We start from the raw sequence: 287,676 nt of genomic DNA, 5'->3' as shown, positions 1-287,676 counted from the left end.
GCCAAATGATCTGATGTTTGATGTCTGGTGTTTTTGACAGAACTCTGAGGGCAAAGGAGACTCGAAAGGAAAGAGGACGCCCAACAAGCCACTAAAAATACTGGAGGAGGATGACGAGGATCTCAGTGCGCTGAAGGACCCCTCTGAGAAGGTCAGCAGTACTTTGATAAGTAAAAGGAAACGGGTGTCAAAATCAAATCAGTTTTTCTGGTTGTTTCGTTGTCTGTAGGGAAGTTACCCTTAAAGGTCTAGTGTGTGGGTCAGCTCTATACACAACTATGTTTTTACTCACTGGACAAATTAAACATCTTTTGAGATTCAATGCTGAGGGGGGGTTACATAGTTTCTCCAACACACTTGGGAGGAAAGGGTGATGTGACGGCTGTTCAGTTGCATGTTTAATTGTTGCTTATTGTTTACACACTGTATCTGTAAGTCAACAAGGCGTTAGACTCCACCAAACTGGAAATGTACATTTAATGTCCTACAATTGAAGTTCAATTAAATTTTATTTGTATAGCGCCAAATCATAACATACATTATCTCAAGGCACTGTACATAGACAGCTTCAAGGAGAGCAGAGAACCCCAGCAATTCACACAATGAGCAAACACTAGGCATCAGTGGAGAGAAAACACTCCCTCTTAACAGGAAGAAATCTCTGACAGAACCAGACTCAGAGATGTGCAGTCATCTGCCTCGACCAGTTGGGGTGAAAGGAAAAATGGGGGACAGCGGAGAGGTGGGGGAGAAGTGATCATATCCCTGCCAAAGCATTGCTTGATTAAGTCCATAATTCAGACACAGACAGCTGTATGTTGAAGGAAATCAACCACAATGTTACAGTCCATGTCACTGGTTTATACCGCAAGACCAGTATATGAATAATGGAATGTGGCTCAGCAACACACTGTTCGAGGGGGGACCCTTTTCACTGCTGCACCACACATGCGAAAGGCTTAGCTGAAGTGGGGGTAGTAATTGCAGCTATGATCAATTTACTCCACTGCCTTAGAAGATAATAAATCTGAGAGAACCAAGAGTGTATATAGTTACGTTAACAGACACACACTCAACTGCGCTTCTCTCTCACTGAGCACTAAAAAAAATACAGTTGTATATAGGGATGGGAACGACACAGCATTTTGAGAGTCGATTGTCGAGGTACCCGTGTCGAATTTGTCGAGTTGTCGGTCCTTTATTTTTTTTTATTTTTTTTTAAAGCAGCAGCGCGGAGGGTGGAAAATATTCTCCACTGTACGACTTCATTTTAGGCTCAGAAACATGGCTGTAATGTCCAATATTCACATCAGAGCAGTGACCAACAACTAAACCAAACAAAGAGATCAATCATGCTGATCTAATCACAAATACAATCAAACAGCAGTGAGAGTGAAATAGGTGATAGAGTTGCGTCCACCCACAGCAATGTTTTTTTTCAACAAATAATACCCGCACCCGCCAGCCACCTGATCTTCATTCATTGTGGCAACAGTCTGATAAACATAATATGTTGCTGCACAGATCCTGTACGTTAACTCATTTCTGCCTCATTTCAGATCCAGTCAATATGTTAACCTACATATTCTTTATTTGTTTATTTATTTCATCCACGACCCACCCGCAGGCAATCCATTATTGTTGTCTGCGGGTGTAACCGCCAACTCTAACAGGTGAACTTATCTCACCATTTCGACCTAGTTTAATTAATGCAAGCATAAATCTGTCAGGCTTTGCCACCACAAGCGATTGTTATCATGTTTCGAGCAGATGTGACAACAGGAACCACTATGTCACTGGTTCACCTGTAATAACCAGGGCGGTCTGTACATGTCAGTAGTGTTTACATTCACACTGAAGGTGAAGCAGAACATATTCTTTATACAAAACACAGACAAACAATGCAGGGCAAACATGGTTACATATGGACCCAAGAGTTTTAAAATGTCTTGGTCAAGTGAATTTAATGAACCCATTAATGAAGCTTTGGTTGATGTGATCGTGGAAGTGGTATTAAAGCCCAGTCTGTGTTTTAGTTGTCTCAGTAAATCCTAGAGAGACTTATGTTAAAATGCTGGAAAATCTGGTACTAGCAAAAATGCTCTTTGAATATTAGATGGTATTATTTGTCCAATATTTAAACATTCTAATCTCATGAGAGTTAGTGGAAAAAATGCAAGGTTCACTGCATATTGAGCTAACTTTAGCAGCTTAAGCGACACATTAAAATACCCTGATTAATTTCATTACTTGCACCACAAATTAAATATATTTATCATGATAATGGATGGATATATTACAATAGAATTAAAATCCAAAACCTTAACACAACACTGCAAGATAAACATTAAATGCAGTCAAAAAAAAGACATAAAAACAGTGCAAAATAAACATTAAGTATACAGTTATAGATATAAAAAAATGTGCAGCCTTGATGATAATCACATTAAAAATCCTTAAGTAAGTGATTCAAATGTGCAAATAAACATATTACACTAATGGAACTTGTAGTGAGACGCCGTAGTCTTAATCAGCCTCAACAAGCCAGCCCTCTCCACAATTTGGAATGCATCAGATCCTTAGCAATAAAGAAGGAAATGGCTGTATTTAGGTCATTGGGTATTTGTGATGCTTTCTATAGTGTTTGCATTACAGATGATGTGATGAACCCGCAGAGAATAGAAGATGTCATTTTTTAATCATTTCTGACATTGTTGCCAAATGCTCAAGGTGCAACCAACAGATCACAAAACCTACAATTTAGATCAAATCACTTTTTTGAAAAACAGGTTGGATAACAAAAAGGATTATTCTTGAATTAATTTAAACTATCTTCTTTGGCTCTTTTTTCTACATCGGCTTTTATTACATTTACCATTTCATATTTTTATTACAGGTATTATATATTTCTAATTTGCAGTCTGCTTGCCTGTCGTCACTAAACTCAGTCAATCTGATCACATGACTGTTGCTGCTCTGGTGACCAGAGTTTTCTCTCACTAGCTCGGTTTGTCTCGACGGCTCACTGCAGCTCTGCATCTATATTTAGGGAATTATTAGGTCAACTTTAGAAAGTAAAATTTACAATTTATCGACCGTGGTGACGGTAACCTTCACCGTCGAGAAATTTTCAAGAGAGACACTGGTAGCTGTTTCATCAAAGTCTTCTGGGAGCGCAGAATGTTCTGTACATGACTTCTGTACATGACTACCGCTAACGAGATGCATTCAAAGACCCTGGTAAATGTCATCACTTCAATGCGATCTACAGCATGTTGAGTTTAGAGGAGCAGTTTTACGATGCATTTAAGAAACCTCTTAAATTTCTTTAAATTTTATGATGAATAGATGCAGTAACTGATTAACATTTTATAAACAAGCATATAATCAAATTCTCATGCCTATCTGTGGTGTGTGTATTTGTTTGGGTCTAACATGCAGGTGCTCAGTTTTGCATTTTGCACCGTTAAATAAAACTTGTTTATTTAAACTGTTTTGGCTTCACAGCATGTGTCATCTTTCCAGATACCGCCAGTGTTACAGCAGCCGTGGCTGTAATGCACAAACCGAGTTCAGTGCCATCAGCTGTGTTTTCATCATGGTACAGTTTGGTTTGGAATGGTAAAGCCCTGGGTCAGGCTTGCGTTTCCACTGAGAACAGTACCTTTACTCGGTAGGCGTGGTGTTGGCTGCGCTTGATGGCCGAGCCAGCGAGATACGCAGCATGATGTCGTACCGGTGCAGCAGCTAATGTGGACATCGACACACCAGACAATAATGGAGGACATCCAGCAGCTCTTCTTTTCCTGCTCAGTTTGGGGTTGTTGTAATGTCTCAATAAGATGTTAAGCTGTGGGCGTTGAAGAGAAAGACGGCCAAACAGAAAACTCTGTTGCACAATCAGCTGACTGTCATGGGGGGAGTTGGTCTATCTTCACCCTGACCCTACGGTACCATTTTCCTCTGGTACCCCTAGAGAAGGGTGACAAAAAATGGAACGGTATGGGGCTAGTTATTTTCAGACTATTCCGAAAGGAAACGCAAAAAAACCCACTAGATTGTTGGTCTTGATGGAAACGCGTCTATTGTCTTAAATGGCTGGTTCACTCAAATGTACGACCCGCGTCTCCAGTGGTACGACCCACGTCTCCAGTGGTGTCCATCTTTGCACATCAGTCAATGGTTTTGAGATGGAGGGGAATGGAAGTTGCTCAACACCATCTCTTTAACACATGGTAGAGAATCAGCCGTCCCCTACTACAGCAAACAGGCAGCAAATCCCCCCTTTGATTTTAGAAGGTGAATGTGTGTCTTTCTCCTCCTTAAGGACTTGACTGACTCTGACCCCGAGCCATCAACTGTTGAGAGGCTGGGGGCTGGACCTGGCTCAGGATTCAAATGGGAAAGCAGTGTAGGTGAACCCCAACACCCCCCTCCCACAAAGCCTGCCTTGCTTTTCTTTTCTCCTGACCTTTTAACCTTTGGCTTTACTCACCAACAACTGCAGACCTTCCCCTTTGACCTGTTGGGTGCTCACTTTTGTGTGTGTGTGTGTGTGTGTGTGTGTGTGTGTGTGTGTGTGTGTGTGTGTGTGTGTGTGTGTGTGTGTGTGTGTGTGTGTGTGTGTGTGTGTGTGTGCCAGGAGTGATCGCACTGACCCACAATAGGTGTTCTCTTGATGAGCCTTGTGGCCTGTTGCTCAGCTTGCTGTTCAGAAACCAGGGGGAATGACCACTTGTGTATTTAATGCTCTGAAGGCAGTGTGACCTCCACACGTGCACATGTACATACAGAAACATTGGTCTGGTCAGCTGATCTCGTGTGCGAGTCGCCCATTTGTCCAAACCATCTAAAAAGCACAGTTTTCAGCTGCAGTTAAAGCACAACAACGTTGAATCTAAAGTCTGAGAGGCCTCCTAAATTTATTCTATTATTTTCTGTTGGCATTGTAGATGTGATGCAGCTTCACCTCCTCATGCAGCACAAAAATGAAGCCAACATATCCCTGATACAAATGTGCTCTGCCTCTGCTCATGGCTTTCTACTCTTATTGTAGTTTTTTTGTATCCCTGTCAATAACAACAAGAACTCTTCCTCAAACTGTATAGGAAAGCAGGGTTTTTAAAGTCATCGTTCAAATGAATTGACTGAAGACTTTTTCTGTTGCAGCCTGTGAAAGATGACCCACATTTCCATCACTTCTTGCTGAGCCAGTCTGAGAAGGTATGAGGCAGCATTTCTTTTCAGGTTCAGAGTTGGTGCTTTATGGTCTGTCAGTGTGATGCTCTGCGTTATCTAATTAGATTTCTATGTGATATGGGAACAAATCTTATTGCAGTATACTTTTTATATAATGTGATATAAATCAAATCAATATTTCTGTAAGGCTGGGTGATTTGGTGCATAAATAATATCTGGACGAGATATATGGGGTACAGTGGCTCACTGGTCATGCTACAACCACAGCACTGTCTTCTCCCCTCTGACACGCATGCAGGACGTCACACTGGGGGTGTGGTTAAATCCTTGATTACACCTTTGCTTTCAAAGGTCACGTTCAATATTCTGCTTACAATCGAGATCATTTTCTGTCACTTCTATCTGGACACACTCGGGCCGAGTTTGCCCGTGGAACCTGCATTTCTCACGACACAGTTCAACCCCCACACCCGTTCCTCATCCCCGATGTAGGTCTTTTGCAGTTTAACTGAAACAGCCTGCAGCTTAACTGATAAATCCCCGTTCTTTGTCAGCCTGTGGGGGATTTGCTGAATGGCATTTCTGCACTCGGCCCAGGTCTGTAACTGCAGACGACACAGACGATACTATTTAATTACATTGCTAAATGTACAAATCAAGGCAATTGACAGCAGAGGTTTAGTACTTGGTATTAATTAATCATGTTTTTTATTCATTTAAATTGTATTCATTTGCAATTCACAAGTCTGCACTAACAATCTCTTGATTTGGAATTAGGTCAATAAAATGATATGTCATTTTGTTCTTTACCAGAACATGTTGTTTCATTCTTACTTGACCAGTAAAGTCAATCATTTATTTATGAAGCGTCACTGCAAGTAAACAATGATGACGTATGATGGTGCTTAGTGTCAAAGCTAAGGTTGCAGCTAAGTCACACTAGCAAACCTGTTTCTCATGAGCCGAGTTACTATAAGTTACATGTTGGTCAATTTACTGAAATTGATACAGTTTGTTGCACTTAGCAACATTAACAGGTCAGTTATTACTGTTGTTATTAGCCAGTCATCACATCACTGCACTGCTGCATGAGACTGCAGTGACTTCGAGTGACTTGTAAAGCAGTTGTTTTCAGTGTAAATGAATCACTCAAATCAGTTCATTAAAACTAGTTGTTCAGTTCTTCCTCCATGACCGCCGCAGGGTTTGTGATCAGCAGTGCTGTCTCTAAATACACCAGACTTACAGTTCTCAACGGCCCGACCTGACAAACCCGACCCGACCACAAATGAGGCAGGTCGGGTCAGGCCTCAGGGCTTCCTTTTTTCCACACATTTCTTGCTGGTTGTAAATGATATCTCGTTTGTTGTGAATCATCGTTGTTCACGTGTGGTGAAGAGTAAATCTGTAGAGGGGCAGACCTGACGCGCTGCGTGTGTAACCCCCGGCAGTTTGGACATGTTAGTGTCATTTTTAGAGCGTGAACTGGAGGGGGACAAATATCCCGCTCTGCATCGTGTGCTGCTATGGGCAGAACCATTCAGACATCACTGTCAGCGAAATGCCAACGATACTGCACAGCTGGCAGCCACGTGTCAACGGCATGCGCACTGGTTGGGGGGAAAAAAGTCCATAACCGATCTCCACAAAACTGTAACATTCCTGTGGCCGAAATTCAACCAGTTGCGGATGCTGCCGTTTTTAGGATTGTTAAGTCTTTTTAACTGATCTACAGTTCACCATTGTTCGACTTGATTCTTGTGTCGGACGTCTCTTCCTGTGACGACACTCTGACCAATCAGTGGTCAGGTGTCACCTCAGCTCACTCTGAACCTCGCCAGACCAGGTACTAAAAAAGTATGTGGTACCAGGTTCTATGCTTGTGGAAACACAAGTTAACCATGCCAAAGCAAGTCGAGTCAAGCCGGTGGAAACACGCCATAAGTGATTGCTCCACAGCCTTTTCCCTCAAGTCGCATTACATTCTAATTTGCAAATGTATTCATTTATGGATCACTTATGACTAAGTTGTGGTTACACAGGTGGAAATACAGAAAAAAAAGAATGGTGCCAACTGAAGCTATCAGTATGGTAATCCTAGTCAAACCTTCTTATCTTTTCTTGTGCGCCTGATTTAGCGTTGAATGCGTTTCCCCCTTAAAAATATCACATCAATGCCATTAAACAATAAAAATGCACAATGGTTTGAGTTCATGTAAACAATGTTGTTCTTTGCTGTTTAATCGTTCTATCAACTTTCTAAGTAAATACAAGAAGGCAGACTTAGTGTGTTCTCTTTACAAGAGCGTGTTCATCTCCTGTTCATCTCCTGTTCATCTGCCTCCCTGCTCACAGCCAGCCTCATCCATGGAGCCCATCAGCAAGCGTCTCAAGGTCATTGAAGAGGTAAAGTATCTCGTTAAAAATAGTTAAAATGTTTTTTTTTTTGTTTTTTTTACATGTGTCGAATTATCAGGTAACATTTTTGTTGTTGATTGTGATTGTGCAGGTCACGGGGTCAACCTCTATCCAAGCAGCAGACAGCACAGCCATCAATGGCAGCATCACACCCACTGATAAAAGGTAGTCACACATTGTCACTATAGCATTACTGAATACCTTTTAATATTATTATGAATACCATCAAGATGACCCACTAAATGTAGCTGGACAGTCTGGAAGACTTCACCACAGCTCGGGTTGAACCATTTGGAGATAAAGTAAGAGTCTAGGTTGAGATGGTTTGGTCACATGTAGAGGAGGGATAGTGATTACATTTGACAAAGGGTGTTGAAGAAAAGGGGAAGACCACAGAGCAGGATCATGGACGTTGTGAAGAAGGTAACTGGTGTAACGGAAGATAACACAAGATGGAGGCAGGTGATCCACATGTGATCATGTTTTCTCATGCGTTTAAAAGTTTGTTCTCCTTCCAGGATAGGGTTCCTGGGTCTGGGGCTGATGGGTAGTGGCATTGTTTCCAACCTGCTGAAAATGGGTCACGTGGTCACAGTGTGGAATCGCACAGCAGAAAAGGTCTGTGGGCAACTTTATTATTGTTGTTGTTGTTGTTAATACTGATGTTTTCTTTATTCATAACGTGAAAAACTAAATGGACCATACAAAGACATAAGTAACTACTCATTCACAGAGTGTAGCTGTGTTGGAAAGTAACTTAAACAGAAAGAAAACAAATGTTGCAACATAACTGACAGGAAACCTGACCGACACGTTTTCTTTCCTGTGACTATTCCAAAATAACGGCTGTGTTTCATCAATACCCGCAGACCCATGTAGGGCTGCAACCATTAATGATTATTAAATCAATCGTCAAGTTATTTAATAATATTTTTATATTTTAGCATTGAAACTATAGTTTTGGTAAAAGAGCTTCCACATATGTTTATATTAACCATTACATAAACCTTACACTGGGTGGTGGTCTAATACATGTGTTACTGTGTATATCAGTGTCCATTATCAGCCCAAGCACTCCCAATATATTGGCCTATCAGATATCGGCAAAAGTCCAATATGGTCCATGCCTAGAAACAACTACTTGGGGTTGTGGATTTGATAGTCATCAAAACCAGTTTACAGGTGAATGACTGCCACCTACTGAATGTGAGTGTGGATCAGGAACCTCTAATGCTCAGCCATGTGGCCATGTGGCCATGTGCATGCTGACTCTACTGCCTACTGTGTTCCAGTGTGACCTGTTCATTCAGGAAGGGGCCAGGTTAGGCCGCACCCCTGCGGAGGTGGCCTCAATGTGTGACATCACTTTCTCCTGCGTCTCTGACCCAAAGGCTGCCAGGGATGTGAGTATCAACTCAACTGCACCTCATGGCTTCTTTTTGTAATGTGTCTCTGGATTATGGGTGAATCTGTCTGTCTGTCTGTCTGTCTGTCTGTCTGTCTGTCTGTCTCTGTGTGTGTTGGTCCAGTTGGTGCTGGGACCCAGTGGAGTGCTGCAGGGAATCAGGCCAGGAAAGTGCTATGTAGAGATGTCCACTGTAGACCCAGAAACCATCACAGAACTCTCACAGGTACACACACGCACACACACACACACACACACACACACACACACACACACAAAGAATGACGATGTTTACAAGGATTCCATTGTTTGTATTTCAGGTGATCACCTCACGGGGAGGCCGTTTCCTGGAGGCTCCGGTGGCAGGAAGCCAGCAGCTCTCCAATGATGGGATGCTGGTCATCCTGGCAGCAGGTGACAGGACGGTGTATGAAGACTGCAGCAGCTGCTTCCAGGCCATGGGCAAGACTTCCTTCTTCCTGGGTCTGTATTGAGTTGATTCCACATGAATGATGTAGACTGTAGCAGCCATCAGCTGACAAACCTGCTCCCAAAATAACAGAGGAGGTCCAGGGCTGTGTTGTAGATCCATGCACAGAGCAATTACCAGCAGCATTTAATCAATGTAATGAGTGAATTCAGTCATTCAGCAGAGTCGCTGCTAATATTTAACATGATTATTATCAGTGGGCAACTGTGCAGCAGCTGCTACGTGCTGCAGGCAGCAGTGGACGGGGCACCTGGACTGAAGACCTCTCACCTCTCGTCCAAGAGAAGTCTTGAGTTTTGAGAAACGTTGTCCAGGCGGTCACTGACCCTTTGACCCAGTCTCAGGTGGTGACGGTCACCTGAGAGACACACTTTCCATAGTGTATGTGCATACGTGGGAGTGTGTGGTTGAGTGTGTGAAGCATGAGAAGCTTGGTATTGCACTAAGGTAACATTAGCAGAGACAAAGAGGAAAAAAACGTCTTCTGTCATTGCTTTGAAGGTGAAGCAGGCAACGCAGCGAGGATGATGCTGATCCTCAACATGGTGCAGGGCAGCTTCATGGCCACCATTGCAGAGGGGCTGACTCTGGCCCAAGCCACCGGCCAATCACAGCAGACCTTCCTGGATATCCTGTGCCAGGGACAGATGGCGAGCACCTTTGTAGACCAGAAATGCCAAAGTAAGTCATGAAGAGTTATTCATTGACACACCTGCACTGTGCACGTGACAGTATTCTAACTCTTGTTCCTGCGTCTTGTAGATATTTTACAGGGTAACTTTAAACCAGACTACTATTTGAAACACATTCAGAAGGATCTGAGGCTAGCCATCTCCATGGGAGACATGGCCAACCATCCAACCCCAATGGCTGCAGCTGCCAATGAGGTACATTCATTCATTCATTCATTCATTCATTCATTCATAGGTCTCCGCGTTTCTTAAATGTCTTAGAATTGTGCTGAGGAAAGTCTTCACATCAAAAAACATACAAAGGTTTTAGGCAGTTGATTTTCTATGAATGAGCTTATGTAAGAAAAATCTCAATCAAATCAACCTTCACTCTGATTAAAGGATTCTCCATCCATGTGGACTATATACAGTATGACTCTATGCACTTTGTTCTCTATGTTGTGAAGAAGTAGAGAAATCCACGGATGTTTTGACAGAAATGATGTGTCTGTGCTGTGTATGGCATCATATCGTGAGGTACCCTGGTGTGGTACGACTACATTGTCATGGTGAATGACCTGTGACCTCAGTAGCAGAGTCTGGCTGCAACTATTACTCAATGAATTGTCGACTATGTTGATAATGGATTCATTGCTTTTATTTAAATAAATAAAACGCTTTCTCATTTAGGATTGTTGTATAGAAACCAGTCGATGAATGGAGAAAATAATGTCATTATTAGCCATGATATCATTAGTTGCAGCCCAAGTGAAATATTGAAACGTGACCAGTGGAGACCCGTCAGAGAACCTTGTCTCGGTTCCAGAGCTGGAAATGTGATCCAGGTTTGCATTGACTGAAGCTTTGAAACCCTAACGGCACAACAATAGCTGTTCATCACAGGGCAATAAATACTACATTAAATAACCATGAGAGAGCTCACACACACACACACACACACACACTGCTCACATGAGGAGCAGAAGAAATGATTATTCTATCATTTACTGTGGAAATTGTTGATGAAAGTAAATGACCTCTGCTTTTAAAATGATGCCAAAGACAATATTTGAAGTCATTGAAAAATGTCGTGAGCTGAAGTGACTGTGACTTAGCTGCCAGTGAGCAAAAAGATGATCCACAGACATGGTCATCGTTGCCACCCTGAGGAGTTCTGGAATGTGTTTTCTTCTTATGTGACCCTGCACACAGGAAGTGACATATGAGAGCATAGCTGCAAACAAAAGTCATGTTTCATGTTTATATGTTCCACACTGCAGCTGTAACCCTTGAACGTTTGTTTTTGTGTTGCTGCACAGGTTTATAAGAGGGCTAAGGCGCTGGACCAGTCAGACAACGACATCTCTGCAGTCTACAGAGCCTACATCCACTAGAGTGCAGTCTTTGATCGCTTCTTCTTTTCTCCTTGTTATTTTCCTGCTTGATTTCTCCCTGTCCAAGCGGCAGCCACGAGTCATGGAAAAACCTTTTTTTTATATAAATTTGAGGCAACCTTGAGCGCTGTACTTGACTGTGCTGATGGTGTGTTCAGACCAACGGTGTGTGAGTGTCGTGCAGTAGATGAGTCATGGTAGATGTAGATCTCAGGAGCTAACCTGGTTGTCTTGCTTTCATTTCAAATGCTTTTATTCCCCATTTCTGACTCGTCAACATCTGACAGGCCATCTTTTTTCTTCTCGACAGATCGTAGCCATTTCCTGAAAAAGTCCACATGATAAAAGCAGCAGGAGCTTACAGGACACGAGTATAATCGCGAGGTTTTCCTGCTGTGTTCTCTCGAGGACTCAAACGTGATGTAATGATTTCAGTGCTGGTGGGAAAGCAGCTCATAGTATTTGGTCTGAACACACTGTGAGTGAGTTGCTGGTTTGAAGACACCAGGGCAGAGCACACTGACTCCGTCTGTTAAAAAAAACAACCGTATGATTTTTTTTTTATTATTATTTGTGTGCAAATGAAGAGTTTATTTAACTTAGTGTGATATTTTATTTCCTTTTTTTTTTTTTTTTAAATCAATGAGAGAAAACACCAACAACACGTCACTGCATTGCCTTAATATTGTAACCCTCTCAATGGTCCATGTATTTATTTCTGCTTGTTTCCAGCTCTGATGTGTGCTTTGATGTTGCTGTTAAAACAGAGCAACAGGCCACGCGAGGCCTTTCACATGCAGTAACAGGCAAAAAGCACTCGTCATGTTCAGTCCCTTCATTCTGTTGTTTTTGGAAGAATTTTCATTGTTTTTGTTTTAATATATTCTCCTGCAACAAGATTAATCTAGTTGAGTTGTATTTTAACTGAAGTTTCTAATGAATCGTTAGTGTCATGTTTTCTTCTTTTAAGTTATAAAAACAAGTGTTTGGCTTTAGAAAAACATGAGACTTGCATTAAAGAAACAAGCTAATCAAACTGTTTGATGTGGTTTAGTGGAGGCAGTGTTTTACAGTCAGAGGGAGGGCTCTCTCTGACCTGAGCTCCTCCTACCACAGGAAGTTGTGAGTGGGAGCTTATGTCATTCCAGCCTTAGTCAGACGCTGAGGGTCATTCCTTCAACAGGAACTCTGATTTCCAACTGGGGAAGTCGGATCAACCCTGACATGGGATTTAAGATGGCTGCCACTCGTATAAACACCCCCACCTCCTGATAATTACCCTTGTGTTACAGTACTCAGTACCTGTCTATGTGTGTACAGTGTTTTTATTGACTGCTATTGCTTTTGTCAACAAAAAAAGGAGTAAACAAACAGATCGTCTTAGTTTAGTGATGAGTTTTTGCCGTGTGACTTGTGAAATGACAACATGTCAGTATGTCCGCACGTGAACGTCAAGCTTGTGCTGCATTCCATTTACATCGCAGCTCAGAAGTCGGAGGTGGGAGTGACGTCACCGCTGTGCACCGTTCACCTGGCAGAAGCAGTCAATAACAAAACTGCAGCGAAGCCACATGCCTACAGTCATACTATTACTATTATTATACACTACGTGTACCACTGACTTACTGTGTCAGTGTCTGTGTGAAGCAGCCGTCTTGTAGTCCCATGCAGGGCGTGGTGAGTGTGCTCTTAGTTGGACTGGAACATTAACGGGAAAATCCAAGTTCCGACCTAAAGTGGAATGTACCGTTGTATTAAAGATCATTTAGAATGCATGCGTCCATCACTGCGCGCTATCCGTTGTAAAGCACCTGAAACACGTTTGTACACGTCTAAAGTAAGGATCAACACTGGGGTAGACATGGAACCTTGTGACTGAAAAACTGCAGCTCACAATATTCATCTGAACAATAAAAAGTCACTCAACACAGTTATTTTTTGTTTTTGCATCGCAGACAGATACACGAGAGGTATTTGTGGCGCAGACTCCCCCTGGTGAGACTTAATCATTACAACCATGTTGGTGAGCTGGACCAATGGTTTTCAAAGCTTGGCTTGGGACACACAGATGAGTCATGGGACTTGGGTCACAGCCATTGATCAGTTTTGGGAAACGCTGGGCTAGATGGCATATACAACATGTATAATACATCATTATTATAGTCCACTGTATCATGAAATGAAAAAAGACCTCTATCCATGAATGAGTGAATGAGTCTCTATCATTAACAAAATAATGCAGTTTTGAATGAATTATCCCACATCCCATTTTGAAAGATTTGCCAAAATGAATAATATTTGATGTTTTTAACTGAGGTAGAGAACTGTTTTTAGAAGCCTTGTAAATAGTTTTAGGTTGACCATAGTCTTTCTTCTATGTCTACAATAACTAGAATCAATGACGTCAACTTGTCTTTAGTTTGAAATGCAACAGGACAACGGCGTCACCTTTTTCTGTCTTAAACCGGTCGATTGTTCAAGTGTAAATGGTTCATTGATTTGTGGCTTAAATAATAAATCGTTGAGTTAGATCATGTATGAAGAAAGGGTGCTTTTGGGGGGAGCTGTATGATTTTGTGTACATGGGAAATATCAAGACATGAGTAACTGGTTGTTGAATAAATCCTCTCCTGATCACTGACATGTTTTTATCATTGAGTATTTTAATATTTCAGACAACAGATGCTGATGTCTTTCCCAGCTCTAATTCGCTAATCCCGATGTAAATGGAACACAGCATAATTCCATGATAAGCATTGCATTATAATCAACTTACTCATAGATCACATCAGGTGTGTATCCAGTGGATAAATCAGTGGTTATCACAGCTTTTTATAATGTCAGGGACGGACTGGGACAGAAACTTGGCCTTGGTATGTTGACATTTTAGACATGTAAACACCTTATCGTGACAGACAGATACAAGCCTTCACCAAAGAAATCATATAAATCTAACTTTAACTGTTAATAAAAAAGGTCTGAAGGAATAAAAGTTTAAATAATATTTTAAAATCAAAGTTTGGACGACCCTGACACTCAAATCCAGCGCATCTTCAGAAGTGGGCGGGGCCACGTTAATAGTGAACGTGTGACCATCTTAATGCTGCATTCAAGTGCGTCGTGTAAAAACTGAAAACACTGCGGTTCAAGTCTGAATGAACAGGTAAATGCATCAGTCCCAGTTCAATTCTGTCTCAGACTGAGTTTTCTTTCATCAAAAGACTTTCGGCCTCGTTGCTTTCAATCACATTATTTGTCACGTTTTTCAAAAATCTGTATTCCACGATGACTGTGTGTTAAAGGGCGCTCGCAGGATTCCCCACCGTCCTTGAAGGCAACACACCCTCCGCTAAGCTAGGCAGTGGTGACACTCGTTCATTCACAGGAGCGGAGAAACGCAGTGGGACGTGTTTTTCTCTACGGTTTGCGTCTGTAAACTGCGCCAAATGTTAAACCCGCAGAGGTCTCTGTCCGAGCTGCCGAAAATGTCCGCTGCCAGTCAGGTGGAGAGAGCGGTGCTGGTAAGCTGCTCTCTGTGTGTGTGTGTGTGTGTCTGTGGCGGGGGGGGGGGGACACTGAGCAGACACTGAAAACACTGAAAAACAACAAACACAACACGTTTGACACAATATGACGCAGTGTTGCCGCTGTTAGCATAGACGGACCAGTAGCATCCGCGCGCTGTAACGCAGGCTCGCGCTGTCAGTCATTAAGTGATGGCGATTAAAGGCCCGCGCGTGGACTTTGTATTTACATCCTCGTGAGGACCACTATGGTTTTCTGACCTTACAACTGTAAAGGGACTGTTGATGACGTAAGACCTGGTTTTAGGACTAGTATTTTATTTTGTGTGTGTGTGTGTGTGTGTGTGTGTTCGTTCATCAGATGCGACTGTTTACTGCAATTCAAATAACTGTGTTCGCTTTAAATGCAGTGGCGTGCACAGACATTTATAAGGACAGGGACGGAAATGAAAAGGGCACCTACCGTGCACCGGGGGGCCTGGTGCCACAAGTATGTCATGAACCACATTCTCACACAGATATACAGTGACATCACTTACTATGACCAAGATGTTCCTTTTCTATAGAGCAGGGAACACATTTGTCTTTGGAAGGACAGGAAATGACGTTACACCGGCATCTTATAACAAAGTAACATTTATATTTCACATTAGATGCCACAAGTGTTTACCTCTTCTTCCTCATGTTTTTACCTCTTCTTCCTCACACGTTTGCCTCTTCTTCCTCACATGTTTGCCTCTTCTTCCTCACGTTTGCCTCTTCTTCCTCATGTTTTTACCTCTAATTCCTCATGTTTTTACCTCTTCCTCACACGTTTGCCTCTTCTTCCTCACATGTTTGCCTCTTCATCCTCACGTTTTTACCTCTTCTTCCTCACGTTTGCCTCTTCTTCCTCACATGTTTGCCTCTTCTTCCTCATGTTTTTACCTCTTCTTCCTCATGTTTTTACCTCTTCTTCCTCACATGTTTGCCTCTTCTTCCTCACGTTTGCCTCTTCTTCCTCACATGTTTGCCTCTTCTTCCTCACATGTTTGCCTCTTCTTCCTCATGTTTTTACCTCTTCTTCCTCATGTTTTTACCTCTAATTCCTCATGTTTTACCTCTTCCTCACACGTTTGCCTCTTCTTCCTCACATGTTTGCCTCTTCTTCCTCAGGTTTTTACCTCTTCTTCCTCACGTTTGCCTCTTCTTCCTCACATGTTTGCCTCTTCTTCCTCGTGTTTTTACCTCTTCTTCCTCACATGTTTGCCTCTTCTTCCTCACGTTTGCCTCTTCTTCCTCACATGTTTGCCTCTTCTTCCTCACATGTTTGCCTCTTCTTCCTCATGTTTTTACCTCTTCTTCCTCATGTTTTTACCTCTTCTTCCTCATGTTTTTACCTCTAATTCCTCATGTTTTACCTCTTCCTCACACGTTTGCCTCTTCTTCCTCACATGTTTGCCTCTTCTTCCTCACGTTTTTACCTCTTCTTCCTCACATGTTTGCCTCTTCTTCCTCACATGTTTGCCTCTTCTTCCTCATGTTTTTACCTCTTCTTCCTCATGTTTTTACCTCTAATTCCTCATGTTTTACCTCTTCCTCACACGTTTGCCTCTTCTTCCTGACATGTTTGCCTCTTCTTCCTCACTTTTACATATTCTTCCTCATGTTTTTCCTCTTCTTCCTCACGTTTACCTCTTCTTCCTCACATGTTTACCTCTTCTTCCTCATGTTTTTACCTCTTCCTCACACGTTTGCCTCTTCTTCCTCACATGTTTTTACCTCTTCTTCCTCATGTTTTTACCTCTAATTCCTCATGTTTTACCTCTTCCTCACACGTTTGCCTCTTCTTCCTCACATGTTTTTACCTCTTCTTCCTCATGTTTTTACCTCTAATTCCTCATGTTTTACCTCTTCCTCACACGTTTGCCTTTTCTTCCTCACGTTTGCCTCTTCTTCCTCATGTTTTTACCTCTTCTTCACACGTTTGCCTCTTCTTCCTCACATGTTTTTACCTCTTCTTCCTCATGTATTTACCTCTAATTCCTTATGTTTTACCTCTTCCTCACACGTTTGCCTCTTCTTCCTCATGTTTTTACCTCTTCTTCCTCACATGTTTGCCTCTTCTTCCTCATGTTTTTACCTCTTCCTCACACGTTTGCCTCTTCTTCCTCACGTTTGCCTCTTCTTCCTCATGTTTTTAACCTCTTCTTCCTCATGTTTTTAACCTCTTCTTCCTCATGTTTTTACCTCTTCCTCACACGTTTGCCTCTTCTTCCTCACATGTTTCCCTCTTCTTCCTCACGTTTTTCCCTCTTCTTCCTCACATGTTTGCCTCTTCTTCCTCATGTTTTTACCTCTTCTTCCTCATGTTTTTACCTCTTCTTCCTCACATGTTTGCCTCTTCTTCCTCACGTTTGCCTCTTCTTCCTCACATGTTTGCCTCTTCTTCCTCACATGTTTGCCTCTTCTTCCTCATGTTTTTACCTCTTCTTCCTCATGTTTTTACCTCTAATTCCTCATGTTTTACCTCTTCCTCACACGTTTGCCTCTTCTTCCTGACATGTTTACCTCTTCTTCCTCACTTTTACATATTCTTCCTCATGTTTTTCCTCTTCTTCCTCACGTTTACCTCTTCTTCCTCACATGTTTACCTCTTCTTTCTCATGTTTTTACCTCTTCCTCATGTTTTAAATATTCTTCCTCACATGTTTACCTCTTCTTCCTCATGTTTCTACCTCTTCTTCCTCACGTTTTACATATTCTTCCTCATGTTTTTTCACATTCTTCCTCATGTTTTTAAATATTCTTCCTCATGTTTTTACACATTCTTCCTCATGTTTTTACACATTCTTCCTCATGGTTTTACACATCTTCCTCATGTTTTAAATATTCTTCCTCCTGTTTTTACATATTTTTCCTCACATGTTTACCTCTTCTTCCTCATGTTTTTGTCTCTTCTTCCTCATGTTTTTACCTCTTCTTCCTCATGTTTTTACCTCTTCCTCACAAGTTTGCCTCTTCTTCCTCACATGTTTGCCTCTTCTTCCTCATGTTTTTACCTCTAATTCCTCATGTTTTTACCTCTTCCTCACACGTTTGCCTCTTCTTCCTCACATGTTTTTACCTCTTCTTCCTCATGTTTTTACCTCTTCTTCCTCACATGTTTTTACCTCTTCTTCCTCATGTTTTTACCTCTTCCTCACACGTTTGCCTCTTCTTCCTCACTAGTTTTTACCTCTTCTACCTCATGTTTTTACCTCTTCTTCCTCACATGTTTACCTCTTCTTCCTCATGTTTTTACCTCTTCTTCCTCACGTTTGCCTCTTCTTCCTCATGTTTTTACCTCTTCTTCCTCACATGTTTGCCTCTTCTTCCTCATGTTTTTACCTAATTTTCCTCACATGTTTGCCTCTTCTTCCTCACATGTTTGCCTCTTCTTCCTCATGTTTTTACCTCTTCTTCCTCACATGTTTGCCTCTTCTTCCTCATGTTTTTACACATTCTTCCTCATGTTTTTACACATTCTTCCTCACATGTTTACCTCTTCTTCCTCATGTTTTTACCTCCTCTTCCTCACATGTTTACCTATTCTTCCTCATGTTTTTACATATTCTTCCTCATGTTTTTACACATTCTTCCTCATGTTTTAAATATTCTTCCTCATGTTTTTACATATTCTTCCTCACATGTTTACCTCTTCTTCCTCACATGTTTACCTCGTCTTCCTCACGTTTTTACCTCTCCTTCCTCACGTTTACCCCTTCATCCTCATGTTTTATCCCTTTTCTTTCTTATGTTTTTACCTCTTTTTCCTCGCATGTGTACCTCTTCTTCCTCATGTTTTTACCACTTCTTCCTCATGTTTTTACATCTTCTTCCTCATGTTTTTACATATTCTTCCTCATGTTTTTACCTCTTCTTCCTCATGTTTTTTTTTATCACTCAAATTTTTATTGAAAAATTTTGCATACAAATTAGGGCATTTTTAAACATGTTATATAAAAAAAACACTTATGCAATAAAGAAAATAAAAAATAAAAAAATACAAATACAAATCAAACCATTGTAAGAATCAACAAGGTGACATGCGTGTTTCCTTCTTTAATTTTAGTGCAACATCTTAGTCTGATTTTAACCTTCCCAATTTGTTGTGTCGCTCAGCTTTCCCCTATACTCAACCCACTTTTCCCATCTTGACTCAAATTTCCCTTCCTGAAGTCTCAATATGTGTGTGAGTCTTTCCATTTCAAATATTTCTTCTACTACCCCCAGCCATATTTCTTTTGTAGGCGGGTCTGCTTTGTACCAAGCCCTAGTTATGGTTTTCTTGCTGGCTGCCAATAGTGCCTTGATCAGATGACCGTCCCCATCCCGTACATTTCCCTGTGTAAGGTTCCCCATATATAACACAGAGCAAATCATAGGTATCCCATAACCCAGTATCACCCTTAAAGTTTCCCCTACGTCTTCCCAGTACTCAGTTATCTTACTGCACTTCCAAAATATGTGTGCGTGATCTGCATCCATCTGACCACATTGCCTCCAACACATATTCTGTTCCGGGGCGAACCTTCCTTTCGTCTTTGGGGTCATGAAGTATCTAATAATATTTTTCCACCCGAACTCCCTCCAGACCCTTGATCCAGTAGTTGAATGCTGTACCCTGAAAACATTATACCATTCTTCCTCAGTCAACTCAATCCCAAGTTCCTGTTCCCACTTTTCTTTGATGTACATTGTTGAATTCCCTCTACTCTTCAACATAGCTTGATAGAGGTCTGAAATCACTCTACCCTTCTTCCCATTATATGCATCCACCATTACCTTAATTATCCCGTTTTGCTCAGTAGCCTTTTCTATTTTTATTTTCCTTATAAAGTAATCCCTCACTTGTAAGTATCTAAAGTAATCACCTCTTTCCAGACTAAATTTGTCTTTCAGATATTGAAAACTCTGCATTTCCCCCTTTTCCACCATCTTGCATATTGCTGTGATACCCCCTAGTGCCCATCTCTCAAAGCCTTTATCTTCCCTCCCTGGCAAAAATTTGTTATCATATATTAACCATCTTAAGACTTTTGTCTCTTTCTCTAATTTGTATCTCCTTACTATTGTGTTCCATGTATTTAAAGTGAATTTAGTGATTGGGTCAATTAAACTCTGTTGTGTCCTAAATAATTCTTTATCTCCTACTAGGTGTTGAATTTGGTGATTTGCCCCCTTCACTTCTATGTCCTTCCACTTGGCTATATAGTCCATATTACACCAACACGCCACGGCTCTGACCTGCGCTGCATAATAATAATCTTTAAAACTCGGTACAGCCATTCCTCCTCTCTCTTTGGGTAGATGTAGTGTCACAAGTTTGACCCTGGGTCTCTTCCCCCCCCAGATGAACCTTGACATCCATTTGTCCCACTCCATAAATTGGTTTTGTGGCACAGGTATGGGTAACGACTGATATAGGTATAATAGCCTTGGCAATATGTTCATTTTAACTATTTCGATCCTCGAGCTGAAATCCAGTGTCTGTGTTGACCACCTCCCCAAGTCCCTCTTAATGTTCTGATTAATCTGAATATAATTTGCATTATACATTTTGTCTAGCTCCCTTGTGATATTCACCCCTAAGTATTTAATCTTGTCCAAGTCCCATCTAAGGTCGTATTTGTCTTTGATCTTTTTTGATGCTGTGTAATTTAAAGCCAATATCTGTGTCTTTGTCACGTTAAGTTTATACCCTGAGTAGTGACCATATTCTTCCAATAAGTCCATTAGTATTGGGAAACTTGTGTCTGGTTGTCCTATATATGCTATTACATCATCGGCAAATAAGCCCAACTTGTATTCTGAACCTCCTATCTGCACTCCCTTGATGTCCTGATTCTGTCTAATTGCTTGGGCCAATGGTTCAATGAAAATATCAAAGAGTGTCGGTGATAGACAACATCCCTGTCTAGTTGACCTCTCTAACATAATCCGATTGGTCAGACTCCCGTTGATCTTCACTCTTGCTGTTGGTTCATGGTACAATGACTTTATACATTTAATAGAGTTTTCATTAAAACCAAATTTCTCTAAGACATTATATAAAAAGGTCCATCCCACACTATCAAATGCCTTTTCGGCGTCCATGCTCACTAAGATCGCACCCTCCCCACTCTTTTGTATCGCATCCACTATATGAATTGTTTTCCTGATGTTATCCTGTGCCTGTCTTCCTCCTATAAAGCCAGTCTGGTCTTCATCAATAATGTCAGGCATGAATGTCTCAAATCTTTTTGAAATTATTGAGGTATAGATCTTATAGTCAACATTAAGTATGGATATAGGTCTAAAGCTACTGCACAGTTCTTTATCTTTTCCGTCTTTAGGGATTATAGTTATGATGGCTTCTTTCCAAGACGGGGGTGTTTTCCCCTCCTTCATTGTGTATCTTAGTGATGCCAACAGTAAGGGACTTAATTCCTGCCTAAACGTCTTATAGAATTCGGGTGGAAACCCGTCACCACCTGGCGATTTACCATTCTTTGTTCTACGAATTGCCTCCCCCATCTCTTTCTCCGTAATATCTGAATTCAGTAATCTATTCTGTGCTTCTCCTATAGATGGCAAGTCTAGCCCCTCTAGAAAAGTCTTCATACTCTCCTCCCCTGTTGAGGTTGGTTGTGTATACAACGTCCTGTAGTAGTCCTCAAATGCCCCTTCTATTTCCTCCGGCTCTCTCAATAGCTTGTTGGTTTTGGGGTTCCTGATCTTATGTACAGTGTTTAATGTTTGTTGCACCCTAATCCTTCTGGCCAATAATCTATTTGCTTTGGATCCACCTTCATAATATGTCTGCTTCATAAATCTAATTTTCTTCTCCACTTCTGTTGATAAAATTGTATTTATCTTCCCTCTTATCTCTTTGATTTTCTTAAGTGACTCCGGATCATTTGTATTTTTATGTTGTCTTTCTAGTTCCTTTAGTTGCCCAGTTAAATTGGTGTAGAGTTCCAGCCTGGTTCTTTTGAGGAGTGCTGTTTGCGCTATTAGTTTCCCTCTTATCACCGCCTTCATTGCGTCCCACAGGATATTTGGGTCCACCTCCCCATTATCATTTTCCTCCCTATATCTGATTATATCTCTCTTTATTTCCTCTACTAATCCCTTATTATTCAACATGCCAACATTCAACCTCCAGACTGTGTTCCTCTTTCTACTTATTAGATTCACTGTCAAGTATATCGCACTATGATCTGACAAGTCTGTAACCCCTATCTCACAGCTTTCTACTCTGTGTTTGTCACCTGTTGTCATAAAAAAATAATCAATCCTCGAATAATTTGAATGCGGATGTGAATAATGTGTGAAGTCCCTATCCAGTGTATGCATGTCTCGCCATATGTCTGTGAGTCCCAGTTCCTTCAGTTGTAAGTTTATGTATCTAGAGATATGTGTCCTAGTTCTCCTTGTGCTCGTCGTGTCCAAGTCGTAATTTAGCACCACATTAAAGTCCCCCCCGCAGACAAGAATTCCCTCCACTTCCAGAGCTATGATATCGAATAATGTCACAAAAAATGCCTTCTCGCTGTCTGGTGGTGCATACACATTAATTAACGTTACCATTTGACCTTCCATTTTCCCCTTTACCACCGTGTATCTCCCCTCACTATCATAAATTTCTTTGTTTATTTCAAATTTCACTGAGTTTCTAATTAGTGTAGCCACCCCTCTCCTATTAGTTTGCTTAAATGAACTGTAGAATGTGTTATTGTATCCAAATCTCTTCAGTTTTTCATGTTCCTGTTTTGATAAATGAGTTTCTTGTAGAAAAATAACCTGTAACTCTTCCTTTCTAAATTTTGTCATCAACTTTCCCCTTTTAATCGGATTGTTCATACCATTAACATTTAACGACACCATTTTGATACCTCTATGTTGCACCATACTTTCCCTCAGTGTATCGCTCTGTCCCCCACATGTCACAAAACAGAATCAACAATATGATAGCAACCGCTAAGTTAAACAAACAAATATTAAAGAAAGAAACCTGGCCTTCCAAGGCATTTGGGGGAATAACGTTTATCCCCCTTTTCCCTGCTGGCGGGTGGGGGGTAAAGCCTCTCCTACTGAAAGGGCCCCCCCTAGTGGCGAAGATCACCCCTGCAGTTGATCTCCCAAGCTCACTAGAATTGTCCAACATTCAAATTAAACTCCGGAGCTCCCGGCCGGTGCGTTTTGTACAGTTTCTATACAGTCTTTTAACCCTCAGCTTTTAAATCTTCATCTTTAGTGAGGAAAAGAGGAGAAAGATAAGACAGTAATAATAATAAAAAATAAAAGTAAACACAGGTACCACACATATCGCATTCGCCAAAAAATAACAAATCACCGTTCTTTCAATTGGAGAAACTTAAGATAAATTCGTTTCGTACTTACTGACTGCGGCTTTCCAAAAGAAACTCAGGAATTAAAACAACAAGTTTCAAAAACAATCTGACTGTGTGCCTGTGTTCTGTTCATTCAACTTCATGTCTCGCCGTCGTCCTCTCGCATTTATCTCCCGTCTCCGACTCTGGTCCACTTTCGCGCAGCCTCCAGCCTCTGCAGCGGTGCAGGTCCTTCTTCTCCCGGATCTGACACCTGCCATCCTCTCTGTCGCATCGCCCTCGCCGCATCCTGGGCGCTGTTGTACACTTTGATTCCATCATTCCAGTGAACCCTCAGTGTGTCCATTGGTGACTGAAACTTAATCCCCTTCTCTTTGAGAATTTTCTTTAGCGTCGCATATTTCCGCCGTTTCGTCGCCACTTCTGCCGCGTAGTCATGGTCAAAAGTCACTCTCCGTCCCTCCACTTCCACCGGAGTCTTCCAGGCCGTTCTGAGAACATTTTCCTTGACATCAAACCTTAAAAAGTTAACAATAATTGCTCTTGGGGGTTTGTTCGGCTGCGGTTTCGGCGCTGACGCTCTGTGCGCTCTTTGAATCTCCAGCTTAATATCCTGTGACAATCCCAGTTCTTTGTGAATTAATTTATCCACGTATTCAGTAACAGAGTCTCCTTCTACCCCTTCCTTCAGTCCCCACAGTCGGATATTATTTCTTCTTGATCTCCCTTCTAATTCAGATACCTTCTCTCGGAGTTTGTTTTGTTGTTCCAACGAGGCTTTGAGAATTTCCTGGATCTCGGTGCTCCATTCCTCCACATCAACAGTACGCTCTTCTAGCATCTCAATGTCTTTCTTTTGAGCCCGCATATCCACGTCCACGGTCTCGAATTTTCTAGTCGTGTCCTCTCTTACGCTGTCCAGCCCTTGCTTCATCTCCTCCCCGAGTTTGTCCATATATTCCCTCAATTGTCCCACATTTTCACGGACTCCTTTGAGATTGTCTTCCATATGCTTGCCAATAAGGTCTAATTTGGCGTCCATGCTGTGCTGTCCCCTCTCGATTTTAGCTTGCATGCTATCTAAGCCATTCTGCAAGCTAGCTTGCAACGCGTTCACCCAGCCAGGTTGTTCAATGTCGCCAGCTAGCGCGGTGTTAGCCGAGGGTGCCTGTTCATCCTCCACATCGGCCTGCATCTTTCCCGACTGTTTTTCAACCCTCGTCTTTCTCTCTCTTCCTTTCGTACTTTGTGATCTTTCCATGACCTATACTCTCCCCACTTCTACTTGTAACTATGGGGTTTCTTCCTTGTATTTTTTTAATTTGGCCGGGAGCTCCCGTTTTTCGCTGCCTATCGTCTCATCAGCTAACCGGAAGTCCTTCCTCATGTTTTTACCTCTCCTTCCTCACATGTTTACCTCTTCTTCCTCATGTTTTTACATGTTCTCCCTCACGTGTTTACCTCTTCTTCCTGACATGTTTACCTCTTCTTCCTCACGTTTACCTCTTCTTCCTCACATGTTTACCTCTTCTTCCTCATGTTTTACATATTCTTCCTCATGTTTTTTCACATTCTTCCCCATGTTTTTAAATATTCTTCCTCATGTTTTTACACATTCTTCCTCATGTTTTTACACATTCTTCCTCATGGTTTTACACATTCTTCCTCATGTTTTAAATATTCTTCCTCATGTTTTTACATATTCTTCCTCACATGTTTACCTCTTCTTCCTCATGTTTTTACCACTTCTTCCTGACGTTTACCTCTTCTTCTTCATGTTTTTTACCTTTCCTTCCTCACATGTTTCCCTTTTCTTCCTCATGTTTTTACCTCTCCTTCCTCACGTTTACCCCTTCCTCCTCATGTGTTTACCCCTTCTTCCTCATGTTTTTACCTCTTCTTCCTCACGTTTACCTCTTCTTCCTCACATGTTTACCTCTTCTTCCTCATGTTTTTACCTCTTCTTCCTCATGTTTTTACCACTTCTTCCTCATATTTTACCTTTTCTTTCTCACGTTTACCTCTTCTTCCTGACGTTTTACCTATTCTTCCTCGTGTTTTTACATATTCTTTCTCGTGTTTTTTCACATATTTCTCATGTTTTTACATATTCTTCCCTTATGTTTTTACCTCTTCTTCCTCATGTTTCTACCTCTCCTTCCTCACATGTTGACCTCTTCTTCCTCATGTTTTTACATGTTCTTTCTCACGTGTTTACCTCTTCTTCCTGACATGTTTACCTCTTCTTCCTCACTTTTACATATTCTTCCTCATGTTTTTACATATTCTTCCTCACGTTTTAACTCTTCTTCCTCATTTTTTTACCTCCTCTTCCTCACGTTTTTCCTCTTCTTCCTCACGTTCACCTCTTTTTCCTCACGTGTTTACCTCTTCTTCCTCACGTTTTTACCTCTTCTTCCTCACGTTTACTTCTTCTTCCACATGTTTACCTTTTCTTCCTCACGTTTTTACCTCTTCTACCTCACATGTTTACTTCTTCCTTAAATCCAGAGTTTTGGTCTGCGTGTTGTTCCTTTGTGTTTTATTAATGTTCACAGAATCACCTTCATTCTTTCATTTCGACATTATAGCCAATTGGTTCATCAGGGTATTTATATCAAGATGTGCTTATAGTATGTAATATTTATTAAACATGACTCAAATCTACTGTAATATAAAGTATTAGAAAATGTCATATGGACAGGCATTATGTAGTGTGGACTGCTTTTCCTTTAGCTTTAACACTGACATCTGTAGCTGTGTGACCACATGACTGAAAGTGCAGGGTTCAAATGACAACCTCATAAAAGACATAAAGCTATGGAATAAAGTGTGTGTGTGTGTGTGTATTAGAGGCTGAACGGTTTATTTAAAAGATCTGTCTCGTTCAGTACACTTGTCACGGTTCAGGACACGTGTGTACCGTTCGGTTTATGACGCGTAACGTAGCGTAAGCCTTGCGCCAGTAACCCAGTTTCTTATGTGTACATGTATTGTTGCCCTGCTCCAATACACCTGATTCAAATGGTCAGCTCATCACCAAGCTCTGCCGAAGCCTGATATCGAGCTGTTCATCTGAATCAGGTGTGTTGGAGCAGGGTAGTGTTCCCCAAGGACCAGGGTTGGGAAACACTGTCTTATCTCATGTATCTTTCTTGATTTTTTGTCAGGAAGAGGAGTTCAACTGGCTGCTGAAGGAAGAAGTGCATTCTGTCCTCAAGCAGCTGCAAGATGTCCTGAAGGTAAGTGGTCTACAGCTCATGTTCATGTGGTTGAAATGATGGTTCTTAAAGGACTAGTCCACGTGATGATATGTTGACTGATCTAAAACTGTCCACTGTGGCTCAGCATGAACTTTGAAGGACAAAATGACAAGATACAATGAGATAAACAGCTGCAGCACAACCACGTTCAGAAATACACTACAAATGAAGAAATGCAACTCATTAAAGAAAGAATACAGAAATACAGCGGGTCTTTTTAATGTAGGTGATTCATACTGAGGCTGGAGGTGTCTCTCATGACAGGCCACGTCTTCAGCTCCAGCATCTTCCATCATTATTAGGCAGAGAATTAGCGAGGGGCTGCAGGCTTCTTGAAGATTGAAGAGATTTATTTAACATATGCGCAGTACACTGAGCAATAAACCTTAAGTGAGGCCTAAATAAATGATGATGTACATCAGCTTATTTGTGCAAATACTGTACATGTGAGATGCAGGATTTAGGACAAAGGTGCAAAGGTTGATGGTCCTGATGGCCTGATGGCCTGATGGTCTGAGTCTTGGAGTCTTGTCGTCCTTGCTTTCACACTTCTGTAGCGTATGAACAGTGTGGGCTCCTCCTATGATGTTTTCTGCCCTCCTTGAGTCAAAGATGTCCTGCAGTGGTGACAGTCTTGCTGAGAGCCTTTCTGTCCCATCTCACACTATGATGGAGCTCGACTCTACACCTGTACAAATGACAAGTCTCTGTTGATCTGCTGCGTGTTCTTCTCACATTGTTTCTCATGACTGGTGACTTCAAATTGCCCTCAATTGTCTCTTCTTCTTTCCTCCCTGTCATCTACAATTTAGTTAGTGTTAGAATTGCTTTGAATTGAATGGTTGGATCAGGTTTTTATGTAACAGAGCCGATGAGATGATCTAAAGAAGGTGCACCCGCTTGCAGTCTGTTGCGGATTACGGCCCTTTTCCCCCGATGTTTTTTCCTGCGTTTCCGCGGAGGTGAGGGTGAGGGTCCATTGTTTGGGGCTGCGTCCCGTAGGATCTCCTTCAGCCAGGTAGAGCAGGAGTGTTTAAATCCTAAAATCTTGAGTGGAGATGTCCCTGCGACACTCAAGACACAAGTAAACTGCGGTCATAGACTATCGTTACGTTGTCACAAGAGAAAAGTTGAAAGTCAAAAAAAAAAGCACACTCTCTCAGGGGAGCAGTCGCGACGGCATCTGGACTCACCCGCGCCATCTTGGTATCAATGCTTTATGTGGGTGTTGCCTCTCTTTATACAGAACTGTGCAAAAGTATCGTTGTTGTTGTTTTTCTTCTCATTGGCGTTTGTGTTGGAATGATGGCGTCTTCATACAACATAACAATAATAATAATGTACACATGTGATATTGGGTCAAACACAGATTCTCATTAGTGCTGTACATGTCTTTGTCTTACATATATATAGAGATGTAGCTGCTACTAAAAATACACACAACAAAACCATGTCTATATGTGCTGATAAATACAAGCAAATGTATATAAATATGTTTTGTTTAAAAGGTTTTCAATTGGCTTCTAGATGAGAAAGATTCAGTGCAAGTGTGCACAATGAAAGTGAGTTTTTTCTCTGTAATAGTTTACCATGCATGTATGTTATGGATTCATGCTGATTTCTAAATGTGCTGTTGTCAGCAGGAGGCCTCCAGACGCTTCTCAATGCCCACTCCAGGCCTGGAGAGTCAGCTCAGACAGGAGAACTTCATCCTCGGCAGCTCAACGTAAGACTTCACTTCAATCTCTAAGCATTTCACGTCAGAGTGGCGCAGACGTGCTGTCTGTTAGAGCTCGTCTTTAGCAAAGTGGCTGCAGAGAAGTCAGGTACAAGATCATTGTAGACTCAGTCGCACCATGGCTGCAACACATCTACAACTTAAAGCAATGTTGAAATGTTAAAAACCAAAGGTGCTGTTGTGGTCACTCTCACATGCTAGCTCAACTGCAATAACTAATAATCATAGTTCTTATAATCATAATAAGAGTTTGAGGGAGGTGACGGTGCTTTCGAACATTTGAGGTGAAAAGGCTTCCTCATGTTATTGTTTCCCCTCCCTCTACAGTTATGATTAGAGTCATGATCCTCTATATAAGGATGTGTATGGATTTGAATATATCATCATGTGACATGGACAGATGAACACAGCTTGTGCTATTATCATGAGATTTCTAACAGGAATATTGTTTACTGCCATCAATTTTATATTTGTACAGAAAAACAATGGTTTAATGAGTAAGAGGGCACAGCGCCCCCTGTGTTTGCTCAGTGATATGAGCCACAGTCTCAGGAGTCCTTTTCAAAGTCCACTGAGGCTCCATTCAGACCTGCTTTCAAAATCTGTCCCTAGACCTGTTACCCATTGTGCCTATGGGGCTCAGCACTGCCCCCTATACTTTCTGCCTCACCCTGTGCATTTTAAATAGGTCTCACACATTCATTAAATATATTAGATATTAGATATTAGTATATGTATAATCAAACAAAGAGTGGACATGAGCCAACTCCTGCTTCAGTCAGTGTGTGCGGCACAGTGGAGCTCAGCTCATCGCCGCCTCACCTCACCGCTGTCTCATGTATTTGAACAGGAAATGTGTAAATTCAGAGATTTTGACCAAAGAAATGTTGAAATCATACAGAAAACTGATTTATAGAACAGTCAAGTGGACAAATTAATTTCCTTTACCATTGTTAGTATTTTACTTGTCATGATGACAGGGGAGGCGGAGCCTCATGTATGTCTCCAGTGACCACATGAGATGAGAATTGGCTTCAGATATGTTTTTCAGATGTGTTTGATGGAGGTTTTCAAAAGTGAAGTGTGGGAACATAAATCATATCTTGCAGCATAAGCTTTGGCTAAAACCATCAGATTTGATGCAAATACAGGTGAGCATCAATCACAGGCAGGCCACACCCCCTACGTGCATAATATGACATCACAGATGATGAAGCCAAGGACTAAATAAAGTCAACTAAGTTCTGTGTTTGATATTTAAACCATGGTGTTAAGAGTGGGAGAAGCTTGAATGAATCAAAGCATTCAATTGTAGATGATAATGGTTGAAATAAGATTGTAACCATTGTTCATAATGTGGCAGTAAATGAAACAAGGCTGATTATTATCTCTAAAAACCTGAAGTCAGATGTGAGCATTTCTATGCTGTCTAATGTACTGTTGTTTTGCAGCATGGATCAAGTGAAGGGTGTGCTGACTCTACAGGGAGAGGCTTTGACTCAAGCGGTGAGTTTGACTAGTTCAGCCTTTCTATTTACATTAAAGTGTGATTGAAGCTCAATGTGTACCTTAATGATTTGTTTTTCTCAACAGGACATAAACCTGAAGGTTGCCAAAAGTAGCCAAGTGCTGCATTTTCAGTTCAGAGAGGACAAGCAGTGGAAGCTTCAGCAGGTCAGTGTTTCTACATATATCATTCATTCATTCTCTCTTTATCAGGTGGATCACTGACGAATGAATCCATGGACAGAGAGAGAAACCTATTGTTTGCACATTGTTCACGTTTTGTGGGGTGTTAATAATTGATAGCATGCTGTGGTTTGGTGTGGCAGGTCAAACACTTTCTAATGTTAGGGTCAGACAGCCAATACAGCCCATCATGAACACGCAGGCAGATGTTGGAGGTAGCTGCTTATTTAGCCTACAGTTGTATGTAAGGGAATACATTTTAAAGCTAATATTTGCTGAAAAGCGACATTGTGCCGATAATAAGGTGCATCCTGGGGCGAGATGCTGAAACTGTGAAGCAGATGAACGTGAAGCGTGTGCAGTGTGAACACACTCATCTGTTAACATGAAGACAAAATGATAAACATGACCAGGCCGTACAAGGAGTGAAGAGTGAAGAGAGTTCATTAAACACACTCACTCATTACTGTCTCACCTCCCTCTGGTCTTGTCCAGATCCAGGATGCCAGGAACCATGTGAACCAGGCTCTGCAGCTGCTCACCAGCCGTGACGACACCTACCACTTCCAGACGGGGGCCGAGGTCAATAAGGTCAGTCCCACCTCAGGGCAGCTGGGTCCAGACCTCTCTCTGTTACTAACCTGATGTTTTTGCTGCTGTAGCTAATGGATGCAGTGATGCTGCAGCTGACGCGAGCACGAAACCGCCTCACCACCCCGGCCTCCATGACCCTGCCTGAGCTGGCTACCAGTGGTCTGATGGTAAACAGAGTGAATGGTGGTTACTTTGTTTGTGTCCACTTCCTGTTTCACCGAGCACACACATGTGGTCGTGTGTGTGTGTGTGTGTGTGGGTACTGATGCTGAGAAGTGAGACAGGAGCTGAGAGCTGCCGTCATGTATGACAGTGAGACAGGTGATTAGAGCTGCTGTCATGTATGACAGTGAGACAGGCAATGAGAGCTGTCGTCATGTATGACAGTGAGACGGGGGGTGAGAGCTGCCGTCATATATGACAGTGAGACAGGTGATGAGAGCTGCCGTCATGTATGACAGTGAGACAGGTGATGAAAGCTGCCATCATGTATGACAGTGAGACAGGTGACATATTTGAGATAGGTGATGAGAGCTGCCATCATGTATGACAGTGAGACAGGTGACATTTGAGATAGGTGATGAGAGCTGCCATCATGTATGACAGTGAGACAGGTTCATATTTGAGATAATTACATAATTGACAGCTCAGGTTTAGAGATAAAGTCAGAGAGTCAAGGTTGAGATGGTTTGCTCACGTGCAGCAGAGAGAGTGATTATACTGGGCAAAGGATGTAGAAGATGGAGCTGCAAGGCAGGAGGAAAAGCAGAAGAGCACAGAGAAGGTTCATGGATGTTGTGAAGGAAGACATGAGGACAGTTCAGAGAGTGGAAAGCTTCAGTTCGGTGGGGGCTAAAAAAGGTAAAAAAATATTTTTTGTGGTAAAAAACACTGTAAGTAACACTGTTACTTATTCTTTTTTACCACAATAACCAGCCCCCAACTTTTTATGGCACCCTTCCCTCGAGGTACCAGAGTAAAATGGTACCCCAGTCAGCTGATTGGGTGACAGAAAAACATCACTCGTCTTATACTCGTCTAACACTCGTCTGATACTCGTCAAACACTCGTCTGATACTGGTTTAATACTCGTCTGACACTCATCTAACACTCGTCTGATACTCGTCTAACACTCGTCTGATACTCGTCTGATACTCGTCTAACACTCGTTTGATACTCGTTTGATACTCGTCTGATACTGGTTTAATGCTCGTCTGACACTCATCTGACACTCATCTGACACTCCTCTGATACTCTTCTGACACTCGTCTAACTCTCGTCTGATACTCGTTTAATACTCGTCTGACACTCATCTGACACAAGAGCCTGGACCAGAACCTGTGCCGCCTTCTGGGTTAGGAGAGGCCGTATCCTTCTGATGTTGTGCAACATGTATCTGCAAGATTGAGCTGTTGCAGCAATGTTGGCAGTGAGGGAGAGATGGTCATCAAGTGTCACACCCAGGTTCCTTGCGGTATGAGAAGGAGTTACCACAGAGTTGTCGAGGGTGATGGTCAGGTCAGTGGTGGGAGAGCCCTTTCCTGGGAGAAAAAGAAACTCAGTCTTGTCGAGACTGAGTTTCAGGTGATGGTCAGACATCCACTGAGAGATGTCGGTCAGACAAGCGGAGATCCGTTTTGCTACATGTGTGTCTGAGCTTGGAAAAGAGAGAATGAGTTGGGTGGAAAAACCATGAGAGAGAATAACAGAACCAAGAGAGTTGGTGTATAGAGAGAAGAGGAGAGGGCCCAAGACAGAACCCTGAGGGACCCCAGTAGCTAGAGGACAGGGTTCAGACACGGATCCTCTCCAGGTTACTCTGTATGTTCGGTTTTGAAGATAGGACGAGAGTAGGGTAAGTGCAGAGCCTGAGACACCTAGTTCTTGAATGATCTGGTGGTTAACTGTCAAACGCTGCAGAAAGGTCCAAGAGGATGAGTACAGAGGAGAGAGAGGCAGCCCTGGCAGTGTGGAGTTGCTCAGTGACAGCAAGAAGTGCAGTTTCGATCGAGTGACCTGCTTTAAAACCAGACTGAAGAGGATCAAGAAGGTTGTTCCGGTGAAGGTAGGAGGAGAGTTGATTAAAGATAGCACGCTCCAGAGTTTTGGAGAGAAAAGGAAGAAGAGAGACAGGTCTGTAGTTATTTACTTCAGACCGGTCAAGGGTGGGTTTTTTAAGGAGGGGGGTCACTCTGGCCTCTTTAAGAGAGTCTGGAAAGCAACCAGATGATAGAGATGTGTTAATGAGGTGGCTGAGGAAAGGAATAAGATCAGAAGCAATTGACTGAAGAAGGTGAGAGGGGATAGGGTCAAGGGGGCAGGAGGTGGGGCGGGCAGAGGTTATTAGGGAAAGAACTTGATCATGAGATAGAGGGGTGAAAGAGGATAGAGAAGGAGTTGAATTTGTTGTTGGTAGAGTGGTGAGATCAGGAGGTGGGGTTGAGAAAGAACCCCACTCGTCTGACACTCATCTAACACTCGGCTGATACTTGTCTAACACTCGTCTGACACTCATCTGACACTTGTCTGATACTCGTCTGACACTCGTCTAATACTCGTCTGATACTCGTTTAATACTTGTCTGACACTCGTCTGACACTAGTCTGATACTCGTTTAATACTTGTCTGACACCCATCTGACACTCGTCTGAAACTCGTCTGATACTCGTCTGACACTCGTCTAATACTCGTCTGACACTCGTCTGACACTCATCTGACACTTGTCTGATACTCGTCTAAAACTCGTCTGATACTCGTTTAATACTTGTCTGACACTCGTCTGATACTCGTCTGACACTCGTCTGATACTCGTTTAATACTCGTCTGACACTCATCTGACACTCGTCTGACACTTATCTGACACTCGTCTGATACTCGTCTGACACTCGTCTAATACTCGTCTAACACTCGTCTGACACTCATCTGACACTCGTCTGACACTCGTCTGACACTTATCTGACACTTGTCTGATACTCGTCAAATACTCGTCTAACACTCGTCTAACACTCGTCTAACACTCGTCTGACACTCATCTGACACTTGATTGATACTCGTCTAAAACTCGTCTGATACTCGTTTAATACTTGTCTGATACTCGTTTAATACTTGTCTGACACTCATCTGACACTCGTCTGACACTTATCTGACACTCGTCTGATACTCGTCTGACACTTGTCTGACACTCGTCTAATACTCATCTGCTACTCGTTTAATACTCGTCTGACACTCATCTGACACTCGTCTGATACTCGTCTGACACTCGTCTAATACTCGTCTAACACTAGTCTGATACTCGTCTGACACTCGTCTGACACTCATCTGACACTCGTCTGATACTCGTCTGACACTCATCTGCCACTCGTCTGATACTTGTCTGACACTCGTCTAATACTCATCTGACACTCGTCTGACACTCGTCTGATACTCGTCTAACACTCGTCTGATACTCGTCTAACACGTGTCTGATACTCGTCTGACACTCATCTGATACTCGTCTGATACTCGTCTAACACTCGTCTGATACTCGTCTAACACGTGTCTGACACTCGTCTAACACTCGTCTGATACTCGTTTAATAGTCGTCTGACACTCATCTGACACTCGTCTGACACTCGTTTAATACTTGTCTGACACTCGTCTGACACTAGTCTGATACTCGTCTGATACTCGTTTAATACTTGTCTGACAGCCATCTGACACTCGTCTGACACTCGTCTGACACTCGTCTAATACTCGTCTGACACTCGTCTAATACTCGTCTGATACTCGTTGAATACTTGTCTGACACCCATCTGACACTCGTCTAACACGTGTCTGACACTCGTCTAACACTCGTCTGATACTCGTTTAATAGTCGTCTGACACTCATCTGACACTCGTCTGACACTCGTTTAATACTTGTCTGACACTAGTCTGATACTCGTTTAATACTTGTCTGACACCCATCTGACACTCGTCTGACACTCGTCTGACACTCGTCTGATACTCGTCTGACACTCGTCTAATACTCGTCTGACACTCGTCTGACACTTGTCTGATACTCGTCTAAAACTCGTCTGATACTCGTTTAATACTTGTCTGACACTCGTCTGACACTCGTCTGATACTCGTTTAATACTTGTCTGACACTCGTCTGACACTCATCTGACACTCGTCTGACACTCGTCTAATACTCGTCTGACACTCGTCTGATACTCGTTTAATACTTGTCTGACACTCATCTGACACTCGTCTGACACTCATCTGACACTCGTCTGATACTCGTCTGACACTCGTCTAATACTTGTCTGACACTCGTCTGACACTCGTCAAATACTCGTCTAACACTCGTCTAACACTCGTCTGACACTCATCTGACACTTGTTTGATACTCGTCTAAAACTCGTCTGATACTCGTTTAATACTTGTCTGACACTCGTCTGATACTCGTCTGACACTCGTCTAACACGTGTCTGACACTCGTCTAACACTCGTCTGATACTCGTTTAATAGTCGTCTGACACTTATCTGACACTCGTCTGATACTCGTCTGACACTCGTCTAATACTCGTCTGACACTTGTTTGATACTCGTCTAAAACTCGTCTGATACTCGTTTAATACTTGTCTGATACTCGTTTAATACTTGTCTGACACTCATCTGACACTCGTCTGACACTTATCTGACACTCGTCTGATACTCGTCTGACACTTGTCTGACACTCGTCTAATACTCATCTGCTACTCGTTTAATACTCGTCTGACACTCATCTGACACTCGTCTGACACTCATCTGACACTCGTCTGATACTCGTCTGACACTCGTCTAATACTCGTCTAACACTAGTCTGATACTCGTCTGACACTCGTCTGACACTCATCTGATACTCGTTTAATACTTGTCTGACACCCATCTGACACTCGTCTGACACTCGTCTGACACTCGTCTAATACTCGTCTGACACTCGTCTAATACTCGTCTGACACTCGTCTAATACTCGTCTGATACTCGTTGAATACTTGTCTGACACCCATCTGACACTCGTCTGACACTCGTCTAACACGTGTCTGACACTCGTCTAACACTCGTCTGATACTCGTTTAATAGTCGTCTGACACATCTGACACTCGTCTGACACTCGTTTAATACTTGTCTGACACTCATCTGACACTAGTCTGATACTCGTCTGATACTCGTTTAATACTTGTCTGACACCCATCTGACACTCGTCTGACACTCGTCTGACACTCGTCTGATACTCGTCTGACACTCGTCTAATACTCGTCTGACACTCGTCTGACACTCGTCTGACACTTGTCTGATACTCGTCTAAAACTCGTCTGATACTCGTTTAATACTTGTCTGACACTCGTCTGACACTCGTCTGACACTCGTCTGACACTCGTCTGATACTCGTTTAATACTTGTCTGACACTCATCTGACACTCGTCTGACACTCATCTGACACTCGTCTGATACTCGTCTGACACTCGTCTAATACTCGTCTGACACTCGTCTGATACTCGTTTAATACTTGTCTGACACTCATCTGACACTCGTCTGACACTCATCTGACACTCGTCTGATACTCGTCTGACACTCGTCTAATACTCGTCTGACACTCGTCTGACACTCGTCAAATACTCGTCTAACACTCGTCTAACACTCGTCTGACACTCATCTGACACTTGTTTGAAACTCGTCTAAAACTCGTCTGATACTCGTTTAATACTTGTCTGACACTCGTCTGATACTCGTCTGACACTCGTCTGATACTCGTCTGACACTCGTCTGATACTCGTCTGACACTCGTCTGATACTCCTTTAATACTTGTCTGACACTCGTCTGATACTCGTCTGACACTCGTCTGATACTAGTTTAATACTTGTCTGACACTCATCTGACACTCGTCTGACACTTATCTGACACTCGTCTGATACTCGTCTGACACTTGTCTGACACTCGTCTAATACTCATCTGCTACTCGTCTGACACTTGTCTGACACTCGTCTAATACTCATCTGCTACTCGTTTAATACTCGTCTGACACTCATCTGACACTCGTCTGACACCCATCTGACACTCGTCTAATACTCGTCTAACACTCGTCTAACACTCGTCTGATACTCGTTTAATAGTCGTCTGACACTCATCTGACACTCGTCTGACACTCGTTTAATACTTGTCTGACACTCGTCTGACACTAGTCTGATACTCGTCTGACACTAGTCTGATACTCGTCTGACACTAGTCTGATACTCGTCTGATACTCGTTTTAATACTTGTCTGACACCCATCTGACACTCGTCTGACACTCGTCTGACACTCGTCTAATACTCGTCTGACACTCGTCTAATACTCGTCTGACACTCGTCTAATACTCGTCTGATACTCGTTGAATACTTGTCTGACACCCATCTGACACTCGTCTGACACTCGTCTAACACGTGTCTGACACTCGTCTAACACTCGTCTGATACTCGTTTAATAGTTGTCTGACACTCGTCTGACACTCGTCTGATACTCGTTTAATACTTGTCTGACACTCATCTGACACTCGTCTGACACTCATCTGACACTCGTCTGATACTCGTCTGACACTCGTCTAATACTCGTCTGACACTCGTCTGACACTCGTCAAATACTCGTCTAACACTCGTCTAACACTCGTCTGACACTCATCTGACACTTGTTTGATACTCGTCTAAAACTCGTCTGATACTCGTTTAATACTTGTCTGACACTCGTCTGATACTCGTCTGATACTCGTTTAATACTTGTCTGACACTCGTCTGACACTCGTCTGACACTCGTCTGATACTTGTCTGACACTCATCTGACACTCGTCTGACACTTATCTGACACTCGTCTGATATTCGTCTAACACTCGTCTGATACTCGTCTAACACGTGTCTGATACTGGTTTAATACTCGTCTGACACTCATCTGACACTCGTCTGACACTCATCTGATACTAGTCTGACACTCGTCTGATACTCGTCTGACACTCGTCTGATACTCGTCTAACACTCGTCTGACACTCGTCTGATACTCGTCTAACACTCGTCTGATACTCGTCTAACACTCGTCTGATACTGGTTTAATACTCGTCTGACACTCATCTGACACTCGTCTGATACTTGTCTGACACTCGTCTAATACTCATCTGACACTCGTCTGACACTCGTCTGATACTCGTCTAACACTCGTCTAACACGTGTCTGATACTCGTCTGACACTCATCTGACACTCGTCTGATACACGTCTGACACTCGTCTAACACTCGTCTGATACTGGTTTAATACTCATCTGACACTCATCTGACACTCGTCTGACACTCGTCTAATACTCGTCTGATACTGGTTTAATACTCGTCTGACACTCATCTGACACTCGTCTGACACTCGTCTAATACTCATCTGACACTCGTCTGACACTCATCTGACACTCGTCTGATACTCGTCTAACACTCGTCTGATACTCGTCTAACACGTGTCTGATACTCGTCTGACACTCATCTGACACTCGTCTGATACTCGTCTAACACTCGTCTGATACTCGTCTAACACTCGTCTGATATTCGTCTAACACGTGTCTGATACTCGTCTGACACTCATCTGACACTCGTCTGATACTCGTTTGACACTCGTCTGATACTCGTTTGATAGTTGTCTGACACTCATCTGACACTCGTCTGACACTCGTCTGACACTCATCTGACACTCGTCTGACACTCATCTGACACTCGTCTAATACTCGTCTAACACTCGTCTGATACTCGTCTGATACTCGTCTAACACCCGTCTGATACTCGTTTAACACTCGTCTGATACTCGTCTGACACTCGTCTGACACTCGTCTAATACTCGTCTAACACTCGTCTGATACTCGTCTAACACTCGTCTGATACTCGTCTAACACTCGTCTGATACTCGTCTAACACTCGTCTGATACTCGTCTAACACGTGTCTGATACTCGTCTGACACTCATCTGACACTCGTCTAACACTCGTCTGATACTCGTCTAACACGTGTCTGATACTCGTCTGACACTCATCTGACACTCGTCTGATACTCGTCTGATACTCGTCTGACACTCGTCTAACACTCGTCTGATACTCGTTTAATAGTTGTCTGACACTCATCTGACACTTGTCTGACACTCATCTGACACTCGTCTAATACTCGTCTGACACTCGTCTGACACTCGTCTGATACTCGTCTGATACTCGTCTGACACTCGTCTGACACTCGTCTAATACTCGTCTGACACTCGTCTGATACTCGTCTAATACTCGTCTGATACTCGTCTGACACTCGTCTGATACTCGTCTGATACTCGTCTAACACCCGTCTGATACTCGTTTAACACTCGTCTGATACTCGTCTGACACTCGTCTGACACTCGTCTAATACTCGTCTAACACTCGTCTGATACTCGTCTAACACTCGTCTGATACTCGTCTAACACTCGTCTGATACTCGTCTAACACGTGTCTGATACTCGTCTGACACTCATCTGACACTCGTCTAACACTCGTCTGATACTCGTCTAACACGTGTCTGATACTCGTCTGACACTCATCTGACACTCGTCTGATACTCGTCTGACACTCGTCTAACACTCGTCTGATACTCGTTTAATAGTTGTCTGACACTCATCTGACACTTGTCTGACACTCATCTGACACTCGTCTAATACTCGTCTGACACTCGTCTGACACTCGTCTGATACTCGTCTGATACTCGTCTGACACTCGTCTGACACTCGTCTAATACTCGTCTGACACTCGTCTGATACTCGTCTAATACTCGTCTGATACTCGTCTGACACTCGTCTGATACTCGTCTGACACTCGTCTGACACTCCTCTGACACTCGTCTAATAATCGTCTAACACTCTCTTACAGAAAATGTTTACTCCTCCCATGCCTGGAGACGTGATGGTGAACTTTTACATCAACCTCAGCAAACTGTGTCTGACTGTCTACCAGCTTCATGTGCTGCCTCCAAACACCACCAAGGTTACACACTGTTACACATTGTTACACACTGTTACACACTGTTACACACCGAGTTAAACACTGTTACACACCGAGTTAAACACTGTTACACACTGAGTTACACACTGAGTTACACACTGTTACACTCTGTTACACATCGTTACACACTGTTACACACCGAGTTAAACACTGTTACACACCGAGTTACACACTGTTACACACTGAGTTACACACTGTTACATACTGAGTTACACACTGAGTTACACACCGAGTTAAACACTGTTACACACTGAGTTACACACTGTTACACACTGAGTTACACACTGTTACATACTGAGTTACACACTGAGTTACACACTGAGTTAAACACTGTTACACACTGAGTTACACACCGAGTTTAACAGTTACACACTGAGTTACACACCGAGTTTAACAGTTACACACCGAGTTAAACACCGTTACACACACAGTTACACACACAGTTACACACAGCTCCATGTGACTGATGATGGTTTGTCTCCATCATTTCAACAGAACTTTAAGCCAGCAGGAAGTTCAGTGCTGCACAACCCTGGAGCCATGTTGTAAGATGTTGAAGCTTTTAATTGTAAATGTTTGAATGTGCTGTTAAACCAGAGAAGCCAGCAGATCATTTTCACAGCAGACAAGTTGTTTCTTCTTATAAGTGGATTAGATAATTTAGCCATTGACTACAACCCTTGTAGTGAATAGTGTTAAAAGCAGAGGATAAAATTGGTAAAAACACTGAAAACAAACCATCTCTGCAGAAACATGTGAAGAGTAGAGTATTCCACAGCTGTCATTCCTGAGTGCTGTCTCTTCTCTGGAACACCTTCTCCCACAGCGAGCTCAACAACAACCGCTTCGAGGTGAGCCATGTTCACAAGGTGGAGTGTGTGGTTCCCTGGCTCAGTGACACGCTGGTGTTCTTCACCATCTCCCTGCAGCTGTGTCAGCAGCTCAAAGACAAGGTGCACGACAACTCTTCACATTCACTGTTCCAAGCTGACTCTATGCAGTCCCCTTTATCCCCTCATGACACGGACATTTAAACCCCTTTTTTCCTTTTAGGCCACGTTGAATCACTAAAAGAAAATGTCAATGTTTTCCACCAATATCATAAGATTTAATCACTAATGTTACCTTAAAAAGACCCAAGATTGCACTCTGAGCCGGTCTGTGCAGGTCTCAGCGGGTCGGTGCAGGTCTGAGCAGGTCTCAGCAGGTCTGTGCAGGTCTGAGCATGTCTGTGCAGGTCTGTGCAGGTCTCAGCAGGTCTGTGCAGGTCTCTGCAGGTATGAGCAGGTCTGAGCATGTCTGTGCAGGTCTGTGCAGGTCTCAGCAGGTCTGAGCATGTCTGTGCAGGTCTCAGCAGGTCTGTGCAGGTCTCAGCAGGTCTCAGCAGGTCTGTGCAGGTCTGCATCACCTGCATTGTAGTTCAGGACAAACACAAAGTCATGTTTTCTAACAGAAGCTTCAGGGTTGTCAGAACAAACTGTACCATGTTTAACCTGTAGAGGGAACCAGAGAGTGAGCTGAGATGAAGTAGCATTAGTTTCTGTTTGACCTGCTTTACATGTGAAAGTTTATTCTGTTTTCTGATTAAACTTTAAACATCTGCTCTACATCAGGAAGGAACTGTGAAAAATAATATTAATTATATCAGTGGACAAAAATACTTCAGAATGTATGAAAATATAAACGACCAAATACAGCTGTTTGTGTTCAGTAACAGATGTTTCACTGTAAACCATGAGATTAAAAATAATCCTATCATTGTTTAATCAACGAAGCTGCTTAGAAGCCAATCATGATCATTAACAAAGTGACCATGTCATTTATTGTATATGATTATATAATAAAGATCAGTGTGTTTGTGTGAAGTCCTGTTCTGATGATGTCATCACACTGTTCTGATGATGTTATCACACTGTTCTGATGATGTCATCATGATGTTCTGATGGTGTCATCATGATGTCCTGATGATGTCATCACACTGTTCTGATGATGTTATCACACTGTTCTGATGATGTCATCATGATGTTCTGATGGTGTCATCATGATGTCCTGATGATGTCATCACACTGTTCTGATGTCATTAAGATGTCATCATGATGTCATCACACTGTTATATAGGTAATGACACGCATTGTAATCTCCTGCACTGCAATGAACAGAGTATTATTGGATGTTTGCTCGTTAATCTGGACTAATACAAACTTTTTTTTGTTTTTGCAGATTTCAGTCTTCTCCAGTTTCTGGAACTACAGACCTTTCTGATCCCCACACACACACGCACACACGCACACACGCACACACAAGTATAAGGGACATCCTGAAAGTTAGTTCATTGTTAGTTGTGTATTTGTTGTCATTGAATGGTTCAGTCTAACCCTAACCCTAACCATGATGAGGAGAAGGAGCCAATCAAACCTCACCAGATATGAATATTTGCCAGTGGTGTGGACCTAGTGACCAACGTCCATCAACAACTGTATCTCTTTATCTTTGTTTGGTTTACATTCATGTTTCTTAATACTAAGTATTGATCCTAAAGTTGTGGTCTGAGCTGATGTGTACTGTGTACTCAGGGTTAGAAGACTGACACAAGCTGATAGTGGGAGTTGATTTTACAATACTTGATGTTTCCATCGCACGTTCTTCAGCACCTTTTTAAAGACACTCACGTTGACGTCATTGGATTTTCTTGAATGACTCTCTTGAAATGGGAGTTCACAACCATGGCTCTTTGTTGAGTTTGCATGTTTTCCTCATGTGTGTGAGGTTAACTGGACACTAAACTGACCATGGTTTTGTCTCTGGTGACCTGAGCTGACCTTTCACCCCCTCATGTGGAGGTTGAAGCAGTGGACCATGAATAAATGTGGAAACAGCACTTACTCAAATCCAACACTACAGAGTTTTCACAAATGCTGCTCAGGAGTTTGGAAAAAACCCTTTGTTTTCAGTCATGTCATCGTTTCTCTGTTGAAACTAAAATGACATTCATTAGACTCTTATTCAGATATACACAGTAATACAGATGACACAGCACAGTCATGTTGTGATGTAAACAGTGAAGTGTTGTGAAAAGCTCCCACTGTGGGCTCTGAGAGGGTCAACGAAAACCAGTCACCATTAAGCTGCCGGTTGTGTTGATGATTGTTTATGTTTGTGTTCTTATTTTTGTCTTTTTTTGCACTTTGTCGAGTCCATGTTGAATCAAAACACTAATCCACTGACACAAGCAAAAAGTGTTAGTCTGAGAATCTGTCTATCATATAAATATATATATATATATAATTGTGGAAATAAGTGATCTGTGCAATAAAATATTCTATGATGATCAGTCTCTCTTCATGATTCTGTGACAGGAGCCTCGGTGCTGACCCCTGACCCTGTGACATCAGAGAGTTTCAGAGAGCAGGTTCAACAAACTCTGAGTTAAAACCTTAACTCTGAGCTGTCAAACTCTTGAGTTCAGCTGATCAGCACAAGTTCAGTTCACTCTGAGTTCAGTGTGTGTGTTGGGAATGAAAAAAGCCATCATCACTGGAGCTCTGATACTATGATTCACCATGGCAACAGGTAAACGAAGAGCACAGCCTTTTGAATCCAGTTAACAGAAATATGAACACATGACATTTATGTGAAGAGAGGAGTCAATAAATGAACACTATTACATTTTATACAGTGTAATTCACTCATGCATCATTTCATTTATGATGATAATCCAGTCCCACCATATGTTACATTAGATTTGATCTTTATTCAGCTGGAATCTGACGACACACAAACTGAAGGTGAAAAAAACTATCATTATAAAAGTGTCCATGGTCAAACTGACTCACTTTTCACTGTTTTACATGAAAACATTTCGAACATTGTCAAACATTAAGATTTCGTCTGCTGCGAGATTCTAAAAGTCACTTCAGTGTTAAAGTGTTTCCAGCTGCATCACCATGATGTGTTCTATGACAGGGACATTTAACTACAGTACAGTGTGTGCAGTGATGATGAGCCTACAGTAACACACACAGTCACAGTGTTGTCCACATCATCATATATTCATCATAAAAGTGTTTATATCACAGAAAGTCCTTTGGCTGATGAAGTAACCATGGTGTGAACTACGGGGGAGTCAGGGGGGTCTCACCCCCAATGAGACATGAGCTCCCTGGAAACATGATTTGTCTCTAAAATATAGTTTTTTGATTGATGTGATTCAGATGTGTGTGTGTGGAGGTTGGATATTTAGTGATATGTGCTGACTTAAGACAAGTAGACGTACAGACTTGTAATAATGGCAAGCGTCCGTCCCACAACCCCTCACCTCTCTCCATCTCTCCGACAGAATCTGACTGACTGTTTCACATGGACAATTACCGGCTTTTAGGTCAGAGGTCAGTAACACACAGGTGGGGCTATGTTAACACAGCATATGAATAAGTTGACCCTTACCACAATGAGCCTGACATTTATCCAGGCACCAGCTGGACTTCCATGGTTTAATCAATCCAAGTCCAGGGATTTGGGATCTTGCAGAAACTCGCGTGATTTAACGTGACTTCAGAATAGAAGCAGACATGGAGGCAGACCTGGTACCTGCTGTTTTTTTAGTTCCTGCTCTGACATCATTAGACTGCCGGTCTCTGATTGGTCAGAGAGTGTCGTCACTCAAGAGTCATGAGTGCAACGTCAAAGCCAACAATGTCCAGCTGTAGATCAAAGTTAAAGTCCTGAAAACGTGTGTTGATCTCCATCGTTTATCAAAGCAAATGTCTGGTGTATCAGAGACAGCTCTGCTCAAAGCACTGAGCAATTCTGTCAACATCTTTGAATCTGAGTCTAATGATTCACTGTCGTTTGTGTGTTTGTGTCGCATATAAAACCACGTCACAGCAGGTTTGTGCAGCTGTGCAATGCTGACCCCGCCCACATTGAGGAGGAGATATGAAGTCATGGAAAACAATGTGTCTGATACCAAAGTGTGTGATGGAAAAGAGCCATGAGTGAAGGAATAAAGACAGATTTTTACTCCATATAGATTTGAATTTAAGCTTCAGATGAAAACATGAGCATCCCTTTAAAAAAAATACATACAGGAAGTTCTATTAAAATCCACAGGGACAAGCGCTGTATCCTCTCTCTGCTGTATCCTAGCAACAACCGTCACATGGTGACAGTCAACAACATCAGGGAGTTACAGTTTTGTCACTGGGTCACAAGGTGCAGGTGAACAACAATTCATCTTCATGTTAACAGACTAATGATTGGCACGATCTTCTTCTTCTTCTTCTTCTTCTTCTTCAGTCATCTGTGCAAAGCTTGAGCTGTCAGGGCTCCAGAGCCGTGTTCTCCACACCAACCTTCTGCCGCCGAGGCTGCTGACGAGAAAACAAGAACAGTCATTCTGAGCAAAGCTCTGAAATCCAGTCTGTAACAACCACTGCGCGGATATCTGCATGCAGCACCATGTCTACAAATACAAATGAGACAATACTCTGTGTCACAAGTGTTTCACCAGAAAAGAAGCAGTGGAAAACCCCCTCAATGTACTAGGAATCTCAGCACAGGTCTCACACTGTGTCAAAGAAGTGTTGAGTCAGGACGGAGGGTGGCATGAAAATGTACCTCTATGTGTGTGTATATATATATATATATATATATATATGTGTATATATATATGTATATATACACATATATATATATGTGTATATATATGTATATATATAACACTAACCTTAACCATAATATATGTATATACTGTATATATGTATGTTAATGTAAATATATGTATACATACATATGTATATTTACATATATACATATGTAAATGTAAATATGTGTATACACACATATATATAAATATATATATGTGTATATATACTGTATATATATATATATATATATATATATATATATATATATATATATACATATGTATACCATAACTACTACTGGCCTAACTCTAACACTAACCTTAACCATAACTACTACTGGCCTAACTCTAACACTAACCTTAACCATAACTACTACTGGCCTTATTCTAACCTTAACCATAACTACACTACTGGCCTAACTCTAACACTTACTCTTACCACTCAACATGTCTTCTGGTTAAAATGTAATCATTTATGTGACGATAAGGAAGTGAGGAAATGTGCAACCAGATTAAAGTTAATGAGTGACAGAGTGTCGCTGACCTTGTGATCGTCACAGGAGCAGCAGCAGCAGCAGCAGCAGCAGCGGATGATCACCAGGACGACCAGCAGCAGAATCATACCTGACAACACACACACACACACACACACACACACACAGAGACAGCAGGAGATATTCACTGTTTGTCTGTTGCCTCATCACTTTACTCTGGTACCTGACTCTAACTCTTGGACCAAACCAAGCTGTTCTCCTCCAGAGAATCACAGCTTTAAACCTTTGGAAAAGTTTAGATTTGATTGAATAAGCAGGAAGGAAACTTCCTCTGAACCTGCAGACACCTGTAGCGCCTCCTGGAGGATAGTGGGCTGAACAGTCTGTGGTTTGGTTGTCTGCCTCAGCTTCACAGCGCCTTGTCTCACTCACAGTGCTGTGTGAGTGAGAGGGGGCGTGGCTACAGTAGAGCGGCGAGAGCCAGTGTGCGCTTGTTTTAGCGATTTATTTAACGATATCTTTTGCATGACTTATCCAAACAACGTCAAACTTGGCACTGCACTTACTCATGCCCGTAACAAGACACCCGTTACGCTTGAAATGAATCGAGAGATATACGAGTAACACACACACACACACACACACACACAAACGTTCCTAGAATTTATAGATAGATGAGAATTTGAAAGCTCCTAGTGGAGCGGATGTGATGTGTCTCTGAGCACTGTTCAAACACAACTACACCACCTCAGCTGCCCCGCACACACAATGTCATTAAAAACAATAATATGGATTATTCGTTGAATATTGTAAACTCCAGCACATGAGAGCTAGTGGAAAGAATGCAGGTTCACAGTGGGTTTAGATAACGAGAGCAGCTTCAAGATGCATTCAAGAAACCTTGTAAATTTCATCACTTCTGTAAATGCACATGAAGTCCACTCACTAAATGTTTGCTGCCATATCATTTTATATCATTATTCTAATTTTCATTAAAAAAACCAACACGTTTAAAATGATTATTGTGTGATGTTTGTGCAGATTTGTGATTCTGAAGTTCCTTCAGTCTGGAGAATTAGACGTGCATGAGGCAATAATTCATCCAAAATGATATTTTGACGCCTCCTGTGATTTGAAAATTGCAGTAGGTCATATTTGTTTAGGGCCATTTTTAGGGCCTTGATTTTTTTTTCAAATTCACAAACTTTCAAGGATTTCAAGGACCCGTGGGAACCCTGTGTAAATGACCTGACTACATGTGTCTACTTTGTCTTTGACTCACCAATGAAGATGAAGAAGACTGCAAAGGAAGCGATGTCCCAGTCCGACTGGAAGAAGTGTTTAGACTCAAATCTGGAGATCACGTCATTGAACTGGTTCTCAAAGTCGTCCTGGAGAGTCCGGTCCATGGTGTAGTCTGCTGTCACACACACACACACACACACACACACACCATATAGCAGTTAGTTTCTTATGACCTTCAGTGAAAATAAAAAGGTTTTCACCTCTCATTCACTTTTGAAATATGTTGCTGGTGCATGGATTATAAAGTTTAAAGTAAATATAAAAATAAAGCTGATGGTCATGAATGAATGAATGTAACCAGCTGGAAATAGGAAAAAAAAGTTTCATATCCATGCAAGTGAATGTTTTCCTGTCTCAAATGTCTTGTTTCTGTCCATAAATGAACAGAATTCCTTTGTTAATGGTTTCTTAACCGAAAATGATTCACATTTAAGAAGCTGAATAATCTAATTATTATTAGAACCATGACTGTGTTTAAATGCACAGATTCTACAGAGGCTTGTCACATTTATATAAACACACCTGAGCAGAAACTACTCACAATGTTTCAAATCAAATTGAATTTGTGAAACTTGGAAATAGGTCACAGTTAATTTGGCTCGTTTACAGGAACAACAATGAAAGAAAAACACGTCTATTTTGTGACTTCTGCACAATCATTGCTGCTTTATATCATGCTTTATATCATCTGATATAAAGTGAATCCTAACTTCACATGAGTCATATGTGACGTATGAACAGCCTTACTGCTGTAACTGAAGTAACAGTGTCATCATTCTTGTTATTATTATAAGTTATTATTACTGATGTTGCAGATGTTGCACACCTGTCTGTGAACGGCGTTCAGTCGCGTCACGTGACTGAACGCCGTTCACAGGAAATAAAAGAGTAAATCACGTCTTCATGTTCAGTACATGCAAATGTTGTGAAGGTATGAATGTTGTCATTGCTCTACCTGTTACAATGTTTCCTTCTTCACAGGAACAAGACGTTTCTTACCTGGAGTTGCGTCGCTGTATTTTCCCTCCCTCACTTCCGGGTGCGAAGGACGAACCTGTGCTCGCTCTGTCTGTCTCACTCTCTCTCTCTCTCTCTCTCTCTCTCTCTCTCTCTCTCTCTCTGTCTGTCTTTCTCTCTCTGTCTGTCTCACTCTCTCTCTCTCTGTCTGTCTGTCTGTCTGTCTGTCTGTCTGTCTCTCAAATCAAATCAAAAGGGTCTTTATCGTCATGGTAACGTGCATGGAGGCTCTCAGCTGTTTTTGTTTACATTTGTGTTTCTGTTCGTGTTTTCACCCACATCCGCCTTAAAGGGGACATATTCTGCAAAATCAACTTTTTAATCATTGTATACTTATATTTGGGACTCTGGAGGCCCTACCAGTCGCCAAAGTGTGGAAGAAGAATACTCAGTCCTTTTTTCGTGGTCCCCCTTAGTGTAAGTATAGGCGATAAAACACGCCATGTTCAAGTATGACAGCAGCATGCGCATTTCACTGTGAATGTTACCACCCACCAGTAAGTTTACTTGGAGAGCTCCACCTTAGCTCCACCTTAGCTCCACCTTAGCTCCACCTTAGCTCCACCTTAGCTCCACCTTGTCCCTATAAAATGCGAGAGTGCAGGCGAGGGAGGAAGAGCGGTATTATGTCAACGCAGAGGGACAAGTGTGCTGTTGGTGGCTGCACAGTGGAGCACAGTGTTTTACACAAACTTCCAGCCTCAGAGGATTTTATATATGAAGCTAATGTGCCGGATAAAGTCAGCAAACGTGTGTTCGTGTGTTCGCACCACTTCACATCAGACTGCGGCCAGCGGTCGCCGTATTTAGTCAGCGACCGTATTTCACCGACGTGTGTTTGTGTTTGTGTATGTGTATGTGTATGTGTTTGTGTTTGTGTATGTGTATGTGTTTGTGTATGTGTATGTGTATGTGTTTGTGTATGTATATGTGTTTGTGTTTGTGTATGTGTATGTGTTTGTGTATGTGTATGTGTTTGTGTTTGTGTTTGTGTATGTGTATGTGTTTGTGTATGTGTTTGTGTTTGTGTTTGTGTATGTGTATGTGTATGTGTTTGTGTTTGTGTATGTGTTTGTGTATGTGTTTGTGTTTGTGTATGTGTTTGTGTTTGTGTATGTGTTTGTGTTTGTGTTTGTGTATGTGTATGTGTTTGTGTTTGTGTATGTGTTTGTATGTGTATGTGTTTGTGTATGTGTTTGTGTTTGTGTATGTGTATGTGTTTGTGTTTGTGTTTGTGTATGTGTTTGTGTATGTGTTTGTGTTTGTGTATGTGTATGTGTTTGTGTTTGTGTATGTGTTTGTGTTTGTGTATGTGTTTGTGTTTGTGTTTGTGTATGTGTTTGTGTTTGTGTATGTGTTTGTGTTTGTGTATGTGTATGTTTATGTGTTTGTGTTTGTGTTTGTGTATGTGTTTGTGTTTGTGTATGTATATTTGTATGTGTATGTATATGTGTTTGTGTTTGTGTTTGTGTATGTGTTTGTGTTTGTGTTTGTGTATGTGTATGTGTATGTGTATGTGTTTGTGTTTGTGTATGTGTTTGTATGTGTATGTGTTTGTGTATGTGTATGTGTTTGTGTTTGTGTTTGTGTATGTGTATGTGTTTGTGTATGTGTTTGTGTTTGTGTTTGTGTATGTGTATGTGTATGTGTATGTGTTTGTGTTTGTGTATGTGTATGTGTTTGTGTTTGTGTATGTGTTTGTGTTTGTGTATGTGTTTGTGTTTGTGTTTGTGTATGTGTTTGTGTTTGTGTATGTGTTTGTGTTTGTGTATGTGTATGTGTATGTTTATGTGTTTGTGTTTGTGTTTGTGTTTGTGTATGTGTTTGTGTTTGTGTATGTATATTTGTATGTGTATGTATATGTGTTTGTGTATGTGTTTGTGTTTGTGTTTGTGTATGTGTATGTGTATGTGTATGTGTATGTGTTTGTGTATGTGTGTTTGTATGTGTATGTGTTTGTGTATATGTTTGTGTATGTGTTTGTGTTTGTGTATGTGTATGTGTTTGTGTTTGTGTTTGTGTTTGTGTATGTGTATGTGTATGTGTGTTTGTATGTGTATGTGTTTGTGTTTGTGTATGTGTTTGTGTATGTGTGTTTGTATGTGTATGTGTTTGTGTATGTGTGTTTGTATGTGTATGTGTTTGTGTTTATGTTTGTGTTTGTTCAGAGGGGTATTCCAGAAAGCGGGTTATGTGAGAACTCTGAGTTTGTTAACCCTGAGATGAGGGAAACTCTGAGTTATCCGTTCCAGAAAGAGAGGTAACTTAAACTCTGGGTCTGTTACTGCGGTAACTTACTCTGTGAACATAACCTGCTCGCTGGCAGGTTTACTATAAGAAACCCAGAGTTTCTACCCGTCTCCTCCCACACGAAGAAAGCAGTTAGACATGGATTGCCCATTCATTAGAAATCCAATCGACATCGAAGCCGTATTTATTAGAAATGCATTACGTCGTGAGAGAATCTTCCGACCCAGATTAGACGTTTTGATTAAAAATAAAAGACAAATTCACATGTGGTTCTTCTTTATTCCCTAAAAGTACAAAAGCAACAGTCAGGATTTGTAATATAGTTCCAACTATTAACATATTTCACATATTCACCTGTTTCACCATGACAATGCCCCCACCTCAACTGGTGTTCAAGTAATAGAATTTACAAGTCTGTTTTTCTGATTTGCCGGTCCAGGTACACCATTTCTTTCTCGGTTTTTTGAATGGTTTTCATTAGGTGCACCCTGTACAACTCTTTTACCTGCAACTGGGAAACATATGGACGACATTTAATTCCTGCAGTTCTACATACAGATTTAACATGGTATTGACCGAAAATCTCACTGTGTCAAGCTATGCTCTAGAAGTTGATGGACCCTCCTCTTGGTGATGCCCAACCATGTTCTGTTGAAGGACAAGAATGTGCTAGTTTGTCCATTATCTATGCTCATCACTTCAGTGTACATGTCAAACTCCAAATTCCACTCAAGAATGTAAATGAATATGAATGGGTAGAGCAGTGCCAGGAGCTATACATAATATTAAGACACACTTCAGTAGGCCCCTCCGGATCTCTCCCTGTGGCAGCAGACAGCGTCTCCTCCTCATACACACACATACATATATATACATATATATATATATATATATATACATATATATACATACATATATATATATATATATATATATATATATATATATATATATATATATATATATATATATATATATAGGATATATAAAAAAGATATAGGATTTTCTTTCTACCAGCCTCTCAAGGACTTGCATCTGATGTAGGCACTTGTGTCCTGGGGGGTGACAGGCTCAGATGAGCCTCCCCCAGGGATGCCTTCAGACACAGTTCGACCCCTGTATTGGCTGAGAGCCAGCTCCTCAGCCTCTGACAGAGGTGGTGGAGGTGGCCCTCCACCCGTTTTTTGGGCCTCTGCCTTCTTTCTGTTGGCTGAGCAGAACTCAATGTTTGCAATCTGAATTAATACTTACGTTACGTTTAATAGCCTTAGTCAATTAAAAATAAATCAAAGTGAGGTGCAATCATAGCCTAGCAAAATTTGCCTTACCTTTTTGAATGATGTTTTTATGTTTAATTTTGAGCTGCTTCCAAGTCCTCCTTTCTCCTGTTGGATTGCACCTAAATGAAAAACTCAGATTTCATTCCTACTTATATTCATAACTATAGACTATGCTACGATCTTACGGTTAAATGTTACGTCAATGGAATAGTAGATTCAAACTTACGCGTTGACTCGGGCAGCAATTTTCTCCCATGCGTCTCTCTCTCCTTCGCTGCTGCAGCTGTGTTGCATTCGCGGCGAAATATGTGCTCATATTCTCCGTAGCCCAGCAAAAGGATCTCCAACTCCTTCGCACTGAAATATGTTGATCTTTTTTTTTTCTCGGTTGTCATGGTGACTCGTGGTATCGGGGCTCCATTGATGGCTTTTTGTAGTGGTTGTGCACGCGCGTACCTCGAGGTTAACATACTCAGAGTTGATTGAACTAACTCAGATCAGCTGTTGTGGAACCGGATACTCAGAGTTTCCCGACTCAGAGTAAGTCAACTCAGAGTTCAGGGATAGACTCAGAGTGTGTTGAACCTGCTTTCTGGAATACCCCTCAGGATGAGGCCTGGAGCTGACACTCATCTCATGTTAATGTAGATGTTGAAAAGTGTTGGGCTCAGACTATTTCCTTGCATTACTCCTCGGTTCTTTAGTCTTCAGTTTTGACTGCATGTCATAATAATTGGATCTGTAATAATTGGAGCAGGACGAATGTCAAATGTCAAATGCTTTTTCAAAGTCTACAAAACAGGAAAATATTTTTGATTTATTTTGATTTAAATGTTTCTCTATAAGAGTGAGTAGAGTGTGGTTCTGTGGTTGTGACTCTGTCTGAGGATTGCTGTAGTTGTTAGGATCTAAGTTATCTCCATTTTTGAAGATCTGGCTCCAGATGTTTATATTGTGTAGTGTATTTTGTTTTGTTTTGTTTTAGGTACAGGGTGATTTTGTTGTGGTCTGATAGGGGGTCAGAGGACTGACTGTAAAGGCTCTGAGGTGATCAGGCTCTATGTCTGTTATCATGTAGTCGACGGTGCTGCTGCCCAGGTGGGAGCAGTGTGTGTATCTCCCATACGAGTCTCCTTGTAGCCTACCATTAACTATGTACAGTCCTAGTGATCGGCACAGCTGTAGTATTGTGATGTAATGTGATAGCTGAGGGAAGTTAATGTCTGATATGTTCTTGTCTCCGTTAAACAGATTTTAAAGGAGACCTCTGGTGCAACCAACTGTGACCCACACAGTTAAAGTATGGTCTGAGGAGACTGATGAGGCTCTGATGGACTGCTTTGAGTCTACTGTGTGGGAGGAACTCTGTGAGGGACATGGGGAGGACATCGACAGTCTCACAAACACAATAACGGACTATATCAACTTCTGTGTAGAGAGCACTGTACCCACCAGAACAGTATGGTGTTTCTCTAACAACATACCCTGGATTAATCCTGAGATAAAGGCTCTCCTTAAGGAGAAAAAGAGAGCTTTTAGGCCAGGACACAAGGAGGAGCTGAAGTCTGTACAGAGGGAGCTGAGGAGAAAGATCAGGGAGGGGAAGGACAGCTACAGGAGGAAGATGGAGGATCAGCTGCAGCAGAAAGATATCAGTGGAGTCTGGAGAGGCCTGAAAACCATCTCTGGCAACAAGAAGCTAGACTCCCAGGCTGTAGGGGACCAGAGGTGGGCTAATGATCTGACCTTATTCTTCAATAGGTTTGATCAGCCTCCCACCCCTCCCCTGACCCAGCCAGCACTGCTGTAACCCCTTTCATCTGAATCACCAGTACACTGCCCAATCTCCAGCCCCCTCCCTACTGTTCTCAGTTCACCTCCCACAAACTTAACTCTTTCATGTCACAACACCCCTGCTCCAATCTGTCCTTCACACCTAACCAGGTGAGAAAAGAGTTTAAGATCAAGGCGAAAAAGGCTGCAGGTCCTGACGGCATCAGCTCCAAGCTCCTCAAATCCTGCACGGTGCAGCTGTGCGGGATTATGGGGATCATCTTCAATACAAGCCTGAAACTGGGGAGAGTACCACAGTTATGGAAGACCTCCTGCGTGGTACCTAGATTGTGGATTATTTGACTGATCGACCCCAGTATGTGAGGACTCGGGATTGTGTATCCGACACGGCTGTCTGCAGTACAGGGGCCCCACAGGGAACGGTTCTGGCTCTGTTCCTCTTCACCTTGTACACTACAGACTTCTCCTACTGCTCCCCCTCCTGTCACCTGCAGAGGTTCTCAGATGACTCTGCAATTGTTGGCCTCATCACAGATGAGGACGACAAGGAGTACAGGGAACCTGTCCAGAACTTTGTGGACAGGTCCCTGCGGAACCGCCTCCAGATCAACGTGGGGAAAACTAAGGAACTGGTGGTGGATTTCCGCAGGAGACGACACTCTACACTACACCGGTGAACATCCAGGACATGGACATTGAGTTGGTAACATCTTACAAATACCTGGGTGTTCACATAAACAATAAACTGGACTGGTCTGACCATGCTGCTGCACTTTACAGGAAGGGTCAGAGCAGACTCTACCTGTTGAGGAGACTAAGGTATTTTGGAGTGCTGGGAGAACTCCTTAAGACCTACTCGGTAGTGGCATCAGCCATTTTTTATGAAGTGGTCTGCTGGGGCAGTAGTACCACAGCTGCGGACAGACTGATTAAAAAAGCCAGCTCTGTCCTTGGATGTCCCCTTGACCCAGTGGAGGTGGTGGGAGAGAGGAGAATGGCTACCAATGGACAATCTCTCCACCCCCTGCAGGACACCATCACAGCACTGGGCAGCTCCTTCAGTAACAGACTGTCATCAGTCATCATCTACCACTTTATCCTCCACCAGAGGGTTGCTGTGCCAATCTAAGCTACATCGGGCGATAGGCGGGGTACACCCTGGACAGTTCGCCAGTCCATCGCAGGGCCACACACAGATAGAGACAAACAAGCATTCACTCTCACACTCACTCCTATGGTCAATTTAGAGTGTCCAATTTACCTAATCCCCACATTGCATGTTTTTGGACTGTGGGAGGAAGCCACACACACACGGGGAGAACATGCAAACTCCATGCAGAAAGGCCCTTGTTCTAACGGGGGCTCGAACCCTGCAAGGCGAGAGTGCTAACCACTATAACACCGTGTGGCCCCAGTAACAGACTGAAACATCCTAAATGTCGGAAGGAACGTTCTCGCAGGTCGTTCCTTCCTGCAGCTGTTAGACTATACAACAAACACTGCTCGTAGTAGACCACGAGCAGACCGGTACCCTGTGTGCAAAAGACCTCATGGTAACAAGTTCAACTCCACCCCTGGCTGATTGTACTCATTTCCTTGTAAGTTGCTTTGGATAAAAGCGTCTGCTAAATGACATGTAATCTATCTTTACTGTCTTGCTGCTGTAACAATGTCAATTTCCCCACTGTGGGATAAATAAAGCTTATCTTATCTTATAGTAGTTGTGTCATCAAATCTGCGCTATATTGCCGACTTATTCAATGAATTTCATTTAATTTCATTAATTCATTCAACCGCCCTCAGCGAGCAGCTGTAACATTATACTCAGTATGTTTCCATGCACAGTTTAATTGAGCTAAGGCCATTGTCTGACTAAGAGTCTGAGTACATGTGCCAAGGAGAAAATCCATTGTACGGCGCTGTATCACTTTAAGCTAGTGCGTATTGACTCAGTTTCAAGGAGTTGTCGGACTATGGATCGCAATACCCAGATATGTTAGTCCGACAAAGACTAGCTTGAGTTCAGTCGGAATAACATAAGAAAACTGAATTACTGTCTGAGGAACGGAAGTTGCAAGTATTTGCACAACGTAAGCAGATTCGCTCTGTTCACAGATATGTGAAGGAAACTAAGACCTGAAGTTCCGACCAAACAACACAGTCTGACTGTAAGGTTGATACAGCTCAGTGTTTGGACTGGCATGATACTTTTTGTTGATGGGATGTTTCATGGTTTTTACTACTTGGCTATTTATTTGTGGAGATATTTCTGTAACCCAGTTATGTTGTGAAGTATACAAATGTTTCTTTTCCTGGTTTCCAGAGAAATTCTGTTCCCATAATGTTCCAGTAGACACTCTGCTCTTATTTGTATTGATTTTTGTTTATTCAATTATGGACTCCAGGGATAACATCTGTCACCAAAACACTGCTAGCATCACTATGGCCTTCCCTCCATCTGTTGTGGCATGTCTCCACAGACAGGAAAACAACACTTCTATATTGAGAAACAGAGAGAATTTTGTTGAACAAATAGGCTTTGTGTGAACTCATTTGACATTTTTGTTCAAAGATTAGTTTTGAATACATAAAATGATGCAATATAATTGTTTTTAAAAAAGTGTGAATTTTAGTTTAATTGTCAAAATTACTGATTTAATTGTCATTTGGCCTTACACTCATGATAAGAAAAGGTGTCTACTCCATATCCTCTTCCCCTTCCTCATCAAACTCGCCCTCTTCCTCAGCAGTTGCGTCCTGGTACTGCTGGTACTCAGAAATCAGGTCGTTCATGTTGCTCTCAGCCTCAGTGAACTCCATCTCATCCATACCCTCGCCTGTGTACCAGTGGAGGAAGGCCTTACGGCGGAACATGGCGGTGAACTGCTCTGAGATGCGTCTGAACAGTTCTTGAATGGCTGTGCTGTTGCCAATGAAGGTGGCGGACATTTTGAGGCCACGGGGAGGGATGTCACAGACCGCCGTCTTAACGTTGTTGGGGATCCACTCCACAAAGTAGCTGCTGTTCTTGTTCTGCACGTTCAACATCTGTTCGTCCACCTCCTTCATGGAAAGACGGCCTCTGAAGATGGCTGCCACTGTGAGGTAGCGCCCATGACGTGGGTCACAAGCAGCCATCATATTCTTGGCATCGAACATCTGCTGAGTGAGTTCAGGCACTGTCAATGCTCTGTACTGCTGGCTGCCCCGACTGGTCAGGGGGGCAAAGCCTGGCATGAAGAAGTGCAGTCTGGGGAAGGGAACCATGTTAACGGCCAGTTTCCTCAGATCAGCATTGAGCTGTCCAGGGAAGCGCAGGCAGGTGGTCACACCACTCATGGTGCTTGAGACAAGATGATTGAGGTCACTGTAGCAGGGTGTGGTGAGTTTGAGTGTGCGGAAGCAGATGTCATACAGGGCCTCATTATCAATGCAGAAGGTCTCATCTGTGTTCTCGACCAGTTGGTGGACAGACAGGGTGGCATTGTAAGGCTCCACTACTGTGTCTGAGACCTTGGGTGAAGGAACCACACTGAAAGTGTTCATGATGCGATCTGGATACTCCTCTCGGATTTTGCTGATGAGCAGTGTGCCCATGCCAGAGCCAGTGCCTCCGCCCAGCGAGTGTGTGAGCTGGAAGCCCTGGAGGCAGTCGCAGTTCTCTGACTCCTTCCTCACCACATCCAAGACAGAGTCCACCAGCTCAGCTCCCTCTGTGTAGTGACCTCTAGCCCAGTTGTTACCTGCTCCAGTCTGGCCAAAGACGAAACTGTCTGGTCTAAAGATCTGGCCAAATGGACCAGACCTCACAGAGTCCATCGTCCCTGGCTCCAAGTCAAAAAGCACTGCACGAGGAACATACTTCCCGCCTGCTGCCTCGTTAAAGTACACATTTATTCGCTCAAGTTGCAGGTCGTTGTCCCCGTGGTATGTCCCAGAGGGGTCAATGCCATGTTCGTCACTTATCACCTCCCAGAACTTGGCTCCAATTTGGTTGCCACACTGGCCTGCCTGCAGGTGTACAATTTCCCTCATTGTGATCAAAATTTGAAAGTCTTGAACAATGATGCAGAGAGACCGAGTACTGTGTGGACTGAGAAGGTTTTACTTAACTGTTTATTCTGGTGTTTCATGGCATCTGTAATTTTGCCTTGAAAGACGTGATGTCATATTCCTTTGAGGTATAAGATGTCTTTTATCTGAGGTACCAACTGTCCTCATGTCCTCCTTCACAACATCCATGGATCTTCTCTGTGGTATTCCTCCTTTCCTCCTGCCCGGCAGCTCCATCTTCAACATCCTTTTTCCAACATAATCACTATCCCTCCTTTGCACGTGACTAAACCATCTCAATCTTGCCGCTCTACCTTTATTTCCAAAGGGTTCAACCTAAAATGTCACTCGAGTAGCTAATTTCTAATCCTGTCCATCCTGGTCACTCCCAACAAAATTGCCTGAATCACCCACATCGTCTACCACACAGCATATTGCCAACTTCTTATTCTTCTTCGTCCTCCATGTGTATTAATTGCAGCTTCCACCTCAGCACCCCCATCTTCTGGAATGTGTCACATTCTTTCTGTTAACCCCGTTACTCTTAAAAAATGTCAACAGCTACTTTCTACCCTGACCTACCACACTTCAGCACACACACTTAACATCTCTTCCTGTCATCCCCGGTTGTCTCAGTCCCCCATCATGTATTTTCTTTTCAGATGGTTGCCCTGATATTGCTCTTCAGACGTACGCTGACAATAGAGTTCATGCATCTGGAAAAACCTGTAAGTTAACCAAACATTTAGAAAAAATATCCATTGTTTTTTCAATTAAAAAACAATGGATTCATTTTAGTGTTTAGTGTCAAACAAGAGGCTTCAAGCCACACAGATATTTTGGGAAATATAGAAAGCTGTCCAAGAGGCAGGGCTGCATCACAAGAGCCTGGTGGGAGTGGTCACACAAGGCCGAGCTGGGCTCGGATCTTTTCCAACTCCCCAATTGAACACCAAGGGGAGGGAGAGGCAGCGCCTTGTTCAAGAGGAGGTGAGAGGTGGAAAAGATAAGATCCTGCAAGGCAGTGGGGATGAAACAACAGGGAGCCTGGACCAAATGGGGGAATGCGGTTGAGACGAGAGTAACTTGGACCAAGCTCTGGAAAGCCAAGCCTCACTGTATCACGTTCCTCATCCAGGCAGTGTACGACGTGCTTTGAAGCCTGTCCAACCTGCACACATGGGGCAAGGGTGTATGATGTTGAAAGACCCGAAAACACCCGATGATTCCAGGAAATCACTGGCAATGTGTCCAGAGGCATCAGTAGATGTATGTACACAACACACTATTTAGCTTCAGGGACGAGTTTGAAGTCAAATTCAGGTATGAATATGTATAATTTATAAATAATGAATGAACGATGGAACTTGACAGATTAGGGGGCACCCAGAGTTGAACTGGGGACCTCTTGATCTGCAGTCAAATGCTCTGCCACTGATGAACCATTCATGTCCAATGGCTGTTACCCTATTGTGGTGACTATCGAAAAACAAAAACTTATTTGTCACCTGATGGTGGTTGGAGGAAGAACTTTACTCGAGTTCAGAGGAAAAACAAAAAGGAAAAAAGATTGTGCAAAGTTGGTCTCTTTGGGTGATGTTCCCATTTATTGCAGCAAAAAAGGTTATTAACAAACAGAAAAATTGTAGTTGTAGATGTGGATTGTGGCAAACAAAAGATTCCTGGCTTACCTCTGGCTGTCGGTAAGAACTGTGAACTGGGACCTTGAATTTCCCATTGGGGATCAATAAAGTTTGTGGGGTTTTTTTTTAATTGAACATTCCAGTTTGCTGTGGTTTTTGTTGATTCTTTCCAATTCAATTCAATTTTATTTGTATAGCGCCAAATCATAACATACATTATCTCAAGGCACTGTACATAGACAACATCAAGGAGAGCAGAGAACCCCAACAGTTCACACAATGTTTCCAGTGTGCCATATAGTTTTTTTTTTGTTTTCACAGTCAGAACTGACAGAAAAAACTCTTCAAGGCAGTACTGGCAGCAGTGTGGTTGTAGTTTTACACGGTTGGAACCTGGCCTCAGATTTCCTCTCCTGGTCAGTAGTCATGTCCCTACAGTTGGCACAAGAACACCAGTTCACCCCTGACACAGCAGGGCATCAAAAAACTGGTTTTGTCTCCAGCAGCTGAGCCGTTAGATCTCTGTGCTCCGCCAGAGTCGTCTTCACCACAAGTCTATCAACATAAAACACAGAAGAGAGAAAAATAAAGTGTTTGTTTGAACAATGTTTGACAGATAAAATGACATGCTATGGTTAGTAGGTTATTCAGTATTACAATAACATAAAAGTAGTGAACATAATTTGGTCTGTGCATAAATATTAGTCATAAATCTCCCTCCTGGTTTTCATAATCTTTCAGCTGAAGTTACTCAGGCAACAACTGGGTTATGATTGTGTGTTGTAGGCGTTGGTGGCAGATTTTAAGGGCCTTCAGGACGAGGGTAGGGGGCTGACATCTTTGAAACAGACAAATGCAACGATTAATATATGCATGGCCAGGATATAAAATCTAAAAATTTAATATTACAACTAAAAGTAGCCTCCTGACTAAAATGGACTATGCAACGATGAAACTATTTACTGCAACTGCAAACTGTTATTTCAAAAAGAAAAGAAACAACAAAAACAGATGATGGAAATATGACCACACTAGTGTAAGGACAAGAAATGATGTTATGAATTAAGTTATTTCATTTCAAATGTTAAGAGGTTTTTATGTCCAGATTTTTATGTATTGTATATGTATTGTTGTGTGTAGCAATGAAGCTCAAAATACTATCTGTTTTCCAGTTTCTGTGATGAGAAGTAGCACATACAGAGAGGTGTGGTTTCACTGACAGCTAGACCAGGCCTTTGGCCACATCTTTTTCAAATATTTTCAGATTTCCATGTGTTAGACCAGGGGTGTCAAACTCAAATCCATCGCGGGCCAATTTTAATAAATTTATTAAAAAACCTGTTTTCATTTGGCTTATTTTTGACTTTCTATTAGAAATCTGTAGTTAAGCTTTTCCATAGTAAAAAAAAAAAAATAGTTTTGTATTAAAATTATCTGAAATAAATTGATTTATATTAAAAAAATTGTTCTACTTTGATGCTTGCTCAAACATTACCTCGACTTGAAAAATTTTAAGATATATCTGATTAAAATATTGTCTAAAAATAAATGAAAGGTTGATTGTACTCTTTGATTACCAACACCACCTCATACCGTTTTTTTTCTTAAAGCACAAACATATTTCGCCTTTCCATTTTTCATGAAACAATTTTTTTTATCTGTCATCAATCTTTTACCTCCTGAAGTTTGTGGATATTTCTCAATCTGCTTAATCTGACTTGTAGTAGTAATTAAACACTAATTTAAACACTGCGATCTATTGGCGAGATGCCGTCATTTCGCGGATAAAAACATAATTGCCATGCATTGTGAAAATGTAGTTTATAGTCAATGCACTATTTAAAGGTTTGGTGGTGGGTGCTACCCAGACTGTCTGCTGTCTGCTGGAGAGGAAGTTATGGAGCAGATGTATCAGGCGTGGGGGACGTTGAGATGGTGCAGTTTTTGGATCAGTATGTGTCTTTGGATCGTGTTGAAAGCGGAACTGAAATCTGCAAACAGGATCCTGACGGTAGTACCAAGGAAGTCTAGGTGTTCCAAGAGAATATGCAGCAAGCAGGCCACAGTGTCTTCAGTACTTGGCCTTGTAGGCAAATTGGAGGGGGTACAGATGCTGATGGACATGTGGCAGGATGATGTTGAGCAGCAGGTACTCCAGGCACTTGATCAGGATGGAAGTGAGGGCATTGGGGCGGAAGTTCTTCAGTTCTTTGGGTCGGGGTTTTCTGGGTACTGGTATTATTTATCAGTATTATTATTATTATTATTATTATTGTTATTATTATTAGAATTATATTTACTAAGACTAAATCTAAAATGGCTGCCAAAAACAACACTGGTTTGGAGTTGGGATATTTCTTTATTTTTTTAACTGGTATGGTGGTCTGAATGCAGAAGTTGATATAATCAGAGATGATGGAGACCCTGTTGTCTAATTCCTCATCAGAAATGTCCCAGTTGGTGCATGCCAGAGAGCCTTGGAGTTGTGTGATAGCATCCCACTGGGGGCACTGTAGGATTCTGACTTGTGACACAGTCTGCAGCTGTTATAATCCCCCATAGTCCTGGGTATGAAGTTTAGTCCTGGGTATGACGTTAAACTGCAACCGGTGATAGGACCACATTCATGGAGATTTGTGGTTGTGGGGAGTGTGGAGTGACCCCTTATTACATTACTTATTACTTCCAGGTCCGCTCTGGCCTGGAGCGATAGCATCTGTCAAATAGTATTAGCCTACTTCCCTTTCCTGGGGTCAGTAACTGTAGAAGCAGGAAGTGGTCCTTTCTGGAGCACATTAAGCCCAGTCAGTGTGGCTGTAGGTTGGCGAAAGGATGGACAGCCGGCCATAAAAAAAACACGTCCATATACTTAATGGCAGGTCTACATACAGATAAAGGTATAGGCAGTTCCGGTAGCAGTCACCGACTAGTGTCTCGGGCTTGGCTGACTCTCGGGTGCAGCAGGCAGGGTCCGGCCATCAAGGCAAATCTTGCGAGTGCCCGGTGAAGTTGAAGTCGAAGTTGAAGTTCAGGATAGGCTCATTGAATGTAGGCACTTTGAAGGGACGTAGTAATGAAGTTGTGGAGACACTCGTAAGAAGAAGGATCGATCTCTGCTGCCTGCAAGAGACTAGGTGGTCCGAAGGCCTGAATGCAAACCAAGCTTTGTTTATCAAAGGAAAGGATTCCCGTAACAAGTTTTACTGGTGTGGAAACAAGCAAGGTCAAAGCGGTGTAGGCATCATGATAGCTGGTCTTTGAGGTCCAACGTATCTCAGATAGGATCCTCCTGTTGAGACTTGTCATTGGCAAATCTTTTCTCACTTTTCTCTTAATCTACACACCTCAGATCGGACACTCAGATGTCGAAAAAAGAGTTCTACGATCTGTTGCAGAGCACCATTGCCAAGATACCCACCTCAGAGACACTCTTACATATTGGTGACGGGAATGGTCATGTTGGGTGGGTTGCCCAGGGCTTTGAAGAGGTCATCCTCAACCTCCCTTTATAGGCGTCAGCGAGCGTGTAGCAGGTCCACTTTGCGGAGGGAATGGACATTTGCCAGGATGATGGAGGGAAGAGGTGGTTTGAAGGGACGTCTCCTTAGCCTGTTTCGGATTCCTCCTCATTTGCACCTTTCCTGGGTCGGAGTTCCAGGGGTAGGACCCCACAGGCTTGATGTTACATGGCAGGGAGTCCCGCAGCGATAGGTCTTCTCGGCTGTAGGTGAGTACATTTTTATATATTATTGGTGATGTTGTATGATCATCACAGATAGAAGTAGCATCGCTCAGCGATCATAAGGACAATGATTAAATCGGACGAGTTTGCCATAGTTTGCCATCGAAGACAAGGATGAAGACAAGAAAAACTTAGACAAGACTTAGACAGTCGAGACGCGTACAGAGACCTATGTTGTTGCAGCAGAGCACACGCCAGGTAGTCTCAGTCGCTCCTCCTGCCATGGCATCCTCTGTTGCTGATAGAAGGACAGGAGAGCACAGATGTTTGTCATCAGTTGACTGCTTTGGAACAGCAGATATTGCATGTTGGACTGTTGCCACCTCCTTGACAGTTTTATGGATGTTCTCTGGAAAAGTAGTTCCTGGACGTGCTGGACTGGCCTCTGTATTGCCCTGGGGTGGAAGGCATCTGCATTCTCTACTCAAAGACCACCAGCTAGCCAGCAAGGTCTAAGTCAGAAGCTACAAACACACTCACATGGTCAAGTAGCATGGACCTAACTTATAAGATATCTATCAATCTATCTATCTATCTATCTATCTATCTATCTATCTATCTATCTATCTATCTATCTATCTATCTATCTATCTATCTGAGCCTTCAATTTGCTTGTAATCACATTGTAATTCCATGACACATTACATTTTATTAAATTTTTTGCATGACAGCTGCTAAACTGGTACATCATTTCTATATTTCTGTATTGACTTTTCGATACAGCTTTTTGTAAATTTCATGAATGAGGTCTATGGTCTTCAATGAACAAAACAAGACTTTTTGTTGAAGTCTATTTTTTACTACTTGGCTATTTATTTGTAAAGACAAGATATTTATGTAACCCAGTATTTCAGAAAGAGAACATGCAGAAGTGTTTAGAAGAATTTGTGAATACTCTTTAAGACACACATATGTATCTTTTATGGTCTCTAGAGAAATAGAGAAAACTGTATATTGTTCCAGTCGTCACATTGCTTACATTTGTATTGATTAAAGCGTAAGTAAATACTTTTCTGTATGAATCATAAAAGCTCCAGTGATAACTTCTGATGCAAAAACACTGCTTGCGTCACTATGGTGTAAACTATGGCCTTCCCTCCATCGATCTTGATGTAAAACTTAGACCTGCTAGTGAAGTGCGGGATTGTTACCAAAAACACGGAAACAAAACACTGCTACATGAAAAAAAACACAGTAAAAGTCATGTGGAGCTGACTTAATTAGCATTATGTGAACTCATTTGTAAATGGTTTGAATGTAACAAATATTTGTTTATGTTTAAAGGTTATGCCTCCAGCTTTAGATACATTTTGTTCAGATCATGCAGACACGATAATCCCTCTAAAATGGTAAGTGAATTACAAAAAGTTTGAGACTATTTTATATTCTACATTTAAAAGCAATTGGGCCCTACACTCTTGCATTATAAGATCAGGTCATGTAAGTTTCTATTCCTGCTCCTCTTCTCCTTCCTCTTCAAACTCGCCCCCTTCCTCAGCAGTGGCGTCCTGGTACTGCTGGTACTCAGAAATCAGGTCGTTCATGTTGCTCTCAGCCTCAGTGAACTCCATCTCATCCATACCCTCGCCTGTGTACCAGTGGAGGAAGGCCTTACGGCGGAACATGGCGGTGAACTGCTCTGAGATGCGTCTGAACAGTTCTTGAATGGCTGTGCTGTTGCCAATGAAGGTGGCAGACATTTTGAGGCCACGGGGAGGGATGTCACAGACCGCCGTCTTAACGTTGTTGGGGATCCACTCCACAAAGTAGCTGTTGTTCTTGTTCTGAATGTTCAACATCTGTTCGTCCACCTCCTTCATGGAAAGACGGCCTCTGAAGATGGCTGCCACTGTGAGGTAGCGCCCATGACGTGGGTCACAAGCAGCCATCATATTCTTGGCATCGAACATCTGCTGAGTGAGTTCAGGCACTGTCAATGCTCTGTACTGCTGGCTGCCCCGACTGGTCAGGGGGGCAAAGCCTGGCATGAAGAAGTGCAGTCTGGGGAAGGGAACCATGTTAACGGCCAGTTTCCTCAGATCAGCATTGAGCTGTCCAGGGAAGCGCAGGCAGGTGGTCACACCACTCATGGTGCTTGAGACAAGATGATTGAGGTCACTGTAGCAGGGTGTGGTGAGTTTGAGTGTGCGGAAGCAGATGTCATACAGGGCCTCATTATCAATGCAGAAGGTCTCATCTGTGTTCTCGACCAGTTGGTGGACAGACAGGGTGGCATTGTAAGGTTCCACTACTGTGTCTGAGACCTTGGGTGAAGGAACCACACTGAAAGTGTTCATGATGCGATCTGGATACTCCTCTCGGATTTTGCTGACAAGCAGTGTGCCCATGCCAGAGCCAGTGCCTCCGCCCAGCGAGTGTGTGAGCTGAAAGCCCTGGAGGCAGTCGCAGCTCTCTGACTCCTTCCTCACCACATCCAAGACAGAGTCCACCAGCTCAGCTCCCTCTGTGTAGTGACCTCTAGCCCAGTTGTTACCTGCTCCGGTCTGGCCAAAGACAAAACTGTCTGGTCTGAAGATTTGGCCATATGGACTAGACCTCACAGAGTCCATCGTCCCTGGCTCCAAGTCAAAAAGCACTGCACGAGGAACATACTTACCAGCTGCTGCCTCGTTGAAGTACACATTTATTCGCTCTAGCTGCAGGTCGTTGTCCCCGTGGTACGTCCCAGAGGGGTCAATGCCATGTTCGTCACTTATCACCTCCCAGAACTTTGCTCCAATTTGGTTGCCACACTGGCCTGCCTGCAGGTGTACGATTTCCCTCATTGTGATCAAAATTTGGAACTCCTGAATAATGATGCAGAAAGATCAAGTTTCACTGAGTTCTCCAACAACTGTTGAAAGTGAGAAGGCAGAATCGTTTACTTTGCTGTTTGTTCTTTGTGTTTCATGGCATCTGTAATATTACCTTGAAGGACATGATGTCATAATCCTTTGTAGTATTTAGACCGTTGCCTTTTATCTAATGTACATTGTAAATGACAGTTAATGTACTCAAAAACATTCCAGCAGGCTGTACATGAAGAGGTGTAATGCAGCCCCCCACAGTTCGAAGTTCCAAATCATATTTTGAAGTCTGAAGTTCCAGTTCCAGTTGATATACTTGCATGATGGAAGAAAAAGATTTAAGAACTTCACTGCCAATCAAAATAATAATGAATGACAAGCCGACATTTTTTTACCAAATCTACTGGGGGTGTTATTATTAAAATCATCAAAAGAACAATAACACCTGATGGAATTGGATCGAAGACAATTGAAAAATCTTTCGATGAAACAGGAATTCCAATGTGTTGAATAAAACTAGTGTAATTATACAGAGAAGAGAAGTTATGCTTGCAAATCATATTCCAGGTTAGTAACATTTGCTGATGGAATTAAGCAAATGTATTTCCACCAAGTGGAACGGTTCGATATGATACGTGTTTTTTTCCGTTTCCATTAGGAATAGTACCAAAAAGAACTGGCCCCATATTCCATTTTTCAGTACCCTTCACTTGAGGTACCAGAGTAATGGTACAGCTCCACTCTCGACAGTGATTTGTTTGGGCGACAGAAAAGTGTCACAACCCTGTCACAACCCTGTGACAGGTTTTTCTTCAGTGCCTGCAGTCTATTCTCATACAAACCTTGGTGTATTGTAGACACACAGCCACAAACCAAGCAGGAAAACAGCTATTGGGGTCCTCCGTTGCCATCCACTGTGTTGCGTTCGATGTCATTGTTGTCGTAGCACTGGTAGGATATCACACTATGCATCTCGCTGACTCGGGCCATCGGGCACAGCACACACCCCGCCTACCAAGTAAAGGTTCTGTTCTCAGTCGAAAAGACAAGCCTGACCCAGGGCTTTACCGTTCCAAACCATACTGCACTGTACCAAACCAAACTGCACTATGATGGAAACATGGCTTATAATATACCCCCAGGATATTTTTTATGAGTTTGGAAACAGGTTGAGAGGATATTATTACGGACCTGCAATATCCTGACATCGAGAATTTCCTGAATAACTTCCTTTCATCTTACGCCATTGAGTCACTGAAAGTTCACAAGAGCCTGGAAAGAAACAAATGGACGATATCTGGCTTTGTGACAAACATTCAACTCTGGAGTCTACCGACTAAAGATAGTGTTGTTGTCACTGAATAATATACATAAGGTTAGCATTAGCAACGGGCAGTGTAATGTAAATAATTGCTGTTAGCGTTGCTGTGTAGACTAGCTCTTGGGGAAACCAGTCTGAGTCCATGATTTACCAAGAGTACCACAAAATTCTTTGCATGTGGTTTCCCACTGATTCATTTTCTACTGCTCACTGTGAGCATGTTTCATAGCAGTGATTCCTCTCCTCCGTGTCATCAGATTTATGGGGATCTGGTAAAATGTTCTCCTGTTAGCCTGTCTCCGTCTGTTTTGGCACATCTATCCACCATCTTCACTTTTATGATGAAAACAGCTGATGAAGAGACAATTTTTCTGACATATTGCCTGATCCATTTGTTGTCTAGTATTTATGTCGATAGAGGTGAACAGCTTCATCATGAGGAATTCTATGCTTTTTAATGAAAACACATGAGACCTTTTTGTTGAAGTGCAGTTTTATTTTTTCAGTACTTGGCTATTCATTTGCTAAGAAGGAATATTTATGTAGCCTAACAGAACATGAACAAGTGTTTATTTGTGAATGCTGCTAAAAGAACCTGTTTCTTTTCCTAGTTTACACTAAATATGCTGTATATTATTCTAGTTGACATATTGCTTACATTTGTTTCGATAAAAGCTAACGGAAGTAAATACTTTTGTTTATACTCATAAACGGCTGAGTGATGACTTCTGTTGCCAAAGCACTCCTAATATCGCTTTGGGGTAATTTATGGCCTTCTCTCCATCAAGTTACATAAAATGTATCCCTATTTGTGTAGCACAGGGATGTTACCACACATCATCACACACCAAATGTAAACACTACTATGTTCAGAAACACAGAATTGTGTGGAACTAAGTGACTAAATTAGCATGGTGTGAACCTGTGAAAATGGTTTGAATGTCACTTCTTTTTCCAAGTTAGGCAATAAAGCTAAGCAAGTTGTCTACATATCTATCATATCTACATATAATTTTAGTTTAATTTAACTTAATTTATTTAGGTTTAATTTATCATATGACAACATAAAGTTGAAATCTGCCTCCATCTTACCCTTTCCCCTTTGTGTCTTCACAACTGTCCTCATGTCCTTCTTCACAACATCTATGAACCCTGTTTGTGGCCTTGCTCTTTTGTTCCTGCCTGGCAGCTTCATCTTCAACATCTTTTGTCCGATTTAATCACTACTTGTTCAAATTATTGACTTAAAATAATTAATAATTGGGCCCTACACTCTTGCATTATGAGATCAGGTCATGTAAGAGTCTATTCCATATCCTCTTCCCCTTCCTCATCAAACTCGCCCTCTTCCTCAGCAGTGGCGTCCTGGTACTGTTGATACTCAGAAATCAGGTCGTTCATGTTGCTCTCAGCCTCAGTGAACTCCATCTCATCCATACCCTCGCCTGTGTACCAGTGGAGGAAGGCCTTGCGGCGGAACATGGCGGTGAACTGCTCTGAGATGCGTCTGAACAGTTCTTGAATGGCTGTGCTGTTACCAATGAAGGTGGCGGACATTTTGAGGCCACGGGGAGGGATGTCACAGACCGCCGTCTTAACGTTATTGGGGATCCACTCCACAAAGTAGCTGCTGTTCTTGTTCTGAATGTTCAACATCTGTTCGTCCACCTCCTTCATGGAAAGACGGCCTCTGAAGATGGCTGCAACTGTGAGGTAGCGCCCATGACGTGGGTCACAAGCAGCCATCATATTCTTGGCATCGAACATCTGCTGAGTGAGTTCAGGCACTGTCAATGCTCTGTACTGCTGGCTGCCCCGACTGGTCAGGGGGGCAAAGCCTGGCATGAAGAAGTGCAGTCTGGGGAAGGGAACCATGTTAACGGCCAGTTTCCTCAGATCAGCATTGAGCTGTCCAGGGAAGCGCAGGCAGGTGGTCACACCACTCATGGTGCTTGAGACAAGATGATTGAGGTCACTGTAGCAGGGTGTGGTGAGCTTGAGTGTGCGGAAGCAGATGTCATACAGGGCCTCATTATCAATGCAGAAGGTCTCATCTGTGTTCTCGACCAGTTGGTGGACAGACAGGGTGGCGTTGTAAGGTTCCACTACTGTGTCTGAGACCTTGGGTGAAGGAACCACACTGAAAGTGTTCATAATGCGGTCTGGATACTCCTCTCGGATTTTGCTGACAAGCAGTGTGCCCATGCCAGAGCCAGTGCCTCCGCCCAGCGAGTGTGTGAGCTGGAAGCCCTGGAGGCAGTCGCAGTTCTCTGACTCCTTCCTCACCACATCCAAGACAGAGTCCACCAGCTCAGCTCCCTCTGTGTAGTGACCTCTAGCCCAGTTGTTACCTGCTCCGGTCTGGCCAAAGACGAAACTGTCTGGTCTAAAGATCTGGCCAAATGGACCAGACCTCACAGAGTCCATCGTCCCTGGCTCCAAGTCAAAAAGCACTGCACGAGGAACATACTTCCCACCTGCTGCCTCGTTGAAGTACACATTTATTCGCTCAAGCTGCAGGTCGTTGTCCCCGTGGTATGTCCCAGAGGGGTCAATGCCATGTTCGTCACTTATCACTTCCCAGAACTTGGCTCCAATTTGGTTGCCACACTGGCCTCCCTGCAGGTGTACGATTTCCCTCATTGTGATCAAAATTTGAGTCTTGAAAAATTATTTGGAAGCACCAAGTTTTTCCTGTTCAATTACTCCACCAACTGACTCACCTACAAAAGCAGAGTCATATACTAAACGTCTTTCTTATTTGTTCTTGGTGTTTACCTGACCTCTATAATGTTACCTTGAAAGATGTGATGTCATATTCCTTTTATCTGAGGAAGATGGGTGTACACCACTGTGTAAAAATCTTAGGCCCCCAATAGTTTTGAGGTTGTGGCAATGTTATAATGACCATATAGTGAGTGGTGGCCAAACATGGCTTCATGAAGCTTCGAACCCTTTTGGACAATTGTATTGAAAATTGGTTCACTACTCAAAGCTTCATTCATCAAGCATGTGGGTGACATCTGCTGGCACAGTGGTGGTTGTATAGCCCTGGAAAGGTGCGTGTGCACCTTGATTTTGTTGTTTTGTGAAAATTACATAAATAAAGCTGAAATCCAATTTTATTTTATGTTGAGATGCTGGTGTCGCCAGGAACTGTTTGGCCACGTTGAACAGGTTTGGGTATCGGGATTTGTGCACCATCCAGTGAACTAATGGGTCTTGTGATCTGTCCAGAGGAGCAAACAGATGTCGCTGAACTTCCTCATTGAAATCTGCAGTCGGATTCTTTGATTTTCTAGCATCTTCTGCGTCTTTATCAAGAAGCTATGGGATGCCGTTTGTATAAATTCAATCACACTTTACTCTTCTCACTTTTAGCTCAGTTTCTTCACATTTGAGGTAGAAATTAAATGGTGAATCTAAATGCTAAATCTAAATCTAAATGCTATGTCTAAATCTAAAGCTAAATGTTTAGAAAATAAGCAAATAGCCCACGCCTGTCATGATCCCCCCTCTCAGTTCTTCTCTCCCTACCGGCCCACTCCCTCCTCATCAACTCAACTCCACTCACCTGTTCACTGCAGCTGCACCTGATCACCAATCAGCCCACTATATATACTCCCCTCCACCATGCACTCACTGCCAGATTGTTCTATGTCATCCATACTAGTCTCTCCAGTGGTTTTTGGACTGATTCCCCGGTATTGACTCTGCCTGTCCCCGACCTGTCTGCTCTGTTTCTGTTCCGGTGATCGTCCCCCTTCCGCCCCCAAAAACGGATTCTGCCTGCTCCCCGCCTGTCTTCTGTCTGCTCGTTTCTTTGGAAAAGCTCAGCATCAGATCCATTGTCATGCCATGTGTCTGTTCGCTGCTTCAGCCACAAGTATCACCAGCTGCATCCCACAAAGCAAGTTTACATGACTGTGCCATCTTTGGACTGTCCTTTGAAAAGGTGTAAAAAAAAGTCATTACCGACTGTCTGACTACGTGTGCTGCATTTGGGTCCTCCCCCGACCCATTACAGTACAGTCTGGCCAGACATGGACCCAGCACACACCGTCGAACCCACTGGCATGCCTGGGTCTAGTTGAGACTCAGCTCCAACACCATGAGGCTCGTGGAAAGGTTCGTGGAAAGGTCCCGTGAGGGGATCCTCTCACACATTCTCAGTTTTGTACGTGTATGTGTTATTTTTCCTTTTCCCTAATAGGAGTGTCAGAGCCACTCAATACACTGTATACACTGTATCTATACATATTATATTTAAGTACATATACAATGACCATGCAACTTTAATATAAATCTAAAATTCGAAGTTAAAATAAATAAAACATTAATAATATACAAAGTTTCAAACTGTCAGGTCAAAACATTTACTGAGCCAGCGGATCATTTCAGGCCGAGGTAACGCTGCTCTGTGCTGGGCACTGTGGGCAGTGAGCGTACACAGATTGCTGAGCTGATTGCCTCTGACAACATAGCTGCCAAATTATAAATATGTCATATGTTAATACACAAACCACATTTTTGAATTCTAAATGACTAATTTCTCATCTCAAATGATCTTAAAACTGTGTTCACAGAAAACTAAACAAAACTATCTACAGCCAAAGAATCGTCTATGATGGGGTTTTATGAGAATATATCATTGTACTGCTTTGTACAATAACTAGCATCGATGGCATTGCCAATAAACTGACTTTTGTCAATTCCTTAACTGAGGGCCACATCGTCTCCAGTGTACGGTATATGTCAGTGTAGGATATAGATAGAGACACAATTATTTGAAGATAATAATACATTTATCTAGAAAAGTACTTTTGCCTATAGGCTTCCTGGGAACTATCATCTCAAGATTCAAGATTCAAGATTCAAGAGGTTTATTGTCATATGTTCAGTTAAGACAGATGTCACACTGCACAATGAAATTCTTACTTTGCACATCTCCCTGGTCACAAAAAAAGAGAGAAAAAATGAAATAAATATATATATATAACTATATAACTTAACATTGTAAACAAAATTAAAATTAAAATGAAAATCTTAGAACAGATCCAAGGACAATATTGCACGATTGATTCTAGGAAGAAATGATAACAAGTATTGACAGTACAGAGAGTAGCAGCAGTGTTTGTAATAATAGTAGCAGCATTTGTTTAATCAGTTCTGGGGTGTGTGTGTGTGTGTGTGTGTGTGTGTGTATGTAGATCAGTTCAGGGATGTGAGGGATGAGGGAGCTGTTCACCAGCCTGATGGCCTGTGGATAAAAACTGTCTGTCATCCTTGTGGTTCTGGATCTCAGACTCCTGTAGCGTCTGCCTGATGGCAGCAGCGTGAAGAGTCTGTGCTGTGGGTGTGTGCTGTCTTTGATGATGTTGTGGGCTCTTCTGGTGGCCCTGGTGGAGTAGATGTCCTGAAGTGAGTGGAAGGCTGCTCCAGAGATGGACTGTGCAGTTTTGACCACCCGCTGGAGGGCCTTCCTGTCTTGGGCAGTGCAGTTTCCATACCAGACTGTGATGGAACTGGTGAGGATGCTCTCGACCGTACACCTGTAGAAGTTGCTGAGGATTTTGGATGACATGCCAAATTTTCTCAGCTTTCTCAGGAAGTACAGTCGCTGCTGGGCTTTCTAATCCTTTGCTGTGCGTTGTGAGACCAAGTGAGGTCCTCGCTGATGTAAGTCCCGAGGAATTTGAAGGTTTTCACCCTGTCCACTTCTGGCTCACCTATGCACAGTGGTATGTGCTGCACTGTCTTCCTTCTCGGGTCAATGATCATCTCCTTGGTCTTTTCTGCATTCAAGGAGAGATTATTGTCCTGGCACCAGGCCACAAGTTCTGCCACCTCTCTCCTATACGCCGTCTCCGACCCACCAGTAATCAGTCCGATGACTAGTATCGTCCGCAAACTTTACGATACTGTTGTTGTTCTGGGTGGCCACACAATCGTAGGTGAAGAGGGTGTACAGTAAGGGACTCAGCATGCAGCCCTGGGGGGTCCCTATGCTTACAGTTCTTGTTTGAGATGTGCAGTTGCCAACTCTGACTGACTGGGGTCTGTCATTGAGGAAGCTCAGCACCCAGTTACAGAGACCAGGTGTCAAACCAAGAGTGAGGAGCTTAGTAGAGAGTTTATGGGGAATGACCATGTTAAACGCTGAGCTGTAGTCTATGAAAAGCAGTCTGACGTATGTATCCTTGGCCTCTAGGTGAGTGAGGGTGGTGTGAATGACAGTGTTGATGGCATCGTCTGTGGACCTGTTCTGACGGTACGCAAACTGTAAAGGGTCCAAGGTGTCCGGGATGTTCTTTTTGATGTGTGTCATGACTATCCTCTCGAAACACTTCATCACTACAGGGGTGAGTGCAATGGGACGATAGTCATTCAGGCAGGTCACAATGTTTTTCTTTGGGAGGGGAACGATGGTGGTGGATTTGAAGCAGACAGGAACAACAGCTTGTGCTAGTGACAGGTTGTAGATATCAGCAAGCACATAAGCCAGTTCCCATGAACAGACCCTGAGGGCACACCCGGAGATGTTGTCTGGGCCGGCTGCTTTCCGTGGATTTGTTCTCCTCAGAGCTGTACGCACCTCAGGTGTTGTCACGGTGAGTGGTGAGTCTTGTGCACGCTCCGTGGTCAGTGGTCCTCTCTGTTGGTTGGTGTTGAGGGCCTCGAAGCGGGCATAGAACTCATTTAGCTCATCTGGTAGTGAGGGCTGGCTGGTTGTGGCCCATCTGTTCCCCTGCTGGTAGTCAGTGATGTGCTGCAGTCCTTGCCACATGCGACGGGAATCTGTGGTGGAGTAGAAACCCTCCAGCTTCAGTCTGTATTGCTTCTTGGCATCTCTGATGGACCTACGTGTCACGATCCCACTCTCCTCCATCACTATTATCCTTATTTGTTATTTTCCTCCGTGCTGCTCCCTCTCTCCCCTCTCTGCAGGAGGCGTGGCTGACCCACTTCCACTGATGACGCTGGTGATCAGCAACACCTGCGGCAGCTCATCCTCACCTGCTCCTGATGAGCAATCAGGAGCCTTCTTAAGCCTTTGCTGTCTCAGTCACCAGCGTCAGATTGTTTTTTGCTCTTCTAGTGGTAACGTCCATGACTTCTGCTGTAATCTTTGAAACTCTGACTCCCGGAATTCTCACAACCAGTGTTGTTCTGCTTCAGGTCGCCACACCTCCTGCTTCCCCGAGAGCTCCGGATTCCCCACGACACATCTCGGCCGTTGGAACCTCCCCTGTCTCGATTCTCCATCGTGAGTCTGCTCCTGCCAGTATCCCCCCACTCACTGTCTCTCACCCTGGGCTCTCACCATTTCCCGGCACAGCTGCATCGGCAATAAAAACCCTGTTAAAACCGTGATCTGTCTCCGCTGCATTTTCGGGTCCTCTACATAGTCAAACCGCTCTCATTCGGGAGCGTAACACTACGCAGGTCATATCTGGCCTTTTTGTAGTCCTCAGCGCTGCCTGAGGCAAATGCAGCGGAGCGTGCACGTAGCATGGACCGAACTTCACAGTTGATCCAGGGCTTTTAGTGTGGGTATATCCTGCAATCTCTTAGAACCTCAAGTAGGAGCTGAACATCAGTGATGTGACCTTCGAGGTAGACGTCAAGGCCAGCTAGTCTTAAGTCACAACACCACACTCAGTGGTGGAGTGGTCTTCCTGTTTTCCAGAACTTTCACTCCTGGAGGTCGAGCATGTTATAGAGAGGGGAGGTGTCTTTTAGCCAAAGCACACTTTGAGAATTTGAATGTGCTTTTTAAAACAGTTTACGACAGACAGAATTGCTTTGGAATTGGATTTTTTTATCTTGGGTGATCCTCATCCAGCCTCCCAACTCACTCTGAAACAGCTGGTCTATTCTCAGGGGCATGTGGATGTGTGGAGAAGGATGCACACAGAGTCCAGACAGTATACATGGCCCCATCTGAGAGAGAATAGGATCTCCTTAGCCAGACTTGACATTTGTTTTATTATTTTAAACACCTTTTTAATGTTTTTAAGTCTTGTACAATTATATCAGCTGGTTTTACTGATCGTTATTTGGTTTTATGTCATGTTTTTACTAAGAATTTTTCACCTAAAAGTACATACTGGCATTTACACTCAGATTTAACACTTGATAAAGCTTTTAGAGAGGCTCTTATTTATTTTTGGACTGCTTTTAGACAGATAGAATGTGATTTTACATGTCTTACACATGGCAAAACTGAAATCAAACACTTGTGTCAACAGCATACATTCAATGTGACATGAGACACCTATCAATCTATCAAAGACTTGGCGATATTGTTGAAACATTGAGTGATCCCACAGGAAATGAAGGATATATTGAAGTCCTCAAATCCAAAAAATTGTCTTTGGCCAACCTGCTAGACACCTGCAAGTACAAAGTGCACTGGTCTGGTCCCAGGTCCAGAACATCACAGCGATGGCTGCTCCCTCTATCTTTTTCTTCAGCCTGGAGTAAAAGCATGAGCAGAAAGAAGTAATCCATTCTCTGCTTTTAGACACAGGGCAAGAACTCACTGAGCCTGGCCGAATCAGAAGGCGAGCTGTGGATTTTTATTCCTCCCTTTCAAGCAGTGAGCTTAAGGGAGGCGAGGCACTGTTTGAGGGGTTCTGTGGTGAACTACCTTAGGTCTCTGAGGAGACCAATGCAAAACTCGACAGGCCATTGCACATGCTGGAGCTACACACCGCTCTGCAGAGTATGCAGGGGCGGTGCCTTGCATCGATGTGGAGTTTTACAAAGTTTTCTTGGATATCTTAGCACCGGATTTTTGAGATTATTCTGATAAAAGTTTGGCCTCAGGTTCTCTGTCACTGTCCTGCCGCAGGGCTGTCAAAAAAAAGGTAACCTGCAAGATACCAAACTCTGGCGCCCTCTGTCTTTACTCTGTAATGATTACAAAATTCTGTCCAAGGCTTTGGCTGCCAGGCTGAGAGAAGCTGTGGAGCAGGTCATCCATCGGGACCAGACCTACTGTGTGCCATGCAGGACTATGGTAGAGGACACACTGAGCTATGTATGCATTGGTCTGTCTGCATCACAATACATTGGAGAAACAATTGTTTTCAAAATCTCTTACTAATGTGTGAATGATATTTTTTAGAATTGGCATAAAAATGTCCCAGTTTTGGGATCAATAAAGTCTGTCTGTCTGTGACAGTTCTGCTGTCCAGCTCAGTATGGTCTGTATTTATGTAACACTTTTCTAGTTTTGATAACCACTTCTTCACATACACTTTCTCTATGTGCAGCACATCTTTCATACCCACTCACAGCCACCAGGACCAACGTGGGGTTAATTTTCTTGCCTAAGGTCAAATTGGCATGTAGACTAGCGGCACTAACCAGAACCCATAACCTTCTGGTTGAAAGACTGCTCGCTCACCCCGAGGAAAGAGTTCTATGCTCTTTAATGAACACCACATGAGACTTTGTTGTTGAAGCGATGTTTTATTTCTTTTACGACTTGGTTATTCATTTGCTACGCAGGGATATTTATTTAGCCCAAACAGAACATGGAGAAGTTTTTATTTGTGAATGCTGCAGATATGTGAAAATACATTGCTTACATTCGTATTGATAAAAGATAACGGCAGTAAATACTGTATGTTTATGGAATTATGGATCATGAATGCTCCAGTGTGTAACTTCTATCACCAAAACATTACTAGCGTCACTTTTCCCTCCATCAGGTGTGACCTAAAATTCATCTGTTTGTCCAGTGCGGGAATGTCACCACACACAAAAACAAAACACAGCTATAATGAGAAACACAGAGAGTTGTTTTGAACTAATTGGCTAAATCAGTGTTGTGTGAAGTTTGAATGTAGAAGACCTTTGTTTACTGTAGTTTTCAAGTATATTGTATGTATAAGTTAGGCACTACAACTTTATATTTTTCTAATTAATTTGCTTTGTCCTCCACATTAATGTAGTTTTAGTTAATTGAAATGCAAAAAAAAAATTATTTTATATTCTTTCAATATTGTTTCATCATCAAAGTGTAGCCTTGTCAGTGGCTAGTATCATGGCAGGACCTCTTTTTTTGTTTCACTCCAGTTGGCATCTGCAATGTTGCAAACTGAAACATAATTTCTTAATCTGATAATGTTAACGATAACGTTAACAACTTTAAGTGGAAGTTTTGGGCCATTGAATTTTAATTGTCAAAATGTTTTATTTAAAACCACTAATCATTCACTCTTGCATTGTAAGAACGGGTTGTGATAGGGTTTAATCCATCTCCTCTTCACCTTCCTCATCAAACTCGCCCTCTTCCTCAGCAGTTGCGTCCTGGTACTGCTGGTACTCAGAAATCAGGTCGTTCATGTTGCTCTCAGCCTCAGTGAACTCCATCTCATCCATACCCTCGCCTGTGTACCAGTGGAGGAAGGCCTTGCGGCGGAACATGGCGGTGAACTGCTCTGAGATGCGTCTGAACAGTTCTTGAATGGCTGTGCTGTTGCCAATGAAGGTGGCGGACATTTTGAGGCCACGGGGAGGGATGTCACAGACCGCCGTCTTAACGTTGTTGGGGATCCACTCCACAAAGTAGCTGCTGTTCTTGTTCTGCACGTTCAACATCTGTTCGTCCACCTCCTTCATGGAAAGACGGCCTCTGAAGATGGCTGCTACTGTGAGGTAGCGCCCATGACGTGGGTCACAAGCAGCCATCATATTCTTGGCATCAAACATCTGCTGAGTGAGTTCAGGCACTGTCAATGCTCTGTACTGCTGGCTGCCCCGACTGGTCAGGGGGGCAAAGCCTGGCATGAAGAAGTGCAGTCTGGGGAAGGGAACCATGTTAACGGCCAGTTTCCTCAGATCAGCATTGAGCTGTCCAGGGAAGCGCAGGCAGGTGGTCACACCACTCATGGTGCTTGAGACAAGATGATTGAGGTCACTGTAGCAGGGTGTGGTGAGCTTGAGTGTGCGGAAGCAGATGTCATACAGGGCCTCATTATCAATGCAGAAGGTCTCATCTGTGTTCTCGACCAGTTGGTGGACAGACAGGGTGGCATTGTAAGGCTCCACTACTGTGTCTGAGACCTTGGGTGAAGGAACCACACTGAAAGTGTTCATGATGCGATCTGGATACTCCTCTCGGATTTTGCTGATGAGCAGTGTGCCCATGCCAGAGCCAGTGCCTCCGCCCAGCGAGTGTGTGAGCTGGAAGCCCTGGAGGCAGTCGCAGTTCTCTGACTCCTTCCTCACCACATCCAAGACAGAGTCCACCAGCTCAGCTCCCTCTGTGTAGTGACCTCTAGCCCAGTTGTTACCTGCTCCAGTCTGGCCAAAGACGAAACTGTCTGGTCTAAAGATCTGGCCAAATGGACCGGACCTCACAGAGTCCATCGTCCCTGGCTCCAAGTCAAAAAGCACTGCACGAGGAACATACTTCCCACCTGCTGCCTCGTTGAAGTACACATTTATTCGCTCAAGTTGCAGATCGTTGTCCCCGTGGTATGTCCCAGAGGGGTCAATGCCATGTTCGTCACTTATTACCTCCCAGAACTTAGCTCCAATTTGGTTGCCACACTGGCCTGCCTGCAGGTGTACGATTTCCCTCATTGTGATCAAAATTTGACCATCAAAATTTGACAGTCTCGCGCTTAGAAAGACCAACTTTTCACAGTTTTCACACTGAAAAGTAGACACGTTTTCTTAACTGTTCTAATAATTTGATCTTGGTGTTTCATAGCATCAGTGTTACCTTGAAGGACATGATGACACATTCCTTTGAAGTTAAGCCAGTGCCTTTTATCTGAAGTAGATGTAGTTGATTACAATGAAGATCCTTTCCATTGATGTATGTTACAGTGCAAATGTCAAAGGCCACTGTAGTTGTGTTGTAGCAATGCGGTAATAATTATTCAGTATAATAATTTCTCAATCACTTTGTTAGAACACATGTAGAAACATGTATGCAGTTTTAAAATAACAAATATCTTTGAAAAATTTAAAGTGTATCATTATTGTATTATTGTGAGGACCAGTGTTCTCACCAAGCCACTTTTGGATCAGCTAAAGAGTGTTTTTGACAAAAGTATCACCCACACTTTCCACTGCTGCAGGTATGCAACATTCCAAATTCCAACACCAAAAAATCCTAAAGAAAGAAAAACACCTTTCATATTTAGTGCCACCATTTTGTTCTCTGCGATCTTGCTTCCAGCCATCTTCAGGTCTTTTTCAGGGTCCAAGCACTGACTGGAGCACTTTTAAGAGCCTTGTGATGTTGCAATCTGCACACGTTTTAGGGTGTTCCAATGAATCTTGCAGGTATTATAGAAAAAGAAAACAATTTCATATTTTGTGTTCCCACCAGTCATACAACATACAACAGGCTTCTGCCCAGACAGACGCCACCCTCACCTTCCTTTGATCTGTATGCGGCTTATTTGGCGACCATGGTAGTGGCCAACAGTATGTCTTCTCTTTAAGGCCAATCAGTCCTCATTGATAACCTGTTAAGTCAGTCATTGTGCCACCTACTGACAACAGAGAGCACATCTTACAAACAAACATTGTTTCATTTACATTAAGCTTTCAGAGTTGGGTCTACATTTGCTATACTCTAATGCTTTTTGTACTATACTTCTTCAGCCACTTAAAAGTAATTAAATTTCCTTAAACTCAATCAAGTGGTGACTGAGCTCAACTTTCTTGACAGGATCCATCCAACATCAATCCATCATCCATCCATCCATCAATCTAGTTTAAAGAGAACAGTTTGATATGACAGCTGCTAGACTGATAGACCTTTTACTGCGCAAATGTATGCCCTTCAATTAAGAAATCATGAGACATTTTGTTTAAGCGGTTTTATTTGCTAAGATGATACCCAAGTGTTTGTGAATGCTGCTAAAAGCACACACCTTTTTATTACTTTTCCTGGTTTTCACAAATACAGTGTATATATTATTCAAGTTGACGCACCGTTCACATTTGCATTGATAAAAGCTAATGAAAGTACAGGAAACACTTTTGTTTAATTATGCTGTGTAATTCATCATTCCTTTACTGATTATAACATAAAATTCATCCTTATTTGTGCAGCGCAGGAATGTTGCCACACATACAAAATCAAAACACTGTTATATTAAGAAACAAATTGAAATGTGTGGAACTAATAGGCTAAATCAGCATTGTGTGAACCTGTGTTTATGGTTTGAATGTAACAGATTTGTATTTAAAGGTTACACACTACAGCTTTGAATATATTATCTAACTGTGCATTATGATGTATCAGTATAATCATTTTATTCTTCTTTCAGCCTCTCCCTTTAGGGGTTGCTCCAGCAGATCATCTGCCCCCATCTTGCCCTATCCCTTTTATCTTCTTGTGTTACACCCACTGTCCTCATGTCCTTCTTCTCGACATTCATGATCCTTCTCTGTGGTCTTAATTGTACAACTTATCATTCACTCTTGCATTGTAAGATTGGGTCGCGATAGGGGTTTAATCCATATCCTCTTCCCCTTCCTCATCAAACTCGCCCTCTTCCTCGGCAGTGGCGTCCTGGTACTGCTGGTACTCAGAAATCAGGTCGTTCATGTTGCTCTCAGCCTCAGTGAACTCCATCTCATCCATACCCTCGCCTGTGTACCAGTGGAGGAAGGCCTTGCGGCGGAACATGGCGGTGAACTGCTCTGAGATGCGTCTGAACAGTTCTTGAATGGCTGTGCTGTTGCCAATGAAGGTGGCGGACATTTTGAGGCCACGGGGAGGGATGTCACAGACTGCCGTCTTAACGTTGTTGGGGATCCACTCCACAAAGTAGCTGCTGTTCTTGTTCTGAATGTTCAACATCTGTTCGTCCACCTCCTTCATGGAAAGACGGCCTCTGAAGATGGCTGCTACTGTGAGGTAGCGCCCATGACGTGGGTCACAAGCAGCCATCATATTCTTGGCATCGAACATCTGCTGAGTGAGTTCAGGCACTGTCAATGCTCTGTACTGCTGGCTGCCCCGACTGGTCAGGGGGGCAAAGCCTGGCATGAAGAAGTGCAGTCTGGGGAAGGGAACCATGTTAACGGCCAGTTTCCTCAGATCAGCATTGAGCTGTCCAGGGAAGCGCAGGCAGGTGGTCACACCACTCATGGTGCTTGAGACAAGATGATTGAGGTCACTGTAGCAGGGTGTGGTGAGCTTGAGTGTGCGGAAGCAGATGTCATACAGGGCCTCATTATCAATGCAGAAGGTCTCATCTGTGTTCTCGACCAGTTGGTGGACAGACAGGGTGGCGTTGTAAGGTTCCACTACTGTGTCTGAGACCTTGGGTGAAGGAACCACACTGAAAGTGTTCATGATGCGATCTGGATACTCCTCTCGGATTTTGCTGATGAGCAGTGTGCCCATGCCAGAGCCAGTGCCTCCGCCCAGCGAGTGTGTGAGCTGGAAGCCCTGGAGGCAGTCGCAGTTCTCTGACTCCTTCCTCACCACATCCAAGACAGAGTCCACCAGCTCAGCTCCCTCTGTGTAGTGACCTCTAGCCCAGTTGTTACCTGCTCCGGTCTGGCCAAAGACGAAACTGTCTGGTCTAAAGATCTGGCCAAATGGACCAGACCTCACAGAGTCCATCGTCCCTGGCTCCAAGTCAAAAAGCACTGCACGAGGAACATACTTCCCACCTGCTGCCTCGTTGAAGTACACATTTATTCGCTCAAGTTGCAGATCGTTGTCCCCGTGGTATGTCCCAGAGGGGTCAATGCCATGTTCGTCACTTATCACCTCCCAGAACTTGGCTCCAATTTGGTTGCCACACTGGCCTGCCTGCAGGTGTACGATTTCCCTCATTGTGATCGAAATTTGAGTCTTGAACAATTGAATACTGAGTTTCAGAGCAACTGAGAGGGCAGAATCCTTCTGATAGTTTTCATCTAATAATTTATCACAGTTCAGACCTGCTTGTCATATTATTATTCCGTCCCTAGAATAGTTTACCTAACATTTGTTGTTTCTACTTCTAATCATTTTTGGCAGGCTATATCCTGAGAAGTGTAATACTTCCCTCCACAATTCTAAGTTCTTAATAACAGTTCAAAGTTACTCTTCTGCCTCTTAGCATCTGTAACCTCTGATGTCATCAAGGAATATGACACCATGCGCTTTCATGTTACCTTAAAGGACATGATGTCATATTCCTTTTTTAGTATTTAAGCTTCTGGAGTTATATGGTCTCTCTTTGTGTTGCAGCATTTTGAATGAACTGAATGGTTATAACAGATGTGTTGGAACATCCTGATAATAAGGAGTTACAGTAATCTAATCTAGATTTAACAGAAGCTGAAACTAGTTTTCCAGCATCCTGTAAGGACAGAATGTTTCTAATTTTCATAATGTTCCGCAGGTGGAAGAAGGCTGTTCTGGAAATGAGTTTTATGTGTGAATCAAATGACATTTCCTGGTCAAAAGTAACTCCAAGGTTCCTCACAGTGAAACTGGAAGCCATGGTGATATCATCTAAAGTGACAATGTGATCAGAAAGTTTTTCTCTGAGGTGTTTAGGGCCGAGTATAAAGACCTCAGTTTTTTCTGAGTTTAAAAGTAGAAAGTTACAGGTGATCCAGGACTTAATGTCTCATTCCTGGAGTTGAACAACCTGATTTATTTCATCCAGCCTCATTGATAAATATAGCTGTGTGTCATAACAATGAAAAGTGTATGTTGTGCTTTCTAATAATGTTCCCTAGAGGAAGCATTTATAAGGTAAAAAGTATAGGCCCAAGCACTGAGCCTTGTGGAACTCCACAATTTACTGTTGTTTGTAGTGAGGTTTTATCATTAACATGAACAAACTGGAATCTATCAGATAAGTATGATTTAAACCAGCAGAGGGCAGCACCTGTGATACCAAGGGTCTGCTCCAATCTCTGCAGTAGAATATTATGATCAAGGGTGTCAAATGCAGCACTAAGATCTAACAGGACAAGTAAAGAAACTAGACCATTATCTGAAGCCAAGAGAAGATCATTACTAACTTTAACTAGTGCTGTTTCTGTGCTATGGTTTAATCTAAAACCTGACTGAAAATCTTCAAACAGGCCATTAATGTGCAAATATTCACATCATTGATTAGCAACTGCCTTTTCTAAGATTTTAGAAACAAAGGGAAGATTACATATAGGTCGGTAATTAGCTAAAATATCTGGGTCAAGGGTCCATTTTTTGAGAAGGGGTTTAATATATTTGAATCTATTAATATTATTATCAGACAGGCACCGGCTCTAGCTGTATTTCTTATTTATGTTATTGTAGTTCATTATTGTACAATTGAATGTGAGTAAATAAAGATCCGTAAGGAGAGGGTTTTGGGGAAAAATGTTTATCATACATTAAAACAAAATCAAGGGAGTGACTAAGGCAGTTGGTTTATTAACGTGTTGAATAAAACCAATTGATTCTAACAGTGAATTAAATGCACAACTAAGACTATCACTATCATCAGAGAACTCCGATAGGAACTCTGAATAAGGTGCAGGTGGACGGTAAACTGTTACTTTCAGAGCTGTTTTTAGTGTTTTCCAACAAGGATGAGAAAGATTAAGAATAAGGCTTTCAAAAGATGAATATCCTGGTTTGGGCTTGGGGTTGATTAATAAGCTAGTATTAAAAAAATACTAGGTTAAAATACTGGTTAGCTCTGTTGCTTCACAGAAAGAAGGTTGCAGATCATCACATTTCAGTTTGTCTGTGTGTGATGATAATTTTTCCCCTTTTTTCCTTTTGTTGGCAGCTCCATCTTCAACATCCTTTGTCCAGTATCATTACTATCCCTCGTCTGCACTTGACCAAACCATCTCAACTTCTCAACATTTCTAAACCTGTCCATCCTGGTCATTCCCAAATGTCTAATGGTGCTTTTCCACTACACAGTTCCAGCTTCCAGTTTTTTGCTTTTCTATTAGTGAGAGTACATGGTACTTTTTTGTAGTACCTGCTCTGGCGAGGTTCGAAGCAAGCTGAGCTGATACTAAATGTGACGTTGACAGACAATCACTGACTGGTCAGAGAGTGTCGTCATTAGAAGAAAAGTCATGAGCGTGACGTCCGACTGAAACCAAACAACTGTAAATCAGTGAAAAAGACTTATGGAGTCTGAAAACATGTGTTAATCTCCAACATACAATGAAACCTCAAAAATGTCAACATTCAACAGAGGGGTCTGGTGTATTTAGTGACTGCACTGCTGAAAGGGGCGAGTGCAAGCCGCATCACACACCCCTTCCTCCACATTTCAGTTCAGTCACTGTGTCATGCAGGAAGTACTGCGTGATACTGTGAACAAATCTTTTTGTTGAGTAATGATTCAGTAGGTTAGACAGAAAAAACTGCTTCACAAGTCACTAGTGAGTAGTTTGCACAGCTGATGCAGCCGTGGTATGATAACTCCACCCACGTTGAGGAGGTACTATAGTAATGGAAAACGATACCAAACCGAGTAGAATCGAGCCGTGCCGGACTATAGTGGAAAACTGCCTTTTAAGACAGTGCCACAGTCTCCAAACCATACATATCCTTCTGTCACAGTACTGGTGATGCCAATCCTCAACCCTAAAGATAATGTTTTCAACTATCATGTGTCAGTCAACAAACATTTTGACTACATTTATGGAAATTATACTAGCAATATTACGGGTTTAAATAGGAAAAAATGCCCTATTTATATAATTTGTGAAGAATTTACCTTTCAAGTGCTACACAACACGCGTGTCCTCCCAGTGGTTTGGTAGTTACCTTAACCCTAACCCTAAGGCATACAGAAATGCGTCATTCATGCGGCGCAGTCACGCAACAAGACGACGTTTCCCAGAATTCCTTGTAGCCCGGTGTGAGTGAAAGGAAGATGGCGGCGGTTGATTGACTGGGGCTGGTGCTGCCGCTGTTTCGCCTGGAAAACGGCAAATAAAGAATTGAACGCCGCGTCGCACCGGTGCGTTAAATGTCTCGGACTGAAAAAGCGGCAAATACAGGGCGGACACTTTGACTACAGATTACTAAAGGTCTCAAGGTAACTCATTAGCACACAGCCACTGCTGCTTTTTGCTGCCTACTAGCTACATTAAGCTACACCAGCTAAACTGCTAGCTCGCTAGCTAGCCGAATGGTTGCTACTGACAAATCCTTATACATGGTGCAAAGTAGTTTTACAAGTCGAATGCCATTTAATTGATGTAAACGTGTTACAAATAATGTGAGGTTCACAGTGGGGAACGAGGCTTTTCAGACGAGGAGACGCTAGACGCATAAACGCGTCAATGATAACACCGGCTGAGAGTGAGTAGAAACAAATGCACTGAGGCTCCTTCTCTTCTCTCCGGTCATTATAATAATAATAATAATAATTATTATTATTACTATTATACAGCACAACAGAAAACATGACGACCCGGTTCATGTCTGTTTATAGCCGCCACAGAGACGAGAGACACTAACGATGTCTGGTGATAGCAGTGAGGTCAGGTCTGCTCTCATCTCTCCATCATAGGCTAATAATCCAACAACAGTCGTTATCGTGACATTTTTACACTTCTATAGTATTAAAAAAGGTTCAGTATTACATATCAATGTGGCAATTTCAAGATAACAAATGTATGTTTTCATAATTATTGCTATATTAAAACACTAATGGAGGCATTGAAATGTATTACGTTTGATGTACTTAAGAATCAGGTGTTGTCCTGGACAGTGACTAGCCTATATTGACACAAAAATCCAGGGGTTATGACTTTTTCTATTTATTATATGCCTGCCTTAAAATTTGATCATGGCATTTTCTCATACTCTCAAAGCAATTGTTTTCTCATTTATTTACCCAATTAGTTAATATAGTAAAGTGTGTTTTACTCCTTTGCATTTATGAAATCTCCTTGAAGTATATATATTAGGCTATGTGTATGTGGAACATGTTGATATTGTGACATTAAGTATATAGTTTTGCAGAAAATATAAACAAAGACAAGTCAAATTTTAAAGGTCAAAATTGACTTTCTTGTATCATTTAAAATGATGCAAGAAGTTGTGTAGTCATGTTGTGCACTTGTGCACAAGAAGTTTACAACAATTACACAGTTCCTTCAGCTTTCACTGAGAAGTACAATACTGATACATGTTCTGCCAGTGATGTCCATTCATTTCCCAGTAATGTTTTTTTTAAGCTATGAACATGACTTGTTGTTTGGTTAAAGTGACAGTTCAGGTTTTTAATGTGAAGTACTGTATCAAACACTAACTTATTGTCAGTAACCAGTCTAAGATGGCTCTACTGAAAACATGGCGGCCTGTAAGGGGGGAAAAACCCTTGTTACAGCCATTCAGGGCAGCTCCTTCTGGCTGGAAATTGAAGTTTGAAAATTTCTCACTCTCCCGCCCTTAAGTCTATAGAGAAAGTTGGCATTTTTAGATTGTGTTGACGTGAGAGCTGCTGGTCTACTGCTGCCTCACACTGTCACCTCTAGGGGTGTCACAATTCTCCAAATCCTCGATTCATTTTGATTTTCATTCATCTTAACTGCTATCTGTTCTGCTGCTCACAGGTTTCATTCCTGTTTTTGTTGTTTTGTTGCACTTTATATATATATTTATAATACAAAAACACTTATTTATTCCTTTACTAATCACAGTACACAATAATCTACCTCGTCAATGCTATGTGTTGTTTTTTTTATCTGCTTGCCAAGCAACGTAATTTCGTTGCCAGTTTTCACTGCTGTGTTCTCTGTGCAATGACAATAAAAGGAAGTCTAAGTCTAAGTCTATTTTCTGCCATTTCTAGACTTGTCACGTTTAGTCTAGGATCCTTGGTTTTATGTCACTAATAATTTTTTTAATAACCAATTCGATTGTCTACATGGTGTTATGACTTCAAACAAATGATGGCCATTATATCAATGTACCACACTCAGGTCTTGTTGTCAAATTTGAATTATTTATTAACAGTATGAATGTATAGATAGCTGCCTCTCCTTGATGAAGCCTGTCTGATCTTGAGATATTACAGTTGGGAGGATTCCTTCCAAACGCGTGGCTTAATGTTTGCAAATCTGTTTGTAATCTATATTCAGTAGGCTCACTGTTCTATAAGACCAGGAGGTCCTTATCCTTTTTGTGTATAAACGAGATATTTGCCTGATAAGTTGGTGGTAGGTGACCCTTAATAAGTGTGTCGTTAAGTACATCCAGTAGAAGAGGTGAGACTTGGGTTTTAAGTGCTTTGTAAAATTCAGGTGTGTGTGTAAAGACATTAAATCAATATTTGATTTACAATCATGACACCCTTAGTCACCTCATTAAAAATGAAGAATAGTAATACATAATACAGTATGTACAGGAAGAGAATGAATTGCAAAATGTATGCGTGTGTACGTATATATGTATGTGTATGTATATATATATATATATGTATGTATGTATGTGTGTGTATATATATGTGTATATATATATATATATATATATATATATATATATATATATCTCACAGTATGTATGTATATATACTGTTAGTGTACTGTAAGTGACACTTTCTTACAGACAGATGATCTGACAGTCTGGTTATGTAGGAGTGTCTGACACTTAAGTTTATGTTTTCATAAAATAATGCCATTGGCTGCTTGTTTCCTTTACATTCCAGGTTGATTTTCATTGTATGATGAATGTCTTGTCATTTCTACTAGGTTCGTTCCTGGATTCTTTTTTTTCTCCACGTGGGCCTCGTTCATCACTTCCAACCTGGTCCCTCTGTTAGTATACTGGACCACCAGTTTCCCTGGCCCATGGACTTAAGTTCACCAACAGGCTTCAAAAGGAGGCCTGCTGCCCCCTCTACCAGGAGTCCTCCTCTCTGTTCACCTTCTGTATCTTTGTCTTCTCCATCATCTGGTCCACCGTCACCCTTGTCTGCTTCCTCCTCTATATGTGCCAGCTCATCAGTTCATCAGAACCATGTAAAAGGCCTTATCCTGGGGAAAGAGGTCGCCAAGGTTTCCTCCACTTCTGCCTCTCTGGCAGTGCAATCTCTCCACACTTGTACACCCAACACCACCTGTACGAATTGCTGCCCTCACACTTCAGTGCAGCCAATTCAAGACTGTGAAAAAGAGGGCAGGAAAAGGGAGATGTATGATCCTTTCCATCCCACTGAGGGAGACAAGGAGGCAAGGTTGAGGGGGGAGGAAGGAGAAGGAGAGAAATATGACCCCTTTGACCCTACTAATTCTCCTGCATCAGACATTGATGATGACTTTGGCAAAGTTAGGGGGGTGACACGAGAGGGTGAGAGAGATGAGGAGGAGAAAGAGGAAGACCCTCCAGATTCCACTGACACTTTGAATGATCTGCCAAGTCCCTGTCTGGTAACCCAGCTCTCTTTGGGCAGGGGAGTGGGTTGTCGAACCACCAAGGCTGGAGAGCAGAGGGACAGGGCTGATTCTGATCACTCCGAGATAGAAGAGGGGGAGATAGTGGGGGCTGTTGACCGAGATAGAAGCAATAAGAGAGCAACTGGAGAAATCCTCCCTCTGAATTCTCCTACTGTCTCATTCTTTGCTTCAAAGCCAGAGCGAATCCTACGGGTGCTGGATGGGGATGGCTTTGTGTCTGTGTGTGCCGAAGGCAGCTGGGAGGTGGACCAGGAACCAGAGGATGAGCCTGTGGTGGGAGTGGAGGATCTCAGAAGGAAGCTGGTAAGCAAGAGAAAGGAAAGATACCTGTCCTTTCCTGCCTCTTCTTCGCTCTCTCCTCAGCAACCACCACCTCCCTCTCATCCTTCAGCTTCTCCAACCTCTCCTCCTCTCACACCTCCTGAAGAGAAAAGCACCCAGAACCACAAGTCCAAAAGTTCCAAAGACCAAGACAAACAAAAAAGCAAGGACAGAAAGGCAGGCGAAAAGGAGGAAAGGAGAAAGAAGAGAAGAAAGGAAAAAGAGGAGGCTCGTGAGAAGAGCAAAGAAAAGGAGCGAGAGCACACAACGGGAAAAGAGGTTAAGGGAAAGAGGAGCAGCAGGAGCAGCAGCCGTAAGAGGAGGAAAAGACGTCATAGCAGTCCCGATGCATCACAATCTCGCAACTCTTCAAGCAGAGGGGGAAACACAAGACGCTCTTTTTCAAGCCTATCTGAAGAAAGGCATCGAGAGAAAGACAGGGATAAAAACAGAGAAAGGGATAGACATAGAGATAGAGAGAGGGGAAGAGAAAGAGACAGGGAGAGAGAGAGGGAGCAGAGTCATAGAAGAGATGAAAGAGATCAAGGTTCTAGCTCTAGAAAGGAGAGGGAGAAGGGAAAATGCAATTCAAGCAGCAGAGAGAGGGTAATTTTAAAGAGGTCTAAAAGAAGCACGGAAAACAGGGAATGTGATAGAGATAGGCAGCATGAGAGGGATTGGCGGCGGGATGGTCGTCCTGTTGTCCCACCATCTATCCAAGATCTCAATGGGTCTGACCTCTTTGCCATCAAGCGAACCATCACTGTCACCACAACCACAACCACCACCACTGTACCTGGGTCCCCAAGACTCGCACCAACCTCCCCCTGCCGACCCACACAGGACTCTGATAAGCACCACAAGAGGAAGAAGAAGCGAAAATGGCACTCAGCCAGAGAGGCAGAGGAGCGGGGAAGTTGCCGCAGCCAGTCACGATCACTCTCGCCTCCCATGTATCACGGCTATGAGTCAGACCGTTATTCAGACAAATTGGACATTGACGTATTGTCTTTGGATGGTGAGGCTTTGGACTCAGACTATCCATCTTTGGAGGATACACCACCTGCTGCCTTGCCCCCAGAACCACCTGTTCCCAGCCCAAAATCGAAAACCATCCCAAAATCTGGAAGGCATCACCCAAAAAAGAAGTCCCGCACATTAAAGAAAATTGGCCAGTCTGAATCCCATTCGTGTTCCAACACGGCCAAAAACAAATGCCTCTCCTCACTGATGGTCACTTCAGAATCTGCCTCTGTCTCCTCTGGTGTTTCCTCGGCAAAGCGAGCCAAGAAAGTGGGAAAGGACAAAGAGCGGGACAAAGGCAATAGAAAGGATTTAAATCGCTCCGGCAAGTCCAAGAAAGAAAACGGCAGCAGTCGTAAGGGGAAGCTTCAGTCCAAAGTGTCAGTGCTGGTGCGTGAGGGTGTGAGCAGCACCACAGGAGCTTCTGTTGGCTCTGGAAAGCTTGGCATGGACCTTCTAGGGTCAGGAGGTGCAGGGGGAGGTTCTGGAGGCTCTGTGGTTGGTGGCTCCATAGCAGTCGTTTTCTGCAGGGACAATGAGAGCAGGTCTCCGTTCCTCAAACCATGCTCAGAGCCACTGTCACTGACTGGGCGTAACAAAGATCTGTCCAGTATGGGGAAACGAAGCAGCCTTGCTGCACCACCGTCCTCATTGTCCGGTTCCACAGTGTTGAAATCCAAAAAAACAAAACCAAGCTCCATTACATCCACGTCTTCCTCAGCCTCCTCACCCTCTTTAACTCTGGCAACTAAGCGTCGCCGTCGCCTGGCCAAGAAGACGAGAGAAAAAGGAGGGGCCGCAGGGTTACCAACTGTAGATGGCAGTCAGACCAATGTCATGTCTGAGGGCTGGGGTGGAGCCTCGTCAGAGGTTCAGTCACCTGTTGGAGATGGGAGCAAGACAGTCAGTCCACATACAGGCCAAGCTGTTCCTGCACCCTGTTCTTCCTCCTCTTCCTCCTCCTCCTCCACTAGTGTGCTCCCGCCCTCATCCTCTCCACCACACACCCCTCCACCATCTATACCTCCCCCGCGGGACACAAGGGATTCTTCGCCAGACTCTCAGACAGTAGACAGCAGCTGTAAGACTCCCGACCCTTCTTTCCTAGCTGAGGACTGTCCGTCTCAGACCAGCCCCACACTCCCAACATCCAGTCCATCAAGTATGTCCACCCCCCAGGGAACTGGCCTCAGCATTGCCTTGTCCACATCCACGGTCAAACCACCTCCTCCAGATGATGCACCCAAATCTCTGCTCTCACCGTCTTGCACGTCCTCCTCGGCAGGCTGTGGTCTCACCTCTCTGTCACTGCCTCCTTCTTCATCGGACCCTTCCTCTTCTGTATCCTCGTCATCTGTCAGTAAGCCTCCTCCACCTCCAGCAGCACCTGCTCTTCCCTGGAGTCTGCAGGCTGGAGTGGACTGTGCAACTGGAGGTGTTCTAGCATGTGAGTTTGCTTAACACGTGTTCAAACGTGCCATGTTATGAAATGGTGATCTTAAGGTTAATAATTCAAACTCGGGTTGGGAATCTTTAGGTATCTCAGGATTTGATTTGCTCATGATTCTGAAGGCAACGATTATGATTCTTAAACGATTTATTTTGTCCAATGGTACTCATTTCACTAATTGTTTTATTTGTATGTTAACTACGAACCACAAACGAACAACTGTAGCTTACCTTTTAATACATTATACAGGCATGTGTGTTTAGTTTCATGTGGATATTTTGTCGTTAGTGAAAGAAATACAATTCCAAAGTTCAGTAACTCAAAAATATTACTTAAAGGAGTTGGACTTCTATCCCGTAAAAATCGAAATGCAAAATCAGTTGAGACTTTTTGAAGTGTATTTGAGAGACAATGACACAGTGTCCCCAGTTTACTGCTGGTTTCTCAGGCTGGCCCCCCACAACAGCAACACCCAGCAGCTGGTGTCAGTACCTCATACAAGCACACTTAAAAACACTGAAGCATCCCTTTAAGATGCATCTACCATCAGACAGGGCGGTGCTTTGTCCTCCTGCTGTTTTGTAATGCCAGGGTTTTCCAGCACGTTTCAGCCTAAGCATAAACAAGCGAACAAAACCTTGTATTTTGAGTTGGTAATCATGCAAACACTTTATGTTCAATGTGGTTGTTAAATTATTCTAAAAACGATTGAAAATGTCCTAAATATCGTTGCATTTTCATGCATATTTTCATGTGCTTTCCTATAATGAGTGTATTTCTTTTTTTTGGCTCAGTGACAGCTCTGCTTTTTAAAATGGAGGAAGCAAATATCACCAGCAGAGCCAAAGCGCAAGAGTTTATTCAAGCAACTAACCAGGTGAGTGAATGTCTCTATAATGACTCAATATGTGTGTTGCATTTTATTGAGTTTATTGTCCAATTTTGTCTTTTAGATGTAGATATAGTACACATCTATTTGTTTTGATTTTGTTTTTGTAATGATTTGGGACCATAACACAAGCCCTCTCATTGTATACCGCCTGTATTTGGTCATACTGCCCAGCACTGCAATGATGTCACAGTCCCACCTCTCTCTTACCTGGCATCCTCTTCCTGTTTGGTCTTTTCTCTTCATGTTTTCTATTCTTTCCTTAGTTGCCCTGGCTTTCTTCACTCCGTCTTTGTGATTGTATATATTGTTATGTATTCTTATTTGAATTAAACTTCATTTAAAAAAAGAAAAAGAAAAAGTTTAGGGGAAGTACTGTTTCCGTTATAAAACACAGAAATTCACGTAGGTTGAAATAGGTTGGTTGGTTTGATCAGAAGTCCATGTTTGAATGAGTAAACCTGCTCTAACAATGTCTTCTCTGTCTTATGTCTCTCGCAAAGATCCTCTCACAGGCCAATCAGAGCCAGTCCCATGATCCTTCATCCTTAGCTGCCTCCTCCTCACAGATCCCGCCTCCTCCCCCTGTCCCTCCTCCCCCTGGGCTGAGCCCGACACAGTTCATCCTCCACAGCGCCCTCCCGTTGGTCGGCTGCACCAAAACCCCACCTTCTCACCTGCACCCCTTGATGCAGACTCCACCCCCCATGATGTCTGTGGGCCTATCGGGAGTGACTGGAAGCTCTGGTGACACAGGATGGGACATTGAGACCAAAGACCCGGATAAGGTAAACCCGGATCAGTCATTTATGCTGCATATCCCACTGCTTCTGCATGTGTCAGAGAGGTCAGATCTGCTGTTGATTTATTGAATATGTTAGAATCATAGAATGATTCTATCATAAAGAATCATAAATGATAGAATTATGTGTGCACACATACTAGATACATCCCATATGAACTGATTATGAGTGAATGTCCAGGCAAACTTGGTATTTGGATTGAATTCCCTGTGTTTCATGGTGGATAAAGTATTTGTATACTTCTATATTACAGTGCTTATGACCATGCCCATATGTGACCTGTTAATCGGGATAAAGCTACAACACTTTTCTAATCTGGATGACCTCTTAAAGCTAACCGTAATTACACTTTCATACAGTGCATCTGTGTGCAGCGCGTTTTTCGATCCCTTATCTTTCCTGCCCGTTCACACGCTGCCGGCCCGCTGGACCACGGAGCTACTGTCGTTTTTTAACGTCTGAAACTGAAACTTTTGTCTGCACTTTCACTGGTCAGAAAAATGATTTATTTAATAAGATCATGAAGAAAGTTGCAGGTCCCCCCCCCCCCAGCACATTACAAAATAAATCACAAGGACTGTATAGTGTGAGCTTGACAGGATTTTAAAGTATTCATGTTTTTCTCAGTTCACGATTATCATGATAATAGAAATTCACCATGATTAACTTATTAAGTTCTTTTTATCATGAGAAGTGACGAAATTTGGTGCAAAATTGATGAAAAAGCTGCTGTATTCTGTGCCCTGAAAGGCTTTACTCTGAGCTGACATTACTAATAATAATGTTAACTCAGTCTCTATAAGGACCGGCTTCTCCTTTTGCAGCTAAATATAACACAACATAAATGTCCATATCATAGAAAACATTTTAAAAGCTCCTGTTTCTCCTACATTCATTCTTAAATCATCTTTAATATCAATGTCCTACTATTGATTATCACTCATAACTTAAACCAAAAGCTACAAATATAAAATAATACATTTCAACTCTTTTAATAATCAGTTTGAGTGTTTTTTTTTTTCTAATTTTTTTGAGCTTCTTAAATGTGAATGTTTTCCGGTTTCTTTGCTCCTTATTTAACAAAAATAAATCGATAAACAGAATCATTTTGTGGACCAAACAAATACTTAATGAATGGAGAAAATCATTGAGAAAACAATGGACAGATGAAAAGAATCATGTATGGCATGAATCATGGAGCTCACAGGCACATGTGTTATTGCTAATCTGTCACGTCTGTGTCTGCAGTACCTGAAGAAACTGCACACGCAGGAGCGTGCAGTGGAGGAGGTGAAGCTCGCCATCAAACCATATTATCAGCGCAAAGACATCAACAAGGATGAATACAAAGACATCCTCAGGAAAGCTGTGCATAAGGTACAACCTCGGTCACACTGTTACTACTAGTGCTACTATCACTGCTTCTCGTCACGTTTAAGACAAGAATTGTTTAAGCAGTATCTGTCAGCACATCTGTTGCTATGTGTCTGGGAAAAGTCTTTTATATCATTTGATATTGAATTATATCATGGTATAAATCAAATAATTATTTCTGTTTCTCTGCACTCCAGTGATAATACACTGTGAATGAAATATCTACTGTTCATGATCTGTATTACATGATCGTTTACACTTATTACTTTTCATTTCACATAAAACCTTTGATATGTTCAGGTGAGAGGGTGTTCGATGGTCAGCAGCCATGTTGCTGTCTGTTCACTGCATGTGTGAGTGAGAGAAAGCAACATGTCGCACTCCCTATAAACAATCATGTTCTATTATATTGTTAAAAAGATGGAGTCAACGTTTAAAACCAACAGTGCGTGCATGTTGTTAAATGTCAGGTCTGACATAAATGACACTGTGTCTTTGTCCAGATCTGCCACAGCCGCACTGGAGAAATAAACCCAGTCAAAGTCAGCAACCTTGTAAAACTCTACGTCCAACGCTATAAGTACTTCAGGAAACACGGACGCAAGATGGAAGATGAAGAAAGGAGCGAGAGGGAGTCAGGAATGCTGCACTCCTTCGCTTCGTAGACTTCTGCAGGATTCTGTCTGACATTTTATTGCTTTCATTCATAGCCCACCTTGTTTTCTGCTTTTATCTTATGGTAATCTTCTCTCCTTATGTCTGATCGCAGTGTAAATATGTCTCACTTACATGTTAATGCTGACGAAGCAGATCTAATAATGTCCCTGCAGTAAAATAAGTTTCAACTGTGTCCATCACAGGCTGAGAGGCAGGGCTGGGTTTTTTCTTTCTTTTATATCATGATTATTTTTAAAGTTAGATGTTTATGGTAGATTTTCCTCCCCATCCTCATGTATATTGAAGTCCAAGCTGAGTGGAGTTGTAATATTTACACATTACCATAAGACACTATCTACACACAAATACACACATGGGCTCTGCACTGTGTCTCTGAGTCTCTGTGGACAGTATGCAAGCTGGACTTGGACATGGACGGTGAAGTTGGGACAACTGAATGATGTTTCAAACACGCAGACACTTGACCTGTTAGTTCTGGGATTCTGCCTCGTGTGACGTGTGCATGTGAAAGTACGATGACTTGACCAACACAATATAAATGTTGCCTGAAAACCAGTACAAAGGAGTGCTTTGATTGATTCATTATTTTATCAATCCGTACCATTATCATTGATTTTGTAATAAAATCTAGGGCTGAAAATTATTTTCTCCACAAAATGTTGATCAGTGTTTTTGTCTACAAACCAAAACTATTCACTTTTAATGCTTTGTCATATGACATAAAGAAACGAGTACATTTTAATGTAAAAAAAACAAACATTCAATCGATGAATTGATTGTAAAGTGAGTTATGGATGAAGCAGCCCTGATAAAACCTCTGTGCTTCCTCTGTAGAATCTTAGCCATAGACAATGTACTTCTAATTTTGTATGAATATGTGGTGTTTTACAGGATTTATTGAACATTTGTTTACAGTATAATGTTAGTCATAAAGGTTAATATACTGTCCACAGAAGCCCATCATATGGAGGTGGGCTTTCACTGAGGTTAATTACATTTTTTTCAACTGTGACTTTCAATGCCAGTGAAGCGATTACTTTGGTCTGAAGAGATCATTAAGACCAGAATACAATTCTAATATGTATCAAATAGGAGGTAAGAGTTAGCAGGGCCCATATTTATAAATTAAGATTAAGTTAAACAGAGTGGAAAAACTGTATTTACAGGAAAAAATGTCAATCTCTTTCCAAATTTAGTAGACTACACTTTTTATGTTTATTAATACTTGTACCACACAGTACTGCTTCATCCATGCTGGAAATTGAACCCAGCCTGTCTAGTACACAGGAGATCCTCCTGTGTACTAGACAGGAACTCGACCAACTAATCCACAGCACCTGTACACTTACACCCATGTTGACAGTAACACAGAACACACTGTTAAGATTATTAAGGGACTTTTTGATCCAAACTCAGGTAAAATAAGGTAATCCAGTGTTACAGCAGCATACGATCACAACAATGTAGAAATTAGATAAGGATTAAATATGTGCAACAAATGAAAACAAGGTAAATAACATCATATTTACAACTAAACGGTGCTTTTGGCGCCTCTGCCTGCAGAAATCCACCACCCCCATGTTGATCTGGAGGTGGTCCTGCTGGCACCGGTGTCAGTTCTCTGTACTCCCTGTCATCCCTGGGGAGGTGTTTGGGCGAGTGTGGAGAGAGGGGTGGAGTAGATGTGGATTGGTGCTGAAGATGAAAGTTACAGCAGGTACATGAAGATATAGAAATAATACAATTCAAGTACATTTACACATTAGGGGGCACCCAGAGTTCAACTAGGGACCTCTTGATCTGCAGTCACATGCTCTGTATTGTCTACAGTATTATATACAGTGTTATCTACATTATTATCTACAGTATTATATACAGTATTACATATAGTGTTATCTACATTATTATCTACAGTATTATATACAGTATTACATATAGTGTTATCTACAGTATTGTCTACAGTATTATCTATAGTATTATATACAGTGTTATCTACAGTATTATATACAGTATTATCTGCAGTATTATATACAGTATTACATATAGTGTTATCTACAGTATTATCTAAAGTATTATATACAGTGTTATCTACAGTATTTTCTACAGTATTATCTATAGTATTATATACAGTGTTATATACAGTATTATCTATAATATTATCTACAGTATTATATATACAGCATTATATATAGTATTATCTACAATATTATATACAGTGTTATATATAGTATTATCTACACTGTAGATAATACTATATATAACACTGTATATAACACTGTATATACAGTGTTATATACAGTGTTATCTACAGTGTTATATACAGTATTATCTACAGTAAAACAGTATTTCTGATTTCCCTCCAACTACCACCAGAGGAAGCTCATGTAGAGTACATGGTACAGGTTTGAAAACCATGGATCTATAGCTCAGGTGATGTGGGTTGTTTGACCAGATAACAAAAACATTACTCCTATTAAAAATAAATAAATAAGATAACAAAACTTGTTGCGTTTACATTTGTTTTAAAAGTTTTGAGTACAATAACGCTGTCTTCTGTCTAGATTGGCCATACAGACATCGACGCGCATGCGTATTGTCTGCCTGTGGTTTACTTTGCGGCAGCAGTCGTTGCTGTACGGCAGCCCGCCATTTTACTGCAGGCGAGCAGCAGTTCACACACGTCGAGCTAACTCGCGGCCCTGTGGCGTCCGTTTATACTTTTATATTTATATTCTCCCTGTCGTGAGTTGGTGTGCGGGGACCTGCGTACAGTGTGCGCTTCTTTGTCCGGTCCATGGTTTGACGTTTGTCAGATTCTGGAGGAGAGAAGGTGAGTGTCGCACTCCAAGCTTATTGTTAGCATCATTAGCAAACTTAGCAACGTGAGTAATGCAAATGACTTGAGAATCGCGCGTTTAAAATACAACAGTGGAAGCGTAAATGCTTGTATTTATGTGTGTGTACTGCGGAGGCTATCTGTGCTCAAAGTCTCATGTTTGACTGTTAAAAATACTCCAGTGGCGACCACATGGCAGTAATCCCCCCGGCCCGTGAAGCTAACTGCGGGCTAACTGTCCGCCGGAAGCATCGTGCGGGGTTTGTTGCTGGGTGCATCCTAACTTTTTTATTTGTCATTCAGGTGAAAGATGACACAGTTTCTCCCCCCTAACCTGTTGGCCCTCTTCGCGCCGCGGGATCCCATACCTTTCCTGCCTCAGCTGGAAAAGCTGCCCCATGAAAAACATCACAACCAACCGTACTCTGGCATTGCGCCGTTTATCAGGCACTTCGAGGTGAACCCACGCTCTTCATATGGTTAATGTGTGTAGTTAAGCTTTTTCGATACCACATCTCATAAGTTTTTATATTCTCTCTGTGATTAGGATCCTAGAGATGCTCCTCCGCCGACAAGGGCAGAAACCCGAGAGGAGCGCTTGGAGAGAAAGGTGAGACAAGCGATTTCTATGTGCGTTATCTTGATTTAGTTGAGAACCTAATCTGGCCCTTAACTATTTCATTGTGGACATTTAGGCTGTTTTTCATGATTGTGATGAGGTACCGGCTCCAAAATGCTTTTAGACATTAATTGTACTTTATCCAGTGTTTCTCAGGATAATGTCTGAATTAGATCTTTTGCCTAGGAGAAACTCTACAATGATTGAATGGATCCATGTCTGGCCTCCAGACCCAAATCTGCTATGAAAATGATGATAGTTGGTGTTGACTATACTGTGCACGCCCCCTCCAGTTGGAAAATGGCTGAATGGCGTTATGCATAAGTGGCAAACATGTTCTTTATATATTGTAGATTTTAGCAGGCATATATTGATTAATGAACCTTTTTGTGAAGTGGTTTTGTTCCTGCTGGTAGCTGTGTTTTCATGACTGCAAGTCATGTGCCCAGTGGAGACTGTTTAGAGTTGAATCAAAACCAGCTATCAGGTATAACTTTGTCATCTGATGCTCACCAAGTTTCTGTGAGCAAAAGTGGTGCTTTGCTTTTGTTTATTGGATCTCTAAAGTAGTTTTAATTTGTCTGAGGGCAGGGTGTAGCCTCTGAATATCTGTCTAGAATATGCAGGCCTGTTTGCATCCACAACATGCATTTGCGTATTTACATGTCATGCATATTATATTTATTTTATTAGTACTCTGATGGACCTTTTTGTTAAGTACCACGGATGAACAACATTTAGTACTATGAATCAATTATTAAATGATCAATTAATCCGTTCGTTTAACAGTTCTTGGATTTGTCTGATGGACCCTGAGGATTAATCAAGAAAGAAATCATCACATTTAATGTTTATGAAAACAATCATTAGTTGCAGCCCTACTAGAGTCGTTAGAATTCAGTTGATGCCCATTCTATTTGAGTATCGGTATCTGTTCACAGATTAAATAAGAAACTTCTGTTTGCAGAGACGAGAGAAAATTGAGCGAAGGCAAACCGTGCTGGAGACAGAACTCAAGCTTTGTAAGTTTTCACAGCGAAATACATCACTTTCTGTTTCTTGTCTCATGTTTTAAACTAATCCTGCTTTCCTGTTAACTTTATACCAGGGGACCCCCATAATGATCCCAATGCTCAAGGGGATGCTTTCAAGACCCTGTTTGTTGCACGAGTGGTGAGTATGTTCAAATAAAAAATAAAAGTATTTTTGTTATCGGTTTATGTCTAACAGTAGACTGTCTTTTCTGCAGAACTACGACACAACAGAGTCCAAACTTCGGCGTGAGTTTGAGGTTTATGGTCCCATCAAACGGGTATGTTAAGCTGCTGTTTCTCAATATTTGCTAATGTGCTTTACATGCTCAAAACCTGACATGAAACTATTGAGCAACAACTATTCTTTATCATATCTTCAGTTATTTAAATGTACCTTTTTTTTGTAATCAGTCTGGGAAATGTGCATGTTGATTTGATGTGTAATGAGTTTTACAGCCAGCTAGGGCTGGGTAATATATCACTATTATATCTGTCTATGACATGAGACAAGATATTGTCGTATCTGTGATGAGTTTTCCTGGTTTTAAAAGGTGTTGCATTGATTATCATATTATGTTGTAATATTATGTATTAATTAAATACACCAAATATTAAACATTAAATATTATATATTCATTAAAAAATGCATGGAATTGACAGTTACACTGAAAAAAGTAACTTAGTAACTACTTTCATTTTAAGCCAAACGAATCATGTTCTTGAAGAATTTGACCAAATTTATAGGCCATATATGTACATGTATATACTATTTATAAGCTATGGGGCCCAGTAGGGGTATCACAATCTCCATTGTAAATGAAATATTGATCAAAACGTCACTATCTCAACCTTTGAAAGCAAAGATGGAATCGGATTTAACCACACCCCCAGTGAAGAAACGCTGTTGTAGCATGACTACATGTTGCCTCTTCCCACTAACCCGAAGCTGCTGCCAACTAATAATAACCATGGCAACTGCTGATTTGGGTGACATATTGACAGAACTCGAATCCACTTCTCTGAAATCACCAGTGTGGAAATATGTGTTCCATGTGAGTTTTGTAGACAAGGAAGCTATGTTATGTGTTGCAAAGCACATCTCCGCATGCATCATAAGAACGTAAAAGTATCTCCAAAAACAACACTTAACAGACAACTCTGCCGTCCTCATTTGGAGTGGAATATCCTCAAAATATTAATCGCACTCAGGTGATACCTAGCACTAGGTATGTTTACAGACATACAACCTTATTCTGTGGAAACCCTTTTAAGCTTTTACTGGTTATTGTTACATTGATATATAGGGCTGCAACCAACTAGATTTTCAATAGTTGACGAGTCGACTACTGCAGTGACTAGTCAGATTATGAACTGCACAAAAAACATTAGTTAATTACCTTGCCCCTGATTCATCCAAAACATGTTCCTCTATAAATGTTCATGCATTGCTGAAGAGGCACCATGGTACACAAGGCTCAGCTGACATTAGGGCTGTCACTTTTTTCGCAAAATAATTTTTAACAAATAAACGATGACCTGGAAAATATTAGAATGTATTTGAATATATGCACACGCCACCGGCACTACCACCCCGAATACTCCACAAACGCCACGCTTACTTTATGAACAGTTTTAATTATAATTGCATTATTAACAGTGCTGCTAATGTTTAGACTGATTTGAGTATTGATGACATACAGCAGTCATTCTATAGAGTGATCAAAGAAACACTCCTGACTTCCCATTCTTTATCTTAAATGTAATGTTACATCTAGAGTTATCCCGCGGGTTCCTACGATACTAGAAGTTCTACATGACGGTACTACTGTGGATTACTATACTACTGGCTAAAACGTTCCCAAACTGGAGCATTTTTTCCGGTTAGCCTCACTTCAGTCGCCTCCATGCCGTTTCTTCCCGGTCACTATGTGCTGTCAGTGCATCAAAGATTTCTGAGACGTCTCACTTGGAGCTACTACAATTGGCTGCGGTGAAACACTGTTTAGAGTAACATTGCATGCTGTGGGATACAAACAATGTCACTAACGACCCGTTGACTTCTAAATTAGTCATTGACTAATTTTGGCCTCGACTATTATTCAAATAGTCGTTGCAGCCCTACATTCATATTGTTAATAAATGACTGAAATTTGACCGTAAGTCCTGTGTGTGGTACATTGCAAACAAATGGACATTATATCACTTATGACACCCTACAAGTCTACCAATGGCAGAAACAGAAAGAAAGGTTGAATTGTGACACTATATATATATATATATATGTATATGTGTGTATGTATGTATGTATGTATGTATAAGTATAAATAAATATCCTGCCAGCTAATGTCTCCATCTCTTTGTTTCAGATTTACATAGTCTACAACAAGAGGACAGGGAAGCCTCGGGGCTATGCCTTCATCGAGTATGAGCATGAACGAGACATGCACTGTGAGTACCAACTGTATAACACGTGAGCCAGAACTTTTGTATATGATCACACATTGAGGACTGAGCGCTGTGATGTGCAAGGCGGTTCTTCAGGTGTTAGCCTGCTCCCTTTGGCTTGTTCTCTATCCATTTTTTTGTAATGATGGGGTTGGGAGATGGGAAGGTAATCTATCCAGTGAGCAAATTGATGGTTGTGGCTTTGAAGGAGTCTCCTACAGATGTGTGGTACAATTTGCATGTTTAAACTACTGTCTTGTAGTTGTGTGGTGTGTGTCTGTGTTTGATGCGTGTCTTCTGGCTGAAGAGTGAAATTTGCTTTATTCAGTGGGGCATCACTGGAAAAGAGAGAAGCACGGGGTAGAAATGTTTCTCCTGTGACCCTGACCATCTTTGCCTGTCAAGGGCCACATTGTCTTTTAACTGTTAGGTGTTGTAGTTCTGTGGATGAGCAGCTCTCCTGGTCGGACTTAAATGGTAAGCACACGGTCAGACTGGTCACTAAGCACTGAATGGTTTTAACCATAGGTGTCAAGGACTGTCCTGTAAGAAAACCCACTTTTTTTTAGACTAGTTACTGAGATTGTTTGTCATGTTTATTTTTTGGTGGTCTTCAACCCTGGTCATGGTGAGAATAGTTCATCTTCAGTGCACTAGTGAGAGATTTTTAACTGGTGGTGATGCAGCAGTCTTAATCAGACAAGCAAATGGTGCATCCACCACAGTGACACCATTCTGGGATATTGATGGTGATCAGCTCTTCAAGACCAGAGTTGCTGAATCACAGCTATAGCTATATTGTCACAGCAGGGGGTGAACTGCGGGGGGATGTGGGATTAAATAGTATATTAACTGTGTGTTGTTCTCATTGCCACTGCAGCCGCCAATCTGTGATGGCTATTGGCCAGAGCTGGCTGGCAGATGATGATGGTTATGATACATCTACACCCTACTACCACAGCTCAGTATATGGTTGGTATAATGGGTTTGTATGATGGGTAAGATTTCTTTCCACCCTCCATCTCCTACATAGGGAAGAGCAGCTACATGTAATAGGTAAAAGAGCTTTGAGAGCTGTAATCACAATTAGATCTTAGGCTATGGACCATCAGACACACCCCTGACCATTAGTGTATCAAAAGTTGCCCAATGATTCTGCCCTTTGTATTAAAGCCACCACAGGTTACAGTGAGCTCAGGCAATAGCAATCGCTAAGCTTGTATAAAGGGTTAAAGCTATTACCATTCAATGGGAAACACTGAGCAGTGTCCACACCCTATGAATCTGCTCTCTTGCATGAGAGGTTACTTGGAACTTAATTGGTAAGTTTGATATCACAGTAATGCTGGGAGATACCCAACATTTCCCACCGGGATCTTTGAGACAGCGGCGAGAATAAACCATCCAAACAAAGGCCTGGGTCATATGTTCTGTCTGCAGAGCACCTATGCATTTCTTCATGTGTGTACATGGCTCTGATTCCATTCCTCTAAAGTGAAGGTCTTTGTTAGTCTAACATTCCACATCTGTACTAAATGTCATGTTCCATTCCAGCAGCAGTGATTTCTAGTAAGAAAGTTGCCCTCATTAATGTCCTTTTATCCTCTGAATGGTGAGTCGTACATATGTAGATATAGGTGGACATAATCTTATAAACTCAAGTCAATTTCCATTATTACCGGTGTCTTCATTGTCTCGTCTGACCGAAAACAAAGTGCACCGCCAACTGGACTGAGAAGTGTGTGTGCTCTCGGCACATACTCCATGTGGTCACTAAACATGGAGGTGCTTATGTTCTGCAAAAGATCAGTGCACATCTCCATGGACATGTCATGTGACTCTCTGTGGACAAGGAAAGTATGACTCTGGCCTAAGACAGCTGCGCTGGCTTTAATAGAAAAAGGCAAATGAGGGGAATTTGTTTAGTAGTTTTGCTGCGTGGGTGATTCATACATTTTTATTCACCATATAACAGGGTACATACATGTCAGTGTAGTCCTGGTCCAATTGTCAAATACTTACTTTCTTTAATTTTAACCAAAAACAAACTTTTAGACCTTGGACACACCAAACCAGTTAAAAATCCAAGACATGTCACTTAGTCATTTTATTTTTTTTTAACAGTAGTTGGCCTGTGTTGCAATAAGGCAACTCTTGTAAGGAACATAGTGCCATTTTTATGTATTTAGCCATGATTTATTCATGTCTTGGTGTGTTTCCGTTGATCAGCGTTAGTAGGACTGGTGGGGATTTGGTAAGGCCCTGTCATTGGATAGGATGTTGTCATCCTCAGTCAGCACAGCAAGTGCAGGGGTTCTGGTAAGGCCCCTGATAGAGGTGTCGCAACAGTACGCGTACTTTGGTACTGAGGCGTTTTGGTAAAACCCTACAATAGAGACAGAGGCTGTCATGCAGCTCGGCGGTGAGGGGATGATGGTAAGATCATTAACTGTGACGTTATTAACCGGTGGGTTTTGGTAAGGCCCCTACTTTAATGGAAGTTTTCCCCTGGGATCACCACCACATCACACCAATGGCAACTGGCATGAGCTGCCTGGAGGTCCTCTGATCAAACGAGGGTAGAACAACTGTTGTGTGCTATAATGGGTGGAGATGTGGGACAGTTTGAATTTGGAAACATGCGACATGCGGAATAGTCCTTGTTGAAGAGGCTGCTTACTGATGGCTTCCATTCTGTTATTTTGGTATGCTCATAATTAACCATTTAAAAATGAAGAAAAACCCATTAAACCCTTCACAATGTTACAAAGTATGTTTGATTGGGCTGATTAAAATTTTACGGCGTTAAAGCTTCTAAACCAATGGTTATTCTGTCATGCATACATATGGCGTATTTCCACCGGCACCGCTCACCTCGCCACAGCATGGTTTCATGACTCCGCCCACGTTGAGTAGGTACCGTTTTCTGTAGTGGAGATGTAACCTAAACCGTGCTGAGGGGAGTAGAGCCGGTGGAAATACACCAGTACACTTAGTACAATTACTTCACTTTAGGTACTTTATACCATTACAGCAGAAAGTCGTTTGAAAAACAAATGTAATTTGCCTCACTTAGACATTGCTGCTGCTGCTGCAAGTGTGAGGCCATGTCTGTCATTTTTGCTGTTCATTCAAAACATTTGCGTTTAGAAATTTTTTTATCTGTATTTCCATGGCGATATGTTCATTCACTGAAATGCCAAAAGTTGGACATCCTTATTTGCCATGGTCAAACCAATAAGAGACTGAGCAGCTGTTAAAATATTATGTCTATCCATGTGGTCCTCTGCAAGACCTAGCAACTCCAAGGTAGATTAGTACGCCAGCACTGTAACTGACAGCTGGGCGTTTAAATGATGAAGTTAATAGTGTAACTTATCACTCATCGGGTGGAAGGAAGTCTACTCCCATTATCCCTCGGCTTTTACCCAGAGAGCAGCCATCTCGGCTTCACCTGCTCCTGGTCAGTATAATAATGCACTGTTTGTTTCCTTGGCCACATTGATAACAGTCACACTTGTATCTCACACGCGTCCTCTCCCTCTCCCGATTCCTCTCCTCCAGCTGCCTACAAACACGCAGACGGGAAGAAGATCGATGGTAGGAGGGTGCTGGTGGACGTGGAGCGAGGACGCACCGTCAAAGGATGGCAGCCACGCAGGCTAGGTCAGTTTGATTTTTTTCAAATGTTTTAACAGGTTGGTGCTTGACGAGCTTCCTTTTGCTTGCCTTTCAACCACAGGGACACTCTGTCCACACTTTGTGTTTTTGAGACCTGTGTTAGGACAGGACGTCTCCACATGAGTCGTAAGGACATACATATAACAACTTTTCTGTCAACATTCGCTGAAGCGATAACGAGTGCTACAGGCGTGTTTGTAGCATCAGACATACGACCTTACTCTGTGGTGGAAAACCACGCGACGAAATGCCAAGCAGGTCAGGTCGTGCCTTCCATGTATGATCATGTTATTGGAGGTCAGTGCAGATTTAGTGACCTTCAGAGTGACAGCTACATGACTCTGACTTCTCTTTTTACACTTTCCAATTGTCTGGTTGTTGATACATATTCATTTTGTTAATACATTATTTAGATTTAAAAATTAGTCGAAATATCAGTCATAGATTGTCTTGGTACGATTATTGTCGGAGAATGAATTACGATTATTGTGCGTAAAGTAACCAAAAAGTACAAGAAAAATGACAATCCCATTGGAATAAAAATCCCCACTGCTCTGTAGAAAAAAAATGCTACATATTAACCATGTATGTCTCTCAGAGAAAACAGATGTGATTGGCTCTACCTGGCGGTGTTATTTTTGGCAGCCATTCTAGATTTAGTCTTAGTTTTAGTCTTTTGGACTAAAACGCTTATTAGTTTTAGTCACATTTTAGTTATTTCGGAGCAGACTGTCCTCAGTGCGCCCCGACAGCGTCGCGTCATCAGGGCGAGGAGTGTAAATCGTCTTGAAACACGGACCAAGTCATTTTTAGGTTTTGATTGACAGATTACGTGCACAATAAGCAGAGATTATGCACTCTGAACGTCTGACAAACCACACAGTGACATTTACGTCCATTCTCGTCTTGTCATGTTTTCGTCGTCAAACATGAGATGTTCATCTCATCAACATCTCGTTATCATCAGGGAAAAAAAGGGGCGTCAACAAAATAATTTTGTCATCGTTGACAAAAACAACACTGCTACCTGGACTTTGTGTAAACTAAACTACAGTATTATTTTTCAACATTTCTTTTGAACCTGAGTATATCATTTTGAAACACGGAACAAAAACAAAGCAACACAAGCGGTAACATGCGGTTGTTTAACTTTGTTTTCGTTTGAGTTGCGCTGAATTATGGTTCCGGCATAATCTTTTCTGACGGTATTGAGGAAATGTTACAATTAATATACTGTAGCTTTTAATACTGTGATTAATTGTGATATCAAGATATAATGACATAAAACCAATGATCCTACATTAGTCAAGTCTAAACATGGCAGACCCATCTTTGGAGAACTGTGACAGCCCTAATTCCATGTCAATGTATTAGGTGGCGGTTTGGGTGGAACCAGGAGAGGTGGAGCTGATGTCAACATCAAACACTCTGGCAGAGATGATGCATCTCGTTATGACGATCGTCCACTGGGAGTGTGAGTGCTTCATATAACAGTTGTATTCTTTTTTATAACTGTGCACTGCGGTGTGTAACGGTCTTCACTCTGTCCCGCAGTGACAGGGAACGTGGAGAGCGGAGGGAGCGCAGCAGGGAGCGTGAGCGGGACAAAGACAGAGAACGCCGGAGGTCCAGATCCCGTGAGCGCCGCCGCCGCACCCGCTCACGAGAGCGCGAAAGAGAGAGGGAGAGACCGGCAGCCGAGGAAGTCACCCCGAGCACTAGGCGTCGAGAGCGAGAAAGGGAGCGCGGGGTGGTGGCAGCAGCAGCAGGGGGAGACAGCCGGAGTAGGGAGAGGAGTCGAGACCGGAAAAAAAGGAGCAGGAGCCGAGATCGTAAGAGGGAGAGAGAGAGGGGCAAGGGCCTGGATGGTGAGGAGATCGGCCAGGGAGAGGGTGTCCTTGAGGGTGGGGAGAGAATGCAGGAGGAACAGGAAGGCGAAGTTGCTGAGGGCATGGACGAGCGCAAAGACAGGGACAGGGAGAGGGACAGAGACCGAAGGCGTAGCCACAGGGACAAAGACAGGCGCAGGGGAGACCGGGACAGAGACAGGGAGCACAAACGGGAGCGGGGAGACAGAGACAAAGGAGAGCGCAGGGAGGAGCGTCACGGGTCCCTACGAGACGACATGGGCCCCCAGGATGACATGGGCAACGAGGACGACGGGGGAGCGCCACCAAACATGGAGGAGTACAGTCAGGATGGGATTTTGATGGACCAGCAGTCGGTGCCATCAGCTGACGGCTATGGCTCCAGTGAGAATGGCTACAAGATGGAGACGCCAGGAGACGAGTACTGAACCAGGCTTCTGTCCATCACATCCCTGAGCTCACATCACCTGGTCTATATTGAACTTGGCTATTGAATTTGTGTCGAGGCACAAAGGCCTAAGTGGAGGGCAAGGTCTCCTCCTCCTCCTCCATCCTGTCAACAATCTGAAATGTATTCCTGTTAATTTTGTTGCATACCCACGGTGTCTGATGTCCTTGAAGCTGCAGTAGGCAGGATCACTGGAAACATAGATGATTGTTGGGTTAAAGAACTCTGAAACTCTGCTCATAGTGACTTCACTTTTATTGCATTTCTTGTCCAACTCTTTTCTGTTTTTTAGGTTTTTTGCAGTACAGGCAGTTGTTAGGTGAACTTCACTTTGATGTGATCGCTTAAAGACTTGTGACGCCACAGATTTCATCGTGAGGCCAGGAGATGCACAAGTGTTCTCTAATCACACCAGTGTGGAGTTATTGATCAGTAATGCTTCAACAAATCTGCCTACTGTACCTTTAAATCCGCATTGCTTGCATCTGCCTTGATTTTGGGGGAAACACACTTGGTTCATTTGGAGATGGCGAGACTGTATCTTTTATTTCCATGTTCAGCAGTTGTGACGTACGCTTATTTGGGCCCAGTTACCATTTTCTGCAATGTATGTGAAACCGAATGAAGTGTAGTATTTTGTGGTGATAGAAGGCTTTTCAGTTCTGTTTGGATTCTTTTTACGTCTGCTATATTTGTATGTTAGAATTGCAGGGTCATTTTAATAAAGATGTGACTTGAGCCCAAGTTTATTAATCATACATGTTATTTTTTGCTGCCTCTCTACGTTTCTGACCCACAACTTTGCAGGTCTACTCGTGTTTTTGCCATTTCCTCTGTTGAGCTCCTCTTTCACAAAGTTTCAGAGCACATGTGTTTGTTGGCACCGTAAACATCATCCGTCCATGTGCAGCTGTGACCATGTCAGTCAGTCGCTCAGTCATTTCCTCCAACAACAGTTCTCTCTGCTGTGAACGTGTAAAATAACGCTGCCGTTTGTTTATCAGGGTGACCTCTGACGCCTCTGGGTCAAGGCTGGTTTTCCTCCATCTATTTGGTTTTTAGGTTGACTTGGGGCAGTGCTCATCTGTCTTGTTATTCCATATCATAAGTAAGAGCTCAGGTTAAATGTCTGTCCTGTAAGGTCAATTATTACACACAGTGTAAATGAGTGAGCGTTGTGAATTAGGATAAAGTACACAAACGGTTAAGTAACCATGAAACAGTCATTATCTCCTGGTTAATCACTATTAACTAAGTTTACATGACAATAATTAAAGCGTTAGTTAATAGTTAACTAATAGTTATAAAACATTATTAATCAGCACTAAATGATAACTTATTAACCGAAATATTTCAAAAGAAATGAGTGATAAATCCCAGTATTATGACTTCATCACACTGTAATGTCTCTATAACCAACCACAGCATCACTGTTTATCCTCTGTCTCCTGAGAACAGTCCTGGACATATATGATATTATTTATAAATATAAACATCTGTTTTTAACTGGATCTTCAAACACTTTCATTTATTGTCTCATTTCTCCAACAATGAACAGTATAAACATTAGTCTCGTGTCACATTGACAAAGAGGTCTACGGATCCCCGCACATGACATGGTAAAAAAAAATAAAGTAATAAGTATAATGTGCGCACAAAATACTACTTCGTGGCCACGGTATTTCGTGCGCACGTTATAGCTATTTCGTGGGCACAGTTTATTTTATTTTTTTTACCATGTCATGTCATTATAAAATAAAACAAAAAATCATTATGTGACAAAGCACGAGCGAGTTCAGCTCTGCGCGCGAGCACGGCGTGAATGAAACGATGCGCGTTCACGTCGGATGCAGTCGATTTTCGGCACAACACCTGATGTGCTGCTGCGTCTCCTCCTCGGTCTCCTCCTCGGTCTCCTCCTTCCTCTCCTTCACGCTGCTGCTCTCGTGTCACCGTGGAAACATGGAGCTCGCCTCTCTGTGAACCAGTGAACTGACGAAGGATCTCACGATGATGTCCACTTACTACCACCCAGTGAAGGACGCGGACATGTCGGCCATGACGGAGCCGCTGTGTCTCGAGAGAGGTAAGAAAGCAAGCAGAGGACAGACAGAGGGACAGGACAGACAGAGGGACAGGACAGACAGAGGGACAGGACAGCAGCGTTCAATAATCACGCTGTCATTTAAACGTGTGGTCGAGTGAGTGTCGCAGTTTCATTAGCTGCTCGGGTTTGTGTCGCGCGCGTTTTTCATGTAAAACGCTCCTCATATGTATGTAAATAAAGGTGCGTGTTACCGTGGAGCTGCTGCTGTCTCGCGCGAGCAGAGGCCCAGGGGGATAAAAGGTTTTTAGGACGTCATTTTTATGTCATAAAAATGACGTCATCAAACACCTGTCATCACGATCCGAGCAGGTAACAGCAGCAGCTGAACACTCCCACGATTCCACACGCGTGTCACTGAAATCTGAGGCTCCACAAATCGGGCTGAGGGGTTTGTGGCCATGAAGATGTTTCTACACTAGTTTACAGTTAATCTGTTACTCAGCAAAATGTAATATTTAGAAACAGGTGTTTCCTTACTTATAAAACCAAACAATAAATATTCTATTTTCAGTTGAATATGTAGCGTTGTGTTCAAGAGAAGATTGATGACATTGAAGAAAATACAGTCCCATAAAAGATGAATTATGGATGAAGTGGGAGTAATGATGGCATGATAAAGGATACAATCGCTCTGTTTCAGATGAGTGGATTTATCATGGTGATAATATCATAAATATTACATGTGTACGTGCAGACTGAAGTCACCGTAATAATAACATTGTGAATTACAATGATTTTGTTTAGGTTAAACGCGGTGCCTCAAAGGTTATTGTCGTGGATAACAACACGCTGCATGGTGTTTCCTGAAGGTACACAGTCAACAGTACGACGTGTACGACTGATTTACTGTGAATCAAACACGTGTTTTTATGGACGTCGTCATCAGGACTCAACACGGCCTCAATCACAGGAGGATTTGTTAAAATGGACAAATGACTTTGACTGAATAGCCTAATTAGAGAAGTCTTTATGAGAGAGTTGCTGCTTGGTAACCATCTTTGTGCTTTTGTGTTGTAGACGTGTGCAGAGTGATCGAGCTCCTGGACCGGCTGCAGCGCAGCGGTGAGCTGCCTCCACCCAAACTTCAGGCCTTGCAGAGAGTCCTGCAGAGTAAATTCTGTGCTGCCATCAGAGAGGTAAGGCTGCACCGCTCAGGTGTCACAGATTTACCCTCATTTATCAAACATGTAGAAACTGGCGTGTGATTCATGGAACGTGCGTCCTGGCCACCCCCATAGCCTTCATTCACTCACTCACCTCTTTACCTCTTTATCCTCCACGTGAAAGGCGGGGTCACGGCCTGGACATCACATTTCCCATAATAGTTCATTCTATTATACGCTTCCCTGGAGGTAAATGCTGTTCTCTGGGATTTTTCTGCACATTTTCTGGTCTTCAAGAGGTTTTACAACAAAACTCTGTTACACAATATAGAATAAAAAGATCTATAAATGCCTGTGTCCATGTTTCATGGTGTCCTGTGTCCGTGTCTCAACGTGTCCTGTGTCCGTGTCTCAACGTTTCCTGTGTCCGTGTCTCGAGGTGTCCTGTGGACACTTTGAACCAGACTTATCGTCCTGACTTTGGAACACAGAGTTACGTACAGTACTTAGTTCTTAGAACACCAGTGTGTGCAGTTCATCTCTGCCTTCTTACTCCCTAATCATCATCATTGGCGGACACTCGGGTTTGAGTATGTCTGTCCTCCTTCTTGGTCTTTGGTCTTGGTCCTCAGGTGGGCGATCTTGGACACACATATTTTTGGGCAGTGTGGGCATGGGTGGGTAATGGTGGTTGTGGGTTTGGGTGCAGCACTATTGAGATAATTTTGGTGATGAAAGTTTTCCGATTGATGGATTGGATTTAGGTGTCATTCTCATCATACCAGTATGAGGTTTCTGCTTTTTGTGACCAAGACTGGCTTTGCAGGAATTCATGATGGTAGCAGAGAGGATGTCCCAATGCTTTTGGATGTCCTGTGGATACTGGTCTGGCAAAATTGCGCTGAGGGCTGCCTGGAGCTGTTGTTGGTAGGTGGTTTCTCCCAGTCGCTCAGTGTTAAGCCTGGACGGGTCTGTCTCTTCTGCTGCCTTCTTGTGCGCATCAGGCGGATAGACATGGTGGAGCGAATGAGGCAGTGGTCGGTCTAGCATTCAGCACTAATAATTGCTCTTGTGCTGAGCACATCACGGCGGTCTTGGGAGCACACAATGACATAGTCAATGAGATGCCAGCGTTAAGTGCGTGGATGCATCCAAGAATATCTTGAACTTGTTCTTTTGACAGAAAAGTGTGTTGGTGATGGCCAGGTCATATTCGGAGCACTTTGTTAACAGCAGTAAGCCGTTGGAGTTAGTGTTTCAAACCCCTTCTTTGTGTGCCTCTCCATAGATTGTAGTTTTGCCCTACTCTGGTGTTAAAGTCTCCAAGAAGGATTAGCTTATCCTCCCTGGGGACTTGCATCAAGTGTTGGGGCATAAGCACTAATGACAGTGGCCATCTGACTGCTTGCAAGCATCAGACGTTTGGTTATTAGGGCCCACAGGAAGTTCATGAAGGTTGTTGATGAGACCCACACCATGGATTCGTGGCTCATCAAGGTTTTCCTTTCTAGAAGAAAGTATAGCCTCCTTTTTCCTCCTCTAGCTGCCCTTCATCAGTGCTGTTTGCCTTCACTGGTTTGGTTGTTCGTGAGGGTCGGTCCGCACATTCCAGGTTCCAAAATGTCATTTATGTTTCTGACCGCATGGTAGGTGACCCCACTGGATGTGGTAATCCAGACAGGGTAGGTGAGGCAGGCTATGTTTAGGGTACATTTTCTACCCCCCTCCCCTTTTCTGGGGTGAGCAGAGCGGATCCTTAATAGGGTTGCTCAGTCATGGGTGCAGCTACCCAAAAGCTCTTTCTGCCTCATCCAAGGGTTTAATGATCATCAAACACCCACCGCCTGTGTGCCGGGTTGTTGCTAGGGGCTGCCAGACTTCACGATCCTGCCCCCGTCACCTCTACCCGATCACCACAGGACTTTGTACCCAGGGTGGGACTGGGTTGGGTTCCCTTTTGAGAGGATGCCTGCATGCCACGTCTCTGGGGTCCCCCGCGGTAACCGCAGGGTGCCAGTTACCGCGTGTGGCTGCAAGGAGGCTACACACATCTAACACACCAACACTAACCTGCCGCTGCTCATACTCACCCTGTGTTCTGCTGTCCTTCAGGTGTATGAGCAGCTTTATGACACTCTAGACATCGTTGGAGGACCAGAGGTGCGAGCACAGGCAACAGCCAAGGTATTCATTACCTGCTTGCAATGAATGAAAGGCTTCTCTCCTGCTGTACTTTTGTAACTGCATTTGAATCTTATGGATTCCTCCCTGTCCAGGCCACAGTGGCAGCATTTGCAGCGAGTGAGGGCCACGCACACCCAAGGGTGGTGGAACTCCCCAAGACAGAAGAGGGTCTGGGCTTTAACATCATGGGTGGCAAGGAGCAGAACTCCCCCATCTATATCTCCAGAGTGATCCCTGGTGGTGTGGCTGACCGCCAAGGAGGGCTGAAGAGAGGAGACCAGCTGCTGTCTGTCAATGGTGTGGTAAGAACATCTCTTTCTGTTTAATCTAGGATTTAAATGGGATTTTTACCAGTGGGTATCTGTTTAATCTAGGAATTAAATGGGATTTTTACCAGTGATTATCTGTTTAATCTAAGATTTAAATGGGATTTTTACCAGTGATTATCTGTTTAATCTAGGATTTAAATGGGATTTTTGCCATTGATTATCTGTTTAATCTAGGATTTAAATGGGATTTTTACCAGTGATTATCTGTTTAATCTAGGATTTAAATGGGATTTTTACCAGTGATTATCTGTTTAATCTAGGATTTAAATGGGATTTTTGCCATTGATTATCTGTTTAATCTAGGATTTAAATGGGATTTTTACCAGCGATTATCTGTTTAATCTAGGATTTAAATGGGATTTTTGCCATTGATTATCTGTTTAATCTAGGATTTAAATGGGATTTTGACGGCTGTTACTAGCAGACCAGGGCAGTCGCTCGTGTTCCATATCAGATCCTTTGGGCTTCAGTTGTTGCTGTTCAGGGGGTGACGGTGTCTAAGCGGAAGAGTCCATAACATAGCTGTTAACATAATGTTTGTAGTGGCCTTTACCTTTAAATACTTGGGCCAGTGCTCAATATCATTTAATTTATCATCCAGTCATCTATAATATTATGGTATTCATTGCTTTCTCAGGGTTGAACAGTGTTTTCCATTTGTAGTCCGAGGTCATGGGGCCAAGATGGCTGCCACCACACAAAGACTGCTACTTTTACTGTTAAACGCACTTCACTGCACACACAGGACGTCCTCTGTAAGCCAGTACACTTACAGCGGTTAAAACTAAATTAGAATGAATAAGAATATCATTTAGTCCTCTTCTGTTACACCAACTGTCCTCATGTCCTCCTTCACAATTCCATAAATGTTCACTGTGGTTTTATGAGCATGACACTTCCTGCTTGTCTCAGTGAGGAAGAGGCTCTAGTTTCTGAGAGTGCTGCTCATGAGAAGCAACAATAATGCAAAGTCAGAGCAGGGATCTGGTAAATGCAAGAGAACCTCAAACACTCCTCGTGTTGTTGTCCTCGCAGAGCGTTGAGGGGGAGCACCATGAGAAGGCGGTGGAGCTGCTGAAAGCTGCCCAGGGTTCAGTCAAACTGGTGGTCCGGTACACTCCGAAGGTCCTGGAGGAAATGGAAGCTCGCTTCGAGAAGATGAGAAGCGCCCGCAGACGACAGCAGCACGCCAGCTACTCGTGAGACTGCTCCTTAGTTTTTTGTCCCCTCTGCAGTCTTTGATAACCAGTGTCGGCACTGCCCACTTTGGCCCAGAATGAGACAGGCACAGACAGTAGCTATAAGCTAATATGAAACGTCAACATAAACATGTTGTTTTCATTTAAATTCACAAAGAGGAGGAAACTGCTGCCGTAAGTAACGTGACAAGTGACCGTCCTCCCGTAGTAGCCCCCCCGCACACCAGCAAGGCTTGTCCAGAGGTATAATTCCGTTTCAGTGTTTTTGTGTATTGAACGTGCAAAAGAGATGAATGAAGTGAGGCTTACTGCCAAGGTGTATGTCTTTGTCCACTTCAGCACTGAGCTGGGGACAGCGACACAAGAGCCTGAGTCGCTGTCCTCAGTGCCGCAGAAAAGCACTGAAACGAAGATGAAAGGGAACTCGAGGTTTTTGTCCTCCAGTTTTCTGGAGGCCCGCCCACAATCAAAATCCGTAATTGTGTGTCTCTTTTTACAGATCACTGGAGTCCCGGGGTTAGTTGATCCCTTCATCCAACTCATAGTACAACCCTCCTGCCTCTTGTGTTCCAGTAGGAGGAGAAGCAGGAACCAGAAGAGCCGACTGTCACCTGAACTGTGCACTTTATTTTATTTCATCTTATTGCCTCAAAACCTCATGATATCCTCCACACACACACGGCCCATTGAAACTCTACACCAGTGTTAGTTAATACAAAGATAGCAGCTGAGAAAATCCTGAGCTCTCAAAATAAAATCATTATCATGGACGTTAAAACACACAGGTGTAAACAAACTGAGCAGATTAATTTCTCATCATCATTCTCGTCCTCTTCCTCACACATACAGAGATTAAGATGGAGCGAGAGTTAAGGTGACTCATACACTCACATCCTCTGGTATCTACAGTAGAAGAGTGTTTCTCATTTTCCTCCATGTACCACCAGAGGAAGCTCACGCACCATAGTTTGAGAACCATGGCTCTATGCGAGACACAGACAGAAGGAGTCTTGGTCACAGGGCAGCCGAACGTTGTGGGGGCAGTTCAGAGTCTATACAGACATGACTCACTGCTGCCCTGTGGGAGGCAGCAGGTTTAATTTGTCAAAAGTTACGGCAGACACACAGGAATATTCAATCTCTTTATTCTAATATATATATATATATATATTATATAATATATCTAATTATATACGTATATATATATATATATATTATATAATATATCTAATTATATATATATATATATATATATATATATATATATATAATATTCCCCACATTATATTCCACTGCTGTGAAACGTGCTTATGTTTCCGTTTCAGATCAAGCACAATAAAATAACCTCTCAGTGGTCGCCGTGTTAATGCCTGCAGCTTGGTGCTCAGCACTGCCCTCTAGAGAACGTGTTGTGCAACATGTGTAGGAGAGTGACGGACGTATAAATGATGAGTATAGATTCAGCAGTTACAGGAATGAGACGGGGCTGGAGGAGGAGGAGCAATGTTATTTATGTGTGTTCTTGTATCACGAGAAAACATCTCCTACTATGACTGGACAGAATCACATCAACATCTGTCATTGGTGGCTTCACTAGAGTTAGAGTTAGAGTTAGAGTTAGAGTTAGTGTAGTCAGTGTTCATCTGATTCCTCTGCTTATCTGCATCTGTCCATCACTAAGTGAACCATTCATTAGCATTAAAGGTCCAGTGTGTATGAATACTACGGGGGCCTTCACATGCCAGAAAGGATGTAAACACTCTGTGCTCCTCCTCTTCCTCCTCTTCCTCCTCCTAAGCCTTTTCTAAAGTCCATGTAAATGATGTAGACGCTGCTGTGTTCCACTTGTTTCCTCTGTCAGGAACCAGGATGAGTTTGACAGTAAATCAGTCAAACACATAATAAAATAACGTGTCTCCCACCCTCGACTTCTCTGTGAACGCTGTGAACCCGGAGGAGATGTCACTCTGAGTTTGAAAGCAGCAGCAGCAGCAGCAGCAGCATTATTCTATTTTAAAATGACATTTATACAATAAACCCTCCTAAATGTTACACACTGGACCTTTAAGAACTACAGTGAAGTTGTAGTTGGTGAGTCTGGTGTTAGACACAGTGTCATTTATTTCTATGTCCTATATTTATTTAGTTGCATAATCACTTGTGTAAAAGATTGACTGCATATAGAGCACCGTCTAAACTCCCATTGTCATGTAGCTGAAGTTTGCATTTATGAGGAATTAAAGAGACATTTGTGACCAAGCGTGTGATTTCTTGTATGTAGTAGCACGACCGTATCAATCTGTGTGTGAAACTGCCTTTTTCCTTTGTGTTGGAAGACTAAACTAAAAGCTACGTTCACATTCTTAGTTGTGTGTGTGTGTATTAGTTACAGTATGTATGCAGTATATCTATAAAATAAAGTCTGACTGTGAAGGCAGCAGTTAATGTGTTTATTTTAACACAAAATGGTAAGACTAGAACTAGGCTTTTCCTAACGTTCTTTTCAGGGACTGACTAATGACTAACTGACCGCTAATAGACCGCATAGATTCCCTTCAATGTCATTATTTCAAACGTGTTTGGGAACCACTGCTTTAAAGTTCACTCTGCGCTTTTCATTCAGAGCCACTAGAGGGCAGCAACGCAAACACATGAACACAAGCTGCCGTCAAAGCCTCAGAAGAAGAAGAAGGTTTGAATAAGAAGCTCTGTCGTTCTTTCGAACACAGACACAGACTCGTGCTGTTAATCACCGCGTTTAACTGGACTGTAGCGGGTTAATGAATGCACTCAACCAGGTGAGTTAACCACAACCAGCTTAGTCAGAACCACAGCTAACCCTAGCACGCTAGCTTTATAGCAGCTGAAAGCTAACTGTAGCTGCCACCTGTTGACATGTGTGACTGTTAACTTTAGTTAACTCTCTAGACTGTAAGCTTTAGTTAACTCTCTAGACTGTAAGCTTTAGTTAACTCTCTAGACTGTAAGCGTTAGTTAACTCTCTAGACTGTTAGCTTGAGTTAACTCTCTAGACTAAGCTTTAGTTAACTCTCTAGACTGTAAGCTTTAGTTAACTCTCTAGACTGTTAGCTTGAGTTAACTCTCTAGACTAAGCTTTAGTTAACTCTCTAGACTGTAAGCTTTAGTTAACTCTCTAGACTGTTAGCTTGAGTTAACTCTCTAGACTAAGCTTTAGTTAACTCTCTAGACTGTAAGCTTTAGTTAACTCTCTAGGCCGTAAGCTTTAGTTAACTCTCTAGACTGTAAGCTTTAGTTAACTCTCTAGACTGTTAACTTTAGTTAACTCTCTAGACCGTAAGCTTTAGTTAATTCTCTAGACTGTTAACTTTAGTTAACTCTCTAGACTGTAAGCTTTAGTTAACTCTCTAGACTGTAAGCTTTAGTTAACTCTCTAGACTGTTAGCTTTAGTTAACTCTGAACTAGCAGAGAGTGAACACATTAAAGCTTTCAGTCTGCAGCTTCTGACGTCAGAGGGCATTTCAACAGAAATCTCATATTCATTAAAATTCATTAAAACCTCTGGATTATGGTGTTAATCTCAAGAATGACTTTTTAATCTTTCAAATTATTTTCTGTGTTTTAATGTTTATGTGTTCTGATGTTAGTATGACATATGTATGACCTGTGGTGTTAGTATGACATATGTATGACCTGTGGTGTTAGTATGACACATGTATGACCTGTGGTGTTAGTATGACACATGTATGACCTGTGGTGTTAGTATGACACATGTATGACCTGTGGTGTTAGTATGACATATGTATGACCTGTGGTGTTAGTATGACACATGTATGACCTGTGGTGTTAGTATGACATATGTATGACCTGTGGTGTTAGTATGACATATGTATGACCTGTGGTGTTAGTATGACATATGTATGACCTCTGATGTTAGTATGACATATGTATGACCTGTGGTGTTAGTATGACATATGTATGACCTGTGGTGTTAGTATGACATATGTAGTGACCTGTGGTGTTAGTATGACATATGTATGACCTGTGGTGTTAGTATGACATATGTAGTGACCTGTGGTGTTAGTATGACATATGTATGACCTGTGGTGTTAGTATGACACATGTATGACCTGTGTTGTTAGTATGACATATGTATGACCTGTGGTGTTAGTATGACATATGTATGACCTGTGGTGTTAGTATGACATATGTAGTGACCTGTGGTGTTAGTATGACATATGTAGTGACCTGTGGTGTTAGTATGACATATGTAGTGACCTGTGGTGTTAGTATGACATATGTAGTGACCTGTGGTGTTAGTATGACACATGTATGTCCTGTGGTGTTAGTATGACATATGTAGTGACCTGTGGTGTTTGTATGACATATGTAGTGACCTGTGGTGTTAGTATGACATATGTAGTGACCTGTGGTGTTAGTATGACATATGTAGTGACCTGTGGTGTTAGTATGACACATGTATGACCTGTGGTGTTAGTATGACACATGTATGACCTGTGGTGTTAGTATGACATATGTATGACCTGTGGTGTTAGTATGACATATGTATGACCTCTGATGTTAGTATGACATATGTATGACCTGTGGTGTTAGTATGACATGTGTATGACCTGTGGTGTTAGTATGACATATGTAGTGACCTGTGGTGTTAGTATGACACATGTATGACCTGTGGTGTTAGTATGACACATGTATGACCTGTGGTGTTAGTATGACATATGTAGTGACCTGTGGTGTTAGTATGACATATGTAGTGACCTGTGGTGTTAGTATGACATATGTAGTGACCTGTGGTGTTAGTATGACATATGTAGTGACCTGTGGTGTTAGTATGACATATGTAGTGACCTGTGGTGTTAGTATGACATATGTAGTGACATGTGGTGTTAGTATGACATATGTATGACCTGTGGTGTTAGTATGACATATGTAGTTACCTGTGGTGTTAGTATGACATATGTAGTGACCTGTGGTGTTAGTATGACATATGTATGACCTGTGGTGTTAGTATGACATATGTAGTGACCTGTGGTGTTAGTATGACATATGTATGACCTGTGGTGTTAGTATGACATATGTAGTGACCTGTGGTGTTAGTATGACATATGTAGTGACCTGTGGTGTTAGTATGACATATGTATGACCTGTGGTGTTAGTATGACATATGTAGTGACCTGTGGTGTTAGTATGACATATGTATGACCTGTGGTGTTAGTATGACATATGTATGACCTGTGGTGGCTGTGATGTTTACAGCAGATGTGTTCTTCAGTGAAAATCCTGTTCGTTGTCTCTTGTCTCTGTTGTTAGGATGAGAAGCTCGTCCTCGCTACTCTCCTCCCCTCACTCTCCTCTCCCAGCCCCTCGACCTCTGATGTTGACGTCTTCAGTGAGCGGCTGTCCCGAACTTGACCTCTCTGTCGTAGCCTCCCCGGCTCCTAAAAGTGAGCGAGCAAAGCTGCACCATCGCTCTCATGCACAGACCGCAAGGAAGAAGGATGCACAGGTGATGACATCGAGGTCTCTCCATATTCACGTTAGTTGTATAGATGTTTTCTGCTCACACACATATTACCATGTCTCCATCATGGTACAGTACAGTATGGTTTGGAATGCTAAAGCCCAGGCTTGCCTTTACAATGAGAGCAGTACCTTACTTGGAGGACGTCCAGCAGCTCAGTTTATTCTCATAGAAATGTTGACTGTGAGTGTTTGTCATGACTTAATTATCATCATCAGCAGCAGCAGCTTTAATGTGCTTGTGTCCTGATTTCCTTCATCTGCAGATGTGTTGTACCACAGAGCAGCCAGCAGAGGGCACAGTAACACTGGAGCCTCACTTCACATCACATCAGCAGCCAGTCAGAGGTCAGTGTATATCACCATGGTAACCGGAGTCTGATGTCTTGGATAGTATGTGTGATCTTTGAGCCCAGTCAGCACCTACAGTGTTGGCTGATGACATTTTTGTTCAATCACAATAACTTTTTAGTTGAGACATATGTTTGTGCTTCTCAAATACACTGTAAATATACTGTAAATACACTGTAAAATATGACCTTTAATTTCACACAATAGTTGCTTTATCTCTTTAGCTTTTTAAAGTTAAATGACAGCCCATTTACGTTTGTGAGAAACAATGACATTGACTATAAAACAAATGATCATAGGCTCAAAAGAAGAGCTATTACATGACTTTTAAAATATCATTTTAACATGAACATATATAATGTTGAATCTATAATCAGTGTTATCTAAGGAATATGATGAAAAATAGAATAGAAGATGATATATTATACAGTAATACTCGTGTCCAGCTCCATATCACAAATAGTTTCACTTTGATATTTACTTTGTGTGACTTGTGTGAGCCGTCACATTTCATTTGACTCTGAGGTAAGAAACGTGTTGTCATGACAACCAAGAAACATTCTATTGCCTCAGACTCTGCACATTTAGATGAATTTTTACCTTTGATTCATGGTGTTTGTATATTCATGTCACTGAAGAGTTACTAGTTATTTTTTCTCTAAATTGTGTTGATTGATTGCTTTCTGATATGTGTCATGCCCAAGGACACATTAGCATGTAGACTAGCGGAGCCAGGAATTGAACCATCAACCTTTCAGTTGAACGATGACTTGCTGTACCACTGATGTTGCCTGTCATTGAAAGTGTCCGTTAAACAGTCCTGTCTTCTGCTCAAGTCCTCAGACAGCTGCTGGAGTGTCCTGCTGATCCGGGCTGTACGGAGAGCGCGGGGTTAAACAGCACACTGGCTCTGAAGGCGGAGCTTCAGTCACTGCAGGTCCACTCTCTTTATGAGGAAATGATCACTGATAAACACACACAACAGCCTCTGACTGTGGTTCACGTCTCTGTTGTCCCACAGGGGGCAGAATTTAACTCTCAGAGGGCCATTCAGGAAACTCTGCGTCGATCAGAGAGGACCAAGAACCTGATTAATACAAGAGCTACTGAAGGTAACACCACAATTCATAATCCTAGTCCTGAACTTTACCAGTTCCTCAGAAATTAGGTTCTGTCTCATAAGGACCAGGTTTTGAGAACAAACTTTTCCTTATTTGATGTCTCTCTGCTCCTGAGGTGAGTATGACTTTAGTCAGAGTCCATTCTTCACACATAAAAATAATAATAATGATGATAATAATAATAACAATAATGATAATAATAATAATAATGATGATGATGATGATGATGATGGCAATAATGATCATAATAACAATAATGATGATGATGATGATAATAATAATAATAATAATAATAATGATGACAATAATGATAATAATAACAATAAAAAGAATGATAATAATGATGATGATGATGATGATGATGATAATAATAATAACAATAATGATAATAATAATAATAATAATGATGATGATGATGGCAATAATGATCATAATAACAATAATGATGATGATGATGATAATAATAATAATAATAATGATGACAATAATGATAATAATAACAATAAAAAGAATGATAATGATGATGATGATGATAACAATAATGATAATAATAATAATAATGATGATGATGATAATAATGATGGCAATAATGATCATAATAACAATAATGATGATGATGATGATAATAATAATAATGATGACAATAATGATAATAATAACAATAAAAAGAATGATAATAATGATGATGATGATGATAATAATGACAATGATGATGATAATAAAAATATAATAATGATGGCAATAATGAAAATAATAATGATGATGATGATAATAATGACAATAATGATGATGATAATAAAAATATAATAATGATGGCAATAATGAAGATAATAATGATGATGATGATAATAATAATGATGATAATAATAACAATAATAATAAAAATAATGATAATGATGATAATAATAACAATGATAATAATGACGATAATAACAATAATAATGATAATAACAATAATAAAAAGAATAATAATGATGATGATAATGATAATAATACTAATGATGATGATGATAACAATGATAATAATAGCAATAATAATGATGATAATAATAACAATAATAATAAAAAGAATGATAATAATAATAATGACAATAAGGATGATGATAATAAAAATATAATGATGGCAATAATGAAAATAATGATGATGATAATAATAATGATGACAATAATGATGATAATAATAACAATAATAATAAAAATAATGATAATGATGATGATAATGATAATAATAATGATGATAATAATAACAATGATAATAATGATGATAATAACAATAATAATGATAATAACAATAATTAAAAGAATAATAATGATGATGATAATAATGATAATAATACTAATGATGATGATGATAACAATGATAATAATAGCAATAATAATGATGATAATAATAACAATGACAATAATGATAATTATAATGATAATAATAATAACAATGATAATGATGATAATGATAATAGTGATGATAATAATAATGATAATTATAATGATAATAATGATGATAATGATAATAATAACAATAATAATAATGATAATAATAGTAGTAATAATAATAATAATGGTAATAATAAACATAATAATAATAATGATAATATTACTCAGAGAAAAGGTGAGGGTCCTGAGTGGAAATGGCAAAGGTAATCTAGAAAATGAGTGTATACCATTCCAGACCCAAGTGTAGCAGCATGTTAATTTCAGTTATCAGAGTGTGTCTTTCCTCCTCAGTTGTGAACGTCAGTCGCTCCCAGCATCTCTTCACTTCTCTGGTGAGCGTCAGCGTGCAGAAGGATCGGCTCCTCAGCCAGAGTCTTCATGACAGAGCGCTCACACATCCACACAGCCAGGACCTCAGAGCAGCACATGGCCCCTCCCTGGACATCTTCATGTCCTCTAACATGGTCAGACAGAAGCCCCTCCCCCCAAATGAAGAGCCCGTGCATGACAAGCCCAAGCCGTCATCGCGACCCGCCCACTCAACCTTTGACCTCTTCAGAAGGCAGAGACGGTGGGAGGGCACGTCCTGATACTCCTGCTGTCCATTTTTGTGTGTTCAGTGTGAACAGAGACTTTTACAAATGATCAAGTTCCTCATGAATATGAGCTGTGAATAAAAAGCTCAGTTTAAAACAAACTGTTGTTTCTCCTGACATGACGACCACTCAAAGCCACTAGTAACCTGGTGTGTGCGTGTGTGCGTGTGTGTGTGCGTGCGTGTGCGCTCTCACAGTCATTGTCACTGCAGGTTTCTCTCAGACTGACTCATGGTTGTGGAGGGAGGAGGACGGAGCACAGTCTCCAGCATCCACGTGTGATTCCATGAAGACTGAGCCGTCCATAGAACCTCAGAACAGAGTACACAGGAGCTTCAATGAAGAGGCCGCAACAGCCAGTGTGGGTCAAACACACACCATTTATCTTATTACAACTAAAACTTTAAGAACACAGGCAAGACGAGGACAGACAGTCATACTACAGCTGGGACACAAACCACTCACTGCTAGGACACTGGGAGTAAACTAAGAATTTAAAGGAAATATAAACTTCAAATAAAACATCACATTAATAACACATCACCATCTAGGTGATAGAGACAGAATGTTAAAACTCTGAAACTAACAATTCAAATCCTTCACTAAACAAAATCAATAAAGAAAGGTATCTGGAGTATGTGATGAGTTTATTTGAACATACATGGCAAAGGATAACAGAGGCATGTACACAGCCTGATTCTGAAGCTCTGTACTCTAGATTACACATATGCTGTGTTTCCATGGTGATACGGATCAGTTTTGCGGTAAACGGTAAAGCCGTCGATCAGTTTGTCTTTCCACTGAGAACAGTAGCTTTGCAGACAGCTGTGGACTGTGTCTGATGGCTGGCTGATGGATGGTGCTGGTCTACCTCCACCCTGACCGTACCGTGCCATTTTACTCTGGTACCCCAGGGGAAGTGTGCCAAAGAATGGAACAATCGGGGCTGGTTATTTTGGGAAAACAAGTACTGTACTGTAGCAAAGTGAAGCATTACATTCGGTGATTTATTTATTTATTAATTTTTTTTTTTTTTCCAACTTTATTTATAATTTTTCCTTATCAAAAGTATTTATACAAGCATTTATTACACAAGTTGTTAACCCTGCCCCCCACCCCCCATCCAGGTGGCATCCCCACAAATACATTCACACTGTACAAACTACAAACCCGGTAACACAACACGGAAAGGGAAAACACAAAAACAAATAAATATAAACAAATACAAAAACACACACCAACAAAAATGACTCAAACGATCTATAGCGACGAGTATGGTCGTAACACCAACAATTCGGACTTCTGGTACAGGAATAAAAAGAATCTGGGTATCAAGAAGACCAGGGCCACTACCCAAGCAAAATAAAAATAAAAATAAATGAGTAAAAACAAGAGGTCACGTAAAAGGCAAGTTCCTGACATGGGTCATGAATTGTGACCAAGTTTTGTCATATTTACCCTCCAAGCCCTTTACCGTATACCTAATTTTTTGTAGAGCTAATCCCAGCATCACCTCTCTGATCCAATGAACATAGGAAGGGGGATTCTTTCCCTTCCAATTCAGCAGTATCAGACGGCGGGCATGTAACGATGCATAGGCGAGTGCAGTTTTGTGGAGATGTGACAACATTAGCTCATCACTGACTACACCGAAGATAGCTAACAGTGGGTCAGGTTGCAGTATCTTGCCAGGTATCGCTGAGAGTGACTGAAAAACTGACGACCAAAAAACATACAATGATGGACCAAAACATGTGTCCCAAAGAAACAGGAGAATACTGACATCTTGGACAGTTAGGCGCAACATTCGGATACAACTTAGCCAGTCTGTCATTAGAATAATGCAACCTGTGAACAACCTTAAATTGAATCAGGCCATGTCTAACACAGAGAGAAGATGTGTGTATGCGCTGTATAGCCTTTTTCCACATGCCCTCCGGTATTGTTTCTCCAACAGCTCCTTCCCAGGCCGCCTTAACTTTGTCCCACATTTGAGGGCAACTATTCAGAACCAATGCATAAATCCTAGATATTGCTCCTTTATTAAATGGATTTACATTAAGGACAGAATACATTAGATCTTTCGAAGGTGAAGACGGATACCCTGGGAAATATTTAGAAGCAAAACTACGAGCCTGAAGATACCTGAAGAAATGCTGTTCTGGTAGATTATGATCTTCACGTAAAAATTTAAATGATGCGAAGCCATCATCAGTGAAGAGATCTTGAAAGTAGACCAAGCCTCTTCTATGCCAAACTGCAAATGCCTGGTCCATTTGAGATGGTGCAAAAAGATGATTAGACATTATTGGAGAGAGGCTACACATATTTGTCATATTAAAATGCTTTCTGAACTGGCGCCAAATCTTAATCGAATTTTGGACCACCAAATTTGAGTTCAGGTCAAATGATTTGGTATCCTGGGGGAGAGGGGCAGTTAAGATTGAAATTGGGGAAACAGAGAGTGTAGCTCTTAATTCCATATCCGTCCACACCGGACCCTCCCTATCCGCAAACATGGTTATCCAATATGTGAGCTTGACAATGTTAGCTGCCCAATAGTAAAATAGGAAGTTAGGTAAACCCAAACCACCATCGGACTTAACTCTCTCCAGGCTTGCCTTCTTTATACGCGCAGGTTTATTATTCCATATGAACGAAGAAATAAAGCGATCCAGCTGGGCAAAATAAGATTTTGGAAGAAAGATGGGAACCATTTGAAATAAATAGAGAAACCTGGGCAATACAGTCATCTTCACAGCATTTATCCTTCCTGCCAAAGAGAATGGGAGTTTTGACCATCTATCTAAATCAGTTTTGATACGGTCCAGAATAGACCTGTAGTTATATCGAAAGATATCCTTAATTGAACCTGCTATCTCTATCCCTAAATAAGTGAATTTATTATTTTCTATTTTAAAAGGCAGATTTTCATAAGCGATCTGTCTTGCCAGATCATTCAATGGGAATAACAAAGATTTTGACAAATTAACTTTATATCCTGATATGCTACTAAATTTTTGCAGCAAGACGAGAAGATAGGGCATACTCTCGATTGGGTCTGATATTTGCAAGAGCAGATCATCAGCATAAAGCAAAGTTTTATGTTTTGTATCTCCCCTGGATATACTCTTAATCCTGCTCTCTGACCTAATGGCAATTGCCAGCGGCTCGATAGCAATATCGAACAGGAAGGGCGACAGACAGCAACCCTGTCTTGTACCCCTGTTGAGCTGAAAATATTCTGAAATCAGACCATTTGTCCTGACCGCAGCCATAGGTGTTGAATATAGCACCTTGATCCAACTGCCGAAAATGGGCCCCATCCCAAATTTTCCTAGAGCTGCAAAAAGATAAGTCCATTCAATTCTATCAAACGCCTTTTCGGCGTCAAGGCTTAAAATGACTTCAGGTTGCATTGATGAATGGGGGGAAAATAACACATTAAATAACCGTCTCACATTAATAAAAAAGATTGCCGCCCGGGAATGAAGCCTGTTTGCTCCTCATTAATGATAGTGTAAATAATAGGGTCTAATCGTTGTGCAAGGTTTTTGGTTAGAATTTTATAATCGCAGCACAGGAGACTTATAGGCCTGTATGAACCACACTTCACAGGATCCTTATCCTTTTTTAAAAGAACCGAAATCGTGGCCTGGGTGAGTGTTTGGGGTAATTGTCCTTTAGCCAATGATTCATCATCGACTGACTGTAGAATGGGTACAAGCTTAGAAGAAAATTGCTTATAAAACTCTATGGGAAATCCATCCGGTCCCGGCGCCCTTCCTGTTTGAGACGACTTGATAGCATTTGCAATTTCCTCACGTGATAATGGCTGTTCTAGAGATGACTGAGCTTCTGGAGAGAGTCTTGGGGTATCCAGGGAATCAAGAAACGAATGAATCTCAGGTGAGCTAGTATCTACCTCCGACTGATACAGAGAAGAATAGTACTGTTTAAATCTGTCGTTAATGACTCGGGGGCAGTGAGATATCGAGTCAGCACCTGTATCAATTCCTGGGATCATTTGTTCAGCTGACTGCTGTTTAAGTTGAAGCGCAAGAAGCCTCCCCGCCTTATCTCCATGTTCATAATACACCTGTCTGGATTTAAAAATGTTTTTTTCCACTTTGTATGTCATAAGAGTATCAAATTCGGCTTGTAACAGTAATTTCTCCTTAAACAGATCTGGCGTAGGTAAGAGAGCATAGCGTCCGTCAATATCGGCAATTTTGCCAGCCAACACGTTAAGCTGTTTGGAGCGCTCCTTATTCCTATGTGCCACATAAGAGATAACTTGTTCCCTAATGTAGGCCTTCATAGACTCCCACAAGATCCCCCTTGACACATCTTGTGTGTCATTAATTTCCAAAAAATGATCAATCTGATTATTGATAAATGTTCTAAAACGTTCACATAAAAGTAATTGAGGATCTAGACGCCAAGTTCGCTGGGGTGCTACATTAGCTGGGAAAATTATATCCATCTGGACCGGGCTATGATCTGATAGCACTATACTATGATAATTACTTTTGGAAATTAAGGGAAGTAGCTGATTGTCTACAATAAAATAATCAATCCTGGAGTAGCTATGATGAACAGGAGAAAAGAAAGAAAATTGTTTCACATCTGGGTTTTTTATCCGCCAGGGGTCTGATAAACCATAAGAATGAAGGAAGGAGTTAATGGCCACTGTAGCTGATGAGAGAGTGTTATTAAGCCTGAGTCGTGACCTATCAAGCTGGGCATGAAGGACACAATTAAAAATCTCCCCCTAGTATCAGTTTGTAGGAGTTAAGGTCCGGGAGAGACGAAAAGAAATCAACAAAGAACTGTGCATTGTCCCAATTTGGTCCATAAATGTTAGCCAATATCAATGGTGTATTAAATAGTTTACCCACTACAACAATATATCTACCGTTAGGGTCTGATATTACCTCAAAGTGTTCAAATGGAATCCCCTTCCTAATTAGAATAGCCGTTCCCCTGGCTTTACAGTTAAAGCGAGAATGATACATTTGTCCAATCCACTTGCAACTTAGCCTTTTTTGGGAATTAATATTTAAATGCGTTTCCTGCAGCATTATCACATCTGGCTTTAATGATTTCAAATGACTGAATATTTTGCTCCTTTTAATCATATTATTCAGTCCCTTGACGTTCCAGCTAATGAACGATATTTCTCCTTGTTGCTTATTTACACTATCCAGAATCACAACATAGTAATATGTAATGAACCAGTCCTGCAAGTTGGCTACATCCAAGTATGCGTGCGCATGTTTGAGTCAAACCATAAACCACAAACAGTCCCAAAAATGGGCAAACAAAAAACATATAAACATACATGAACCCCTTACCATCCTGGACCCCTGAGCTGGTCTTCCTTACACCTGAGACTGCTCTACAAACTCTCCTCTCACTCCTAAGCATATAACACATCAACACTAACTCAAACTCTGCAAAGGCAGAACAGAATATAATAATAGGGCTTTCCTCAAAACATCGCTTCTGCTGCATGTGTACTGGACCTTATTTGATCACAGGCTGAAACGAAAAAATAAAAAATAAAAAAAATAAAAAGGACCACACAGAGTTGGAAGATGTCACAACTAAAGAGTAATATCAAATAAAATTAGCAATAAAAACAGTAATAAGGGTGCTTTTAAAACAGTGACGACTCATCCCCCATCATTAGTATTGCTGCAGATTATGCATCCCTATACATGGTTCCAACATAAAGAGCATCCAACTGCAGTGTGGTATCTGTTATCAGTCACCTCGTACGTCAGCCTGCACAAACTAAAACAATAATAACATGCAGCATTATGGCACCTGTTTTGTCCCAGTGAATTAACTGACACTCTCCCCCGTCTCCCGTGGACACAGATTGGTCTCGATGTAGTGCTTCGCCTTGATCGGGTCTTCAAAAGATACCTGATCACCAGCTGGGGTTGTGATCTTCAGCGTGGCTGGGTATAGAAGGCCATATCGGCGAAGCAAACCTCTCACCTCGGTGAAGATCGCTCTTTTTTTCCTAACTGCGGCCGAGTAATCCGGGTAGATGGAAAAACGCCTGCCATTGTGGGTGATGGTACCTGCAACCATGGCCTTGCGAAGAACATCCACCTTCTCCTGGAAGTAGTGGAACTTGACGATTATTGGCCTCGGGGCGACCCCATCCTTCGACCTCGGCTGCAGGCTCCTGTGCGCCCGGTCAAGCGTCGGCGTGTAGTCTAGTGCAAGCGCTTCCTTCAGCAACTCAGCCACAGCTTTCTCTGGTCGTATGTTCCCAAATCCCTCTTCCACGCCGATTAGCCTGCAGTTATCTCGTCGCTGTCGGGACTCCAAATCTTCAGTCTTATCTGTCAACCGGGATACTTGGGTAGATAATGTGTTAACTTTAGCTTCGAGCGCTACAACCCGGTTAGCATGGCCGTTAGCTTCCTCTTCGAGATCACCGATGCGGGTTGCAATTGTGGCGTTTTCCCTCCGTACTTCTTCAGTTGACTTCTTAAACTCAGTGCGCACACTCAGGATTTCCGACCTTAAATCACTCGCCAAGTTATCTATTTTCCCGTGCAGTTCACCTACAGCCGTCATCACAGACGAGTCGATCTTAGTTAGCACACTCTGCTCCGACCGCTTTATGGTAGCCATGATCGAGTCGAGATCTGGACCTGATCCCGCCTCCACAGTCGGGTCAAGACCAGGCGAGTCTGAGGCTCCCGGCCCTGGCCTCGATTTTTGAGATTTAGGCATTTCAGACTGCAAAACCCGGTTGAAATGAAGAACTTAGCACTTTAGAGATACGGTAATAATGGAAAAAAACAAGGAAGGGAGGAGAAATATTAAATAAATGTCCATTCTAAGCAGAGCTCACAAAGTCACGTCCTCACATGTCGCTGCTCCCTTGCGCCCCCTACTATGACTCCCACTCGGTGATCTTTAACATGTTTCATAGATGCAGGTGCAGATGTCTTCTCTTGGCTCCTTCATTATAAATTTTACACCAGGCTCTAATCGGCTTCTTATTGACAAGGAATGAACACAATAACCAACCTTGAAACTAAGCTCAATCTGTACAATCACATGTTCCTGAACAGTTTCAACTAACAGCGGCTCTGTTTCTAATAAACTGCTCTAATTGAACAGCTTCAGAGTCCTGATGGTTAAATGACTTGCCGCTGTCTCCACTGCCCTCTACTGTCAAAAACAAATTAAATCTGATTGACTGATTTGACTGACACATACCAATCAAAGGTCATGATGTGTAAAGTTATTAAAATAATTCTGCACTTGTTCCCTCAACAGACGCATGAAAAAGCGAAGACACAGGCGTTACCTGTCAGTCACCCTGATGTTCAGTGCTTTATTTTAGACACACTTTTCAACTTTGGAAACTAAAGTTTGTGTCACGTTAAAAACCACTCACTGCTGCCTCCATCACTGAGTTCACATGTGTCTGAAATCCAAGTATCATTTATTTTATATAGGGACAGACATGGTTTATAGCACATGCAGATTATAAAAGTCCTCAAAGTGACAAAACAGAAATAAATAAAACAAGGAATAATAAATGCAATAATATAAAGTCACAGAGGGTACCTGCCATCTACTGACTCTTTTTTGTAACTGCAGTCAAAACCCAGAAAATTATATAACGATGATATAATAAATTCTATCATCATTATAAAATCCATCCAACTTCTACAGCTTTCAATTCAATTCAATTTTATTTGTATAGCGCCAAATCATAACATACATTATCTCAAGGCACTGTACATAGACAACATCAAGGAGAGCAGAGAAACACAACAGTTCACACAATGAGCAAACACTAGGGGGCAGTGGAGAGAAAAAACTCCCTCTTAACAGAAGAAGAACTCTCTGACAGAACCAGGCTCAGAGATGTGCGGTCATCTGCCTCGACCGGTTGGGGTGAAAGGAAAATAGGGGACAGAGGAGAGGTGGGGGACAGAAAGGGGGGAGAGAAAGGACAAGAGGGAGATGAGATAGAGACAGAAGAGAGAGAGAGACCAGGAGCAAATACACAACAACTGTATCAAGTTACAAGTTTATACAGTCAATGATATCCACTTTTAATTATAGCACAATAACAATGGTGATGATATGTATGATATGGGTAGCCTCGAAAACTGGATCTGGATCCTGCAACCTGCAAGATGAGGATACAGAGAGAGAGAGAGAGAGAGGGAAGGAAGGAAAGACACAAACTAGGGAGAGAAAGAGACAAGGTTAATGACATATCAAAAGTCATATTCATACCCTGAGTGTGAGAGAGTGAATGTGCGTGCACCACAGGAAAATCCCCCAGCAGTCTAGGTCTATAGCAGCAGAACTAAGAGCTGGTCCAGGTTTCCCTGAACCAGCTCTAACTATAAGCTTTATCAAAAAGGAAAGTTTTAAGTCTAACTTTAAATACAGAGAGAGGCTCCGCCTCCCGAACTGTTATTGGAAGCTGGTTCCACAGGAGAGGAGGAGCCTGGTAGCTGAAGGCTTCCTGGAGTTGAACAACCTGATTTATTTAATCCGGCCTCATTGATAAATATAGCTGTGTGTCATCTGCATAACAATGAAAGTGTATGTTGTGCTTTCTAATAATGTTCCCTAGAGGAAGCATATATAAGGTAAAAAGTATAGGCCCAAGCACTGAGCCTTGTGGAACTCCACAATTAACTGTTGTTTGTAGTGAGGCTTTATCATTAACATGAACAAACTGGAATCTATCAGATAAGTATGATTTAAACCAGCAGAGGGCAGCACCTGTGATACCAAGGGTCTGCTCCAATCTCTGCAGTAAAATATTATGATCAATGGTGTCAAATGCAGCACTAAGATCTAACAGGACAAGTAAAGAGACTAGACCATTATCTGAAGCCAAGAGGAGATCATTACTAACTTTAACTAGTGCTGTTTCTGTGCTATGGTTTAATCTTTATCCTCCTCAGGAGAGCTGTGCAAACTGAAGAGGCGGGCTCACTGTACCATACGGCTGTACTCTATAGGTTAGCGAAGTCGCATGAGTGTGACGTTATAATAGAGAGACGCCTGTAGTTTGTTATGAGTGCACGTTGTAAATAAATCTCCATGAGCACACAGTCGTGTATGTGAATTTGTGGACATAACACTCACACCCTGTCGCCCTACTGACCGGACATTTCGCTGCTCCACAGAGCGTTATCGTTTGGCGGATTATCTTCCGGCGGCGCCGCCAACAGCCGGGTGAGTCGGTCCAGCATTACATGAATGTCGCAGGAAGGCAGAGCGCCACAGCACGTCGGCCCTGTGGTAACTGTGGTTCTTCCTCTCACCCCACACGCTCACCGACCTGTCCAGCCACAGGACAGAGATGCCAACGCTGTGGTAGACTGAACCACTTCTCCAGAGTGTGCCGCTCTGTGCCCACCTCTACAAACCCCCGACCTCGTCTGTCCCGCCCGTCCAGCCCATCCACGATCAACTCTGTTGGCTCCAGCATCAAGGCATTTAAGTGGTGCACCGTGGAGCTGGATGATGTGTGCCTGCCACTGTTGTTGGACACTGCGGCCTCTAGGTCTCTGCTCAGCGAGTCCACAGTCTGGCAGCTCTTCCCCCATCAAACTATCAGGGCGGGCGCAGAGGAGCTGTACAGTTATGGCCACACTAAGATAGGCATGGTGGGCACCGTTACCTTCTCTGTGTGCTACGACTCAAACGTCGATGCCATCCTGCGCCTGCCTGAGCCCTCCTGCCCTGCACAGCTATCATCATTCCTGGGGATGACTGCCTTCTATCTGCGCTTCCTTCCCTGCTACTCCGAAACCACTGCACCGCTGCGCGCCCTCCTCAAGCAGGATGCAGCTTGGTCTTGGACCCCTGCTTACTCCACCGCAGTCTCTAGGCTCAAATCGCAGCTCACTTCCCCACCGGTTCTCGCCCACTTTGATCTACAGAGCCCCACATTTGTGACCTGTGACGCTCTAATGCTGCAGTTGGCGCTGTTCTGTCTCAACTTCAGGAAGGGGGCGAACGCCCAGTGGCGTTTGCTTCAAGGTCACTCACTCCAGCTGAGCAGAAGTACTCTGTCGGTGAGAGGGAAGCGCTGACTTGTGTCTGGGCATGTGAACGGTGGCATATGTACCTGTATGGACGTCATTTCACGTCACAGCCCTGCTGGCCATGACGGGATCGGGACACAAGCCACTGCGCCTCTACCGGTGGTCGAGAAGTTGCAGGCATACAATTTCACCACACAGTTCACGCCTGGTCAGGACAACATTGTGGCGGACCTGCTCTCCAGAGTCAAGCTTAAGACTGTTGGAGACGTTGCTCAGGACCCTTCAGAGCCGGAGCTTGTCTGCTCACGCCCCTCCAAGGAGCCGTTTCCTTTCATTCGAGAGGGCTGGCCCAGCAAAGTTTCAGAGGAACTTTGCTGGGCCAGAGGTAAGACAGGCCTTCCCCCGCCGTCCGCCGCTGCAGGCCCTGCCATGGCCACCAACACCGTGGACCCACATCCAGGTGGACATCTGCGGTGAACTTCACGGCCCTCAGCAACGCTTCCTCCTGGTGGCCTACGACCTTCACTCTAAGTGGCCTGAGGTGCTGCACACAGGTTCCGTCACTGCCAGTGTGGTCACCGGTTTCCTCTCTTCTCTATTTGCCCGTTGGGGTGTGCCCAATACCGTCACGATTTCTCTTCCTTCCTGGCAGTGAGGGGAATTAAACACATTAAGACGGCCTTTTACCACCCCCAGGCCCTCAAGACCCTCAAGAATGGGCTCAGAGCACACCTAGCAGGCGGCCTCCCGTTCTTATCAGCACTACAGAGCACCCTGCTTCATTACAGGGCTACATCGCACGCCACGACGGGCAGTTCTCTATCCCTCCTGATGCTGGGACATGAAATGCAGCTTCCCCTGGATCGCCTACGTCCTCAGAGGGGTGACACTCCAGCAGCCGCACCCTCATTAAGCAGGAGAGTGGCAGAGCAGCAGTGTTGCATGAAGCAGCGTTTTGACAGGAAGCATTGGGTGAAGGGCCTTTCACTTGGTGTGTTCGATTGGGTCCGGATCCGTCGATCCAGTCGGTCCCATAAGCTTATTTCATTCTGGTCTGCACCATAGCAAATCACCGCACAGCTGGGACCAGCGACCTTTCGCCTGGCTGATGGTTCACGCTGGCACTCCAGCCGTCTTAGACTGGTGAAACCACCGTCCACCTCTGACCAAGAAGCTGTGGCTGACCAAGGGCACACGGTTCCGAGCTGGGACTTCCTGGGAGACCAACCTGAGGTCCCAGTTGGGCAACCGCCCGAAGTGGAATTACCAGCTGAACCTCTACAGCCCAACCTCCGCCCATTCCGGGTCCGCCGGAGGCCTCTTTACCTCAGGGACTATGATACTGGTTGAAAAAAACAAAACAAAAAAAAGCTAGTATGTTATGTGGCAGAATAATCCACAAGGCTTTGCGGGTAATCCGGCAGTCTACCCGGGTTATCCAGTCAGGTTGGCCATGTTCAGGCCAATGTACGGTTCAGGTTGTTTTTGTATGTGTTCTTCTGAAGGGGGGGGGGGGGGGGGGGGTAAATGTACCATAGGGCTGTAATGAGGTTAGCCAAGTCGCATGAGTGTGATGTTATAATAGAGAGACGCCTGTAGTTTGTTATGAGTGCACGTTGTGAATAAATCTCCATGAGCACACAGTCGTGTATGTGAATTTGTGGACATAACACTCACACCCTGATAGGCGGGCTCACATCCTGATAGGCGGGCTCACGCCTTGATAGGCGGGCTCACACCCTGGACAGATAGCCAGTCCATCACAGGGACACACACACAAACAACCATCCACTCACACACCTATGGTCAAGTTGTCCATTTGACCTAATAGAATAGAATAGAAATACTTTATTCAGCTGTGTGAAATTGTTTTAACACAGCAGCAATACAATACAAAAAAATATTTAACATAAAATGTTAATGTCACCATCTCCTTGGTCGTGGTCACATTCAGAATCAGTTGATTCTCACTGGCCCACTTCACAAAGTCAGCTACCACTGTCCTATACTCCCCCTCCTGTCCATCCCTTATACACCCCACCACCGCAGACTCATCGGAGAACTTCTGCAAGTGGCATGATACAGAGTCATATTGAAAGTCCGAGGTGTATATTGTGAACAGAAAGGGGGACAGCACAGTTCCCTGTGGGGCTCCTACATCATTTACCACCACATAAGACAAACCACAACCCAGTTGGACACACACACACCAACTACACACACCAACAGTTTAGCAGCTCAAAGAATATGTTGCAAAAAAGAAACATAAGAGGCATGCAAAGTACAGTCTAAATATAATATGAAAACAATATATATATATATATATATCTATACTGTATATATAAAAAATATAAAAAGACGTTGAAAAATAAATTAATTATAAATCAGAAAGTTCCGTTACCTGTGAACCAGTTTAATAGCTTGGGTTTTAAAATATGCACTTTTGTGCAATCTTCAACAACTAAATAAAATGCTGTTTAGATATATGTAAGGCATCTGTACCAGAAGGCCCAAGGCCGGTTGTACTTCCTGAGGAGGCTACGATCCTTTAACATCTGCAAAAAGCTCCTGTGGATGTTCTACCAGTCTGTGGTTGCCAGTGTTCTCTCCTACGCCGTGGTGTGCTGGGGCGGGAGCACAACTAAGGCAGACTTCCACAGACTGGAAAAACTCATCAGGTGGGCTGGCTTGGTGGTAGGAATGAGGCTGGACCCTCTGGTGACAGTGACAGAGAGAAAAACTGTGGACAAACTGCTGAGCATCCTGGACAATGCCAGCCACCCTCTGCACACTTTCATCAGCAGCCAGAGGAGCCACAGAAGCCTCAGCAACAGGCTGCTCCTCCCAAAGTACAGGACCAACAGGCTGGGGGACTCGTTTGTCCCCCGGGCCATCAAACTGTACAACTCCTCACTGGGGGGGAGGAGGGCAAACAAGCAAACAGTACGAACTAAACAAACAACTGTCCATAATCACAACTTACTGAAATGTGCAATAACCACAACAATAACATAATAACATGTGCAATAAAACCATAAAGACATGTGCAATAAAACCCTGGGCATTACGGGGTAACTGTAGGTGTGTGTGTACCTATGTGTGAATGTATATGTATGTATATGTATATATATATATATATATATATGTGTATATGTATATGTATGTGTATATGTATGTATGTATGTGTATATGTATATATATGTGTATATGTATGTATGCATATATATGTATATGCATTTTTATCTTATTTTATTCTATTCTATATTTTATTCTATATTTTATGGTGTTTGGTACCTGGGGTGTTTATCTTTCCAGTCTCCTGTAAAGTGAGACTAATTTTAACAGTGCTGTGTGTGGATCTTGGAGCTGTTAATTTCCCTGAGGGAACCTCCCAAAGGGATAAATAAAGTCGTCTGTCTGTCTGTCTAGACGTCTATTTCTTTAATATGTTAGAATGTTTTTCTTTCCACACACCAATAATTCCACTGTGACTCGAGGGAATGAGTCAGTGGCAGGTCGACCCAAATGTATACACTACACGATATGGATAATATGACCCATTGCATCACATTTAACATGACTTTACAAGTCATTGCACAGCCAGAGTAAAGCAGCTATTAATAAATAATCCTTGCATGTTATTTCTGGGTGTGTCTCTGAAAGTCTTGTTTGTCCTGATTCTTATGTTTGTGAGCGTCACACGTCTCTCTCTCTCAGACTGGCTCATGCCCTGAACATGAGTGGTCATGTCGAGGTGGAGGAGGAGGAGGACGAAGCAGAGTCCAGCTGTCTGTCCATGAAGAGTGAGCGGTCCAAAGATCTCCAAGCTTCAGAGACAAACCTGGATCCTCTCACACAGAGTAAGAGACCTGCTAAACAACTCTTGACTTTACCAGTGTTTATTGTGCTGACTAGGGATGTCCTGATCCAATATTGATATCGGATATTGGTCCAATATCAGCCAAAAAATGCATATCGGATTATGTTGGACTGCCTCTAAAATCTCCGATATAAGCGTTCCGATACAACAGTCCATTCCGCTCCAGCACTTCTATCTGCATGTTGGATGCATGTAGATCACGTGATCACAACAACAGTGTGTGTGTGCTACTGCTATTTCAGAGGTTACACATTTGTCTTTAACCTCTGAAATCAGAGGCTACGAAACTGCACAGCAAGTGCAAGCTAGCCGTTAGCACCACGCTAGCTCATCCTGAGGCTTGCCAAGAGCTTTGTGTGTTTTAAATGTGTCCTGAAGCTAAGTACGTATTCGGGGCCGGTCCCCAGGCTCCGGGTTTACCTGCGGGACGAGTCACTCACCCTGTGTTGGTTGGGCTAATCCAAAATAGTGAAAACAAGGGGGGTGTTCTCTGAAGACACACTGTTACCTGTGAAACACGGGTGCTCTGAAAACACCCCCATTAGCTCTTGGTACTTTCCTCCTGATGAAATTAACAATAGACTGTATGAAATTAACATAGAAAAAAATCCAATATTCTTATGTTGAAGGTTAAAATTGATGTAACCATTGGTTAATAATAAATGGGTCAGTTTGTCTCATACTATTGATCTCTTTTTAAGTAATATCACTTGATCAAGCCTAACATTCCACACTACAAAATAAGTCATTAAAGTATGTATGATTCGTGCTGATATCATATCGGATCGATATCCGTATCGGCCAATACTCAAGGCTGCAATATCGGTATCGCATCGGCAGTGAAAAAGTTGTATCGGGACATCCTTAGTGCAGACATCACTGTAACAGAAAAGTCATCAGTATTTTAAGCTTCACAGACGGTGCGGCCACATAGGAATTCTTGTGTGAAACTTCCAGAGAAAACAGGAAAAAAAAAGTTATTTGGGCTCCTCCCTCCACATATTTTGATTTAGCAGAGAATGTAATTTAATAATTCTTGGGTCTGGCACAAGGAGTACACCAAATAAATCACCCAAATAAAATAAATGTGAAAAAATAGAGCAACAATGGGGATACGACACTATGCAAAGTACAACATCTAAAATACCTCAAACTACATTAAATATGTAAACTCAAAGCAAAGACTGTAAACAAGTAGGAAATATTCATGTGATGAACATGAGAGAGGAGTCAAAGCAAAACAAATGCCATCATGTTTGCTTGTGTGAAAACAGGCCTTGAAGAATTACATATGCAACAGAGATTCTCCATTTTTATATCAGCCAAGGAAATCCAGGTTCTCCAGGTACCCACGGTCCCTCCAGCAGAAGACTCACCTCATTAAATCTGTGTGATCTTACAGGCTATTGCACCACACGTCTGTAAAGTCCAGAAGTGAGAGGGTGAATGATCATGTTTTTATGCTCCCAGTGCAGGCAATACAGTTTGAATTCATGCACAGACCAATGGCTTATGATTAAATGTATTCAAGACAAACTGGTTTGTAATGTTGTTTATTAGCATGTGTGACAGACCTATTCATTAGAGATCACATGACCTGCATCAGAAAGAACATGCTATTAGTTGCTTCTATTAATGAGAACAAAATGTTGACAATGTGATTTATCTATAGAACCGCCCATGCTTTTAGAATCTATTTTTATGTTGTATTTGTGTGTTTTGTGTAAGGTGACCTTGAGTGTCAGAAAGGAGCCAACAAATAAAATGTATTATTATTATTATAATAACACACCTGTCTGTGTTTAAAGGGCAAGTGTGGCAGGAGTCGTGGAGTGGAATCTAATGTGTCAGGAAACTACGTTGAAATCCAATGTGTCACGGAACTATGGGGAAATTTAACGTGTCAGGGAACTATGGTGGAACCCATACGTGTCAGGGAACTATGGGGAAATCTAACATGTCAGGGAACTATGGTGGAATCTAACGTGTCAGGGAACTATGGGGAAATCTAACGTGTCAGGGAACTATGGGGGAATCTAACGTGTCAGGGAAGTATGGTGGAATCTAATGTGTCAGGGAACTATGGTGAAATCTAACATGTCAGGGAACTACGTTGAAATCCAATGTGTCAGGGAACTATGGTGGAATCTAATGTGTCAGGGAACTATGGTGGAATCTAACGTGTCAGGGAACTATGGTCAAATCTAATGTGTCAGGGAACTATGGTGGAATCTAACGTGTCAGGGAACTATGGTCAAATCCAACGTGTCAGGGAACTATGGTCAAATCCAACGTTTCAGGGAACTATGGCGGAATCTAACGTGTCAGGGAACTATGGGGAAATCTAATTTGTCAGGGAACTATGGTGGAATCTAAAGTGTCAGGGAACTATGGTGGAATCTAACGTGTCAGGGAACTATGGTGACTTTTTTGTGGTGCCTACCACAAAGAATGTAAACACTCTTTCCTCTTTCTTTGAGTTTGTGCACAGGAAGAGTCTGTGATAGGAGAGGAGTGAGTGGGAAAGAGAGAGAGACACACAGACAAACAGAGAGAGAGAGACAGACAAACAGAGAAAGAGACACAGACAAACAGAGAGAGAGACACAGATAAACAGAGAGAGAGAGACAGTCAAACAAACAGAGAGAGACACACAGATAAACAGAGAGACAGACAAACAGAGAAAGAGACACAGAGAAACTGAGAGAGAGAGGCAGACAAACAGGGAGAGACACAGACAAACAGAGAGAGAGACAGGTACAGGTTAACAACATAACATTCATTTCAACAAGTCCAAAATCTACAATCATCGTTAATCATCACCACCACGAAGCAGCACGCCATCCCTGGGCCTGCCCACAACCCAGGCCCATAACTAAATACATGTTTGTGTTTGCAGAGGTCAGTACTACACATTCTACAGGATTCAGCTGTCTGTCTATAAAGAGTGATCAGTCCAAAGAGATTCCTCCAGACTTCAGTGATGAACTTGGATCCACAGACACAGAGTGAGTTTGAAGATGATTCAGCTGTTAGTAAAACTGCTTTCTCTACCTTTGAAGATGATTCAGTTGTTAGACAGCTGTCAGTAAAACTGCTTTCTCCTTCCACCATGGACATGAAAGGGCTGCAAAACACTATTTCACTTCAGACACTGCCTTTTTGAAGGCTTCAGACTAAGGAACCTTGTTGGTATGGCCTGTGTGCTTCTGCACTTTACTTTATTACATCTCTCTTTTAACTTTTATATTCTGTTGTGACTTTTATATCTAAGGTTGACTAGCTTCTGTAACTATTTGCAATATCTATGCTGCTATCTGGACCAGGATAACAGCAGTCCCTCCATATACTTTACTCTTACTCATCTTGTGTCTCTGGTTACTTCAAACCTTTCCTTTTTGAGTGCGACTGCCAATCAAAGCACAGATGACTGCAGTAATCACTAAATGTCTTCACAGAGAGAAGAGGACGAGCAGTGTTTCTGAGGAGTTGTCCTGCTGTACTTTGTGTAAACAAGCTCTGAAGGATCCTCTCTCTACCAGCTGTGGACACTGCTTCTGCAGACAATGCATCAACTCATACTGGGATCAGACGGCTTCATCTGGACCTTCCTCTTGTCCCCAGTGTGGACCAAGATCCAGAACCAAACCTGGACTGCAGATAGTCAGTCAAACCAGTACCACAGAGAGTAAGGGCCTTCTATAATTATGTGAACTCCATGTCTGTGGGGAGTTGCACATGCATTCTTCTCAGCCAAGTTCCATGTCACTCTGGTGTTTCATGTCACTCCTGTGTTCCATGTCACTCTGGTGTTTCATGTCACTCTGGTGTTCCATGTCACTCTGGTTTTTCATGTCACTCTGGTGTTTCATGTCACTCCGGTGGAATCTAATGGGTCAGGAAACCATGGTGGAATCTAACATGTCAGGGAACTATGGGGAAATCTAACATGTCAGGGAACTATGGGGAAATCTAATGTGTCAGCGAACTATGGTGGAATCTAACGTGTCAGGGCACTATGGTGAATCTAACGTGTCAGGGAACTATGGTGAATCTAACATGTCAGGGAACTATGGTGAATCTAACGCATCACGGAACTATGGTGAATCTAAAGTGTCAGGGAACTATGGTGAATCTAACATGTCAGGGAACTATGGTGAATCTAATGTGTCAGGGAACTATGGGGAAATCTAACCTGTCAGGGAACTATGGTGGAATCTAACGTGTCAGGAAAGTATGGTGGAATCTAACCTGTCAGGGAACTATGGTGGAATCTAACGTGTCAGGGAACTATGGCGAAATCTAACGTGTCAGGGAACTATGGCGAAATCTAACGTGTCAGGGAACTATGGCGAAATCTAACGTGTCAGGAAAGTATGGTGGAATCTAACCTGTCAGGAAACTATGGTGAATTTAACCTGTCAGGGAACTATGGTGAATCTAACGTGTCAGGGAACTATGGTGGAATCTAACGTGTCAGGGAACTATGGCGAAATCTAACGTGTCAGGGAACTATGGGGAAATCTAACGTGTCAGGGAACTATGGTGGAATCTAACGTGTCAGGAAAGTATGGTGGAATCTAACCTGTCAGGGAACTATGGTGAATCTAACCTGTCAGGGAACTATGGTGGAATCTAACGTGTCAGGGAACTATGGCGAAATCTAACATGTCAGGGAACTATGGCGAAATCTAACGTGTCAGGGAACTATGGCGGAATCTAACGTGTCAGGGAACTATGGCGAAATCTAACGTGTCAGGGAACTATGGCGAAATCTAACGTGTCAGGGAACTATGGCGAAATCTAACGTGTCAGGGAACTATGGCGAAATCCTACGTGTCAGGGTACTATGGTGGAATCCAACTTGTCAGGGAACTATGGTGGAATCCAACGTGTCAGGGAACTATGGTGAATCTAACGTGTCAGGGAACTATGGTGAATCTAACGTGTCAGGGAACTATGGTGAATCTAACGTGTCAGGGAACTATGAGGAAATCTAATGTGTCAGGGAACTATGGGGAAATCTAACGTGTCAGGGAACTATGGTGGAATCTAACGTGTCAGGAAAGTATGGTGGAATCTAACGTGTCAGGGAACTATGGCGAAATCTAACGTGTCAGGGAACTATGGCGAAATCTAACGTGTCAGGAAACTATGGCGGAATCTAACGTGTCAGGGAACTATGGGGAAATCTAATGTTTCAGGGTACTATGGTGGAATCCAACTAGTCAGGGAACTATGGTGGAATCCAACGTGTCAGGGAACTATGGGGAAATCTAACATGTCAGGGAACTATGGGGAAATCTAATGTGTCAGGGAACTGTGGCGGAATCTAACGTGTCAGGGAACTATGGGGAAATCTAATGTGTCAGGGAACTATGGCGGAATCTAACGTGTCAGGGAACTATGGCGAAATCTAACGTGTCAGGGAACTATGGCGAAATCCTACGTGTCAGGGTACTATGGTGGAATCCAACTTGTCAGGGAACTATGGTGGAATCCAACGTGTCAGGGAACTATGGTGAATCTAACGTGTCAGGGAACTATGGTGAATCTAACGTGTCAGGGAACTATGGTGAATCTAACGTGTCAGGGAACTATGAGGAAATCTAATGTGTCAGGGAACTATGGGGAAATCTAACGTGTCAGGGAACTATGGTGGAATCTAACGTGTCAGGAAAGTATGGTGGAATCTAACGTGTCAGGGAACTATGGCGAATTCTAACGTGTCAGGGAACTATGGCGAAATCTAACGTGTCAGGAAACTATGGCGGAATCTAACGTGTCAGGGAACTATGGGGAAATCTAATGTTTCAGGGTACTATGGTGGAATCCAACTAGTCAGGGAACTATGGTGGAATCCAACGTGTCAGGGAACTATGGGGAAATCTAACATGTCAGGGAACTATGGGGAAATCTAATGTGTCAGGGAACTGTGGCGGAATCTAACGTGTCAGGGAACTATGGGGAAATCTAATGTGTCAGGGAACTGTGGCGGAATCTAACGTGTCAGGGAACTATGGGGAAATCTAATGTGTCAGGGAACTGTGGCGGAATCTAACATGTCAGGGAACTATGGGGAAATCTAATGTGTCAGGGAACTGTGGCGAAATCTAACGTGTCAGTGAACTATGGCGAAATCCTACGTGTCAGGGTACTATGGTGGAATCCAACTTGTCAGGGAACTATGGTGGAATCCAACGTGTCAGGGAACTATGGTGAATCTAACGTGTCAGGGAACTATGGTGAATCTAACGTGTCAGGGAACTATGGTGAATCTAGCGTGTCAGGGAACTATGAGGAAATCTAATGTGTCAGGGAACTATGGTGAATCTAACGTGTCAGGGAACTATGGTGGAATCTAACGTGTCAGGGAACTATGGCGAAATCTAACGTGTCAGGGAACTATGAGGAAATATAATGTGTCAGGGTACTATGGTGGAATCCAACTAGTCAGGGAACTATGGTGGAATCCAACGTGTCAGGGAACTATGGGGAAATCTAACATGTCAGGGAACTATGGGGAAATCTAATGTGTCAGGGAACTGTGGCGGAATCTAACGTGTCAGGGAACTATGGGGAAATCTAATGTGTCAGGGAACTATGGCGGAATCTAACGTGTCAGGGAACTATGGCGAAATCTAACGTGTCAGGGAACTATGGCGAAATCCTACGTGTCAGGGTACTATGGTGGAATCCAACTTGTCAGGGAACTATGGTGGAATCCAACGTGTCAGGGAACTATGGTGAATCTAACGTGTCAGGGAACTATGGTGAATCTAACGTGTCAGGGAACTATGGTGAATCTAACGTGTCAGGGAACTATGAGGAAATCTAATGTGTCAGGGAACTATGGGGAAATCTAACGTGTCAGGGAACTATGGTGGAATCTAACGTGTCAGGAAAGTATGGTGGAATCTAACGTGTCAGGGAACTATGGCGAATTCTAACGTGTCAGGGAACTATGGCGAAATCTAACGTGTCAGGAAACTATGGCGGAATCTAACGTGTCAGGGAACTATGGGGAAATCTAATGTTTCAGGGTACTATGGTGGAATCCAACTAGTCAGGGAACTATGGTGGAATCCAACGTGTCAGGGAACTATGGGGAAATCTAACATGTCAGGGAACTATGGGGAAATCTAATGTGTCAGGGAACTGTGGCGGAATCTAACGTGTCAGGGAACTATGGGGAAATCTAATGTGTCAGGGAACTGTGGCGGAATCTAACGTGTCAGGGAACTATGGGGAAATCTAATGTGTCAGGGAACTGTGGCGGAATCTAACATGTCAGGGAACTATGGGGAAATCTAATGTGTCAGGGAACTGTGGCGAAATCTAACGTGTCAGTGAACTATGGCGAAATCCTACGTGTCAGGGTACTATGGTGGAATCCAACTTGTCAGGGAACTATGGTGGAATCCAACGTGTCAGGGAACTATGGTGAATCTAACGTGTCAGGGAACTATGGTGAATCTAACGTGTCAGGGAACTATGGTGAATCTAGCGTGTCAGGGAACTATGAGGAAATCTAATGTGTCAGGGAACTATGGTGAATCTAACGTGTCAGGGAACTATGGTGGAATCTAACGTGTCAGGGAACTATGGCGAAATCTAACGTGTCAGGGAACTATGAGGAAATATAATGTGTCAGGGAACTATGGGGAAATCTAACGTGTCAGGGAACTATGGTGGAATCTAACGTGTCAGGAAAGTATGGTGGAATCTAACCTGTCAGGGAACTATGGTGAATCTAACGTGTCAGGGAACTATGGTGGAATCTAACGTGTCAGGGAACTATGGCGAAATCTAACATGTCAGGGAACTATGGCGAAATCTAACGTGTCAGGGAACTATGGCGGAATCTAACGTGTCAGGGAACTATGGCGAAATCTAACGTGTCAGGGAACTATGGCGAAATCTAACGTGTCAGGGAACTATGGCGAAATCTAACGTGTCAGGGAACTATGGCGAAATCCTACGTGTCAGGGTACTATGGTGGAATCCAACTTGTCAGGGAACTATGGTGGAATCCAACGTGTCAGGGAACTATGGTGAATCTAACGTGTCAGGGAACTATGGTGAATCTAACGTGTCAGGGAACTATGGTGAATCTAACGTGTCAGGGAACTATGAGGAAATCTAATGTGTCAGGGAACTATGGGGAAATCTAACGTGTCAGGGAACTATGGTGGAATCTAACGTGTCAGGAAAGTATGGTGGAATCTAACGTGTCAGGGAACTATGGCGAATTCTAACGTGTCAGGGAACTATGGCGAAATCTAACGTGTCAGGAAACTATGGCGGAATCTAACGTGTCAGGGAACTATGGGGAAATCTAATGTTTCAGGGTACTATGGTGGAATCCAACTAGTCAGGGAACTATGGTGGAATCCAACGTGTCAGGGAACTATGGGGAAATCTAACATGTCAGGGAACTATGGGGAAATCTAATGTGTCAGGGAACTGTGGCGGAATCTAACGTGTCAGGGAACTATGGGGAAATCTAATGTGTCAGGGAACTGTGGCGGAATCTAACGTGTCAGGGAACTATGGGGAAATCTAATGTGTCAGGGAACTGTGGCGGAATCTAACATGTCAGGGAACTATGGGGAAATCTAATGTGTCAGGGAACTGTGGCGAAATCTAACGTGTCAGTGAACTATGGCGAAATCCTACGTGTCAGGGTACTATGGTGGAATCCAACTTGTCAGGGAACTATGGTGGAATCCAACGTGTCAGGGAACTATGGTGAATCTAACGTGTCAGGGAACTATGGTGAATCTAACGTGTCAGGGAACTATGGTGAATCTAGCGTGTCAGGGAACTATGAGGAAATCTAATGTGTCAGGGAACTATGGGTAAATCTAACGTGTCAGGGAACTATGGTGGAATCTAACGTGTCAGGAAAGTATGGTGGAATCTAACGTGTCAGGGAACTATGGCGAAATCTAACGTGTCAGGGAACTATGGCGAAATCTAACGTGTCAGGAAACTATGGCGGAATCTAACGTGTCAGGGAACTATGGGGAAATCTAATGTTTCAGGGTACTATGGTGGAATCCAACTAGTCAGGGAACTATGGTGGAATCCAACGTGTCAGGGAACTATGGGGAAATCTAACATGTCAGGGAACTATGGGGAAATCTAATGTGTCAGGGAACTGTGGCGGAATCTAACGTGTCAGGGAACTATGGGGAAATCTAATGTGTCAGGGAACTATGGCGGAATCTAACGTGTCAGGGAACTATGGCGAAATCTAACGTGTCAGGGAACTATGGCGAAATCCTACGTGTCAGGGTACTATGGTGGAATCCAACTTGTCAGGGAACTATGGTGGAATCCAACGTGTCAGGGAACTATGGTGAATCTAACGTGTCAGGGAACTATGGTGAATCTAACGTGTCAGGGAACTATGGTGAATCTAACGTGTCAGGGAACTATGAGGAAATCTAATGTGTCAGGGAACTATGGGGAAATCTAACGTGTCAGGGAACTATGGTGGAATCTAACGTGTCAGGAAAGTATGGTGGAATCTAACGTGTCAGGGAACTATGGCGAAATCTAACGTGTCAGGGAACTATGGCGAAATCTAACGTGTCAGGAAACTATGGCGGAATCTAACGTGTCAGGGAACTATGGGGAAATCTAATGTTTCAGGGTACTATGGTGGAATCCAACTAGTCAGGGAACTATGGTGGAATCCAACGTGTCAGGGAACTATGGGGAAATCTAACATGTCAGGGAACTATGGGGAAATCTAATGTGTCAGGGAACTGTGGCGGAATCTAACGTGTCAGGGAACTATGGGGAAATCTAATGTGTCAGGGAACTGTGGCGGAATCTAACGTGTCAGGGAACTATGGGGAAATCTAATGTGTCAGGGAACTGTGGCGGAATCTAACATGTCAGGGAACTATGGGGAAATCTAATGTGTCAGGGAACTGTGGTGGAATCTAACGTGTCAGGGAACTATGGTGACTTTTTTGTGGTGCCTACCACAAAGAATGTAAACACTCTTTTCCTCTTTCTTGAGGTGTTTTCTTCCACATGTGCAGTGTGGTTGACTGCACAGATTTGTTGTGCACAGGAAGAGTCTGTGATAGGAGAGAAGTGAGTGGGAAAGAGAGAGAGACACCCAGACAAACAGAGAGAGAGACACACAGACGAACAGAGAGAGAGACAGGTACAGGTTAACAACATAACATTCATTTCAACAATGAGTCCAAAATCTATAATTGTTAACAATCACATGTGAATCCACCACGAAGGAGCACGCCATCCCTGGGCCTGCCCACAACCCAGGCCCATAACTAAATACATGTTTGTGTTTGCAGAGGTCAGTACTACACATTCTACAGGATTCAGCTGTCTGTCTATAAAGAGTGTTCAGTCCAAAGACATTTCTCCAGACTTCAGTGATGAACTTGGATCCACAGACACAGAGTGAGTTTGAAGATGATTCAGCTGTTAGACAGCTGTTAGTAAAACTGCTTTCTCCTTCCACCATGGACATGGAATGAGCTGCAAAACACTATTTCACTACAGACACTGCCTTTTTGAAGGCTTCAGATTAAGGAACCTTGTTGGTATGGCCTGTGTGCTTCTGCACTTTACTTTATTAGATCTCTCTTTTAACTTTTATATTCTGTTGTGACTTTTGTATCTTAAGTTGACTAGTTTCTGTAACTATTTGTAATATTTATGCTGCTATCTGGACCAGGATAACAGCAGTCACTTTCTCTCCATATACTTTACTCTTACTCATCTCGTGTCTCTGGTTACTTCAAACCTTTCCTTTTTGAGTGTGACTGCAAATCAAAGCACACATGACTGCAGTAATCACTAAATGTCTTTACAGAGAGAAGAGGACGAGCAGTGTTTCTGAGGAGTCGTCCTGCTGTACTTTGTGTAAACAAGCTCTGAAGGATCCTCTCTCTACCAGCTGTGGACACTGCTTCTGCAGACAATGCATCAACTCATACTGGGATCAGACGGCTTCATCTGGACCTTCCTCTTGTCCCCAGTGTGGACCAAGATCCAGAACCAAACCTGGACTGCAGATAGTCAGTCAAACCAGTACCACAGAGAGTAAGGGCCTTCTATACTTTTCACTTCCATGTCTGTGGAGAGTTGCACATACATTCTTCTCAGCCAGGTATCATGTCACTCTGGTGTTTCATGTCACTCCTGTGTTCCATGTCATACTGGTGTTTCATGTCACTCTGGTGTTCCATGTCACTCTGGTGTTTCATGTCACTCTGGTGTTTCATGTCACTTCTGTGTTCCATGTCGCTCTGGTGTTTCATGTCACACTGGTGTTTCATGTCACTCCTGTGTTCCATGTCACTCTGGTGTTTCATGTCACTCCTGTGTTCCATGTCACTCCTGTGTTCCATGTCACTCCCATACACATAAGTATGTGTATGGGTGGTGCGTCGCGACTGACTCTAGATCAGCTTGGAAGGTGGTTTACAGCGAACCCCTGCCGGGACCTTGCCGCGGACATGTGCACTCGCTGCGGCTTCTCCCGCCCGCCTGCCCCCGGCGCGACTGTCGATCGGAGCAGACTGTCGTCAGTGCGCCCTGACAGTGTCGTGTCATCAGGACGAGGAGCGTAAATCATCTTGAAACACGGACCAAGTCATTTTTAGGTTTTGATTGTCCCTCTGTCTGGGCCCCCCCCCCCCCCCCCCGCCAATCGGGCCCTAGGCACGTGCCTAGTTTGCCTTTGCGTTAATCAGGCTCTGACTCTGGTGTTCCATGTCACTCTGGTGTTTCATGTAACTCCAGTGTTTCATGTCACTCCAGTGTTTCATGTCACTCTGGTGTTTCATGTAACTCCAGTGTTTCATGTCACTCTGGTGTTTCATGTAACTCCAGTGTTTCATGTCACTCCAGTGTTTCATGTCACTCTGGTGTTTCATGTCACTCTGGTGTTCCATGTCACTCTGGTGTTCCATGTCATTCTGGTGTTTCATGTCACTCTGGTGTTCCATGTCACTCTGGTGCAGAGGTTGCGCTAGACTTTTTCGTTGTCTGTCATTTTGACTGACAGGGTCATAAAAATCCCGTCATAATCAATTTTTACCGGTCACTTTAAATGATAATAATGACATATTAAATTGCATTGTTCATATTGCAGTGGAATATGAACAGTTCACCTGTGGCCTAAACGCAGTCTCACACCTTCCTCCCGGTCCACATGGACTTAAATCGCGTGCCTGCTTGCGCGTGGTGGGAAATCCCGCAACATGCGCTCCTTCTGCACCAGTGGATCAGCTGCACCGGTCACAGACGCGCTCCAAAGCCTCCTGTCCATAGCTCTTTAACACGCTGTCAGCACTACAAGGATAGCGAGATGCATTGAGTACGGTGTCCAGGTCAGAAATTATGCTCAGATGCTCCGATGGGAATCTTTATTTTGTCGCACAACATTTTTCTATCCGCCCTCCTCAGCCAGGAGAACTCCCGCTCCCACTGAACTCGCCTAACCTCCTTACTGCCGCTTCCTCGCTCCGCTGAGGCCAAGGGCTGAGTTTGTCCTTCATCTGCATCTATCCCTCTTTTTTCACCTCTTTTATCAACATAGTTTTTAGGGCTGTGAATTGCAATCTGTCAAAATGACGGATAGCTCTCAGATTTTTCCAGCACCGTTTTAAAAAAACGGTCAATGACGGAAAATATTCGGTTAACACGACCCCTGCTCTGGTGTTTCATGTCACTCTGGTGTTCCATGTCACTCTGGTGTTCCATGTCACTCTGGTGTTCCATGTCACTCTGGTGTTTCATGTCACTCTGGTGTTTCATGTCACTCTGGTGTCGCTTGTCTTTTCTGTGGATGATGTAAATAAACAGTGGGTTCTCTTTCTTCAGTCTGACTGTGTTTCTTGTCTTTCAGCAGATGTTGGTCTGCAGGAGGCTTTAGATGAACATAGGATCAGTCTGAGGAAGAGATGTGAACGAGTGACTGAGGGAACTGAGAAAACAGACAGTAGAATCCTCCTCAACAAGATCTTCACTGAGCTTTACATCACAGAGGGACTGAGTGAAGATGTCAATGTCCAACATGAGGTGAGGCAACTTGAAACAGGTTCCAAGATCATCCATGACACTCCGATCAAGTGCTGTGACATATTTAAAGCCTTACCTGACCAGCAGAGACACATTAGAGTTGTCCTGACAAATGGTGTTGCTGGTGTTGGAAAAACCTTTGCAGTGCAGAAGTTCACTCTGGACTGGGCTGAGGGCTTGGAAAACCAGGATGTGAATCTGCTGATTGTGCTTTCGTTCAGGGAGCTGAACCTGATCAAAGATAAGCGGTACAGTCTTCTTATGCTGCTCCATGTTTTCCATCCAACATTACAGAAGGTCACAGCAGAAAAGCTTGCTGTCTGTAGACCTTTGTTCATCTTTGATGGTCTGGATGAAAGCAGACTTTCACTTGATTTTAAGAGCAGGATGGTTGTCTCTGGTGTCACACAGAAGTCACCAGTCAACCTGCTGCTGACAAACCTCATCCGAGGCAATCTGCTTCCCTCGGCTCTCATCTGGATAACTTCTCGACCTGCAGCAGCAAATCAGGTCCCTCCTACATGTGTTGACAGGATTACAGAAGTAAGAGGCTTCACTGATGCCCAAAAGGACGAGTACTTCAGAAAGAGATGCAGTGATGTAGATCTGTCCAGCAGAATTATCTCACACATCAAGACGTCCAAGAGCCTCCACATCATGTGTCAAATCCCAGTCTTCTGCTGGATCAGTGCTACAGTTCTGGAACACATGTTGACCACACAGCAAAGAGGAGAGCTGCCCAAGACCCTGACAGACCTGTACTCACACTTCCTGCTGGTTCAGACAAAGAGGAAGAAGAACAAGTATGATAAAGGACAAGAGTTGATAGAGGCTGACAGGGACTTTCTTCTGAAGCTGGGGAGGCTTGCGTTTGAACAGCTGGAAAAAGGAAACATCATATTCTACCAAGAAGACCTGGAGAGGTGTGGCCTTGATGTGACCAAGGCCTCAGTGACTTCAGGAGTTTGTACTGAGATCTTCAAAAAAGAGTGTGTAATCTTTCAGAAAACTGTCTATTGCTTTGTTCATCTGAGCATTCAAGAGTTTCTGGCTGCAGTCTACATGTTCCACTGTTTCAACAGGAAGACAGAGGTGCTGAGAGGATTTCTGGGAAAAGAAAAACCAGAGTCTGTCCTTAACAAGGTTTTCAATTATTTAGGAAAGTCTGATAACAGTGAGCTGTCACTTGAGGACTTCCTGCAGAGAGCAATGGAGAAATCCTTCAGAAGTAAAAATGGCCACCTGGACCTTTTTGTTCGATTCCTTCATGGCCTCTGTCTGGAGTCCAACCAGAGAATCCTAAGAGACCTGCTGGAAAGTACAGATAACAGTCCAGAGATGGTTCAAAGAGCCATCTGCAACCTGAAGAAGATGAACAGTGATGACATTTCTCCTGATAGAAGCGTCAACATCTTCCACTGTCTCATGGAGATGAATGACCAAACAGTTCATGAGGAGATTCAAGAGTTTCTGAGGTCAGATTACAAATCAAAGAAGGAACTTTCTGAGATCCACTGCTCAGCTCTGGCCTACATGCTGCAGATGTCAGAGGTTCTGGATATTTTGATCCCAATTAACTACAACACATCAGTGGAAGGACGTCGGAGACTGATCCCAGCTGTGAGGAACTGCAGGAAGGCTCAGTAAGTCCAGACATGATGATCATTTAGTGCAAATTAAACTATTCACTGTGCCATTCACCTGATATCACTTCTGATTGACTCCAGCCAAGTCTTATAACTGTCACATCGTGGAGAAGTGATTAGCGATTATTAAAAAATCCCGGGTTCACAATTCTACATGTTCTCCCTGTGTGTGCTTGGGTTTTCTCCAGGTTTTCCTGTTTCCTGCCACATTCCAAAAACTGCAGAGGTTAATTGGACACTATATCGCTCATAGGTGCACTGGTCTATCTATTTGCTATAGCTCATATCTTTGAGGGTCACAGGGAGGGTGGAGGGATGCTAACAGTGTAGAATAAAATGATCCTCAGTTATGAATAGTGTTCTAGATGTAGTAGATAAAAGCAGAATAGCATAGATCAGCTTTCGTACTTCTTACTAACCAAAGGTCAGTGTCATGCTGCTCTATATACGACATGAGACATTCATTCATTCATTCTGATCTTATCACACTGACAGGTGAGAGGCATTAGCCTCTAGTGACCATGATGCATGCTTTTATTTTGAAACCAATTTTTGTCCTCAATTTACATACGTGTGTGCGTTTGCATGTGATTGTGCGTCAGTGTGTTTACTTTGTGGAGAACAAGTTGCTGAATCAAATTTTGAAAACTGGAATTGAAAATGCCATGAGTATGGGTTAGCTATTATTTGGGTGAATTTTGATTAAATAAAAAATATAATGTTAACATTAATTCTGACCAGTCGCAGCCAAATCAATACAATTTACTGCTTTTTATAAAGAGATAAAATGATTGTCTGAATTCACTGTTACAGTTTGATTGTTTTCTCCGATGATTATAGACTTATTGTTTGTGGAATCTCAGAGAGTGACTGTGAAATCGTGGCCTCAGCTCTGAGCTCCAGCCCCTCCCATCTGATGGAGCTGTATCTGAGTGGAAACAAGTTGCAGGATTCAGGATTGAAGCGACTCTGTGCTGGACTGGAGAGTCCCAACTGTAGGCTGGAGACTCTGACGTGAGTTTATTATTTATTGTCAGCGAGAACAGCAGCTATGCCAGCAGCCCTTCAGTAGAATATGAGGGTCTATGGTAAATACAGACCCATGACTTTGGCTGGATCATGTGTGAGATTATAGGATGGTGTTTTCTGTAACAACATGGCCTGTCATCCATGGTCAGTCAACACATTCCTGATGGCTGTCCATGTGTGTGTGTGAATGAGTGTGAACGATGTGTGATAGCACTAATGTGTGTGAATGGTCAAAGTAGTGTCGTGTCGTGTCGTACTGTATCTGATGATTTCAGTGTGTAATCAGGTTGGTGGACTGTAGCTTATCAAAGGTCAGCAGTGCTTCTCTGGCCTCAGCTCTGAGATCCAACCCCTCTCACCTGAGACACCTGGAGCTGGGTGACAACAGGCTGCAGGATTCAGGAGTGAGGGAGCTCTGTGGTTTTCTGGAGAGTCAGCAATGCCAACTGAAGATTCTGGGGTGGGTTTACTGACGTAGATTAACCTCAAGGAGTATGATGCTGCATCCTGTCCTTGGGTTGCATAGTTTTGCTATAATTAGCTTGTTCTGTTTGAGGTTGCATTGCTTGATGCAGCAGTGTTAAGTGACGTGCGTAAATCATCCAACTGATTTTGACTAAATGCAGATTAAACTGAGTTCACATGTTAACCTGTGAGTGGTTATGTTGTATGTCCATGTTTCATTCTTCATTCAGATTGGTGAGCTGTGGTTTGTCAAAAACCAGCTGTGCTGCTCTGACCTCAGCCCTGAAATCCAACCCCTCCCATCTGAGAATCCTGGACCTGAGCTCAAACAAGCTGCAGGATTCTGGAGTGAAGGAGCTGTGTGGTTTCCTGCAGAGTCCACAATGTAAACTGGAAAATCTGGGGTCAGTTCATTATCCTCACACTTGAATGAACTTAAATGTTCATTAAACAAGTGTTTTTCTTGTTGATACATATTTCCAGAACTATTCCTTTAGTTTCAGGTCAGTAGGGGAAGTGTGCGGGGTAATGTGATACATTTTTTACATTTGCTTCCCTCTTGACAAGCTAAAATTATATATCAGTAAAATGGACACATTTCCCATTAATTCAGGATGTTTCCTAGCTATGGAAATGATCAGAATGTCTTCAGGACAAAGGGCAATGAAAATATGATTGTTTTTAAAAAAAAGTGGTATTGTGTCTCATTTACCCCAGTTTAGGGGTAAACAGAGACCAGAGAAATCAAGGGGGTGAACCACTTACTTTTTACACTTTAAAACTACCATAACAACACATGTTGTAACAATTAGAATCCTGACAGCTAGATTGACAATCACACGTTCCAAAACTAATGTCGGACAAGTAACAGAATCATGGGAATTGGTCAATTAAGCAAATTTTTTTTTAAACATTTTAAAGTAACCTTTAGAGCCAGCTAGTGTCTATGGGTCAGAGCAAAGGACAATCAGAACCAGCTAATACACAGTCTGGGGCTCACAACATAGGACCATCAGAACCAGCTAGAACAGCCTGGGACGCAGGACACCTGGATTAGAACATCAGCCTACTCTACACTCCAGCCCTGAAGGTTACAGGGAAAGGTTACAGGGATATTGTTGTTGTTCTGCATATTCAAATGCCAGTTCACAACACTTAACTGGAGCAAGGCCATGGAACTGGTCAGCTAGTTGTTTCAAGTGTTTGGCAAGCTCCTCCTCCATCTTATCTGTGAATATTCTCTTTGCCTCAGCTACTGCACTCCAGGCTACTGATTTTACTACCCCTTTCTCTTTGTTCTTTATGAATCTTTGTAGGGTGGTCTTGTCAATATTTCTATCCCTTCCAGCTTTTCTTAAGGACTTCTTTCCTTGCATGACCTCAGCAGCTGCACTCTCCATCTCTGTGAGGGTTGTTTGGCCCCAGGTTGTCTTCCTGGTGTAGTTTCTTGGCATGATGGCTTTTCTACAATGTTTATGACATTAAAAATAAAACATATGTAATGTAATATTACACTAAAATATGTTTAAAGGGGACATATTATACCCTATTTCCCCAATTAAAATAGTTCCCTGGTGTCCTAATGAACATGTCTGTGACATGCTTTGGTCAAAATACCATAAGGATGAAGCACCATAGCAGTTCAATAACCCTGCTAAACCCGCCCCTTTCAGAACGCTCTGTTTTGTGCATGGTCCCTTTATATGTAAATGAGACCCAGGCAAACACACACCCACTTCTTCCAGGGGGTTTCTAATTTGTCCTTTTTACTGCGCTCACTCGCTCAGCTCCTGTTCCCTCCACTCCTTTCCTCTCCCCCTCCCTCTACTAGTTCTCTGACAATATCAACATGGCAGCGAGAGTGTCGTCACAGGAAGAGATCAAGCTGAACACTGCCGAACTGTAAATCAGTTAAGAACACTTAGGGACAGGGATTGCCACCACTGATCGCTGCATAAACTGCCGCTGTATGTGACTGTATCAGACTGAGTCGGTGCTCCGGTCATGGAGGACGTACTGAACAAATATTTTTGTTATATTATACGTGTCAGAATGGTCAGTTATGAGCTCTATGTGACCTTTTCTTAAAAATGTGTTTGTACGTTGGTGAAATACGGTCGCTGACCGCAGTCTGATGCGAAGTGGTGCGAACACACGTTTGCTGACTTTATCCGGCACATTAGCTTCATATATAAAATCCTCTGAGGCTGGAAGTTTGTGTACAACACTGTGCTCCACTGTGCAGCCACCAACAGCACACTTGTCCCTCCACGTTGACATAATACCGCTCTTCCTCCCTCGCCTGCACTCTCGCATTTTATAGGGACATGGTGGAGCTAAGGTGGAGCTAAGGTGGAGCTCTCGAAGTAAACTTACTGGTGGGCGGTAACATTTGCGGTGAAATGCGCATGCTGCCATCATAAGCGCAGGGAATTCAACATCGCGTGTTTTATCGCTTATACTTACACTAAGGGGGACCCCGAAAAAAGGACTGAGTATACTTTTTCCACACTTTGGCGACTGGTAGGGCCTCCAGAGTCCCATATATAAGTATTAAAATGATTAAAAAGTTGATTTTGCATAATATGTCCCCTTTAAGACTAAACTTAACTTGTGTTTCATGGTGGGGTAAAGTGTCTCACATACCAATTAGGAGACATAAAGACATAAAAAACAGGCTTTCCACAATAAAGCTCAACAATAAGTGTCCATCAATAATCCACGCTCAAATCTTCTTTCTTCCTGAATCATATATATGACTCAAAGGCCCACAGTGTCACTGGTCAAAGTCAAACAGTCAAAATCCAGCAAGATGAGTCTAGTAACAGTCCAAAACAAAGTCAAAGAAGTCACAACTGAAGCCAGCATGTCCTCAAATGGCTTCAGCCTCCTGCAGCAGGCAAACTTTCGTGATAGGCCGGTCCAAGCAGCTGCTCCGGGTTTTAATCCGCAACCACACGAACGAATCCTCTTCGGTCCGGGAAGGTTTGTATCACTCGTCCCACCGGCCAAGAGTTTCGAGGCGCTATGCTGTCCATGATGATGACAAGGTCTCCCACGACAAGGTTCCTCTTCACCCCTATCCATTTCTGCCGCTCCTGCAGCTGAGGCAAATATTCCCTGACCCATCTCCTCCAAAACAAGTCAGACATATATTGAACCTGTTTCCACCTCCTATGTGCATAAATGTCTGAAGGCTCAAACACTCCTGGTGGCAATGTTGGTGAGGTCTTTAACAGTAGCAGGTGATTTGGTGTCAGCGCTTCCAGGTCATTCGGATCCATGGAGGCCTTAGTGATTGGTCTGCTGTTCATTATGGCTTCAATCTCACAAAGCACTGTGTGAAGGCTTTCTTCATTCATGTTTTGTACTTTCAGGGTTGAATTAAGAACCTTTCGAACAGACTGTATTAACCGTTCCCAAGCTCCTCCATGATGAGAGCCAGCAGGTGGATTAAAGTTCCATTGGATCCCCTTTTGAAGCATAACATCGTGGATCTGCACCTGATTCCACTGTTCGATGGCCTTCCTCAACTCTCGTTCTGCTCCTACGAAGTTCGTTCCATTGTCAGAGCGTAGCTCCCGAACTTGTCCTCTCCTGGCAATGAAACGCCTGAGTGCATTAATAAAAGAGTCGGTGTCCAACGATGATGCAACTTCAATGTGCACCGCTCTGCTGGCGAGGCAAGTAAACAAAACACCATACCTCTTTACCATGCTCCTTCTACTTTTAACCTCAAAAGGTCCGAAGCAGTCAACTCCCACACAAGTGAATGGTGGTTCATCAGGGACAATTCTTTCATGAGGCAAATCTGCCATCTGCTGGTGACCTGGCAGAGCATTCCGACGGCGACAGATGATAGACTTAGCTAGCACTCTCCTCATAGCTGAACCCACACCAGGTATCCAGTATCTCTCTCTCAGTTTAGACAGCATATGGTTACGGCCACTTCCTGATGTACGTGTCTAAGTAAGAGCTCTGAGATGTGAAGATCTTTCGCTAGGATTATAGGATGTTTCTCTTCCATAGGCAAAGACAATCTACTGAGCCGACCACCAACTCTCAGGATTCCATCTTGCAACTGTGGACAGAGCTTATGGAGGTGACTGGACTTCTTAACAGGCTGCTCTTTCCCCAAACTAATCAGCTCTTCAGAAAATCTCTTTCACTGGCAGAACTTGATGACAGCTAGCTCAGCCTGGTCCAGGTCTTTCACTGTGAGACACCTGTGCCCTGATGTCCTCCTAAAATCCTTCATCTGCCTTTCCACGGAGGATGCCTGTTGTTCCTTACTGATGTCAGACTGCGTAAAGGTCAGATATAACTGTCTTCTCTTCTTTACACAGGACATAAGCCAGCTTTTAATCCTCAAGAGCCATGCCACTGATTTCTTTAGATTTCTCCAGGAGGAAAAGTACTCAATCAAGCGAGTTACAGGTTCTTCCCTGGCCTGGACAACATTCACTGCAACACTTTTGACCTCAGGATCGCCAATTGAAAGGTGATGGAGGTCTTCCTGGTCAACAGGCCATTCACTCTCAGCCTGCAAAAGAAAGTGAGGCCCTGACACCCATGTAGCATCCCCAATGAACGCATCAACTTTCACGCCTCTAGAGGCTATATCTGCTGGATTGCTGCTGGTGTCCACATACCTCCATTGAGAAGAACAGGAAACCTTGAGGATTTGTGAGACCCGGTTTGCGACGAAGACTTTGAACCGTGAAGTCTCATTCCACAAGATCCATCTGTAATTCCTTCCTCCAAAGCACGTCAATGCGACTGGCCATAGTTGCAGCGATAAGCTCCATCCTAGGGATTGTAACACATTTCAAAGGAGCTACTCGAGCCTTTCCCATTACAAATGCACTGTGTACTTCAGAGTTCTTGGTTTTCAGCAGGAGGTAAGTCACTGTTCCATACCCGTGTTCACTGGCATCACAGAAATGATGTAACTGGGCTGAAGTAACTTCTCCAAAGCCTGGTGGCTTCATACATCTGCCAACCTCAAATCAGTCCAACAGATGCAGCTGCTGCAACCACTTCAAACATTCTTTAGAGACTGACTCAGGCACGGTGTCATCCCAGCCTATCCCTCTCCTACACAGTTCTCTCAGCATCTTCTTCGCTGTTAAAACTACAGGGCTCAGCATTCCAAGGGGATCGTAAATGGAGCTAACAGTTGAGAGGATTCCTCTTCTGGTAAGTGGTCTATCCTTAAGTACAATCCTGAACTTAAAGGAGTCTGATTTAATGCTCCATTCCACACCCAGCACTCTCTCCACAGGTAGTGAGTCCAGCTCCATGTCCAACCCTTCAATGCCCTTTGCTCTGTGATTCTCTGCGATGGCTTTCAGCACTCCAGGCCTATTACTCATCCACTTTGTGAGAGCAAATCCACCCTTGGAACACAAAGAGACCAGGTTCCTGTAAAGCAACACTGCTTCCTTCTCCGTGGCCACTGACACGAGGCAATTGTCCACATAAAAGCAGTGCAATAACTTATTCACTGTTTCCTCGTTGTAGAGATGCCCATAGTCCTCTGCACACTTTCTGAGCGCAAAATTGGCACAACTGGGAGATGATGTTGCCCCAAACAAATGCACCTTCATCCGATGCTCTGTGGGTAGTTGGTTTATATCCCCGTTTGGCCACCAGAGGAATCTGAAGAGGTCTCTGTCATCAGGAGGGACCTGTACCTGATGGAACATGGATTAGATGTCGGCCATGATCACAATTGGTTCCCTCCTAAATCGGGTGACCACTCCAATCAGAGAGCTGGTAAGATCAGGGCCCTGCAGAAGTTATGCATTCAGTGATGTTCCTTGATATCATGCTCCACAGTCAAACACAACTCTGATCTTCCGTTTGGTGGGATGGTAAACTCTGTGATGTGGTATGTACCATAATTTTCCATCGCCACGGTCCAGCTCCTCTTCGGGCACCTTCTCTGCATAACCTTTAGCCAGAAGGTCACTTATAAACACGTTGTAGTCAGTGTGAAAAGTTAAATCCTTCTGAAACCTTCTTTTCAAACAACACAAGCGCTGCTCAACAATTTTCTTATTATTTGGCATGCTAATGTCAATGTTCCTCAAAGGTAACGGAATCTGGTAATGCCCCTCCACCTGCTTTACTGAGCTAGTGACAAACTCCAGGAACCTTTGATCTTCTCTGGACATTGCGGGTTGCTCATCAACGCTGCTTTCAGGGAAGTCATTCTTAAACTGTTGCTGCCAGAGGACATCCAGGTTCATGACTGAAACTCTGTTCACAGTTATTTGTGGATACTCCCAGTTAACAGTCTCTCCACTGTTTCCTGTCAGTGGACCATTAACTGTCCAACCCAGCAAGGTACGGATAGCATATGGTCCATCATTCACACTACACACCACCTCCAGTGGTTCCAGTGCTTTAGGAACATTGGTTCCTATAAGTAGCTCTATGCCTGCCTCGCTCTGAGGTAAGTGAATGCGTTTCAGATATGACCATTGTTTAATATCCTTTTCAGTAGGGATATTTCCTCTGTGCACAGGCATGGACTCTTGCGTGTAAGCGCTTGGCAGCTCGAGAAAATTGTCCCCCTCCAGTGCTGCAACCTCCAGTCCTGACACGATGTTACTGCTTACGACTTTCTCCTGGCCCATGGTTCGAAGGAGAATGTGCCCCTTCCTCCCTGTGAGGTGGAGCTTTTGCATTAAACGGTCAGTGCAAAACACTGCAGTACTCCCCTCATCCAAGAAAGCGTAAGTTATGACAATTTTGGTTTTCCTTTGTTAGATTTAACCTGGACCGGAACAATTGGCAGTTTGCAGTCCTGGTCTCCAGCCCCTGTAAGACCACTTGACACCAGGGTGTTGTCAACATGCAGCTCTGGTCTCCTCTCCGTCTGCTCAGAATCAATAACGAGTTCCTTATGAAGTACAGTGGGATGTTTAAGGCTACACCTTGAGCAAGAAATCCTTTTCCGGCAATCTTTACTGGTGTGTCCTGTACACAAGCAGCCAAAACAGATGCCATTTTCCTTTAAGAAGCCTATTTTCCTCTCATGAGGCATTCTTCCCATCTGTACACATACATCCAATGTGTGTTCTCCTCCACAGCAGATGCATGCTTTCCTTCCCGTTTGTTTGATTTCCCTTTCTTTCCTTACAGACTGATGTTTGTTCTCCACATGGCCTACAGTGGTAGCAAAACTGCTTCCTTTGTTTCCAGGACGAAACTGTGGCTTGGGTTTGTTTGTTCCTCTATTTATGTTTATTGGTGTCGTTCTTGCAGCTCACATGCACGGTTTCTCCATTTGTCTCTGAGTTTGTAGGGAAGTTTTTTAATGATGCTCAACATGTTGGAAGGCATATCCAAATCCCAAAGATAGTGTACATCCTCCATGGCATTACAGCAGGCTCTGAGGATGAGGCTGTAGTCCTGCAAGAGTTGTATGTCCTCTGCTTTAATTGGAGGCCATGAAAGGGCTTTGTCCATATAAGCGGAGGCGATCTTTTGTTCGTTCCCGAAATGCTCCTTTAATAAGGCCTTTTCTTTTGCATATCCTCGTTCTGGATTTATGTGCTGACAACTTCTCACAAGCTCTTTGGCATGACCTTTTGTGTGTTGTTCCAAAAAATATAAACGATCACAGCTGTTAACTGTGTTCCTCTCAACTCCATTCTCAAAGGCTTTAATGAAAGTATGATAATTCAATGGATCACCATCATAAATTGGAATCTCTCTCTTAGGTAGAGCTGAGAGGCATTGTTGTTGCATTAGCAATGTTGTTATTTCGTTTTGTTTCCTCATAATGCCAAGAACGTCATTTCTGGTTTCCAGATCCACTGTGTTAAATCCTGGTTGTACATGCATGTTGTACAAGTTTTGTGTATTGAGTGGATTCATATGAAATTGCATTTGGTTATGTTCAAATGAAGTTGTATTTGTATTGATGTTCGCTTCAATTTGTTTAGGAATTAATTAATCTGTATTGACATGTTTTGTGGCTTTCAACATTTGAAACACTGTCATTTGGGTTAATGTCATCCTCAATTTGATTTGCTCCATTCATTTCCACAGAGTGCAATGGCATTTCTGGTGAATCCTGTTGCTCCTGAGAAATATTTTGTCCATTTTCAACAATCCATTTTTGAGCGTCCTTTGGAAATGTATTGCTGTAATTCATGATGCTTGAAAACCATTCCTTTTGTTTAATGAGTTCATCCTCAGGGAGTAGTGGCAACAATTCATTGTGTGCAGTTGTGGCATTTTCACATAATATGTTTAAATTCCCCAAACACTGTTCAACCTGAGAAATATTTCCTTTTGTCTCATGAGCTCCTTCATTCTTGGTATCAAGCTTTTCATTTTATCAACAGCATGTTGGCGTCCATTTTGCAACTTTTCATTTTTATTCACCAGAGCCTTTTCAGTGAGTTTCCTGTCCCTTTTCCCAGACTCCATGTTAGAGCATGAGGCAGCGTCATTTGTTTGACTCATTTTAACCCCTTTTCATTCAGTTTTTTAGTATTTAAATCCATCCACAAAGCACAATCCACATATCATAAGAATTCAACAAGGCAGCATCAGCATTCATCTTGAAACATCACAAAGCTTCGCATACAAGCGGCAAAGTGCAGACGTCATTCAGAGCACGGAGCAAACATAATGCACAGACAACGCATATCCGACCAGCATTCCTTGAAGGTGACATAGACCGGAAGCGCCAATTAACGCTGCGTTTGTGTGTGTATCTGCGTCATTACCTCGTTTATGAAACCCTAAAGTTTCAGAACAAACAGTTCAGCCACTGCTGAGAAAATAGTGTTGTATTGTTTTCCTGGGCTCTGCGAAGCGGATCGACACTTCCTTAATTTGATGTCGTCATCAGAAATCCTCACCACCGTAGCGCCTCCCGGTGCGGGCACTAGTCCGGGCACATCCGGTTGCGTACATTCAACCGCAGAAGAAGAAGAACTACTCTCGTTGTAGCTGCTGAGATGCAGAGCATCCACCGTGCCAGAGGGGGAGCTGTGTATCTGAGAGCTGGCCTATCTATTACGTCACTTCCAGGTACCTGGCCAATCACAGGACAGTTGTAAAGCTCTCGTTGGCTGGCCAATCACAGCAACTGTTTGGTCTGAAACAGCGCGGCTGACGAGAGCGTCAGTGAGGAGATATTTTGATCGGCTCGTTTGCAGCGATTAGGAGGTTTTTAATCATGAAAACATGTTAATATATGTAAGTAGACCTCCATAACTAACATATATGTGTGATACAAGCATTCGATGTCACCTTTAATTCATGTTCCCAGCGGAGACACTTCAACATTGATGCAATCCGGATTCCTTCTCCACACACATACACGCACAGGTAAGCTTACCTGTCCTCCTTGACAGATGTATGACGTGGCGCTTGTCTTACTTTGTTTGCCGCTGCGCTTCCTTGGCGTCTCACTGATTCCTTTGCGCTGCGAGCAATCGCTTTCGTTGATGCCTTTTTTGTTGACAAATGTTGCGACTTAACAGCCGTTTAACGTCGCTTGAGAGGAGATAGGTCCTGTTTGTTTGTCTGACGTGCTGCCGGTACAGAGAAGCACGCTGGGTCCGGGTAAGCAAGTTTCAGGATGTTTAATGATAAACACAACAGCTACTACAGTGGTTATTTGGAAATGCACACCCAGGTAAGATGTGGTACGTGCACTGTTTTCGTATGTGTATCATAACTGAACTTAAAGCGGTCAACAAAAATTACGGCTACCTGACTCTCCTCTCTCCTCCCAGTGCAGGTGATTCAGCCCCTAATTATAACCTACTATGGTGCCCACGTGACCCAAACCCCACATATCACCGTGGCAACCATACCAAGCAAATCAAAGCCCAAATAATCCCCCGCAAGCAATGTGTGGCTCCTACACTTTGTACATGAGGCCCCAGTTGTTTTTGGCCAATCATTAGAATCAGCTTGTAGCGACTAAGTCCTATACTACAAATCACAACCAGGTTCTTCCTTCGCGTCCCATTGTTTTCCTCTAATGTCCCCTTACTTTCCATTTCCATAAAACAAGCATCTTTCTATTACCAATAAACAATGAAATCAGCATCAGCTGAGAATAATGACAGGTTACCTGAAATAACCGAGCATGAGCGGAGCATAGGGGTGGACTGGGACAAAAATTTGGCCCTGGACTTGTTGGTCCAAACTGGCCCACTACAATCCATAGATTGATACTGTGCTAACTCGCCCCATTGATGTACATAAAACACGCAAGCCCTTAATAACACCACTATACTGAGCAATATCCCTTTATATTCTGGAGCCTTGAATAAATAAATGATAAATATACAGTGCGTTGCTTACTGTATTTGCTCATTATCACACAGCTGCCTGCTGCCTATCACAAATCTGGAGTAGTGTGGAATAGGTTAAGTTTGAACAAGATTACAAGCAAAAAATGAGTCTGCATGCAATCAGAACGTTGGCTAGTTGACTAAAGTCAGTCAGTCATCATCTACCGCTTTATCCTCTGCTAGAGGGTCGCGGGGGGTGCTGTGCCAATCTCAGCTACATCGGGCGATAGGCGGGGTCACACCCTGGACAGTTCGCCAGTCCATCGCAGGGCCACACACAGATAGAGACGAACAACCATTCACTCTCACACTCACTCCTATGGTCAATTTAGAGTGTCCAATTTACCTATCCCCACATTGCATGTTTTTGGACTGTGGGAGGAAGCCGGAGAACCCGGAGAGAACCATCACACACACGGGGAGAACATGCACACTCCATGCAGAAAGGCCCTTGTTCCAACCGGGGCTCGAACCCGGGTCTTCTCGCTGCAAGGCGAGAGTGCTAACCACTACACCACCGTGTGGCCCTTAGTTGACTAAAGTATGGAAAACAATAGTATAATGATCTGAAAAATGGACAAACACTTCATTGTCTCAACACAAGACAGTACAGCTGCATCTGTGCGGCTGTACTGTCTGTACCACACCACACTCCACTCAGCAGTGCTGTCAGTGAACACACCACACTCCACTCAGCAGTGCTGTCAGTGAACACACCACACTCCACTCAGCAGTGCTGTCAGTGAACACACCACACTACACTCAGCAGTGCTGTCAGTGAACACACAACACTACACTCAGCAGTGCTGTCAGTGAACACACCACACTCCTCTCAGCAGTGCTGTCAGTGAACACACCACACTACACTCAGCAGTGCTGTCAGTGAACACACCACACTCCTCTCAGCAGTGCTGTCAGTGAACACACCACACTACACTCAGCAGTGCTGTCAGTGAACACACCACACTACACTCAGCAGTGCTCTTCCAGTGACGACACTCTCTGACCAATCAGAGACTGGCAGTCTCACTCGGAACCAGAGGTTGCGCTAGACTTTTCGTGGTCATAAAAATCCCGTCATAATCCATTTTTACCGGTCACTTTAAATGATAATAATGACATATTCAATTGCATTGTTCATATTGCAGTGGAATATGAACAGTTCACCTGTGGCCTAAACGCACAGTCTCACACCTTCCTCCTGGTCCACATTGACTTAAATCGCGTGCCTGCTTGCGCGTAGTTGCGCGTGGTAGGAAATCCCGCAACATGCGCTCCTTCTGCACCAGTGGATCAGCTGCACCGGTCACAGACGCGCTCCAAAGCCTCCTGTCCATAGCTCTTTAACACGCTGTCAGCACTACAAGGATAGCGAGATGCATTGAGTACGGTGTCCAGGTCAGAAATGATGCTCAGATTCTCCGATGGGAATCTTTATTTTGTCGCACAACATTTTTCTATCCGCCCTCCTCAGCCAGGAGAACTCCCACTCCCACTGAACTCGCCTAACCTCCTTACTGCCGCTGAGGCCAAGGGCTGAGTTTGTCCTTCATCTGCATCTATCCCTCTTTTTTCACCTCTTTTATCAACATAGTTTTTGGGCTTTTTAAAGAAACTTCTGACATTTTTCTTCTTTTCTACTTTTCTTCTTCTACAAGAGCCAATTACTGTAATATGCTCTTCACCACCAAGTGGTCAGGGGTGTGAATTGCAATCTGTCAAAATGACGGATGGCCCTCAGATTTTTCCGTCACCCTTTTAAAAAAACGGTCAATGACCGAAAATATTCGGTTATGCGACCCCTGCTCGGAACCTCACCAGAGCAGGTACTGAAAAAGTACCAGGTACCAGGCTCTGTCACTGATGGAAAAGAATAAAGTGGAGTCGCACTAGAACTGTATCATGGAAAAGTGCCATTAGATGTTAATAATACATTTAACAAAATAGAGAAACAACAAAAGTAATCGTTTCTATTCATGTCCGTTCTTTCTTCAGATTGAGGAGCTGCAGTTTGTCAGAGGTCAGTTGTTCTTCTCTGGCCTCAGCTCTCAAGTACAACCCTTCCTATCTCAAAGTCCTCAACCTGAGCTCCAACAAGCTGCAAGATGTGCATTTAAAGCCTCTGTCTGAACTCGTGGAAAGTTCAGACTGTGCACTGGAGACTCTGAGGTCAGTTTATGCTTTTGTCAGTTTGGTAAAAAAGATCCAGTAGTTCCTCAATGAAGTTGAGAGAGGAGAATGTATGGAGAGGAGAATGAATGGGTAAGACAGAGAGGGAAAACACCGCAGGCAGAGCTCATGTGATGATGAAACAAAGAAAAAAAAGAGAAGTTTGAGTTTGGTTTCTATGGCTGACTGATGAAAGGATCACCTCTGTTGTCTTCTTCCCAAAACAGATACAAGCGATGATCTTGATGAAGGTGAGCGTGAAGAGGAGGAACAGTGATCTCTCTGAGTTATAAGTAAAGTATCACTGCATCTAACCCTGAGCATGATGAAATGGTATGTGGAGATGCAGCAGAACAAGGCTGGGAAGCAAATGACCAACTAATGGAACACACACCTTTGGTTTGTTCAAACACATATGAAGGAATCTATAGATACTCAGGCAGCATGAGCCCAACAGACATATGAAGGAATCTATAGATACTCAGGCAGCATGAGCCCAACAGACATATGAAGGAATCTATAGATACTCAGGCAGCATGAGCCCAACAGACATATGAAGGAATCTATAGATACTCAGGCAGCATGAGCCCAACAGACCTATGAAGGAATCTATAGATACTCGGGCAGCATGAGCCCAACAGTCATATGAAGGAATCTATAGATACTCGGGCAGCATGAGCCCAACAGACATATGAAGGAATCTATAGATACTCGGGCAGCATGAGCCCAACAGACATATGAAGGAATCTATAGATAATCGGGCAGCATGAGCCCAACAGACATATGAAGGAATCTATAGATACTCAGGCAGCATGAGCCCAACAGACATATGAAGGAATCTATAGATACTCAGGCAGCATGAGCCCAACAGACATATGAAGGAATCTATAGATACTCGGGCAGCATGAGCCCAACAGACATATGAAGGAATCTATAGATACTCGGGCAGCATGAGCCCAACAGACATATGAAGGAATCTATAGATACTCAGGCAGCATGAGCCCAACAGACATATGAAGGAATCTATAGATACTCAGGCAGCATGAGCCCAACAGACATATGAAGGAATCTATAGATAATCAGGCAGCATGAGCCCAACAGACATATGAAGGAATCTATAGATACTCAGGCAGCATGAGCCCAACAGACATATGAAGGAATCTATAGATAATCAGGCAGCATGAGCCCAACAGACATATGAAGGAATCTATAGCTACTCGGGCAGCATGAGCCCAACAGACATATGAAGGAATCTATAGATACTCAGGCAGCATGAGCCCAACAGACATATGAAGGAATCTATAGATACTCGGGCAGCATGAGCCCAACAGACATATGAAGGAATCTATAGATAATCAGGCAGCATGAGCCGAACAGACATATGAAGGAATCTATAGATACTCAGGCAGCATGAGCCCAACAGACATATGAAGGAATCTATAGATACTCAGGCAGCATGAGCCCAACAGACATATGAAGGAATCTATAGATAATCAGGCAGCATGAGCCCAACAGACATATGAAGGAATCTATAGATACTCAGGCAGCATGAGCCCAACAGACATATGAAGGAATCTATAGATAATCAGGCAGCATGAGCCCAACTGACATATGAAGGAATCTATAGATAATCAGGCAGCATGAGCCCAACAGACATATGAAGGAATCTATAGCTAATCAGGCAGCATGAGCCCAACAGACATATGAAGGAATCTATAGCTACTCGGGCAGCATGAGCCCAACAGACATATGAAGGAATCTATAGATAATCAGGCAGCATGAGCCCAACAGACATATGAAGGAATCTATAGATAATCAGGCAGCATGAGCCCAACAGACATATGAAGGAATCTATAGATACTCAGGCAGCATGAGCCCAACAGACATATGAAGGAATCTATAGATACTCAGGCAGCATGAGCCCAACAGACATATGAAGGAATCTATAGATACTCAGGCAGCATGAGCCCAACAGACATATGAAGGAATCTATAGATAATCGGGCAGCATGAGCCCAACAGACATATGAAGGAATCTATAGATACTCGGGCAGCATGAGCCCAACAGACATATGAAGGAATCTATAGATACTCGGGCAGCATGAGCCCAACAGACATATGAAGGAATCTATAGATAATCAGGCAGCATGAGCCCAACAGACATATGAAGGAATCTATAGATACTCAGGCAGCATGAGCCCAACAGACATATGAAGGAATCTATAGATACTCGGGCAGCATGAGCCCAACAGACCTATGAAGGAATCTATAGATACTCGGGCAGCATGAGCCCAACAGACATATGAAGGATTCTATAGATACTCGGGCAGCATGAGCCCAACAGACATATGAAGGAATCTATAGATACTCAGGCAGCATGAGCCCAACAGACATATGAAGGAATCTATAGATACTCAGGCAGCATGAGCCCAACAGACATATGAAGGAATCTATAGATAATCAGGCAGCATGAGCCCAACAGACATATGAAGGAATCTATAGATACTCAGGCAGCATGAGCCCAACAGACATATGAAGGAATCTATAGATACTCAGGCAGCATGAGCCCAACAGACATATGAAGGAATCTATAGATACTCAGGCAGCATGAGCCCAACAGACATATGAAGGAATCTATAGATACTCAGGCAGCATGAGCCCAACAGACATATGAAGGAATCTATAGATACTCGGGCAGCATGAGCCCAACAGACATATGAAGGAATCTATAGATAATCAGGCAGCATGAGCCCAACAGACATATGAAGGAATCTATAGATACTCAGGCAGCATGAGCCCAACAGACATATGAAGGAATCTATAGATACTCAGGCAGCATGAGCCCAACAGACATATGAAGGAATCTATAGATACTCAGGCAGCATGAGCCCAACAGACATATGAAGGAATCTATAGATACTCGGGCAGCATGAGCCCAACAGACATATGAAGGAATCTATAGATACTCGGGCAGCATGAGCCCAACAGACATATGAAGGAATCTATAGATACGCGGGCAGCATGAGCCCAACAGTCATATGAAGGAATCTATAGATACTCGGGCAGCATGAGCCCAACAGACATATGAAGGAATCTATAGATACTCAGGCAGCATGAGCCCAACAGACATATGAAGGAATCTATAGATAATCAGGCAGCATGAGCCCAACAGACATATGAAGGAATCTATAGATACTCAGGCAGCATGAGCCCAACAGACATATGAAGGAATCTATAGATACTCAGGCAGCATGAGCCCAACAGACATATGAAGGAATCTATAGATACTCAGGCAGCATGAGCCCAACAGACATATGAAGGAATCTATAGATACTCGGGCAGCATGAGCCCAACAGACATATGAAGGAATCTATAGATACTCGGGCAGCATGAGCCCAACAGACATATGAAGGAATCTATAGATACTCGGGCAGCATGAGCCCAACAGACATATGAAGGAATCTATAGATACTCGGGCAGCATGAGCCCAACAGACATATGAAGGAATCTATAGATACTCGGGCAGCATGAGCCCAACAGACATATGAAGGAATCTATAGATACTCAGGCAGCATGAGCCCAACAGACATATGAAGGAATCTATAGATACTCGGGCAGCATGAGCCCAACAGACATATGAAGGAATCTATAGATACTCGGGCAGCATGAGCCCAACAGACATATGAAGGAATCTATAGATACTCGGGCAGCATGAGCCCAACAGACATATGAAGGAATCTATAGATACTCGGGCAGCATGAGCCCAACAGACATATGAAGGAATCTATAGATACTCGGGCAGCATGAGCCCAACAGACATATGAAGGAATCTATAGATACTCGGGCAGCATGAGCCCAACAGACATATGAAGGAATCTATAGATACTCAGGCAGCATGAGCCCAACAGACATATGAAGGAATCTACAGATACTCAGGCAGCATGAGCCCAACAGACATATGAAGGAATCTACAGATACTCAGGCAGCATGAGCCCAACAGACATATGAAGGAATCTATAGATACTCGGGCAGCATGAGCCCAACAGACATATGAAGGAATCTATAGATACTCGGGCAGCATGAGCCCAACAGACATATGAAGGAATCTATAGATACTCGGGCAGCATGAGCCCAACAGACATATGAAGGAATCTATAGATACTCGGGCAGCATGAGCCCAACAGACATATGAAGGAATCTATAGATACTCGGGCAGCATGAGCCCAACAGACATATGAAGGAATCTATAGATACTCGGGCAGCATGAGCCCAACAGACATATGAAGGAATCTATAGATAATCAGGCAGCATGAGCCCAACAGACATATGAAGGAATCTATAGATAATCAGGCAGCATGAGCCCAACAGGCCTCAAGATGTTAACAACACCTAATAATAACAGTGATGATCTGGAATCTCGTTATACAAGTCACATATTTGTGCTTCCTTGTGTTTTTTCATATATTTCCTTTTACATTTAAAAACGTTTCTGAACAGGAAGATAATTACTTGTGTTTTGTAGTTCACCCCATTGTACTGTCTGTACTGTACTGTACTGTACTGCACTGCCTGTACTGTCTGTACTGTACTGTACTGTCTGTACTGTACTGTACTGCCTGTACTGTACTGTACTGTCTGTACTGTACTTTACTGTACTGTACTGTACTGCACTGCCTGTACTGTCTGTACTGTACTGTACTGTACTGTACTGTACTGCACTGTACTGTACTGTACTGTACTGTACTGTACTGCCTGTACTGTGGGGCCATAGTACAGGCAGTACAGACCCACTTCATGCACTGTTTGCAAAGTTGTAGAAGAACTGGATGTGAGTGTGGGTTAGCCATTGTTAGCTCTACATGAGATTTGACACAAAAGTGCAGCAACATGTCTGCGGTTGGTAGCAGCCATCTTGGAATCCCATCCCATCCCCATCAGGGTTATAAATCTAAGTTATTTTTATGATTGTTGTAATTATTAGTGGAGGTATGGAGTGCACCATTCTTCTGCATATTTGTTATCAGAAGAAATCTATATTATATTATTATCATTATAATAATAATAATATCAATATGAATGAAGTCCGTTCTGTGACATCCTTGTTTAGCACAATATAAACATTTGCATTTTTTTAGCTTGTTACCAAATGAATGGAAAATAAAGGTTGTTTATAAAAATGTGGTTGGCGTTAACGTTGATAATGACAGAGATTTATTAACCATTGAACAGAGAAGGGTCTAGCTGCAGACCCGCAGACCACTCAACGACACACCCCTCCACTCAACGACACACCCCTCCACTCAACGACACACCCCTCCACTCAACGAAACACCCCTTTACTCAACGAAACACCCCCTTACACTCAACGAAACACCCCTTTACTCAACGAAACACCCCTTTACTCAACGAAACACCCCTTTACTCAACGAAACACCCCCTTACACTCAACGAAACACCCCTTTACTCAACGAAACACCCCTTTACTCAACGAAACACCCCCTTACACTCAACGAAACACCCCTTTACTCAACGAAACACCCCCTTTACTCAACGAAACACCCCCTTACACTCAACAAAACACCCCTTTACTCAACGAATCACCCCCTCACACTACACGACACTCTGATTGGCTCTCAAGAGACTGCGTCTGAAACGTGATGACGTTTACGTTGACCGAGTATGAAGAGAGAACCCGAAAAAGTAACACGGGAAAATGACGGAGGAAAAGGTAAGAATGGATAAAAAACACATTTAGATATTGAACACTGGATGAATAGTCATTATTTGTATCCATTAAATCAATTAAGTGCGGTTTATTAACCAGTAATGTCTGCATGCTGTAACGATAGCGATTGTAACAGCAAGCAAGACGCAGCGATTTTCTCCCTTTTTTTCTTTTCTCCCTTTTTTTCTTTTATTTATATGTACAGGTTATAACATTGACAATATAACATTGTCTCATTTTCAACCAAGAAACGTATAAGATAAACTATATGATCTCTACATATTAGTATTTATCTGTTTTTTAATCTTTAAATGACTCTGACAAGTTGCACACAGCTTTGCTCATTTGAAAACGTGTGACCTCAGTTCTACAATTGTTAAGATAAAAGATTTGATGATGAATAATATTTTTCATGTTTAGAAATGAGAAGTTCTGTTGAATCACAGTCAACAGTGTCATTTGATTTAATTTATTTTAGTTAGCCTGCATATATTCTAGGACAGGGAAAGTCTTACAGGCAAATGCAGTCCAGTTCATTACTACTTGATTCTGGATTAAAAATGTCCCCATGTTAAAAATACAAAATCTACAATTTTATTTGACATTTTCTCTTATAGAGCAACACTACGTTCAGTGAAGGAGCAGACCCTGAGCTGAGAAGATGCGACTCGGACACTGATCTGCACAAAAAAGGGGAGCTATGCAAAGCTTGTGGCTCATCTGCAGGGACACCAAAGGTCAATGGTGGAGCACGGTGGTAAGTCCTAAATTATCAGTGGGGAGAGCTGTGGCGATTTTACAAGCCACAAACAAAGATACATATCCAGACCACAACTCCATACTTCACGGGTACCTTCATTATGAAGCTCTATCAGCACATGAGTATTCATTCTCTTGTGTTAATTGTGGAAACCATCCTCCTGTTGTCATCATGGATTTGCATAAGAAGGGAGTCTTCAGCATGCCAAGTAAGTCGTTATTCCTCACAGGAGGTCTTCAGGGACAGAGTACACTGTCAAATGTTTTTCTTCCAGTGAGTGACCTTAAAGAGCCCCCATCTGACTTTAATGGCGAGGTTGACATAGAAGACTTTTGGCATTCTGTCAGCCAGGAAATTCTTTGCAGAGGCTTTGTGAAGAGTAAGTGAAGACTTGCCTTGTGCAAGCGAATAAATCCATATGTATATATATGTATATGTATATAACTTTTTTTAGTATAACTTTGTAATATCATTGTTTCTGCTTGTGATGTGTGTTTGGCTCTTATCTAGGCAATGCTGTGAACCCGTGTGTGGTATCTCCATCTTATCACAAATGGGCACCATGGATAGGTCCTCAGACCAGAGCCAGCAATATGGTATTTAACACTGAGTACAAGAAGGTCAAAGGCAGTAAAGGATCCAACCCACTAGAGCAGGCAGAGGTGGATATGACAGAGGACAGATTGACAAATGAAGTAATGAACTTAAAGGTGAGACCTGCGTTTTTAAGTGATTAGAAATACATTACTTTAACTGAGGGGTCTGGTTGTTGATGTACTTGCCTATGTTTTAACAGGTTCATTTACTGCGGACTTTAGTAAAAGAGTGTGGCCTTGATTCTTCTGGATCAAAAATGGATCTTGTCATCCGCTTGAGAGAACAGATGAAAAGCCGCAGTACCTATGACAAGGTGTTTCAGAAGGTCTGGGGTGCATCAGGTAAGTTGGAATGAACTTTTTCTTTCCAGGAAATTAAACATGTTTAGCAAATTGTGTTTTTAATACTATCCACAAGCTGCTATGTGTTTTAGTTAAGATTATTGTCAATGTACTGAGATTTCCAATTTATTTTCCTGTTAAGGGGGCTGGGCTGTGATAATGTGTCCCTGTGGTGTTGTGAGTTCAGTGAAGTTCAACATCCGAGCAGAAAGTCCACGGGATTATGCAGACATGCTGCTCTCCTTCAAACACCTGCCATGTGGTCATTTATGACTTTGCCAGAGGTTTGGTGGCCCACACCAACTTGCGGGAGCCAGAAAAAATACCGTTCAGGCCAAATGAAGGCAGGCTGGCAGAGGCCTCACCTGAAAATCTCGACTCAGCCAACAAGGGTAAAAATGGAAATAAACCTGCCCTGGCTAAAATGGCGGAAGGAGCCTGCGGACATAAATGCACACCCAAGCACAGGATCTGCAGATCACTATGCACTATATGACACATTTCATGAGGCAAATACAAAGGACCCTAAAGACTGCCTCAGAAAAATTGGTCTTGTCCCAGAACTCCGTGGATGGGTGAATTCCCAAACAGCAGAACAATTTTTCTCCAAAATGAGGAAAAACTATTATTTTCTGAACATGATATCCCCAGGAAGCCATGTCTTTCTCATGCGATGTATTATTCATCATCATAATACCATGATAAATGAGAAGACACTGACAGGTCTTCAGAAAATATCAACAGATGGCATCGCTACTGATAGTGCTGGAAAGGCTGTAATGGGTGTGTAAGGATGTTAAGCATTTTTATTTAAATATATATACTCTCATCCTATTAGATTTTTGCATAATTGTACTTTTGCATATTTTGTAGCATCTGCACTGTTTTCAAGTAGCACTTCAGCGACAGCACACTCCGAAGGTGAGGTCACAGCCTGCCATGAAATTGCTTCTGTTTAATTCTGTCATAGATGTGTATGGCTTAAGGCCTGATGATCTGCCTTTCAATACAGGGACAACAGAACATGGACCAGTGTTCAGAGGAGTGTGAGACTTTAACAGTGGTGTCAGCACTCAAGCCCTGCAGAGACTCATGGACAATAAAAGGTCATCATCCCCTACAGGAGTATCTGGTCAAATGATATGTCTGTATACTATACATTTACAATTACACTTTATTACTTTGGACTTGCATCAAATAGTGATTTACCACCACTGTGCCCTACTCTGACACTAGCTGTGTGTGAATGTACAAAGGTGGGGTGCACAACAAAAATAATAAGCAAGGATTAAGTGTACACATCTCTTCCTTTTTACATGATCAGCCCTGCACGTGTTAAGGAATACATGTGACTAACTTCTCAGTCACTGGCACAGCTGGCACTTGTTAATTATGTTTCATGTCTTAATTTCCATTTTCATTACAGTTTGCCTGGTATTTTGCAATGGAGGCTAGTTTTGACTTCAACGTTGTAAGTATTAATTCAATTCACCATTGTTTATAACACAGTTTCATGTGATGACCGGCTGATGTATGTAAAGTAAATGATAATGAGAAAAGACAAATGAGCAAGTTGTGAAGTTGAAGATAAATCTCAACAAGAGGTGGGTCCTTTAGTTGACCTTGGATTCCCTCTTGTACATCAGAAAGTATATATTACCTCGGACAATGGGACTGATGCTGCCTCAAACTGATTAAAAACATCCTAACTTAAAAAAGAAAGCATTTCTGACTGGAGGCACAAACCAGGGTCACCTCAATACCTGCCTACCCACTATTTACATGATTAAAATATCGCCATTAATATGCTACACGAACTTATATGAATTTGTTTTGTGTAACTGTGCTTTGTGTTTAGTATGACATGTCTTCACTGAGGCGGTGGTGGTGCATTGTCCTGGTGGAAAACCTTGGGCTGCAGGGGTATGTTGCATGCAATTAAAACAACAGCGTTGGCAATTATTATTTTTGAGGGGATATTGGGTTAAGACCCGGTATAATTTCAGTCCTACGGTGAAGAAATGTGTTTTTGCTTGTAGTTATGGGAGGAAGTTTGCTCACTTCACCAAGGAAGGCCGAGCAACACTCCATGACAACCCAGCCCCTGTCCTCAGGATCAGCACTCAAGCTGCACTGTGGTCAGTAATACATACTACATGGATTGTTATGACACATGCAGCATGTTTACTATGGTACTGTGTCATTCTGAATCCAACATGGATCTCTATTGGAAGTTGTTGACATTTGCATATGAGACACGCTGGAACAATTATGATTCTGATGATTATCTACAGGTCCCATCAGACACTGAGGACCGTCTGCATCTTGCTGTACAAGACTTGGTTAGTCTAAGCAATTCTTTCACACGTGATGACCACACAGTTCTGTTCTCTCTCAGTCAGGCTTATCTGTATATCCATTTAGGGCAGTGATGTTACTGTGGCCAAACAAGTTGCCAGCCAGGATGACACCTCTTATCAGAGGAAGTGCAAATAATCAGGGAAAGAAAATGTCTTATTCAAAGTTCTTATATTCAGTATATATATTCATGTATTCAGTGTTGCATATTATGTGTAATTTAATTTTAGGAAAGGGCCCAACAAGCCCAACAGAAGCGACGCGAGGCATGTTGTCTGTTAACCAGTGTAATCACAGAGGATCAGGGCATGCTGCAACACCTTAAAGTGAGTGACAATGGCATTTAGTGTGGTGTTTGTGTATTTGTATATGAATACCCAAACTAAAATCCTATACAATTTTTATAGAACATCATCACAGGCAACACGGTGTCTCCTTGGGCCAAGAAACAGGACAGGGTCATCCTTCTTTTTGAAGATGATGAACAAGTGGACAAAGTCATGCACTTCTTGTCTGAAGTACTCGAACGTACTGAGACAGACAAGAAGTCTGCAGATCCAGTGGCATTCGTAATGGATGTACTTTTGCCAGAGGTGAGATCTCAGACACTGACACTGATTTGTAGACTACATGTTTTATATGACTGCATATGTCTGTCTCCTTTTAACACATGGTCACTGTCTAACACAATCTTAAATCTTAATCTTCATGCCACAGGCAACAGTATACGCCCTCGGAGCTGTTCACTCCATCTCCCTGGACAAAGCCAAGGAGATGTACATGCGTGGCACAGAGTTTGACTCAAGGTAAGCCGGATAGTTTAGGAAACTGTTAATCCAATTTTCAGTTTATATCTTATTATGTATTTGAGTGTCTTTAACGACTTCATTATTTTGCTATATCATTTTGTCTTGTCAGCGAGATAACCCAGCTTGGGGAACAGCTTCAGAGCCACATTTCCTCAAAAGCGAGGCAGAAACTGGATAGCTTCCTGAGCAGTTACAAGAAAGCCTTGGAGTGTGAGGAATTCCTCAGGCGCCTGTAATCCCTGGGTAGTGAATGTGTCTGCTGGATAGTCTGTTGTGTATAAAATAAAGAAAATATATCATTCATCACTTGTATTCATTACATGGATTTGAAAGTTATACAACTTTCTGTGCAGAATCAAGGGTTTCAGTGCATTTGTTTTACTTTCATCAAAAGACCTACTGATGTCCAACTGGCTGGGTTTGATTCAGATACCAATGTTTCACATATCTTCCTGGAAATAGGTAACATCTCCTTAATGACATACTCAGCAGATCTTGTCTACTTAACTTCTGTCTGTCACCACCAGCTGGACCACACAAGCACAGAATTTTAGGAGGGTTTCTTTCAGGTTAAAAACCTGATCAAGTAGACTTTTATTAGTTCTAATCGTTGTTCTGTCCAGTTGAACAACATGTCAAACTACACACTAATAAGACATTCAATAAATGTAGGCCTATATTAAACACACCTTTTTGTAACAGACAGGTTGCCATGATGTTGGAAGTTTGCAAAAACAAATGAAATTATTCAAAACGTTACATTGTACAGAAGTGTGTTCACAGTGGAATTTGTGATACTATATTGTATAAACGTGATATTATACTGTATAAACGTGATATTATATTGTATAAGCGTGATATTATACTGTATAAACGTGATACTATATTGTATAAACGTGATATTATACTGTATAAACGTGATACTATATTGTATAAACGTGATATTATACTGTATAAACGTGATATTATATTGTATAAGCGTGATATTATACTGTATAAACATGATACTATGTTGTATAAACGTGATATTATACTGTATAAACGTGATACTATATTGTATAAACGTGATATTATACTGTATAAACGTGATATTATATTGTATAAGCGTGATATTATAGTGTATAAACGTGATACTATGTTGTATAAACGTGATATTATACTGTATAAACGTGATAATTATATTGTACAAACGTGATATTATATTGTATAAACGTGATAATTATATTGTATAAACGTGATAATTATATCACATAAACGTGATATTATATTGTATAAACGTGATAATTATATTGTATAAACGTGATAATTATATCACATAAACGTGATATTATATTGTATAAATGTGATATTATATTGTATAAACGTGATAATTATATCACATAAACGTGATAATTATATCACAAAAACGTGATACTATATTGTGTAAACGTGATGTTCAAAGAACTTTTCCAATCGGCATTTATATATTTTAGCAGTTTGGCTATAACATTTCATACTTTACAAAGTGACATTAATTATTCACAAATTTCACAGAAAGTACATTTCTGTGTTCATAAAAGCCAACACGAGTGTTTATTCTTCTCTATTCCTGTCGCACACCGGGATAAAAGTCTCTTGTCAACAAGTGTCTATGAGATACGCGTGTGTAAATAAAGTTTCAATAAAAGACGACGTTATCACGTTAGTAAACGTCATCACGTTAGTAAACGTCATCACGTTTCAGACGCAGTCTCTTGAGACCCAATCAGAGTGTCGTGTAGTGTGAGGGGGTGTTTCGTTGAGTGTGAGGGGGTGTTTCATTGAGTAAAGGGGTGTTTCATTGAGTAAAGCGGTGTTTCGTTGAGTGTGAGGGGGTGTTTCGTTGAGTAAAGCGGTGTTTCGTTGAGTGGAGGCGTGTGTCGTTGAGTGGTCTGCGGGTCTGCAGCTGGACCTACTTGATTGAACGCGGTATTTTCTACTGCGTCACACCTATAGTGACGTGGAGGCCGGAAGTGTCTATCCGTTTGTCTTCCGGGTTGGTGGAGTTCCTTCAGCGGCTGAAGTTGTTGTTGTTCTAGTTCTGGCGCAGCGATGGCCAACGACCCAGCGCTGTCCCTGCGGGTTTCAGAGATTAAGAATTCGGCTGCTCTCTTCGAGCGCTACAACACAGACGAGATCCGTCGGATCGAGCACAAAGTCCGCGGGGAGATCGAACAGAAGAAGGAGGAGCTGAGGCAGATGGTCGGGGAGCGGTACCGGGACCTCATCGATGCCGCCGACACCATCGGAGAGATGAGGCAGTGCTCGGAGAGCGTGGTCCTGTCCATCCAGGACATGCACCAGTACTGTCACGGTCTGAAACACGGCAGAGCCGCCGTGAGCAGCTGCAGACAGGAGGAGGTGAGACAACCTGAGAAACCAAACCTCACTTGGCACTTTATTCTTTTACAAGTGACTCGTCACCAGTAACCTCAGCGATATTATTGTTTTGTATGCGGTGTGTCAGAGAGTGAAGTTTAGACTAGTTCGGCGTGGACAGACCGAGGCACAGCTATGATACCAGAGAGTGTCCTGCTTTTCAGTAAACTAGCCCTTCTATTTCCGGTTAGCTGTCAGAGAGATTCTAGCTGCCAATGATAGAATTCAGTAGAGACTGTTTTTATTGTAGACCACGTTGAATCCGCGTATTTATATATGTATACGTATATATATGTATATATGTACTGTATATATACATATGTATATATGTATATATACATACACACACACACATATATATACATACATATATACACATACTATTTTATATATATGTGTGTGTGTATATATGTATATGTATATATATATAAACACATATATACACATATATGTGTATATATATACATATATGTATATATATGTTAATATAGTCAACACAAAACAATGTGACGTGCAGGCCAAGCTGTGCTCATAGCGCCCTCTGCTGGAAATGTGTTAATTTAGAATATCTGTTGTGTTCATAGGCAAGTTCATTTTGAGCAGGTTTTTATGTTTATGTTCTGCTAATATTACCTTAAAAAGTCCACGTTTCTCCTTAGCAACATCGATATATCTATATGTATGTGTATATCTATATGTATATACATATGTATGTATATATCTATATCTCAATATCAGCTCCTGAGCTTCTGCTCAGTTGTGAGGTAACAGACCTCTGATATAGCTCATAAATGTTGATGTTGTCATTTAATAGTTAGCCCTGAGGGATTCAACATGGTCTTTATTGGAGTTACTGCTGTCCCGTAGGAAACTAACTTAGATTAGAGTAAGTTTGTGTTGCTTTGTAAACCACAGTCCATGTTTTATGAGCTGCTCCACAGCTGCTGCCTTGTTTGTGTATTTTGTGGCGCTGTGGTCAAACACAGCAAAGTATTTCAAATAACTAATCTTAATGTACTAATGTACACTGATTGGTGTGTGACAGTGTGATTTTTACGTGTGCTGTCTGTCACTCTGCTGCAGAACCAGAGGCAGTGGCAGGATAAGTTCTACACCATGGCAGCCCAGATAAAGCTCCTGTTGGAGATCCCAGAGCGCATCTGGAGTGCCATGGAGGCGTCGCAGTACCTACAGGCCACCCAGCTGTACTTGCTGTGCTGCCACCTGCACAGTCTGCTGCAGCTGGACAACGCAACAGGGGGCCACTACAGCCCCGTCCTGGCCCGCTTCCCTATCCTGGTCCGCCAGGTAGCCACCACCGGGCACTTTAGGTACTTATGTAAGTTTTCTCTCTAATGGTGGTAGAGATTCTGTAGGTGAACACCATGATTCATGCAGTCCCAATTTGACTCACTTTAATTTAATTCAATATCAATATATAGATATTTTTCCAGCAGAGGGAGCTGTGAGTGCAGCTTGTTCTGAATCCATGCCCCATCAGTGATGTCATGTTGATTTGAGGCGACAATAGTTGTTTTTATTGTACAAAACATGGGTAGCACCAGTATAATGAGTAAAAGTCAGTATGAGTACAGAGTGATGAGACAAGATAATTCAAATGCTGTCCATATACAAAGGAGACAGCAAAAACCAAACCATGTCTGCACCTGAACACACGTATACACGTTAATAGTCATGAAGAAATTCAAGTGTACACAATTGCACACATACAAATGAACACATTCAAAGAAACAAAAACATAAACAATAACATGGGGTTGTGAGTAGGTCACATGTCGCACACATTACATCGATATGGTCACTTTTTTCTTCAAAATATAAAAAATCTTTACGGCTGGTTATCACCCCTTCTTGTGATATAGGTGCTCCATTTTTCCCAGAGGGCATCACCTTTGTCCCTTTGTAATCTGAGGCTAAAAGTCATTAGTTCCATGTTTGAATATCTTTAACTATGACCTCCCACTGATTACCTGTGGGAGGTTCTGTGTTGAGCCATCTTCTTGTTATGGCTTTTTTGCTGGCAGCCATGAAGGTTTTTAGGAGGTATCTGTCCTTTTTTGCTAATTCTGTGTCACTGTTGCCCAGGTGAAACTTAAAATGATGCTGCAAGACTTCACTGTAGGGCTGTAATGATACACCAAACCCACGATTCGATTTGTATCAGGAAAAAAAAGAACGATTTTTATTAAAACAATATTTTTCATTAAATAACGTTTGAAAAACCTTTATAAACTGAACACCAAAGAACAAGATTAACTATGCAAATTATTAACAATATAAATAGCCATAAATAACCTATATAGCCTATAACACTTGTGTTTTCTTTGTAACAAAATACTGTTGAAATACAAACAGAACTAAACTCCACTGTGGAGATGATTCGAGCATGTTGAAAATTCATCTTCAATCAAGTTCTCTTACATTTACAAAGTAAATTAAATGGCTACTGTTTCACACTGAGGTAACTGAGGCTTACTGCCTGTGCTGCAAACCACAAATCATGTAAGTAAATATTAAACAAATAAACAACTTCTTTCTCTTAAGAAAACCAAACTCGTTGTGGAGTTGATTTAAGGGAGTTGAAAATTCTTCTTCAGAAACACCATCATGTAAACATTGTCTGTTGAGAGGCTTGCTCTCTGTGCTGTGGCAATGTCACCTGCAGAAGAAAACACTCTCTCACTGGGGACAGATGTGGCTGGGATTCCAAGGTAACTTTTAGCCAACTTGGCTAAATGGGGGAACTAGTTCTGGTTGTCCTTCCACCACACAAGTGGATTTGACTCCACTGAAAGGCTCTGCACTGCTCTGTAATGTTGCACCTCCTCATCCACCACTTCAGACAAAGACTTAGATGATGATGATGCCTGTTCCATTGGAAAGATGTCTCCAAACAGTTCAGCCATTGGTGCTCTTTTGGCTGGAGGAGGACAGTCACTGCTGCTGGAGGCTATCTCTGATTGCTCCTCTGTCTCATCAAAATCCATAACACAATTGCAGCATAATGTTAGATACAAATCCAGGACGAATGAAGCTAATTTAATAAAGTTAAGCATTTATTATCTGACTATACTTTAAATAAATAGGCCTAACTGATTTACACAGCACTTTATATAATTATCTGGTGAACACCCATCCCTCTCTGCTCAGCCAGATTAACAGTGTGAGCAAAGCAGCGTATATGCGGTGAAAATCCGGCCGCTTCGACAGCATTGGAAATCTTTCTGGCGTTATCTGTTGTCACGGGAACGGGGACGTTTGATCTGCTAATCTTCCATTCTATCACAGCCTCTTTTAGTATTCCCGATAAATGGTCGCTTGTATGGCTCTCATACACCGGGCGTGTTTGGAGGACGTGGTTTCCTATTTGCCAATTACACGTAACATAGTGTGTGGTTATGGTCATGTAGCTGTCTGTGGCACGGGACATCCATCCATCTGTGGTAATTGCGATGGATTCAGCAGTACTCAACCCTTACTCCACTTTAGCCTTTGTTTTCTCTAGAAGTTTTGGTAGCACAGTTTGCGAGAAGTGCGCCCGGCTTGGTAGTACATAACGCGGCTCGAGCACACTGAGTAAATACTTGAACCCCTCGTTTTCAACAACCGAAAAGGGTCGCATATCCAGTGCCATAAAAATTGCAATTGCATTTGTAATTTTCTGTGCTCGATCTGAATTCGCTGGAAACTTTGCTTGTAATAAACTAGGCAGTGTAGGCTGCTGCTGCTGGGTTGTTTTCTGTGCTGTAGCTAAATTGATTTCTGGATGGTGCCTTAGGATAGGCATCTCCATGTTGGTTGTGTTGCCCTTCACTTGAGGAAGCTTCTTAAAGCACTTACGGCAAATTGTGTGGGTCTTGTCGACTACACGATTGCCGTCCTTTATCTCCACCGGGTAGCTGAAATGTTGCCATACTGCTGACTTAAACGAAGAGGGAGGGTCCGCTATTTCTGGTTGCCATGTTTCCGCACGTTCTTCTTCAACTAGCTCAACTTTTGCAGGCAGGCATCACATGATTCATTGGATCTGAACGTGAGGGATAACTCTGGGAGTTGGAAGGGGTGTGTCACGATTCCGCCTTCAAACACTGCGACACCGGATCGTGGATCTGAGTGTCGCGATTTCGGTTTCATATTGCATATTGTTACAGCCCTACTTCACTGGTCGTGCTGAGATGACAACAATCTAAACTGTCCTTCTGAGCCAACTTTAAAACATCTGAAAAGTGTTGGTGCTTTCATTTGTAGTCAAGACTTGTTGAGCGCTCCCTACACCGGAATGACCTTCCCCGACATCACTGGCACCGTACAAACACTGCCACTTTAACTTTAAGTTAGCAGCACTTACTGTAGACATTAAACATAGGAATGTTCTACACCATAGAGAACACATCATCATCTGCAGACTCAGCTGTTAGCTTAGCTGGTAGCTTTAGCAGACAGTAAAAAGATGTGGAAATGGCTTATATTTAAAAGATTTTCTGAATTGTCATGGAATCTTCCAAACAAACAAACTTAAATCCATATGAATGTTAAGTTAAGTTAAGTTAGTGAACATCAGCCTGTCTCTCTGCAGGTCCACCATTCTGCTAGACAGCAGGTCTCTGCTGCAGGGACGTGCCGTGTCGGACCAGGCCATCGCCGAGGCCCTGGTGTCCACCATGCTGCTGGAGGACAGCTCACCACGACAGGCCCTGGCTGACTTCTTGCTGGCCCGGAAAGCCTCTATCCATCAGCTACTCAACCAACCACAGCACGGTACTCTTGTCTTTGTAACACCTTTATATGAAGGAAGCTAACAAAACAAAGGTTTAAGTTTTGGAAACTAAAAGGGCTTTAAACAACTCTCTGCTTCTAAGAGCTTAATGACCATGATAGATCAAGTTAAAAGTGAATTCAGTAAAAATATCACTCACTCTTACCCAGTGCAGTTAAGTCGGGTTTAGCTCATGATAGGACAACTTTCCAACAATGACGTCATAAAGTTGTGAGAGAATTGAGAAAGTCTAAAGCAACATTCTTTATCAATATCATCAATGATTCCAGAGGTCACAGCAGACACATTAACAGGGTCTTAAAAAAGGACAACAATAATAATAATAATAATAATAATAATAATAATAGAGATAAAGGGTTTGAACTACTAGTGCAGGGGACCTTAACTCAGGATATAGTTAAGCTCTCTTCTGTGTTTCATACTTATTTTATTGATTGTGTTCAAGAATTGGCAAAAAGCTTTGGTCCTAGAGAGAAGAGCATTACACCACCAAATGATAATCTTCTCTGAGGTGACAGAACCATCTGTAGTTAAAACCATACGCCAGTTTAAGAACACTAAGGCTAAAGTGGGAAGTATAAAAACATCCTCTCTACTCCAATTACACATCTGGTTAATCTGTGAATTAAACATAGTTGTTGACCTGTTGCCTGGTAGTCAGCAGTGATAACTCCTGTTTTTAAAGCTGTGATGTAACTGATGTTACTAGCTGACTTAAATCAAGGCCATTTCCCACTGCATTCTGTGCTATTTGGATTCAGGACAAATCATTCAACAGGGACAGCAAACTGCTGTTTTATTGAACAAATTCAATCCAGCCTTGATCATGGAGGTGTTGTTGGTGTTATTTCTGATTTAAAAAAAGCTTTTGACACTGTAAATCATAATGTTCTCTTGTCCAAGTTTAACTTTTCATGGATGGAATCTTATTTAGATTCAAGAAAGCAGTGCACCAGAAATAATGATGCATGCTCTTGTTTTGCTAATAGCACCATTGGAGTCCCACAGGGATCAATTTTAGGATCAATTTTATTTAGCTTATACATTAATGACCTGCCTCTGTAGAAATGTATGCTGACGACACAGTTATCTACACATGCTAAGGATAGAAATCAGGCTGCATCAGGACTCACTGCAGTACTACACACAGTCACTGACTGTCTGACTCTCAATGTCAGTAAAACAGTTGGTATTTATAAATGCACAGCAACAACCTGGAGAGGGGAATAACATGGTGCCCATAATTATTGATTCTAATTATCTTTTAAAAAGCATATTACAGTGATATCCAGAGTTTGTCAGCATGGGCCCTGGCAAACTCTAGGCGGGCTTTTATGTGCCTGGGCTTTAGGAGAGGTTGCCGTCGGGGACGGCACGCATGCATGCCATTCATTTTTGCATCACTCATTTTTGTATCACCCTAATTTGAGTAAAACTAAAAATGTTGTTCTCTAAGTTATATTATTAACCTTGCTTTCATGTTATAAGTTAAACAGATGTTATATAAAACTTAGTCTTGTCAACATTTTGAAAATGTTTTTTGTGTTCATTGAGAGTTTAAAATGGTACTTTTCAAAGGGGGTGTGCTCATGAGCACTGTATGTCTTTTACTGTCTTTTAACTGCCTGCCCAGGGACCACAGATGCAAATTAGCTATTCAGCTAACTCTGGTATAGACCTGGTTCTGTACATGGTCCCTGGTAAAGACCTGGTTCTGTACATGGTCCCTGTCAACTAAACTAAAGTAAAGCTGGCAGCATGTGAAGAGTAGAGCGCTGTATAACATGCCTTCACATTCTGTCCTGCCACTGATCCGTGATTCAGACATTCAAACGTCTGTGATCGATGGCTGATCAGCCGTCTCACAGTCATGGGTTCATTAGCTGCTGCTGTTGATTCTTTATGAAACGCAGTTCAGTCCACTAACTATGACAGACCTTTGTAGCAAAAATGCTATTTGAATATTCAGTATTTGAATATCGCACTGCAACAGATTATTAATGTGTTACTTAATTCATCTGCAACCATTTTAATAATCAATGAAACGATTTGAGTGTTGTTGTTTTTTTGTTTTATTGAGTTTTGTTTAAACACTTTTGTATAAACACTTTGAACATCTTGAACATACGGCAGAATAATCATATCCACTTTCCCAGTTGTCTGGGAAAGTGGATATGTCTTCCACAGAAGACCAGCAGAAGACCAGTTGTCTTCTGCTGTGAGAGTGGAGGTTGTTGCACTGACTGCACCACTTGTTTAAGTGAGCCAGGATAAAGCTTCTCATTTCTGTGATACATTCTCGTATACATCCTGTAGTTTTACTGTTTTAAAAGCCATGTCATTATTGCCATCCAACATTCCACGTGCCAAACAACAATCAAGTCTTTTACAAAAGGATGAGTAATACTTTTCCTTCATTTCCTGACAGATGCTGAATATAATTAGCTCTTCAGTACCAAACCTTTTCAATTTCGAATCAGGGCAAGAACAAATCTTTAGAAAACTACAGAAAAGCCCTGACCTGGGGCAGCCCAGTAATACCAACTGTAACCTCCCCTATCATGAGGTAAGTATAAGCTCAGTCCTGGCTTCCTGTTGTTCCAAATAAAACTAGAGAGAAGCTTTGTGGTCTTAGGAAAGAAAGAAGGAGGTTTTTGAATGAGTAGAACTCTTAGAACGCTTTATTTGCTCCATTTAACAAATGAATCATAAAATTTTGTGGACGTAGCGACGCATCAGCATGTTGATCAACATTTTCATCGATTAACAGATGAATTAGGGCATCAGTGATACTGTCACCCCCACACCTAGTTTTAATGTTGTTATCACCATCAGTAAAGTGATGTGTGATTATTTTTGTTATCCAGGTGCAGGGATCAAGGCGCAGGTGTGCAGCCTGGTGGAGCTGCTGGTCACCACCCTGTTCCAGGCCTACGCCGTCTTCTACCTGCCCCCAGAGAGAGTCCCCAGGCCTGCAGAGGGCGCTCTGAGCTGCGGCATGCTCTTCTCTATCCTCGAGAATGTGACCTCCATCAGTCCTGCAGGTCTGGACTGGATTAGACACTGATGATACTCAGTTCAGAAATCCCATAATATCACATGCCTCACTATGCACAGGCTGTAGGAGGAACATGTTGTAGGAGAAGTTGGAGAATGATTGTTGTTGACAGCTTCTAAAATGACGGAGGCTCAGCTAAAGACAGCTACACCTGCTGATGATATGTAATATGAATAAATTGGCTGTTAATAGATCTCACTGCTTACTTTGCTGCACCAAAGTCCATCGAGGAATTCAGCATTTATAGAACTCCGCACTCACATGGACACGGGCGCTGCTGGTCTATGAAGGAATTCAAATCCCAAAGTCACCAAATAAGACATTTGAACTTTGTGATGAAGGCAGCAGTGGATCAACAGCTCCTGTGTGTGTGTGTGTCATAAAATACACAGAAGTTTCTCTAATGAAAAAGTCAGTCTAACAACAAAAGATGATGCAGATAAAGCCCTAAACCACCGGCAGCCATGTTAGAGCTTGTGTAGGCGTAGTCCATCCTTGGATTAACGGAGAGATTATGTTATTGTTGACTTCTCTCTCTCATGGACTTCTGCTCTGAACTCTCCCCCCTCCCTCTCATCTTGCCTCCTCAGCTAAAGTCCGGAAGGTGCTGCAGGAAGAGAAGAGCACAGGAGGCTGGTTCAAGCACCTGCCTCCCTCCATCACTGAGTTCCAGCCCGCCCTCCGCACCCTGGCTCAGCCAATCCAGAGAGAGCAGCTGCGGGACACGCTGCAGCAGTGGATCAACACGTAAGTGCTTTCCTTTGACACGTTACACATACAGACATGGAACCTGTCAGGACACAAATGCATGCACAAATCTCATGTTTTCCTCATTGTTATTTGTCAAAATCCTGGATGGGAAATCTAGAACATACACTGAGTGTGTGGACCAGGTTTGGGTCCCAGCTGCAGTGTGTGTGTGTGTGTGTGTGTGTGTGTACGACACATTTGATTTAATACAGTTTCAGTCACTCTAACATTTTTGCAGGGGTTCTAAACGACAAAGTGTCCGGCTTGTTATGACCTCGGCTCAAGGGAAACAACATGTGTTACTAAACAAAGCTTAATGTAAGAAAAGTAAGTTTATTGTAACCAAAGTAACAAAGGGAAAACAAGATGGTGTCTGGGGGCCATGCTGCTGGTCCTGGCTGCGAGGAGAGGGAGTGGGTGGAGTCACAAGGCTTTTAAGTCCAGCAGCAGGTGCCAGGAGAAAATCCAGGTACCCTGTAAAACATCAGCAGCTTTAACCACCATTAGCTGTAATGAGCAGACAGCATCATGATCTAGGGCTGCAACGATGAATCAGTTATTAATCAAAACTAATCAGCTGTTGTCCGGTTTTTCAGCTTCTTAAATGTGAGTATTTTCTGCTTTATTTGATCCATTTAACAAAGAAATCACAAATGAACTCATCTTCTACTGCTCTCACCTCCACATGATGTCAATGCCAGCTGACAGAGGGTGAAGGTCACAGGTCACCAGTTTATCACACTCTCACATACACTCAATTTACAAAGAAATAATTCAAACACACATTTTATGGACTAAACTTCTAATCAATGAAGTGGAAAAGAATCCATGGATCAGTCGATGATGAAAATAATTGTTTGGTACTGTCTGTCACAGCAGATGATTTTAAATAATAACAATTTCATTCACAATTCAGAGCCCAGTCTGTATAAATGAGTCATACAGTCTGTGAACTGACGGAAACAATCAAACATTTCTGTTGTACTTTTGAGAGTAAATGTCTTTAACATATCATCAGCAGTCATTCTGACTGTCTCATACACAAAAGAGTCCAATTCAAGTCACTTTCTGTGTGAAACCAATGCATTTGTTAAGTGAGGTTTGACAGAAAACATGCTTGAGCGTCACATGTACTGCACACGTCTGACCAGCATTCAGTCATGGCTGATAATCACACATGGCTGTTCTCAGGTGTAAGGAGGACATCTGCCGTGGTGTTGGCAGCCTCCTGGTCTATGTGAAAAGCCTGAAGGGGCTGGCGGCCATCAGAGACGCTGTGTGGGACCTCCTCTCCACTGACTCCATCAGTCAGCACTGGGGCGCGGTGTGCCAGCGGCTCCTGGAGCGCCCCCTGGCTGTCTGGGACAACTTCCTTCAGCAGCTTTTCCTTCAGCGCCTGCAGGTTGGCGTTCCTTTTCCTTGTTTGTCTCGAGTGTTTAGTAGAGCTGAGCCACATGGAAACAAATGTTATGACAATGTACTTTTTTGACATCATTTCACATGAATTTACTCATGATATAAATCAAATCAATATTTGTGAAAGGCTTCTAAATATCATCTGGATATTTTTAGATGCGAGGATATAAAGCTGCAAACAAGTTGTTTCTCTGAACTCATGAAAAGTTGAGCTGAGGAAGTTCTTTATTACCCTCACCACAGTTACAGTCCTGTCTTCATATGTATTGTTCATATTATATTCCTCCAATATTTCCTTCCTCTTATTCCTCAAGGCCATCACAAAAGAGGAAACTGAGGCCATCTCGTCCAGTTCTGTCCAGCACCTTGTCTCAGCAGTGAGGGACCTGGAGGGTCAGACCACCCAAAGCCCTGCAGGTACAAACCCCAGCTGCAACCGCAGGGCTCAGTACGAGGTGGACGTGGCCTCGTTCCTCTGGTCCGAGTCTCCAGGTGACCTGCTGAGTGATGCGGCTTGGGTCAGTGTGTCCCAGCGCAGGCAGCAGCAGCAGAGGAGTGGCCTGGCCATGAAGACCCAGGCCCTGACACCTTGTGTCCAGAACTTCTGCTCTTCCATGGATGCAAAGCTGAAGGCCAGGCTGGAGGACCTCCAGTACTACCTTCCCTCCCAGGAAACAGGTAGGTGCATCCTCTATTCCCACTGGTCAGAACACTTTAAACTTTTAGTTTGAACAGGAATGTGTCAAAGTCATTTCAGACCTTTTAATAGTTTAAAAGTCCAGTGGAAAAATTAGGTGAAATTGAAGATAAATTGCCAAACAAAGGAGGAAAAAGGAGCAGCTGGATGTCCTCTATTGTAGTCGGTTGTGTTTCGGGTTACCCAGGGCTAGTTAGGGTTACCCAGGGTTAGTTAGGGTTAGGGTTAATGTCTAACCCTTAACCAGTTAATGCCTAACCCTTAACCGTAACCAGTTAATGCCTAACCCTTAACTATAACCAGTTAATGCCTAACCCTTAACCATAACCAGTTAATACCTAACCCTTAACCATAACCAGTTAATGCCTAATCCTTAACCAGTTATAGTTTTCTCATCAGTCCACTGTCTGTGACATTAATCTCACGTTTATCTGACATTAATCTGACATTAATCTCACGTTAATCTCACATTAATCTCACATTTATTTCACGTTAATCTCACATTAATATCACATTAATCTTACATTAATCTCATGTTTATCTCACATTAATCTCACGTTAATCTCACATTAATCTCACATTTATCTCACTTTAATCTCACATTTATTTCACGTTAATCTCATATTTGATTCACATTAATCTCATGTTCATCTCACATTAATCTCATGCTTATCTCACATTAATCTCACGTTTATCTCACGTTAATCTCACATTTATTTCACGTTAATCTCACATTAATATCACATTAATCTCACGTTTATCTCACATTTATCTCACTTTTATCTCACATTTATCTCACATGATTCCTTAACATCATACTTTCTTACTGAGTCACTTTCCATCATTAACATGCTAATGTTTCTAACTCGTTCTAACATGTGTTTTCACTCTAGTGTAAGTTTAAAGTGGCTGATAGTGACCAGCTGCTGGTAAATGATGATCATGTGTATTGTACAGGCTCCGACTCAGTCCCTGCTGACGCCTCATCACCCTCCTCATTTAACCGCTTCATGGACTCTCCGGCTGTGGAGGAGTGTTTGCGTGGAGGCTCCCTGACCTGTGTCCACCACATCCTGTCCTCCATCCATGCAGAGCTGGCCGCGGCCTCGCCTGACCCCAGCCCCTCCCGCCTCAGTGCTGTCCTCTTCATGGCCAGGCTGTGCCAGTCCATGGGTGAGCTCTGTCCTAACCTGAAGCTTTGCATCCTGGGAAAGCAGAGTGGCTCTGAGGCCAGGGTCAAAGCCACCCCGAGGCAAACCAAGAAGCTGGGCAAAGCCAGGCCAGCTACAGAAGTCAGCCCTGCCCAGACCAAGTGGGCGGGGCTAAAGGAGGAGCTTCTCAACTGCAGCATGGAGGCTTACCGCATCTGGAGCTCCGCCCTCTCCAAGGTTAGATTGTTGGTGCCTTCCATGGACTAGAGGATTTAGTCCAACTCAGTTTAGTCTGGGATGTAGGGGGGCTGGGATGTAGGGGGGCTGGGATGTAGGGGGCGTACTGTACGCAGTTAGCACGCAGTTAGCACATCGTTAGCTACGCTGAATAGCATTGAGAGTGTTGTTATTGACCATGTTTGTGTTTCTCACGTGACTGATCTGTGAAGTAGTGTTTGTTGATTTGAGTTTGACTGGAGTTTCATTCTTTTCATATTAAAGGGGGGGTTCAGGTTTTTGAGGCAAGAAGGAAACAGCAAGCAGGTTTTAGCCACTTAAAGTGGAGCTATGCAGGACTTTTACCCTCATTTAACAGCTTCAGAGTCATTGGAATTTTAAATGTCCACTGCCCTCTATGTCTGTTAGGGGAAAACCTGCCTTGTAAGATCAGGGCCACAACCCAGAGTCCTCAGAATCAGGAGGTCTTGGGTCTCGCAAGAAACACAAATTGCTTTAAGGCACTGTACACGCAGGTACACGCAGGTACACGCAGGTACAGGCAGATACACGCACGTACACACAGGTACACGCAGGTACACGCACGTACACGCAGGTACACGCAGGTACACGCAGGTACAGGCAGATACACGCAGATACACACAGGTACGTTCATCATGGCTCATGTGAAGAAGAAGCAGAGAAAACTGTTGTGAGAGGAAATGACGCACGAGTAAACAGTGAAGGGCTTTTTTTTTCAGACGTCAAGAACTGAAAAACAAGAATTAGAAAGAAAGAAGTACGTTAACTACTTTATCTCAGCGTTTGACAACCTTTTCTAATTGGAAACTTAAGTTTGTAAACCCGCTCACTCTGACACACCTGAGCTTAATAATGGAGGCAGCCGTGGCTAAAATGCAAAATCACTGATCTGCTCATTCAGTACAATACAGCTGCAACACAACATACTCATGCGGCCCAGAAAGCAATTTTCCATAGACCACAGTAGCAAACAGTAGGACACGTGGACACGTGGACATTTATAGATCTCATTGCTTTCATTTTTACGAAGCCTTTCTTTCTAGAGCTCACATCTTATTTCCCCACAGTTTACACAGTTAAATGATCCAAACTTTCCAGTTAATTCTTAATTAAAGGTGACATTGAATGTCGTATCACACACATATGTTAGTTATGGAGGTCTACTTACATATAATAACTTGTTTTCACGGTTAAAAACGTCCCAATCGCTGCAAACGAGCCAATCAAAATATCTCCTCACTGACACTCTCGTCAGCCGCGCTGTTTCAGACCAAAACCACACCCCCAGAATATGGACTGTGTTGCTCTCGTTGGCCAGCCAACGAGAGATTTCCCACTGTCCTGTGATTGGCCAGGTACCTGGAAGTGACGTAATAGATAGGCCAGCTCTCAGATACACAGCTCCCCCTCTGGCACGGTGGATGCTCTGCATCTCAGCAGCTACAACGAGAGTAGTCCTTCTTCTTCTGCGGTTGAATGTACGCAACCGGATGTGCCCGGACTAGTGCCCGCACCAGGAGGCGCTACGGTGGTGAGAGGAGTGGTGAGGATTAGCGTTAATTGAAGCTTCCGGTCTATGCGGGCTTTAATAGAAAGTTTCCTGTTTTGAATATTTCCAAAATTCCCAAACCAAAGTTCCCTTGGAAATTCACTGTATATTTCTGGTATATTTCCACTTTACACCTGCATGTTAAGACAGTCACAGATGAAATGGTTGAGTTGTGGTGTGTTGTGTGGTCACAGGTGTTGCTGGATAAGTTTGGCACGGTGCTGCACTCACAGTCTGCTGGTGTCATCCTCAACACGGCAACAAACTGGGAGGACCTGGAGATACAGGAAGAGGCGGAGTCTGGAAGCAGCGTCACGTCCAAAATCCGTCTTCCTGTGCAGGTGAGTCGGCTGCTCGATGACACCGCCTCCTCCAACACACATCTACTGTAAATGTTGTGTGTATGCAGCCGTCATGGTTTGTGCAGTCGCTGCTGTTCCAGTTGTGTGTGTATGGGGCGCATTTAATGCCAGCACACTTAATACTAAAAACGTGTGTACAGCGTCTATGCGATGACATCAAACCTCTAACGTGTAAATTCATTCACTTTCAATGGACAGATGGGCGTTATGACCAGAATTTACAATTATTAAATGCCCACATCACCACATATGATAGGCGATCAACATATTTGACCCCACCACTTCTAAAATTTTTATCAATTTATCATTAACACTCGAACCAGCATAAATAATGTAGAGAAATACCATAGTGGTCATTTTGACTGTTCATATTTAATTTACATATAATTTACATAATCAAAGTACAAATTGAAAATAAATAGATGTCTAATGTGAATACAGGTGATGAGGAAGCGAAATATGAATTCTAACAAGTGAGAAAATGTGTTCATTGACGAACAGAAATTAAATCTGCTCTTGAAATTACAGATAACATTTATAACTCAATAGAAATTAATTATTTCTTTAAACTTAAAACTGTTTAATTAACATAAGTATATCAAATCATTTCAGTTCTCTCTTGCCGCTCCTGTCGGGGTTCACTCTCCACGACGCTCATGTGGACAGAACGCAGTTCAGTTGCGAGACTATTATTTGGTGTACTCGCAATACGCGTGTCTGTACGCACGCCTATCGCACGCATGTTTTTCAGTCTTTATGCAGTTTTTTCTCTTACCTCTTCTCCAAGAAGATTTTGGCTGATTCTCATCTTCTTTTTTCTCTTTGAGAAGTTGATTGAAGCCATGAGATACAGTTTTTCAGATTTGACCAGGTACCCAACTCCAAGGGCTCTGTTGTCTCCTTATCTCCTTTGGTTGGGAAGAATGAAGACTTGATCCGACGATTCTGGATGTTCTGATGCATTTGTCTGCCTCCCACTTTGGCCTGACCGGACCCACGGCTTGAGGAAGAATCCGCCTGCTTTCAGGATCACTTCGACTGTTCTGCTGGTCGATCACCAATGTTAACTCTGGTGATGGCATATTCCTCAATTTCTCCATCTTCACTCTCTCTCTCCAGAGAAATCGGTGGAGATGCATCTCCAGGTCTTCAAGCCACACAGAATTGTACATTTTCATGATGTCACCTAGAGCAGCATGGACTCCTCTTCTGAATCTCAATAACACTGCTCTGATGGGGTTGAGAACATCAGGCCCTTTCAGAAGGAGTTTGTTCATGCTGAGCCCTCTAAACTTCTGGCTGCTGTTCCATACTAGTCTCACAGGTGTTGTAATGGAGTGTGGGTTTGGCGCCACTAAGTAGCTGACATACCATACTGGGCCTTTCCAGTCAGCGATGGTTTCCTTGGTGAGTTTCTTTGCTGCTCTCCTCTCCACCATCTCATGGACTTGAGTTGTGTATGCCACCCGCCACTCTGGTTCTTTCTTGAGCTGTCTCTCTGTCTGTAGAAAAGTGGCCTCCCCTGCATTTCTGTTCTTGGCCAGGGAACCTCAATCCAGGGGTATTTTGTGTCTCAGTGAGCCTCCTGACTGTGCGCATCCTTTTTCACGTAGGTGAGGCCTTGTCTGATAATCTCCGGTTCTTTCTCCTCACTCAGAGTCATGTCTTTACCTCCCCGTTGACAGTTACCACATCTGCATCCTCCACACATGGGTTCGCAGGCTGCTCCAATGCTGTCCCATTTCCACCAGTCTAAGAACTCTTTGCCAGCGACTGTGCTTTTGGTTTCAGCAATTTCCTGATACTTCACTGTGCATCGATCGTACAAAGTGAGTCTCAGAGTTGTGTAGGGCCATGTCCCCTACTTCAAAGAGGTCTAGATGCGCTCCGCCGAATGTCTTTCCTAAAGGGCTCTCCCAAAGGACAAGATCTCCTACCTTTTCTCTTTGTGGGGCGAGTCTTCCTTCACGGTGGCTGATGAGAAGCTCTACGCGCTCTGGTCTGTGAAGGTCTTCCAGGCTGGTGTCAGGGAAAAACTTCTTAAGTTGTTGCGGTTTGATCAGCTCATGAGCTCTCTCCGTGCCTCTGGGTGTCTTGACTCTTACCTTGAGTAAGTATCTTTTGGTCTTTACCTTCATGGCCATGCCTCCGACTCCATGGACAACAAGTGTGATCTTTTCACTTTGTTTCAGTCTTCTGGCAGCTCTGTGAGTGATGTAGTTGGTGTCTGATGCTAAGTCAATGAGGCTGGTACAACTTAAGGGAGGGTCCTCTCCAGGTCCTCAATTATTTCCAAGGCAATTGCTGGCTTCTTTCCATACCTGTTTTGAAGCACTCTGAATATGTCTTCAGCACTGTTGTAGCCGCAGGTCTCTGCATATCCTCTCTTCCACACTGTCAAGGAGTTGGAACTTCTTTACCGCCACTGAGCCAGTCGGCTCCCCCTGCTTTTGCAGGCTTTCCCAGTCTTTCCTCCATCTGTGGAAATTCCTCTTGAACCCAGTGAATTAAGGTAGACTGGTTGGCTTTATTCTCACCACTGCTTGTGGAACCGGCTGTGGAACTGCCATCAGTTGAGGCTCTGATCCTCTTCTTTCCTCTTCTGCAATTTTTTGTGCGGTGAGGAATTCTGCTCTTCTGGCCTCAAGGTTGCTGCTGAATGTTCTTTTTTTTTTTTTCAAACATATATTTATTGGGTTTTTTGTTTTTTACAGCATAGATAAACAAAACAAACAGCATGCACAAACAGCGCACCCAAACAGAACAATCACACAAACGCATCCACCCCCCACCCCACCTTCCCACAACAAAAGGATCTAACAGTTATATTAAAATTACATGAAACCGAGATGAAAATTTGTGACAAATTCTGCATCCATTTACACATATGATACACCAGAATACTGAAATTACACAAGTGCATATAAGTATGCATTTACACAATAATAATGAACAAAAAAAAAAAATGAAAAAAGAAATAATAATAATAATAAATAAAGACACAGCCACAATAACAATCAAATCAGGTCCTCACTCCCTCCAATCCGTATACTTCCATTTTCCAGGAAATTATAAAAAATCTTCCAAATACTCCAAAACCTATCGATCTTGTTTTTATGATGTAACTTATCTTTTCCAGTGCCAAATAGGAAGTCACTCCGTTTAACCATTCAGAAATGCCACAGACAGTTGGCTTTTTTCATGACCTAGCAATGCACCTTTTAGCCTCCAAAATGCACATACCAATTAAAGATTTTTTATCATTAGTTATCACGAAATTGTCAGGGTAAATATTTAGGATACACAGCTTAGGATCAGTAGGCATCACTTTTCCAATAATACGGCCAATAATGTTCAGTACCCCTCTCCGAAAGCGTGTAACCTGTGGACAGCCCCACATACAATGAAATAACGACCCTTTCTGATGGCTACATTTAGTGCATGTGTCAGGAATATTGGGATTAAAATGGTGCAGCATGACAGGAGTAATATATTGTCTAGTCAGCCATTTATATTGTAACAATATAGAATGTGTGTTTTATAGATTGTGTTTTTACCAAAGAGCAGGCTTCTGACCATTCTTCCTCTGATACCCTTTCACCTAGATCCCTATTCCAGGCCCATAAAATATTATTTGAAGACTCCTTAGATCCGTCCACAAACATATTATAAAGCACATTTTAAAGTGATGTCTTCTAAAGTAGACAAGGGTGGAGCGCTAGGCTGTTGCATTGCTTTGATAGAACATAATTTCTGACTTGAAGATATTTAAAGAAATGTTTTGTAGGAATGTCATATTTGAACTTAAGGTCTTCAAATGACATAAATTCTTTACCATTATACAAATCAGATATTTTAGCTAGACCGTTGGAGGACCAGAGTTTAAAACCCGGGTCTGCCCTGCCTGGGAGAAAATCATCATTACCAAAAATGGGTGAGAATTGGGAAAACCGTTTTGTCAAATCCTTCTCGTATTTTTCAAGAAAGGATTTTTGGTATCTTTCAGAAGCTTCTTTGTATCTGCCGAATACATGTACAAATGCAATGGTATAGTGATATTCTGGGATTCCATCGCAACCCAGGCTGGAGGGTGGTCATTGACAAAATAAAACATACCGGCTCTAATTTGCGCTGCCCAAAAGTACCATAAGAAATTCGGAAATTGCAGTCCACCTCTGTCATATGGTAAATACAACAAGGAAAGTCTAAGTGTAGGTTGTTTGTTATTCCAGATGAAGTTTGTGAACGTTTTGTTAAGCAACTTAAAGAAGGAAGGAGCTGGGGAGAGTGGAATTGACTGGAAGAGGTATACAAATTTACTTAGAATTGACATTTTTATGATATTAATGCGTCCGATTAAGGATATGGGTAATTTGGTCCATCTATTTATCAATTGTGTGACATTATCCACAAGGGGGTCATAATTAGCTGAAATAATTTTGTCAATAGTAGGGGTAATTTGGACAGCTAAATAAGTAAATCCCTGTTTTGACACAGTAAATGGTGTAGGGATCAGGGGACTGTTTCTCTCATTTTCTGTCAGAAACATTTTCACTGATTTACTATTTTTTTATTTTGTATCCTGAAAAGATACCAAATGTTCTCAGCAAATTCAGAAGATTAGGTAGTGTTTTCTCCAATCTGGAACAAATTAAAATAACGTCATCCGCGTACAATGAGATACGATGTTCTATGTTTCCGACTTTAATTCCTGTAATGCCAGCATGCCTGCGAATTGCCATGGCCAGTGGCTCAATAGCCAGGACGAAGAGCAAGGGAGAGAGGGGGCAGCCCTGTCTTGTTCCTCGATTAAGCCTAAATGACCTTGATACAAGACCATTAGTTAGTATTTCAGCTTGTGGGTTGGAGTACAAAAGCTGAACCCATCTGAGAAAATTTACACCCACACCAAATCTTTGCAAGACATCAAAAAGGTATTGCCACTCTATCCTATCGAAGGCCTTCTCTGCGTCCAGCGACAGGATAGAGTGGTCAGGGAGGCCAGAATTTTTAAACAAAATATTAACAACCTTCTCGTATTGTGGAAGCCCTGTCTGCCCTGTACAAATCCACTCTGATCCAAATGGACCATTTGAGGTAAGACTCGTTCCAAACTCCTTGCCAGCACTTTGCATAAAATCTTAAGGTCATTATTTAGAAGAGAAATCGGTCTGTAGGACCCACACTGGGTTGGTGTCTTTCCAGAATTCAGCAACAATGAAATTATTGCTGTGTTTAGAGAAGGAGGGAGGGATCCATTATCAAATGATTCCTTGTACATATTAAGTAGGGGCGGTATTAATTTGGATTTAAAAATGTTATATATTTCAATTGGAATTGCATCTGGCCCCGGTGTTTTACCTCCCCCAAAGTTGGATATGGCCTCAGATATTTCCCCAATCTCAAGGTTATGGTCCAATGGATCTACAAGGTAAAAATTTAGTGCATCTAAAAAATCTTTTTGTTGGCTTGGGGCTGAGAAAACATTGAAAAGTGTCATTTATCTCTTTTGGGTCTGAAGTTGCATCTCCACTATCTGTCAAGATGGCGTTTATTGCCCTTTCGGCTTGCATCTGCTTTATGCGCCATGCAAGTAACTTACCTGCCCTCTCTCCCTGTTCATAATATGATTGTTTTAATCTCATCAAGCTTTTTGTCGCCTTATTTGGGCCGAGATGTTATGACAAAGGGTGTGCTGTGGTGACAAGTGCCTCTTTTACCTACATTCATGTTGCTGGCTCCTCAGTTCCTTCACAAAATCCTCCGCCGCCCTCACCGCGTCAAAAGTATGGCGTTTCCCCTTGTAGGTGACCAGAAGTGTAGCCGGGTGAGTGACTCCGTATCGCAAGGCCGAGATGGAGAGGGCAGCCAAGTCCTTTTGCACTGGGTCAAAAGCTTTCCGGTGCTTGAGAAGGTCCGCAGAGACGTCAGGAAAAAACATTATTCTCTGGTTGTCCAGCAGTATAGGTCCCTTCAGCCTGGCCACTCTCATGATTCGTGCCTTGTCCGCGTAGTTCAGTAGTTTCATTATCACCACCCTGGGTCGAGCCGATCGCTGTGGTCCAGCTCCGTTAGCCATACTAGCCTCGTTAGCTCTACTGAGCCTGTGGGCTCGCTCGATTAGCAGGGGTCCAGGAAAAGTATCGGCACCAAGCACCTTCGGCAGCCATCCCTCAAGAAACTTGGAACATGTCAGTCTCTTCCACACCTTCGGGAATGCCCACCAGGCGTAGGTTGGACCATCGACTTCGGTTTTCGAGGTCGTCAATCTTGATCGCTAGCTCGTTAATAGTAACTTTCATGGCCATGTTGCCCGCTAGTAGCGACGCGATGTCATCATGGTCGGTGCTAATTCTGACCTCAACTTCCGTTACACGGTCTGTAATCGCTTTCACGTCAGCTTTTGCCCTTGCATCGCATTTAGGAGCCTGTCGAAGCTCGACACAAAGTCATCCCTCAACGACTGAATTGCAGTCAGAATTTGGACAGAATCAGTTACTTTAGTCCCCAAGGCTACTTCGCCAGCGCTACCAGCTTTTTCATTAGCTTGTTTCGGAGGGTCCAGCGTGGAGTCAAACTTCAAAAGTTTTTGCGTCTGCTTGGGCGGTTTTGGTGCCATTGGAGCAGTCGTTGTATTAGTGAAACTGGAGGTACATGCACGAGTTAATTAAGACTGCTCAGCTGACCACTTTGAGCAAATTCCCCGGAGGAGCTCCGAAACACGACCACTCCGCACCATAACCGGAAGCCGTTCTCAAATATTTTAATCTGCCTTTCAGGTGTGCTGTCTGATCATGTGGAATTTTTCCCAGTCTTTCAGGCTCGCTATTGCCTCATGGCTCCTCTCAGCTGCAGTTCAAAGCCGTCTCTATTGATAGCAGTGATGGGGCTTGCTTGGGCTCTTTCACAGGCTTCTTCTGCTTTTTCAATTGCAGAGTATACTTCTTTTTCACCATATCTTGGCCAGAGGTTGGATTGGACCGCTTCAAGGATGTCCCCCAGTCTCGCATCACACTCTTCTATTGTCTTTTCAAGCTCAGCCTGCTGGTGCATGTCGAGCTTGACTTCTTCAACCTTCTCAGTTCCTGCTTCAGTGTCTGCCAGTAGTCCAACCCTGTAGTCATCATTCGCATCGCTGACACACCTTGCCAGGGAACTGAACTTGTTAAACTCCTCTTGTAGTTCATGTTTGACCAGGCCATCTGCCGCTTTGCTCAGGTAGTTTGCCTGTTTGGTGAAGGCACTTTTAGCTGAGGTCCTCTCTTGCTTCAGTTGCTTGACTGTTTTGCCAAAAGCCTCCTCCGCCATGGTGAAGAGTTCCCAGTCCTTCGCGTCGACAGCTTGACTTCAGGCCTTTAATCCTTGTCCTCACTGTCCACAATGGTTATTAACTGTCAAGTTATGTGCTGTTGTAGTGTGTATTTGTTGACCACAGCTCTGCCCAAATTTGACAAACGGCTGATCAACTGTTGAAGGACAACGACGGACAACTCAAATCTTCAGTTTTTTATTTTGGGGCAGAATGGGATGAATGGGAAATAGGATGTAACAGAATAGGTTAATAACCTAGGATAAACAGAAAGACAAAGCCATTAATAGCAGATAATTTCAGTTCACACTTCTTAATATAAAGAATAATGATTGATGATAATAATAATGTTAATGTTACTTGATAAACGAAGACTTGTTCAGATTAATTAACTCAAATTACTTTAAAAAGGTTAATCAATAAAGTACCAAAGCAACACCAAAGGTTATGATTAAAGTACCAGTAACAAAGTACTTTAAATCATCATCTCTATCATCATAAATCATATAATGAAGTTTCCAAATTACTCAACTTAAATTAAAACATTGCATCCACAAACACACAATCAAAGGCATTTGGGAAGCATAGCCTCCAAACTTCAAGTTCTACTGTACTATACCAGCGGTGTCTTCAATTGTCGATCAGGAGCTATGGCCGTGAGGTGTCTCCAGGAGCAGGCAAGCTGACTTAACCAGCTCCAAACATTTCACACCATGCTTCCTGTATTCCTCAGGTACTTCCTTCCTGTTACCTGGGGCTCCACAACTGATGTGGTTGCCCCCTGCAGGTTTGGAGTGTCAGGGATCTGTTAGCTGGTGGGATTGTGGCTCTTTGCTCAGTGAACCAGGTTTTGACACAACAGTATAGTGTGCTGGCATAAAATGGCCCTGATAGTGTGTGGAGGTGGCATGCACGCACACACACACTCACAAATGTGTAAATGTTGTGTGTCTGCAGCCGTCGTGGTTTGTGCAGTCGCTGCTGTTCCAGTTGTGTGTGGAGGTGAACAGGGTGGGGGGTCACGCTCTGCCTCGGCTCACGCAGCACGAGCTGCTGCAGACGTGTCTGACAGGAGCTCTGCATCATTACCACAGCCTGTCACAGCAGAACCACACCAAGGTAACACACACACACACACACACACACACATGCTCAGATCATAATAATGAGAAGTCCACACGTGCTTAAAGGTACAGTGTATAACATTCAGAAACAGTTCCTGGTGTAGTCACTCACCTTATTCATCCCCCCCAAAATGTACACACTGGACTGTTAAGTGTATGACAGTATGACTGTTTTTAAATGGCAGCGCTCACTCTCCTGCACCAAAGTCCATATACTGTAGAAAATCAGCGTTTTGAGCCCATGGACTGACGGAGCTGTGAATGAACACTGAGTGATAAAGGCAGCAGTAAAATGTGTTGTGATGTTTTTACTTTGTTCACATTAGTGTTGACGTTAATGTTCCAGTACAAACACACTGCACATGGATGAGCTGTGTGAATGGGTGAATGGATGAATGTAAACTGTAGACTGTTAATATAGACCATGACTGACTGCAGGGCTGCTGAGGCATACATGTCTCTGCTGATGACTCAACTAAATCTTTCAGCCATGATTTCCACTTACTTTCATTATAAATCCAGATGGAATGTTTCTGGAAATTTACACTAAATTTAAAGGGGAATTTTCTTAATCCCCATTCTTTTCATTCCCGTGTGTGCCTGTTTGTCTTGCAGGACGACGTGTTTCCCATGACTCAGAACCGAGCCCTGCAGCTGCTGTTTGATCTGCGGTACCTCAGCACCACGCTGGGCAGCAGACTGGAGGAGAGCAGGAGCTCTCGCTCACATCCAGACCCCAGGTATCACGTCCTCCTTCACTCAATCAGCTCATCATCAGAACTACAACAGTGTGTCAACCAGGAAGTGAAGGAAATTTGATCTTTAGGTAAAATGCCACATGATTACGAGCAGTGTCTCTGAGATTCTGTGCAGAACAATGAGCAAGTAAAGTTAAGAAAGAGACTTTGACCAACGTGCCAAGGACAATCACTTCCACATGCAGAGCTGAGTCAGCACATTCACTCCATGAATTTGAGGGAGTTGGTCCTGAAAAGTTTGAATGTGATGTAAACCAAGGTTTGGGAACCCTGTAAACAAAGACGGCAACGGAACCACAACTCCCACAAAGTGCAAACACTGTCAAGTAGATTGTGTTTCCTCAGGTTTAGGTTTGAAATAATCAAGTAAATGAAGAAATAGTAGTTAGTATACAAGTCTCTATAAAAGTTGCTTTGTTTTGTTATTATGAAGTCGTTCTACTGTAGAAAATGAAACAAATAACAATAAATGAAATAATAATAATAGAGTCACCTCATCTCTCACTCCATCTTACTCTAAAGTCACTATTCCAGTGTGTGAGGAAGATGGAACATTGGTAAGAATGCTTTAACTTTGACAGCTCAGTATTTCTCAGGTTCACCCAGAACACTGTTTCCATGTGGAGACGCTGAGGCTATTAAAACATGAATCAAAACACTGACACACTGACAGAACCTGGGCTCGAAGTGATCTTATAAACATAAGATCACACCAGGAATAACAAAGGTCAGCAGCTCAATCACCTTTTCTGTCTCCTCCAGATTCCACGACGTGTGTGATTGGCTGGAGAGCTTCATCGACCCCTTTGACCTGGACGTGTTCACACCTCTGCTGAACGCCAACCTCAGCCGTCTGTCCCAGAGGACCTCGGTACTTTGTTCTTTAAGCCTTTATCATCAGAGAAACCACTTTGGTCCACATGAGAGGCTAACCTTAAATCAGGACATGATTCCCATCATTCACCTCTTTATTCCTCACTCACTACACTTCTCTGAGAAGTCACAAATGAATCAACCACTAACACTTATAATTCTTTTCAGGAATGGAAGTAAATAACTATAATTTGAAATCTTAATGTTGTCACCTGAGAGAGAGAGAGAGAGAGAGAGAGAGAGAGAACACATCATATGTGTTTTATTGACACATATATGTATATGTATATACATATATGTGTCAGTCAGTCAGTCATCATCTACCGCTTTTATCCTCTGCCAGAGGGTCGCGGGGGTGCTGTGCCAATCTCAGCTACATCGGGCGATAGGCGGGGTACACCCTGGACAGTTCACCAGTCCATCACAGGGCCACACACAGATAGAGACAAACAACCATTCACTCTCACACTCACTCCTATGGTCAATTTTAGAGTGGCCAATTTACCTATCCCCACATTGCATGTTTTTGGACTGTGGGAGGAAGCCGGAGAACCCGGAGAGAACCCACGCACACACGGGGAGAACATGCAAACTCCATGCAGAAAGGCCCTTGTTCCAACCAGGGCTCGAACCCGGGTCTTCTTGCTGCAAGGCGAGAGTGCTAACCACTACAATTGGTGGTTATATATATATATATATGTATATGTATATATATATATATATATGTATATGTATATATATATATGTACATACACACATTTATTTATGTTTATTTGATGACCTTTCACCCCCCGCAGTACCATCATGACCCACTCGGGGGCCGTGGGTCAATGAATTCACTGTGTGAGCCCTGGCTTGGGTCTGACAGTCTGTGCTGTGTGTTTCAGGTGCTGCTCGGGCTGCTGACGGCCTCAGAGAAGCAGTTTGTGTCTCGCAGCAGCAGCAGCAGCATCAACTCTCAGGAATCTTACAACATCCTGCCACTGGCCAGCAGCCAGATCAGGTCAGAGGCCTCATCCTTATATTTTGTTTATAATCATTTATCGATCATCGATTATGGTTACAGGGCGGCGTGCTGGTTACATGATTAGCTGTAGGGTTGTTCAATTTAGGGATACCATGATACCACAATACCACGATACCGATGATACCGATTGATACTGATGATATCACGATACCAATGATACCGATGATAATATGATAGCACGATACCATGATACCACGATACCATGATACCACGATACCGATTATAACATGATACCAAGATACCAATGATACCGATGATAACATGATACCACGATACCAATGATACCGATGATACAACGATACCATGATACCACAATACCGATTATAACATGATACCACGATACCAATGATACCGATGATAACATGATACCACGATACCAATGATACCGATGATACAACGATACCATGATACCACAATACCACGATACCAATGATACCGATAATAACACGATACTACGATACCACGATACCATGATACCACAATACCATGATACAACGATACTATGATACTATGATACCACGATACCAGGATACCATGATAGCACGATAAAATTTTACCACGATACAATAATACTATGATCCATGATACCACGATACCGATGATAATATGATACCACGATAGCACGATACCATGATACCACAATACCATGATACTATGATACCACGATACCATGATACCACAATACTACGATACCATGATACCAAGATAGCACGATAAAATTATACCACGATACAATACCACAATATCACAATACCATGATACCACGATATCACGATAGCGCGATAGCACAATAAAATGATACCACGATATCACGATACAATGATACCACAATATCGCGATACCATGATACCACGATACCATGATACCACAATACTACGATACCATGATACCAAGATAGCACGATAAAATGATACCACGATATCACGATACAATGATACCACAATATCGCGATACCATGATACCACGATACCAGTATGACAAACTCAAGTATGTACACATATCCTGTCTGATCCAGTCATTTTATACGCTTTCAACTATGTTGCTGTTAACAGCACAGAATTCTCCCACTGTGTAACAAATATTCTTCTCCCCTACAGAGAGACAGTCTCCACCTTTATTTCTCTCCACCACTTCTTAGTGACTCACTGGTTCAAAGCAGCATTTGTCTCGTTGTCATTGTCTGATATCTGGTGTCTCTGCAGGTTCGGCCTGCTGCCACTCAGCATGTCCAATGACAGGAAGTCAAGGACGTCCTCCAGGAGTTGTGACCAGCTGGTGAGTAACACTCACTGCTGCCCTCTGCTGGCTGCAGCTTTACTTCACTGTCTCCATTATTCTTCATGTCCTCTTCATGTCCTCTTCATGTCCTCTGTCCTCCAGCTTTTCTCAGTGTGAGACACACACACAGGCAAGTTCATCACTGTGTATATCTCTCTCTCTGTGTGTGTGTGTGTGTGTGTGTGTGTGTGTTGCTTTCCCTCATGCCATGTGATGATTGGACTCGTAGCAGATTCAAATTTAGACTAACTTTATTCTTCCCAACGACACAAACAACAATCAGTGTGTTAACACAGGTTTTGACTCTAAACAGACATTGAGGGTCATTGAAAGTGCTTGAATTTGTCCAAGAAAGACGTGGAGTTGATATTTAGGTAAATGTCTCCCTTGTTTGTTACGACGCCACCTAGAATAGAATAGCCTTTATTGTCGTTATTTTGTGGACAACGAAATTTGGGGAGAACTATTAGCTCTCCGACTTAGCTCTCCGACGCCACCTACTCTTTGATGCCCTGCGTTGTACGTAGATGAGTCAGTTGTCCACAAGCAGAGCGGCTGTAAATCAAACTCTTACAAGTTGTCCTCCCATCTTAATCTGAGTCAGCAAATTTGGTCCTTGAATTTGAGAGAACTTCTCCTGGAAAGTCCTTGAATTTGATGTCAACCAAGGTGTGGGAACCCTGGTTAATATGTCCATAGGGATGTTAAATGTTAATGTTGTCCATAAAACAAAGAAATGATCCAAACGGAATCGTTTGAGAACATCGTTTGGGAAACAATATTTGTATGAAAATGTTAATTGTTTGCTTGTTTTTGGTCTGTGTGCTGTGTGTGTGTGTGTCAGGCTGTGAACTCTGAAACCATGAACACACAAAAGCTTTAGTGTGTGTGTGTGATGGGTGTTTTTTTTCTTTATCCGTCCCTGCCCCTTTAGGCTCCTCCCCCCTCTGTGGCACAGGTGCAGGACAGCTTCCGGCCGGGCAGCCTCTTCAGACAGCTGGCCAATCAGGACGAGGACACAGCAGCTCCGTCTCTGTTCAAACTGAGCTGGCTTTCTGGCATGGCCAAATAATCCCACTGCACTTTTTACTGAGCTTTGTCTAAAGAATATGTTCAATAAATTCTGTTTTCTTTAGTGTGTTTATCTTTATTCTCTCAAGCAAAGCAGGCCAATAAGGCTATATATACAGTTAAACCAGAAGTGTACACACACTATATAAAAAGACACATATGCTTTTTTCTCACTGTCTGACATGAAATCCTGTTTTAGATCTGTTAGGATTACCAAAATTATTTCTATTTGCTAAATGCCAGAATAATGAGAGAGATTTATTCCTTTCTTCAAAGTCAGAAGTTTACATATACTAAGATTATTATGCCTTTAAACAATTTGGGAAAGCCCAAATGAAGATGTCATATCTTTGGAAGCTTCTGATAGGTTTATTGACAACATTTGAGTTAATTAGAGACACACCTGTGGATGTATTTTAAGGCACACCTGAAACACACTGCTTCTTTGTGTAACATCATGGGAAAGTCAAAAGAAATCAGCCAAGATATCAGGAAGAGAATTGTGGACTTGCACAAGTCTGGTTCATCCTTGGGTGCAATTTCCAGATGCCTGAAGGTGCCACGTTCATCTTTTCAAACAATTATACGCAAGTATAAACACCACGGGAATGTCCAGCCATCATACCGCTCAGGAAGGAGACGGGTTCTATGTCCCAGAGATTAAAGTGCTTTGGTCTGAAATGTGCATATCAACCCAAGAACAGAAGGAAAAGACACTGTGAAGATGCTGGCTGAAGCTGGTAAGAGTGTGTCATTATCCACAGTGAAACAACTACTGTACCGACATGGGCTGAAAGGCCACTCTGCCAGGAAGAAGCCATTACTCAAAAAAAAACATAAAAAAGCCAGATTACAGTTTGCAAATGCACACAGGGACAAAGACCTTCATTTTTGGAGACATGTCCTGTGGTCTGACAAAACTAAAATCAAACTGTTTGGCCATAATGACCATCGTTACATTTGGAGGAAAAAGAGGAAGCTTGCAAGCCTGAGAACACCATCCCAACTGTGAAATACGGGGGTGACAGCATCATGTCGGGGGTTGTTTTGCTGCAGGAGGGATTGGTGCGCTTCACAAAATAGATGGCATCATGAGGAAAGAGCATTATGTGGAAATACTGAAGCAACATCTCAAGACATCAGCCAGGAAGTTGAAGCTTGGGCGCAAACGGGTCTTCCAAATGGACAATGACCCGAAGCATACTGCTTCTGAATCAATCTGGAAATTGCACCCAAGGATGAACCAGACTTGTGCAAGTCCAACATTCTCTTCCTGATATCTTGTCTGATTTCTTTTGACTTTCCCATGATGTTACACAAAGAAGCAGTGTGTTTCAGGTGTGCCTTAAAATACATCCACATGTGTGTCCCTAATGAACTCAAATGCTGTCAATAAACCTATCAGAAGCTTCCAAAGACATGACATCTTCATTTGGGCTTTCCTAAATTGTTTAAAGGCATAATAATCTTAGTATATGTAAACTTCTGACTGAAGAAATTAATAAAAAATTGTCTAAAAAAATCCTTCTCTCATTATTCTGGCATTTAGCAAATAATAATTTTGGTAATCCTAACAGACCTAAAACAGGAAAAGTGATTGTCTGATTTCATGTTAGACAGTGAGAAAAAAAGCATATGTGTCTTTTTATATAGGGTATGTAAACTTCTGGTTTCAACTGTATGTATATACATATATATATATATATATATATATATATATATATATACATATATGTATATATGTAATATATATATATACACAGTATACATTTAAACATACACGTGTGTGTGTATATATATATATATATATATATATATATATATGTATATATACTGTATATATACACTATATAGTAGTAGCACTATACCTGACAGAGACACTGAATTCATATGATGATTAACATATTATTGCCATGGTGTGTAAAAGTCAGTGTAAAGTCATTGGTGTGTATGTACGGGAGATTATTAGTTTTCCACTTTAATCTCAGAATTCTGACTTAAAATTTCAGGATTCTGGTTTAAAATCTCAGGATTCTGGTTCAAAATCTCTGGATTCTGGCTTAACATCTCAGGATTCTGGCTTAAAATCTCAGGATTCTGATTTAAATTCTCAGGATTCTGACTTAAAATCTCAGTATTCTGACTAGAAATCTCAGGATTCTGGTTTAAATTCTCAGGATTCTGACTTAAAATCGCAGGATTCTGACTTAAATTCTCAGGATTCTGATTTAAATTCTCAGGATTCTGACTTAAAATCTCAGGATTCTGACTTAAATTCTCAGGATTCTGATTTAAATTCTCAGGATTCTGACTTAAAATCTCAGGATTCTGACTTCAATTCTCAGGATTCTGATTTAAAATCTCAGGATTCTGACTTAAAATCTCAGGATGTGTCTTAAAATCTCAGGATTCTGACTTCAATTCTCAGGATTCTGACTTAAAATCTCAGGATTGTGTCTTAAAATATTTTGGCTTCTTTATTAATTATTATTAATTTAATTGTGTTTCCAAAATTTCTCACATTTTCTCACTTTTCTTGGTTTGTTTTCAAACATGTGGGGTTCAACTCTGTACAGATATATGAGACGTGCTTGTTGTGACTGATCAGCATAGTACAGAGAGTTGAATATAATCTGACAGTTATTATTGAGTTTTCACACACACACACACACATTTAAGTTTAGTTTATATGACAATAATAAGATCGAGCTGTTATAGCTGACATTATAAAGCATCTTTAGTTGTTTATTGATAATAAGAACGTTGATTTAAAGTATCTTAAGTATTGAACACAGAAAATGAAGTGCTTAAAGAGCAGTGTGGATGTGGGTTTGTGTCGCACCCTTCATTTATTATTTACAAGATCGTATCCATGGAAACTCACTTAATCAAATTCTATAACTCTCTCTTCTACTTCTTCCTGTCGATTTTGCTCATCATGGCCTTGACGTCAACAGGAGCGGAGGCAGCAGCAGCCTTAGCCTTTTCTTCCTCCTCCTGTTTCCACAGGATGATGGGATGGATGCCCACACTTCGGTTCTGAGCATTTTGCTCCAGCTGAGCTGGACTGAAAAAAAAGACAAACTCAAGATCACGAGGAGCTTTCAGCTGGGATTATTCTTATTTTACACAGTGTGCTTGTATGTTCTATCTACACCTGCTTAAATCCACATGATCAGGAGAATAGTGTATGTCTGCCGCTTTATTTAAGTTTAAACCATTCTCTCTCCCGCACCAAATCCCATAGAGACATCACGTCAGCCAGGATTGTTAGTGCCACTGCTGTAAACTTGTTAACATGTGACTTCTGTGTTAGAAAGTTCTGTTCAAATGAACTAAAGTTCTCTGTTCATGCTCTGTATCAGTGACTCATACAAGCACATTTCCATTTCCATAAGACTGCAGTCGCTGACCTGAAGTTCTGAGGCTCAGGATTCAGCGCCTTCTTCTGGATGTCTTTGTACACCGGAGACTTGAGGTAACGGAAGAAAGTGTCCTGCACCAACGATGATGATGAACATCCATGAAAACACACAAAGGTCAGTCAGTCCGTCCATGGGTAGGAAGGTAAGTAAGTAAATAGGTAAGTAAATAGGTACAGTAGGTATGTAAGTAAATAGGTAGGTAGATATGTAAGTAAATAGGTGGGTAGGTAGGTATGTATGTAAATAGGTGGGTAGGTATGTATGTAAGTAAATAGGTGGGTAGGTAGATATGTAAGTAAATAGGTAGGTATGTATGTAAGTAAATAGGTAGGTAGGTATTTAAATATGTATGTAAGTAAATAGGTAGGTAGGTATGTAAGTTAATAGGTAGGTAGGTATGTAAGTAAATAAGTGGGTAGGTAGGTAGGTAAGTAAGTAAATAGGTAGGTATGTATGTAAGTAAATAGGTAGGTAGGTAGGTAGGTAGGTATGTAAGTAAATAGGTAGGTAGGTATTTAAATATGTATGTAAGTAAATAGGTAGGTAGGTATGTAAGTTAATAGGTAGGTAGGTATGTAAGTAAATAGGTGGGTAGGTAGGTATGTAAGTAAATAAGTGGGTAGGTAGGTAGGTAAGTAAGTAAATAGGTAGGTAGGTAGGCATTTAAGTAAATAGATATGTATATAAGTAAATAGGTAGGTAGTTAAGTAAATATGTAGGTAAGTAAAAAGGGAGGTAGGTATGTAAGTAAATAGGTAGGTAGGCATGTAAGTAAATAGGTAGGTAGGTAGGTATGTATGTAAGTAAATAGGTGGGTAGGTAGGAATGTAACTAAATATTTATGTAAGTAAATTGGTAGGTAGGTATGTAAGTCAATAAGTGGTTAGGTAGGTATGTAAGCAAAAATGTAGGTAGGTGGGTAAGTAAATAGGTAGGTAGGTATGTAAATATGTAGGTAAGTTAATAGGTAGGTAGGTATGTATCAGAATCAGAATCAGAAGAGCTTTATTGCCAAGTACGATTTGCACATACAAGGAATTTGTTCTGGTGTCATTGGTGCATAACAAGCATACAATGCTTGTATGTAAGTAAGTAAATAGGTAGGTAAGTAAATAGATGGGTAGGTAGGTAGGTAGATAAGTAAATAGGTAGGTAGGTATGTAAGTAAATAGGTGGGTAGGTAGGTATGTAGGTAGGTATGTAAGTAAATAGGTGGGTAGGTAGGTAGGTAGGTATGTATGTAAGTAAGTAAATAGGTATGTAAGTAAATAGGTGGGTAGGTATGTAAGTAAATAGGTAGGTAGGTATGTAAGTAAATAGGTGGGTAGGTATGTAAGTAAATAGGTGGGTAGGTATGTAAGTAAATAGGTGGGTAGGTATGTAAGTAAATAGGTAGGTAGGTATGTATTTCCGGACTCTCTTAAAGAGGCCAGAGTGACCCCCCTCCTTAAAAAACCCACCCTTGACCCGTCTGAAGTAAATAACTACAGACCTGTCTCTCTTCTTCCTTTTCTCTCCAAAACTCTGGAGCGTGCTATCTTTAATCAACTCTCCTCCTACCTTCACCGGAACAACCTTCTTGATCCTCTTCAGTCTGGTTTTAAAGCAGGTCACTCGACCGAAACTGCACTTCTTGCTGTCACTGAGCAACTCCACACTGCCAGGGCTGCCTCTCTCTCCTCTGTGCTCATCCTCTTGGACCTTTCTGCAGCGTTTGACACAGTTAACCACCAGATCCTTATTTCCTCCCTTCAAGAACTAGGTGTCTCAGGATCTGCACTTACCCTACTCTCGTCCTATCTTCAAAACCGAACATACAGAGTAACCTGGAGAGGATCTGTGTCTGAACCCTGTCCTCTAGCTACTGGGGTCCCTCAGGGTTCTGTCTTGGGCCCTCTCCTCTTCTCTCTGTACACCAACTCTCTTGGTTCTGTTATTCTCTCTCATGGTTTTTCCTATCACAGCTATGCCGACGACACCCAACTCATTCTCTCTTTTCCCAGCTCCGACACACATGTAGCAGAACGGATCTCCGCTTGTCTGACCGACATCTCTCAGTGGATGTCTGACCATCACCTGAAACTCAATCTCAACAAGACTGAGTTTCTTTTTCTCCCAGGAAAGGGCTCTCCCACCACAGACCTGATCATCACCCTCGACAACTCTGTGGTAACTCCTTCTCATACGGCAAGGAACCTGGGTGTGACACTTGATGACCATCTCTCCCTCACTGCCAACATTGCTGCAACAGCTCGATCTTGCAGATACATGTTGTACAACATCAGAAGGATACGGCCTCTTCTAACCCAGAAGGCGGCACAGGTTCTGGTCCAGGCTCTTGTCATCTCACGCTTGGATTACTGCAACTCCCTCCTGGCTGGTCTCCCTGCGTGTGCCATACGACCCCTGCAACTCATCCAGAATGCAGCAGCTCTTCAACTTACCAAAATTCTCCCACACTACACCTCTCCTCCGCTCCCTTCACTGGCTTCCTGTAGCTGCTCGCATCCGCTTCAAGACTCTAGTGCTTGCGTTCCATGCTACAAACGGATCCGGTCCAGCCTATATCCAGGACATGATCAAAACCTACACCCCAGCCCGCCCACTTCGCTCTGCATCGGCAAACCGGCTCGCTGCTCCCTCACTGAGAGGATCGAAGAGGCATTCGCAGAACTCGAGACTGTTCACTGTCCTCGCTCCCAAATGGTGGAACGAGCTCCCCATCGACATCCGGACAGCAGAAAGCCTCCACATCTTCCGCCGCCGACTAAAAACACATTTCTTCCGACTCTACCTCGACTAAGACGATGATGACGACGACAAAAAAAAAAAAATTAAATAAAAAAAAAAAAAAAAAAATACATCGCACTTACGACTAGCACTTCATAGTTTGATTTACTTGAAGCTCTTACTTACTTCTAGCTCTTATTTGTACCCAAATGTTTAAATGCACTTATTGTAAGTCGCTTTGGATAAAAGCGTCTGCTAAATGACATGTAATGTAATGTAATGTAACGTATGTAAGTAAATAGGTGGGTAGGTATGTAAGTAAATAGGTGGGTAGGTATGTAAGTAAATAGGTGGGTAGGTATGTAAGTAAATAGGTAGGTAGGTATGTAAGTAAATAGGTGGGTAGGTAGGTATGTAGGTATGTAAGTAAATAGGTGGGTAGGTATGTAAGTAAATAGGTGGGTAGGTATGTAAGTAAATAGGTGGGTAGGTATGTAAGTAAATAGGTAGGTAGGTATGTAAGTAAATAGGTGGGTAGGTAGGTATGTAGGTATGTAAGTAAATAGGTGGGTAGGTATGTAAGTAAATAGGTGGGCAGGTAGGTAGGTAGGTAGGTATGTAAATATGTAGGTAAGTTAATAGGTAGGTAGGTATGTATCAGAATCAGAATCAGAAGAGCTGTATTGCCAAGTACGATTTGCACATACAAGGAATTTGTTCTGGTGTCATTGGTGCATAACAAGCATACAATGCTTGTATGTAAGTAAGTAAATAGGTAGGTAAGTAACTAGATGGGTAGGTAGGTAGGTAGATAAGTAAATAGGTAGGTAGGTAATTAAATATGCATGTAAGTAAATAGGTGGGTAGGTATGTAAGTAAATAGGTAGGTAGGTAATTAAATATGCATGTAAGTAAATAGGTGGGTAGGTATGTAAGTAAATAAGTGGGTAGGTATGTAAGTAAATAGGTGGGTAGGTATGTAAGTAAATAGGTAGGTAGGTATGTAAGTAAATAGGTGGGTAGGTATGTAAGTAAATAGGTAGGTAGGTATGTAAGTAAATAGGTGGGTAGGTATGTAAGTAAATAGGTGGGTAGGTATGTAAGTAAATAGGTGGGTAGGTAGGTAGGTAGGTAGGTAGGTATGTAAGTAAATAGGTGGGTAGGTATGTAAGTAAATAGGTGGGTAGGTAGGTAGGTAGGTAGGTATGTAGGTATGTAAGTAAATAGGTGGGTAGGTATGTAAGTAAATAGGTGGGTAGGTATGTAAGTAAATAGGTAGGTAGGTATGTAAGTAAATAGGTGGGTAGGTATGTAAGTAAATAGGTAGGTAGGTATGTAAGTAAATAGGTGGGTAGGTATGTAAGTAAATAGGTGGGTAGGTATGTAAGTAAATAGGTAGGTAGGTAATTAAATATGCATGTAAGTAAATAGGTGGGTAGGTATGTAAGTAAATAGGTGGGTAGGTAGGTAGGTAGGTAGTTATGTAAGTAAATATGTTGGTAGTTAGGTAAGTAAATAGGTGGGTAGGTAGGTAGGTATGTAAGTAAATAGGTGGGTAGGTATGTAAGTAAATATGTTGGTAGTTAGGTAAGTAAATAGGTGGGTAGGTATGTAAGTAAATAGATGGGTAGGTATGTAAGTAAATATGTTGGTAGTTCGGTAAGTAAATAGGTGGGTAGGTATGTAAGTAAATATGTTGGTAGTTAGGTAAGTAAATAGGTGGGTAGGTATGTAAGTAAATAGGTAGGTAGGTAGGTAGGTATGTAAGTAAATATGTTGGTAGTTAGGTAAGTAAATAGGTGGGTAGGTAGGTAGGTAGGTAGGTAGGTAAGTAAATATGTTGGTAGTTAGGTAAGTAAATATCCTGAAGCCATTAAAGTCTCTCATCAAAAGAACACTAAAAATTCTGGACAAAAAGCCTCTACAGTATCATTATTGTAACATCTTAAGTAAGTATAACATTTTGGATTTTGATAATTATCAGATATTCATGGATGCTTGCCTCATCTTTAGAGTCCTAATTCAAATAAATAAATAAATAGGTAGATAGGTATGCAAGTAAACAGGGAGATAGGTAAGTAAATATGTAGGTAGGTAAGTAAATAGGTAGGTAGGTAGGTAAATGGGTAGGTCGGTAGATAGATAAGTAAATAGGTAGGTAAGTAAATAGGTGGGTAGGTAGTTAGGTAGCACCTTTTTCATGAGCAGGAAGACATGAGTCTGCGCAGCATCCAGCACGTAGCGGTGAGGATGTTCCAGGCCTTTCACTGTCAGACCCATGGTCCTACCGTCAATGTTGATCCAGCGAGGAGCACCGGGGGCCAGGAAGGTCCTGAACACACACACACACACACACAAAGTCAGGTTTCTATGACTTCAGAGGACATTACATTGAGTGGCCAAACTCTAACCTTCTTCCTACCATACAACATGTCTTTACCTTTAACTGTAATCATTTATGTTATGGGGACTAATTTTAATATTTTGTCCCCATAAGAAAGAAAACTCCCCATCATGTGAGTGTGAAAGCAAGAACACACACTTACTTGAAGATGGTCTCAGCTTTGGTTATCATAGATGATGCAGTTCCCCACTTTAGTTCTTCAGCTGCTTCCCAAAAAGCCAAGTTCTCCCCTGAAACACAGAGGAACACTCACTAGATAAATGATGAGAGAGTCTTTGTTTTACTTTAGTTCCAAACTGAAATAAAGAAATAAAAATACAGTCCACTGATGTAAGATTACACTTCATTATGTGAAAATCATCAAATGTTATGAAGACACATTAGAAGTGTATTGTTACATAGAAGTTGAAATACAAAACATGATGAATCCACAAAACTTAACTGTAGGTAAACTTTAGGTAAACTTAACTTAATAATAGCTACGAGCAACGATGAGGTAGTTAATGACACCAGGGTTCGTTGAGACCAGGTTCATATGCTAAGTTCTAAGCAGGTTTAATGTTAACTTTTAATGCTGGGATCAGATTTTGATACATCTGGGCATTCCCCTTAAGGTCATGTTTCTTGTTTCTTTCTGTCATGCTACTTGTTTCCTGTTTCCTGATCTTAGATAAGTAAAGTGATCTTAGATAAGTGAAGTGATCTTAGATAAGTAAAGTGATCTTAGATAAGTAAATTGATCTTAGATAAGTGAAGTGATCTTAGATAAGTAAATTGATCTTAGATAAGCAAATTGATCTTAGATAAGTAAAGTGATCTTAGATAAGTGTGGTGATCTTAGATAAGTGAAGTGATCTTAGATAAGCAAATTGATCTTAGATAAGTAAAGTGATCTTAGATAAGTAAAGTGATCTTAGATAAGTAAATTGATCTTAGATAAGTAAAGTGATCTTAGATAAGTAAATTGATCTTAGATAAGTAAAGCGATCTTAGATAAGTGAAGTGATCTTAGATAAGTAAATTGATCTTAGATAAGTGAAGTGATCTTAGATAAGTGAAGTGATCTTAGATAAGTGAAGTGATCTTAGATAAGTGAAGCGATCTTAGATAAGTGAATTGATCTTAGATAAGTGAAGTGATCTTAGATAAGTGAATTGATCTTAGATAAGTGAAGTGATCTTAGATAAGTGAAGTGATCTTAGATAAGTGAAGCGATCTTAGATAAGTGATAAGTGAATTGATCTTAGATAAGTGAAGTGATCTTCATCATCATCATCATCATCCTCCGCTTATCCGGGGCCGGGTCGCGGGGGCAGCAGTTTCAGCAAGGGACCCCAAACTTCCTTTTCCTGAGCCGCATTGACCAGCTCCGACTGAGGGATCCCGAGGCGTTCCCAGGCCAGAGTGGAGATGTAATCTCTCCACCTTGTCCTAGGTCTACCCCGAGGCCTCCTCCCAGCTGGACGTGCCTGATATACCTCCCTCGGGAGGCGCCCAGGAGGCATCCTCACCAGATGCCCGAACCACCTCAACTGGCTCCTTTCAACGTGAAGGAGCAGCGGTTCTACTCCGAGCTCCCCCCGGATGGCCGAGCTTCTCACCCTATCTCTAAGGGAAAAGCCAGCCACTCTCCTGAGGAATCCCATTTCGGCCGCTTGTACCCGCGATCTCGTTCTTTCGGTCATGACCCAACCTTCATGACCATAGGTGAGGATAGGAACGAAGACTGACCGGTAGATCGAGAGCTTTGCCTTTCGGCTCAGCTCCCTTTTCGTCACAACTGTGCGGTAAAGCGAATGCAGTACCGCACCAGCCGCTCCGATTCTCCGGCCCATCTCCGGCTCCCTCGTCCCCTCACTCGTGAACAAGACCCCGAGATACTTGAACTCCTTCACCTGGGGCAAGGAGTCATTCCTGTGAAGTGATCTTAGATAAGTGAATTGATCTTAGATAAGTGAATTGATCCTAGATAAGTGAAGTGATCTTAGATAAGTGATCTTAGATAAGTGAAGTGATCTTAGATAAATAAAGTGATAACAAAGTGCGTCTCTTCATGTAGTTAATTATCCTGCTATAAACTCCCTCATCTTCAGCCAGGTCACTTCCACCAGCAGCACCACCGTGAGGAGACATGAAGTAGCGACGCCCAGTGAGTGAGACTTCATTTATTAATTAAAGTATTGATATTTGCCCCGTCTTATCGATGATTGTATTCCACAAGGAAGGACGACGATATACTGTATCACCAAATCCATATTTTGACTCTAACATCGGGGAGAACAGAGTGATCTGACGCCGTGTAACACACACACTTAAACTGCTGTTAGGTGTTTGTTTCCTTGTGTCTGTTGTGATCGGTCGTTTTCCCCCGACCAAGACACGGCAACAGCCTGTGCCACTGTGACTGATAATGTGACATGGTGAATGTATGGTGTAGTCTGATCCCAGGATTCATGAGGAGGTTCAGACTGAAAACGTACCACTGAACTCCTTCTTCAGGAAGATCTTGAAGTCGTCTCGGCCTCGCAGGTCGGTCAGTAGCTCAAACAAGCTGAAGGACCAGCGCTCGACCCTCATCTTAGTCGGCAAGTCAACTCTGAACACACACACACACACACACACAGTATCACTCCATAACATTTAGTGTAGCTTTTAAAATGTGAAACCTGGTCAAATATACAAATGCAAAAATACTTCAAATATTCAAAGGTATGATTTGTGAAATATTTGAATATTATAAACTCCAGTGCATGAGAGCTAGTGAAAGTAATATAGGGTTCAAATTGTGTTGACCGGAGCAGCTAACGAGATGCATTCAAAGACCATGGTAAATTTTAAAGGGAGTGATGTTTTTCTGTCGCCCAATCAGCTGACTGTCTGACCCCAAGAGAATGGTTGAGGCTGGTTATTTTAGGACTATAGTACTATAAAGAAAATAAAAATGACCATACTGTACCAAACCAAATGAAAGCGTTCACTTTAAAGGCCACATAGACCGGAAGCTCCAATTAACGCTGCGTTTGTGTGTGTATCTGCGTCATTACCTCGTTTATGAAACCCTAAAGTTTCAGAACAAACAGTTCAGCCACTGCTGAGAAAATAGTGTTGTATTGTTTTCCTGGGCTCTGCGAAGCGGATCGGCACTTCCTTAGTTTGATGTCGTCATCAGAAATCCTCACCACTCCTCTCACCACTGTAGCGCCTCCCGGTGCGGGCACTAGTCCGGGCACATCCGGTTGCATACATTCAACCGCAGAAGAAGAAGAACTACTCTTGTTGTAGCTGCTGAGATGCAGAGCATCCACCGTGCCAGAGGGGGAGCTGTGTATCTGAGAGCTGGCCTATCTATTACATCACTTCCAGGTACCTGGCCAATCACAGGACAGTAGGAAAGCTCTCGTTGGCTGGCCAATCACAACACAGTCCACGTTCTGGGGGTGTGGTTTTGGTCTGAAACAGCGCGGCTGTTGAGAGCGTCAGTGAGGAGATATTTTGATTGGCTCGTTTGCAGCGATTATGAGGTTTTTAACCATGAAAACAAGTTAATATAGGTAAGTAGACCTCCATAACTAACATATATGTGACCATGAAAACAAGTTAATATATGTAAGTAGACCTCCATAACTAACATATATGTGACCATGAAAACAAGTTAATATATGTAAGTAGACCTCCATAACTAACATATACGTGACCATGAAAACAAGTTAATATATGTAAGTAGACCTCCATAACTTACATATATGACCATGAAAACAAGTTAATATATGTAAGTAGACCTCCATAACTAACATATATATGTGACCATGAAAACAAGTTAATATATGTAAGTAGACCTCCATAACTAACATATATGTGTGACCATGAAAACAAGTTAATATATGTAAGTAGACCTCCATAACTAACATATATGTGTGACCATGAAAACAAGTTAATATATATAAGTAGACCTCCATAACTAACATATACGTATATGTGACCATGAAAACAAGTTAATATATATAAGTAGACCTCTATAACTAACATATATGTGACCATGAAAACAAGTTAATATATGTAAGTAGACCTCCATAACTAACATATATGTGACCATGAAAACAAGTTAATATATGTAAGTAGACCTCCATAACTAACATATATGTGTGACCATGAAAACAAGTTAATATATGTAAGTAGACCTCCATAACTAACATATATGTGACCATGAAAACAAGTTAATATATGTAAGTAGACCTCCATAACTAACATATATGTGACCATGAAAACAAGTTAATATACAGTATGTAAGCGGACCTCCATAACTAACATATACGTGACCATGAAAACAAGTTAATATATGTAAGTAGACCTCCATAACTAACATATATGTGTGACCATGAAAACAAGTTAATATATGTAAGTAGACCTCCATAACTAACATATATGTGACCATGAAAACAAGTTAATATATGTAAGTAGACCTCCATAACTAACATATATGTGACCATGAAAACAAGTTAATATATGTAAGTAGACCTCCATAACTAACATATACGTGACCATGAAAACAAGTTAATATATGTAAGTAGACCTCCATAACTAACATATACGTGACCATGAAAACAAGTTAATATATGTAAGTAGACCTCCATAACTAACATATATGTGTGACCATGAAAACAAGTTAATATATGTAAGTAGACCTCCATAACTCACATATATGTGACCATGAAAACAAGTTAATATATGTAAGTAGACCTCCATAACTAACATATATATGACCATGAAAACAAGTTAATATATGTAAGTAGACCTCCATAACTAACATATACGTGACCATGAAGACAAGTTAATATATGTAAGTAGACCTCCATAACTAACATATATATGACCATGAAAACAAGTTAATATATGTAAGTAGACCTCCATGACTCACATATATGTGACCATGAAAACAAGTTAATATATGTAAGTAGACCTCCATAACTAACATATATATGTGACCATGAAAACAAGTTAATATATGTAAGTAGACCTCCAAAACTAACATATATGTGAGCATGAAAACAAGTTAATATATGTAAGTAGACCTCCATAACTAACATATATGTGACCATGAAAACAAGTTAATATATGTAAGTAGACCTCCATAACTAACATATATGTGTGACCATGAAAACAAGTTAATATATGTAAGTAGACCTCCATAACTAACATATATGTGACCATGAAAACAAGTTAATATATGTAAGTAGACCTCCATAACTAACATATATGTGACCATGAAAACAAGTTAATATATGTAAGTAGACCTCCATAACTAACATATATGTGACCATGAAAACAAGTTAATATATGTAAGTAGACCTCCATAACTAACATATATATGTGACCATGAAAACAAGTTAATATATGTAAGTAGACCTCCATAACTAACATATATGTGACCATGAAAACAAGTTAATATATGTAAGTAGACCTCCATAACTAACATATACGTGACCATGAAAACAAGTTAATATATGTAAGTAGACCTCCATAACTAACATATATGTGACCATGAAAACAAGTTAATATATGTAAGTAGACCTCCATAACTAACATATATGTGTGACCATGAAAACAAGTTAATATATGTAAGTAGACCTCCATAACTAACATATATGTGACCATGAAAACAAGTTAATATATGTAAGTAGACCTCCATAACTAACATATATGTGTGACCATGAAAACAAGTTAATATATATAAGTAGACCTCCATAACTAACATATATATGTGACCATGAAAACAAGTTAATATATATAAGTAGACCTCCATAACTAACATATATGTGACCATGAAAACAAGTTAATATATGTAAGTAGACCTCCATAACTCACATATACGTGACCATGAAAACAAGTTAATATATGTAAGTAGACCTCCATAACTAACATATATGTGACCATGAAAACAAGTTAATATATGTAAGTAGACCTCCATAACTAACATATACGTGACCATGAAAACAAGTTAATATATGTAAGTAGACCTCCATAACTTACATATATGACCATGAAAACAAGTTAATATATGTAAGTAGACCTCCATAACTAACATATATGTGTGACCATGAAAACAAGTTAATATATGTAAGTAGACCTCCATAACTAACATATATGTGACCATGAAAACAAGTTAATATATGTAAGTAGACCTCCATAACTAACATATACGTGACCATGAAAACAAGTTAATATATGTAAGTAGACCTCCATAACTAACATATATGTGACCATGAAAACAAGTTAATATATGTAAGTAGACCTCCATAACTAACATATACGTGACCGTGAAAACAAGTTAATGTATGTAAGTAGACCTCCATAACTAACATATATGTGACCATGAAAACAAGTTAATATATGTAAGTCGACCTCCATAACTAACATATACGTGACCATGAAAACAAGTTAATATATGTAAGTAGACCTCCATAACTTACATATATGACCATGAAAACAAGTTAATATATGTAAGTAGACCTCCATAACTAACATATACGTGACCGTGAAAACAAGTTAATATATGTAAGTAGACCTCCATAACTAACATATATGTGACCATGAAAACAAGTTAATATATGTAAGTAGACCTCCATAACTAACATATATGTGACCATGAAAACAAGTTAATATATGTAAGTAGACCTCCATAACTAACATATACAAGCATATATATATGTGATACAAGCAATCTATGTCACCTTTAAGATCATCTCAATGTATCAGTGTATCTGTGAATATGATCTGACAGGGAAGTTTACTGAAGATAAACCTGGACAGGAAATTAAAAATCAACAAACATGTCACCTTCTCATGTTGAGAGTCCAGTAAGCATCACTGTCTGTTTGCCAGGGGTTGCCGGGTAAACATGGAGCCAGGAAGGGGTCGTGGGTTTTGTACGTTGTGATGTACTTGACCAGTCTGCACAAATGTAACATAATCACACTCAGCTGTAACCAGTGTGTATGTGTATTTAGTTCATGTTTAGTGTCAAATATAGAAATTATACATAAACACTGTAAATCTACTACGTCTCCCTGGTCAAACACCAGCTACTGCATTCAAATGTTGACACTTGCATGACAGGTCATAGGAGCTCTGACATGAGACAGCTGCCAATCAGTGTCAGATTTCACTTCCAGACCACGCCCCCTAACTGCCCCTCACTGTCCCCCCAATGTCACCTCACTGTTCCCTCAATGTCACTTCACTGTCCCCTCAATGTCCTCTCACTGTCCCCTGACTGTACCCCCAATGTCCCCTCATTGTCACCTCACTGTCCCCCCACTGTCCTCTCACTGTCCCCCCACTTTCTCCTCACTGTCCCTCAGTCAGCTCTCAGCCCACTTCTTTGGCATTGTTCTAAATCCAGCACTGGGAGTAGTTAGCTGCAGAAGATCTGGTCTCTGGGCTAAACTGGTTCACTACACACAGATAATCCTGTTTTATAATAATGACATAATATGATGACTGACAGATGTTGAGTCCTGTATGAACTTACGCTCCAAGAGACACGCTTGATTTAACCTTTGACCTCATGATGGCTTGTTGGAAGAACACGTTCTGGATAATAATGATAATAAAAGAGGAAAACAAACAATACAATTTACAGATAATTAATACAGTGTATATACAGTATATATATATATATACATATGTATATATACATATATACATATATGTATATATACATATATGATACTTCATGTCTTACCATGCGTCTGTACTGGTCAAAGCTGATTATCTGAAGACAACAACAATAAAGAAGTTAGTTTGTTGTGTTATCTACACATAACTGATTTTCTCTATAAACTTTGGTGCAGGGGAGTAGGGTGATGTGATTTAACGTGATCAGCTACATTGTGATACTGACTAAAGACTACACACACAAACATCACAGTCTGAGTCACATTACTCTCCTGTCATCAGCGGAAAGCAGAAAAAGAAAGAAGAAGAAAAATATCTTCAGTGTCTGATTATCTTTGTTCTGTAAAGAATATCAAGCATTTTCATAATGGACAGTTTAGAACTAGAGAATATTTGTCTCCTCTGCTGTAAAAATGGTATTATCGTCAAATAAGTGTGGCCGAGCCAATACGATACTATCAGCTCCAATATCGGTCCGACACACGTCAAAATCACTGGATCACAAATATTTTAAATGTGATTCAATCCGGAAATGATATATAATGATATTTAATTACAGTATATATATAATGATATTTAAAGATATATAATGATATATAATGATATTTAATGATACATAATGATATATAAAAATATATAATGATATCTAATGAGTCATGAGTCATGTTGTGGGCTGATTATTTCATCTTAAAATCGCTTACAAATGGCTCAGTGATAAATACGTCATCACAAGAGTGTTGTTAGTTTATGTATATGTATACACACACATACATATATACACATATATAATATATACACACATATATGTGTGTATATATATATACATATACATATACACATATATACACACATACATATATATGTATGTATATATACACACATATGTGTATATATACATACTTATATATGTATGTGTGTATATATATACACATATGTGTATATATGTATGTGTATGTGTCTTTACAAAGAGCCACAAACTACAATGTAGCCCAGGTAAAGGTTCTGTTCTCAGTCCAAACCAAAGCCTGATCCAGGACTTTACTATTCCAAAATGAAACGTACCATGATGGAATATTTATAGGAGCTCCTCTGGCATACACACTGATCTTGTCAGCAACAATAATCCTCATGGAGACCAAAACCTGGTCCTAACGAGGCAGAAACGTATTAATACTTAGTTTGTGTTTGTGTGTACTGACCTGTTACCTGATCTTCATCAGGATCAACGAGACGCTCTGGACCACAGTCCATAGCACTGTGAGTATGCCGCTGCACACACACACACACACACACACACAGAAGCTCATGATAAACGTAATATAATCACATGACTATAATGAGATATACATTACACACACACACACACGCACATACTGACCGGAGGCCTGTTGAGGATCCAGTAAGCTCTCTCTTGGCAGTCAAACACCACTCGATCTGGCTTATTTCTCTCCTTACCAGCCCTGACACACACACACATGAAGTGTTAGTACAAGTGAGATGAGTTGTGCACCTTTACACACACACACACACACACACAGAGTATTCTTCACATACCTGTACTGTTCAGTGGCCTGCATCACGATGAAGTCCCACTTGTGGTTCAGCCATTTATGGAGATGGTTGTAATGAGCCTGGTTCAAACACACACACACACACACAGTGGCTGAGTCAGAGCCACGAGCTAGAGTAAAGCAGTGAGCCGCCACCAGGGGGCGACTCAGCTGGTGGGAAAAGGAACTCTGATTCCATTGAACTCAACACTTTGCATGTATGGAGGACCAAAAGGGCCAAAATTAAATAAATAAATACACCATTAAATCATTCATTAAATGTGTCATTAAATAATTAAATGTGTCATTAAAGAGAGAGAGACGGGCGGCGGCTCCTTCCTGACCCAGGACCCTCCCTCTGCCCCTCTGGAATAGAACAGCACCCTCTCGGTGTCCCGAGTCCATCAAAATAGGCTACAGAGCATGAATTAGAAAACAAAGAAATTCTTTGTAAATCAGATGTTCAGAAGCTATATAGTCAGAATTATATGATGGTATTTCTATAATTTGGGCACCCACGGGCAAAAATATAAATCTGAGCCTATGCCTCCGATACTATCGCTGCCAAACTATATATGGGCCATTCTACCGAATTCGTGCAAAGTCCAGAGTTGGAAACACATTTTCAAAAGTTTTTTTTTTCCAAAAACCTTGTCCATACATATATTGTACCGTATTTCTATGGTACATATCTAGTAAAGGCGCAGTCAAATTTCATATATTAATGTCTGCCTGTTCTTGAAATGTTTTTCCGCTCCTGAAATGTGTCACTACCGTAACACAGCAACACACTGCAATAAAAACCATTATATTAATCTGTTAATATTGTGTGTCCATACACCCTCTAAAGAATAATTTTAGTAATTTATTATGAAGGGTTTTACAACTAAATCAATTAAAATTATTTTTTAAACAAATTTCAAAGTTTATTTTCTAAGAATCATCAAAATTTAAATGGAATCTTTTTTTGTAAAATGAATTACACTGATCATAGAGATCTCAGAGTTCATTAGTTATTACATTGAATGTACATTCAACCAATAGTTATCATAAAATGTTATTGAATGACTCAATTCTTATTTTATTTTACAAAACATTCAGTGTTACGGTAGTGACCGCACTGTTACGGTAGTGACTGCACTGTTACGGTAGTGACCGCACTGTTACGGTAGTGACCGCACTGTTACGGTAGTGACTGCACTGTTTTGGTCGTGGCCACACTATTTTGTTTGCAAGGTTGTATTATATCCCCTCAACCTTATTGCTTAATATTAACTCATAACCTGCCTTACAATGTGAATTTTACAAACACAAATGTTATGTTATGTTATGTCTCTGATAGGTGAACTTTAGATGTGGTATGTCTGCAGTCATGTTGAGAGCTGCCTGTGGGAGCTGCCTAGTGTTTCTCTGAGCATAGAAACAAGATTGTATTTTCTGAGCAACCTGCTTGTCAGTGTGCTTCTTAATCCATGTTTGTCTTTATAATTGGCAGACTTGTATTTTTTTCTGCAAATGTGTGTTATGAAAAAGAAGGGTCTTTCTGATATGCACAGGAACTCTGTGCTTCCATACTTCCTTCTGAGTTTTTGTTCTTGGGGAACATTTTGACTTCTCTGGCCTCATGCACAATCTATGGCACCGTTTTCTATATTTTTCTTTCTTCCATTCAAGTTTATTTTTCTGTGGTCACACATTCCAGAACGTCTCTTATTAGTCTCACTAGAAGTGCATGGAGTAACAGTCTCACTAGAAGTGCGTGGAAGGTGAGGCGGCATGGGAGAAGGCGTGGCAGAAGGCGTGGCAGAGGGTGTGGGAGGTGGCGTGGAAGTTGTGCACAATCTCTCCATCTCTCTTTGACTTTTCACCAATAGCCTGTGATGTTGCTGTCTTTTTCGCCATGATCTTCTGACCTTCCTTTGCTCCCTGTCAGATAAATCACTGATAGATTTGATCTTTCCTCCTTTCTTTCATTTCTCGTTTCGTTCTCTTTCCTTCTTTCCTTATCATGTCATACATTATTTAGCACTCTGAGATTCTTAAGAATGAAATGTGCTTTACAAATCAAATATAATAACAATATTATTATTATTATTATTATTATTATGTTTTAAGAGTATAATGTAATAATAATGATGAAAAATGTCCTTAAATATGTGGAACATTACATGTACTACCATAATGATTATGTCACAACCGTAACGTTACAATTCGTTACGGTTGTGACATTTTTAGCTAATTCCTAGCATAACTCAAACATGCTTACAAGTAAATGGCTAGGAACAGATGTTTGAACAGTTGTACACACAACAAAACATAATATTTTGTTTTGAGCCCCCAAAAGTGTATTTACTTGCAGATAATATGTGTACGGTTGTGACAATTATTAATGCAACATGCTGATTTTCAGACTTTGGAACCCATTTACTTAAAAATGATGAGAGGTAATCACTCACCATGCAGCCATGAGGGACAGGGATGCAGTATCACTTCTTGGTCAGAAATTCTGGGGTGTGACTAAAACCAGGCTCCACCCATGTGGTAAAACAACTCGTGTTACGGTTGTGACATGAAAGTGTGGGACAGCATTTTTTAAAGCATGTTTTGTAATTTAAAAAAAAACTTCAAAATGAATCTAAATGTTTTACATTCTGTTTAAAATAAACCAAATATATATTTTAAAATACACCATTGGAAAAAATGACAAAATTCTTTTAAGTATTATTTTCATGGATTGCAATTTAGAAACTACTTCCCAATAGAAAGTACCTAGGAAGGTAGCATAAATGATGATTTTGTATATATTTAGCTTAATTACTATCTAGTTACAGTCTTGTGTTTAACTAGATCATAACATAATCTTAGTAAATATTGAAGGTCTGAATTCTTAATTATTTTGTTAAATAGTTTTTTTATTGTGGGACAGCAATTTGCACGAATTCGGTAGAATGGCCCATATAATACATCATATCTTAATACACAAACCACATTTTTGAATTCTAAATGACTAATTTCTCGCCTCAAATGATCTTAAAACTGAGCTCGGGGACTCAGAAAAATATTTATTTCAGGTTTATAGTTCTTTTCTCTGCTGCTATGCTGTGATACATGGCAGTCATGACATTTCAGACCACAGCAATGAATCAGACTCGATCAGCCTTAGCCCCGCCCTCTGCCTTTGATGGGCGAGTTTGACAGATAAAATAAATTAATGATCCACTGCAACATGGACCATGAAATAATGAAATGTGTCATTAATTCATGTGTCATTAATGGCCACACATTGAATTATTTAATCACACATTGAATTATTTAATGACCCATTGAATTATTTAATGACACATTTAATGAATGATTTAATGGTGTATTTATTTATTTAATTTTGGCCCTTTTGGTCCTTCATATGCATGGACATACCATGGATGTATTAAAGGAACTGGATGTAGCTCCGCCCCCTCTACCGTGAAGACATTTTGTCATGGTGGCCACTCGTGGTACTGCAACAAAAAATACTCACGCGGCCCAAAAAGCAATTTTCCCATTGAGCACAATAGTAAAAGAGACACCTGTAAAAGTGTCCACAGGACACCTGGAGACATGGACACAGGCATGTATAGATCTTTATATTCTATATTTTTAATTAATGGAGTGTCACATTTGTAAAACCTTCCTAAAGGCCATAAAAAGCCCAGAAAAAACTTATTTGTGTTATTTGTGTTTCTTATTTGTATTTATATGTGCTGAGTGAGCAACTCCATAGGAATGAACGGAGCCAAAGAGACGGAGCTACATCCAGGTCTTATAATACATCCATGGGACATACCTGTTCATAAGGTTCCAGCATGCCTTTCTTTCTGATGTTCCTCTTGGCCAGATAAATGGCTGCAATCACAGAACAAAATCATTTTCAGTTTCATATCCGACCTCATTATACACTGAAAGTGATCGTAGAGCTTTCTGCTCTGTTGTACTCTGTTCTGTTCTAATGTATTCTGTTCTGTTGTGTTCTGTTGTATTCTGTTGTATTCTGTTCTGTTGTGTTCTGTTGTATTCGGTTCTGTTTTGTTCTGTTCTGTTCTGTTGTGTTCTGTTGTATTCTGTTCTGTTGTGTTCTGTTGTATTCTGTTGTTGTGTTCTGTTGTATTCTGTTGTTGTGTTCTGTTGTATTCTGTTCTGTTCTGTTGTATTCTGTTCTGTTGTATTCTGTTGTTGTGTTCTGTTGTATTCTGTTCTGTTGTGTTTTGTTGTATTCTGTTGTTTTCTGTTGTGTTCTGTTGTATTCTGTTCTGTTGTGTTCTGTTGTGTTCTGTTGTATTCTGTTCTGTTCTGTTGTTGTGTTCTGTTGTATTCTGTTCTGTTCTGTTGTATTCTGTTCTGTTGTGTTCTGTTGTATTCTGTTGTTGTGTTCTGTTGTATTCTGTTGTGTTCTGTTGTATTCTGTTCTGTTGTGTTCTGTTGTAATTGTGTTCTGTTCTGTTTTATTCTGTTGTATTCTGTTCTGTTGTGTTCTGTTGTGTTTTATTCTGTTGTATTCTGTACTGTTGTATTCTGTTCTGTTCGTTGTATTCTGCTCTGTTCTGTTGTATTCTGTTCTGTTCTATTCTGTTCTGTTCTGTTCTGTTGTATTCTGCTCTGTTCTGTTGTATTCTGTTCTGTTCGTTGTATTCTGCTCTGTTCTGTTGTATTCTGTTGTGTTGGGTTCTGTTCTGTTCTGTTGTATTCTGTTCTGTTCGTTGTATTCTGCTCTGTTCTGTTGTATTCTGTTCTGTTCTATTCTGTTCTGTTCTGTTCTGTTGTATTCTGTTCTGTTCTGTTGTATTCTGTTCTGTTCGTTGTATTCTGCTCTGTTCTGTTGTATTCTGTTGTGTTCTGTTCTGTTCTGTTGTATTCTGTTCTGTTCGTTGTATTCTGCTCTGTTCTGTTGTATTCTGTTCTGTTCTGTTGTATTCTGTTCTGTTCTGTTCTGTTGTATTCGGTTGTGTTCTGTTCTATAGTAACATCTGTAAAGCAGACATTGTGTTACCTCAGGTTTGTTACACTTCTTTCGATTTTAGATCTTTGCATTCATTTCATTCCCAGTTGAGATACAGTAAGAGCTGCAGCACATTGGTATTGAGCTTGTATGTCACAGTAATACACAGAGATGCATGATATACTGGCTTAGTCTAAGTATTATTGGATATCTAAAACAGCAGGCTGAATAGACCTGGACCTCTCTCAATTTTATTTTGATTGTCTTTATTTCTTTTGTGAAGAAATTAAAAGTGAACCCCAAAAATAAAAATAATGTAATTTTAAACGTGAAATTGAATAAAGGGCACTTAAATGTCTGTGGTTAATAAAGAAACCTTTGACAGCTGTAGAATAAAACAACGCAATAATCATCAGAAGAGTCGTGCATGTTTACAGAGTCACATATGATATATTGTATTTACCATAGTCAGTGTCCTCTGCCAGCCATTTCTGAGAAGGCCAGAAGTATGGCGTCTGAAAAGATGATTGTTGTGTGAAAGTGATAATCTACAGAGGATCAACATGAAGAATACACAAGGGAACAGACACAAATATAGAACCCTGTACATAACTAATATTAGTAATAACTAAACAACAAGAAACAGTGACTTGCAGAGGAAGCAGAAAGAGATTTAACCTAAAACCTAAAGCCAGTCAATTCAAATGGTACATGATACAATGTACAACACATGCAGTGTAGCAGTGTGTCTATGGTCAGTCTATGGCTAACTTTAAAACAGCTCACTCAAGCAGTAAACTGGCCATTTGTTGGCCACTTTTATACAATCAGTGTCTATTTCTATTATTTTGTAAAGTAAAACTTTTCCAACGCTAAGTCTCACAGAAGAAAGCAAAGGTTCTGTTTTACCTGGAAGCGGTAGAGGCTGTTGTCGTTGCACATGAGCAGCTTCCTGTGGTTCTGGAGGGGGTAGATGTAGCCATAGGCCACCAACATGGTGCCAAAGACATTGGCCTCTGGAACAGTACAGACGAGGAGGAAAGCATGGAAACATGTCATCATGACGTGTGGAGTCTGTGAATCTTCTAACTTTGCAATATTCTTACCTTCTGTTGGAGTCTTCATCTTGTTGACAATCCATGCGATGAGGTCCTTACCTGTGGAGAATTGATCTGTGATTATCTGTGATTGTGAGTTGGAGGCAGTGCACACACTTCTACTTGACTCATGTCAGTTTGCATTACTTCATAATGATTCCTGTGGGTGGGCGGGGTCGTCAGAGCACAGCTGCATGTAACTGCTCTGCAAACACACAAACTAGTACAGTTTGTGTGTTTGCGTCACATTAAGACGTCGACGCACACACTCTGACTGTGCCATGTGTGCTCCTGCACCAACAACACACAGAGTCATGACATGAGAAGGGCTAGACGTTGCTTTAGTTCAATGTTGGACAAGTTGCATCCCGTAACTCTACATGCCAGGTCTATAATATATGATCATGTGATGTGTGAATGCACAGGAGAAGGAACTTGTGTCTGCTCGTCCCCTCATTGTCCACTGTCCTCCTCCATGTCTGTTTAGTATCAGGTTATTTTTGTTGTTGGGATTTCTCCTCAAGGCCTAAACGTGTTCAACCATCAGTGGTGAAAATGTACGTTGGTGGCACATTGGAAATGGAAGGAGCAAAGAATTGTTCTGTCCACGGAATGACTTCTCGTGGCAGGCTTATGTGTATCAGACACACACACACACACACACACATCACACACACACACACACACACACACACACATCACACATCACACACATCACACACACACATCACACACATCACACATCACATCTCACACACACACACACACACACACACACACACCTCACACACACACACACACACACACATCACACACACACACACACACATCACACACACAGACACACACACACACACACACATCACACACATCACATCACACATCACACACACATCACACATCACACACACATCACACATCACACACATGTTCAGTATCCATGCAGACCTTGGTCTATGTTCAGTATCCAGGCTGACCTTTGTCTATGTTCAGTATCCATGCTGACCTTGGTCTATGTTCAGTATCCATGCAGACCTTGGTCTATGTTCAGTATCCAGGCTGACCTTTGTCTATGTTCAGTATCCATGAAGACCTTGGTCTATGTTCAGTATCCAGGCTGACCTTTGTCTATGTTCAGTATCCATGCAGACCTTGGTCTTAGTCCAGTATCCATGCTGACCTTGGTCTTAGTTCAGTATCCATGCACACCTTGGTCTATGTTCAGTATCCATGCACACCTTGGTCTATGTTCAGTATCCATGCAGACCTTGGTCTATGTTCAGTATCCAGGCTGACCTTTGTCTATGTTCAGTATCCATGCAGAACTTGGTCTATGTTCTGTATCCATGCAGACCTTGGTCTATGTTCAGTATCCAGGCTGACCTTTGTCTATGTTCAGTATCCATGCAGACCTTGGTCTTAGTCCAGTATCCATGCTGACCTTGGTCTTAGTTCAGTATCCATGCAGACCTTGGTCTTAGTTCAGTATCCATGCTGACCTTGGTCTATGTTCAGTATCCATGCTGACCTTGGTCTTAGTTCAGTATCCATGCTGACCTTGGTCTATGTTCAGTATCCATGCAGACCTTGGTCTATGTTCAGTATCCATGCAGACCTTGGTCTTAGTTCAGTATCCATGCTGACCTTGGTCTTAGTTCAGTATCCATGCTGACTTTGGTCTTAGTTCGGTTTCCATGCCGACATTGGTCTTAGTTCAGTATCCATGCCGACATTGGTCTTAGTTCAGTATCCATGCTGACTTTGGTCTTTGTTCAGTATCCATGCAGACCTTGGTCTATGTTCAGTATCCATGCAGACCTTGGTCTACGTTCAGTATCCATGAAGACCTTGGTCTGTGGTCAGTGTCCATGCAGACCTTGGTCTATGTTCAGTATCCATGCTGACCTTGGTCTTAGTTCAGTATCCATGCAGACCTTGGTCTTAGTTCAGTATCCATGCTGATCTTGGTCTTAGTTCAGTATCCATGCTGACCTTGGTCTTAGTTCAGTATCCATGCTGACCTTGGTCTGTGTTCAGTATCCAGGCTGACCTTGGAGTGTGTTCAGTATCCATGCAGACCTTGGTCTTAGTTCAGTATCCATGCTGACCTTGGTCTATGTTCAGTATCCAGGCTGACCTTGGTCTATGTTCAGTATCCATGCTGACATTGGTCTATGTTCAGTATCCATGCAGACATTGGTCTATGTTCAGTATCCATGCAGACCTTGGTCTTAGTTCAGTATCCATGCTGACCTTGGTCTATGTTCAGTATCCATGCTGACATTGGTCTATGTTCAGTATCCATGCAGACATTGGTCTATGTTCAGTATCCATGCAGACCTTGGTCTATGTTCAGTATCCATGCTGACATTGGTCTATGTTCAGTATCCATGCAGACCTTGGTCTTAGTTCAGTATCCATGCACACCTTGGTCTATGTTCAGTATCCATGCACACCTTGGTCTTAGTTCAGTATCCATGCACACCTTGGTCTATGTTCAGTATCCATGCAGACCTTGGTCTATGTTCAGTATCCATGCAGACCTTGGTCTTAGTTCAGTATCCATGCACACCTTGGTCTATGTTCAGTATCCATGCAGACATTGGTCTATGTTCAGTATCCATGCAGACCTTGGTCTATGTTCAGTATCCATGCTGACTTTGGTCTTAGTTCGGTTTCCATGCCGACATTGGTCTTAGTTCAGTATCCATGCTGACTTTGGTCTTTGTTCAGTATCCATGCAGACCTTGGTCTATGTTCAGTATCCATGCAGACCTTGGTCTACGTTCAGTATCCATGAAGACCTTGGTCTGTGGTCAGTGTCCATGCAGACCTTGGTCTATGTTCAGTATCCATGCTGACCTTGGTCTTAGTTCAGTATCCATGCAGACCTTGGTCTTAGTTCAGTATCCATGCTGATCTTGGTCTTAGTTCAGTATCCATGCTGACCTTGGTCTTAGTTCAGTATCCATGCTGACCTTGGTCTGTGTTCAGTATCCAGGCTGACCTTGGAGTGTGTTCAGTATCCATGCAGACCTTGGTCTTAGTTCAGTATCCATGCTGACCTTGGTCTATGTTCAGTATCCAGGCTGACCTTGGTCTATGTTCAGTATCCATGCTGACATTGGTCTATGTTCAGTATCCATGCTGACATTGGTCTATGTTCAGTATCCATGCAGACATTGGTCTATGTTCAGTATCCATGCAGACCTTGGTCTATGTTCAGTATCCATGCTGACATTGGTCTATGTTCAGTATCCATGCAGACCTTGGTCTTAGTTCAGTATCCATGCACACCTTGGTCTATGTTCAGTATCCATGCACACCTTGGTCTTAGTTCAGTATCCATGCACACCTTGGTCTATGTTCAGTATCCATGCAGACCTTGGTCTATGTTCAGTATCCATGCAGACCTTGGTCTTAGTTCAGTATCCATGCACACCTTGGTCTATGTTCAGTATCCATGCAGACATTGGTCTATGTTCAGTATCCATGCAGACCTTGGTCTATGTTCAGTATCCATGCTGACATTGGTCTATGTTCAGTATCCATGCAGACCTTGGTCTATGTTCAGTATCCATGCAGACCTTGGTCTTAGTTCAGTATCCATGCACACCTTGGTCTATGTTCAGTATCCATGCACACCTTGGTCTATGTTCAGTATCCATGCACACCTTGGTCTTAGTTCAGTATCCATGCACACCTTGGTCTATGTTCAGTATCCATGCAGACCTTGGTCTATGTTCAGTATCCATGCTGACATTGGTCTATGTTCAGTATCCATGCAGACATTGGTCTATGTTCAGTATCCATGCAGACCTTGGTCTATGTTCAGTATCCATGCAGACCTTGGTCTTAGTTCAGTATCCATGCACACCTTGGTCTATGTTCAGTATCCATGCAGACCTTGGTCTATGTTCAGTATCCATGCACACCTTGGTCTATGTTCAGAATCCATGCACACCTTGGTCTATGTTCAGTATCTATGCACACCTTGGTCTATGTTCAGTATCCATGCAGACCTTGGTCTATGTTCAGTATCCATGCAGACCTTGGTCTATGTTCAGTATCCATGCACACCTTGGTCTATGTTCAGTATCCATGCACACCTTGGTCTATGTTCAGTATCCATGCAGACCGTGGTCTATGTTCAGTATCCATGCAGACCTTGGTCTATGTTCAGTATCCATGCAGACCTTGGTCTATGTCCAGTATCCATGCAGGCCTTGGTCTTAGTTCAGTATCCATGCTGACCTCTTCCCTGGACTTACTGGACTTACACTGGATAAAAACACTACCTCCTGAACCACTGATCTCATCCAATTGTGTTTTGCCTTATTTAGCCTGTGTTAGCAGCTTAGACAGCGAACACCGTCTGTCACACACTCCACACACTCTGGCATTAAGACAGACAGACAGACAGACAGACAGGTACACGAGTCACTCTCACCAGTGATGACATGTGGGATGGTTGTGACGTTGAGTTTCTGCTCTGAACCTTTCACTCCACTTGTCGGGTCCTGCATCTCCACCACGATGGCCTCCAGCTGTAAATCATCATCCAGAGAAGACTTCATCACATAAGTCTGTATCCAGCTCACAACCCTGACAGCATGCCACCACTTTGATACTTTATATTTATATCTAAACATAAACATATATACCGTATGTATGTTTCTTTTGAAAATGCTTTGGCACACCTTCAGCGGTTTATACATGTCCAAGCCAATCCAACTTTGTTTATAAACCACTTTAAAAAACAACAGCTGAAACAAAGTGCTGTACAACAGAGATAAATAAGATAAATAAAACATAAGATATGACATAATCAGCCTAGACAACAAACAATAAAACAATAAAAATACTGTAGAAAGTATTAACAACAACACAAATGAAAAAGTCATACAATAAAACTATAAAAATGTGTCATACTGGGCTGTACATGTCCAAACAAAGTGGTTAAAGCAGATCTTTCTCTCTCCAGAGCTCCCCTTACAGTTTTGGAGTACCGTACATATTTTTCTGAATACTCATTTGTGTTGATGAACCAGAAACCACTATCTAGCTTAAATGTTTGGTGCCTGAGGTGAGAAAACACTGTTCTATTCATTCTCAAGGGTCATTCTCTGCACTCTGTATGGAACATTTCAGCAGAGCTGATTGGCTTTAAGATAAAGCAGGTGATGATCTTCAACAATCCTCTGCTCTTCAGATCATCTGTTCATCTCATCTTAATACAGTAACAAACAGTGTGTGTAACAAAGGAAGAAATTCAATCCATTTATGAAACAATCCAGCAAAAAGTCACATAGAATCCTTTTTTTTAAATGTATTAAATGTATTTCCATTGTTTGAAGGCCAGTGTCTTACAGAAAATATATTTTAATTGGAATTAAGAATGATTGTAATAAACAAATTGAATAAAATATCAACTGTTTAGAAGCCCTGAAAATAAAGCCCAGCCAAAAACCACTCACCTTTTTCAGGCAGTGCATACGTGGCCGGACATGTTGCCCGCGGTCAGGGCGGACGGTTCTGATCGTCATATTTGGAGACAGATGAAGACCAATTCAGAATGAATCAATAATAAATAAATAAATCCACTGAAGAGAAGCGTGTGCATGTGTGCACTGCTCTGTGCTGTTTGACGACCGCGCAGCACGAACCTCTTATCCCCCAGTAATTATAGACAAAAGCTGCTTCTTAAATGAACTTGTCAGTGACGGCACTTATCCGTTGAGTTTAAATGGCCGTGCACTTAATCCTAACACAAGTCATTCATTTAAAGTCATGGAAAAAGACAAGTAGACATCATTAGAAAACACTTCTAGGCTGTAATCTGCAATGATGCTAATGAACTCCTGGTGCTGTCCAAAGATCTGCAACATGAACAAAAACACAATACAAACATTTATTCATTTGAATACACTACAAAGATAAGATGAAGTCAATGTTTAAACTAATAAACTTTATTTTTATTTTTTTGCAAATATTCACTCGTTTTTAATTCGATGTCTGCAACATGTTTACCACTGTGTTACATCTTCTTTCTGGGAACTGAAGACACTGTTGTTAAAGCTATGTGTGTCCCTGAAAAACACGTCACTGGGATAAAGCAGAGATTAGCAGAGGCTCATAATAAATCCACCGGCAAATCAGCAAACCACGATTTAGAGTTTTAAACGTGGTTTACTTGTTTATGAGGACACTTTTGTGACAAAAGTAATAACACAACTATATATAGTGTTACATTTGCATTAATAATAGTCAAGCACAGACTATGTCGAGGTGGTCGGAGGGAGGGCCAGTTCAGGGCCCCATAAAGGCTTGGGCTGGCCCTGGTCATACAGTAATAGCCTGTACAAGTAATCTCATGTGACTAACTCAATAACATTCAATTTCATTATTCAGGATTTTCTCTTTTCATTGAAAACCTTTGATATCCAGTTAGACAAGTGTTCACATTTAAGAAGCTGTAGTGACAGGATGTTTTATCACAAAGAAAGAAAAACACATCACATTATTGATGATCAAAATCAAAGAGAGACAGACAGAGAGAGAATCATAGAGCACACAACCACAACCACATACACATACACATACACACAAACATATATACACAACCACATACACATACACAAACACAAACACACACACAAACATATATACACAACCACATACACATACACAAACACAAACACACACACAAACATATATACACAAACACATACACATACTTAACAATCCTAAAAATGTGGCTTAATCTCCAACAACTACAGAAGTCTGGTGTAAAGTCACTAGTCACTCGTGTGTGTGTGTGTGTGTGTGTGTGTGGCGTATAAAACAAAGTCACCACAGTTTCACTCAGGCGTGCAGTGATGACTCCACCCACGTTAAGTAGGTACTTTTTGGAGATGCAACCTAATGGTGCTGTGTCGTGCCATGCCGAGGCAGGCGAGTCAAGCGAGTAAAGACTTGAGACTCATTTTTCCCCAAAATCTGACAACAATACATGGAATTTGAAAGCAGCATTACAGTTTGACCAGCAGCTAACCTACTGACCAGCTACTCTCTGTATTTGCTACCCATAGTATGTGTGTACAGATATTGTACATATTGTATATAGTGTGTGAATAAGAGTGTATGAACAATGTTGATAAATATATGCTTAGGCAATGTAAGATGCACGTTACCATGACGATAAAGACCCTTTTGATTTGATTTGAGAAACAGACAGACCGACAGTAAGTAGTAATCTGTGCGACCCGCCCAAAAACTGGAAGCGTGGGCGCGCTCCGGTATTGTATCGTGAGCGCGCCGCTGGAGCCACTGTACTGTTCTGACAAGTGCTGGCTTCACGTGTGCTAGGAGAAAATAACACTCTTTGGCTTTGGCGCACATAAACTATTAGGTTTAATACACATTGTTTTGTAATACACTTAAATAAATATTGAACTAAATCCCAAATTCCAGAAAGTTGAATGAAAGGCAAGCTATATTGTTTAAAATAATATTCACAATGGAGGGCCCACTTATTTACTCAGTGAATTTTGATTGATTTCTTATAGCATTTAATTCCTATATTTTGTGAAAGTCCGTTTTACACATTGCCTTACGTCAAATTTACCAGTGAAACATACAAATATATATTTTTACACATTACTGTCTACACTGAAACGGACACTGAAAGACGTCGACCGCTCCGACGGCGTGGATTCCGAGGGCCCGTGAAGGCAGCAGCGGGCAGGGACAGCGCAGCCTCGAGTCCTGGTCTCTCTAGTCCTCGCTCTGTGTATCGATGAAGTTGTTTCAAAGATGGCGGACTTCCTGCCGTCCCGCTCTCTTTTATCTGTATGTTTCCCGAACTGTCTCCTCACGAGTGGCGAGGCCGAGCAGCTGCGGAAGTCCAAAGAGATAGATAAGTGTATTCATCGAGATAAGACGTATGTTAAGCGACTAGTGAAGATACTGTTACTCGGAGCAGGCGAGAGCGGCAAGTCCACTTTCCTCAAGCAGATGCGCATTATCCATGGGAAGGACTTCGATCAGAAGGCCAAAGAGGAATTCAGAGCCACGATTTTTAGTAATGTTATTAAAGGTAAGGTGACACTGAGCAGCCCGCTCGTTTAACGTGTTCACACCGTGCTTGTTTTTGAACTCTGTGAGCTTCACTTCACTTCATGGTGTAACACACTGGGAAGTTGGTCGCTATGCTAGCTGCTGCTGCTGCTGCTGCACTTTTCTGTGCTCCACAAAGCTAAGTCCGATTAGCTGCTTCAGAAACGCCCATGGTGTTTGTGTATGTGTGTGTGTGTGTGAGAGAGTGTGAGAGTGTGTGTGTGTGTGTGTGTGAGAGAGAGTGTGAGAGTGTGTGTGTGTGTGTGTGTGTGTGTGTGAGAGAGAGAGAGATGCACTTGTGTGCTGTGTTTATTCACAGCTTCACACATATCATCACTTTCCTCTTCACCTACTGTGGTTTGTTGTGCTCATGCACATAAGTCAGTTTACTGTAAACTTACCACCAACACTATGAAAGCATGCCAGCCCTCTACTCTACTGTCCTCTACTGTCCTGTACTGTACTCTCCCGTCCTGTCCTCATCTCCTCTCCTGTCCTGTCCTGTCCTCATCTCACCTCCTCTCCTGTCCTGTACTCTCCTGTCCTGTCCTCATCTCCTCTCCTGTCCTGTCCTCATCTCCTCTCCTGTCCTGTCCTGTCCTCTCATCTCATCTCATCTCATCTCATCTCATCTCATCTCATCTCCTGTCCTCTCCTCTCCTCTCCTGTCCTGTCCTGTCCTGTCCTGTCCTCTTCTCTCCTCTCCTCTCCTCATCTCATCTCATCTCATCTCATCTCATCTCCTGTCCTCTCCTCTCCTCTCCTGTCCTGTCCTGTCCTGTCCTCTCCTCTCCTGGCCTCTCTTGCTGACTGCTGTGTATGGAGCTTTGAAAGTTGACATGCAGGTTAAAGACAAAGCTGCCTGGTCCTAAATTTAGTGGAAGCATCCACATTTGGTCAGAGCTATGGAGCTGCGTGTTTGCTGTGTGTTTGTTGTGTGTTTGCTGTGTGTTTGCTGCATGTTTGCTGTGTTTTTGTTGTGTGTTTGTTGTGTGTTTGCTGTGTGTTTGCTGCGTGTTTGTTGCGTGTTTGCTGTGTGTTTGCTGCGTGTTGTGTGTTTGCTGTGTTTGTTGTGTGTTTGCTGTGTTTGATGTGTGTTTGTTGTGTGTTTATTGTGTGTTTGCTGCATGTTTGCTGCGTGTTTGTTGTGTGTTTGTTGTGTGTTTGCTGCGTGTTTGTTGCGTGTTGTGTGTTTGCTGTGTTTGTTGTGTGTTTATTGTGTGTTTGCTGCATGTTTGCTGCGTGTTTGTTGTGTGTTTGCTGTGTGTTTGTTGTGTGTTTGCTGCTTGTTTGTTGTGTGTTTGCTGCATGTTTGCTGTGTTTTTGTTGTGTGTTTGTTGTGTGTTTGCTGTGTGTTTGCTGCGTGTTTGTTGCGTGTTTGTTGCGTGTTTGCTGTGTGTTTGCTGCGTGTTGTGTGTTTGCTGTGTTTGTTGTGTGTTTGCTGTGTTTGTTGTGTGTTTGTTGTGTGTTTATTGTGTGTTTGCTGCATGTTTGCTGCGTGTTTGTTGTGTGTTTGTTGTGTGTTTGCTGCGTGTTTGTTGCGTGTTGTGTGTTTGCTGTGTTTGTTGTGTGTTTATTGTGTGTTTGCTGCATGTTTGCTGCGTGTTTGTTGTGTGTTTGCTGTGTGTTTGTTGTGTGTTTGCTGCTTGTTTGTTGTGTGTTTGTTGTGTGTTTGTTGTGTGTTTGCTGTGTGTTTGCTGCTTGTTTGCTGCTTGTTTGCTGCGTGTTTGTTGTGTGTTTGTTGTGTGTTTGTTGTGTGTTTGCTGTGTGTTTGCTGCTTGTTTGCTGCGTGTTTGTTGTGTGTTTGTTGTGTGTTCGCTGTGTGTTTGCTGCATGTTTGCTGCGTGTTTGCTGCGTGTTGTTGTGTGTTTGTTGTGTGTTTGCTGTGTGTTTGCTGCTTGTTTGTTGTGTGTTTGTTGCGTGTTTGCTGTGTGTTTGCTGTGCACCACATGCTCTTGTTTCTCCTAAAGCAGTAGAACAGTGGAGTAGAGGTGAACATGTTGGTCAGTGGTTTTAACTGTCAGTTTCTTACAGACTGTCATCTCAGCAGTTTTTAAGTGGAGTACAAACCACACAGCGTGACATGATGCAATAACTGGGGTATGACATCAGGTTTGATGTATGTATGCTTCCTCAACTGTACGCTACAAGGCAACTTAGTACAGAAGAAAGAACATACAGTCATGTGAAAAAATTAGGACACCCCATAAAATATTCAGTTATTCATTAAGAAATGTTCACATATCAATGTCTAATCTTGTTTTTATTAATCTCTGGAAAAGAAAGTGATCTAATTGCAGGTAAACAGCAAAAAAAATAACATTGTTTTACTCATTAAACAAAAGACATCAATGCATATTCTAACTGAGGAAAAAGTTAGGACAACCTACCCCCTAATACCTAGTGGCTGAAATAACTTCAGTGAGACGCTTCTTGTAACCCTCTACCAGTCTCTGACATCGGTCTGAGGAAAGTCCCCCACTCCTCAATGCAGAATGCTTTAACCTGTGTGATGTTTGAGGGGTTTCTTGCATGTACAGCCCGTTTCAGGTCACCCCCAGCATCTCAATGGGATTAAGATCTGGGCTTTGACGGGGCCATTCCAGGACTCTCCATTTCTTAGTTTTCAGCCAATCCTTTGTGGATTTATTGGTATGTTTAGGGTCATTGTCATGTTGCAGGGTCCAGTTCCGCTTCAGCTTTAATTTTCTTACAGATGGTCTCACATGTTGCTCAAGCACCCTCTGATACACTGTAGAATTCATGATTGATTCTATGATTGTGAGCTGGCCAGGTCCTGCTGCAGCAAAGCATCCCCAAACCATGACACTTCCACCTCCATGCTTCACAGTTGGTATGAGGTTCTTTTCCAGAAAAGCTGTATTTGGTGTGCGCCAAACATGTCCTCTGTTCTGTTGTCCTGTTCTTTGTCTACGTTCTCTCTGACAAACTTCAGTCTGGCCTTAATGTTTCTCTTGGAGAGTAAAGGTTTCCTCCTTGCACACCTCCCGTGAAAATTAAACTTGTGCAGTCTCTTTCGGATTGTAGAGGCATGCACTTTCACATCAACAGTCGCCAGAGCCTGCTGTAGGTCCTGTGATGACATTTTAGGGGTTTTGGAGACTTCTTTTAGCATCTTGCGGTCTGCTCTCGGGGTGAACTTGCTTGTACGGCCAGACCTGGGCATGTTGGCAGTTGTGTTGAATGTCCTCCACTTGTACACTATTTTCCGGACAGTGGAATGGCTGATTTCAAACTCTTTTGAGATCTTTTTAAATCCCTAACCAGACTCATATGCTGCAACAATCTTCTTTCTGAAGGCCTCAGACAGGTCTTTTGATCTCACCATGGTGTTCACGCTCACATAAACAGTCAGGAGCACACCAAACTGAATGTCTGAGGTTTAAATAGGGCAAGCCTCCTTCAAAATGTTGAGTAACAATGTTCTAATCATGTGCACTTGATGTGATACACCTGTGTGTGTGATATCAGCCATTTTAACTGGGAAAAATGTGGGGGTGTCCTAATTTATTCCTCACCAGAAATTGCATGTTTATTTTATTACGTTTTACAGAAAGTTCTAAAAAGTATTTTCTTCAGTTTTACTTGTTTAGTTATATTACTTGAATCTCTCAGTATTGTTAAAATTGATATTAAATATCCATATGTCTAAATATGTGAAAAAACAGATGTGTTTTCATAGGGTGTCCTCATTTTTTCACATGACTATAGTAGCAGGTTGTAGCAGCACATGCTCAGAGATGGTGTCCCATACCACAGTTTGACCAGCATCAACATGCTCTCCTAGTCAAATGACCCTTTGATGCACACAGGTTTTATTAGGCATGTACAATATTATCATCACAATATCGGTATCAGCAAATATTGGCTTTAAAATGTATTATCGGATATTTGCAAACACACCCAGATGATGCTAATATGACTTCAGGCTGCAACCTCCTTGGCGCCCTGTACCACCATTAGGTTTTATGTTTATTTTGCTCAATAGAGGAAATATTAGGGGTGTCAAATGATCACGTTAATTGCGATTAATTAATAACAGTTTTTATGACGGGACATTTCAAAAACGCCCCCACGCCACCGTTAATAAAGGTAAAGTGATAGAAGGAGTTAGCTTACCACTGAAGCAGCTCAAGTTTAGCCTACCACGTCAATGCACCCAGTCACGAGTGCAGCCACAGCTAACGTTAGCAGCGGAGACGTTAGCAATTTAGCGAGCCATAGTAAAGCTCTTCACCAAACTAAACTGGACGAGAAAAAGTCTGTGACTGACAGGCTACTATATATGGACCTGATATTATTATATTATTATTTTATTTGTATTTTCTAATTATTTGGTGTTTGACAAAAGAACACAGCGGAATGTAAATGGCTGCATCTGTTCAAACAATAAATTACTTTATAAAACCACTTTTTGTTATATATCAATCTTTTTATCAGCCACAATAATGAATTTAAATGAAAATACCTCAAGTTAAGGGCTTTTCTCAGTCATTTTTCAGTGCGATTAAAAAAGAGATTAATTACATCAATTAATTGCAGATCATTATCTGTAATTAATTATTTTAATCTCTTGACAGCACTAAGAAATATATCTGCATCTGCTGCGACACCACTGTGTAAAATATGTCAACTTCATTACGTAAGAGACTGAATGCCCTCTGCAGTTGGATGCAGGGAAAAAGTTGTATATTAGGGATGCACCGAAATGAAAATTGTTGGAAATGCACCGAAACATTCTTTTTTAGCACCTGTTAAATGCTGGAAAGTCTCTTTGAGCTGCAGAGAGAGCGCAGACATTCACTTCACACCAGAGAACATTCTCTCTGTTTGAGCAGTGAACTAAAGACATCAGCACTAAAGCGTCTTCTACACAAAGAGGTTGAGACGCAGCATGGAGTGAAAACAAGGAAAGGTAAAGCAAACACGTGTCTGTCAACAACTTTTACTAAGATCTACTCAGATCGCCTCACTTCATGGCGACTGTACTCGATCCTCACGGATGTGGGAATAAAGCGTGTGTTTGATACAAAGAAGAGTCTGCACCAGAGGAGGAGCATGATATGTTTGATGAGATCATAGATTCTGAATTGATTTATTCTTTAAGCATGTGACGGTCAGTGCTGCTTCACTCTAAGCCCAGTGTGTGTTTTCACACAGAGACCTGCTGATGGTGAATGTTACTGTGAACATACAGAACACGCGATTGAGTCCACCTTCATTTTGAACACAGGTGTATACTCTGCTCCACAAACACACACAGCCTTGGATCAGCTGTCAGTCAGTGTGTGAGTGTGTGTGTGTGTGTGTGTGAGAGCTGCCAGTGACACTGGTCATTGAATGGGAAACACTGTGTGTAATTAGCACCTCAGCTACTCACAGTTTTGAGCAGTTTTGTTTTCTCACTAGTACACAGTTGTGTGCAGTTATTTGTCTTGTGTTAATTTACGCTCTGTTACATCTGTCTAGTTATAAAATGAGTTGATAAAATGAAATAAAAAAGAAAGAGGAATGATTGACCTCTGAGCCTGTTGTAGAATGGCAGCTGCTGCATGTTAGAGGAAGTGTTTACAATAAACAGGTTATTACAGTAAGTGTAAACTGTGTTTGATCTGTTCATTACTGAATGAGAAGCCAGTGGAGCAGCAGGTGCAGAGGCGTCTCTGGTGGCTCCGACCACAGCTAACGTGAAAGCGGCAACAAAACTGCGAGATCTCCCTTTCGAGTCCGTACAACAGCGCGACTTCACGTGCGGCTAACGCTGTTGTTGTCATGGTGACACACACGATGTGACTCTGTCGTCTGCTGCTGGAAATCTTTGCAGAAGAAGTGATGTAAGCGGGGTTGGCCGTGATCGGATAGAAATCAGATCTCAATGTGGACACCAGAGACACTATCTGCTGTCTGACTGTAAAGGAGGCCTATGTCTGTCAATCAACTTACCAGCTGTGAAGCTCTTTTGTCTTAGGATGCATTCACACCTGGTCGTCCACTTCAGTAATAGAACTAGAGCTGTCACGATACCAAAATTAGTAACCACGATACTATACCAGACAAAGTATCGCGGTTCCGGGTAGTATTGCGATACTGCGGCCTTTTTTGATTATTATTATTTTTATGAACTGCAATGTAATTTGTACAAGTTATAAATACTTATTAATTACTTATAATGTTGTTTGGTGCATGATAAACATATAACATATGTTATATATATATATATATATATATATATATATATATATATATATGATTTTATATATATATAATCATTCAGTTTCCTTTGCACATTAATTTGTTTAACTAATATAAATAATCAACTTAACAAATCCACTGTCTTAAAAAAATCTATTTGACAATAATGCTTATTTTCCAACATAATAAACCATAGAGAACAAAATACAATAAACAGGAACTGATTCCCTGTGAAAACTATATTTTTTATGCCTTTTCTATGTGCTTTATACTTTGACATCCTTTAACTCTTCATTCCTCAGCCTGTACATGGAGCATATAGCCTAATATTAGCCAATACTAACCTGGTATTCCACATATAAATCTGGGTGACGACACTGCAGGTGTTTTATGAGGTTGGATGTGTTCCCTCCTTTGGCTCCTATAGCTTGGTGGCAGCGCCTGCACAGTGGACGGCCATCGTCTATTGCTTTACCGTCTGTGCCTCGTTTAAAGCAAAATAGTTCCAAATGCGACTTTTGGAGTTTGTTTTTTTTGAGCAAAGTTAGCGGTGCCACTGGTGACACTGCCCCAGCAGACTCGCCGCTCGGGCCCGGTGCTTCTGCCATGGTGCGTGTGTTGTCTCGTGTTTGTGACTCTAAGCCGTGCGCACGTCTGGGCGAGACAGAACTTATGCTTGTTTGTTTCTAAACGAATTTCTATCGAAGCGGAACATGGAGTTCGTTCTTGCCGGCAGAAACACATCAGCTAACAGACCCAGCGTGTGGAAATAGTCTATCATATCCCCGGACTTCACCAGTAACAGGCAAACAGCCAATCATTGAGCAGCTGTGTCGTTCAGTTGCAGTAGTTGCAATGTGGGTTTGTTTACAAGGGAGTAGCATGTAGCGGAAAATGGCACCGGTAGTATAGTAATCCACGGTAGTACCGTTGTGTAGAATTTCTAGTATAGTAGGAACCGTTATGATTTGGCATCGCGGGGTACCGTGGGTACCATGCAACTCTAGTGTGGGGGAAATTATTCTTAGGTGTTTGTTAATTATGTCAATTTATCATGATGAATCAATGCAAACAAACTGTGTGTGTGTGTGTGGCTTTATAATGATGTATATAATATAAATTAGCCTTTTATTCTGTTAAAAGAATGTTCTGTGTATTTTCGTCTAGATCAGGGATTTCCAAAGACTGCATTGGGAGCCACATTTGCAGAATGTTCTTCTTTGTAGTCGAGCTTCATATGTTTAGGTGCAAAATAACATGAAATGTAGCAAATATCTGATGGGAACGAGTCATTAACTAATACAAAATAATGCAAAGAATGTGCTCTTGTCATGAATAGGAATAGCTCTGGTGGGTTGACAGCTTCTAATGTGAATATAAAACAGGACCCAGGACATGTAACATGGTTGACTGCATGTGTTGTGGTGTCAGAGTGGACAGGAGTCTGTGATACTGTAGTTATTATTCTTTTTATTCTTATTTATTTGTTTGTGGTGTGGGCAACCAGGGGCACGTCATCATCATTAGAAGGATTTGCAAACAATCAGCATTTTATGGACCAAACATCCAATCATTTAATGAAACAAGTAATTGTCCGATGAATTGAGAATGAAAATAATCATTGCATCATTGATGTCATCTGATGTTGGTAAACAAAGAAAACTGATGTGACAACCTGAACAACTGCTGATTTCACTGCATTCACTATGTCACCTGCAGTATGAACTCTCTCATTTCATACACTTGACCCTGACCTGACTGTTATCAATGAGAAGATTGAAAAGACGTTTTCAGTCTAAAGACACAGTGATTCTGCAGATCAATGTGCTCCAGTGGAATGCTTTCATATTAATGCCATTCATATTGAATGGAGTTTACTGTGGACAATATCAATGAATGTGCAGTCACTGAATCAACATGTGCTGTTCCACTAAGAGATGCAGTTAAGACCGTTAGAGGTGAAAGACACAAGGACATTTAATTGATCCCCTTCACCCTCCTCCTTCCTGTTGTCACTAACTCATAAAAGTACAAAAACAACGAGGTTAAACATCCAAAGCAACTTTGATTTGTCTCAAACAGCCTCCACACTAACCTTTTTAACACTTAGCACAAAATGTGGGTGTGATTGTAAATAAAAATAAGGTGTTGGTAAATGTTTGTCTTCATGAGAAATACACACACACACACATGCACATTAAATAATGACATCGCTTCACTGTTAGATCAACAGGGGAAATCCTGACTGCTGTGTTGGTGGTTACATGGTGAATAAAGGGAGACACCGTTAAATCTGTGGCCACACCGGACGTGGTGCTAGGTCACATGATAAACATGTGATACTGTGTCTGAGTTTACCAATAGAGAGTGATGTTAGAAAGCCAACTTACAACCTGAGATGCTCACAGAAGAAAACAACCTGCAGGGAGATGAATGAATGGAATGATATGTTGTGGTTTTCTTTAACTCTCAATGAGATTTTACAACACATACATATGATTTCATTTATTCATCTCCATTTCTCCGAGTGTTCACACCTGTTGCTTTGTGAACCAATGAAGAAGAAGGGGAGTTTATGTCTAAACTAAAAAGGTATTTGATTGATTTCAAAAACATCATATTGCTTGTGAGTGGTAAAATGATGCATTAGCTTACGCAGGGTTTCAGCTGTGACTTTGCTGAAGTTGTTGACAACATAGCAACTTGTGTGATTGGTGTAAATACATCCACTGCAGTCTACAGCCTCAATGCTTCAGTTTGGTGCAGTACGGCATGTATTTATTGCGTTTCCATTAGGAATAGTACCAAAATAAACCATTGGGCTAAAATGAGTAAAATGGTACGGTACAGTTAGGCTGGAGCTAGACCAGTTCCACTCACAACAGCGATGGAAAATCCTCACTCCCGCAGTCTGTTCTCAAAGCTGGACGTCTTGTTGAGACAAACAGCCACAAACTGTGAAGGAAAGAAAGAGCTGCTGGATGTCCTCCAATCGTTGTCTGTTCTGTCGCATTTAATATCATCATTTGTTTCCGTTGCACCGGTACAACATCACGCTACTTATGTCACTGACACGGCTGCCTGGCACAGGGCTTTAAATGGTCTGTATTTACTGTATGTAGCACTTTTCTGGCCTTGATGACCACTCAAAGCTGCTTTACAGTACAGGTTTGCCATTTACCCATTCACACCCATTCACTCACACTTTCATGCAGTGTATCACTCATCTTTAAGACCCATTCACACATGGAGCCAGGAATCACCCATCCCACACCCAACTGTACCATGATAGCGTTTGAGAACGAAAGCATGCCTCACTGTCTCCACTAAATATATTTAATTTAATATTAGACAAATATTCCCATGTCTATGAATAGTTACATGTTAGTAAAACAGCTTTCTGCAGCACATTTTCTATCACTCATACCCATTCACATGGTGCCGGCACCCACAACCATCAAGCTACAATAAGACCCTGACCAGGACCCTGACAGTTTATTGAACAATTCAAATATGATTGAAGAAAATTAGAATACCTTAACGTTTGTTATTTACCTGTGTTCTTGCAGGATATTCTGATTATTGAATTATTGCTCAGCCCTAACTTGACTTAATTAATGATAGTTATGAGCGATGATACATTGAGTGCTGAATGGATTTCAGTGGGAATATCTTCTCCTGGTGGTCAGATGATGATTGTTCAAACCTCTTGACAAAGGTTCTTGTGGATGTTACTGAAGTGCTCCGATTTATCGTCATGTTTGTGTCATACAGAGAAAAACACTTTAGCAGCAGCAGTTGAAATGCCGAAAAAATGCATTGGGCATTGTGGAGTGCGAAAATCTTGACATGATTATCCAAAAATCCTATGTATCGCATGCATCACTGTGAACTATTACTGTAGAAGTGTACATTTACAATCAGCAGCAGCATTTTAGCTGAGTCAGGTTGTGAGCTGTTATTGTCTTCTTTATAGGAGAAGAATTTTTACATTTTTGAAATGGCTACAGCCCAAATGTGCTGTTAACAGCTTTACAGTTTAAAAGGTCTAAGATAACTGTATTGGACTGATATCAGTGTACAAACCCTTCATTACAGCAACTTCTCATGTTTAACTGCCGTTAACTGTTGCTGCCAACTCTTACAAATATAACCAAACAACTCAACTGCATTCTGGAGTCACTTTTCTTTTAGGGAGATCTTTCTTTTGGCTCAGTTGTGACATGTAACCAAGAGAGCCCGACAACAAGTAGCAGACTAGTTCAAGACTTGGTTTAGACCAAACTAAATAAACCTTTCTGACCCATAACCAGGTGCTTTTAGTGCCTGAACCACATTGAGCAAACAGTAATGTGTATTACAAAGACTGCTTGAAATGTGATAAATATACATTCTTAGCCTGAGTTTATGACCATGTGCATAAACGTTGGTGCTCATGTGTTTCTCATGTTAGTTCACTTATTCAGAAGCATGAACCACTGAATGACCACTGGTTAACAAATGAAGCAGATCAACTATTGGATCTGACCCAGTTGGTTACTGTTATTCCAGTGGGTTCACACGGTGATGTGGCGGCTTGCATTGATGCCTCACAGCAAGGAGGTCATCTGTTTTGATCCTAGGTTGACTGAGGGCCTTTCTGTTCTCCCAGTGTGTGTGTGTGTGTGTGTGTGTGGGGGGGGGGGTTTCTCTGGGTTTTCCAGTTTCACCACAGTCCAAAAACCTTGGATAATTGGTCACTTTAAATTGACTGTAGGTGTTAATGTGAGAGTAAATGGTTTTCATGAGCATAGAAGTCAGGGAGGTAGCAGGTTATTCAGCCACAGTAACCGTCTGAGAGCAGTGTTATTATTGCCTTTGAAAGAAATGACTCATGTCCCTGTGTATTGCCACAAGGATGTTTAGCAGCATTAGCAGTAGCTTGTGCTCTCTGAGTGCTTTTTGTTAGTTTGCATTAATGTTTGTCTCCTCCTGAGGGAAGCCACTGTAGCAAGGCTCTATCTCTGCATTCCAAGGACATGATAGCATCTGAGCGTGTCTCCTTCATTGGAACACTGCACTGAACACTGCTGTTACTGCTGAAGTGGGATGATGATTGTAATGGGTCACAGTTGAACTGTCAGGTCCATGTTTTTAATGAGAGAGCACAGGTGTAACGTGGTGTTATGATGTTTGGACAGATTTGTCCTGGTGCTGCTGACTGTCAGTGTGTTTGTGACAAACAGGTCAGTGTGGGGTGAGTGGAGCAAAGAGCACAGCACACAGCTGTACAGTGAAGCAGTACGTTAGAGATATTAGTCCACACTGTAACATTGACAGTGTTATTTAAGGATAACACCTTTATTTGTGTTTCTCTACAAATCCCAGATGATAAAGCTGATAAACCAGTAAGAAGACAAACAATGGCAGCCATCCTTAGCAACTCTATTTGAACAACAATGGAAATATGGAAAAGAGAATAAATGCTTACACTGAAATCATATTGTCACATGACCTCAACATGTTACTGTTTAATCCAATTTGTAAAAGACATGGCCGGTCAAGTTGTTATATAGATGTGTTAATAAATGCACTGATTTTGAATAACAGGTAGTATTAACGTTTAAAATGTCTCAGAAACTTAAATATAATGTCCATGTAAATCTATAATAAGCAGCTTCAGCTTTTTGTTGAATTCTAGTTTTGTCTTTGTTTATGTTCAGCATCAGTGGTTTTACATTTTAAAATGTAGTTGTTGTTGAATGATGGGGTTCTGGTTCTGGTTCTGGTGATGGTGATGATGCAGCAGCAGAGAGGAGAGAGTTCCAGTCATCAACGCAGGAGGTGACAAGGCTGTGGACAAGAACTGAAGTTGTATGGGGGGTGAGGGAAGGAGGGAGGGGGCGGAGTCGATTCATATTCTGAACATGGAAATATGCAGACTGGTAATGTTAGTGATGTGGGATTGGAATTGGAATGACAGAATACTATGATATGATTGTAAGATCATATTGAACAGTTAGTTTTTGTTACTTCACTGCTGATCAGACTAGACACCACAGTAATGGAAACTCTATTAATGGCCTTTATTAATGGCTGGGTTTAATTATTATTAATGATGTGAATCTGAGCTAACTTGATAGCCCTAGAGAGAACAAGTTTAGGAGAATCTGCCACATTAGTGTTTTATCCACACAGAAAATGGGTTCAAATCACCACCTTTCAATTCAATTCAATTTAATTTTATTTGTATAGCGCCAAATCATAACCTACATTATCTCAAGGCACTGTACATAGACAACATCAAGGAGAGCAGAGAACCCTTACAGTTCACACAATGAGCAAACACTAGGCATCAGCGGAGAGAAAAAACTCCCTCTTAACAGAAGAAGAAATCTCTGACAGAACCAGACTCAGAGATGTGCAGTCATCTGCCTCGACCGGTTGGGGTGAAAGGAAAATGGGGGACAGCGGAGAGGTGGGGGACAGAAAGGGGGGAGAGAAAGGACAAGAGGGAGATGAGGTAGAGACAGAAGAGAGAGACACCAGGAGCAGATACACAACAACTGTATCAAGTTACAAGTTTATACAGTCAATGATATCGACTTTTAATTATAGCACAATAATAATGGTGATGATATGTATGATATGGATAGCCTCGAAAACTGGATCTGGATCCTGCAACCTGCAAGATGAGGATACAGAGAAAGAGAGAGAGGGAAGGAAGGAAGGACACAAACTAGGGAGAGAAAGAGACAAGGTTAATGACATATAAAAAGTCATATTCATACCCTGAGTGTGAGAGAGTGAATGTGCGTGCACCACAGGAAAATCCCCCAGCAGTCTAGGTCTATAGCAGCAGAACTAAGAGATGGTCCAGGTTTCCCTGAACCAGCTCTAACTATAAGCTTTATCAAAAAGGAAAGTTTTAAGTCTAACTTTAAATACAGAGAGAGGCTCCACCTCCCGAACTGTCATTGGAAGCTGGTTCCACAGGAGAGGAGCCTGGTAACTGAAGGCTCCGCCTCCCATTCTGCTCTTACAGACTCTGGGAACCACAAGTAAACCTGTTTTTGTGACCTAAGTGGTCTGTTAGGGTGATAAGGTAAGACTAGGTCTTTCAGGTATGAAGGGGCCTGACCATTAAGTGCTTTGTACGTGAGGAGGAGGATTTTAAATTGAATTCTAAACTGTGGGTGGAGCCAGTGTAGAGAAGCTAACACTGGAGTTATATGGTCTCTCTTTCTAGTTCCTGTCAGAACTCGTGCTGCAGCATTTTGAATGAACTGAAGGGTTCTAACAGACTTGTTGGAACATCCTGATAATAAGGAGTTACAGTAATCTAATCTAGATGTAACAAAAGCATGAACTAGTTTTTCAGCATCCTGTAAAGACAGAATGTTTCTAATTTTCATAATGTTCCGCAGGTGGAAGAAGGCTGTTCTGGAAATGAGTTTTATGTGTGAATCAAATGACATTTCCTGGTCAAAAGTAACTCCAAGGTTCCTCACAGTGGAACTGGAAGCCATGGTGATGTCATCTAAAGTGACAATGTGATCAGAAAGTTTTTCTCTGAGGTGTTTAGGGCCGAGTATAATGACCTCAGTTTTTTCTGTGTTTGCTAATGAAGAGCCTTTGTGTTTTCATGTATTCAACCACAATGCAGTACAATGTCAATCGCCCACCATTAAGAGTCATGTCACAGCCAGTGTAAAGGTGGCTGTAAAATGTCCTAATGAAGCTAAATAAAAGTCTGGAATTCTCTTTTTTTGGTCTCTGTTCAGGGATCCGAGTGTTGGTTGATGCACGAGAAAAGCTGCACATCCGATGGGGCAAACCGTCCAACCAGCGGCACGGCGACACCATGATGGCGTTTGACACCCGGTCGGCGATGGCTCGCGGTCACGGCATGGTGGAGCCCAAAGTTTTCCACCATTACCTGCCGTCCATACGTGCCCTGTGGGCTGACCAGGGCATTCAGAACGCCTACGACCGCCGCAGGGAGTTCCAGCTGGTGAGTGTGACCCACACTTCTCTCATCTTTCAGCACAGTACATGTCACAAATACAAATTTCAAGCTCCATTGCACTTTAATTATTCATAGGGCTGGGCGTTGTTTGAATTTGATCAATTTCGTTTCCAGTGATGCTGACCACTTCCCGTTCTTATAGATTCGGGCTTGTGTTTTCTTTGTATTGGACTTCATTAATCCCCACCGGGAAAAAAACTACTCTCTGCATTTCACTCATCCTCTACTAGGAACCTTCATAGAACTAGGAGCAGTGGGCAGCCACTGAGCAGCACCAGGGAACAATGGGGTTTGGCTACCTTGTTCAAAGGCACCCTAGCCCTGGACCTGCAAAACAAGTTCCGTTCCATTTCCATTGTTTAAATGCACTTATTGTAAGTCGCTTTGGATAAAGGCGTCTCCTAAATGACATGTAATGTAATGTAATGTAATTTCCACTTGGCCGTGGTTTGTGAAGAATTAAGTCAAGATTTAATAAAGTCCACCAGATAAAGAAATGATGTGATATCTTAAGTTCCTTCAGTGTTCTACAGAGAAATGTGTATTTTCAGACGGTAAACATGAAGCATGTATGCTTTAGAAGCCTTGGTGGTAAATAAGTGCGGCATTCTGGGAAATGATGTATACCAGAGGGTTGTTCTTGTCGTTAGCTGCAGCAGTTTGGTGCAGGGGCATGAACGTACTCACCACAGTTAACCTTAGAGCTGACAGACAGCTGTGTATGTTCTTCAACAATCAACAATCTGCCTTGAGAAAAACCCAGGCAACGTAAAGTTTATACACTTTAATAAGCTTTAATAAGCTTTAATAAGCAGCGATGGTCATCATGTGCACAGTCATCAAAGGGATGACCGTGCTCTCTCAGCGTTCGGCTGCTCAGGTCTGAGTTTTATTAGCCCAAGCTTTTCTTCTATGAAACGTCTTATTTTGCAGTGAGTGAAAAGTGTTTGTGCTTGTTTTTAATGAAGAAAATGGTAATGAAGAGCTTTGAAAGTTAGCGTGACTTACATAGAAGCGAGCAGAGGCAGCATCAGGCCATGTCCACTCACCTGTGGTCTCCACACCACCACTCCATGCTTTAATCAAGCTAAGGCCACAGTCCCACATCTGTTTATTGGCCGTGTATGTCTGACTCCACCTCTGTAGGTGGCGCTGTATCATAAACATACATAAAAATAGACAGACAATCATGACATGAATAAACGTAGAATCGTGACATATATAAACATAGAATCGTGACATAAATAAACGTACATCTGTATGCGTGTGTGTCTATTTAAGAATAGTGTATGTCCGGCATTAAATATGCACGGCCTGAATGTTTTAATATTAACAGTCACATGAGCGTGAACGACATTTTGGGGTTGGGTTAGTCTGACTCCAGTCCGACTATGAATCACATTATCAAGGTATGTTAGTCCGACTAAGACATTTTTACATGACATTAAGAAAACCAAATAATTAAAGCCTGACTTTTAATATGCATGTAAATGCACTGACTGTCTACGTTTATTTATGTCACCAGTCTACGGCAGTGTGTGTGTGTGTGAGAGTCTATGGCAGTGTGTGTGGGAGAGAGTCCACGGCAGTGTGTGTGTGAGAGAGTCTATGGTAGTGTGTGTGAGTACAGAGTGTACAGACGAGCATTGACCGTAGGAGATAAAGGCTCTTCCTCACAGAGCTGCAGCTGCTGAACACACACACACACAGACAGACAGACAGACAGACAGACAGAAACAGCAAATGAAGAGCTGCTTCTTTCTCTCTCTGGTCTCTGTCCCTCTGCGTCCCCACGCCCTTCCTTCCTCCATGTGTCCCTCATCATTTCCCATAAGTTGAAGTTGTGGTCTAACAGTGTTGCTCACAGATCTGTGAGTGTCCTGCAGGGACATCACCACCTTTATTTCTTCACTTATTCATGTACATGCTCCTTTAATCAAAATGAAAGGGTTACCTTTCCAAACAATATCATGATGATGAGGGCTACAACGATTATTTAATATATATTCATTATTATTTGATTACTTAATTAAACCTTTTCTGTTTTGATAATTGATTACCCTAACCCTAACCCTCCAACCCTAAATAAACGTAGACTTGTGACGTAAACGTAAAGTCGTGACATAAATAAACGTAGAATCATGACATAAATATAGAATTGCGACAAATAAACGAAGAATTGCGACATTAACGTATAATCGTGACATGAATAAATGTAGAATTGTGACATAAATAAATGTAGAATCGTGACATAAATGTAGAATCGTGACAAACGTAGAATCGTGACATAACTAAATGTAGAATCGTGACAAATAAATGTAGACTTGTGACAAATAAATGTAGACTTGTGACATAAACGTAGAATCATGACATAAATAAACGTAGAATCGTGACAAATAAATGTAGACTTGTGACAAATAAATGTAGACTTGTGACATAAACGTAGAATCATGACATAAATAAACGTAGAATCGTGACAAACGTAGAATCGCGACATAAAACATAGAATCGTGACATAACTAAATGTAGAATCGTGACAAACGTAGAATCGCGACATAAAACATAGAATCGTGACATAAATAAATGTAGAATCGTGACAAACGTAGAATCGTGACAAATAAACGTAGAATCAAGACATAAATAAATGTAGAATCATGACATAAACGTAGAATCGTGACAAATAAACGTAGAATCAAGACATAAATAAATGTAGAATCATGACATAAACGTAGAATCGTGACATAAATAAACGTAGAATCGTGACATAAATCAAAATAAATGTAGAATCATGACAAATAAATGTAGAATCGTGACAAATAAATGTAGAATCATGACATAAACGTAGAATCGTGACATAAATAAACGTAGAATCGTGACATAAATCAAAATAAATGTAGAATCATGACAAATAAATGTAGAATCGTGACATAAATGACAGAGCATGTGCCAACGAGCTGGCTGATGGACCACCAACACAACACAGCTGGTCAAGAAAGCTTAACGACTGTATTTCCTGAGGCTGAGGAAGTTTGGCATGTCTACAAAGGTCCTCAGCAACTTCTGCAGCTGCGTTGTGGAGAGCAGCCTGACCAACTGCATCACCGCGTGGTACGGCAGCACTAAGACCATGGACCACAAACATCGGCAGAGAGTGGTAAAGACAGCTGAGAGGATCACCAGGTCTCCATGCCCACTCTGCACATCATCTACCACCACAGAGTCCACAGGAGAGCTGCCACCATCATGAAGGACAACACCCACTCACAACATGGACTGTTCACACTCCTGCCCTCAGGACGGAGGTACAGGAGTGTGAAATGCAGGACGACCCGTTTTAAGAACTCTTTCTACCCCACTGCCATCAGAATCCTCAATAGCTGAGCAGACTTCACTAAAGTCATGTGTTCACATCTCTGCTTTACATCTGTTACTTGAGCACAGCACCTTGCATAAATTAGGGTTCCCTGATCTGTGTGTTCTCTTGTATATAATGCATATATTTCTCCTGTATATGCATACATTTACATATATTTTTAAGTATATCTTTTTTTAATATGTATTAATTTTCTTTATGTATATCTATATACAATTTGTAATACTATTTCTTTGTTTACTTTGTGCTGGTATTTTTGAGTGGACAGCAAAGTAAGAATTTCATTGTACAGGGAAATGTGTTTCTTTGCTGTGCATATGACAATAAACACTTTGAATCTTTGAATCTTGAATCTGTAGAGCTGTGGTTGAGAGCAGGTGGATGTCTGCGCTCCGCTCTTACATTCAAATACTGAGCAGCTTCCTGCTCTGAAGTTGATGCCATGCGCGTTCGGGTGCTTCGTTAAATTTGTCGTGCTGCCGACCTTAGTGGTGATATCTATAGAAGACATTGCGTCGTGCACTATATTAGTATTACTTTAGTTGAAATGGAGCCACACTTTGGACCTTGTGGCATTTTTAGCCCGTTACACGTGAACCCGGTCTGTGGACATAACAGTATTGTGATCTTCCTGCACGCCGTAACCATGTGTAACGTTACAGCCAATCACCGGCAGCATTATCAGATCTTGATCACGTGATTAACTGTGTTCCGCTCCAGGTACTGAAACTTAGGACCGAAAAACAAGGCATGTTTCGATACCCGATAGTATCAAAGCATTTCGGTCGGTGCCATAAAAGAACTGAAGTTCTGTACCCAGCCCTACTTATATTAGATATTAAATGTCTATCTCTCTTTTTTTCTCAGGGGGAGTCGGTCAAGTATTTCCTGGACGATTTGGAGAGACTTGCACAGTCGGTAAGTCCTGCCCTCACTGCAGAGGCTCCACAAATCACAGACAGCAGCAGACAGAAGCAGGCAGCAGCAGACAGCGACAGCAGGCAGCAGCAGACAGCAGCAGCAGCAGCAGCAGCAGACAGCAGCAGACAGCAGCAGCAGACAGAAGCAGACAGCAGCAGCAGACAGAAGCAGACAGAAGCAGACAGCAGCAGCAGACAGAAGCAGACAGCAGCAGACAGAAGCAGACAGCAGCAGACAGCGACAGCAGGCAGCAGCAGACAGCAGCAGACAGAAGCAGACAGCAGCAGACAGAAGCAGACAGCAGCAGACAGCAGCAGACAGCAGCAGACAGCAGCAGCAGACAGAAGCAGACAGCAGCAGACAGCAGCAGACAGAAGCAGACAGCAGCAGACAGCAGCAGCAGACAGAAGCAGACAGCAGCAGACAGAAGCAGCAGACAGAAGCAGACAGCAGCAGACAGAAGCAGCAGACAGAAGCAGACAGAAGCAGACAGAAGCAGACAGCAGCAGACAGCAGCAGACAGCGACAGCAGACAGAAGCAGACAGCAGACAGCAGCAGACAGCAGCAGACAGCGACAGCGACAGCAGACAGAAGCAGACAGAAGCAGACAGCAGCAGACAGAAGCAGACAGCAGCAGACAGAAGCAGACAGAAGCAGACAGCAGACAGCAGCAGACAGCAGCAGACAGCGACAGCAGACAGAAGCAGACAGCAGCAGACAGCGACAGCAGACAGAAGACAGCAGCAGACAGCAGCAGACAGCAGGCAGCAGCAGACAGCGACAGCAGGCAGCAGCAGACAGCAGCAGACAGCAGCAGACAGAAGCAGACAGCAGCAGACAGAAGCAGACAGCAGCAGACAGCAGCAGACAGCAGCAGACAGCAGCAGACAGAAGCAGACAGCAGCAGACAGCAGCAGACAGAAGCAGACAGCAGCAGACAGCAGCAGCAGACAGAAGCAGACAGAAGCAGACAGCAGCAGACAGCAGCAGACAGAAGCAGACAGCAGCAGACAGCAGCAGACAGAAGCAGACAGCAGCAGACAGCAGCAGACAGCAGCAGACAGAAGCAGACAGCAGCAGACAGCAGCAGCAGACAGAAGCAGACAGCAGCAGACAGAAGCAGACAGCAGCAGACAGAAGCAGACAGCAGCAGACAGCAGCAGCAGACAGCAGCAGACAGCGACAGCAGACAGCAGCAGACAGAAGCAGACAGCAGCAGACAGCGACAGCAGACAGAAGCAGACAGCAGCAGACAGCGACAGCAGACAGAAGCAGACAGCAGCAGACAGAAGCAGACAGCAGCAGACAGAAGCAGACAGCAGCAGACAGCGACAGCAGCAGACAGCAGCAGACAGCAGCAGACAGAAGCAGACAGCAGCAGACAGCAGCAGACAGCGACAGCAGACAGAAGCAGACAGCAGACAGCAGCAGACAGAAGCAGACAGAAGCAGACAGAAGCAGACAGCAGACAGAAGCAGACAGAAGCAGACAGCAGACAGAAGCAGACAGCAGCAGACAGAAGCAGACAGCAGCAGACAGCGACAGCAGACAGCAGCAGACAGCGACAGCAGCAGACAGAAGCAGACAGCAGCAGACAGCAGCAGACAGCAGCAGACAGAAGCAGACAAGGGCAGACAGCAGCAGACAGCAGCAGACAGCGACAGCAGACAGAAGCAGACAGCAGCAGACAGCGACAGCAGACAGCAGCAGACAGAAGCAGACAGCAGCAGACAGCGACAGCAGCAGACAGCAGCAGACAGAAGCAGACAGCAGCAGACAGCGACAGCAGCAGACAGCAGCAGACAGAAGCAGACAGCAGCAGACAGCGACAGCAGCAGACAGCGACAGCAGACAGAAGCAGACAGCAGCAGACAGAAGCAGACAGCAGCAGACAGCGACAGCGACAGCAGACAGAAGCAGACAGAAGCAGACAGCAGCAGACAGCAGCAGACAGCGACAGCAGACAGAAGACAGCAGCAGACAGCAGCAGGCAGACAGCAGACGACAGCAGCAGACAGCAGACAGAAGCAGACAGCAGACAGCAGACAGCAGACAGCAGCAGACAGCAGCAGATAGAAGCAGACAGCAGCAGACAGAAGCAGACAGCAGCAGATAGAAGCAGACAGCAGCAGACAGAAGCAGACAGCAGCAGACAGCAGCAGACAGCAGCAGACAGAAGCAGACAGCAGTAGACAGCAGCAGACAGCAGCAGACAGCAGTAGACAGACAGAAGCAGACAGCAGTAGACAGACAGCAGCAGACAGCAGACAGCAGCAGACAGCAGCAGACAGAAGCAGACAGCATCAGGTTGTTTGCTGCTGATGGTGGGTGTGATAACACTGAGCTGCTTTGTTGAACAGAGAATTGAAAGTGTCATGTCGCCGTCTGCCAGCACAGAGTGGAATGGTCCAGGTGAGGCTGAGGGACGTCCCTCAGATAACAAACACATTTGTCTTCACCCAGCACCTGCTGCTGGAAATGATGACACAGATGTGGTCATGTGACAGTCAATGATGATACAGAGAAACCAAGCTGTAGTTTCCTCCTGGTCACTCACTCTGTGCTGATTCTGACAAATGAGGCTCATGATCTGAACCAGACTGGGTTTGGATCCACAGATCAGCCAAACATAGAGAAGCTAACCTTCATTTTCAGAATGGATTCACCTGTTATAGTGAATTGTTCTTAAAATAAAACAACAAAACGAACCTAAGCCACTTGAGGGGGCAGCTGTACTGGTACTCGTAGTAGTTGACGCGTCGTCTTCCGGGTCCAATGAATGAATTACACACACGAGCGTCGTATGCAATCACCAACATTTATTAATCAAAATGGACGGCGGCGGTGGTCAAAAAACTGTGTGCTTCCCCAGTCAGCAGCACACCTGCCGAGTAATTACCTGTTGCTCTTTTTAACACCTTCCTGCACAGTGCAGAGCGCCACCTACTGTGGCCTTCAGGTAGGTATGGCTCTAACACCTGTCATTACTTTATTTCAGTAAAATGTCAGAAAAAGTTGAAATGATGATGCTCTAAAATGTCTTCTGCTAAATGATTCACTTTGAATGAGCAAATCAACAACAGAAATATTCACATTTAAGAAGCTGAATAACCTGAAAAGGTGCTTTAATTCTTTCTTTACTTAAATGTAGGGTTTGAGATTTAGACTTTCTCCACAGGAACACACACACAGAGCCAACTCTACCTTTAACCCATTAATTCAATTCAATTCAATTTTATTTGTATAGCGCCAAATCATAACATACATGATCTCAGGTCTGTACATAGACAACATCAAGGAGAGCAGAGACACACAACAGTTCACACAATGAGCAAACACTAGGCATCAGTGGAGAGAAAAAACTCCCTCTTAACAGAAGAAGAAATCTCTGACAGAACCAGACTCACACATGTGCAGCATCTGCCTCAACCGGTCGGGGTGAAAGGAAAATGGGGGACAGAGGAGAGGAGGGGGACAGAAAGGGGGGAGAGAAAGGACAAGAGGGAGATGAGGTAGAGACAGAAGAGAGAGAGAGACCAGGAGCAGATACACAACAACTGTATCAAGTTACAAGTTTATACAGTCAATGATATCGACTATTAATTATAGCACAATAATAATGGTGATGATAAGTATGATATGGATAGCCATTATCACAATAGTTGACTCATTTAGAACTTAATTAATAAATGATTTGTCGAATAATGGTTGCAGCAATAATAGTTTTAAATAACTCTTATTTTAATAATCAGTCAGTTGTTTATTATCTCGATCAATCGAGTACGTGTTTGGTCCAAAACCTATTTTTTTTGTATATATATATATATTATTTAATCTGATCATTCAAATCTAAAAATGAGTTGATGATTCATTAATCATGGATTCATCACACACTTAATTAAATACTTATAATGAAGTTGTGATTCATTGATTAAAGTTTTATTACTTGACATAACTTTTGTGTTTCTTCCTCATACACAGATAGAGTCAAACATGTCACACTCACACTCACACACACACACACACTAGTGTCAGCTAAAGTTAGTGCACTTTTACACTGTATATTTTTAACTTTGAAGTTAGGGCTCAACTAATGAAAGTTATTATGATGTTTTGTCCTCAAAGCAGACATGATTCAGTTGTTTTCCACAGCAAGGATTCACATTAACAAGCTGAACAATCAGGAACGGCCCCGTTTAAAAGAGACTGAAAATGTTTCATATTTATGCAAAGAGTGTAAATAAGTGGAAATGCTGTTGTGTTGGCAGGACTACCTCCCCAGCCAGCAGGACATCCTCCTGGCCAGAAAACCCACTAAAGGCATCCATGAGTACGACTTTGAGATCAAGAACGTGCCTTTCAAGATGGTGGACGTGGGGGGTCAGCGTTCAGAGAGGCGGCGCTGGTTCGAGTGCTTTGACTCGGTCACTTCCATCCTCTTCCTCGTCTCCTCCTCAGAATATGACCAGGTGAGTGAGTGTTTTTATCTTATCCATGTCCGTTGCATTTAGTTGTTCCAGTAAAGTAGTGTTAGATAATAACAATAATGCTCGTTATCATTACTGTGATGACGTTGTGGATCTGCTTCTAACCCTAACCTCTTACAGAAACACAGACGTCGCTCAGATAAACACATCTGAACCGTGATTTGTTTTTAGTGATTTCATACGAAATAAAAAGGAACATACTTGTGATCATTCAGATTGATGAAAACCTTTCTAACACAAGGACAAACTCACAGATAAACCCTTGAGAATGTGTCGTTGGTTGAGCATACCAGGATCATGCTGTCACCATCTCAACTGTGCTGCAGGTGCTGATGGAGGACCGACAGACCAACCGGCTCAGCGAGTCCCTCAACATTTTCGAGACCATCGTCAACAACCGAGTTTTCAGCAACGTCTCCATCATCCTGTTCCTGAACAAGACGGACCTGCTGGAGGAGAAGGTGAAGCAGGTGTCTGTTAAAGACTACTTTCCCGAGTTCTCGGGCAACCCCACGAGCCTGGCCGACGTCCAGCGCTTCCTGGTGGAATGTTTCCGTAAGAAGCGTCGCGAGCAGCAGCAGAAGCCGCTCTACCACCACTTCACCACCGCCATCAACACGGAGAACATACGGCTGGTGTTCCGCGACGTCAAGGACACCATCCTCCACGACAACCTCAAGCAGCTCATGCTGCAGTGAGCGGGACTGACCAGTAGGTGGATGGATGGATGGATGGAGTGGGGGCAGAGGGGGAGCGGGTGTTGAGGTGCCTCCCCCCTCGTTGCCTCCCTGCCACCATCATCCTGTAAACAGCAGGCGGTGTCACTTTTGAACTTTGACTGTGTATTAAAGCCACCACTACTATGCCCCGCCCCCCAATGCTTACTCTCTGCCTTACTGAGCTTGTTCACTGTGACTTAAAACAGCTGCCTTTGGCTCAGAGACCCCCCCCCCCCCCCCCAAAAAAAAAAAACACTGTAAATGACCTCTAAATGACCCCCGTGTCCCTCGTCCTACAGTATGTCCTCACTGTCCTTGTTTCTTTGCTGCTCTCACCGAGAGGAGGGGGGAGGGGCCTGGCGTGTTGTCAGGCTCCGCCTGCCTCCACAGGAACTCCTTCTGTTTTGACATTGCCGTTTCCACCGGCGCTTGTTGATGACATCACAGGGCTGGGGTGTGGATTTCCTCTGAGAGCAGTGGAACAGGAAAAAACGAAACACACACACACACACACACACACAAAGGAAGTCCTGTTGTGACCTTGATTGTAGTTTTCTAATCCTTTAGTGTCCTTCTCTTGTCTATGAATATACTGTTTGTATCTATGCATTTTCCTTTAACTTATATTTTAAAGGGGTTTACACTCTGTGGATGTGTGACTGCTGATGACTCTGTTACACTTACGTGGGTTTACACACACACACACACACTGTGAACCTCTTCTCTGTGATTTAAAGTCTCTGCAGCTTTCCTCCCGTCACGTGTGTGTTGTTTTCATTTTTTTCAGGAGCGCGCGTGACCTCTGACCTTGTGATTTGTACCTGGCTGACGACGTCTGACCACACACACACGCACCTTTGTTTCTGTTCATATTATAAATACTCATCTCAATATGAGTTTCATATGAGTTTCATCTGAGTTTTATGATTTTTATATATATATATATATATATATACATATATGTATATGTATACATATATGTATATATATACATATATGAATGTATGTGTATGTATATGTGTATATATATACACATATGTATGTATATACATACATATATGTATACACATACATACACATGTAAATACATATGTATGTATGTGTATACATATATGTATATACGTATATACACATACATACATATGTATATACACATACATATATACGTATATATATATATATATATACAAATGATTAAAATTATTGCTATATTGTTGCAGTAATTCAATAAAGACCCTCATATAATGGCTCTAAAACAAAGTATAGATTTTGTTATGATAGTGAAAACAAGAATAAGATGATTGTAAATCCCAGACTGACTGGAAAGATGCCGGCTCCTCCTATAACTATTGACAATTATTTATCATTTATGACTATTTTGTTATTAATTGCAATAAAAGCACATATTCTCATCTCTTGTTGGCAGCAGGGACAAGACATAAATATTAACAAGATGCATTCTTGTTTTTCACTGAAAAAAGAACGTTGGTTGGTTTTCTTTGATGTCAGTAACAGTCATAATAGTTCATCTGTAACCTTTTTAGAAGACGTTACAGTATCAGAATCAGGACATCTCCATATTGTCCTCGTCTTATCTTATGAATAGAGATTTTCACAGATTACAGGGTCACTGCTTCCATTCATGCACAGTATAGATGATGTCAGATGTGGTCAGACGCCGAAGCCTCGTGGATCTCACACATGTGTCTCAGCTGCGCTCACACCAAACACATCACCTTTGTGCCTGACTGAAGTCCAAGCCTTGTAGGTGACGTGAGCGTGACATCGTCAGAAAACCACGCCGTGTCCGCTGTGACTGCAGCTCATGTGTTCTTCTTCTCTTTGTCACACCAGGTCCCGCCCTTTAACTAACAGCTGACTTTAGCCTTCACTCAGAAGAAGGATGATGAGCGCTGTCGTTCCAATGTTTAAATAATATTTAAAAATGCCTTCATGACACTGCACTCATTTAAAACACTTTCTCATTCATTAACAAACTTCTCCTCTTGACAGAGTGAAACACAGTTTTAGTTTCAATCATTTAACATTAGATTTTTTTTGCTTAATTTGTGGCCGATGATCATAGCATATGATCTGAACCCTCCCTCCAGGGACCAGCACTAGGTTTACACTGGATGTGGCTCCCTCCACACTTAAAGTCTCAATAATGAGCAATGGGAATTGGGTACCTTGCTCAGGGGTACCCCAGCTCTTCACCTGGTGGGGACTCGAACCAGCAACCCCTCATTTACAAGCCAAGTTCCCTTTCTGCTTGTCTTCTGAACAAATGCTTTCATTTACAGAAAAAAATTAAGGTTTGATTTTGGAAACGTTTCTTAGATTCTGCCACGAAGCTCAAGGACCGGTGGTCTGACCAGCGGTCAAAAGCACCTAAACCACTTGTGGTTAAAAGCACCTTAACCACTTGTTTTCAGGGATAAACCTGTGTATCTGTGTATCTAGTTAATGTTAGTACATGGGTGCATCTACTGCCCCTCTGGTCTAACACCTGCTACTGCATTCAAAGTGTTGAAATTTACCATGGCCTTTGAATGCATCTCGTTACTTCGTCCTGTTAGTCCTGGTTCAGGCTCACATTTCCACTGAGATCAGTTTTATGTGGTAGGCGGGGTTAGTGTGGGTGTGTCCTTTGACTGACAGTCGCATAGCGTGACACGGCAGCGGAGGACGTCCAGCAGCTCTGTGTCAACAGATGACAATGGACTGTGGCCTGATGGTATATTTACACCTGATGTTCTGTCCAGTCTGCTGACTGTTGCACTGTTGGACCGTACCATTATACTCAGTAACCCGAGGCTAGGGTGCCACAGAATGGAGCAGTTTGGTACTATTCTAATGGAAAGGCAAAACAAACCATACTGTACCGTACCAAACTGAAGTGTTCCACACGGTGGAACCACGGCTTTGAACCCTAAACCATGGAGCGTCACAAAGTGAGCTTTAAAGGGGACATATTATGCAAAATCTACTTTTTAATCATTTTAATACTTATATTTGGGACTCTGGAGACCCTACCAGTCGCCAAAGTGTGGAAAAAGAATACTCAGTCCTTTTTTCGTGGTCCCCCTTAGTGTAAGTATAGGCGATAAAACACGCCATGTTGAATTCCCTGCGCATTATGACGGCAGCATGCGCATTTCACCACAAATGTTACCACCCCACCAGTAAGTTTACTTGGAGAGCTCCACCTTAGCTCCACCTTAGCTCCACCTTGTCCCTGCGAGAGTGCAGTCGAGGGAGGAAGAGCGGTATTATGTCAACGCGGAGGGACAAGTGTGCTGTTGGTGGCTGCACAGTGGAGCACAGTGTTTTACACAAACTTCCAGCCTCAGAGGATTTTATATATGAAGCTAATGTGCCGGATAAAGTCAGCAAACGTGTGTTTGTGTGTTCGCACCACTTCACATCAGACTGCGGCCAGCGGTCGCCGTATTTAGTCAGCGACCGTATTTCACCGACGTACAAACACACACATTTTTAAGAAAAGGTCACATAGAGGTCATAACTGACCATTCTGACACGTCCTTATTAAACATATTTGTTCAGTACGTCCTCCATGACCGGAGCACAGACTCAGTCTGATACAGTCACATACAGCGATCAGTGGTGCTGTCCCTAAGTGTTTTTAACTGATTTACAGTTGGTCAGTGTTCGGCTTGATCCTTGTGTCGGACGTCTCTTCCTGTGACGACACTCTCGCTGCCATGTTGATATTGTCAGAGAACTAGTGGAGGGAGGGGGAGAGGAATGGAGCGGAGGGAACAGGAGCTGAGCAAGTGAGTGCAGTAAAAAGGACAAATCAGAAACCCCCTGGAAGAAGTGGGCGTGTGTTTGCCTGTGTCTCATTTGCATATAAAGGGACCAGGCACAAAACCGAGCGTTCTGAAAGGGGCGGGTTTAGCAGGGTTATTGAACTGCTATGGTGCTTCATCCTTATGGTATTTTGACCAAAGCATGTCACAGACATGTTCATTAGGACACCAGGGAACTATTTTAACTTGGGGAAATAGGGTATAATATGTCTCCTTTAAAGTCGACTGTGCTGCCTTCACTGACCTCTGTATCTGACACACGCACACACACCAGTGTAAATGTTTGTGCTCAGGAGTCGTAACCACGTCACTAACGTCACAGCTGTCCACTGTGTCCACTGTGATGTCACAGCTGTCAACTGTGTCCACAGCAGCTGCTGTCTCTCTCTTAGTTAGAAAACTTCATGCTGTTTTTTAGTGTGAACACAGACTGAGACAAAGTCCAAATAATAAAAGTATTAATGTGGATCTGGTCTGAGGTGGCGCTGTCATGTGACCTTTGAACCTTTACTTCTGCGACGCTCCCGTTCTCCACAGCGTCCTGCTCCTCCCGTGACATCACAGCCTGATTCCTCTAAACGATGCATCAGCTCTTCTCCACAGATCTCACTGATGCCAGAGTTTGGTAGAATTCTGATTTTGGATGTTTTTAGTGCCTCTGCTGTCAATCATGTTAACAAAGGTTTAATACTGTGTTGTTATATGAATGTAAACTTGTGCCACACACATGTAACTCACTCTCACTGTCTAACTTATACTGTCTGACCTTCTGCTCTCTGAAATAAATCCAGCTGTTTTTTAAAATCTCTGTCTTTTTGAAAAACACAGCTGACCTGGAGCCACTGAGTGTCCAGACCGAGTGTCCAGACTGCTCACTTGTACTATTTGTGGCCATATTTAATTGAATTTCAAAATAAAAGTCTTTATTTAGACATGGAATAATGAATAGTTCACAATAAAAATAGATCACTTATGATGCTAAATGCTTTAATCAATAAGAAATGACTTTATTAATATAAGTGGGGGCACAGGTGACCTTTGCAAAAATAAGAGCTGCAGTGAAAAGTTAACAAATCAGACAAATGAAACATCTGCAGAAATGTGTAATATTTTATTATTATACACATCCTCAATCTCATTACATTTTCTTTTATTATAAATTGTAATAATCTGTTTGTTACACACATACATTTATTTCTGGGGACTTAATCTAACCCAGAAACATAACATGTCTTCACCTCAGAGTGTAATCATTCATGTTAATCCACATGATCAGTCTAAACAGATTGTGCACAGAGGACGCTGCTTAGTGTTGACACCAGGTGGCATGGTCGTCATACACAATGAACTGAAATTCACACGTGAACATTTCCAGCAACAATACATTGTTGCAAATTATTATTATTATTATTATTATTATTATTATTATTGTTGTTGTTGTTGTTGTTGTCGCTATCATTATTGTGAAAAGCGAGGGTGTCGTTTTCCCGGAGCGTGCGACACATAGCAGCAGTAGCCACGGCGGCGTTTCCAAGCCGAGTTTAGTAGCACGTTTGAGCTATGAGCTATGTTCGGGTAAGCTAACTGCTACAAACAACCACAACACACGTCTGTTGAAGCAACTTCATTTGTTTACTTACCACAGCGAACGGTGAGTTACCCACTGGTTCAGTTACATGTTCCATTTAGTTAACAACACTTTCTCTAGTTTACCAAACACAACACTCACGAGTCGACTGCCGGTCTCCCAGGTCCGTCCGCAAATGTGTCCGTGTGGAAACGCGAGCCACATTGGAGCCAGTTCCTTATTCTGTCCCAGGACAGTACAATTGAGGTTTGCTAACTTGATCCCTCGGAGCTGTGTCCTGCTTTTTGCACTTTGTTGCGTCCCGTCCCGTGTGTGGATCGGGGGTGCAGTACCCCTTTTTCACAGTTGGTGGCAGCGGTGGGATTGTGGCGCCCTCCAAGAGCAGAAAGAATAACCCCGGAAGATGGGAGCAGATACGTCAGAGGATGTCCATCCGACATCTAACAAGTAAGCCGCAGCGAGCAGAAGGGTCTAGCTGCAGACCCGCAGACCACTCAACGAAACGCCCCTTTACTCAACGAAACGCCCCTTTACTCAACGAAACACCCCCTCACACTCAACGAAACACCCCCTCACACTACCCGACACTCTGATTGGCTCTCAAGAGACTGCGTCTGAAACGTGATGACGTTTAGGTTGACCGAGTATGAAGAGAGAACCCGAAAAAGTAACACGGGAAAAACACGGGAAAATAACGGAGGAAAAGGTAAGAATGGATAAAAAACACATTTAGATATTGAACACTGGATGAATAGTCATTATTTGTATCCATTAAATCAATTAAGTGCGGTTTATTAACCAGTAATGTCTGCATGCTGTAACGATAGCGATTGTAACAGCAAGCAAGACGCAGCGATTTTCTCCCTTTTTTTCTTTTCTCCCTTTTTTTGTTTTATTTATATGTACAGGTTATAACATTGACAATATAACATTGTCTCATTTTCAACCAAGAAACGTATAAGATAAACTATATGATCTCTATATATTAGTATTTATCTGTTTTTTAATCTTTAAATGACTGTGACAAGTTGCACACAGCTTTGCTCATTTGAAAACGTGTGACCTCAGTTCTACAATTGTTAAGATAAAAGATTTGATGATGAATAATATTTTTCATGTTTAGAAATGAGAAGTTCTGTTGAATCACAGTCAACAGTGTCATTTGATTTGATTTATTTCAGTTAGCCTGCATATATTTTAGGACAGGGAAAGTCTTAAAGGCAAATGCAGTCCAGTTCATTACTACTTGATTCTGGATTAAAAATGTTTCCATGTTAAAAATACAAAATACTATTTTAATTTACATTTTCTCTTATAGAGCAACACTACGTTCAGTGAAGGAGCAGACCCTGAGCTGAGAAGATGCGACTCGGACCCTTATCAGTGTCCGATCTGCACAAAAAAGGGGACCTACGCAAAGCTTGTGTCTCATCTGCAGGGACACCAAAGGTCAATGGTGGAGTACGGTGGTAAGTCCTAAATTATCAAATATTTTTTCATTTCAACGCTGAAAGGCTTTAATTTCCCCATGAGCCTTATGTATTATGAAATGTGATGTTATTTCTGTTTGTCCTGACCATGGATAACTGTGACCATCAAACTATTCAACTCATCCATTTGAGTATCAGAAACTCAAAATAAGTAAAGTAAAGTAAACTAATGCTGGAGCCATTTCATCTATGTGTACTGTACTTCATGTGTGTAGAATCTTAAGTCAATGTGTATTTTATTTTCACTCTTGTTGAGAATTTAGATATTGAGAAAAAGTTTCAAGATTCCTGCATTTTTATAAATGCCCCTGATAATAATGATTGTTCTCAGAAGTAATGTAACAATTTGCCTCTCAGACAGGCTTATCTGTATATCCATTAAGGGCAGTGATGTTACTGTGGCCAAACAAGTTGCCAGCCAGGATGACACCTCTTATCAGAGGAAGTGCAAATAATCAGGGAAAGAAAATGTCTTATTCAAAGTTCTTAATCACATGTATTCAGTGTTGCATATTATGTGTAATTGAATTTTAGGAAAGGGCCCAACAAGCCCAACAGAAGCGACGCGAGGCATGTTGTCTGTTAACCAGTGTAATCACAGAGGATCAGGGCATGCTGCAACACCTTAGAGTGAGTGACAATGGCATTTAGTGTGGTGTTTGTGTATTTGTATATGAATACCCAAACTAAAATCCTATACAATTTTTATAGAACATCATCACAGGCAACACGGTGTCTCCTTGGGCCAAGAAACAGGACAGGGTCATCCTTCTTTTTGAAGATGATGAACAAGTGGACAAAGTCATGCACTTCTTGTCTGAAGTACTCGAACGTACTGAGACAGACAAGAAGTCTGCAGATCCAGTGGCATTCGTAATGGATGTACTTTTGCCAGAGGTGAGATCTCAGACACTGACACTGATTTGTAGACTACATGTTTTATATGACTGCATATGTCTGTCTCCTTTTAACACATGGTCACTGTCTAACACAATCTTAAATCTTAATCTTCATGCCACAGGCAACAGTATACGCCCTCGGAGCTGTTCACTCCATCTCCCTGGACAAAGCCAAGGAGATGTACATGCGTGGCACAGAGTTTGACTCAAGGTAAGCCGGATAGTTTAGGAAACTGTTAATCCAATTTTCAGTTTATATCTTATTATGTATTTGAGTGTCTTTAACGACTTCATTATTTTGCTATATCATTTTGTCTTGTCAGCGAGATAACCCAGCTTGGGGAACAGCTTCAGAGCCACATTTCCTCAAAAGCGAGGCAGAAACTGGATAGCTTCCTGAGCAGTTACAAGAAAGCCTTGGAGTGTGAGGAATTCCTCAGGCGCCTGTAATCCCTGGGTAGTGAATGTGTCTGCTGGATAGTCTGTTGTGTATAAAATAAAGAAAATATATCATTCATCACTTGTATTCATTACATGGATTTGAAAGTTATACAACTTTCTGTGCAGAATCAAGGGTTTCAGTGCATTTGTTTTACTTTCATCAAAAGACCTACTGATGTCCAACTGGCTGGGTTTGATTCAGATACCAATGTTTCACATATCTTCCTGGAAATAGGTAACATCTCCTTAATGACATACTCAGCAGATCTTGTCTACTTAACTTCTGTCTGTCACCACCAGCTGGACCACACAAGCACAGAATTTTAGGAGGGTTTCTTTCAGGTTAAAAACCTGATCAAGTAGACTTTTATTAGTTCTAATCGTTGTTCTGTCCAGTTGAACAACATGTCAAACTACACACTAATAAGACATTCAATAAATGTAGGCCTATATTAAACACACCTTTTTGTAACAGACAGGTTGCCATGATGTTGGAAGTTTGCAAAAACAAATGAAATTATTCAAAGTGTGTGTTCAAAGTGGAATTTGTGATATTATATTGTATAAACGTGATAATTATATTGTATAAACGTGATAATTATATCACATAAACGTGATATTATATTGTATAAATGTGATATTATATTGTATAAACGTGATAATTATATTGTATAAACGTGATAATTATATCACATAAACGTGATATTATATTGTATAAATGTGATATTATATTGTGTAAACGTGATAATTATATCACATAAACGTGATAATATTGTATAAACGTGATAATTATATCACATAAACGTGATACTATATTGTGTAAACGTGATGTTCAAAGAACTTTTCCAATCGGCATTTATATATTTTAGCAGTTTGGCTATAACATTTCATACTTTACAAAGTGACATTAATTATTCACAAATTTCACAGAAAGTACATTTCTGTGTTCATAAAAGTCAACACGAGTGTTTATTCTTCTCTATTCCTGTCGCACACCGGGATAAAAGTCTCTTGTCAACAAGTGTCTATGAGATACGCGTGTGTAAATAAAGTTTCAATAAAAGACGACGTTATCACGTTAGTAAACGTCATCACGTTAGTAAACGTCATCACGTTTCAGACGCAGTCTCTTGAGAGCCAATCAGAGTGTTGGGTAGTGTGAGGGGGTGTTTCGTTGAGTAAAGGGGCGTTTCGTTGAGTAAAGGGGCGTTTTGTTGAGTAAAGGGGCGTTTCGTTGAGTGGTCTGCGGGTCTGCAGCTGGACCTACTTGGCAGCGAGGGCAGGACGAGCATGAGGAAGAGGATGGAGCCAAAGGAGGTGATCAAGGGGTTGATGATGCAGCAGAGGACCTGGGGACCTTAGCCTTGGCATCACTCTACAGCCTCCTTCAAAAAACCCTGTAGCAACCGATAACGTAATAACGGCCAATAATGTAATAACGGCCAATAACATAATAATTTAAATGTAATAAAACTTATAACGTAATAGATTGCCAGTAATGTAATAAAGTTGTTGAGCCAATAACGTAATAACTTTTTGCCAATAACGTAATAACTTATTACATTATTGTCTGGTTATTACGTTATTGGCCTTGATATCCTTTGATAATGTAATAACTGAGGTATCACTTTATTTTATTTTCAATTTCTGGAGAGAAAGTGTCACACTTAGCCTTAATCTTGCATCTTGCAACAGATATCCAACCTTATACCCCTCCACCCTCAAACCCCCCTCCACCGGAGGCCTAAAGGAGCAATTAGGAATCAATTTGGATTTATCTGTCACTCTTAGAGTTCCATTATATTACCCTGTGTATCCAACTCTGTGACCATACAGACACTTTGACGGGGTAGTACGTTGCAGTTTTCAGTATGGTATTGCAATTCACCGCCAGAGCGCTAGTGGCTGACCAACTGACCAATGACAGCACTGCGGTCTCCATTGGTCTTAGTTGCCTCAACGGATGATAACATTTTTTGGAGAGAAAGTTTCGTTTGGACGATGTATCTCTAGTTGATCTGGCCCCTGGACCGGTTCATGGACTGTAAGCCTGCAGCATATATATGAAGTTGGCACAACTTCAACATCTGGCAAGCATCCATCATCGCAAACACCCTTTCACCAGTCACTGGATGTGGAAAGAACAGGGTTTCCCTTTAGCTGGCACCCAAGTAGGTTGCACATGCGGACATTGGAGGCCATTGTGACACATACCACTCTTGCCGCACTTATGCAGTTCCTCCAACGCATGAACAAGCAGAACCTCCTGAGTCTCTGGCGACAGGCACTTGGTCAGATAGTAGGCAATTGGGGCCTTCCAGTGGCCTTGAAGGCCTACCACCATAAAATAAGAGCCTCAGTGGCAACATCTGTCTCATTCAAACCATCCCCCATATCCACAAATCCAGACATTTTCCATTTGATATTAAGAGTCTCCTTCAGATAGCTGTATGCCTTCAGACCATGTAAGTGGAGAGTGATGGCAAACTCCCTCTGGTCTTTGGTGTATTCGTGGCTCTGTTTTGACAGGAGGTGTTTTGTTAAGATCTGAAATTCAATAGCACAGGCAAATTAGTAAGTACCATTGAAATCACTAGGAAGTCTTAACAAAGAAGAGAAAGTATGACATACTAAAGATCACATTTTCTCCATATTTGTATTTGAATCTTACCTGAGTATAGTATATAGTATATAGTGTACTCTTACCTGAGTATATATCCAGCTACTCCTTTAACTCTTCATTTATTAGTTTCTTCACCCTGAGATCCTGCAGAAGACCACTCACAGTGTTCTTTGCCCTCCTCTCTCTTTCCAGACTCTCCACCCCAGCCAGGGCTTCCCTGAGTCTGGCCCTCAGATCATCATGTGATGAAGGCAGAGCATAGGAGTGGTCCTAGTACAAACAAGGATGAAAATATTATAAATCATATTACATCACTCGGTCACAGTCCATCACATCTTTACTAGTACAATGTGTTGTCCAACATTCTTACACATTCTGAATCTTATCACACTGTGTGTGTGTGTGTGTGTGTGTGTGTGTGTGTGGGCACGGGGGCGGGGTGACAAGAGGTTTGAATATAACCAGGGTCATAATGCTCACAGCTGTTTGAGGCACAGCTAGCACTAATATCATATATATCAATGTATATCAATGTATATATATACATATATTGAAAATTGAAAACCGAATTCAAATAACGCTGTTAAATAATAATAATTTACATTATATATATATATTTTAGATATATATAGATATTTATATCTATCTATATATATATTTTTATATATATAGAGAGATATTTTTTTATATATATATAATAATGTAAATGATTATTATTTAACCGTGTTATTTTGAATTCGGTTTTCAGAAAACAAAAAAAGTCTGCTTTCTTCTATCAATCCCGTATGAACCTGAGACTGCTCAGGTTCAGTTGATCTGTGTAGATAGGCTGCAGAACATAGAAAATGAATAACTGTCCTGATGATCCAGTGCACCTCGTGTGTATGCGCACAGCCTCTTCCTCAGTTTGGCGCCTGAGCAATGGTTCAGTCCCTGATATACCTCAACATCCCGTTACGGGACACCTGAACGGGCTCAATCTCAGACTGCAAGTTGCAGGACAAACTGTTTTGGACATGTTTGAGACATGGACGGCTTTTGTCGTTAAGCTGGCAGTATTCTCAGGTGACATTTTCACCTCCACTGTCCTCCCAGCACAACATCAGCACCGCTGAAATAACCACGTACATGCGTGAGCTGGGGGTTCACAGCGCCATTTGTAAAGGTACGGCCCAATGTTCTCTTCTTCATTAAGCCCCACAGCTTTGATGGACATGATTTGGATGCTACTCTAGCATCCAAGGACATGGAAAAAATACAGTTGCACTTTTTTTTAAATTACTTTTATTATTGTTATTGTTATTATTATTATCATTATCATTATTATCATTATTATTATTGTTATTGTTATTATCATTATTATTATTATTATTATTATTATTATTATTGTTATTATCATTATTATTATTATTATCATTATTATTATTATTATTATTATTATTATTATTATTATTATTATTATTATTAATAAGCTTGAGCAGATACAGCACTGATATGCACTCTATGAATGGAATAAAATTTCAAGTATATTGGAAATGTTTTTTTATTTTGTGTGATAATTTAGTGTTATTGTTCATAAAGACACACTAGATGAGAAGAACATTTCAAACTGGCACTCCATGTCATAAAGGTTGCTGACCCCTGGCCTAAACAAGCAGCTGTTAAACTCAGTTTCTGTCATCATAAAGTAAATAATCATTTATTATGACACTTATCACCTGTCACCCTTCATTATTTGGTGTACTAGCAATACACGTGCCTGTACGCACGTGTGTTTTTCAGTCTTTATGCAGGCGTAGGCGACACGGTTAAGGTGTTTTAGTATAGTGTGCTGGCATAAAATGCCCCTGATACACACACGCATAGACAGGAACACACACACATGTTGGACATTCGTGACTTGAGAGGACATTGCATTGACTTACATTCATTTCCTGGTGACTTACTCTTACCTTAACCACAATTACTACTGGCCTAATCCTAATCCTAACCCTCAACCTAACCTTAAAACATATCTTCACCTTAAAATTTAGTCATTTACGTTGTGGGGACTTTTTGTCCCCACAAGGAAGACAAGTCCCCATAATGTGACTGTGTAAACAGTTTTAGGTCCCCACAACATTAGTTGCACATGCATACACACACACACACACACACACACACACACACACACACAGTGACAAGTGACTTTACAGCAGACTCCTGTAGTTGTCAGAGATGAACCCACATTTTTAGGTTTGTTAAGTAGTTTTAACTGATCTACAGTTCGGCGTGATGTGTGTGTGTGTGTGTGGACGACACTCTGACCCATCATCACGTAGTTCCTACTCAGAAAGCTTTTGGAACCTCGCCAGACCAGGTCCTATTTTTAGTTCCTGGTACTTTCACATGTTCCATCCAGTAACAGTCATTTCAGTGGATTGTCTCTGTTTGTAACATTTGTTACATGTGGTTGGTGAGTTGGTGTATTATAGTCTGTGTGGACTCACAGATGCACATATCACCATGGAAATATGTGGATGAGGAGATTTACATTAACAAGTGAAATCTAAGTTAAAAATATTGAATATTTGAAGCTACAGTATATCTCATCATATGGAGTAACTGAGGTTTGCCAGTAGAGGCAGCAAAGCTCCACACCAGGATTGAACCAGCAGTTCATGCATGTCCTGCTGCTGTCATGTCCTGCCATAGAAGCCATTCCTATTCAATGATTTCCAGATGGCAGACTCACACACACACACACACACACACACACACACATGCTTTCTATTTACAGCCGTTTCTACAAACTAACTCAGGACAGAGTCTCTGGACTCTTGTGGAGCTTTATGCAAATCTACAGATCTTGTGTGTTTCCTGCGAGGCCGGCTTCTCATCAGCAGATCACTGCTCAGAATAATTGGAACAGTGAGTAAACTCCAGGTAACCTCTGTGTAACAGGATGAAACATGATGTATTAAGTAGACCACGATGAGCACAAGCCTGGGGCCTTATGGGGCCCTCGGGGTCCTCGGGTAGTCTGGATTTCATTTATTTCTTTGTTTTTGTCTCTTGTATGAGGTGCTGTCTCCTTTATTTGCAGAATAATTACTTTTGCACAATATAACTGGTGTTTTTTTCTGCTGTGGTTGAATGTGACGTCCACTGACTCTCAGGCTGCTTCCTGTCTTTTGTTTGTTTTTCCGCTCCTGTGAGTGGGGAACACCCACTTCTGCCCTCATGCACCCTTTTCCCAAGATTCTAAATAAAGTGGAGTCATTTTTGAACTGTGCTCTGTTTTCACACAATCTGGATGCCGTCCCAGAGATTGGACTTGCTGACATGATCAGAGACTGCAGTCCAGGACTGAGTGAGATCCATGATCACAGGCTGGAGCTGAGTGTGCTGCCTCACAGTTCAGAACATTGATGTAATGTGAACTGTCACATTAGCATATGTGAGCTTTGATACATAACATATGATGTTCTGCAACCTTAGACTACTCTATCATCGTTAATATGATTCCCCAAATCTTACTTGTTTATTTAGGTTCAATTATTTTACAGAGACTAAAACGTCTTAAGAACCCAATGTGTGATTTGTAAACATGAACAAGTTTACTGTTCATAAATATGTTGATAAAATATTTATAAATATGATGAACCATGGATTTTATATGTATTAAACAACAGAGAAGTCGAAAATACAGCCCATAACAAGTGTTCTCGAGGTGATAAGCATCAACCTTCAGTCACTCACATGTAGAGCCAGTGAGAGACAGCCAGTCTTTTAACTGTGTGTGTGTGCGTGCGTGTGTGTGTGTGTGTGTGTGTGTGTGTCCACATTCTCTGACAGTTTACATGCAGCTCCAGGTGAGGATGACAGCAAGATTCAGATCAGAGGGAAAAACTGTTCAATCACTACATTTGTATTAGATGTAACAGGACAGACGGACAGTCAGTCAGACACATGCATGGTTATCAAGTATAATAATAATGTAATCCTGCAAGCATTTGCAACTAGATAACTATTCTGTTGTGTCTCAGGAACACAGCAGTAAGCCACTGTTTTAAATTCAAAGGAATGAAAAGATTTAGAACTGTAGACACAGTAAACCCCAACAAACAAAGGAAGTTATCATAAAGAAACATTTCAATGTTACATTAGCACCAAAGTGAGATGTGACAATGTCCTCAAAAAGTGCTGTGGACGTAAAAGCCCACATTTCAGAGGCAAAAAACATGAAAACACGGATCAAATTCCATTTATATTTCAATCATGTGACCATCATTTTATTTTAAAATCTGATAATATTGATCATTATCATGATAAAGCTCAGACAGTGAAGTGAAAGTTGAATGTTCTTCATAACCATTAGATTGACTAATCCTGAGCCTGAGTAATGTTGTAATTAGTCTGTACACATGGAACTGTCAAAGAAGCAGGAACCAAAGTTAGATTAACAAAACAACATCGTTTAAAATCTGATTTATTTCATCAGAACTACAGGAACATTTCTAATACCAGTGAATACCATGAATAAGAACAGCAGAAACATGAACACATGAATCATCAGTGACAGGATTACATCATGTTAAGTATTCCATCTCTTTGGCAGCTCAGTTCACTTTACTATCAACTTGTTTGATCCACAAACTCCAGATTCAGTGTTGACATGTGAATGAGGAAAATGTGTTTTTGTCTTGTGGCGTTTGATGGTGCGACATGTGAGTTTACAGCATGGTGAACGTCAGACTAAGACAATACTACTGTACTGTCTTAGTCCTCAGGACTAACCTGCACATGCAGAGACACCGTCAGAGTTTCCACGTGTTGTGTTTAAAACACAAAGAAAAACAGCAGACATGGACCTTCATGTCTGAACTCTGTGAACAATATACTCTAATATTCTCTCTCTCCAGTGTTCATGTATACAAATGTTTGAGTGAGTGTGTATTTGTGTTGCATTGACATGTATAGGCCTGGCATATGTTCTGCAGGGTTCACTCACACAAATGCTGTTTGTGGAAAACTTGACAAAAGCAACAATATAAAGATGTAACTTTATGTTTCTGTGTCAAAAAGCCTGAGAAGAAAAACAGACCATGTTTCATTTAAAGGTCCAGTGTGTAAGAATGAGTGACATCTAAAAAAAATCAAAATAAAGAATGAGTGACATCTAAAAGAAATCTAAATAAAGATTGAGTGACATCTAACCAGAGAGACTAACCAAGGACCTTTGTTTAGGCTCCTACAGAAAGGATGTCATTATTCTGCATCTTCTGCTTCGGGTCCCCAAAGCTGGATCTGCTACTTCCTGGACTGAGGTGCCCCCCCCCCATTAAATTGGTATCTTCTCGATTTACAATCAATCCAAAACAAGATAACCTTACCGACCAGTGTACATTGAGGTCAGCCAGCAGTGATCAGTGAATCATTGCTAATCCTCAAACTTCATGACTCCCTCAAAGCCGTGGTAAGTGAAGGGCTCCAGTACAGGGCTGCAGGTCTCTTGAGCAAGGCAGGCCATCCTGTTGTTCTCACAGCTGTCTTCACTCCCAGGACCAAAGTAAACCGCATCGGGAGAATTGACTGATGGATCCTCGTCAAAGTAGTTGTGGGGCCGCAGCAAGACCCCGCCCCCGTTACCCACGGTTACAGTGTTTGGGATGTCCTCAGCATGTGGGATGTGGAGGAACCCAGCAGTCACCCAGGCCACCAGGTCCTGCACACACACACACACACACATCATATACATACAGTATGTGTGTTGTTGTTGTTGTTGTTGTGTTCACATGTGCAGGAGATTCCATCTGCACACACACACACACACACACACACACATCATGTACATAGAGTATGTGTGTTGTTGTTGTTGTTGTTGTGTTCACGTGCAGGAGATTCCATCTGTACACACACACACACACACACACACACACACACACACACACATCATATACATACAGTATGTGTGTTGTTGTTGTTGTGTTGTGTTCACACGTGCAGGAGATTCCATCTGCACACACACACACACACACGCACGCACGCACACACACACACACACCTCATTTTCAATGCTTTCGTTGTCTTCGATGTACTCGCTGAAGTCGACAGCAGGGTTCCACATGTCGTTCTGATTGTACAGACTACTGCTGCTCTGCTCTGAGTCCTTATGCTTAGTGACAGCAACTTTATACCTGGAGAAGACAGACAGACAGACAGACAGACAGACAGACGGACAGACTTTATTTTTATTTGTATTCTATTTTTTATTATTGTTACCTCTGTTTTTCTGTTTCATGTTGGGCGGGGCCAACTGTTAGCAACATCCTGTCATCAATCTGAACTTTCTTTGAAGTATGTTGTCAATAAAGTTTGGTGAAAATCTACACACTGATGACGTCAGATTTGTGAATGTTGCTGTGCTCATGTACGATGCTAACAGCTGTAAGCAGGTAAAGTTCTATAGAGATGCAGCAGATTCAAATGTAAACATGTAAACAGTCGATTATTCCCAGGGTTTCAACGATGACACACATCCTGAATACTGTGTGCTTTGCTGTGCTAACTGGTTTCAAGACACACATCCAGAACGAGGCCTCGCAGAAGCTGCTGCACTGACCACACCCACCCCTTGATGGATGTGTCGACTTACAGTCTTGGTTCGTCCTCTGGTAATAATTAGTAAACAATCGTCTGTTGATTCTCTGACTGAAAGACTCGTTTCTTTTCTCAAAAATATTTCCACAACAAATAACCTGTGTTGCATTTGTGGGTGGAGCCTCTAACACCAGGACACAAAAGACACTTGTAGGTGCAGGTGCAGTAGGATTGAAACCTGTCACCTTCCTGCTGTGAGGCAACAATGCTACCCACTGTCTCACCTGGCCCAGGACATGGCCCTCTCCTCAGCCTCGCTCTCCGGCAGGTGTTCCCCTGCAAAGGTGTACACCTGCAGCCTGTAGGAGCGCTGGTGACCCCAGCGGTTGGTCTTGTTGCTGGCGATGTGGAGGTAGCGCGGAGTCTTAGTGTGGTGACGCAGGGCCGCCTCCTGTGGAGAGTGAAGGCCGTTTCACATGTGCACAGACAGTTGTGATGCAGATATGGTGCACGTCCATTTAGAGAGCTGTACTGTTCTAGTTTGTGCCTAATATCAAATTTAGCTTTCATTTGTGGTGATGGTAACTCCCCAAACACATGCGAGCAGATCCCAGATGATGCCATTCTCCAGAATGATTAACACAAAAGGACACACACTTTAACAAAGGTGACACTTTCTGTTAGCCAGTACAGCTCGCTAACAGCTAGTGTCAGGGCTGTGCATTTGAACGCAAACATGACAAAGATTCCTCTTAGAAGGCTCAGAGCAGGCCTTTGTTTGGTGGACAGAAGTGATTATATTCACAAGGTTCCTTGAAGGTATTCCCAAAAGTTGTGTGTTTGCTTAAATTTACGAGGTTCACTGAATGCACCTCCGTTACTGTGTTCCATCTGTAGTCAGAAGATTTTTGACTCGGAAACCTCAGCACGCCTGACATGGGATTCCAAGATGAGCTACTTTTAGCGGTTGTAGCACTTAGCTTTTATTGGTTTCACAGTAAATATCTCATACACATAGAACTGTAGAAATGTTGCTACACTGCGTGCGAAAAATACTATAACAATGTTGTTATCAACTCCTAACTCGGGGGTGACGTCACTGATCACTGACCTCCGAGTTCTAAAGTAAATATCTCTCTTAGACTCTAATAGCACTTTTCCATTATAGAGTTGTAGCTCCACTCTCCTCTACTCAGGTCTGGTATCAGGTCTGTCGTTTTCCATGACTTCATAGCACCTCTAAACGTGGGCGGGGTCATCATAACACAGCTCCAGAAAGTGACACAAACTAGCGACGGTCAAAGCAGAACATTCTATTGATCGTTAGAAATAATCGTCTGACACAGTCACTGTGTGAACTGTAATCCCAGTGAATGTGGTCAAGATGGCTGGTGAGAGCAGTGAGTCTCTAAATCCACCACACTCCACATTTGACACATTTCCTTTGCTAAATGTTGGAGATGATTTTGAAGTCTTTTTAACTTGTTCAGCTAGATTCTTGTGTCGGACGTCGTGCTCATGACTCTTCAGTGACGACACTCTCTGACCAATCAGTGGCCAGCACTTAAGTCACATTTTAGTGTCAGCTCAGCTCCCTTGAAACCTGGAGCAGGTTCTAAATAAGGCACCAGCTACCAGGTTCTATTCATAAGAAAAACGAGTGTCGCCGAGTAGAAGTGTATAATGGAACGCTCCATAAGACTTTGACTAATCACTAAACAGTTCAGAGAGAGAGGTCATAAAAAACCCTGAAACAATGGAAAGAGTTGTACAGAATAAACAATACAAAAACATGCAAATATGAGGAGATTCAGGATGAAACTAAACTAGAGCTAAAACAACTTGTTTTTGATTACTAAATTAATCGTCAACTATTTTGATAATCGGTTTGAAGCTTTTTTCATGTTTAACGAGGCCATAGCCCAGAAGTCCGGAAGGGCCAATGAACGCTGTGTTTGTTTGTGTATCTGCGTCATGACCTCGTCTATGAAGCCCTAAATGTCCAGAACAATCAGTTCAGCCACTGCTGAGAGCGCAGGGTTTGATTGTTTTCCTCCTAGTCCGGGCGCTGTAACAGTATTTGACAAAGTAACTACATTTACAAAGCACTGTCTCAGTGATCTGCGTCTTTACGTTGACAGAGGTTGTACCCATGGATGTATTATAAGAACTGGATGTAGCTCCGCCCCTTTGGCTCTGTTGTTCACTCAGACTTCCTGGTTTATTTCCGGGTTGTGCGGCCCATAGAGCATGTGCAGTAGTGTTACTCCCATAATGCCTTTCATCTATGTGACCGATGTAAATGAATGTCAAACCAACGATAGTGAATACAGTAAAGTGAAATATATAATGATGTCATTACAGTTAAAATGATCAATTTAATGGTTCATTTAATTGACCGTGAATATTCGTTTATATGTGTTGTTACAGGAACGATGTTGTTTTCTTCCATTCACTGATAAACTGTATGTTAATAACTGTCACATGACTCAGGGATTTTATATATTATTGTCCAAGAAAATAATAACTTCTATACTTCTATGATGATTAAAAAAAAACAAAAACAATTGCATTGAGTATGATTTTGGTTTAATTGCTATGCTTTTTATTTTGGTTTAAATTTCAAAGTTCACAGTTACAGTTTTTGTAGGTGGTTTACAAATAAAACGCATCATTATAATTACAATTTATGGTAAATATAATAATCATCAAATATTAAAAAAAACCCTGCAGACCCACGTTCATATTATTAGGAAAAATAACAACGTGTTAAACGTAGTTTTATAATTCCAGATTATTTCACTCTAATTCATGTGTTCATCACATTTATCAGTAACTTTATGAACAGATAGTGTCATTCATGTGTTCATCACATTTATCAGTAACTTTATGAACAGATAGTGTCATTCATGTATTCATCACATTTATCAGTAACTTTATGAACACATAGTGTCATTCATGTGTTCATCAGTGGTGAAGTGAGCGCAGGTCTCAGGTCATCAGACCGTCATCTGCCCCGTGTTCACGATGTCAGCATGAATCCACACAGCGGCTCGTTAATACATCGATAATAAGTTTGAAAATAAATGCTAATGAGCGACGAATAAATAACTAAAACCTGTTTAGTTGTAATATTTAAAAAAATGTAAAATAAAACCCATCATTGTCTTCATTTATTCACATTTCTGATAAAGTTTTTTCGTACGGTTCCCTGACAGTAGGAGTTCCCGAGACGTCACATGACCGAACTTTGCTGTGCTCGTACACAGCTGTGACGTCACTCTGGGAAATAAGAGTTTTCTGGGCTTTTTATGGCCTTTAGGAAGGTTTTACACATGTGAAACTCCATGAATTAAAAATATAGAATATAATGATCTATACATGTCTGTGTCCATGTCTCCAGGTGTCCAGGTGTCCTGTGGACACTTTTACAGGCGTCTCTTTTACTATTGTGCTCAATGGGAAAATTGCTTTTTGGGCCGCAAGAGTAATTGTTGTTGCAGTACCACGAGTGGCCACCATGACAACATTGTCTTCAAGGTAGAGGGGGCGGAGCTACATCCAGTTCTTATAATACTGTACCTTGCATCCATGCACCACAATGAAAATTCAAGCAGTGAGCAGGAAACAACATCCGCCTTTCCAGAGGGGGCGCTGCGGGTCTGAGAGCTGACCTGCCAATGACGTCACTACCAGGTAACTGGCCAATCACAAGACAGTCTGTGTTCTGTGGGTGTGGTTTTGGTCTGAAACGTCATGTTTGTAAGTACACCTCCATATCTCACATACCATGCTATGGCCTCTTTAAAACTAGATAAAACCAGATTCCTGATTGTTTTAGCTTCTTAAATGTTTCTTTGCTCCATAAAACAAAGAATCATTTTAGATTGGCAGTGACAGGAATATGAGAGGAAGAGAAAAGAAGACAAAGGCAGACCTTCTCGGTTTTCACTTGTTTTTCCACCAGCTCAGGGATCATGGCGTAGCGATCCGGACTCCACGGCAGAGACACGTTAACAAACTGCATGTCTTTGGTCTGGAATACATTCTTTAATCCTGCAACGGAAACACAACATGTATGAAAACACATGGAGTTTACTTTTGTTACTCGACCTGTGTAAAAAACACAGTTTAGCTACAAAAGGCTCATCTAATAAAACATAAGCCATGTCATGTCTATTTATCCAGGCTGCTCATACAGGGGTCTTTTCAATCTATGTGAGTTATTTTAAAATTAAAAAAGACAAAACAGACATCAGCCATGTTTGGATGTGTGCATGAATGTGATGCATCAATTCAGCAACCAACTCCTGTACAAGGTTCTGAATAAGGATTAGCACTAAATTAGCACTAAAGGTCACTGTTGTACATAGTTTACCTCCTTAAAGAGCAGGCTTTCATTAGCAGCTCACAGGTGGTGGTGGGCAGTGACGTGTGCTCAGGCGAGGAAGTAAAATACTAACATTGATAAAAGAAAATCAGTTTGTCCACTTGACTGTTCTATAAATCAGTTTTCTGTATGATTTCAACATTTCTTTGGTCAAAATTGCTGAATTTACGCATTTCCTGTTCAAACACACGAGAGCGGTGAGCCGAGCTCCACTCTGTGCCTGAAGCAGGCAGTTGGCTCACGGCTCAATATATTTAATGAATGTGTGAGACCTATTTAAAATGCACAGGGTCTGAAGTAACATGCTTGGAGAACGCCTACATGGCTTTCTCCAAGCATGTTACTTTAGACCCTGTGCATTCCCAGAATGCATTTCACTGGAACATAGCAGCCGAGAATACAAATATAAATCTGACATAAATATTTTGTGTCCCCGAACGCAGTTTTAAACAAACACAAGGAAGTAGCTGCTGATCGTACTTGTGTACTTAGCGAGTATGTACTCCAGTAGTACTTCTCAAGTATGCAAGTACTTGGGTACTGAGAAAGGGACATTGATTTTTAGTGGTTGTAAATAAAGTTTTGTTTGACAGAGTATCTAAACCAACATAGAGGTGAATAGCGCCACCCAGTGTTCATACACTGGGTGGCGCTATTCACCTCACTCTGCATCAATCCATTATCTGGAATCGATTTGCCTTGACTTGACATGCAGGGTAACCAATCAGGTGTTAGAAATCCGCCCACTGACTTTGATGGACGAGTTTGACAGATAAAATAAATGGATGCAACAAGGACCAGGAAATAATTAAATAGTGAAATAATTATATATGTTTTTTTTTTTTACATAAAATTAATTAGTATTTTAAATAATGAATGGCACATTTAAGTAATTATTTAATGGTGTATTTATTTATTTAATTTCTGCACTTTCCGTCGACCAAATCGGACTTACCGTCCGATTTGCAATTTTAATAAAAAAAAAAACACACAAGCCAAAAATTAAAAAAAAATCTAATGTGACCTTATATTAATAAACACTCTTTGTTTTTCTCGCTATTGTATTGTTGAACAGAAATATAAGCTTCTATTTTGGGTTCATATATTTGTGCATCAGTGCCTCAGCAGGTGGTGGGGGCCTTATATGAATGTGTGCTTTGCGCCCTAAAAAGGCTTGTGCCGCCCCTGCGTTCTGCCACTTACCCGAGACATCCAGGTCCACTTTGAAGTTGATGAAATGTGTGTGGATGTTCCCCAGGACATTTTCTGCTACCTGGTGTCCGTATCTCAGACTGCCGTCCACCAGATAAGAGGAGGAGACGTAGCCGGTCGCGTGCACCTTGACCTCCACTGCTCCATTCTGGTAGAAGACGAAGTCCCACATGTAGTCATAGTTTCCTATGGCTGTGATGGTTCTCATCACCAGCGCGCTGTTAACCATTCCTCCAAAACTGTGGTGCGAAAAATCCGAGAAGTGTCTCCGCAGGGGCTGACCCATGTTGTGCTCAAAGACGCAGATGGAGTTCCTAAATCTGACCGGGACTGGGACATCTATGTAGCGATATGTGTCCACATAAGTGGCTTCCGAGGGGCAATCCACGCCACGGACCAGCTCGTGCGCAAAGCGTCCTATTCCGATGCTGGAATCCACAAACTTGGTGAGGATCATGCCTGGTGTCACGGAGCCATAGACAGATATGGCCTCCTGCACGCTCAGCTCGTACGCTATTCTCTCTCCCTTAAAGCGCACATCAAACGCCTTCATGCCCGTGAGAGAGCTGAGCCCGAAAGCGAAGCTCCAGTCCAGGTAGAGGACGTGGTTGTGGCTGACGCTGAAGCGCTTCCCCTCTGCGTAAAACAGCTGCGGACCCATTTGCAGCGGCTTGGTCCTGGTTTTCAGGGAGGCGTGGTTTGGAGAGTCCTTATAGACTATTTTCTTTATAGTCCCAGCGTCATATTTCCGCTTCAGCTCTTCCACACTGTCAAAGTATTGGCCGTTATAAAACAACCGCTCGACTTTCCAGTGGGATGCATTAACGCTCTCGTGGTTGATGAGCACGTTCAAACCCACCGGGTTGACGTACATGCCGCTCACGTCCTTCAGGAAGTTGATCCACGTCTTTCTGTCTCCAGATCGGAGTCCGCGCGGCATCTGCTCGAGTGCGTTCAGCGTCTTGCCCTGACCAACGTCGAAACTCTCTTTCATGAGCTTCTTGAGTTTGGAGAACAAGTTTTTCTCAAAGAATTGGAAAAGCAGGACGTATTCTCCGACGGTGACCGTGCGCGCATTGATGGGCAGCTCCCTCTTGTACCTCTCAGTGGTCACATCTCTGTGGTGTTTCGGGTTGGGAAGAGGCCACACCACGTACTCCTTGATGTAGCCCCGTGCGCCGTGGAAGACCACCACCGTCGCCTCCCTCACCGGCTGAGGACCTTTGCCGTCCAAATAAGCCAGCGCGTCCGCTTTTTTGGGCAGAGAGAGGTCGATTAAGAACAAGAAGTTTGCCCCCGGCTCAGTGACCTGCTGGGTGGAGATGTCCAGGTCCTTCTGCTGGAGCATGTACCGCTGGACCTGCGCGTACTCCTCCTGAGTGAGGTCCGCGAACACGAGGCTGCGCTCGTCGTGCTTGCCTCGCAGCGGGTGCACGCGCTGTGCGGAGCATTTGGGCGCCCTGTTGGAGTAAATGCCAATCAGGATGATGTTAAGAATGATGGAAACGAGGGCGAAGAGGATAAGCAACCATTTCACAGCAGAGTTCATTTTTCCGCTCTGCCTTCACACACGGGCTTGGAGACAGAGCGCAGATGACTGAGTCCTGCGCAAAGGCGAGCAGTCAGGCAATTCTGAAAAGCAGAGTTGCGCCCTCATTCTCCAATTCTCCCACCCTTATCTTCGGGGATCTCCCCACCCCCCACCCCTACGTCTTCCTTGGAATGTTATTTTTTTACCCCCCCGCCAAACCGCTCAGCTCCACAGCAAAAGGATTTTACGCACAACATTTCATCTTTCATTAAACAATGAAGATCGCCAGAGCCGCTGCTCCACCGATTCTTCACGTCTCCCACAACAAGACAAAAGTT

General features: G+C 42.1%; 19 protein-coding genes across 32 annotated transcripts in view; 11 read left to right on the top strand and 8 right to left on the bottom strand.

Moving 5' to 3' along the window:
* Positions 1–14,218, top strand: part of glyr1 (glyoxylate reductase 1 homolog (Arabidopsis)) — a 19,586-nt gene extending 5,368 nt beyond the window's left edge. Inside the window, exons 5-16 of one of the 4 annotated variants that reach the window (XM_058652831.1) lie at positions 41–151; positions 4,328–4,411; positions 5,170–5,223; positions 7,555–7,605; positions 7,709–7,782; positions 8,136–8,235; positions 8,910–9,020; positions 9,147–9,248; positions 9,343–9,505; positions 10,014–10,193; positions 10,275–10,399; positions 11,503–14,218. In XM_058652831.1, coding sequence (XP_058508814.1) covers positions 41–151; positions 4,328–4,411; positions 5,170–5,223; positions 7,555–7,605; positions 7,709–7,782; positions 8,136–8,235; positions 8,910–9,020; positions 9,147–9,248; positions 9,343–9,505; positions 10,014–10,193; positions 10,275–10,399; positions 11,503–11,577 — 1,230 coding nt within the window. In that variant the 3' untranslated portion in view covers positions 11,578–14,218. Of the gene's footprint in view, positions 1–40; positions 152–4,327; positions 4,412–5,169; positions 5,224–7,503; positions 7,606–7,708; positions 7,783–8,135; positions 8,236–8,909; positions 9,021–9,146; positions 9,249–9,342; positions 9,506–10,013; positions 10,194–10,274; positions 10,400–11,502 lie in introns of all 4 variants that reach the window. The other 3 variants (XM_058652830.1, XM_058652833.1, XM_058652832.1) reach the window with 3 other exon arrangements.
* A 697-nt stretch (positions 14,219–14,915) lies between these two features.
* rogdi (rogdi atypical leucine zipper) lies at positions 14,916–43,091 on the top strand. 2 transcript variants are annotated; one of them, XM_058653793.1, is made up of 11 exons: positions 14,916–15,098; positions 26,629–26,700; positions 28,365–28,447; positions 29,911–29,965; positions 30,053–30,133; positions 30,644–30,739; positions 30,811–30,909; positions 39,632–39,745; positions 40,259–40,308; positions 40,590–40,716; positions 41,984–43,091. In XM_058653793.1, the coding sequence occupies exons 1-11, from the start codon at positions 15,024–15,026 to the stop codon at positions 42,023–42,025; spliced, it is 894 nt and encodes a 297-aa protein (XP_058509776.1). In that variant the 5' UTR covers positions 14,916–15,023; the 3' UTR covers positions 42,026–43,091. The 2 variants fall into 2 exon arrangements, with proteins under 2 accessions (XP_058509776.1, XP_058509775.1); XM_058653792.1 differs by having other exon boundaries at positions 28,362–28,447.
* A 1,667-nt stretch (positions 43,092–44,758) lies between these two features.
* smim22 (small integral membrane protein 22) lies at positions 44,759–49,108 on the bottom strand. Of its 3 annotated transcripts, none has more exons than XM_058653720.1 (4): positions 48,206–49,108; positions 47,184–47,321; positions 45,952–46,031; positions 44,759–45,132 (listed from the first exon to the last, which is right to left on the bottom strand). In XM_058653720.1, exons 2-4 carry the CDS (start codon positions 47,308–47,310, stop codon positions 45,082–45,084), a joined length of 258 nt encoding a protein of 85 aa, XP_058509703.1. In that variant the 5' UTR covers positions 47,311–47,321; positions 48,206–49,108; the 3' UTR covers positions 44,759–45,081. The 3 variants fall into 3 exon arrangements, with proteins under 3 accessions (XP_058509703.1, XP_058509702.1, XP_058509701.1); XM_058653719.1 differs by having other exon boundaries at positions 44,759–45,129; positions 48,206–48,643; XM_058653718.1 differs by having other exon boundaries at positions 48,162–48,219.
* Positions 49,109–55,761: 6,653 nt separating this feature from the next.
* LOC131476066 (tubulin beta-4B chain-like) lies at positions 55,762–57,673 on the bottom strand. The gene is made up of 2 exons (XM_058654535.1): positions 56,224–57,673; positions 55,762–56,044 (listed from the first exon to the last, which is right to left on the bottom strand). Exon 1 carries the CDS (start codon positions 57,580–57,582, stop codon positions 56,245–56,247), a length of 1,338 nt encoding a protein of 445 aa, XP_058510518.1. The 5' UTR covers positions 57,583–57,673; the 3' UTR covers positions 55,762–56,044; positions 56,224–56,244.
* Positions 57,674–59,827: 2,154 nt separating this feature from the next.
* Positions 59,828–65,890, bottom strand: LOC131475994 (tubulin beta-4B chain-like). Its single transcript, XM_058654417.1, has one exon. It carries the CDS (start codon positions 65,769–65,771, stop codon positions 64,434–64,436), a length of 1,338 nt encoding a protein of 445 aa, XP_058510400.1. The 5' UTR covers positions 65,772–65,890; the 3' UTR covers positions 59,828–64,433.
* A 1,780-nt stretch (positions 65,891–67,670) lies between these two features.
* Positions 67,671–69,768, bottom strand: LOC131476055 (tubulin beta-4B chain-like). The gene has a single exon (XM_058654523.1). It carries the CDS (start codon positions 69,754–69,756, stop codon positions 68,419–68,421), a length of 1,338 nt encoding a protein of 445 aa, XP_058510506.1. The 5' UTR covers positions 69,757–69,768; the 3' UTR covers positions 67,671–68,418.
* A 6,694-nt stretch (positions 69,769–76,462) lies between these two features.
* Positions 76,463–78,866, bottom strand: LOC131476054 (tubulin beta-4B chain-like). The gene has a single exon (XM_058654522.1). It carries the CDS (start codon positions 78,712–78,714, stop codon positions 77,377–77,379), a length of 1,338 nt encoding a protein of 445 aa, XP_058510505.1. The 5' UTR covers positions 78,715–78,866; the 3' UTR covers positions 76,463–77,376.
* A 1,092-nt stretch (positions 78,867–79,958) lies between these two features.
* LOC131476051 (tubulin beta-4B chain-like) lies at positions 79,959–82,190 on the bottom strand. The gene has a single exon (XM_058654518.1). The coding sequence runs from the start codon at positions 81,941–81,943 to the stop codon at positions 80,606–80,608; it is 1,338 nt and encodes a 445-aa protein (XP_058510501.1). The 5' UTR covers positions 81,944–82,190; the 3' UTR covers positions 79,959–80,605.
* A 2,775-nt stretch (positions 82,191–84,965) lies between these two features.
* Positions 84,966–95,705, top strand: scaf1 (SR-related CTD-associated factor 1). Of its 2 annotated transcripts, none has more exons than XM_058653623.1 (6): positions 84,966–85,157; positions 87,820–91,315; positions 92,113–92,195; positions 92,711–92,995; positions 94,259–94,387; positions 94,888–95,705. In XM_058653623.1, exons 2-6 carry the CDS (start codon positions 87,919–87,921, stop codon positions 95,047–95,049), a joined length of 4,056 nt encoding a protein of 1,351 aa, XP_058509606.1. In that variant the 5' UTR covers positions 84,966–85,157; positions 87,820–87,918; the 3' UTR covers positions 95,050–95,705. The 2 variants fall into 2 exon arrangements, with proteins under 2 accessions (XP_058509606.1, XP_058509608.1); XM_058653625.1 differs by lacking the exon at positions 84,966–85,157 and adding an exon at positions 85,330–85,423.
* A 1,991-nt stretch (positions 95,706–97,696) lies between these two features.
* On the top strand, positions 97,697–108,751 carry snrnp70 (small nuclear ribonucleoprotein 70 (U1)). The gene is made up of 10 exons (XM_058653101.1): positions 97,697–97,892; positions 98,202–98,355; positions 98,446–98,508; positions 99,485–99,539; positions 99,626–99,690; positions 99,767–99,829; positions 101,918–101,999; positions 105,561–105,662; positions 107,052–107,151; positions 107,232–108,751. The coding sequence occupies exons 2-10, from the start codon at positions 98,209–98,211 to the stop codon at positions 107,971–107,973; spliced, it is 1,419 nt and encodes a 472-aa protein (XP_058509084.1). The 5' UTR covers positions 97,697–97,892; positions 98,202–98,208; the 3' UTR covers positions 107,974–108,751.
* Positions 108,752–109,814: 1,063 nt separating this feature from the next.
* On the top strand, positions 109,815–117,174 carry lin7b (lin-7 homolog B (C. elegans)). Its single transcript, XM_058654724.1, has 6 exons — positions 109,815–110,079; positions 111,118–111,236; positions 113,316–113,387; positions 113,480–113,689; positions 114,752–114,915; positions 115,415–117,174. Exons 1-6 carry the CDS (start codon positions 110,004–110,006, stop codon positions 115,434–115,436), a joined length of 663 nt encoding a protein of 220 aa, XP_058510707.1. The 5' UTR covers positions 109,815–110,003; the 3' UTR covers positions 115,437–117,174.
* Positions 117,175–117,584: 410 nt separating this feature from the next.
* On the top strand, positions 117,585–124,039 carry ppp1r35 (protein phosphatase 1, regulatory subunit 35). 2 transcript variants are annotated; one of them, XM_058653878.1, is made up of 6 exons: positions 117,585–117,713; positions 120,227–120,422; positions 120,703–120,784; positions 121,624–121,724; positions 121,809–121,899; positions 123,634–124,039. In XM_058653878.1, the coding sequence occupies exons 1-6, from the start codon at positions 117,700–117,702 to the stop codon at positions 123,930–123,932; spliced, it is 783 nt and encodes a 260-aa protein (XP_058509861.1). In that variant the 5' UTR covers positions 117,585–117,699; the 3' UTR covers positions 123,933–124,039. The 2 variants fall into 2 exon arrangements, with proteins under 2 accessions (XP_058509861.1, XP_058509860.1); XM_058653877.1 differs by having other exon boundaries at positions 120,227–120,452.
* A 13,692-nt stretch (positions 124,040–137,731) lies between these two features.
* LOC131475916 (NLR family CARD domain-containing protein 3-like) lies at positions 137,732–167,089 on the top strand. Of its 2 annotated transcripts, none has more exons than XM_058654303.1 (12): positions 137,732–137,856; positions 140,776–140,884; positions 141,335–141,564; positions 147,967–148,062; positions 148,214–148,322; positions 148,738–148,967; positions 150,781–152,593; positions 153,437–153,610; positions 153,912–154,085; positions 154,321–154,494; positions 166,420–166,593; positions 166,821–167,089. In XM_058654303.1, exons 1-12 carry the CDS (start codon positions 137,733–137,735, stop codon positions 166,831–166,833), a joined length of 3,420 nt encoding a protein of 1,139 aa, XP_058510286.1. In that variant the 5' UTR covers position 137,732; the 3' UTR covers positions 166,834–167,089. The 2 variants fall into 2 exon arrangements, with proteins under 2 accessions (XP_058510286.1, XP_058510285.1); XM_058654302.1 differs by having other exon boundaries at positions 150,778–152,593.
* Positions 167,090–171,176: 4,087 nt separating this feature from the next.
* LOC131475917 (PWWP domain-containing DNA repair factor 3A-like) lies at positions 171,177–177,485 on the top strand. Of its 3 annotated transcripts, XR_009242551.1 has the most exons (15): positions 171,177–172,320; positions 172,935–173,456; positions 173,588–173,787; positions 173,874–174,015; positions 174,158–174,798; positions 174,889–174,936; positions 175,028–175,121; positions 175,442–175,486; positions 175,874–175,938; positions 176,055–176,153; positions 176,310–176,357; positions 176,604–176,699; positions 176,781–176,966; positions 177,091–177,179; positions 177,292–177,485. XR_009242551.1 is itself a non-coding variant. In XM_058654305.1 (7 exons), exons 4-7 carry the CDS (start codon positions 176,682–176,684, stop codon positions 177,416–177,418), a joined length of 420 nt encoding a protein of 139 aa, XP_058510288.1. In that variant the 5' UTR covers positions 175,882–175,938; positions 176,055–176,153; positions 176,310–176,357; positions 176,604–176,681; the 3' UTR covers positions 177,419–177,485. The 3 variants fall into 3 exon arrangements, 2 of the variants coding, with proteins under 2 accessions (XP_058510287.1, XP_058510288.1); XM_058654305.1 differs by lacking the exons at positions 171,177–172,320; positions 172,935–173,456; positions 173,588–173,787; ... (3 more) ...; positions 175,028–175,121; positions 175,442–175,486 and having other exon boundaries at positions 175,882–175,938; XM_058654304.1 differs by lacking the exons at positions 172,935–173,456; positions 173,588–173,787; positions 173,874–174,015; ... (5 more) ...; positions 176,055–176,153; positions 176,310–176,357 and having other exon boundaries at positions 172,058–172,320.
* A 1,508-nt stretch (positions 177,486–178,993) lies between these two features.
* On the top strand, positions 178,994–207,121 carry cog1 (component of oligomeric golgi complex 1). Of its 3 annotated transcripts, XM_058653603.1 has the most exons (16): positions 178,994–179,561; positions 180,663–180,910; positions 184,176–184,357; positions 187,244–187,420; positions 188,025–188,181; positions 189,376–189,586; positions 189,915–190,278; positions 191,255–191,685; positions 193,450–193,596; positions 201,884–202,045; positions 202,666–202,790; positions 203,571–203,679; positions 204,569–204,684; positions 205,911–205,983; positions 206,089–206,116; positions 206,921–207,012. In XM_058653603.1, exons 1-15 carry the CDS (start codon positions 179,253–179,255, stop codon positions 206,101–206,103), a joined length of 2,826 nt encoding a protein of 941 aa, XP_058509586.1. In that variant the 5' UTR covers positions 178,994–179,252; the 3' UTR covers positions 206,104–206,116; positions 206,921–207,012. The 3 variants fall into 3 exon arrangements, with proteins under 3 accessions (XP_058509586.1, XP_058509585.1, XP_058509587.1); XM_058653602.1 differs by lacking the exon at positions 206,089–206,116 and having other exon boundaries at positions 206,921–207,121; XM_058653604.1 differs by lacking the exons at positions 178,994–179,561; positions 206,089–206,116 and having other exon boundaries at positions 180,803–180,918; positions 206,921–207,121.
* A 2,605-nt stretch (positions 207,122–209,726) lies between these two features.
* rgs9a (regulator of G protein signaling 9a) lies at positions 209,727–236,673 on the bottom strand. The gene is made up of 17 exons (XM_058654683.1): positions 236,387–236,673; positions 235,360–235,456; positions 230,919–230,969; positions 230,722–230,828; positions 230,276–230,327; positions 228,664–228,722; positions 224,845–224,921; positions 224,669–224,750; positions 224,497–224,559; positions 223,358–223,387; positions 223,145–223,206; positions 222,451–222,564; positions 218,097–218,212; positions 215,759–215,846; positions 215,406–215,544; positions 210,471–210,553; positions 209,727–210,124 (listed from the first exon to the last, which is right to left on the bottom strand). Exons 1-17 carry the CDS (start codon positions 236,453–236,455, stop codon positions 209,968–209,970), a joined length of 1,446 nt encoding a protein of 481 aa, XP_058510666.1. The 5' UTR covers positions 236,456–236,673; the 3' UTR covers positions 209,727–209,967.
* A 1,996-nt stretch (positions 236,674–238,669) lies between these two features.
* LOC131476002 (guanine nucleotide-binding protein subunit alpha-13) lies at positions 238,670–262,982 on the top strand. Its single transcript, XM_058654429.1, has 5 exons — positions 238,670–239,007; positions 253,004–253,233; positions 257,489–257,539; positions 261,812–262,012; positions 262,357–262,982. Exons 1-5 carry the CDS (start codon positions 238,725–238,727, stop codon positions 262,726–262,728), a joined length of 1,137 nt encoding a protein of 378 aa, XP_058510412.1. The 5' UTR covers positions 238,670–238,724; the 3' UTR covers positions 262,729–262,982.
* A 4,993-nt stretch (positions 262,983–267,975) lies between these two features.
* On the top strand, positions 267,976–271,076 carry LOC131475674 (PWWP domain-containing DNA repair factor 3A-like). The gene is made up of 6 exons (XM_058653938.1): positions 267,976–268,876; positions 269,489–269,639; positions 270,195–270,290; positions 270,372–270,557; positions 270,682–270,770; positions 270,883–271,076. Exons 3-6 carry the CDS (start codon positions 270,273–270,275, stop codon positions 271,007–271,009), a joined length of 420 nt encoding a protein of 139 aa, XP_058509921.1. The 5' UTR covers positions 267,976–268,876; positions 269,489–269,639; positions 270,195–270,272; the 3' UTR covers positions 271,010–271,076.
* A 7,002-nt stretch (positions 271,077–278,078) lies between these two features.
* LOC131475816 (primary amine oxidase, liver isozyme-like) lies at positions 278,079–287,440 on the bottom strand. The gene is made up of 5 exons (XM_058654145.1): positions 285,799–287,440; positions 284,143–284,261; positions 280,490–280,656; positions 279,670–279,802; positions 278,079–279,330 (listed from the first exon to the last, which is right to left on the bottom strand). Exons 1-5 carry the CDS (start codon positions 287,354–287,356, stop codon positions 279,046–279,048), a joined length of 2,262 nt encoding a protein of 753 aa, XP_058510128.1. The 5' UTR covers positions 287,357–287,440; the 3' UTR covers positions 278,079–279,045.
* Between the last annotated feature and the right edge of the window lie 236 nt (positions 287,441–287,676).

Source organism: Solea solea, chromosome 16, assembly GCF_958295425.1.
Source record: "Solea solea chromosome 16, fSolSol10.1, whole genome shotgun sequence".
Taxonomy (NCBI): domain Eukaryota; kingdom Metazoa; phylum Chordata; class Actinopteri; order Pleuronectiformes; family Soleidae; genus Solea; species Solea solea.
Note: the sequence above shows the minus strand (reverse complement) of the source record. Positions and strands in the feature narration are given on the sequence as shown.

Bases quoted from the DNA above. Each gene is read 5' to 3' on its own strand.
- LOC131475816 (XM_058654145.1), bottom strand. From the start codon at position 287,356: ATGAACTCTGCTGTGAAATGGTTGCTTATCCTCTTCGCCCTCGTTTCC. The intron at 284,262-285,798 runs GTAAGTGGCAGA...TTTCCGTTGCAG, and splicing joins AGTGGACCTGGATGTCTCGG to GATTAAAGAATGTATTCCAG. The intron at 279,331-279,669 runs GTGTGTGTGTGT...GTGTGTGTGCAG, and splicing joins ACGAAAGCATTGAAAATGAG to GACCTGGTGGCCTGGGTGAC.
- lin7b (XM_058654724.1), top strand. From the start codon at position 110,004: ATGATGTCCACTTACTACCACCCAGTGAAGGACGCGGACATGTCGGCC. The intron at 110,080-111,117 runs GTAAGAAAGCAA...TTTGTGTTGTAG, and splicing joins GCCGCTGTGTCTCGAGAGAG to ACGTGTGCAGAGTGATCGAG. The intron at 113,690-114,751 runs GTAAGAACATCT...TTGTCCTCGCAG, and splicing joins TGCTGTCTGTCAATGGTGTG to AGCGTTGAGGGGGAGCACCA.
- LOC131475917 (XM_058654304.1), top strand. The intron at 176,967-177,090 runs GTGAGATCTCAG...TTCATGCCACAG, and splicing joins TGGATGTACTTTTGCCAGAG to GCAACAGTATACGCCCTCGG. The intron at 177,180-177,291 runs GTAAGCCGGATA...TTGTCTTGTCAG, and splicing joins GGCACAGAGTTTGACTCAAG to CGAGATAACCCAGCTTGGGG.
- LOC131476002 (XM_058654429.1), top strand. From the start codon at position 238,725: ATGGCGGACTTCCTGCCGTCCCGCTCTCTTTTATCTGTATGTTTCCCG. The intron at 239,008-253,003 runs GTAAGGTGACAC...GTCTCTGTTCAG, and splicing joins TTTTAGTAATGTTATTAAAG to GGATCCGAGTGTTGGTTGAT. The intron at 257,540-261,811 runs GTAAGTCCTGCC...TTGTGTTGGCAG, and splicing joins TGGAGAGACTTGCACAGTCG to GACTACCTCCCCAGCCAGCA.
- LOC131475674 (XM_058653938.1), top strand. The intron at 270,558-270,681 runs GTGAGATCTCAG...TTCATGCCACAG, and splicing joins TGGATGTACTTTTGCCAGAG to GCAACAGTATACGCCCTCGG. The intron at 270,771-270,882 runs GTAAGCCGGATA...TTGTCTTGTCAG, and splicing joins GGCACAGAGTTTGACTCAAG to CGAGATAACCCAGCTTGGGG.
- LOC131476054 (XM_058654522.1), bottom strand. From the start codon at position 78,714: ATGAGGGAAATCGTACACCTGCAGGCAGGCCAGTGTGGCAACCAAATT.
- scaf1 (XM_058653623.1), top strand. From the start codon at position 87,919: ATGGACTTAAGTTCACCAACAGGCTTCAAAAGGAGGCCTGCTGCCCCC. The intron at 91,316-92,112 runs GTGAGTTTGCTT...TTTTTGGCTCAG, and splicing joins AACTGGAGGTGTTCTAGCAT to TGACAGCTCTGCTTTTTAAA. The intron at 92,196-92,710 runs GTGAGTGAATGT...TCTCTCGCAAAG, and splicing joins TTATTCAAGCAACTAACCAG to ATCCTCTCACAGGCCAATCA.
- LOC131475994 (XM_058654417.1), bottom strand. From the start codon at position 65,771: ATGAGGGAAATCGTACACCTGCAGGCAGGCCAGTGTGGCAACCAAATT.
- snrnp70 (XM_058653101.1), top strand. From the start codon at position 98,209: ATGACACAGTTTCTCCCCCCTAACCTGTTGGCCCTCTTCGCGCCGCGG. The intron at 99,540-99,625 runs GTAAGTTTTCAC...ACTTTATACCAG, and splicing joins GGAGACAGAACTCAAGCTTT to GGGACCCCCATAATGATCCC. The intron at 107,152-107,231 runs GTGAGTGCTTCA...TCTGTCCCGCAG, and splicing joins GACGATCGTCCACTGGGAGT to TGACAGGGAACGTGGAGAGC.
- LOC131476055 (XM_058654523.1), bottom strand. From the start codon at position 69,756: ATGAGGGAAATCGTACACCTGCAGGGAGGCCAGTGTGGCAACCAAATT.
- rogdi (XM_058653792.1), top strand. From the start codon at position 15,024: ATGTTAAACCCGCAGAGGTCTCTGTCCGAGCTGCCGAAAATGTCCGCT. The intron at 28,448-29,910 runs GTAAGACTTCAC...GTTGTTTTGCAG, and splicing joins TTCATCCTCGGCAGCTCAAC to CATGGATCAAGTGAAGGGTG. The intron at 40,717-41,983 runs GTGCACGACAAC...TTGTTTTTGCAG, and splicing joins GTCAGCAGCTCAAAGACAAG to ATTTCAGTCTTCTCCAGTTT.
- LOC131476051 (XM_058654518.1), bottom strand. From the start codon at position 81,943: ATGAGGGAAATCGTACACCTGCAGGCAGGCCAGTGTGGCAACCAAATT.
- LOC131475916 (XM_058654302.1), top strand. From the start codon at position 137,733: ATGAGTGGTCATGTCGAGGTGGAGGAGGAGGAGGACGAAGCAGAGTCC. The intron at 152,594-153,436 runs GTAAGTCCAGAC...CGATGATTATAG, and splicing joins AGGAACTGCAGGAAGGCTCA to ACTTATTGTTTGTGGAATCT. The intron at 153,611-153,911 runs GTGAGTTTATTA...GTGTGTAATCAG, and splicing joins TGTAGGCTGGAGACTCTGAC to GTTGGTGGACTGTAGCTTAT.
- cog1 (XM_058653602.1), top strand. From the start codon at position 179,253: ATGGCCAACGACCCAGCGCTGTCCCTGCGGGTTTCAGAGATTAAGAAT. The intron at 180,911-184,175 runs GTACTTATGTAA...GTCTCTCTGCAG, and splicing joins GCCACCACCGGGCACTTTAG to GTCCACCATTCTGCTAGACA. The intron at 190,279-191,254 runs GTAGGTGCATCC...TGTATTGTACAG, and splicing joins CCTTCCCTCCCAGGAAACAG to GCTCCGACTCAGTCCCTGCT.
- smim22 (XM_058653720.1), bottom strand. From the start codon at position 47,310: ATGGACCGGACTCTCCAGGACGACTTTGAGAACCAGTTCAATGACGTG. The intron at 46,032-47,183 runs GTGAGTCAAAGA...GTGTGTTGTCAG, and splicing joins AGTCTTCTTCATCTTCATTG to GTATGATTCTGCTGCTGGTC. The intron at 45,133-45,951 runs GTCAGCGACACT...TTTTCTCGTCAG, and splicing joins GCTCCTGTGACGATCACAAG to CAGCCTCGGCGGCAGAAGGT.
- rgs9a (XM_058654683.1), bottom strand. From the start codon at position 236,455: ATGACGATCAGAACCGTCCGCCCTGACCGCGGGCAACATGTCCGGCCA. The intron at 235,457-236,386 runs GTGAGTGGTTTT...GATGATTTACAG, and splicing joins GTATGCACTGCCTGAAAAAG to CTGGAGGCCATCGTGGTGGA. The intron at 222,565-223,144 runs GTAAGTTCATAC...ACATTTGTGCAG, and splicing joins TCAAGCGTGTCTCTTGGAGC to ACTGGTCAAGTACATCACAA.
- ppp1r35 (XM_058653877.1), top strand. The intron at 120,785-121,623 runs GTCAGTGTATAT...CTTCTGCTCAAG, and splicing joins ACATCAGCAGCCAGTCAGAG to TCCTCAGACAGCTGCTGGAG. The intron at 121,900-123,633 runs GTAACACCACAA...TTTCCTCCTCAG, and splicing joins TAATACAAGAGCTACTGAAG to TTGTGAACGTCAGTCGCTCC.
- LOC131476066 (XM_058654535.1), bottom strand. From the start codon at position 57,582: ATGAGGGAAATTGTACACCTGCAGGCAGGCCAGTGTGGCAACCAAATT.